Below are 286,055 nucleotides of genomic sequence, written 5' to 3' on the forward strand. Positions count from 1 at the left end.
ATGCAACCACTCTTGCTTTCAGATGCAAACTGTGTGCCTGCTGCTTTTTTGTGGGTCTCAGCTTTACAGTCCCCTCCAGTTCCAACTTGGATGATGGTCCTTTTGTTTAGCAAGTGTCAAGAGTTTGAAGGGCAGCTTTGGAAAAGAAGCATTGTAAAATAAAATTTATATTTTTGAAGGTTTGGCTTTGTCTATGTTGAAAGCAAGGCTATGTACAATGAACTGTGAAAACATGGCAAGAAATGACAGTGTCTCAGCTGATAATATCTACAGGAAATAAAACCCTGCAGAAATCTGAACTTGCTGTCAAAAACAGTCCAAACATTGTACACATGGCTTGTAAAGTTAAGAACCTGGAACCAGAGTGTGCTGAAGTGCTAAACTGGCTTTTGACAGCCCTAGCATCTTGCAGGGCAGAGGACGATTTTTTTCATTTCACTGCATTCTCTTAGTTTCATTCAGTGACTATTTAATTCAAACCTGGAAAACCAGCTGGGAGCTGAAAAAGCACAGAGGCTGATATTCCTCTCAGAGCTTTCAAAAAGTATGGGAGGGGAGGAGGAGGAGATCTACCACCACTTCTGAAAGCTTAGTGAGATCGTGACCAGAAAGAACCACTGCTGTTCAATTGACTGGTAGATATTGTTCCCTTCTTTAAAAAGTCAGCTGGTTTCAATGTAAGGCTCTTTCCCCCCCATTTAAAAAATGTTCTCAGCACATTTTAGGTAGTTTTTCCTTTCTTTATGTGAATGCTATATGTCTAGTTGATATCCATATGCAGTTTAGTCCAAATCATAAGAAAGGATCTAGCACTTGGTATTTAACCAGTGAGGTGTGGGCATATATGATGGAAATAATGGGGACAGAGAAAAAGAATAAACACTGTTTATTGTTTCATTGTTTAAGTCAGGAGGGTTTGTCTTGGTTTAGATAGACAGGTATCTGCCAGGGAGGGTTGGAGTCTCCCTTAAAATGTAAGCCCCTCCCCCCCTTTTCCAAATTATCATAAATTTGCAATTAAAAGGCTGTCAGGCAATAATTTTGGGAATAGGTATAGCAGTTCTTTACTAGGGATATAAAAATACAGATGTTGTAGTACAGAAGAATAAGCAGACAAATAAACAAACAAGAAATCCTAGAAAACCCTGACAAAGTCAGAAATACAACCTGACACCCTGTTGGTCAGGGTGTTGGAAGCAGTCCAAAGTAAACCCTCCTGGAGTGGCAGATGTGGTTCTGTTGGAGTAGAGATGGTCCCGTTGAAGAAAAAGGGTCCAGTAATGGTGAGATGGGTCCGGACTTCCTCCAGGGATCTGGTGGAAAAAGCTGGATACCTAGTGGGACTGTGGCTACTTTTATGTAGGTTAAGATGGTTTGGCTCCTCCTCCCTGTGTGGAGCAGCTTACAATAGTGCAGTGTAATGTGTAATGTCATTGATGAGCTCTTAATGGTCCATTAGCAGAAGACGTTCCCATGGAAGTAGTGAAACAACAGAGAGAAGTAGCACTCCACCATCTGATAAGGGACACTGACCCATTTGGGCAAAGATAAGCAATTCTGCTCCACCCAGATGGAATAGAATAATATGCTCTTTACAAAACCCATGACAGGGTTGAACTTGTGACCCACAGGTCTTGTGCAGCCTGCCAAGGCAGCTCCACTGGCTAACAGCCCATTCCTCTTTTCCCAGCTTCCTACTGATTTCTCAGGAGCAACATGGAAGGCAGATGAAACACTCTGCTGGCAGTAACCTTGTCCAAGAACCTCGATTTCCCAAGGGTGCTGCCACTGGGTGGGTGCACAGAATAGGGACTGAAAGAACTCACAGAGATTCTCTACTGCTCATGCATCGCAAGTGTCACCACCTATTAATTGTCCAGTCTTCCTCTGACACTAGAAGGTCTGAGGCCTGTTCTATATCAATTGCTTAAAAAAAATGTGAGTAGGTTACAATGTATGGTAGCAAAAGGAATCAACTTTTATTTTTTTGCAAAAAAGGCTTATGCAAAACAAGATAAAAGTCAGCTATTTAAACTATGCATTTCAGCTTGCTGATTTAAAATAATGATATTTAAATCTTTCAGTTTTAACCAATGCTCTAGCAAGTAACTGTGTCAGTAGTCAGAAATTATCTGTACCTTCATGTTTAGGTGAGAAAACCAGTCCATTCCCAAGCAGAGCACAAATTAATTTGAGATTGTTGATGTCTTCCAGAGAATTGTGCATCTGAGTGCATAGAGTTTCATTAGGAGGTCATGTTACTTTTAGCACATTTGAATGAAAATTTTTACAGAAGTGCCAGCCATGAAGGGAAATGAGACATGCTGATTAAAAGGAATCAAAAAAAAAAAAAAAAAAAAAAAAAAAAAAGGATATTGCTTTTTCAGAAGTGCAAATTGCAAGCCAGGCCAGGGTGAAAATCTCCTTGTCTGCACTGTTGATTTCATAACCTCCAGCTATCAAACCTCTTAGAGGAAAACTGGCAGATTACTGAAGCTCTGCAAATACTTTGGACTTCTCAACTTTAATTCACTTCAGGATGCCTCTTCTCCCTATTAAAAAGGTTTTCTCTATTTCAGGACCCTAGCAATAATACAACTTGTATTGACAGCACATCTTATTTAAAAGACATACAATGTTTCCATGGGAAAACACAATCTTCTGTATAAGGCTAACAAAAAAAAAAATTCAAAACCTTTCTTTCTGGAGAAAAAATTTTAAAAAATCAGACATGGATATATCAGAACAAAAATACAATATGAATTGTATATAGTTTCTCACTATGATTGCATAAAAGCTCCTGTTACTATATATGAAGGAAGCCTTATCTGTAAGTTAGATAAGGCTTTAAATTAGATAGTCTGTCTTGAGAATCATGGGTTTATATCCTCACATTCCTTAAGGCATAAAAAAATAGGCTTTCATTCTGAGGGAAGTGGAAGTCTCTTTGTCAGTTTGGTGGAGGGAACAGCCAGTTGCTGGTGAAGTGGAACCTGCAACGGCAGAAATATTTCTCCTACCCAGTATCAAGCCAGTGCCAATTGAGGGAAATTGCTAGACTTAGGCATTCAGTAAATGTTCATGAGTTGGGGCTGGCTTTTACAAAACTCTTGATTGTCTTCAGCAAACTGTATAGATTTTCATCACACTGTGGAGAAGGCTGTTTTGTTGTTGGCCCTGTCATTAAAATCATTTTCATGTTATATACAAGACTTAAAACTCACACTAACTTTGATTTCTAGAAGTCCTAAATCTTCTTTTCCTCTTTCAAAAGAGGTGCATATGCATTCTTACATTCCTCACATGTTGTGAGAAGATTAGAAAGGGAGATTTCAGACCACTGGTTTCCTAGAATTTTTAAGCTTGCAGTTCTCATTTTCCTGATCCAGACCTTCCATGCTGGACACAGACAGCACAATCAGCCCTCTTTTAATTAGGAAACTTAGCTTGTTCTGGGGTTGTCTGAAGCCATGTGTCTTCTAGTCCTTTCATGCCCACCCATATCTCATCTGAATTCTCTTCCATTTTGCTGAAGTATAGCTAGCACGAAGATTTTTTTTGCCCCAGAGTACTCTTTCTGTGTCAGAAATTTCTTTTTGGATTCTGCTGGGCATGTACTAAATTTCACAACTTAACATTTGGAATGGGCTCTGAACCACAGCCAGGAGGAAGACAGGGATACTGACAGCTACAGCAGTGGCTGCTGTAGGCTAATGGGAAATGTGCTGAGTTCTCCTGCAACTGTTGGGTGGCTTCTGCTACTGTAACCTTACTGGTGACGCACCAAAAGGTTATATATACTCCCTAACTAATTGCATTGCTCCATTTTTTCTTTCCAAAATATTTGGCAAATTTCACCGGCATAGCCGAGGTTTTGTATTCCAGTGAAAATAGGTGCTGGTCGCCTCCCTCTCCCTTGAAAAAAGTTGCAGTTTTCCTTGGTGAGGCAGGTTTAAGAAGGTTGCAAAGACACAAATAATAGTCAAGAAATGATAAGGACACGATTAGAAATTTTAGCTGAGGGTATAGGAAGATGTGACTCTCAGAAGTGATATGACAGAAACAGTGCTGCTGTGAACAAATCCACGAGCATAAGACATATGAGAAAAAGACTTTAGATCATGGATAATGTCAACATATAGGCAGAAGAAAAGTAAAAAGGACTCATATAATATTTTATATATATTTAGGCACGGACTTTCCAGTTATTTCTGGAAATATTTCAGATGGATGTGAATGTTGATAGTTTTTGACTCATGCTTTTGTTCTGCCATGTTTTTTGGTTGTTTCTATTGATAATCAGTCACTAATACTACAAGAATTACACCGTTTAGGTCCCACCACTCTGACCTCATATTATTTATGTCATCCAGCAGCAGGACTGCCCATGGATACTCAGCCCATCCATGTAACAGATGGAGGTAAAAAAGGAGATTTTCAGCTCTCACATGCCTTGTGTGGTCATGGTCTGTCTTCTTCCAGTATTTGCAGGGGAAGGAAGAGAGGGAGGATATAGGAGAGCACCATCATCAATCTCATCATCCATCTGTGTTTGCTGGGTTTTTTCTATTAGAGGGTGAAGATTATGGTGGCTCTTCACCCAGAGCTAAAAGGCAGAGCACTCACAGAAGGCTGGAAGCTGTTTATGGAACCATGCACCACACACACAAATAGTTGCTCAAAATTGAAATTTTCTTTCCATCCACATCTGCTTTCTGTGGCAAGAATATGCAGTTTTTATAGATAACTATGCTATGATCTTGTTAGGAAAAGGGACATTTTGTGAGTAGGATGTGTCATAAACAGTCATTACATCCAGCACACACTACAAAAATACCAATATTGACAAGGATGTGAACATACAAAAATTAAAGTTAGATGATGATCTTAGAAGGCAATAACTAATAACTCTTCCAAAAGCTGTATGATGGAATAATTCTCTCAAATGTGTTACCCAGTCATCTGGACATGCTGCTAAGTATAAAATACAGCACAATTACTGATTTTTAGCTCTCAAATCAAGATAATTCCCTTTATGATTTCCCCCCAGCTATATAGCAATGTAATTATTTTGCTTATATTAACATGTCTTGCTGAATATTGCATTTTCACAATGCATTATTTAAAGTCAAATGCTGAGATTTAATATTCCATTTAAACAGTTCAGGAGGTAAAAAAATTACTTCTAAATAAGTTTGTAAGTTTGTTTGTTTTCCTTTGCTTCTGAGGCATAAACATTTTTTTTTAATCAAAAAGCATAGGCTGAAAGTTGAATTTATCTGGGAGAAGATGATACTTTAAATAAAAAAGGGAATATAATTCTGAATTCAGCACACTCTTGAAAACTCAAAGTAAGGAAAACACATTTCCTGAATTTTCTTCAATTTTTTATGTATTTCATTCAGAAACATTGCTTCTTTTTAAAAATGTGATGGAAAAAGTTATAGTGAGGAAGACAACACTCTAAGAAGAAGGGAAAACTTTCACAAATAGTTAGCTCTGCAGGTTGTGTGATTAATTTTTGCATTTCCAGAATATTTGCAGATAGGAACCTGCAATGGCTTCCCTGGATACTTTATTTTCTGTAGGGTTTTTTGTTTTGTTTTGTTTTGGGTTTTTGTTTTGTTTTGTTTTGTTTTTTTACTTTTTGAGCAAGTAACCATTCCTATTTGTCATGAAAGTCTTGTAGAATGAATTATCTTGAGATTCAAGGGATGGTATCTGACTCACTGCAAAGTGGAGCTCCAGTATCTTGCAGCAGCTCTTTGTCGCATATAATTAAGAGTTAATGAAAATGGGTTTGACACTATGATCTGTGCTAAAGCTGCATCCACACTGGTATACTAAATACAACAAGGACATCACCACAAGCCCTGGCCCATCATGCCCTTGATTTGTTTCTGTACTCCTTATGCATAGTTTTGACCAGTGATAACCAGCATTTTCCTAGTCAGTATCAGTCTAGGGTGGGAGAATAGCATAGGCCAGGGACCATTCTCTTGGATGTCAATGAGGTCCAAGCAGTGTCCTGGAAGAGAATTTGCCTACTGAGTGACACTGGCTGCAAGGCTGGGGAACAGGTCCCAGACCATTTCCTGCACTAGCACTCCTTACTCACCTACCATGACTTAGTGTCTAAAAACATGCCAGCCAGTTTCTGCTGGGATCCTTCTGTCACAAAAAGCTATGGGGGCCAACAAGTTTCGGAGAACATGTTTAAACTTACGTTGATGACAAAATTGTACTTCGACATGGCTTGGCTAGCTCAGGTGCCCAAGGCTAAAGTACAAGTACCAGGATTTGACAACACAATCACTTGTAAAATATAGTTACACTTTGGGAATATAGCTGATGAGTCACTGACACTTATTAAATGAAGTTCCATTTTTTTCCAAGTTCTTTCACTTACTTTTCCCTACCTGTTCTAACATGTAGTCTGGATCAGAAAGCAATCAATGCTCAGAGCTGATAACATAAAAGTGGGACAGGATGAAACTTACTCCAAGGCATCATTACTGCTCAGCTCTCTCTTAAAGGCTTTTGTGTACCCTTTCATTCAAGACTTTTTGGTCAGTATTTCTAAACAGCTGTTTTAAATGCTCTCCTTTCAGTGTGCCCACTATATGACAAGGCCCAGATCAGCTGCTACCAGAGCATCCCTGTCCTACAGCGATGGTTCTCTCTTTCCCCATGGGAAACATTTCAGTGTTTTAAACCACAAAACCCATGTATGCAACTGACAGGAACTCAGCTTCCCTTTGAAAAACCCTCCTCGAGGAGGTGAGGAGAAGGAGCCCACCAGCCCTTTCCTCAGCACAGCATGGGACAAGAACTGCCAGGCAGGGATAAATCTTTCTGCAGCCACCCATCCTCCCCTTCTCGCTGCTGCCGCCGCGGCTTCGCGCCAAACGCCCGTACGTAGGAAAACATTTGTTTTGGGCCATAAAACCCGGTGGCTAACAGCTGCACATGTTGTCTCCAGTGTCATAAACCTGTCATCAGCCTGGTATTGTTTACATATGGCTACAAGGCCCTCGTAACGGAGCGTCCCTGCGCGGTGCAGCAATGGCCAACGCTTTCCTGACAGCTGTGTCAACTGGAAGCGGCACAGCCAGCTTATTTGCTTCAGCAGAAGCCTCGGTAGCCCCCACCCTAAAGACACAAATCAGATTCTTTCATTTTTTTAATGAGCACAATGTTAATAATAGATCAACTGCAGTGCAGATGCTGGAGTGGAAATAGCTTGCATTTCACTAACAAGGCACATAATTCTCCCAGAAATAATGGATTTCAACTAAAATAGTTGCAGCCAGCCAGGCAGCACTTAAAATGCATGACCAAGTGTCCAAAATGAAATCAAAATCTGGGAAACATGCAAAGGTGATAATTTTCTACATCAGTGGGATTTATCAAGTTCCTACTGATTAATATGAAAAGTTGTTTTGCTGTTCAACTGATAGAGCTTTGTTTCACTTGCACAGACTTGAAAGAAATTGATTTGGATATTACAGGAAATTCTCGATTGGCAGAATGCTTTTAAATCAGTAAATCAATTCTCTCTGCATTATAAATGGCAGTTATTAAATAGGGATTTTTTTAATCTCCATCTTAGTGACAATGTTCCTATATATTGAAAGAACAGTTATAATATTTTTCTTTATATACACATACCAAGATTTTTTTGAAAGATCTGAGTTTAATTCACTGTTTTTTCCACCATCTTTCATTACTTAAAAAAATATTTATTAACCTTCCCTGTCAAAAAGGGTCATTTACCCAAGATTCTTTACATACTATGATTTGAAATTGCTTGGCAAGAGGGAAAGATAAAAGAGAAATACATAAATCAGCATTTGCTTTAGAGCACATGCCTTCCCAGAGAACTTTGTCCCTGGATCATTAAAACCGAGGTTAACTTGCTTACCTTCACAGTGGGTGTTATTCCATAGTTATTCCTTAGCTGTTAAAGCTATTCCTTAGTTGTAGATTGGAGGAACAAATTCTAAAACTCAGCTGGTGTAAATTGCTCTAAATCTAGATTTGAAAAGGATCTCCAATTCTTTCATGATGGAATAGATGGAGTCCTGTCACAGAGCAGACCAACGCCAGATTGGGAGTAACTATTCTCACAAGTTTCTGGACCAAGTTAGTTCCTCTTTACTTTCCACAGGATTTTATTTTGCACAGTTTCAGGACCTGTAGGCTTGTTGACAATCTCTAATGAAATGCTACAGCACTCTCAAGTCACTGTCAACAAGAACTGGTCCCAGCACCCAGCATAAGCAGAACAGTCCTGTGGATGCTCACTTGGGCTTTGAACTGGCTTTTTTCTACTAATACTTTGCTGATAGGATTATTTTGGATTGGTTTCTGGAACAGATCTGGCCTGCAGGCACAGGTTCACTGCAGTGCATAATGTGGATTCTCCCTGAGGTGTGTGGAAGATATAAGGCCTGATTCTTCAGTGTCCTAAGCAAGGGAAATCCAAACTATTCCATACTTCCAATGTTTGCAGTACCTTACAGAGTTGGTGTCTTATATTTCAATTCCCTGAGCACTACTAATCTTACCTATAAGCATCACTAATGCTACAATTATTACAGGTGGAATACTTAACCATGGTTTTCTGGTCTCTGCCAATTTGGACTGTGGAAGCCATGAACTTTCAAAACCCTTAGAATCTCATCAGAAAAATGCAGTGAAATGCTGTAACCACTCTAAAGAATTTCACTACTAGAAATGACTGGGACTGTGGTCTGCACCCAGAGTCTTGGTGTGACATTACCCCTTTTAGGAAGGGTGAGCAGTTGCCCTGCTCCCTGAACATATCTTGGGAAAGCTCAAATACCCGCTGAGCCACCTCTGTGCTCAAATGGACACTCCACCAGTGAACATCCACACGCTGTGCCTGTGGTTTGTTCTCCTGCTGGCCACAGCTCATGGTCACTCCTGACAGTTCACTCCTCTTTTCCAAAACAGCCACTTTTGGCCCTGCTATGATTAGCTATCCTTGGGTCCATGGGTGGTCACCCAGCTGCTAACTGCTCGTCAGTCTTTGCTCTACCCAAAGGGCATTGATCCTAGTTTATCTAAAATATTTTCTTTTAAAGTTTTGTCTTTGATTGAAAGCACCAGCCTGAACTAGCTCTAAATCTTATGTATTATAGATTATGCTAAATTAGATAGAATTTGAAAAATTACCTCCAAATGTCTCATAGTTATTTATCATCGTCTAGGTTCCATCAGCCCCCACAGGATGATCAAAGAACATTTTTTGCCTTAGTTTTGCTATACACTGGTAAAGGTTATGACATTCTCATTCAATACTTCTTATTTCCATAACACTAATGACCAAAATGGGCAGCAAAAATGTAACACTTCTAGAATAGATTAATTTCAACCCCCTATTTGAATTCATTGCTTTTATTATCAACATCACACATTATCTGTTATGGTCTGGCATTTTAAAAGGGAGGATCACTTTATGCAGTAAGGGTAATAACTAATATAATAGTAAAATAGCATTATGTTCCAGCAGATAAATATATATTGGGGTTTCATAGAATTAGACTTCCTGACCAGCCAATGAAAAGGAAATTAATCTAATTTATTGTTATATCATTTTTATCTAGGAATGTGTACATTAGTCTTTATGTGATTAATATACCTTAGTGCTAGAGCACCCTTTTCTTGCCCTTAGTAATTAGCTGTTGCTTGATGTGAGGCCATAACACTGTCTGCTTAAAAGCAATTATAATCTATCATGTGTTGGCCTGTTCAAACTTTCAAGTTTGGAGCTCTTTCTCAAGAAGACTTCAGATTTTTTATTTGCTCATGCCACTGTTGTTCCACATGGGAAGCCTAAAAATCGTCATGAACACCTTCAGTTGAAAGAAGAGTATGAAAGCTGCAGTAACAACAACAGCTGAGAAAAAGATTTCAATTTGATTGAAGTTTTGGGTACTCTCTAAATAACACCAATATTTCTGCTCTGGAAAGAACATATAGATTGCAATATCTTTCACCTGTTTCAGATGTTAAGTTTAACAAGGAGGGAACTGTGTTTTAGGATGCCTTCTAAACTTGATTTTTTTATTAGTCCTCTTTTCCTCTATTTCCCCTCTCCTCCAATTCTTTTTTTCCTTCAGAATATGAGGGTGTTCTCCAACAACATGATGCATTGCATGTTTAGAAGTTAGTTGTATATAACTCCAAACTCACAAAATATCAACTAGTGCTCCAAATTTTGAAATATTTTAGAATTATTAAGATTTAGATAAGAAGAAATCAATCAAATTTTTCAAATATTATTACATACATTTTCCAGGCATCTGGGTTTGAAGCAAAAGTATACACTAAAATAATTATGTGAATTGTCCTAATCAAGTTCAGTCTTCATGGACCTTGCAGAGGGAAGTTGGGCAATGGAAAAAAAAGATGAAACTGAAGTTGTCCTAATAGGGATGTGAGCAGACATAAAGCCAGAGTAGCTGAGGCTTATTTCTGAACAGTAGATATTTTTATTTTTCTTTTTGAGTAGATGCAGCCATGTGTCTGACATCTGCATCTTCTATGGCCTCTGCTCTTGTTTTATCTTTAGGTATAAATTGCATTGTTGATTTTGTTTAACTGACTGATGGATCTGTTTTCATGGACACCACCAAACTGACTGAAATCTCCAGTTCCCAGGCAATGTGACTGGGCCATACAAAGGTGCTATTGGTTACTTTAATAACAGAATATTTCCCCAAACCAATAGTGTTAGAGATGACCAAAAATTTAGAGATAGTCAAATCCATGACAGGTACAATCTAGTCAATCATGTCAATATGAGGATTTCTTGCTTGCTGAAATATGCCACAAATACTAGTGTAACTGACTGAATAATTTATGGGGACAGGGCTGGTATTTAGGAAAATCAAGGGATTTATGTGCATGATGCCTCTATCAGCCTTCCTGGCAGCACATACATGCTAAAATCATGGCACAGTAGTGTAAGAAGTCTTGAAATGGCTCTCCATCTTAAAAGTTCTGTTGCAGAGCTGTCTATTGCCTATACCAATAGATAGGTGGAATTGTTATGCTTGGTTATGCCTGCAAGCCGTGTGTTGTTTTTCTTGGCATGCTGAAAATCTGCCCTCTGGAATGTCACTGCCTGCCTGCACACAATTCTCTGCTCTTGTGGCTCCCCTGGTGACCTGCTGGTTTAAAACACAGCAGGGGGAACATGGAGAAAGCACAGAAGGTTTAGATAAAATAAAATTCAAATCTTAAGACACTGAAATCACACAACCCTTTGCAACAGTCCAGCATTGCCTGATACCTGAAAACTGCTCTCATGGAGCTGGGCATCCCACAAAGCTGAGGACTGGAAATTCACAGATGCCTTATTATAAAACAAAATTCTGGCTTGAACAGTAAGGGAACATTTAGTCTCCCTTAAAAGTCTATATAAGTGCAGATCTCATGGGAATGTTTACAGTAAACCTCAGTTTAAGTTTCTCACTCAGCCGGTCTTTCAGTTCATCATATACAAATACTCATATGAAAAGCTCTTTAAAATCAAAATGAAAAATAATACATTGTCATGAGTACAAATAAACTAACAAGGAATGCATTCAGACTGGAAATGAGAAGGTTTGTAAAGAGCAAAGCACTGAAATTCAGACAGCTTTCAGGAAGGGCAGTGCAGATCGAAAACTTGAACAAGTTTTATGACAAGTCTCATAGGATATATTTAGGGCAGATCCTGTCTGATGTTAACAAGGACATCCTTAAAGTTTACAAACTACGGTTTTAGTATGTACTCCCACCTAGTTCTGGAGCAGAGACAAGATTAATTTCTGCAGCCTGGTGGGCTCTCTCATTTAATATTGGCCAGAGGCATAGATAAAAATTAAGAATTAGTATTTTCAGAAGATTAGGTAAGAAGAGTGAAAGCTGAAAATGACATGTTATGGTCCTTTCCTCCTCGTGTAAGGCTAAACAACACTGCTTGTGATCATTTGTTTAGGTTGTGTCATTATGAGATCCAAGTTAAATGCAGAACTTTTGACAAAGCTGAGTGGCTCATACACTTCCCAGGATTCTGGTCTTTCTAATCTTGCTGTAACCATCTGGGCACTATGAATAAACAAATACACAAGTTAAGTCAGATGGGTCTTCTGCCGTTTCTAGCAACTAAACCCCTCTGAATTGAAACACGATGAAGTATACCATTTCTTTTCCATTCAGTTTGAATGCATGGGCCACACTCTGAATTCTTATAATTCTTATAATAGTGAAGTCCTCTTTGAAGTTGTTCAGTTGTCCAGAACTTTACACTGTCAGCACTTTCTTGGATTTTGAGTCACCCTTTCCTCAGGCTTTGGATTGAATGAGAGCTTGGCTGATAAAAAAATCTGAATATGGTCTTTGTTGATTAAATGAGGTCAGTATTGCTGCAAGTCATGAAGTGACCAGTTCTCATTGGGCTGACTTCTTTAAAATCTACACAGCCATTTCCTCACAACATACTTATATACATACATACATACATGCATACATACATACATACATACATACATATATATTTATATAAAAGCGCTTGTCACACTCTTGCTCTACAGCAAGGAGTAGATCCAAAGGAAAACTTTTTGATGTTTAGAGCACTGCTGGTTTTCATATTAGTATCTTCCTTTCATGGAACTAGTTCTTCTCTCTCTTGAAAACAGTACCTTATATTCTGGTAAAGACCAGGGACATGTTATATAAGGGAGACCAGGTTGTATAAATTTTGGGATGATACAATCATTCTGCTTTTACTTAAACTCATCACTACCTTAGACGTCTTTCTGTCCTGCTTTTCTTTCAATTTGGTTGATGGCATAGAAGATTTACTCAAGACTACATATTGATGTAATTCCTGTGAGTAACTTACAGTAAAGATACTACATGGGGTTGTGTGTGTATTGTAAAAAAGAAAAAAAAAAAAGGCAAAGGTTTCTAGTGTATCATTAATTCGGTTTACTGTAACCATAAAAGATATTGAGCAGGAGTAATATTAGGTCTATGTTTTTCAACCCATCTTTTTTGCTACTGCAATAATGCTTCAGCAAAACTGTTTTGTTCTCCTTTATGTTGCATACTTCCTGCACACTCATTCTTCTGCTAATAAAAGGGGGAAGTTATGATGCTGAAAGCAAAACTTTCACCTTCTGGTCTTTCATACTGAAAAGGCTGTATGATTTAGTTGCTGTCTTCATTAATGTCTCTGAAAAAAGATTCAAAATGTGCAAGTTTCCAGCAAAGGGCAAAAGAAGAACTATCCATAAATCATTAAAGTCTCGAGGACCTTTAAATTATTTATTTTTAATTATTATAGTTAATAATAATTTAATGTATCCTAGAATAAGTGAATTGATTATTATTGATTTTTGTGATGACTTCAGAACAGAGAACTCTCACCCCGGCTTAATAAATTGACTGATAAACTGACTACATTGTTAAACATTAGCCTGGAAGTAAAAGATAAGAAAGCACATGCTTTGTACTCTGATCAAGCAAGTTGTCAGTCAAAGCTGCAGAAATATAGCTAAGGAGTTTAAGAACTGAAGGAACATAAGTTCGAGGCCCAGGAGGGGAAACATAAGGCCAGACAATATGCCAATTAATGGAACTAAAGCAAAAAGATTTAAAAGGGGTTTCCCTCAGGACACAGCATGAAAGAAAAGACAACAATTGATTCAATAATGACAAAAGCACAAATGAGCTAACTATGAAAAGGATCAGAATATTTACAGATGATGGTGTCTGAAGAATTAAGGAACACTAGCTTGCAATTACTGTGAATTTATTATGCCCCAGTAGCATGTTCTAATTTGTTCTCGTCTAGCCTCTGAACAAATATGTTCATCCTTAAATTCCAGAGCAAAAGAAATAATCCCTTTCTGGTTGCAGTCAGGCTATGAAACTGATTAAGATCAGCAAAAATTCAAATACTATTACAAACAAAAGAAATTTCACTGAAGTTTCCTGTCCATCATCTGTATCAGCATTTGCAGGCTTCACAGCAATTTAAGGTTTATTTTAGCAATGCTGTATTCATGAGGTCCAAGAGCAATACAGGTCCTCACACTCACCTTCCCACACAATGCAAGGCAGAGAAGGATAAGATGAAGAGAAGGGGACAGAAAGTTCCCTTTCACATGAGAAGGTGTGCATGCAGACAGCAGCTGTTCCTTGTGCTGGGCTTAAAGCTGATGAAACCAGGTCCTCTCCCAGGAATGAGTTCTCACCACCCAAAGAGAGATGTCTTTCAGAGTTTTACAAACTCTTCAAGGGGCATCCTTGGTTTTAATACTCGTATGACGCTCACAAATAATATTTTACCCTAGAAACTTTGAAGATATTTCAAACCAGAAAATAGAAGAGAATAATGCTTGATATTCAAAGGCTTACAAATCATTAACTTTACAGAATTGTGTGTTCAGAAGTCTGCATGAGCCAGTACCCTTCCTGAGGTGAAAACAATTGCTGAAGTATTCTGAATATCCCATAAATACAAGGACCCAGAGAACAGCCACATCCCTCAATGAACCACAGAGCTCTGAGCTGGAAAAGGAATGGCCTTCAGTGGCCCTTCCAGGGCAGAAGACCATATTGTCAGTGAGTCTTACTCCCCTCTCTCCTTTTGAAGTAGGAAAATTTCATCCTTTTTTTGCATCTGGCTTCCCACCCTATCCCATGTCATTCTGGTTCAAATCAAATCAGAAGTGTCAATTACTCATCAGCACACCCCTAATTGCTCATCTACTTGTCCTTACCACTGTTGCTCACCTCATACAGGATGTGGAGCATCAGTGATCTGGATTGCCAGCTCCAGTGGTGCCTCAGCATTCCATTTTGGAAGTCAGGACTGGGGAATTCTGTAGGACAGAGGTGGCTTTCTGCTTTCTTCTGCCTCACCTCAGCTACCCACAAGGACCAGGGAACCAGCATCAGGCCTTTATGTTCTGTGTTTAGTTTTCTGTGTTTAGTGAGATTCTGTTGTCATTCTGTTTCTATGTTTGCAAGACAGGACTTCCCCCTTTTCTTGCTGGAATGCAGTTTTTGTATCAAACATTTGAAGAAAAGGCAATAAAAAGTAATTCTGAGGTAATTCCTCTCCTCTAGAGTTAGGAAATCCAAATATGCTGGCATAGCAAATTCAGAAAAGTTTATAAATGTGAGGAGATGAAAGTCAAATGTTGTTGGGGTCAATTTGCTACCATGACATTTCCAGGACCAGGGGAGAATTTCTACAGCAGCAATTAAGCTGTGCCTATCAGAACAGAGACAAGCAAAAAGGAGATCACACACGTCTTAGGAAACTGCACAGTCACAGGCAGGTATCCTGACTTCACACAATATATTTCTCTGTTCTAACAATTAAACTTCCACCAAAAAAGAATTACAGACATTACTCTGTTTTCTGAGCTAATAATTTGGCAAATTGATTACAATAAATCAAATCCCTACTGAATGGCATGCAGAGTGGTGTGGTTGTATGGTAGAGGAGGGGAACAGGAAATATTGGCTCTCTTGAGGCTAAAAAGAGTGAACTGATATTTTTAAATTTGCTTAAACAAAAATTGCTCCCTAGATGGAACACTGTGTGCTGTGTTTTGCCTGGAGCAAATGTTTATGGCTGAGTTATAAAAAAAGAAGTTTGTGGCATCTTATAGTGCTATACACACACAGACACAAGTCAATTCCTGTTCAATTGCTTTACATCAGGTCAAATCTCTGCTGTCTCAGCTGTTAATGGGTATCTTGGGAAGCATCAGGTTTGAAAAGGTCCTTCATCTAACACTTGTCTATCTTTTGTCAGCTTGTTAGCATGATGTGTGGTATGCTTTTTTATGCTTTCTATGGCACCCACCAGTGCCTCAGGTAACAGCACAGGGAACCAATATTAGAGTAGTCATGTCCAGAGGAGATATTTTGATGGCAACTCTAAAAGCGGAGAAAATGCTTTGTTTTATCAGAAGATTCAAACAACTGCTGCCTTATCTTAGCTGTGTGTCTTTGTAGGCAATGCTAACAACTCATATTTCACCAGTGTCATTCTGCACAAACATGAACAACATAATGACCATCAAGAATTCACCTGATTTATTTTTCCATCTTTCATTACCGTTGGAGAAAGTGAAGACCTAGTGCTTTTGCAACATTTTTTTGTAATGTATATTGTATAGCAAATGGTCATTACATGGAACAGTGCTAGTTTGTGGTTCTGCAAATTGCAAATGTTGCAGAAGAGTGGTTCATTAATTGTCTTGGTCAGTGTTGCAAAGCTAATTTTCTTTTTATATCAAGGGAAGTGCTCACTGCTTTGACACAGCATAAGTTGTTTTGCCTGCACTGTATAATAATGAGTTTAGTCACTAAGGTATAATCTTAATAAACAAAACAAGCAGAATAATAATTCAGGCTTTGCACTGACTGGTCTCCACATAGACTTTCAACTGCCCCTGGGACTGTTACTTATATAGAAATCAATCTATCTATCTATCTATCTATCTATCTATCTATCTATCGTGAAGGTATCTAATGTGGAGATCAAGTCTTGATTTAAAATAGTCTCCTGAAAGCTATGAAGTCCTAAGGGCCGCCCCCGTCCAATAGCCCGCTTCCATCCTGCCCAGAATCACACATGGCTGCTGTATGCCATAAAATGAGTGAGAGCCTTACAGTAGGAAAAGGCTTCTCAAAGACTTTTGAGGTTATGATATAAGCTGAATTTTAAGTGCCTCTGTCTGACAGATCCATTACCACTGAGTACTCTGGAGGCCAACCAAAATTCTCAATTTGGAGCACTAAGAGGTATTTATTTCCCTATACCTTTCTCTTAGACTCACGCATACACATTCTGTTTACAAGAACAATCTGCAAGACATGCACATGTCTTTGGGAGCTGGGATCTCACTGTCTTTCCCAAATATCTTGTCTCTTCCTATGAAGCCTTTATTTTTTTTCCCCTCTTTCCTTTTAACAAAATAATAACAACCTTAATTATTGTTGATAAGAAGGGCAATACATGTAGCACCAGACAAGACAACCTAGGAAAATCCCTGGTGAAAATGCACGTGGTCAGAGAGAGATGAGAAAGCATAAAAGCACATATCCTTCATTCCATATTCATTAGACCAAATGTCTAGGACAAAATTTCACTCCACAAAAATTTAGCAAATATGATTTTTTTTTCTGAAAGCAAGAAATTTCAAAGTATGTTACAAAGAAAAGGATCTTTTTTGAGGTGAGATTTAAAATAAAAATTTCTCCCATCTACTTCTGTGAGGGCACTCATGAAACCTCCCACCTTCTTGAACAGGCTAAGTAGTTGTGGATGCCCTGTCCCTGGAAGTGTTTAAGGACAGGTTGGAGGAGGCTTTGAGCGACCTGGTGTAGTAGTTGTCACTGTCCGTGGCAGAGGATTGGAACTAGATTACCTTCAGAATCCTTCCAAATAAAACCATTCTCCTGGTTTTTCACTACTATTTCCTCACTACTACTTTATAGAGCTCTCCTCGGCTCAAGTGGTGGCTGTGCTCCTCCCCCGTTCAACAAAGGCAGAGATCAATGTTCTCCAAAAAAGCACTGGCTGCAGCCAGAGAAACCTAGCAAACCTTCCACAAGTGCTAGCCAGGAAAACATGTCTCCTGGCAGCATTTCTCTTCAACAGCAACAAGAAACCTGAAGTAGGTGAGTAATTCTTTTCCCCATACTCAGCAGGCATCAGTCAAAGGGCTTACTCTTTTTGCTGAGGTCATGAAGGGATGGTCTTGTCATACTAAAATTTGTTGTTGTTTTTCTAGGTCACTTAATGGAGTGACTTCCCTAACTGAAGGTTTGAGCCTTCAGATCAGTACCTGTTAACAAACCTGATTCAGTATTACTTTTTGATTTATCTTAGAATATGTTTTCATTTATGTTAGAACAAGTCACAATTAAGGCTAAAACCCTCAGTATGGTAGAAAGCAAACCAAGTCCAACATATGAAGCATTCTGCAAGCATTGTCCCAACTGCAAAATAGTTCTGGTTCATAAAGGGCTCTCTGGAATAACAGCTGAATTACAAATCTTTGTCAGTAGGATAGTGATCAGCACCTGCTCATAGGCAGTAGCAGTTGCCAGTGGAGGCTTTCTGTTCTACAAATAATAATGCATACTCATAAATGCACATTCTCCTCTCCTGTTGTCAAAGGCATTGTGAAATAGCAAAGCAGTGAATTTTCATCAGTCACTTTCACTTTGATATCTGTTGCCAAATGCCTGCCAATCAGTTCTGGGGCAAGGGCAAGAAAAGAAAACCATCCGACAGATGGGGGAGCAGATGGGGGAGAGTGGGAGAAGAGCCACCCACCCCATCAAACTACAGGCAGTAGCCACAGCCACAGCAGGATTACTGCTTTCTGGAGTCAGGGTGTTTTGTTGTTCATTTGAGGTTTGGTTTTTAGCAGATATGTGCCCCTTCACCTCCACCACAGTATCATCCACTTTTTTTCAAGCTGGATTTCCCAGCATGTTCTTCAGCACGTGATAAACAAAGTCATTGCTTTCACATTTTATTACAGGTAACCAGAAAGAAGGAGGGTTTTATTGGAGTCAGGACTTCGAGAAAGACTTCTTTGCCCTCATTCCCATGGACTCACTTACCTAGCCACAACAAAACTGTCTCTCCTCTGTCAGATTTACCCTCTCAAAAAGCTTTCTCTAATTAGCAATTTCTTAAAGTGGACACTAACACTGAGGGATAGCTGAGAAACCGAAGGACAAAATTGTGAACAAACTTAACTCATTAAGCCCTTAAAAATCTATCTGTCAAGTTTGGTTTTGTGTGCAAATAGCCCACAAGAAGACTGTAGCTTCCTTCCTTGCTTTCTTCCCAGAAACTGTTCATGAAGCTTGTTTATGCCTTACGATCAGAAGTAGCAGTCTCACCCCCTAGGTTTTTTCTTCTTTGAATAGTTGAGCTTGCCATATAATTCTGTCTTACAGTGTAAATAGCATTTCTTGTGATTTTTTTTCTATTCACTTTCAAGGTGTATTTCTGTGTAACAGCTTTAAAGTGTTTTCTCAGCACTCATGGTTAATAGAATTTTTTCACAGCAATCTGTCAAAATCAAATCAAACATGGAAAAGAGTGTCAACACAGCAATGTTTTATAAATGTACATCTATATGCAGCAAGGTTTGGGAAGGGAATTACTTTGCGGATGGTTGGAGGTGTGGAGTGAGAATTGTCCATCTGCATTTCCAATGTCTCTTCAGCTCTAGCATATTTTGTAGACAGACTTATCAAACATAGAATACATTCCAGAAGGAACCTCAGGAGCTCTTCATCTCCAACTCTTCACTTCAAAGACAAAACTACTGCAGAGTTATTCATCCGTCCTGTTCTTCAGATAGTCCTAGAGATTCTGCAACCAGCAGTCTACTTCAATCTTCATATTCATTTAGACCTTTACTTCCCTAATTAAAATGTATTTCCTAATGTCTAAACTAAATCTCCTCAATTAAATGACCGCAATTAAATTACTGCAAATTAAAATTATTACCTCTTATCCAACCTGCAGGGAACTGAGACAATGATTATTACCATTTTGTTTGGTTACACATCCTTCTTTTTTTCTTCTGTAGATTAACCAAATCCAAATCTTTTAAAAATGCATCATATTTGCTAGTTTTCTGTTCTCTTATCAAGCATCTTTACTATCTTTCATAATTGTGTTATTCAGATTGGATATAGTGTTCTTGTTGAAGCCTTGACAAAAGACCTGCTATAGTTTGTTTAGAAGTAATCACATCTCAAATCTTAAACATTCTCATCTAATGGGATTTATTTCCATAATTAGTAGACAGCTATTGAAACATTGTAAAACCACTTGAAACCCTGAAGAAAGCAAATATTCTGAACAAGTTCAATATCATATCTTCGGTGTGAAGTAGTCATAATACATTAAAAACCGTCAGGATCAGATACACCATCATACTTTTATTATTAACACATGGTGGTTGAGAAAGAGTATTTCACTACATTTTCTCAAAGAGCTCCTTCAAATTGCTCATCAAGAGAACACGGAATCACAGAATCAATTAAGTTGGAAAAGACCTCTGAGATCATCGAGTCCAACCTGACAGTTTTAGTCTGTCCGACATCTTGTGTACGTGAATTTAGTTCTAAGTAAAGAAGAGATCCCAGGTTACTTCACTCCCCATCTTTTACTTTAAGTCAGTAAACACGTATTTGCAAATTTCTGTTTTTGGATTGTATCTGGCTATATGTCAGTGCTACTCCAGAAATAGGTGACTTGAGCAGTTCTTAAAAGGCTGTGCTTAAAAACCCAACATTTCTTGAAGTTAGGTCAATTCTGAAAGTAATATATATAGAAAAAGATCTCCCAAAACTGCAACACAGAAATAAATTGCAGCAAAGGCAAAATGTCATATATTCATATTAAAAGATATCAATATTTTGCTTTCAAAACAACTATTCTGTTACAGAATAATGACTATATGAAATATTTCACATGAAAAAATAAAATTCTGTAACATCTCTTTAATGGTGAACTGTCATTATTTTTCTACAATGCAGCTGCAAAATAAGGCTTATTTCTGAGATCCTTAATGGCATGAGAAAGTCCTCCCCACAGCTCTACTGAACTCTTATGGAAAGAATGCAGCTCTAAACAACCTACATGCACAATGGAATTTCTAGCCAGTAATGTAATGTTGTATTTTTTTGTGTATCAGCTGCATCCTTATAAAGGTGATGTATGTATGTAGGGATGGCAGGAGTAAATACAATTTTCTGGTATATGTCCATTGCTTCTATTCATCTTGTATAGAATCAGCATTTCTAGAGAACTGGCTGACGGTTTGAAACATCTGTATCTTGCTAGGACCGTTTTAGAGCACCAGTCGCAGAAGCACAGACAGAAATAAGTCATTAGGCCAAAGCAGACAGGCAGAACCATCTTAATCTGATGGTCAAAGACACCAATGCAAATACCTTCTTGAACTACACTGTTCACTGCTCCAGTCTGCAATCTGTCATTTCAGTTTATGTTTAAGCCTATCTACATAACTGTTTGTTTTGGCTAAGATGTCGTTTTGGGAGCAACTGAGATGTTGGCAGCAGTTCTGTTCTTCCGGACTCTGCCCTCCGGTGGTATCCTTCATCAGAAAGGTGACACATACAACTTGGGAGGTACACAGTGCAGCAAATTTTGTCAAGGGTTATCTGTCAAAGCCCATTAGAAACATGCTTTAATATCTCACCAAGCAACATTTTAAATTATCACTGAGCATGAATTTCTGTAATATCTCTCCCTCTGTAGACTTCTGTTGTTTCTTACTTTTGCTTGTCATAAAAAGAGCTCAGGAACAACCCAAGCTTTCATACAGTATTTATATTTTTTCTGCCCTCACCCCAAGGCTGGAACATAAGATGAAAGACCAGCAGAAAAAAACAACTGTTCTTGAATGTCTGAAGATCTAAGTTAATAATACGGCTTTCAACTTGTTTTCTTTTCCAGATTGGTTCATCTCTGTCTCGTTATACTGTATTACAAAAAAAAAAAAAAAAGAAAAAATGTTATCCAAAAAAGTGTGTGCATGCACATTTATAAGTAATTTTATAAAATTTTACATAATTGCAGTGCTAATGTTTCCTGAAAAATCAGTAGTCTGAAATGGCTATCTTCGTTCTTGCTCTCTGTTTTTCCTTTCCAATTGTTACATGGTTTTTGAAATAACAATAACTTGATTTTCTGTATTATTACTGCTCCATTAATACTAATGTTGATGCCGTTCTACATTTATCACCTTCTTATCACATTTCTCATTTAATAGTTCACATCATAAGACTTTATACAAAGGCACAAAGACAAATAACTATTGCTAATTTAGTGCTCTCCTGAATGAGTTTTATGACGGCATTTTTGCATGACCTTTACTGTTAAACAAAAGTCACTGTAGGACGATCTTATTTACAACAGCCATAAATTCAGATATCAAAACTATTAAATTTTTTTGCATAAATACTGACATAATTACAAATAAATCTATTTGGAGATAAAAAAAAATATTGGGTTTTTTACAATTCGGTATTATTCTAGAATACACAGTATTAGAGTACACAGTTCTGCATGGTTGGAGCTGTAGCTCCAGGCTGGTTATGAGTACCTTGGAGGTTCTGTGCTTCTCCTGACCAACATCTTTATCAAAGACCTGGAGGAGGAAACCAAGTGCACCCTCAACAAGTTGGCAGGTGACGCTGAACTCGGGGTGTGGGGCAGTCAAGGAGCAGAATTGCCTTTCAGAGAGACCTAGGGAGGCCGGAGGAAAAGACCAACAGGGATCTCAGGAAATTCAACCAGGGCAAGTGCAGGATCCTGCGCCTTGGACAGACTGTTCCCCTGCAACAATAGGGACTGGGGACCAGGCATCTGGGGAGCAGGTCTGATGGACAGGGTTATGGGGTTGTTGGCAGGTACCAAACAGGGCTGAACAGGAGGTTTAAGGTAGGACAGGTTTAAGGTTGTCCTAACACAATTTTTCCTTGGTTTTGTGGATTTCACATGCTGTGAGAGAACAAAAAGACCAGCCCAAGGGAGTTAATGTAAAGTTGTCAGACTAACAGCTGAAACTGTCACTTTCAAACATGACTCATGGCCCAACATTTTTAATTCCAAGACGATTAGGAGATAAAGCTGACTCATCCATCAAAAGTGTGGCTTTTCAGGAAGAGCTATGTGTTATCTTGACATGAATTTGAGAGTGCATTTTCAAATTCAGTGTATTTATGAATAACATGGAAAATACAGTGAGTAGTGAAGTATAAAATTTGCTGATTCTAAGAGGTTGATCAGTGAAATAGGGAGACAAGGTATTGAGGGGAGTGTCCACATTAGCATTTTAGGTTTTATTGGGAATGTGCTTTTGAAGCAAACATTTTTATTCTCAATAACTGCACTTTATTTCCCATTGCCAAAAATCTTAGAGTGCACAATCTACATTGCAGTCAGGGGAAACTAAGCTGGATGGTATACTCTGAATACAAAATACTTTTCAATCCATGAGCTCAGGCTAGACCCAAATAACCTCCCCCAACAATACATAAAATGTATATACTGTGAATATTGGATTCCCAGCATTAACTGGCTCACCCTAAAATTGGGTCACTTTAAAATCTCATTTCACTGAGCTGTACCACTTGCTGATGTACAGGACAACAAAATGGAGATGAAATTCAGTTTAGGTAACCTTATAGCAATGCACTGGGAGAAGAGGGAGCCACTCCAGTAGAACGTGTAAAGAAAGATTTTGGGAAAAGGTTAGATCCATGAAAAAAAGAGTAAATGGTTCTTGTACCTAAAAATGGGTAATCAACAGCAAAGAATGATTGATCAGCCTAGGAAAACAGATAAAATAAACACACAGCATCCTGAAACAGATGGGCTCTTCACTGGCTTTTCCTGTATTTTTGTACTGTCAGCCAACAAGTGGCAGTTGTCGGAGTCAGGTTTGAAATAAAAGTGGCTCTTTACCCATCTGCAGTGCACTGGTGGATGTCATGTGGGTACAAATTGCTTTTTCTTCCCTTAGTATCTGCTTGTGTTCAATGCCGGGACCAGTCTGGTTTGACCCACAAGCTGAAACAGAGAAGGTAAGAAAGACAAGTGAATCCAGAGGGAAACATGGACCTCAGAAAGTTGTATTTTAAGTACCAATTGCAAAATCTTTTTTCCACAATCAAAACCTCTTCCTGTCCTCTTAAAAAGGTCAGAAAAAAGTAAAACTGCAGGAAGAATGTCAATGGCATATTCCATATTTGTCATCTTCAACATACCATGTGTTATTTAATGCTTTTGTAACTGTGTATTCTTGGTTGATTGCCTTGAGTCAAGAAAGGAAAAGGTAAATTTAAGCCAATGAACCTTCTATAGCAATGTTTTCTAGTCTGTATTGTAAGTCCAGGAAAGCCTTCTGTTAGTAGAGGCTTAAATCACTTTACAAGAATGTCCTCACCTTCACTGGAATGCTTTAGGGGTACCTTGGTTTGAGAATTACTCTCTCCAAGGTTGAAAGGGGGACCTGTTTCTTTTCATTTCAAGCCCTTGTGTCCAATTGTTGAGTAATAACCAGCTTCAAGAATAGCTGTCAGTCCATCAGACTGAACTTGGAGCTGGAGGTGATCAGGAAACAAGAGAAATTTGTGTAACTTAAAGAGAGACACGATAATGTTTAAAGACACTTGCCCCTGAGCAAAGCAGAGTCCCTTCCTGGGCACTTTTTCAGACATGCTGGTGGGATTTGACTGCTAGCTGGGGGTGTCAGACAAGCAAAGTAAAGATAAAAGAATTAGTATAATTGGAAGATGCCTTTTGCAACAAGCCAAGATTTGAGCTCTTTAGTCTCCTTTCAGTTTGTGCTGGCTGAGAATGCTCATTCTCTGCTTGTTTCTGTACTATATTGTTCTTTCTAACTCCTTTCTGTAATTTTGAATATATGCTTCCTGGTCTTGGAATTAATATACTATTTGAGGCATGGCAGGTATTAATAGAGGAATACCTTGAACTAGTGCTGTAGCATACATTATTCTCTTGGTTCAAACCATTCTGACAGGAGGCAAACAAACTTAATAGTTACCCCAGGGAGGAATTTGGCTCACTTAGTCTAGCAAGACCTTGTGGTCCATCAGACAGAGCCTTATAAACCCAAAAGATAAAAATCCACCTTTATTTTGTCTTCCCTTTTTAAGCTTCATAATATAGGTAGCTGTCATTTCCCAGCTGCCTATTCTGTTGATTTGTACTACTTGTATTGATGACTTATGCGCTGTGTTCCTTTTGTGTGAGGATTTGACCTGAAATGCTTATTGTCTACTCAGTATTTTAAGAACTTCAGTACCATAGATTAAGTACTTGCAAGGGAGTGCAGAGAGTCTGGCATTTAATTTTTTCTTAGCTGAGTTCCATGACTTGTGTTGCATTTTCTCAGAACAGCTTTGATACCTATGACATGGCCAATGTCAGAAGGGTTCAAAAGGGTCATGAGTGGAGAAGGTGAGACTCTGGTAGCTTCTGAACCAGAGTCATGACAGAGTGAACCCCACTGCAGTGATCAAAGTGTATGGACAACGTGAAGGATGTGATTCTAGACTGACAAGTTTATAACTGGAAACAGATGCTTGTATGTACCTGTTGAAATGGAAGATAAAATCAACAGTCTGAGATTGTTCTCATTCCTTATCAGGTTCTAAGCAATATTTTTTAAAACCCACTACTGCCTTTTTTCTGAAGTGATTATGAGTTCTGTGCTCATATTGTTGGTCATAGACATACTGCTTATTAATATTTTTCACAAAAGTTTGTGGCATACCAAATCCAAAAATAATTTACCATCTCATAAAATGACCTGTTTGCAGACATCAAAATGCAAATTTAGCAGCTCGAGTGTAAGGAGTATGTGCATGGAGGTGTGTGATGTTCAGAGATGGCAGGTGCTTTTTGACTTTTTTCAACAGCAAGTGACTATCCAACCACCATGGCAGAGAATTCACTGAAGCTTTTTTGTTCAGTCCTGCAATGATAAATTTCAGTGATATCTTGCACTCGTATGAAAGCTAAAGGCTGAACTATGCAAAGGTAATTTGTAACAGGAGGTGACCTGGCGTCTTTCTGATGGCCTCTTTTCCTCCTCACATCTGCTTTGTAAATCCTAATGGTCAAAAAATCAGTTTACTGCTAGATATGATTTGAAACTATACCATGTCTCCACATGAAGGACATTGGAGTCACTTGCTTTCTCATTGCTCAGAGAAATCTGCAGAGAAATAGGGACAAAACTGAAGTTACAAGGGGGGCCTGAACTCACTGCCACGGCAGAGCAAGCCCCTGTGGGTCCTGTGAGATGGGTCAGCCCTAGCCAGGGTCTGTCTGTAGTCATCTGGGGATGCCTCCCTGCTGCCTTGCACAGGCTGACAGCTGAATCCAATCACCTGGCATGCTCTCAGGGCCTTGATAATAGTAGTGTTCTCATAATTGTATAGTTTGTCTGGGGAGTTATTTTGCTCCTAATGACCCAAACCTGGATATTGCAGTAGCACAAAGGGATCAGCCACACAAAAACTCTCCCCGTGCAGTGGTGCATTAAAAAAAACAAAAAAAAACCAAAAAAAAAACAAACAAACAAAAAAAAACACCCCACACCTGTCTGAGCTAATGGCCTAACAAGAAATCTCACATTGCTCATTTTTCTGCTGGAAGCTGGTACAGAAGAAAATCAACTTACTATGTAAAAACAGTCTTTTTGTTAAGGTCAGTAATGATTCCAAACTGGTATCTGCTATGTAGTTTTCCAAATTTATGGCAAGAATGTGTGGTTCCATTATGAAAAATGAATATTGATGTCTGTAGTATATAGAGACAAATTGAGCTCTAATGATTTCCTAATAAAGTAATTTGTTCATAGATCACAAGGGGATACGAGCAAGAAATTCTTAATGGTAAGGCCAAAGTAATTATTTTTCAGCATCTAATTACACCTATACAACTGATCTAGGCTACATTTGCTGAACTAAATGATGATATAGAGTGTCCCACTGAGGTTCACATCCATCATTAAAAGCCAGTTCCTGGCCTTTGACAAGAGGGCAGAGCAGCTCCTGAGAGGTAATTTAATATAATTAGGAGGATATTATGTTTACTATCTGCACACTGTGCTTGCTTTATATTAGACCTGACAACTAGAGAAGAAGAAGGACATTTTTTCCAAAATTAGCCTTGTCATCTCAGATCAAACTTTGTAGTTTTTTTTTCTTTTCCCATCTCTAAATTGTAGCTAATGAGAAGGAAGAAGCTTGTCACAGGAGTCACAGTAACAGTATATGCTTGATGGTGCTGGAGGTACAGAGAGATTTGTGCAGGATTTATAGAGACACACAGAGAAGGGCCAGCCCTGCTTTGCTGGATGCTGGATACAGGATATTATCATATGTAAACAAGTGCATTGGTATTTTTAGTCCATAATGCAAGTTTCACTGGAAACTTACAGCATTTACAATTTTTGCAGTGTTTTCAGTGAACAGCATATTGACCAAAACACTTTTTTTCTGTAAGTTTGTTTATGCAAACAAATCCAAACTGTGCTTCATGGTATCAACAGCTTTTTAAGACTTTCTGTTGATTGTTGTCAGCATGCTCCCAGTGAGGGCTTTTGGGGTTTTTTCTGCCTTGAATAAGTTCCTACACCTTCCAGAGAGATGGGGAAGTTGTGTATATGAGAGAGTAAGTGCAGTTTGAGCAATACTGAATTTATCCACTTTTTGCTCCCTGTACCACAAGACTGACAAATTCAGACTCTTCTTTTCACCGATGCCTTGAGGGTTAGGGCAGTGAAGAAGCCAGCAGATCTGAAGCAGAGTGGGACAGAACAGAGCTTTGGGGTGGAACTTTTCAAGGCAATATGAACATCAAAAAGAAAGTAAATTCAGGATAGTTTAATGACATCTAGGAAAAAGGTTTCCAGTAAAAAATTATGTCGTTTTTCACAACATCTTGAGCACAGGAAAGTTTCTGAAAGCCAAGGCATCAAGACTCCCACAGGACAAGTAAGAACACTAAGAAAGAGATTTAAAAACATGAGGTTTGGTGGAAAATCATTTAAACTAAAGAACTACTTATTTCAGCAAATCATTCACTTGTATTTCTTCCCTCCACTCTTTAGGGAAATATTTCACACAAGGCTCCCTGGTCCATTTCTCTGAGTCAATCTCCTCTGCCAGGAAACAGACCTGGACTCCTGCCATGAAAGGGAGTGCACAGGCTGGTACTTTAGAGATGAAGTCCTGGTCATGAAGGACTTCAATTTTTTCCTCCACTGCTTCTCTTCTCCTGCTGAACCCCATTGCACTTGCTGGCCAGGAGAAGGAAGGGCTGTTTTTCTTTCAACCAAGTCCTTCAGTGAGCAGATAGTCCAGCTTGTTTTGGCATCTGTGATTTTCTCCTTCCACAGACTTTGATGCAAGTTGATCCCCCATCACACCTGGATGCAGGCACAGAGCTCAAAGTCTCCCAGTACCTCACACCCATCTTTCTGTCTTCCCCTCTTCTCACACCCACTAATTCATCCCTTCATACCATGTGGCACAATACATTCCCATATATCTCCCCAGATAGCTCCCATGCTGCTGTTTCTGCATGATGAAATTCAGCTCTAGCCTCAAGTCAGCCCTGTTTTCTGCAATTATCTCTGTGAAGATTATCTGAAAAGGTGTGTTCAGCACCCATTATAAATTTAATTTATAATTTACCTAGGTTTTCAAACCACTTCTTTCTGCTATTCACTTCAGCATAATAACTATGCTCTATCTACAGCAAAGGACAACATGAGCTAGATATTAAAAGGAAAGGTTTATTTTACTCTCTGTATAACTGGTGCTGCAGTGCTGTGTAGGGCAATGTCACTCTGCGACACATTTTATCCCTGTAATGCTATTAAGAACAGTATCAAAACACCTTATTTGCTTTGCCAGTAGCAGTCACATAAATTAAAGATGCCCAGAAGCAGCTTACATTATTTCTAGCAGCTTTGAAAAATGATCTAATTTTGATTGCAAGTCATGTAACAATCTCCTCTGTGATATAACTCTTTGATTTTTTTTTCCTTCATTTTCCAGCCCCAAATTTTGCCAACTACAAAAACTAAAAACTGGTTTCTATTGCCATTTAGATTCTCTCCAGAAAGTCAGAGTGTGGAAAACTAAAAGAATTTCTACTTTGTTTTCCTGTATTTTCAATGAAATTCTGGATCTGTTAATTTAAAGGGAATTACGGAATTTACTTCCCCTAATGTTAATCTCTCTCCATCCAGGGGAATCTTTTTCTGTTTTCAATGACAAAAGTCCCACTTCTTGTTTGAAAACTGTTACTAGGTGTATTAGTCAAGCAATGAGTTTGCTGGGAGTTTTTAAACAAGGTTACCACCTTAGCAAGTGAGCTAAATGAGAGAAGTCTTTTAGCCCTCATGTTAAACTGTATGGTCAGGTCTCCTTTTCAATTATTCTTCCATAAGCATCAGAAGGAAACTTGCCTGCATCTCCAAATCCTCTGGTTTACCAGGTGTAAATCTATGACATCTTATTGATAGGAAATTCATATAAATATATGAGGCAGCTCAAAATTAGAATAAACAAACAAAGCAAGAATCTACTAAGAGTAATATATTTCAGCCTTCATTGAAATGTTGTGTCAGAGCCTGGAATATATCTCTTTGTGAGAAGATCTGCAAGATTTAGTGGTACATCTGTTATCAGATGTCTTAAAATTCTGATTTATTTGCTACATAAATTAAAAATTTCCCATTTAAACTTTGAAAATGCTTTCACATCCTATTTTTTATCTCAGTACACTATAAACTCCCAATGCAAATTTTGTTCAGTCTTTCATCCAGGACACATCTAAGCAATTGCTCCTGCCTTGCCCTGCTCTCAGAACGGATGGTATTCGGGACGGCTTTTTTCCCTTCATCAGATGGATTTAGTGCTAGACTGGGAGATGACTGTTCTATGTGATGGCAACTTGCAAAGGGTTGAAATTAGTCTGTGTTCCATGCCAGTCATTAGAACTGGGTAGCCTGTGCTGTGGGTAACATAAATACAAGGCTGCCACCATAGCATGAGACTGTAGCCAGTCAATTGGTTCAACAGACAAAAACTCTGGGCCAAATCTCCTTTTACTCCCCATCTATTCACAACCTCATTCTTCCCCTCATTTCACAGGGGCAGTGCTGGGCCAGTGGCCACTGCTTTCTCACCACAGCTGCAGATTAGCAGGGCTGACACTCATTGTGTGCAAAAATCCACTGTTCTCTTTCTCTTGAGCCCTTTTCCCTGGCATTGGCACACCTGAAGAGGAAGCATTCATTGGTGGCTCCCAGATGTATCTTTAAAGCACACAAACCAAAAGGCTCAGGCACAGTGCTCAGAGAACAAACAATGCAAATCGATGTGTCATGATTTATAGCAGCAAGGGAATTTGGCTCAGGAAGGCAAAGAGTCTGATGGCATTGTAGAGGTGAAAATGCAGACAGTGAAGCCCACCATGTTTATTATATACAATCGTGAGATGCAAGCACTGTTCTCCTCAGAGGGAAGCGTCCTGCTCAGGCAGATGCAAGTGCTGTCTGGAATTCATCAGTATCTTAGTGCTTACAGCCCCCTGCTATGGTGCAGTAAATCAAAGGGATGCACACTAATGTAGAAGAACATTGCATATGTCAATTCATTAGTCAATGGAGTGGGAAAGATTGGCGGATCAGTCATGAAGATATATGAAGTCTGCCGCTTAATGATGTTAGCTTGTAGGCAGTTTGTGATGGAACCTTTGTGGCCTGATGACTGTGTTTAATATGTGCAATCCATACCCCAATAAATCTGTGGCTGGAAAGAGAGCACAGACAGTTTGTTAGGTTTATGGAACAAAACACACCAAGTTTTGTGGGCAGCATTAACATTTAACAGTGTTAAGCCAGCATACAGAAAAGTTCATTATTGGATCCAAATTAAAAAATAATAATTACATAATGAAAGCAGTTGGTGTGGGCTGTAATACTTTTCAGGGCAGTCTGATAGAGACCCATCAGACCCTGTTGCTGTTGCAGTCACGTCCGTGTCCGTAGGAACTGGATGTTCTGTGGAGTGTGTGCAGCATTAATCAGTCTAGAATTTGTCACTGCTCAAGGTGCAGCAGCTCCAAGTGCAGGCAGGAACTGCCTTGCATCAAAAATGTCATACTGACACATTGCTGAACAGAAGAACAAACCAGCAAGCAAACAGAGAAGAAAGTACTGCATAACACAGATTTTAAGAGCTGTTCATTCTTGAAATCTATACTAGTAAGATAATCCTCATCAAAAGGAATAATCTCATAGGAAATCTATTTATTTATAAGCAATTTTTTTTTCAAATCTTTAAATATCCAGAGCCTCAGCTGAAGTGAATGGACTCTTCCAAAGTAAATTAAGCAGCATAAATGTATACTAACCAAAGACCAGGCTCTACTTAGTGCTCCAGTTTCTTTCTGCTATGGTTTGCCATTGTATTAATATGTGAAGTTGTCATCTACCTCTGCTTTGTTCTGCTCCCACATGAAAAATGGGGAGTTTCTCCCAGTTCTTTGAAGGCATTAGTTTTCAGGCATTCTGATTAAGCAACAGGAGCAGGTAGCAGCAGTGATCCCACCCACACAAGCTCTCTTCAGTGGCTGGAGAGCAAAAGTAATTGCACCACAGCCAGGACAGGAGTAGCATGTAGAGGAGTAAGGCTGGATGCTGGGATGAATTCCCAGTGTTCCTTTAATCACATTATCATAAACAGTGAACCCTGGTTATGCTTTGCAAACAAACAGCAGTGAGGTAACCAGAATAGCTGTGCCTCAGAATGAATAGTTTACTGAGATCAATAGATGAGACCATGCACTTTAGAGAAGAGGTTGTAAATTGCTTGGAGTCCTGGCATCAAGTTCATATTCAGAAAAAAGTTTCACTCCTAATAGATGTGAGCTTTTTTTAAATAGAGCTTAAAGTAATCAGGCTGACAGAAAGACTAATTCAGTGCACTACCAAGCACTGGCTTAATCCTGCCCTAGCACACACGTTGATCCTGAAAGATTTTTCTGATTGAACTGCAGAAAATGTTGAAATATTTCTGTGAATATGAGGTAAGCAGTCACTGAACATTGTAGCATATGAAAACTCCAGATAAAGGCATGGGGACTTAGCTGACAGCACTGAAACAAGTTTATCTTCTTCTTAGCAGTGATTTTAAACACTGCCATTTGAGTGTCATGGAACACGGAGCCATATTTTAAAACCTGGATAAGAAATTCAGTAGGAAGACATGCTTACAGAAAAGGATTTTTTAAATTCATCATGTGTCCTGTATGACTTTCAAAGATTGTATTTTTTCATATGTGTGTTTATATAGCCATGACAAAGAAAAATGAAACCCAAAACTTCTCAAGTGTTTAAAAGTATGCATGAAAGTATAAATCCCATCTGGAAAAAATATGTGCTATTTTTCAATTTTTTGCCTGCTAGTTGCTAGTTTATAATGTTTATCCTACATTTCCTATTCTAAACTGCAGGACAGATAATGTGCATCCAGGATTTGCCACATTTTACCTTACACGTATCTACCTTTATTCAGGTGACATTATTCCTTTAAACCACACATGGATCAGTGTGAGGAATTAAACTTGCAGCTAATTTTATGTCTGCTTCATGTCAAAGCAGTCTTGTTGGTCATCCAATCAGAGGGAAGTTCTGACAGAGAAAAGGGTGGCCATGACTGATTTTTGTGTGTATCCTTCAGGGTAAGATGGTGAGAAGACAATGGCCACTAGCTGGAGGACTTAATTCAGCTAGCATTGACTTGGAGCTGAAGAGGTAGGTTTTCACCCTGGTGAAAAACAGAGGTGTATCACTCTTTTAACCACCATTTTGTAACAAGAGACAAAGCTTAAACAAAATAAATCCTTTTTCTTTCTCTGCAACAGAGAACACATTTGGTTTCTGTGAAGAAAACTTAAATGTACACTCACTTAAATGTAGTTCTGATTTTCTTGATCTTTATGTTACCAGCATTGTTTGAAGTAGAAAAGATTTTTAGGTACTTCTCTGCCAAATCCATGCTGGTTTTACCATAAATACACAGCTATTTTGAGTCAGAATGAAAGATGATCCAGCCCAGCATCTTGCTTTGACAGATGACAATACTGGATACCCAGGAAAAGTTTCACAGCACACAGTGACACTTATTATGACAATATCCAGTGGTCTGCACCAGTCACTACATCCAGTGACTTCACCTAATGTCTTCTGCTTTTTTTTTAACATGGGTTGGAGGGACTGCCTATTCTTTGGGGTTTGAGGAGACTTTACTGATAAGCCTGGCAGTTCTGTGTTCCAGACCACACCATGGCAAGTTCCACAGTTTGACTCATTTTGTTTCTTTTGAACATGATGTGGGTTTGTTTCATGCGATGCCTCCACTAGGCTCCACACTCACCCCTTCCTGGGAACCCCAAAGAGTCTTATTTTTGGGAGGGATGGTGAATAAACTCACAAAAAATCACAAAAAAAAGATGCAGAAAGTTTGAGCACTGAATCAATGGGGCTCATAGAGTAGGGGATTTCCACAAAATAAGGTTTGAGGTTGAAGACCAAGGAGCCTGTACAGAATAAAGAACAGTCAAAACACAAATTCAGAGTCTGCACCAAACACTCAAGTGTAAAGAATGCTGGGGAGAGAAGAGTTTGACAAATGGTGACAGCACTTTGGAAGATAGTCAAAGGAAATGCAAGTTCAGGATTAATATATACCTATATAAGACATACTCCCAGGTCAGGTTTTGGACAAAACTCTTTTTGCTGCAGGTGCACAGCTAGTGATCAGAAAGTTAATGCAGCAAAGCACCTCTTATTAGCTCTGGCTCTCTTATTCTAACTGGCTGTCATTCAGATAACAGGAAGCTCAACACTCTGTGGAGAATTGTCCTCTCCACCTGGCAGTGATTAATTTCACACATTCAGCCATCAGGGACTCTGTAGGAGATTTTGGTTGTATTCCTTCCTTGTCTCAAAGCAGAATTTACTGTCTGTATTTTGTATTCAGTTCAAAATGAATTTTCGTAATTTAGAGGGTAAGAAGTCTCATAATTCTTTGACTGCCTTGGAATTACAAAAATTTGCACTTGTTGCGTTTGAACCAAACTATTTATGGACTTAATTTTTCAAACATGTTATTAAGCATATTAACACAAATAATTTTCAAGTGTGGTAAGGAGTTGGATTTTTTCTCTAGATGAAAAATAATGAATAGATTTTTTTCTTCCTCTCTCCTCAGTGCTGGAAATGTGGATTCCATCTTATTTTGACTGGTCAAGCAAACCCAGGCCTAAGGCTGAAATTGATGATGTTCCTCTTTTTGCTTACAGTTCAAAATGCCCAGAACACTTCCTCTAAAATATCTCAGGTAGGCAAGGCACTGAGGGGAAAAGCTGCTGACCTTGATGCAACTCCTAACTTATGGAAACACCTGTTCTGAGAAACCATAAGGCCTCCAAACCACTTTGTGTTGCAGGCAAGCAAATCTTTTAGCTACTTCAGCCCCTCCAAAGTTGCTGTTGTTGGGCAGAAGCTTTAGATTAATTCATTTTCTGAGAGATTGTGCCTCTAACAAGGTTAATAAAAGGTTAAGTTGATGGGGAATAACAGAAAGAGGTAACAAGGCAGAAATGGCTGAGATCCAGATGCAAAGGACAATGCTAGTGGTGAGAAAGCAGCTGAAGGGGCAGGGCAGGACATAAGCTAAAAGAGAGTTTGAACAGGGGGAGGGGAGAATAGGAATTTGGGTGGGGAAATTGATGAGAAAACTGGCTTCAGTGTTTATGTCCAGCTTGGGGGATCTCCACATTAAGTTTCATCTTGAAACATAAATAGGAATAGATTGTTGGACCAAATTCGGTGTTAACTTCATAGTAAAGTGATCTGCAGCTTGTTCACATTTGTTATGGACAGACAGAATAAAACTCATGCTGGTAATAAACAAAATCTTTTAATAAAAGATGAAAGTTTAATCAAAACTCACAAAACATTCAGAAAAAACATCCATGATTATTCTCTAGGAACATTTGAGTTAATTCTAGCACTTATAGAAAGCACATGGACCTGTTAACATGGAAATCAAACATGTTGTTTAGAGGGAAGACAAGAAAGTAAAGCAATACAACACTGTTCAATTTCTATTTATATAGTATTATGGACACATCAGAAAAAGGGTATTGAGGAAAACTGGTCAAAGTCAATGGCAAAATCGTACCAATGGAATGAAGAGGAAGCTTCTCTATGTAATTCTTCAGAATCTTTGTGAAAATGGCATGATTTCTTTACTGGAAGAATTTGGTAAAATTTGAACAGTGTGAAAAAATCCAAAACTAATTACATTTTTCCTCATTCTAATGAAATGCCCATGCAAGAAACTTGATTTGACCCATGAGACTGCTGAATAAATAACTGTCTGTCTGGAGAGCTTTGATTAGCTAATGGTTTGTCAGTGGGACCTCCACTGGTTCCAGTGGTCACTTCCACTGATCACAGAGTTTGGAATTCCTTATGAACCAGTAAAAACATCACGCACATCTCGAAGGAGAGCCCAGATTTGTGATAACACATTAACCAATACTTTCAAAACTATTCAGGTGAAAACGAAATTAAGTGAGTAAATTGTGTCAAGGGCTTTGTGGATTTCTGCAATCCAAGAGAAAAATCATGTGGGATGTTATTAAAAACTCCATTCTGAAATATGTTTTGGGGTTTGGTGGGTTTTTTGGGGGTTGTTTTGTTTTGTTTTGTTTTGTTTTGTTATGTTTTGTTTTTTTTCTTCTGTCCACAGGAACAGGGCTCTTGGAATGTTTATCTTTCTACTACTGGAATGTCTGGGGATGCCAGTACTTATACTACAATACAAATGGTATGGATAGAGTGAATGGGGGAAGTTTTGTTATTTGAAACAGCCCAACTTATGGTAGAAAATTCTATCTGTGTCCAATCAATTGTGTTTTCCACTAGCAAAGAATGGGAGAAGGTTCTGAGGGCCATTTAAGTCCTCAAAAAAATAGCTTAGGGTTCTCAGCTGATTTATTCTAAGGAAAGACAAATGCAGGAAGTGTTCCACTTGAAGGACAGAAGGCTCTTTGCTCTACAGCAAAAAGAAAAACAAGGTCAAATGGATGAAAGCTGGAAGAAAACCTCTCTCCAAGTTGCAGTGAACCAATTTACCAGAGTTTGTGGATTCTGTATCAATAAAAAGGATAAAAAATTAAACTTGGAGCTTTTTCTAAAGGATCTGCTCTGAAATAGAAGCATATGTCATCTTTCTTTGATGTAACAGAGGTCACCTTAGGTATGTATGGTGGTCCCTTTATTCTTGCAATTGGTGAAAGCAATTTCTCAGTAATGGGGGTGCTGTGACTGAAGAAGCAGGAGAGGAAGGCTTGACCTCATTTTCAGGGAATTAATTTTACTCAGCCAAAGGGGATGGTTGGAAGAATGGAAAACAGTTGGTTTTGCGGGCTAGGGAAGAAGAAAAATGATTTGATGAAGGCAGAAAGATTAGGAGGTAAGAAGACAGAGAAATAACACTAACTTTTGGGGCTCGCATGTTTGGTACAAGTGTGTTTAAGTGAATACAAAGAGGAAATCTTGATAGTTCCAATGCTGGCTATTGAACCCTCAAAACCGAGTAGTAGATGTGACATTCTGACAGCTCTGGACAGAATGTCAAACAGCAGTCTGTGGGTTGAAATCTAAGGGAAAGGTTTGACAGTTTCCATGCTGGAAGGCCAGGGTTGTATTTGAATGGGTGTGAGTAGAGCTGACTGACCACCTGAAAGTAACAGTAGAACTCACTGTCCTATGAGTTCAAGCAGAGCCAGCAGAGCTGAACACTTGTGTGGAGCCCTGGGAGCACTCTAGAGCAGGGAAGCCCCAGAGAAGAGAAATTTTGGACAAAATGTTACTCTCCGCAAGACTGGTGGTTCTAAGATGCCGGAGATGAAGAAATGATGGATTTACAGCAAGTAATGCGAAACCTTGTCTGAGGCTGAGTGGAAATTTCTAGATCACAGAGAACAAGTGAAAGTGAGGAAATATGACAAAGAGCAGGGATGGAAATTTCTAGATCACAGAGAACAAGTGAAAGTGAGGAAGTATGACAAAAAGCAGGGAATCTCAGCTCTCTGAGGGAACATGAGTTGTAGACCCATTTCTCATAGGTGGAGATTAATAACAACTTTGGGTTAGAGTTTGAAAGTATTACAACAAGTGAGTAAGAAACAACCAAGTTAAGAGTTAGAGAGAAATGTGTGTCTCAGGCAGGCAAGCTGCTAGCACATTTTACAAATTACATCTGCTCTGAGCAGGAATGTTCCAGGGAGGGTTACATTTCAGCTCAATCAATTTTTTTATACATAATTTATTTCTATAAAGGGGACACACTGATCTGATTAAATTAGGCTAATTAGAGGTCTGTGTCAAATACAGGAGTGAAGTATATGGAGGTGGGTAGAAGGCGTAGGAGTGGAAAGACAGGGGGAAAAGTCCTTGTAGGGAGAATTAGTTTTCACTCAGAAGAAAGTGACAGGAATTCTGGCAATATAAAATCTGGAAATCTGGATCCTACAAGAAACCTTGCATGACTGAGTGCTATGGTGCTCCATATTGAAGCCTGAGGAGACTGAACAATGGAAAAGTAAAGTTTTTTTTGCTGAGCTGCACTAACTGCAGGTATATATGGGAAAGAATGGATTTTTCAGACAGGTGGATTTGAATAAAGGAAGTGTAAGAATGAAGACCAAGAGACTGAAAGCCATATGGAGATGTTGAAGCAGAAATTATTGGTTTATCTGTCGAGTCTAAAGGATCAGACCAGTGCTAGGAACAAGAAGACTGACAGAGGGATAGCTGTGAGTAAGGTAACAAGGCAGAGTTTCTTATTCTCAGTGGCCCCATGCAGGAGCACTGCCTTCATTTCAAAAGGAGCAGGAGACTGTGGAACAAGCCGAGTGTCTCAAGAACATGACAGAAGTGATTTAAGTCAAGTTTCTACCACGACTGAAAATAACAATTGAACTAAATCCAAGATACTGACCTCTGGAAAGGTATTTACTGCATCCTGATGAAGACTGATAATGTAGCCATAAATATAGCAAGTAGCTGGAAATTCACAGTTGTGAAATACCAAGAGCCCTTGAGGCTTTTCTTCCCTTCACAGTGGGTAATGTATTTCAGTGAAATGTGAGAACAAAAAGATGATATCCCAGAAAGATTTATCTTCTTGCTCTGCATTGCATATTGAGCCCAGATTCACTTCAGCCAACATTTTTGTGATCTAGTGTTGCTTTACCAAGGAGCTTCAAATAGAAAGGAGCTGTACCAAGGAGACTCAAACAGAAAATTATGCAATCAATATATCTGACTTTAAAAAACAATAAAATAGTTAACTTGCTTGTAACAAATGTTAATTTGTGGCTGTGCTGGAGCATGAAGGGACAGAAAAATCTTTATCATTTGCATGACATGATTTCTAAACTAAAGCAGTGGAGGCTGATAGCCAGCATGAACACTTTACTGTTGTGAGAAAGCAACATTTTGTCACATTTAATAAATAGGGAACCTCAGTTACCGAGAAGTCCTGAGAGACACTGAAAATGGAAGAGGGATTTGAAGCACAAGACATTTCATGCAAGAAAAATACTGTTTGTGCTGCAGATATTGAAACTGGGATACAGGATAACTGGGGAAAGGTGCGAGTCCCTGCCTTTTGTTTTTTTAAAGAATAAACAGTTAAAGAAATGTGCCCTAGATTCTATTGCACCCAAACCTGTTTTTTCACTTGCTTCTTAAGAGCATTTAAGCACTTGGAATTTCCTTGAGAAAACCGTCATCTGAAGCAGATTGTTAGCATTACAAAAAAAGATTTAAATCTTAGCAAAATTATTTTTGAATTATATTCTTGTGATGAAAGGTGTTAATGACCATAGTCAAGTGGGACTTTGATCTGCAGATTATCAACAGATTTGAAGCAGATGGGTGTGTTAATCACACAGGCTGGTGAACCTCACAGATGGGTCTGCTAATAACCCAGGCTTGTAAGGGAGGATGAAAAAAGTTTTGCAGTATGATAACTGAAAATAAAAGGCTGTGTCTAATAGCTTACGTGGCTAAATGATCAAAGATATGATAAATGTCAAGGCTACAAGAATCACTGTGCAGAAGGTGATTGGAAGGACAAAAGAAGCTGCAACATATTCCAGAGAACCAGCATAGCCCTAAGGTGTGGTAGGAAACAGGCACTGTAGGAGTGGGGGCACACAGGGAGTAGAAGGTGGCATCCCACCTTTTGCATCCCCATCAGAGCTGCAGCACCCTGCAGGTGGTGCTGGGTGACTGATTGTCACAAACGCACTACAGATTGCTCTCTGAATTCCTCAGAGCATTCTGAATTGCTGGTATTGCTATCGAATACAGGGTTGGAGCTGTCCAGTGCAAAAGAACGAACATTTATTCACCTCTTAGGTCTGTAGCTTAGTTACTTTGTGAATAACACGATTGGGGTAGGCTTCTCTCCTGAAGAAATCAATGAAAAAAATTGATTAATGAAATGTATTAAAAGAGTAACATTGTCCTCAGTCCACAGAGAGACAGAGATAAAATGATGGCTTTGTTCAAATTAATTGCATAGTTCCTAGTGATTTCGGTGTCATCAGGGTTTCATGGATAATGTTGAAATACATCAAACAAAAGAATGGTTGGTTGTTTTTCATAATCTGTCATGTTAAGTTTCTGAGCAAGTAGATAAAGTTTACATGCAAAATTAATTGTGAAATATACACCACTGGTCAACCAGAATTTTAACAGAGATTTAAAAGTTGAAAAATTTGGGAAAAAACCTAAGTATGTGTTTACAGGAGTTAATAAAATTACAACACTAATAGCTTTCTTATAATTTTTCTATTAGTGAAACTGAACGTTTGAAAGTTGTTGAAACAAATTTAGGGCAATGTGGAGAGATGGATTAGGAAGGATAGTCACGCTTCTTTGAAACTTCTTTATCATTAGGACTTTAGTGAAATTTTTCTTGTGTAAGATAGGAGGACATTGATGTTTCTATGTGTGGCACCGTGCCATGGGGGCCAGATACACTCTTCAGGATGAGTAAAGAAGAGGTTTTCTGAAGTATGTGCACTTGAACTTTATCATCCTTGGAAGCTGAAATAGATTTTCAAATGTATGACTTTTTACCTATATCAGCATTTGTCAGTTGGAAAAAGTCATCAATGAGAATCTCCACATTAGGAAGTGGGAACAAAAAGATTGGGAAATTTTTGATTATTTGTGTATTCCTTTGGATCAGAAAAACAGGTTAGTTCTGGGAAAAAACCAAAGCTTAGTTTGCTTTCTAAATGCAATATATTTAAATAAAAAATGATTGAATTTGTAAAAGAAAATTCTATACTAATCCACTATATAAATTTGTAATGTATTTTAACTATGCATTTTTACTTGGCTGATTTCCACATAAATCACACTTTTTATGTAGAATCTTTACACAATGAAGTGGTAAAGGAAGAGTGGACAATTCAGAAATAAAGGTTTATTACAGATTCCATCCCTCAGTGGCTTTATCTTGAACAGCATCATTTGTTTTCTACTCATTTTCATTTCATGCCTAGCCAAAATAAGGCAGCTTGGGCTCTGCCTTTATGCTTCTACTTCAACACAGAGAGACCTCTACCTGAGTAACTGTTGTTTATGTTGGTGCCAGAGGCGTTGGGTCTTTAAAGCACAATACAAACCCAATTCCCTACTCAGCATTTGAAGTGTGGGAAAAGAAGTCTAGATGAAGAAAACATGGTGTTTGGGTCTATTTTCATTTTTGGAAGGGAACAATTCCTGAGTTTTTAATGGTTGCAATTTTGTTCCATGTGGCTGATACTTAATGAGGCTCTGTATTTGTTTCTTAAGGTAAGGGAATGGATGTAATATAAAATTATTTCTTTCCTGCCCTGCATCAAATGCCCCAAATTATCCTGAATGATCAGGACAAACTCAATGACTGACCTGTGTCAGAATGGAGAGAAGCTTCAGGGCTTCCTTTCTGGGCAGATGTAACTTGCAGAGATGGACACAGGATGTGTCTCAAAACTGGGTGTGATCAGCTCTGTATAGGCACAAAGAGCAGCACAGTTCTAACCCTAGAATTTATAAATGTTTTCAGACTGTCTGAAGTCATTAAAATTTTCATTCTTAGCACAGTATATGATACGTAGCTCACAATTGGTCAGATGCCTGAGCTCAGATGTTCCCATAACCATTTTTATGCTTTGAAAAACTGGGGACAATTCCCCACCTCTCTGGTCACAAAAGAAAAAGGGGGAAAAAATGGAAAAACAAACCCACAAAAAACCCCGAACAAAAACAGGCAGGGAAAGTCTATTGCCAGTTCTCAGATACACTCTCATACATGCCAGACCACTTTCAGCTCTCCTTGACTTTTGCACTGAGGGACAGCTGCTGTCCTGCCTGTTGCCAGCCTGCACTTCACTCTGCACATTTTCCAGCGTCTGGCAGTATGTCCTGAGAAGAGGATGCCTCAGTTCTTTCCAAAGGTTATCATACAAGCTGAAAGGTACCTTTTAATTTGCCACTGGGCACTGTTTTTGTTTACCCTGGCCATGCCAGGGTTCCAGGCTGCTGTTAACAGTCGTGGACTTGCTGAAGAGAGAGGAAAAGCCTGCACAGAATTTGAACTTGCATCATGACACAGGAGTGTGTGGCATAAGCCTTGCTACAATGAAGTTGTTAAAATGTGCCCAAAGGATAGAAAAATAACCAAGATGATTTTTCAGATCTTATTTCATGATCAAGGTAATTTTAAAAAACAAAACAAAACAAAACAAAAACCTCTGGAAATATTTGAATTTGATTACACTGGAGCAAAAATTCTATTTTTGTTTATGGCTCTTCGAAAGAAAATCAGCTTTTTTGCTCTTCACAGCATGGGTAAACAGATATGACCTGACTGCTGTGTTGGACAACCATTCTCCTTCAGATTTTATATATATATATATATATACATACAAATATATATATATATCCTGTGGATTATTTTTTTCCTTAATGGTAGGATAACTCCTTTTCTTTATGGTAACTTGTACTTTTTTTCCTGTACTTACACGTTTGCCTGAGATCAATGAGAATACACAAATGCAGCAAAAGCCTGACGCTGTGAAAACACTTGTACTTGCTGCTTCCCAAGCAAACACATAGTTTGGGCAGTGAGGGCATTGAAAACACGTCCATACCTGATCTGAGGAGGATTTGAGGGGTCTCTGCCACTGAGGTGCAGGCACCAGAAAAGCTTCTGCATTTGGGTGAGGGGCTGAGCAAGCACTGTGCAGTCAATTCCAACAAACTGTTAAGAGTATGCCAGTGACATCTAGTGTTTAATATAAAACTCCTATAAAACCCAGCATGTTTGCTTTGTAAAACCTTTTGCTGCAGCTGGAGTGGAGGCTTCTGTCAGGGTGCCTGAAGCAAGGGGCAAGGCAGAAAGGCCATGGCACCCTTGGCAGGGGGACAAGGAGACTTGGGCTGTCATCCTGCAGCCAGGTAATCTCACAGCAAGGAGTGTGTTCGAGAGTTAATCACCCGCACAGAAAATAAGTAACATTGCAGTGGTGTTCACAGGGTGATGGAAACACTGTGGTCTGCCCTTTGCGTCCTCCACACTTTTCTGTGTAATGTACACCTTCTTTTCTAATAATCTGGTGGAATATTCCCACTTGGCATTGTTTTATGTGTTGGAACGAATTGTGGCCACTGATAAGCTGTCCATGTACACAAGCATACAAAAATTGCAGTGGGTGCAGCATGGGAGGTAGTATAGCATAGTATAGTTTAATTTTAACAAAAAAAAGACAGTACCTCAGAACTCAAAGCAGGATTGCAATTAATGTTGAAATAAAATTCCAGCACTGTAGAGAGCTCAAAACTGGTGACACAGCACCTAGATTCAAGGCAAAAGAGAAGAATATTCCAAGGACAATTGATATCAAGTTCATCACATATAAGTTGATGAATTTAATGTTCCTACAATTAATACTGATGGTCAAGCAGCTCTTGCAGCTTTTTAAGAGTTTAGTTTGTTAAAATTCCTCGTTCTAAAAATAAGGATAAAATGGACTGTGAGATCATAAACTGTATAAAAATAGATGTATGCTTAATGTTGTGAAACAGTTAAAGAAGTTAGCATATGAATGACCAGTCATCACTGCAAGTGTCTCAAGACATCATTAATGTAAAAATACTATAACGTTGCCAGTAGAAATAGAATATCAGCTTGAACTAAATACAGATTTATGACATTTTTATTCCTTTTGATATTTACCGAATCATAGAATAGTTTGTGTTGAAAGGGACCTTTAAAGGTCATCTAGTCCAGCATCCCTTACAAGGAGCAGGGACATCTTCTATCTCAACAAGCCCTAATAAAAAGTCTATGCCCATTTTTCTTATATGCTTCTTTTAAATATTTAAAGGCCACAATAACATCTCCCTGCAGCTTTCTCTCCTCCAGACTTAAACACTCCAAATCTCTCAGCCTTTCCTTACAGGAGAGGTACTCTATCCCTCTGGTCATCTTTGTGACCCTCATCTGGATCCACTCCAGGATCCATGTCTTTCCTGTACTGTGGACCCTGGACTGAACACAGCACTCCAGGTGGGATCTCACCAGAGCAGAGTAGAAGGGCAGAATCACCTCCCTCAATCTGCTGGCCACACTGCTTTAGATGCAGCCCTGGACATGGCTGGCTTTCTCGACTGCAAGTGCACATTACTGGCTCATATCCAAAAAAAATTACTGTAAAAGTTACTGTAAAAGTAAAGAAATGGACAAGCTCACAGGCCGATTCACTATGAAGAATCCAGACCAAATTTTAAGATCATTTTGGCTCCTGCAGATCTGCACACATCCATACATCCATACATGATTAGATTACTTCAGGGCTTCAGAGATGCAGTGTCTGAATCAGAGGCAAGCGGTAGGTCTGGTGTCTTACATTAGATGAAGTTAATATGTTTAGTGCTTTGAAAGCCATATAAAGTCACTAGAGACATCTTGAATTACCTTTTGAAATAAATTCAGCATCTGCGTTGTTTGATAAAAAAACGACACAGATGTCTGAAGCTTCTGAAGGCAGGGAGTATCAGTAGAGGTCATTTGGAGAAGATAGTGGGACACAACAGGAAAGGACGAAAGCAATCCTAAGAATTATGCTGGGACCAGAGGAGAACTTTGTTGCAGGGTCATAATTTTCATTGTTCTGTTCCTGAAGTAAATTAATGCTGCTGTATAAGTGTGATATTTTAGTTTAGTCTGCTGCTGAAAGAGTTAAACAAGAATTCACCTATATGGAGACAGCAGTAAGCCAATATTGTCTATTCTGAATGGGTGAAGGCACTTGGTGGGACCGAGTCTTACACATTGAACTTCAGCCATAGCAGAAGCAAAAACAAAATACATCTATAAGTATAGATCATAAACTCAAGTGATAATTTAAAAACCCCTTATTTTTAATGAGTCTTTATTCTGTAGATAAGGTTAGGTACTCCCAGGTGAGTAGAATAAGTGAGTCTCACTCAGACTGCTTTGTGTTTGATAGCTTTAGTGGATTCTTATTCAGTACTCCCTTCTTTGGGTTCACCCAGAGCAGGAGGATAAAAAGTGCTGACAGCTCTGTAGTCATTATATCGCTGTAGGGTTCATTCATTTTGATTACTGCTGTTACTCTGATGATTTTCTTGGTATCAGAAACAAAACTGCAGTTCTCTACAGTTCAGCTCATTTTAAGACACCATCAAATTGGTATGACTCTCACAAGCTTTTGTTGAAGTCATGGTGACAGCTATTGAGCTTTAACTAGCACTGTTGTTATGCTTGCTATAAATAATTACTTTCATCAGCCCTTTCCTTGACCGTAGATCACTGGAGAATGATGAAGCACATTCCAGGTCTCCACACATATCAGCGCTGACTTATTGCTTCACCTTCTTCATCTGAATATAAGAATAGTAGAGGGAGAGTTATCAATCCTAGCTTTGATTTCCTTTTATTTTCTGTCTAGTTTTAGAGTTTGACTTTAGTGACTTTTAGGATGGCTTTTGTGTTGTCTTCACGTGAGCAACATTTTAGCAAGGGTCTGTTGGGTGGATTCCCTTATGCAGCATAGCTTTTTGCACTGCTGCTAAGGCAGCTACAAGAACCTCTAACAGAGACACAAAGTGCTAGCAGAGTCCCCCAGGAGAGGAAAATCTGCCCAGCTTGACTCTACCACTACATATGTGCCTGCCTCCACATGAGTAGGGCACAAAATATACTTCAATGGCAAGAGAGAACACGCTGGAGAAGCGGCAGAGGAGGCTGCTACTCTTAAGGAATTCCACTGGGGGTGATGAAGTAGAACAATTTTCCAATAAAGGAAATACTATAGTTTTTAAGGGCTAGATGGGTGAGAGGGCCTACACTACATCAGACCTCATGTTGGAGGTCTTCTCATCCTTGCAGTTATGTCGTGGATCCACATTCTAAGTTGAGGTTGCAAATCCAGGTAACATACTGTCCCCATTTCCTACATAGTAGGATTGATGGTCATCTGACCAACCTCAGGAAAAAAATTAATCCAGTAAGTATAATTTCTTCACACTACAGGAGGATTAAATACATATTTATGCCAGTGCAAAGAAAACGTGGGACAAAGCTGGAGATGGGATGGGAACAGAGAGAAAGACAAGGAAAGCAGAGTATCTCCAGTGCTGCTGTGAAACTGCACCGTTGAAGAAGAAACTTTATCCTGATTATTTGAGACAGAGTGCAGAGCTAGTATAGGACAAGGTCCCCTTATGGGTACCAATGTACCATAATGGCACTACTGTGGTTTTTTTCCATATAAAAACGTTGGCATACAGAACTAGGTGAAGTTGTCTGCTCTTGTGGGAGGACTGGAAAACAACCAAAGCAAAGTATAATGAACTAATTCTATTAAATTCACTTAGCTTCTGTCTTTACTTTTTTCATAAAAGATGAATGCAAATAGGATTATTGAGAATTAAAAATATTTGGTGGATTTATTTTCTGTGAAGCAGGTAAGAAATTAATTTCTTACATATGCTTTTCTTGACAGTATCACTTTAATTTTCTCTTAATAGGTTGGTGGAATGGCTGTTTCCATGACAGCACAGCAAATATACAGTAGGGGCACTAATAAACAGTGATGAATAACAGATCATTAGACTTCAGGGAGAATTATTCACTATTCTGTTGCTGCTTTTTACATTTGTCAGATAGAGACAACACATTTCACCACCATCCATGACACCAAGATAAAAGTTGTGCAACTTCCAAAGGCCCTGTGAGCTAAAAGACAACATTTAGTGCCTTTGAAGGTAGGTCAAATGCTGGCTTTAAACTATGTTAAAGTGCATCTTCTAAGAGTTAACTTGCTAACTACAATGTTGTACAATACTGAATGCCTGATCTAGCCTTGTCAAACTAGTCACAATCCCCTACCAAGCAACAGTGCTTTAAAGATGGAAGTAGCTTCTCCTGACCCACTGTCTCAGTCATGCTCTCCAACAAAAGCAAACTCTTATAGAAAGCAGATTTACCCTCTGGTTCACTGCTCTGGGGTTCACTGTGCAATCTGTGTGAAAAGGTGTTGGGATAAGTCATCCTACTGAAAGCCATCAAAGGGGCAGCTCTCAGGGGGAGATGAAAGCAGAGGTGAGGGCTGTCGCATGCAAGGTAACCCCACTGACACAGACGGTGTTTAACCAAGTTTCACTTTGGTTCAGCCTTGAAACATACACACAGATGTCAGAAGTAAACCTATAATTGCCTTTGCACAGAGAAATAGCAGCTGAAGCATTGCCGCTAGAAGGAGGTTTGATAATTCTAGATGCATCCTATCACAAAATTAAAATAAACTTAAGTTTTGCAGGGATGTAGATAAGCACTGGGGGGAAAAAAAACCTCTTTAAATCAATGACAATTTTGTCAAGAACTTAAGGGGAATCAGAGCTTTATCCTTGTTCTCTTGCTTCTTATGATAATTCCCTGTTCTGATGAAACCAGAAAAGGCAGTATTGAATAAAACATTAAAATAATAACAATTATCTGCTTGTTTAGAAAAATCTGCAATGCAAGATGAAACAGGAAGGTCATCTGCATGCTCACAAATTTTGTGAAAAGTTTTTCTGAAGTCCCTCATATTCTAACTATAAATGATACATTTAAATTTGCTAAGGAGTCAGTTCTCACTGCCAGGACAAATTAGTACCCAACCTGAGGCAGCTGAAGCTTTGCTCTTCTCATAACAAAATAACTGGTCTAAAAATAGGTCCTCTGGTTTACCTAGATTGCTGTCTATCAGATTTTTAGGGTATAATTTACCAAACATTTATTTTGGTAACAGTCCAGCCTTCACAGCTTTGCTCCTGTGACCAATTCCCATTCCTCCTCCTCCTCCCTATTCCCCAAAGCATAGGTTCTGCTAATTTGTAAGACTACACAGTTAACCAAATCAGAGATTTATACAGAGTGATTTTTGGCCTCCCTTCTGTTTAAATACACATAAGTTCTCTCATCTCATTAATTGCTAGAATGTGGAAATTTCAGATATTTTAGAAAATGTCCAGCCATTTTAAAAAATTTTTGTATGCTTCAAAGATAACCAAAGTTGGGCTAAAGGTTACAGCAAAGCCCTCAAACACTATTCCCTTTTCAAGGTTAGACTACTGCCCAACCCATCAGCTTTAGAGTTCATTGTTTATTTTCCCCCCTCCTCAGAAGGAAATATTTTAGTAGCAGTAATGCTCCATAGGAACTTCTGCTTTGCTTCATACGGCTTTAGGGCAATGTGTGACTCCCAAATAACAAAGACTGCTTCTGTATTGTTTTAAGACACTCATCAGTTGTTATAAATCACAAGGTTTTTCCTCTGCACTAGAAACATAAGTGATAACTTTCATGCTTTGGCACTAGAACTTCTGCAGTGGAGCACTGTGCAGGCACCCAGGATAATGCTGTGTAATAGAAATGTATAGCATTTCTCAACCATTCCCATTATAAAAGACAGAGTGAAGCACCAGCATGGTGAGCCATCTGTGCTAATGCCAATGATATTATTAAATCATTCATTAAATTTCACAATTTCATATTAGATAATTCAAATTCTTTTTTTGGCATAGTGCATAGAATCTTTCCCTAGAAATATGAAATCAGTAGGCAAATGTGTTTGTCCTGTTTTCTAATAAATTTGTGTCTGCATTGAACATCCTTACAAATGCTGTGGCTCATGTAATTATGCCTTCAGATCTTGATAGTAGAGTCTTACTTTATGCCAGATAAATTGATCAGTTCTTAGCACAAGTAAATTTGTGTAAATTATGCATCCATTTCTGCCAATTTCTTTTGCCTACAAAACACAGTGCCATCTAATGGTCTACCCTAACCCCATTCCTGCCTCTTTTTCCCAGCAAGGAAAACTGTTTTCCTGTCACATTTGATGTCACTTAACAGTAGGAATATTTCTCTAGGATTGTATTATAGCAGAAAACTAACATGTGGTTTCACTGACCACCATCCTGGTATGCACCTATCAAACTGGTTGACCTATTTCTTCTAAGTGAGAGCTAAAGATATAGGGAAGTGGACATCCCTCTGGGCACACACACAGCCTGCCCTAGAGACCTCACAGCTCAGGTAAGGTGGCAGCTCAAGAGACAGGGCTGTTAAACCAGAAAGGAAAATCGCAAACTCACATAGTGATTTCACTGAAAATTTTCATTGACTACCTGTTTACACATCTGAGAATTGCCATGGAGACACTGGTGACATCTATGTAGCTGTGTTATGATTTTCATTTAAAGAAGAACAAAAAAATCCTTTTCCATGCAATTTAGTGATGACTTCTAAACATGGTACAGCAAATCATCACAGGATAATCACGATTTTCTCGTTTATTTTTGGAGATTGAATAACCTTGCAGATGAGACATAAAAGCATGCATGTATCTGTAACTTAAATATTCAACATGAGGCCATCATGAGCAAGCTAATGAAAAAAAGTACCTCACTTCACTGTCACAAGCAATTTGCCAGAAGAAATCCTAACTGTAGGTGCTTTAAATAACTGCACATTTAATGAAACAACTGTATGTGACCTGCAAGTGCACAAGCCCTTCTTCTGTTTTGCTGTTGTGCAGACCCCTTCAGCCTTTTGACACAGCCATGAAGTGGGAGAGAAAGGAGAATCATCACTGGGTAGATTTTATACTTGCTTTCCAAAACATGCATACGTTTAAGGACAATGGCCTGTAAGATGCTTTAAGTCTTTGGTGGGTTTCACAAATATTTGCCCATGCTCCAGGATCAGGGAAACAATTGCCTTCCCAGCAGAGTAGCTTTAAGTCACTTTTTGTGTATCTCTAATGGCACAAAGGAGTTTCAGTGGGGTCCAAGGTCTCTCTATGGCCCCAGCCTAAGTTTGTGAAGTATATATAGTACTAGAAGAACAGTTCACAAGCACTTTATTTTTGTACTTGAAAGGGCTGCAGAACACAGTGAAATCCTAAGTCAAGAATGTTTTCTTCCTCAGTAGGCTGCACTTCAAAACCTGATTGTACAGTGTCTTATTCCTCTGCAGAGGCACCCTGGTCTTGCAGGAGATAGTTTGTGAATGAAGCCTTTCAGAGTTGGCTGAGAACACAGTGCAGCACAAAAGGCATGATGGGTCATGGTTTAAAGGTGCTGCAGTAATTACAGAAACTCAAGGTAAGCATAAAAATAAAGCAGAGGAAAAAAACATATTCTTTAAGCTGAGGCTCTGGTAGCTTTCTGATGGATAATAGGTGACAGTCATGTTGGAGCAAATATTCAGACAGTCTTATATGCAGCCAGAGGACATTTTCTTTTTTCCAACCAGTCCTTCTTTACAATTTTTCCTCTTATTTTATAAATTATCGCCCTACTTTTCAGAACCTCAGCTGTCTCACAGAGAGTCCAGTTTCAGGCTGAGTGCTTTTTTCTGGGGAAAAGGGGAGGAAAGAAAGAAGGGATGCCAGAAAGGCAGAACAAGACCATCACTGAGATCTGACACAGCGGATTTGTGTGTGATTGTTCTCCAGGCAATGAACCAAACAATGCCGGCTCATGGGGTTTGTCTCTCACTCCTCAGTGAGAGCAGCAGCACAACTCTGGATGACTCCACTTGCTAAGATGAATTCAGCTCTTACATGACAGCATTTTCTTGTCTCAGAAATCCTCATGGATCTTCTGGGGTTCTCTTTTCTTTTAAACACCTCCATTCTGAGAGGATCCTGCTGTGCTTGCTTGGAGATACAGAAAAGATAGAGATCCATCTGTGAGCACACAATACAGTCAAGAAGACAATTCTATATGAAAAGCATTGTTCTTTTGACCCATTTTCATCCCTATTTTACCAAGCACAGGAAATTCTTCATTTTTACTTTGTCCACTATCATAAACAATGTTTCATGGTGTTAATTAAAACTGCAAGTGGCTAAACCTCAGCCTGGCTATCTCAGATGCGTGTATTAGTTCTGTAGATTTGCAAAACAATGTCTGCCTGTGAATAGATTTTTTTAAAAAAATAATTTAATCAAACAAAAGAGAAGCTCTAATCTGAATTTGTGGCTAAATGATTAATATCACTCCATGTTAAAGAATTTTTTTTCCAGCCTATTTTGTTTAATGATTTTTAAGTATGAATATTACATGTCATTCTGCAGTTAATTATTTATGCTGATGAAACATGGTACTCTCTTCACCCTTTTTGGATTCTAAATGGAGAGGAGAATATTTTCTAGACAGTTCCTTCTAAATAGTGACGGCTCACAGAGGCTTCTTTCACCAAAGACTGAATCATCCTCAAGCCAGTTTAAGAAGGCTTGGAGTTCACTGGGAAAACCTCTGATGAGAAAAGATCATCCACCACTGGCCACCAGCAGTGCGTGTCAGGCTGCCAGCTCTGGGTGGGCTTCAAAGAGCCTGGCCTCAGAAATCCTTTCCTTCCTGGTGGGAAAACCTTTCACTTGAAAGATTATTTAATCATCAAGGTCTATATTTCAGAATTTTTGGGGCTTTAGGAAGAGTTTGCATCTGCCCAGATGGATTTTGAACTGAGCTTGGAATCTGACTAAGCAGAACTTTGACATTTTGAGCTTTCATTTTAAATCGACACAAAAGCAGTCATCAAATATTGAAATTTTCCAGGAGTTGGAATTATCTTTTTCCACCCAGCTCCAATGATTACTGTTTATGGATCTCTTTGCAGCCAGATATTTCTCATTCTGTGAGCTTTTCTAGGCAAGAGCTTTGGCTGAAAAAAATCTGCAGATATTATCTCTGTTATTGTGTCATTTCAGTCACAGAAAGGTATGGCTCTCCTGCACCATAAATCCCAATTAATTACCTACTCCCTGGAGTCAAGTCTTGGGAATTAGACTCCATAATAAAATGATGGCACTTGAAGAGGCTGAAACATAAAAAATTGAATGAGATATAGGTCCCAGAAAAAAATAAGTTTGTTTTAACCAATAGGACTTGTGGCAACCAATCCCACTTATAAATTCAGTGTACCTCAGTATTCGAGGAAGCAGAACAAAGTTTTTCAAGCTGCTAACTACACATGTACTGCTATTAAGTGAAGGAGGCTTCTTCTCAGGGGACAAAAAGCACTAATACAAGGAATTAGAGAACATATATTTTACTGAACTAAGCACTAGGATATAAAAACAACACTTGGTGGGACTTCTCTAATTTAGTAAGGTGAGTACATCAGCTGTGATTAGTCCTTTCTGGAGAAGAATTTGGAGATTCTCTTGAGCAGCCACAGAAACCAGGTGATGCACTATGCTGCTGCTGCTGCTGCTTATGCTGTTAGGCAAAGACAGAAGCAGACCTGGAAGCAGGCTTGGAAGCAGACCTGGATTAGCACCTGGATCTCAAATACTCCCCGGTCCCTAGATGCAGAGACACTGGAAATGGTTCAGTCATGGCAAGGCTCTATCCTAATGGTGCCCCAAGGCTCCTTCACTGCTGTCCTGGCAGAGACTACACTGCCATGTCTGGGTCTCTGTCTCCTTGCTTTACTCATTCCACCAATCTCTCATCGAGAGAATAATGAGATTGGGCTGACATTTTTTTCTGGGAAGTACACAGTCTCAGCAGTTCTGCCCATTGCTGCAAGGTGGGGAATAGTCTTGGCTGCCAGGGGAGGGTGAAGGTATTCCCAGCTCTATTTATGTGGCAGCTGGATTTTCAGGTGCACGTTCCCCAAATCACTAATTCAGCAATAATGGTGTAAGCACAGCCTGCTGGTAAAAGCATTTCAGATATCCAAATGAGCTGGGCAGAGAACAGCAAGAGAGAAAGAGACAGGGATATTTCTCAGGGCCTTTTTCTCTACCTGTAGATCCTTGCATGTATTCAGTCTTGGACTCCCTGGAAGTCAGCCCAAATTGTGCCTGTAAAACAAACTCCAAAACCTGTCCCACATGTATGAGATCATACTCATGCCGATGATTCTGAGAATTTTTTTATTAAGTACAAAAATTTTTATTCTTAAATAATTTAAAAGAATGCAGCAATAAAAACTCATGTTGATGTATACTTCTCAGATGAAACTTTCAAAAGCAAAAAAAAAAATATCTGAAAGAGTATTTTCAGATACTTTATAACTCCCCATATTTTAACAGGACTGCTTAGGCTGTGTGAAAGTCAGTGCTAACACAAGCTGTACCACTGCCAGTGCACCAAGCTAGGCCATCCTCAGCTAACTCCAGCAGCTGCTGGTGCCTTGTAAACATATTGTTGGCTGTTTTCTACATTTCCCCGAAGTCCCTTTTGCCTTGAAACCCTCCTCTTCTCAGGATTGTCTATGTTTAAACAAAAATATGTTTTCTGACACCTAACAATGACATCTTAAATAAAATAAGTTCTTGTAATTCTGAGAGCAGCTGCCACCCTTATTTCCATAGCTTTCATCATTCACCTTTAATCCTCTTTCTTTCTTGCTTGTCATTATTTGTCTTTGCCTTTATTCTTTCTGATCACTATTGTTATCCAATTTCCTTTCTTCTTTCATCTTTCCCTAACTCCCACTGCATTTGTGTCCCGTCATTTATGATTCTGTTTTTACTCCCCACATAGCTTTCTGTCAAATATAGAACTTTGTAACTGACTTTACCTTCATCTTCCTACCTTTTTTCCCTTTTATTTTTGTCATGCCTTGAGGATCAGACAAAGACCAGCCATGCAGGCAGTTGCAGACTTTTCTCACACAAAATCCACAGGGCACAACTGCTCAGTCTCTTTCCCTGATGAATGGAAGAACAGCCTTTGGCTTTGTTTGTTATTCATATTACGCTGAAGACCCTGGGGGATAAAAAATTTCTCTTACACTGGAAAGGGAAGTGGCCACAGAACCAAGCCTGCCAGAGTTCAAGAACCATTTGTGAAATGCACTCAGGCATATGGTGTGATCCTTGGGGTGTCCTGCACAGGGCCAGAAGTTGGACTTTAGTGATCATTGTGGATCCCTTCCAAGTGAGATTATTCTATGATTTTATGATTATCTGCAGTGTGCAGTGCCTGGAATGTGGGGGCTCTGATTGTAAGTGGGGTAGATGCCATTGTAATAATAATATCAGGAATTGGGGTCTAGCCTCACTGTCAGGCTTTGGCTCACTTGAGTGATGCAGGAAGAGCTTGGAGGAGACACCTCTGCTACATGGGCTTATCAAGCATGCATTTATTCTTTTACTTAGGCTATTAAAAGTGAGGGGGGAAGTGAGGTAAGGAAATATCCATGACTCTTAAAAATCTTTTCTATGCATTTTAATAGCAGCAAAGTAATGATCAGAAGCGAAAGTTTCCACCACCAGTTCACTAAAAACAGAACCAAGGAAACCCAAAATATCTTCAGAGGTTACTCCATCCCAAAAATCATTTAGTCTACCATGAAGACCGTCACACAACCTCATGATATGTACGAAAGAAGAGGTCAGAGATGAATAAGATTTTTTTTTTCAGTTTCTCCCACAAAATTTCCATATCTCGGATGTATCTGTCTGACTTAGTTGAATTTGGTATTTTAGACCACTTGGCAGTATATGACATGCAACCATTTCTGAGGGGAGGGATTGCTCCTATGCCAGCAATTACAAAAAACAGAATAAATGTTCTTCTGAATATATGAGGGAATTCCCCTTTCTCCTTTTTCTCTTCCCCAAGGGGAAAGGTCTTCAAAGTTCAGAGATACACTCTCAAACAGATCAGAAATTAATATTTAATACACCTTATTTGGGATTCAAGAAAATGGAAAATGGGTCATCAGCTTTAACTGCAATTCTAAAATTTTTCTGTGATACCAAGTTGCTTAGCTGAAGTTCTGGAATACAGCTCTATTTCTCTTAGTTGTCAAACACGGCCATACTGAATGATGTCTTATGCATTTCCAAGAAAAAGAGATCATATCCTTCTCTTGAGAGAAACTTGTCCTGACAGAGGTGTCAGGGACAATCTACTTCACTCAATTCAGGATTCAGCTCTTTGTCCCTGAAGCCGTTTGCTCAGTGGAGACAGACAACTCCAAGATGTTTCTTGAGAAAACTGAGCTCACAGACTTTGAGATTGGCAACAGACCTGTCCTAAAATACTCACATTTGCAATGAAATCCCACTCGCCTTTACAAGAATCATTATTTGGGCTTAAAAAGCTAATGTCAAGGCTTAGATCCAGAAGGTATTGCCCAAAAAAAGGGTCCATGCTGGATTGAATTCATGGACTAAAGTCACTATCCAAACACATGGGACCACAGGCCCCCCTAAACTTGCAATCCTCAGTCAATCTTCTCTGCCACTTTTCTTCTTGTTCTTGCTTCAACTCTCTTTCCTCTGTGCCACTGTCTCAAAGGAGGAGTGCTTGATTTCAGACAGGCTGGGTTTCAGGGGTTCAGGTGGCAGAATTGTTCAGTGTATTGCACAGACTAAAGAAACTCCCTCTTTGTGCTAGCAAGCACCTACTCTGTAGCCCTCATTGATGGATTTTCAGGAGCTGTAGGAGAACAGAACAACAGTATGGATTTGCACATACAGTTTTATGGGTGTAGAAATCCACCACCAATTACAGGCACTTATGTACCTCTGGTCTGAGCAGGCAAGCCCTTAAAACTTATGGTTTGATTCTGACCCAATAGTTGTCTTAAAACTATTTAAGAGTTTTAGGGTGTTGACTCCAACACATGAAATAATCAACTGAGTTAGCCAGGCAGTCTCCCTCTGCAGCCAATGAAAATGAGAAGATACCCCCCTGAGAAACTACCCCAGACCTAAAAGCACTCTTTGAAATAGCCCTGTTGATGAGAGCTATCCTTAGAACGCACTCATGGAGAACAGCTCTGTTGAAGTAGCACAGGGATTAACCACCGCAGTGGGGAGAAGCAGCCAGTGCAACACACCCAAGGGCTAAGCACAACCATGCCATGGCCCCCAGTGTCTGTGGGTCAGATCTGGTGAGCTCTTGTCTTGGAAGAGGGCAGGTTGCAGGCATGGTGAGGATGGGGAGGATGTGAAGTGAAACAGATGCTTGCCTCTCTTTTGACCTGGAGAACACACTTCACTTTAGAGTGCTCATTAGGAGGAACTACAATTTCCTCTGTCAGCTTGGTAAATCTGCTTTCACTCACACTGCATGCTTGATAAAGTTATTTAGCCTGCAATGAATACCAATTTAAACTGCTCATGCAAAATTTTGTACTGTAGAGTCATCCTACTGCATGGAGTGTAAGCATGGAAAACATCTCTTTGCATTTGTGTTTGTGCAGCACCAAGCACCAGACTGTTCTCAGCCTGGAAGTAGGGTTCTTGGCCCTGCAATAATGAAAACAAAATTGACATTATTTGTTTAGTGGTAGTGCCTCTAGGCCTCAATCAAAACTGACACAAGACAACAGATGGATGCAAGTGGGGCGGGGGGGGGGGTGTGGAAACACAAGACAAAACATTTATTCATTCAGTAAGCATCAGCCACAGTGCACCAGCTGCTTAGGTATTAAATATTTTGTAGGCGTCATTGTATAGATATAAAAATCATAATAATTGTCATTATAACCTAGCCTATATGAGAGACAGAAAGGTTTTTTCAGACTATTGTATCATGGGAATGGAAAATGTGGCCATTAAAAGCAAACACTTCTGTAAGTATAAGCATTCAGTCATTCTTCAGCTGTAAACATTACATTATCCTAGACTGCGTTGAAGCTGATAGTCGTGTTCTCATTTAAGCGCTGATAAATATCATATTAGAATTTTCTGACAAGTTTTTCTGCTGTACACAACTGGTTATACTGTCAATGTTGGCTAATTTTACATCTGTTCAGATATTTAAACTGTTTTGGAAAGAAAACTCACCCGTTCGAAAAACACCCTAAAGCATATTAAAGTGCCACTGGTATATGAAACATATAAGAAGGAAAAGTGGGTAACAAATTTCATTGCAGACATTAGAACAATATTTTAAAGACGAACTTATGAAAATGTAGAGCTTGTGATTTTATATTTTACGATTTCAATAAGTATTATGTTGACTGTTTTGGAAGCCTGACTCAAACAGAAAAATATTAGGCCCCAAAATTATTGCTCATCAACCCCTTGAATGGCTTGGTTGCTTTGCTGAGTCCATGGAACCACAGGGAAATTTCCAATGAATTTTCCTTTTTAAGTTGGAAAAAATAAAAAGTGCAATTTTTCACGGCAATGTTCCAAGATTGCTTAAATTCTGCACAGAGTTATTTTCTCAGACATTTAATTTTATTTCTGCTGCAACCACAGGAGAAGAGCTAGGCATGCTTAATATCCATGTTTCTTTTCATGTCAGAGGTCTATGCTCATGCTGTGGGTGGCCCATCAGGTGTATTATTTCCATTTCCAAAAGTTAAGCTGAAAGATGCTTCCCTAATATGGAAAGACAAGGATATTTAGTTTAGGCCCAATTCATTTATGTCTAAAACAAATATATTTTTCTAGGTGATTTTGCTGCCCACTTATTTTGTTTGAAGCTTAAGAGCTCCATTTACTTGCTCTCAAATTTTATAACTAACTGTTTTCATCTAAGGTAGTTTTTTGTTGTCTTCTTCTTCATTTTTAAGGGACAGAAAATATTAACGGAAATTCTTCACCCTAACCTTTCATGGACAATCTAAAGCAATTTTACAGGAAGCGCATGAAGCAAGTGAAAACATATGGAGCAGCGAGTTTATGTATATACTACATTGTATGCTTTGCCAACATAGATAACATTTATTCATAGTTTCACCTATTTATTTTTTTTCTTTCTTTTATTTTTTCTTAAGAAAGGGAAGAATGACAGCAATACTGAATTCACTGAATTTGTTCCATGTGTGTCATGAAACATATTTCCAACTAATATAACTAACCACCAGCTCCAGAGAAAATATGTCAGATAAGGTAGCAGACTTCTAATCTTTGCAAACACTGGGGAAACATGACATGAGATTTGGAACTGCTTATGGTTGCTTTATCTCATCAATAAACAATAATAATCTTTCAGGTACTCATTATGTATTTTGAAAGCTGAAAAATTCTGTAAAGTACAATTCCCAGGTGTATGAATCATGTGAGATTCAGACACACTTTTTCTATATAAAAATCAAACTGTAAAATTTGTTATGCATGCCTTAATATTTCCCTTAGTTCTTTTTTTCCTCTGCAAGTCACTCTCTTGTTAGGACAAATGAAGTAGTAAGAACCTTGGCTTGTTCCCAAGTGACAGAATGTTTGCATAGTGAAAAAACTATAATTATAAAGCATTTACATATACTTATAAAGCAATTATAAAGCATTTACATGTACTTGAAAGTGAACATACATTGCAATAATTTGATTTTTTTTTTCCAAATAGTTATTTTTAAAAGTTCTTTTCATTCAGTGGATTTAATATGTACTTTGGAAAGGCTAAAAGTTGGAATATCTCTAACCACCCCTCTTATAGCTTGTCCCATCTCTTATTCTGGCTGAAATCTAGACTAAATTACCCTACACAGAGGCAATGCCCATCTTTGAATAAATCCCCATCTTAGTGCTGAATTTAGCTTTTAGAAAGACATTTATATAGACAATTGCATTCTCTAGTAGTGCAAAATAAAAGTTGCATAGACTCTCCTCTAATTAAATTCTGGGATTTTGGTGATGGAATTATTTACTTGAATTTCTGTCACATGTTTACACTGTCAGTACCTGTCCTATGGAATTGCAGCCTCGTTACACACCAAGCAGTCCCAAATCTTCCCCTCGTGGACAAAGAAAAATTTTTGAATTTTGGCCATTTTCTGGATTCTTGACAACCTAAGGGGGGGGGGGGGGGGGGGGGGGAAGGTTTGGGGTTTTTTGTTCCTTTGTTTGTGTTTGTTTTTTTGGTGTTGTTTTGTTGTTTTTTTGGGTTTGTTTTTTTTTTTGGGGGGGGGGGGGTTTGGTTTTGTTTTTTTTTTTGGTCTCCAGAGGCCCATGAGATGGTGAAAGTAAGCTCTCAAGACTCTTCCTGCCCACGGTAAACACTTCCTAGCCTGAGGAAGCCAAAGTGTCCTTCAGCAACGATGTGCAGTTTAGGCTACCACAAGGGGTCAGTAGAAATCAGTGAGAAATATTCCCCCCTTCTCCACCCCAGCAACTACGAAACGCTCACAGCCACCATGTCATTCCCTGTTAATTTCAGAAATCCAGTGAGAGAAAACCAGCTGTAATTGTTTTTTTCCTTTATAACCAGACAGCTTTTCCCACTAAAATATATGAGAGGTTTTCTAACATTATATAGAAGTTTGCTTTTGATCAAAGCTAGCTGGGGTACAAAAGCTGGGATTCAATAATTTTTCCAGGATAATTTTTCTCTGTATTTGTTCATAACATTTGTTAAAATGAGTGCTTCAAACATGGCACAGACTCATGATCAGGGAGCAAAATTTTTGTTTCTTCGAAACTAGGTCTTGAAGAATAATTCTTTCTAAGTTAATAAGATTGAATTTAAAATAAATTTAAAATTTAATTAAATCATATGTCCTTGCAACTAAGCAAATAGTTGAGAGCAGTTGCATATATTTTCTCTCCAAATGCTTATATAACTCTTTTCTATTTTACTCATGACTGCTCCATGAAAACTAATCATCACACTTGCACTGTGCTCTCTGTATCACATTCCTTTCATTCCAAAGGATGCTGGAGAAAAGTGGGCAAAAAAAAAAAATCACCAATTTGAAGTTTGATTCTCTGTCACTTCTGTGACAAAGCTGTATGCCTAGGGAGCATTCCAGTCATAAATGACAGCAAATTAAAGACCTGCGGACACCACAGTGGAAACCTGCATCTCATAAACTTTACCAAATACCATCTGACCATTTTCCTTCAGGCAAGTAGCAGGTCAAGCTGATGCCAGTTAATCTTATACTGCAGTGGTACACTAGGTAATGTTCATGGAGCCTGTGAAATTCCTCTCACCTTTTCATGCTGTAGCCATTCATCCTGAACAGTCCAGACATAATGCAGGGAAATAGATTTGGAAATATTCAGATTTTAATTTATTGCAGACATTCAGGAAAAAGGCTCAAAATACTGTTAAAAAAGAAGTCCAGTGGTTGAAGCTGTCAGGGAATTACGGGTTTGTAGAGTCATTTGCTGGAAGTATTATTGTACTTTGGTTCATTTACATGGTACAGACAGAATAAGTGGTAGAAAATTAAACTAGATGGGGAATTTTGCCTCCAACAAATCAGAGTTTAGCCAGTCTTATTGATGCTCCAGAAAAAAAATTTCCACTGGTATATCACTGTGCTTTGTTCAGAGTTGCTGTATAATGAATGTATGTTCAGTGTGCTGTGCAGAAAGAGTATGCAGAGTGAAAAAGGCTGATTTCTAATGCATATTGCAAAACCAAAGCAACATTACTCTTTTAACCCAGGCAGTGACATTCCCTAAGCCTCCTGTGGCTAATATGTGCAGCAAACAGAGGCTCCGAAACACCATTTTTCTTTTGCAACACTTGCAATTCATTATGACTTTAAAATGCATGCTCATCAAAAACAGTTTAAAAAGCCTAATTGCAGTTGAAGACATAAGAAGCAGTAGATTTGGAGTTGCATTCTGTTTTGTGCATTGAATGTTGGAGGAAATATTGCTGAAAATGTAGCAGAAACTGGTCCCAATCTATATTGGAGAGCAAAAAGTGCAAGTTCCTGCCACATGCACTGTGAAACGCTTATCAGCCGATGGCAGATGGAAATGGGATTGTGGCATTAGGATGCTTGTTGCACATGCTGTGTTCAGCTGAAACCTGCAAGAAATCTCCCTGTTCCCAAGGGAATCTGGAGAGTCACCTCTATGGATGGTAGTAAAGGAAAAGTGAAAGTGAAATCAGGAGGCTCAGAGTTATTGGTGGTGAAGAAGTGCTGTTTCTGCTCCTTGTCATCAAGAGAGGTGTACAGACAAAGGAAGTTATGTCTTGGATTCAGAAGATAATAAAATGGTTTTTAATTTTTTATTTTTAAGAGAAAATACTATTTCTTCATTTTTTTTCTTTTTTAGTGTGATATCTTGGAAAACTCAAACCCAGATCTTTTGGGGCACCAGAACTCATTTCCTCCACTGTACAGACAGAATGTCATTCTTACTAGTTTGTGAAGATCTGATCAACGTCACAGGGTTGAAAAAGCTTTTTGAGGAAGGGTTGTGTCTGGAGACCCAAAGTGAGACTGGACCCTTGATGTGCAACATGCTATAAATAAATATTGAAAGCGATAGCTCATCCACTCTGGACTGAACAACCATGGTGAATATAAACCACAACTATCACCATGCAGACTTGGAGAACTGAGACACAGCTTATGATTAAATGGCTTGCCTCAAGCCTCATCTGAGCTCAAAACTGAACTTCAACATCCTCATCCTGAATCTCCATTTTGCCTCTTAAACATCCTGTGTTTATCTACTTACTCCTGCAGTCATGATGCCAACTGACAGATGTGGCCTGACGGATGCACCTGAGTGAGGATGGACATTGTGCCAGTGTCCTCAGGAGGGAAGGTAGAGGGGAAATTCTGGATTGGAGCTCCAGTATGTCAGGTGCTCAGAAAAGAGCTCAGGTTGGAAGCTTCAGAGGAGCTGGGAGGTGAGGAAAAAAAGAAAAAGCTTATACTCGGTAGGGGGGAAAAAGGAAACTCACTTGATAAATACAAACTCAAGACATATTTAGAAGCTGGGTATGCAAGCTGAACTTTCCCTGGGGCTAATTGCTGTAATGGCATGTTAAATAAATCCTTTCTAAACTTGGCTGTACCACACAAACGCTGTTTAAATAACAAAGTGCTCATGGACAAATTATCAGAAGTATTAGGCAGAAACAGGCTTTTATTTAACTGGAATTGAAATACAGGGTGGGGTTTTTCCATCAGTTATTGTGACCATCACAAATCAATTTTTCTTTTTATGTTAATCTTGGGGCTTCCCCTCCTTTTGCTGTCCTGGTTAACCACAAATTCAATACATGCTTTTCTTCTTTGCTGTTTTATACTGTTCCATGGCCAACACAGGAATGTTCTTTCTCCTTAATTGAGCAGTTGGTAACTCCTGGGACTTTCCTTTTACATTGTGCAAGCTCAAAACAAGGCAAAGCTGCTGGGAAATGGAAGATATTTTTGAAATGGTAGTCTCCATGGCCAAGCTTCTTGAAGAAGGGTACTTCAGCTGATGAGTTAGAACAGCCTGTGCCCCAGTTAAATCTGAATGGTGGTGGTCCATTCTGAAGAAAATATTAAAAAAAAACCAACCCAGAGGAGTAGTGGATATGTCTGCAATCTGAAAGTCTTAAATCTGGAAAGTTTCTCTCACTCAGGGTTTATGGAAATAACTAGATTTTTATATACAAATTTATATGTATAAATTTAAAAATAGTTATAAGCATTCATTCGTCATTTTAGACATAATATATATGCAATACATAAATTTATTTTTTAATCTATTACATATGCATGCATGTTTATATATTCTATAGAAATACTGAAATAACTAGATTATCAGTCACAGATTTCCTGTCATGCTTATTGTAGTGGAGAAATTACTTTAAAAAAGAGTGTAGGGGCTCAAATGGCTGGTTGCACCTAAGCACTAACAGACTGCTAATGGAATTCTATAATCTTTTTAAAGGTTTCCCTAGTCAGTGAAATTATAGGAATGACCACCTTAATTGGAGAACCCTAAGTGTCAGTTGCAAAACCACCTAGTAAAAGGAGATGCTTTGTACTGATTCACCCCTATTCCTTACCTGTTTGGTGGTCACTTGTGCTGCTATAAAGCAGTAGAATCATCATTTAAAACATGCACGAGGGATCCTTGCACATGGTAAGAAGAAGAATCTCTTCTGATATTCACCCTCATGATCAGACATGATGTAATCACAGAATATCTCAAGTTGGAAGGGACCCATAAGGGTCATTAAGTCCAAATCTCTACTCCTCATGGGACTACCTCACACTAAACCATGAGACTGAGTGTCCTCCAGACAGGCTTGGTGCCACCTCACACAGAAGAAACCTTGCAGATTCACATCTTTTAGTGTTCAGAGATGACTTTTATTTAAGTAAATATAAGGTAAAATTAGGAATGTATACATCCACAATGTGAAAGTTATATGTTTGGTGGCTTTTTTATCTCAGAACATACACAACACTTTATTTGATTCTTTTGATAAAATGTTTCCTTCAAGTGTTTTCAGAAGACAGGAGAAATAAAAGTATATGATTCTTCTAAGGCTTAGAAAAATGTGTTTACATATCAAAGAATCTCTTTCACAGAAATCAATATCTTTTCATTTCATCTGGGGAAAAATAATATTAGACGCTTGTTGGTTCTTGGCATTCTTAACACTTGTTTGCAAAGGAAAACAAAAAATTTTACAGCAGCTTCCAAGAAAGCATATTATTAGATCTTAACACTTAACTGCATTTCCTCACAAACATTGATTTGCTGTTGTTATTGCTGTGACTGCATCCAGGTGGTCATATAGTTTGAAGGAAATATGCAATTAAATTGATATCAGTAAATTGTACTTGGTATATGTGCACCTGGCTAGGTCTCAGACTGAAAAGCAAATCATTTGATTTTTCTTCAGAAATGGGAAACTCAATTCCCTCTTATGAACTTCTTGACTGTTAACAACAATCAGGAGTGATAGAGAGGGAGGCTGCTTCTAACTAAGAGGTTTCTGGGAAGTATATTGGGACCAGAAGCATGGTAGACATCCTCATTTAGATTCCCTTGCACATTCCAGGAAAGTGCAATTATCCTGGGGTGGTTTGGGCTGGACTGGGGCAAGAAAGGAATGTGAGGCAGACGAGCTGGGCAAGGTGCTGTACAGCTCTGAACGTGCCCCTCAAAGTGCTTCCCACTTCCCACTTCCCACTTCCACCAGGAGTCTGAGCACTCCGAACCAGAGAGCCAGGTCCCTTGACAAAATGAGCTATAGGGACAGCTTTCTATTCCTTCTCCACAGAGGCAGCGGCAGTCAGTGGATAATTGGTTGTACATGTACCTTCACTAGGAATTCTTTCCACGCAGAAACTGTATATAAAGTATTGATGAAAGTTTTTCTTCACAAACTGTTTTTTCTGTCTGAAAAATTACTTCCTCTAAACATGCCCAGCCAACTCCATTGTGTGTTTGTTAAAGATGTGAATGCATATGCATTTTTGTTTTATTATTATTAGACTTTTCTGTCTCTTGACCTTTATTCTGTGTCTGTTCTAATATCAGACTTGCAAAGACCATGTGATAAGAATATTTAAGCACCCTACATAGAATGCATAAAAAGAGCCTGAATTTCAGAAATTTGGGGCTGTGCTTTCCCAACATCAGCCTCATTTAGAACTCTTGCAGTCCATTTCAGCTTTCGGGCAACAAGTCACTCTATCCATTTTTACACAGGTTGCAGAAAGGACATGAATTTTAATTTTCTCTAAATATCCCTGTGAATTTTAATTGCAGAGTCATAGGATACGATATTCTTTCTTCTGAAAGGTTTGTTCTTACACATCAACATTGATCATACTCATCAGAAGTCCTGTCCAAGAAACAGTCATCTAAACTAGACCTTAGTTCTGTGGTCCCTGGATGAAAACCTGCTCAGGTACACAGTTATGGCACCTTGTCTTTCATCTGCTGCTGCAGGGAATCTCTGGCCACACCAAAGGGCAGTGGGAGAGGATCAGCTTTGGCAGAACAAAGCTCACTGAAAATTCATGTATTTTGTTCTTCCTGTGGGACCATGACCCTGCTGAAGGAACACGTTCAGCGCTGCCACAGCTGTACCCTGCGCAGTCCGAGAGCATGGACAGGTTACACTGCACAGCTGCCTTGGTACCACCCTCACTCGTCCATCCTGGCTGCAGTTGCAGTTTGCCACCTGGACCATGCACACAAATGAGGCTCCATGGGCAGGGATGAGGTATCACAGGGCAGAAAGGTCAGTCGCTCCTGCCCTGGGCACGCAGAGACCACGCACGCAGCGAGCTGGAGCGCGTCACGCTTCCTGGCAGGGCTTCAACTCACAGAGTTAACTTTGCTCAAGAGAAAACTATGCCAGATTCTGGCCTTTGAAGATTTCGGTAAGCTACTTTTTCAGGGAAAAAGGGGTTGCCAACTGGGATTTCTCGTGAGTTGACTGCTTTTCAAAGATCTTTGTGAAGGGGCTTGGTTAAGGGCATTGCTGGGGGAAACCAATTATAATTTTTAAATATGTTTGACTTAAATAAACATTTAATTAAAATAAGACCAGCTTTTTCAGCCATTGCCTGTCTTCTCCGGTTTGTAGATTTGGGGAGTTCTGGGGAATTCCTGATACCACACATTTTTTGAGAGCATCAGCAAACTTCTCAAACTAACCTTCAATACTTCCTTACTCTTCCCTCCCTCCTAACCCTTTTCCTTAGACACTTTAACCTACTTTTTAGTGTCTCATTTTTCTGTTTTCCCCTATTTCTTGCAATATTGAGTTTTCTTCTAATCTTTTCCTCCTTGCCCATTTCTCCCTGGTCCCTTTTCCATGCATTTTCTCCTCCAGTTCAACTGAACCTCACCACAAACCAAGTTATCTCCATAATAGCCCTTCCTAATGATGGAGGGAAATACCCTGGAATATCAGCTTTCAGCAGCTGGGAACCAGGAGGGTATATGTGACATGACTTTTCATCTCCCACCTCAATCTGTATAATACTTCTTCAAAAGTCTGCCTATCTTTGGTGGCACAAAGAGATGTACCTGGGCGAGCAAGAGGAAGAATGAAAAAACAAGATGATTTCATGACTTGAGCAGCTCCAAACCACTTATTTATGGCATTATCAGCATTGTTACCACAACAGAGAATGCTGCATTAGATGCTGAGTGTGAGTCTTTGCACTTATTAAAACCTATAAATAATCTTTGATAAAAGCAAAAGGAAAATATTTGCCACAGGAGGATTTTCTTCCCAAATCATCCAACTGATATTAGTTTGACCCAGGCTGAAAGTTCCCTCACCTGCCAAAATAATTTAATTCCAAATTGTCCTGCTCTTTTATTTTCCTTTTTTTTTTTTTAACCACTCTTCTTCAGTGACTTCCAGTGCTTAAGTGTACTTGCTTGATAGGACACAATTAAAGAGCATCATACTGCATTGAGATAAACTCTAAGCAGTATTTTCATCCCTATTTCGCTGAGAGACAAACATGGTATTGTGCAGCAGCTTTACACTGGCTGCTACTGGACTGTCTTGGTTTTGTCTGGAATAGTGTTAACTTTCCTCCTAGTGATGTGTTTTGGATTCAGTATGAGAATAATGTTGATAAAACACTGATGTTTTAGTTGTTGCTAAGCAGTGCTTACCCTAAGTCAAGGGCTGTTCAGTTTCCCAGTCTCTGCCAGTAAGAAGGTGTGCAAGAAGATGGGAGGAGCATGGGCAGAACAGGTGACCTGAACTGGCCAAGGGGATATTTCACTCTACAGGACATTTTGCTCAGTACCTTAACTGGGGTAGGGGGTGGCAGTGGGGCTGATTGCTACTGGGGGACAGGCTGGGCATCGGTCCATGGGTGGTGAGCAACTGTATTGTGTGTCACTTGTTTCTCTGTCTTAACTACAATTGCTGGTTTTGTGATATTTTACTTTATTTCAATTATTAAACTGTTCTTTAATCTAAGCATGTGGGTTTTACCTTTTTCTGAATCTCCTCCTTACCTCACCAGGGTAGCGGGGGAGTGAGCAGCTGCGTGATGTTTCATTGCCAATGGAATTAAACCACAACAAAGACAGGCATTAACACAATAAACCATTCTAATTTTTTACATGGCTTCAACAACACACAAAAATACAGCTTAGCAAACACAGGAAGCAAATACGTATGATTACCAACTGCAAACAAATAATCAAAGCATAGCTTTAGCCTTTCCCACAGTTTAGAGTTATGCCATTATTTGCAAAATAAAAATTAATATCTAAAATAGCCCAATGAAAGGCTCCAATTCTATTGAAAAGAATGGGACTGAATTCTTGTACACAACTCCCATGTACATTTCTGCTCAGATTCTTCTTTCTTTGGCTCCATGCTAAGAATAAAACATGATTTTTTTTCCCTAACGTATGCAAAATGTACAAAAAAATTCTGTATACTTTGCCTGTCGACCTTAACTTCTAGGCTTTCCTAACTTTCAAATGTTTGGTCTTGTAAATGCAGTTTACATCAATCTCAGCATTCTTATCCTTGTACTGTAATTAAGGTTTTGCAGGCATTTTGCTTTACATCTGTGAGTATGCTGTGAACTATCAATTTTTCACTTGTCAATTCATTCTTAAAAGCAGAAGTTCTTTTTAAATTTTCATAACATAGAAAAGTTACTCCAGGGAGATTCAGCAGACTGAGAATTCAGTGGCAGTCTAAATTAATCAGGATCAGGTGAGAAAGTGTTTTCAGAGTCACACCATGAATGCCAGCCTGCTTACATATTCTGTTTCAGCTGTGAGCAGACTGTTCAGACTAGAGGCATTTCAAAAGAGAAGAAAACATTCAGATCCTACTAAAGAGAAACAATTTCTAGGCATCAAGAAAAAATGTAAAATCATATTCGAAGTGACAGGTTCCTCTGCCAGTTAAAATTCTTGAATAGAACTGGAAAGATAATCTTGGGTGGAGATCACATATAATGCTGTTTGTGTCATAGATTTGATAATGGTGCTCTGAATTTTGGAAAGCTAATAGTTGCTAGGTTGGAGGTTTGGCTGCAGGCATCGTTCTCTTCATTTTCACACAAACAGAAAAATTCTGTAAAAAACCCAATTTGATGATCATTTTTAGGAGCTCTATGTTTAGCTATAATTAAAAAAACCCCCAAAATATTACACTTCCCATTAATCTTCTCCACACCACGAGACAAAACACTACCAGTTTCTACATAACTCCTGTCCCTTTGATAAGGATTAAATTGTGCCATCTGTTAAAATGCAAAATGTAGCATAATTTAAAAACTCATATAGAAAAATAAATGAAGCGTAACTCCTGTTTTTCAGTTTCAAAGGTAAATTGATCCATAATCAATGTCGGAATTTTAGTCACATTCAGTTTTTCAATCACTTCCATTTTCTCTGCTTTCTAGACACCATTAAAATAGAGATTCAGTGTTCTATAAATGGAATAAAATTATTCATTATACCTATTAATATACATATGCATTACCTTGAATTGCACACAGCGGTTGTTACATAGTTCAGACAAATCACTAAATATTTAGTATATCATATTACTTTTTCACCTATGGAAAATAATCCAATGCATGACATTTACCAAACTACAGAAATTTGATACACTAAGCATGTCTGAAAGAGTCTGCCCTGTCTGATCAAATCATAAAACTAATGATGCAACCATGTAAAATGTCTCCTTCTATTTAAAATTTTCATCATATCTTAATAGGCATTTTATATGTCATGTCCATCATTTAGAGGAGATAATTTCCATACAAGCTATTAAAAAAAAAAAAACAACAAAAACCCAACCATTTCCCTTGTATTTAATTATACAAGTGTTCACCTTCTATCTACTTCTTGTTACTAAGAATTCAGGCATGTAAGTAAAGAATAGCATCCTTACACTATTTTCAAGACCCTAAACATCTTCCCCAATGTAAGGAATTAATAGCCAGTGGGATTTGCTATATCTTGAAATATGAATAAAGACATAGAGCTTTATCTGAGAAATTAGACCTTGTATGCCATATGATTTTCAGATTTTTATATCTTTCCATTTTGTAACAAAAGTTCAGAGAATATTATACCCATCTCTGAGAAGGTGTTTTGTTTAGCTCTTAAGTGTCTGCATTCATATTTCACTTACAACACTTTCCAAAAATACTGCCTTCAGCAACCTGAGAGCCAAAGCAGAAGGGTGGCTCCAAGAATGGGAATTACGGGAGTTTTTTTTTCCTACCCCATAACTGCATTTCAGTCTACATAAGTCAGGGGATACACCTCCACCCCACCACACCATCAAGATTTCTGATGTGTCTTGCAAAGTTGTAAATGACACTACTGTTTGTGAAACCAGGCTTTTAGACGGTGAACTCTGTGTTGTGAACTACGGAACTGTCTTTATCTATTCAAAGGTCCACTGGGTTGTCAAACCGCTAAATTTGTGCTAAATTCTGACTGCTGGCAGAAAGGCATCTCAGTCAATGCTCATGTGACTCTAAGATTTTGTCCTTAAAAGAAAAGGTGATGTTGGCTAAGTTTTGTCTTAGGTATATGCAGTAGTGGCAGATGTTCTTGGTAATTGTTAAATGAGCTTCAGATGGTATCTTAGAAGCTTGACCTTAAACATTTTTTCTCCTTCAACCGTAATTTTTAAATGAAGAGATGTGTAGAGCTTGTTACGTTTTTCTCCAGGATTTATACAGAAGATAAAATGATGAGGCTCATCAAGAAGATAGATGATGATATTATCTTGTCTTGAATTCATCGCAAGTGAAGTTTGACAGAATCATCTGTTCACCATTATCTATAAAAAGATTTTAAGGGAAAAGAAATAGCCTGGTAATTTTGTTCCTTTTAGACCTCTTAGAAACTAAAGAAAACCAATTTTCTGTTTGAATCTTTTATTCATTGTTTGATAAAATTTCATTTATTTATGCAGATTGTTTTCTGCTAGGCTGCTCAGGGTAAACCCCAACATGATGTGTTTATCTTAACAGAGAACAAACGACTCTGCTCTGAGATTTAAAGAGCTCATGTAAAACTCCCTTTCTACTTCAAAAGACGATGTATATATTTTTAGATCATTTACTACTCTTATCACAGTAATCACCAGATAGGTTGTCAGAGATTGTAAGAAAGTTCATCTCCACAGGAAGCTTTATAATTTAGAAAATAACATCTTAAATCATCAAACTCTCCTGCCTGCTGGATTTATTTTCTACATGCAAGGTTAAAGGAGGACAGCTCATTGTTCACTTCCTCATTAGAAAAGAAAACAACATGTCATTGCAGTAAAGATTCTGTACTTCTAGAATGGGTACATATAGTACCCATGGGTACATGTAGAAGAGGGTGATTTTTGAATGCACATAGACGTGTGCTGCAAAATCATCATCTGATTTAATTTTCTCTATTAATTTCTTTTTGCACTGATGCACTCACAATTCTACCATTTACACGGAAAGTTGTACTCCAGAGTCCCATTTCTTCCAGCAGAGAGCAGGTAAGGGTCCATCCCAGACGGCCAGCAGGATCAGGGCAGGAGATGAATCCTTTTGGGGCACAGGCACAAGATCAGAGCTGTGGGGGCACAACTTGGCTGTGCTCTGCATACCCCGCTTCCCTCCCATGGAAATGATGGTGGTGTAAGCAGACAGGGCCATATCCATGTCGTTTCTCAAAGTGGGTTTGAAAGCACAGTGGAGGTGCATGCATGGACAGGACTCTACGTTAATAGTGCATCTGGTAGTTTAGATATAGTCATAAAAATAAAAACATCAGATATGGTCTGGCCTTGCCGACCAGCATGGCTAACTTGGTCTCCTTGTAGGACAAGCAAGGTGACCCATTGAGTGGATGAGAGGTACACTGCAGATGCTGTCTACCTAAAACCGGTGAAGCCTTGACACTAGTTCCCACAGTATTCTTCTGGAGAAACTGGTTGTTCATGGCTTGGATGAGGAATGCTTCAGTGAGGAAAAAAGGCACCTGGATAGCCAGGCCAGAGTGGTGGTGAACAGAGTTAAATCCAGTTGGTGGCCAGTACCAAATGGTGATCTCCAGGGCTCAGTATTGGAGCCACTGCTGTTTAATTACCATCAGTGAATTCACAGAAAACACCAAGTTGGGTGGGAGTGCTGATGTACTGGAGGGCAGGAAGGCTCTACAGAGGGATCCGGATAGGCTGAATCAATGGGCTGAGGCCAATTGTAAGAGGTTGAAAAGGTAAAATATTGGGTCCTGCACCTGGGTCTAAACAATGCCATATCAGCTCCAGGCTGGAAAATTGTCTGAAGTGAAAAGATCTGGGGGTGCTGATCAACATCCAGCTGAACACGAGTCAGAATTGCTTTGGGCCAGGGCAGTGATTGTCCTCTTGTATTCAGCACTGGTGAGACCACATGTTGAATTCTGTACAATTCTCTCTACAAGAAAGACACTGAGGGGCTGGAGCATATCCAGAGAAGGGCAATGGAACTGGTGAAAGGTCTAAAGAAGGTTGTAGTTAAGTGGGGGTAGGCTCTTCTCCCAGGTAAGAAGAAATGGGTCAAGAGGAAATGGCCTCCTGTCACATAAGAAAGGTTTAGATTGGATATTAGGATTTTTTTTTTAATGGAAGATATACCAAGCACTGGAACAGGCTGTTAAGGGCCTGAGATCTCTGAAGGTATTTAGAAGTCTTATAAATTTGGTGCATAAGGATATGGTTTGATGGTGGATCTGGCAGTGCTGGGTTAACTGTTAGACCTGATGATTTTAAAGGTCTTTTCCAAGTTTAGTGATTCTATTATTCTATATCCTACTGCTTTGACCATTTTTGGCACCAGAACTTCACGACCCAAATTAACAAACTTTACAAGAAAGAAAGTGAAGGCTAAATAAAGCTGATGAGTAGAATCTGAACCTTTAATTGTAAGACACTTTTAGGCTCTTTTGAATGAATAAAATCTCTGGAAATATTGACTTGGAAAAATTTAAAGGCTGTCATTGGTCATATGTTTGATCTATAGATAATTCAAGAAAATAAGATCTAATAACATATCTTATTAAACCTGATGAATGCAATCAGTAACTTTCAGCCTGACTGAATATTGAATATTCCTTTATATAGCAATAACTCAAAAGAGTAGGGAGTCATTGCCCAAGGTAAGTGGAAAAAAAAAAAAAAACATGAGGCAAAAAAGGATTCCCTAAAGTTAATTACAAAACAGTCGGGCTGTGGTATTTATTTATGCAAATGCCCTTTCCTGTATGTGCATCAGACAGGCAGGGTGCATTTCACTGAGGGAGTGACCCTGGGAGCAGGCAGAGAGGTTTGGGACAAACCCAGGTGGCTGAAACAGGCACCTTGGTACCTCATGGCTTCAGGGAGTAAAGGTGGGCCCATAACACCCAAACAGCCCCTGGATGTAACCTGCAGGTAGAAGATTTTTCTGGTCTTTGATGAAATATCTGAAAAGTACAGCTAATTTAATCACTGTCCACTATAGACATACTCATGACTGGGTTTAGACAGACAAAATTAACTCTTCTTTCCTTTCCTGCCTTTTCTCCCTAGAGCTGTCATGAAGTGCAGGCAAAGGCTAGCTGACTGCTACAGTACAAGTGAATGTGACACAAGTTTGGCCTGTGCAGAAGGGAGAAAAAGTGGTTTGTTTCTTTTTCAAGTTGCTGGAGAATGGAAGTTTGTGTATCAATAGTCATGATGAATTCATCTTGTGTAATTTGAAACCAGCCTGGTCCAAAATTGTCCAGAAGACTGTTAAAATCGATATAACTATGGAGTGAATAATTAAAATTCAATCAACAGGGAAAGGTGCTGATCTTAAGACAGAGAAATCAATATATAGTATGGCAGAAATCATAAATCGTAATGGCTACATTCAGAAGGCAACCTGCTCTGTACTTCTAAGATTACCAAATAATTAAATCTTTTGCTCCCTCTGTAAGTATCTACCCAGTACACACAAAGCTCTCTCTAGCTGTACTTAACATTTTTTCCCTTAATCCTGGAAATTTGACTCATGATAAAAAATTTTACTGTTCTAGTCAATTTTGGGAAAATGTGAATATAACACAAAAAAGCAAATAGACACACAGAGCTTTTTTCATGTAAATGAAAAATTCACTCATGCAGATCACTTTAATAATGATATTAACCATTAAGGTAAATACAAGGATTTAGTCCGAAGGTGTCACATAGTTCTGTTGGTATTTCAAGGATTTAGAGCCCTGCCTAGAGGTTCTAAAATGTCTTTAATGGGCCTAGAGCTGTGTAGACAGTAACTAAAATGGTTACCACCTCACGGTAGGAACTTGGGTGTAGAAAGTCATCAGAATTTAAGTACAAAGCGTGCAATACCTGAAGCTGTTGAAATACCCTTCTTCGATTTCTTCTACTTCTCAGGAAGGATGTATTGAGAAGCAGATGTTTGCATCAAAGCTTCACAATAAAGCTTTGACACACACGTCTATGGTTTATTTTTGGATTTTGATACAAATCCCACTTACAACAAAAGCACAGGAAAACCATGTGAAATTAGAGGCAAATATACTGCACTATCTCTCTTAAGCCATGTCACAAGCCATGTCACTAAAGATGGGCAATAATAAATTTTGGAGGCTTTCTAAGCAAGGCCCACCATCTTTAGTTGCTAAAATTAAGCCCTGGAGTGCAGCAGAAAAGCCAGAAAACAAGTCACTGGAATAAAATAAGCAGAAAAGAGATGAAAAAAGAGATTGGCATGTAGCATGTTGACCTAAAAACTTGCTAAGTAATAGATTTTATTTCTGTGATCTGTAGGTGATCCTTGGTTCATCTGCACATGGTTTTGCATATAAAACAAAAATCCATTTCTCAATCCTGCGAGCTAAGCTTAGCAGCCCCTCCATCTGCTGAGCTACTGTAGCAGGCAGAGGCTGTACTCTGTCCCTGTGTGTTGTTTGTAGCCACGGTACAGCGTAAGGTTGTAATTGCCATCAGTGACCTCCTTTTCAGCTCTCTGCATGGGAATTTGTATCAGAGACCTCCACACAGAGGCAGCATTTTGTAGGTGGGCCCTGCTATAACTCCTTTTTCTCCCTGGGGTCAGGGAAAAAAAGATCAGTGGGTTGCAAGTGGATGCTGGATTTCTGTCCTGGGCTGGTCAAGCAATGCTTTCCTTTAGTCCAGAGTACAAAACCTTGCTTCTTTGCAACTCATCAGACTCCAATTCAGGTCAACTGTGTGACTAGAGGCTGCTCTGAGCAATCATGGGAAGTTATTGCTGAGCCCAGGATGCCCCTGTTTGGCATTAACAGTAACCATTTTAGTAATCTAATATAAATCTCAGTTTTGTGTGTGTCTTCAGCTCTGTCCTGCAGAGAAGCATTTAAACTCTTTATGAGTCTCTGCCATTTAACATTATACTATACAGGCTCAGCTTGCAAAAGGGAAAGTGCATTGGCAACAAGTTTCTTTTTTATCACTGCTAAATATCACACTGACAAGACAGATAATCTTCCCTGATTACCTCCTTCATGTTTTATTAGAACATGCTCCTGCATTCATTCAGATATTTAATTTCACTATTGATGGCTGCTTCCTAAAACATAAACAATTTTGTCTTTGTTTGAAAAAAGGTTTATATGATATCCAATAATTGCCTAAAGTGACAGCAACTACTAGCTCAATGCATTCTCCAAGGTTACTGGACTCAACAGCATTTTCAACTACTAATTGTTTTTCTTCATGCTTCTCCGTTTTTCCTTTAGTCTTGTAATTAATTTCATCATTCCTTCCTCAGGTTTTCATGGTCACACACTAATTTTCCTCCTCAAGCTCCTGAAACCTTTTTGTATACCTTAACCTTTGGATAGAGACACCATCCTCCTGAGCATGCACCCCATTTCTTAAGTGGAGCTCTGCTAAATGAGGTAATTCTAGGGCTGTCCTGTCAGACTCAGAAGGGATCCTGCAGATTTACACAGGTATGATTAACTGTGAGGTTAGTTATTCACATATAAAATACTTTTTTTCCTTGCAGTTCCATTAAGCACTTAGCATTTGATTGCTACATGCAGTGAGTGGTAAGCTCTAAACTTTTTATACTGGCTTCCTGGCTGGCCACTCTTTCATCAGAGAGAGCCTGAGGATCTCTTCCTTCGCTGCTTGAGAAAGGGTTTGACAACAGCTAAAGGGAAATTCTGAATAATCATAGCACCAGCTGGGCTTACACTCCCTCTGAGAAACAGATAAAGATCTAGATGCTCCCAAAGAGGAAGTAGCAAGGAATTGCAGTGGCTGCCACTGTCTATGGAAACAGCAACTTGGTCTCCATGAATGCGGAGTAGAGTGCTGGATTGGGTGATGGCAATGAGATGCAGCCACCAGTGGCTTCAGGACTCTCATCCCAAAGGTTTTGGCAGCATCAACCTAACAGTTACTCATGCTCATGCAGGAGAGCACAGACATGTCAGAACAAAATGCCTTACCAGCACCCATTTAGAAGCTGTTAGCTGGCAACAGGATCTCATTCTCCCAGCACCATAAACTGCTGCTTCTGCCATGACGTGTGTTCCACACAGGTTTTGCAAGAGCTGTGTATAACCATTTCAAAATATTTACACTGATTTACAAGATCACTGTAGGCAGTGAAAATCAGAAATGTGAAATTCGTTGACCTGCCCTGATCAGTGCTTTATATAACCTCAAATGCAAAAGTGTGTGTTTCTGGAATACAGGATATTTCATTATCAAGTTCAGAAGGAAAACGTTCGTTATGAAGCATCAGTCTTTGTGGTCCTGATGACTAGAAGAAAGCCTTTTTGTCTGAATATTGTACCTACCCATACACTGAAAGCTACCATAAATGAAACAGATGGAGAATACATTTTATCTGATCACTTCAGGATACTAAATTGCGTGGACTTGACATAGAAGCTTTTGCTGTCAAATTATCCCATCTTTTGGTGGTGGTAATGGTGATGATAGAGGTAACGGTGGTGGTTCTGGCTTTCTAACACTAAGCTAGGAGAAGAAAAGACCTTAGTGAAGCAAAGTGCAAACACAACAATACAGAAATGAAAAAGGATGTTCAGGGGCAAGTGTAATACCTGAAAGGTGTTGTAATTCAGTTATTGAAAATGTCCAGGTTTCACTCTCTCATCATCTTCTTAAAGGATTGAATTCAATCCTCTGTGATGGCTTAGAAGTCTCTTTTTCTATGCAATGTAATCTTTACAGGCAGCTGCTACAGAATGCACCATAATGAAGGCAGGTGTTGAATACAAGATACATTTATGTTATAAGATGAATTTCCTACGTTTTATTTGAAGTTGATCTATCAATTGCAAACCATGATCTGATGTAGATAAATGAGAGGCCCCATTTTGCTGGTAGGGTGGCAGAATGGAAATTGTAACTCCAGACTACTACCCCAGAATAGTATTGCAGCACTATGCATACAGTTACTGGGACAAGGAGGCCCAAGCAAACTCTGTTAACTCATTTATTCTGACTGCCAATAGAGGATAAATTACCCCTATATTAAAAATATACTCTAAAAGCATGTATGAAGATACTTAGAAAAAAAAGGTTATCTTAAGAGAAAACTGCCCCCTATCTCATTTGCGAAATATCATTTATTTCCTTTACTAAAACCTCTCTTCTCTCCCCCAGTGCCAATGTAAATTGGCAGTTGGTGATAGTAAGACTGGTGTTTCAGTGAGAGCCTGAAATTTTCCATCTTCTTAGTTCTTTTTGATGGTTTGGGGGCCGTCCACTGTAAAATCTGGTTGTTTCACAGCTGGCTACCAGCAGCTGGGTAGTTAGTCTACTTGGAAGAAGGGATGTGGCAGTAATTTTGTGTAGGTTCTGGCCTGGAAGAAGAGGAATCATAGTTGAAAAATCTGGCTGCAGACACAACAGAAGTTTCATGTTGTGGAGCTTTCTAGGTTAATAAATCCAAACTGTAGTGAGAGAATGTATTTGCTTCTGTGTCATGTATGGACCTCTGACAGCAGGGTGTCTGTGGGATTTGCTAATAATGGTTTCTCTGTAAGCTACCTAACATATGGAGGTTTTTAAAATGTAGATGATCCTGAAAATCCTGACTACTTTAACTTATTCGCTATTGAAAACATAACTTGGCAGTCAGTGTTATTACACTGACACAAGCAGCAACTGTGTACCTCACACCAATTTGAGATTAAGGAAAACAAACAAAAATTCCTGCTATTTTAATTTATTGCTGGAAGTTTCAATTGGTTTTATAAACTAAGCTCTTTTTAGATGATTTGCAAATCTGAAACAAAGGAACACACAGATACAAAAAGACTTGGATACAAATGCATCATGTATCCATATAGACTCAAACATGTGTTGACTTTAATATATAATCAAAAAAATAGTTTGATGACAACTCACAAATGTTTGGTCAAAGATGTTCCTATGTGTGTACAGGGCCCACATTTCTTGCATTTTCTGCTCTTGTCTAACATTCAAATAAAAAGACTTCCAGCTCTACTGACCAAAAACTTCACAGTTTATAAACAATAAAATAAATAGTGGTATCTGTGCTTTAGTTCTACAAGTACTGTCCAATATCTGCCATGGTGATGGTAAAATTTTCCTAAGCAATATATTTTGTACCTAAGCATTTAGCTTTAAAGGAGTACTTACGAAGCAGAGCATTTATTTGTAAAGCAAACGAGAATAACAGGCTGCTTTGTTTACTCTTTAGCTGTTTTCCTATAGTAATTAAGATAATCCCAAAAATTACAAAACAGAAACATTAACGCTTTTCCATTTCCAAAATTAGATTAAATTCCCAAGCACATTTAAAAAAAAAAAAAAAACTTACAACAAGTATAAACAACCACTCCATTTGTGCAGCCCAGATCAGGGACATACAGGGAAAGGCACTTGAGAATATGTGCCTCATGGTCACAAGTCCTGCCAGCAAACCTGCTCCACTGTGGGTTTCTCTCCATGTTTCCACAGGTCCTCCAGGAGCCTGCTCCAGCACAGGTTTCCCATGGGGTCACAGCCTCCTTCAGGCATCCACCTGCTCTGGTGTGGGGTCCTGCACAGGCTGCAGATTGATTTCTGTTGCACCACAGATCTCCATGGGCTGCAGGGGAATCTAAGCTCTGGTGCCTCGAGGACCTCCTTTCCCTCCTTCTCCACTGACCCTGGTGTCTGAAGAGTTGTTCCTCTCACATATTCTCCCTTCACTGTTTTCCAGCTACAGCCTGCTCCTGTGAAGTAACTTTTTCCCCTCCTTCTTAACTCTGTTACCTCAGAAGTGTCACCACTGTCACTGATGGTCTCAGCCTTGGGCAGTGGTGGGTCTGTCTTGGAGACAGCTGGCTTCCCCCCTGTCAGACAGGGGGGAAGCTTCTAGCAGCTTCTCACAGAAGCCATCCCTGTAGCTTGCCTCCCCCTGCCCCCAAATATTGCCATGCAAACCCAATACAAGGTGATAGATCACATCCTCATGTCCAGATGTGGAATAACAGTCTCTAGCAATGAAAACACTGCATGAGTGTATTTGTGGAAGTTCATGATATGTCCCAAGTTACCTATTAAGCATTCTTAAATTTCATTCCAAAGATGGAAGGGTGGAAAATTATGATACCATCTGGAAAAGATGAGTTTAGTAGTTGCAAGGCTAAAGAAAGTCCTGGAGAATGGGTTATTCAAAGCATCCTTGAGCACCCTTGTTCACCAGGTTACAATGAGACAGACACAGAAAGAAGGTGGCTTGCACTGTATTAATGAGTGAGATAAATTCATTACAGAATTGAAACATAGGGTGAAGATGATTGTTTCCTATTAAGGGAACAAGATGGTGTGAGCTGTGGTTTCCTTGATAGGAATTTACCATGTAACACAAACTATTCTCACAAACTAACCCGTGTCCTTTGGGAAAAGAACAAGAAGAAAATCATATGAAATAAACAGGGGAAAACTATATTGATTATGAGGAAAAGTTTCCTAAAAATAAAGAAAAACCTTCCTGTGAAACCTAATTACTAAGAGAAAGTAAGCCAAATCCTGGAGAGCATGGTTTATATACAGTTCAGCTGAGCCGAGCCAAGGGAAATTAGCAGGAATCCTGTGAGATGTGTTAGGATTTTATGATCCTGAGGCTCCATCATGGCGTTCACTTACTTTTTTTTTTTTTTTTTTTTTTTTACAACATTTTGCAGCAGTGGGGCCTGAAGGCAGGAAAAATGGCTCTGGGTATGTGACAGGAGGGAAATGCCTTTGGCCAGAGAATTTTCTGCCATTACCCACGTTTCCAGAATTGCTCCAAACCTAGTTCCCAGCCTGAGCTGACACAGCTCTTCCAGATCTTATTCCCTTTGAACAGACCAACATTAGAGGCATATTAGTTTTCCCAGGTTACTCTTCCATTTTGTGTGTGAAGTTATACACTTTAGTGTTTGGAAAGCTTGATCATGCTATTATGAAGTTTCAGAGTTTTATTACTCATGCATGCTGCTGACTCCCAAATCCATCTCAAATCCCAGTCTTAAAGAAGAGTTTCAAATTCATGGGGATAGTCTGAGAATGAGGAGCACAATTTCAAACAACAACATGGCTAGGAAAAGGGTTAAGAAAATGAGATGTGCAGCTTTGTCTACCCTGCTAGATCTTATGTTAAACAATGCCACATGATGGTTAACTCCATCAAACACTGCCAGCAGATTTAGCTACATTACCACAGTTAGACTAAAATTTTATAGCTAAAAGATGACCCACCAGAGCAATCATCACTGTCTCAGTGAAATATCTTCATCTAAAAACCCAGCTGTGAGAATATTTTTTGTCATGAAACAGGCAATAACAGGTTAAGAGCCTTGGTTGTGCCCCCTGAAAGACTGTCTTTTGTTTTATATGTACATCCTAGCTAAAAGGAGGCGTGTGATAAGCAGTGAAATTTCTTGCAAATCTTAGGCTGGCAAGCATGTGTCCTACATTCAGTATAGAACATTTGACCTAATTTTCCCTAGATTGACACTGTAATAATATCTTGTGGAGGTGCAAAAGCATGGGACAGTCCCGACACTTGGCCATATGTGAACCATTACAAAACAACCAAACACTTGGGACTAATGTTCACATGAGATTTTGGATCATTTTTAAATCTCTAGCTCTTTTTCTGCCTCTTACATACCATGGTTGTCAGTCTACCTAGTATTTATTCTGCTTTCCACCTTCATTTGTTCCAGAATTTCTCAGGTACCTTTTTTTCTGGCATGTATGAATACCATAATGTCATAATTTGCTCAGTGTTTGAATCCAAGCTGTCGGAATGGGTTCCAGATTGGTCCATTGGTCCTAACAAGCAATGCAAACATTCAACCCATAGTCTAATGCTGACACTGGTGAAGAAAAAGCCGTCCTGTTTTATTTCATTCAATCCTCCTTTAGGACTTCAGGACAGTTGCCAGACTGCCATGTCACCATATTTCTGCTTTTCATGCCAGGTATTTTAGGGTGCAAGAGGAACCAGAACATTGGAATTGCATATTTGCTGGTATGATGTCTTATTTCAACAGATTGTGAATTACTTTGGAGGTACCTCCAGTTTTATGAACCAGTTTGTTTCTCTGTCGATTTATATAGACAGCTTGTCAACAGATGTTGAGTTAGTGCAGAACTCTGTACTATCAAGAGTGTTGTTGGGAGTAAGGGAATTTTGTTTGTCTCACATTCAGTGGATGCGCGGAGACTAAAGGGCAATATGTACAATTTACTTCTCTGACATTTATTAGTCATGTGAAAGATAGTAAAACTGGTCTAAAAGAAGTTTTTGTAAGGGTTTTTTTTCAGTCTTTGTAATATCTAAGAGCAATCAGTTGTTGCTGATAAGTCTAGACACCACAGTAATGTGAAGATCAGCAGTATTCCTTAGTGAAAATTGGAAGACAAGAACATACCCTTTAAAATCTCTATGGATGCTTTTAATGCATTTAAATCACAAAGTTAAGGATTTTTTTTTCGACTCACTTTGTGTAGTCAATAACTGAAAGACCAAAGAAACTGTCTCTGACCTTAGTAGTCTGATATAATAGGCTATTCTACTCCAGGAGGTACCACAATCAAGCATTATTTGGTGAACAAAGAGGAATGTTTCTTCTTCTCTAGAACAAGACAAACTAGAAATTACAATGTTACATAGCTTTTACAAACATATTTCAAAAGGCCTAGAAGAACAGAACTCTTTTTTCCAGAGGAACTTCCTCCTTTACAAACCACATTTCAACAGGAACCCTTCTGACACCAATTAAGGACCTCATTCATCCATTTCTGGTCTGTGATCCTGTGGAGGGCATTCAAAGCTCATTTTTGCAATGAGATGAGACCATTTTTGGGAAAGTGTGACCTCCTGATTTTTAGATTGGCTTTCCAGGAATACAGCATAACACAACTCACACAGGATGGGATCACAGGAAACCTGTAGTCCCACCTCCAGCATATGACTGGGTCAGCCTTGGGGTCAGGCCAGGTTGCTCAGGGGTCAATCCAGTCTCGTCTTGAAAAGGCTCTATGCAAGGAGCCTGTAAAACTGGATATACCTCCTTTAAGATATAAATGCGTCATATACCAGCATGAATACTCACATAAACCCTGCTCACCCAGAGCTAGGGCAGAGGGAGTAAGAGAAGGGGAGCTAATCTCAAGCTTTCCATTTACACCTGTTAATAGAATTCCTCACCAGTCACTCAAATAAAGAATTAATTCACTTTTTTTTTTCAGAAATAAATTTTTCAGGACATCCTAAGGCATTTTGCAGCCTTGCAGCACTTGACAGAGTAGCATCTGCTATTTGAAGAAGATTTTAGAATTGGAGTAACATAATGCACAGACCTTCAGAAAAAAAAAATGCTGCTACTGTTTACTTTTTGGCTGTCTTCTGAGAACAGGAGCCCATTAGGATAAAATAGCTTCACAGTCAACTCATTGAAGTGTTTAAGTCAAGTTTTTGGAGACTGCTTAAAAACAAAACTTTGTAATAGCTGAAGAACCACAGACACACTGAATTGCCTAATATTTTTGAATGAGCACACAGCTAGCTTAGAAAGGCTTTGATAATTACCCCAGCATACCAGTTACTGAGCAAATGAATTTTGTACCAAGTTGCTGGCAGTTTTTTTAAAGAACAAAGCAAATGCCCCATAGCAATGCTTGGTAGAGGCAAATTTTAGCCTCCTGACTGAGGAAAGGGGAATATTTTAGGTAGTGTATTTCTAACTAATTAGACGAAAATGAAAAAAGCTCAAGGAAATAAAATGAAACAGCTTGCTGAATGGTTTGCACCCTGGAGCAGAAGACACCTTCATAATGATAAAATGTTTTTAATCACCAAAGGCTTGTTTAATGGGCTCTATATTTATATATAACACAGTGAAACTATGCCAGTGTGGCCTGTCCTAAAAGTCAGTGCAGCAAATGATAACAGCACTTGGAATGAATTTGGCTAATCTAAAAATGTCTCTGAAGGTCTAATCCTTCCCCGTTAGAAAAAGATCAGTCCAAACAGGCATTGTTTTGTCACTGCTGCTACTTGAACCAGGGTTTTTATATTAAATTTTTCTTTAAACATAAGAATCTCAAATTTTCACTCCTTGAAATGTGTGTATCTGTGAAGGTGACTGTGCTAGCTTTGCAGAAAAATTTGAAAAATGACAAATGGAAACCAAGGCTGGGTGGAAAGCCCAGCAAGTGAGGAGGCTTTCTTAACAGCTTACAGCAGTGATATATATGGTTTCTGCTCCACGGTTTGAGCACCCACAAATTTAGGGCCTGTTCACAGTACACAGTCCATGGAGAAGCAGCTCTGAGTGTGGGTTACTGTGACCTACTACCTGCCCTCCACAACAAACTTTCCTCCATGGCTCTTCCTGAAAATCTGCACAGGAAATGTGTGTAAAAAGCCTAAATTGGTCTTATTGCAGAGTAAAGGTGGTTTTATTTCAGCAAATTGACCTCTAAATTTTGGCAGCTTGCAGTTTAGATTCACAACCTGTTACCTTTCTTCTCTAAGTGCACTGCCTGCTCCTGTTTCTGTGAGAAGGCATCACCACCTGGCTGTCGTCTCACTGCTCTCAGAGGATGATGCTGCTTCTTTAACTCTTGAGCTACTTGTCTACCAGAATTCATGGGAAACATGCAGAAACCTGCCAAGAATAGAGTTTCTGATGTAGGCGCTGGCTCCACACCAGCCCTGCTGACACAGACAGACTGCCGCCACCCTTCTGTAATTTGTTTCTTTTTTGCTACATGTCAGGCTTCAGAAGGTGCTGATTACAATTACGAAGTTGATGAGTTTCCTAATCCAGTGTCTAATTTCACCTGCATGTTGAATTTTTAATCTTTAATCTGGTAAAGATTCTTATATCAATAGCTGGACTATATCCTCTACACTAGGAGAATCTGTGTGGAAGAAGTATTATCAAAACTAGGCGCACTAGTCCGGAGTTCTTTGTGATTGAGTTTTTTGGTTATTTTGGGGGGGGGGGGGGGGGGGGTTTAGGTTGGTTGGTTTTCTTACTAAGTTGTAAAACAAGATTTGGCTTTATCCCAAAGCAATTAATTTATTCTGTTAACTGAAGAAAAATAAAAATAAAGACATCTGATCTATTCAGTGTTATATATAAGTTTAATTAGCTGATGGATACAGCCTGAGTAGATCAATCTGAAGAAATATGTTTGCTGCATGTACTTACTGAGTGAAATTAAATCTACAACACCCAGAAGGCTAATCTGTATATCCTTACAAGAAGTTTCAGTGACTTTCACTACAATCTTCTGAGTGTATTACATCAGGAAACTAAAATTCAGTTGGCATGTTGTTTCTCTCTAAATTCTCACTGGCCATCAGGGACTAATAGACCTGTAATTTAAATATGAGTTCCCCTTTTTTTTGTTTTTTGTTTGTTTGCTTGCTTGTTTGTTTAGGCATATGGTTAACATAGGATCACATCCCTGCCAGGTTGTTTAAAAGAGGAAATATGCTCAACTCCCCTGAAATAGCAAAAAACTGCCATATTCTACTTCACATTCTTCTTCCTCCCCTTTTATTTCTACTAGCGGCCAGACAATCTACAGGTGTGAGGGATAGTCTTTACTCACTAGAACTTTAAAATGGATCCATGGTTGGCTTTAATGGAAAAATCTTTTCTCCCTAGGCTTTCTCTGAGCTGCTAGCTCCTACAATGAACTGTGACTAGGGAGACCCTTAAGTGAGATAAACCAGAGAAAATTTATAGCACCACGGTGAGGTTATATGTATTCACACAACCCAAACTAAGCGGGAACAGGACAGTGTAGCACCTGGATTGAAAATCCAAGGGAACATTCCTGCACACAGGTCTTGGCTGCCTGTGGCTGTTACAGATCCTGGAGCACTTTCCAACAAACATCTAAGCTTTGGACAGGGTAATTACACTCTTCCTAGTTAAGCCCCCTTGGAAATCTGAGCGGCACCCAGCTCTCTACCCTCTGCTCTGAAACACTTGATTACAACTGGCGGGCATTGTTCAGCTTCCTGCGGAAGGCGGTGCTGCGCGGGTTGGGGAAGAAGAGATCCCTGTTTGCTGTCTCAACAGTGTGCGAGATGACTAGAGACCTGTTGAAGTAAAAGATGTTGCAAAACCACGAATGGTTACATTACTGTTACTCCAGGAGAGGCCTCAATGTCAAAAGTGAGCAATGGGGCGCTGAATCGGGGCGCATTTTAGAAGTATCTGTCTGCTGGGGTATTTCTAGGAAATAGCACTGCAGCGAAATGCCTAAAGGAGAGAGACAGAAGTCGTTTGAGAGCAGCTTTGGAAAGTCAGAACTTCTCTGTGCTTACCCCACCCTAGCAAGGGCCAGACCTATTTCTTCAAGAACTTCCCTGAAGAAATGTAAGCAAAGCGATAGTTCCCTTAAAGTGAGATAATGCCATTTATCTATATGGTCGGTCTATTGTCACAATAAGCAGATAAGATTTGCAAGGCACCCGTGAAGCTCCAATAAGCACTAATTAAACATTTTTCTCTGTCATCCCGTTTCCCATAGACGACAATAAAGTTTCTACGCTGCCTGTTTTAGTAGCTAATTAAAGCTATGAGTTGCCTCTACCTGGCAGCTTAGACATATTTATTCGCTAGCACAGGGAGAGCTAACCCTGGATATGTTACAGCAAACAAAACCTTTTAGCAAAGCCCTTCATCTCCGGGCGGCGGGGGGGAGGGGGGGAAGAGGGAGCGCGATGCCACGGGCAGTGCGGGCGCACACGGGGGTGGCCGGGGGGATTCACCTGCCCCGGGGGACTCACCTGCCCGCGGGGACCCGCCCGCCGGGGCCGGGGGTGTCCCGAGCCGCCGGGGCCCCTCCCCAGCCCGCCCGGCCTCAAAGTTTGGCGAGGAAAGTTCGTGTGTGTAGGCGCCGCTGCGGAAGCGCCTCCCGGGAGCGGCGGGCAGGTGAGGGGCTGCCGCCGGGCACCCACCTGGGACGAGCGGGAGGGTGGGCGAGCTTGTGGCGGGATCTCCTCCGCGGCCCCGGCTCAGCCGCTCCCCGCCGGCACCGCCCAGCCCCGCGGCGCCGCCACTTCCAGCGCCGGGGCCGGAGGCGGCGGCGCCGCGGCCGTCCCGGTGCGCTCAGCGCCGACCGGCCCTGGAGGACGAGGGTCAGCCCCGGCCCCCGGCGTGTCCCTGGCCAGAGGTCCAGCACCGGGAGCGGCCCCGCGGGGGAGCGGCGCGTCCCCAGAAGTTGAGGAGATCGCAGAGCCCCCGCTGCGGCACCGCGCACCGAGCAACTTTTCTGCGGGCTCCCTACACCCACACACACCCCTCTCCTTCGTCACACACAGGGAATCGGGAATTCGTGGCACGTCTCCAAAATAATAAAAAAAAAGGGCTGGTATTTTGCCCAGTGCGTTTTGTAGCAGTAGAGTGAATGACTGGGGCAGGCTGCGAGTCTTGTTGGCGTGCTGATAGCACCTCGGTTCACTGCAGTCCGTAAACAAGACCGTGTCATTTCAGCAGTTCAAAAAAGGGAAGATCTGGCTTTGACACAGTCCTTTTGCCAATGTTCCTTATCCTGAGAGTGGGAAGAAATCCCACCTATAATCCTGTTTGAAGACTGAGGGCCATCAAGTTGCTGTCTTGTGAGCCGGGTTTTTGTTTAACTTCCGAAAATCCAGGCGACTTCCATGGGACTGCTCGCTGACTCCCAGGACTGCTTCAGACAGGTAAGAGCTAAGCGTGCCAAACGACTTTTTCTGCTGAGGTCCCTCAGTCCTAACTGCGAAATGTTGCTAAGAATAATAATGGTTTTTTTCCCTTTTGAAGCAAGATGTCCAGCAGCTGTAGGATGAAACCCTTGAAACTGAATATCCTGGTGAACTGGTGAAGTTCCAGACCTGATGCTTTCAGTGTCTTCTCTATTCTCTGTAAGTAACCAAAACTTTCCATGATGCTAATGTGTCAACCTGCATACACATGAGTAGGACAACTTGGCATTTGTCTGTTCTTAACACAAGCATAACTTCTCTTTGTCTAAAACTGCAGCTTTAAATTAACCTGCAAGTGTCTCAGGCAAGTTGCTATGTGCATTAAACCAACATGGTCTGAAGTTTAATAGGATTTATGGTTGAGGAGCAGGACCAGGTAAGTGGTGTGCGTATTCTCAGAAGCAATGAGTCTCGCTTACGCCCATTGTTTCATTAAATGGATTTTTTTCCTTTGGAAATATATCAAAAGGATAATGAGGAACTTGTGATGTTAATATATTAAAATGGCAAAATCAAATGCAAACCATATTTTCTTTGCCATGTTATTAAATTTGTATAGTATGTTGTATGCTAGAAAGCACATTTAAAACAAAATATAATTGCTATAACAGCATTATGGTCGGCTGTGTAACAAGGCAGAGTGAATTTGAAAAATGTTAAATCTGTACAAGTTGACTGGGTGGGAAGTTACTCTGGTGAGGTTGATGTTTGGAATTTCCTGATTGCTGTTAAAATTTCAAATTTTTAAGCTCTATTTTTTAAAGGGGTTTTATTGTTTCATAATTGGCAGTGGGTGAGTGCAAAATGCTCACTTTGATAAAAACAGGTTTCTCCTTTGAAGAGAAATCCCTATATACTTCATAAAAAATATTTCATTATTTGTGTCTTATGGAACTCTAACAGAATTCTGTTAACTTGATTTGCAGTGTTGGTAGGTAGTAATCTTCTGTTATTGCCAATAATAAAAGTTGTGCGGGCCAGATGGTGTCTTTAATTATGCTTTTACACAGCCTTCTTATAAGCAGCTCTTCAAGTGAAGAAGTTGCTGAGGTGTCAGCAGGACTGATGTAACAGTGGGTCTGTATGCTGTCTGTATACCCCGAGTGAATTCCTATGGACAGGAAGAACTCCATTATGGGAAGTTTAGTTTGGTTTGGGTTTTGTTGATTGTTTTTTGGGTTTTTTTTCCCTGGGGGGTGTTTGGTGAGGGCTAGGTTGGTTGGTTTAGTTTTTTTAATTTTTACAAACTTTCTCTCACCACCACTGTTTGACTATCTTGATCTGCTTACTCACTTAACTCAAATTTCTGTAAGGCCTTTCACTTCACCCAGCCATAAAACTCAGCCTAACTTGCTGGAGATAGAAAATGGCAAATACCGTATGTTTATTTCTAGCAACCTTTGTAATAAACCAGAATGAAAAGTAGTACTGGTACTGCCTGATATGAGGAACTGTGCAAGCATTGTTAAGAGCTGGAGATCTGCCTTGCACTAGTCGTTGTGAAGCCAGAAAGTTGAGATGTGGACAGTGGAAAGGTGATCCTGGAGGATCATCTGCGTGTGAAGTAGGACATGGTCTAACAGATGAGAAGTGAGGGAGGAGGGGGAGCATTGAAGTGAGAAGATATCCTTGCCTCCTTCTACTGACTGAGCTGAAAGTAGTCTGGGCCAGTGTCCAGGAGAACATTCCTCACTGCAAAATTTTCTTGCCATGATAACTCCAGTGGAGGTATCAGAAAATGTAGTGCTTCTTCAGGTAAGGAAGAAGGGAAGAAAATGAAAAAAGAAACTAAAAAAAACCCCCAAAACTCTGTAGTTGCAGTAGCTTTCTGTGTTCTTTTTCTCATTTTGTTTTCATTAATTCATTTATGTCTAAGGAGATACTGAGTGGGTGGGAATTTGTAGTATCCCACAGTAATATGAATGCTTTGACCATTATAAAGATTGTCTGGGTTTTTCCACCTGTATTCTGCTGGTTAACCCTGCATCTTGATATTCTTTATTTCCAGGTGAAGGAAAAAAAGCTGGAATTAAATGGAAAGGTTTCTAAATAGTGGGAGGCAACCTAATGTTTTGCTTCGGTATGTCCTTGATTTTGGAACTAGGTGATGGCAAGGGTTACAGTGGCAAGGGAATCTAAAGTTAGCCAGACATACTGACCAGATGCCATTGGTTTTGTGTGGTCTAGAATAGAAAGGAGCCAGGAATGGTACCTGAGTGCTGAGGTGCCTCTCCTCAGCTGCAGGTATATTTGATTGCAAGGAAGAAAAAGTTGGATGATATACTGAAAGGAGGAATCATGCCAAGAGCAAGAGATACACTCTTCCCCATTTTTTGGGTGGCTGTGTTATTTCAATTGCTTGTGTTGGTCCTGTGCAGAAATTTGAACACAAAGCGCAATGGGGAAAATGCAAGGCTTTTATATCAGTAGAATGAGGATTCTTGAAACTCTTAATATTTGAAAAATGTTAAACAATTCAGACTCAGAAATTAATGACTATAGACCTGTAAAATTTCTAAATTTTTGCTGTGTTTGTCATCTAAGGCACATAGTGCTATTGTCTGCCAGATTTGCTGCTTCTCCATGATGGATAAGTATATGTAGTAGTCTCTCTCCAGTACTCAAAAAACCTTGAAATTTTGGGGTGCATGGCTTGAGTTGAAACAGGTGGAACATTGGGGTCCATACACCCCAAAGAGATGGGGGGGACATTGGGCAAAAGCAAGGATTTAGTTCAGCATAGGTGGAAGGGACAGAGCAGTTTCTCGGGCTACATTAGTTCTGTCATAGCAAGAATTATCCAGCAGGATAGTCAAGGTGTCACCCAGAAGAGCCATGTCGCCCAGGACTGGAAGCAAAAAAAGATTCACAGCTTAAGCAGGGATGCTAAACCTCTGTCTGGATATGGCTGATCTCTTTTGAAAATACTTGTGTTGAAAGTAATTGCTTCTTGGTTTCTCACAGCCGCAAGAAAGCATTTATATTTATTAAAGAATATTTGCAGATATTTCCTCTTGCCCTGGATGCCTGAGACTGTAATCCATGACTGTTGCTTTTTAATACAAAAGAGGCAAATTTGTCAGTGTTGTGCAGCCATTTTTCAAATTCTACTAGAAGACTCACAGACGCGGACTTTTTTAAATGTCACTATAATTTTTTCATATGTGGGTTACAAATCACGGTGTTAAATAAATTAAACTACTCATTCAAGCTGAAAAGTCTTTAAAATCTTATAAGGTAGCAGAATAGTTGGGTTTGATGTATTTAGATTCTAACCTGAGCTAAAATCAGTAGTCTTAATTTAAAGTAATGTTACTCTTGTTTAAAACTAATCTTAAAACTTAGCCAACATGTAAATGAAGAACACAGTTTCATATAAATTAAATTTAAATAAATTAAACTAATTGCAAGCAGCATGTAAACTCTTGATACAAAGATAATTATAGCAACTGTGATGGTGGAGTGAATCTGCCTTAGGGTGTGTTTGGTAGTTCAAAACAAAAAGAAAAGAAAAACACTTTGAACTGCTGTTTCCTTTTGCAGACTTCTTTCCACTCGAAACAAAAACTAACCTAGCAGAAAAACATCTGTTTTCTTATTAACAGATTAAATTGCTTAAAACTGCTCCTTGTTTTACTGTGCGTTTTCATCATCACTTTTGAGGGCTTGTAGGTGGTGCTGCATGCAACCATGATGGTGTTTGGGCAAGGTCAGCTCTATATCCTGTGCTGTCATGGGTCATGGATGTATGTGATAACAGCTACCGCTAAAAGAAAAAAAACGCTCACTGTTCCTTGGATAAATTCTTTGTGGGCTCTAATTTGCTTAAACTTGGTCAGAAAGTCTTCATGGTGGTGGCAAGAGCTGGGCAGACAGGGAGGATGAGAGCAAGTAGCTAGAGCGAGCAGCAGTGCCAGCCTATAAGTGTCAGAATTGTTCATAGTGATGTGGTGTGAGATACTTTGCTTTCAGTATCATCCATGTGGCCTTAGAAGGCTTGCCTTGCCCACTCAAGGACACTGTTTTTCAGAAAGAAGGGCTGAATATATGGGAGGTTTGTGTAGTCAGAAATGAAAGAAAGTAACAACATCACAAAAGTGGGCTTATTTGGAAGCATGCACCGTCATTGTGTATGTCTGGATTCCTCACCTTTTTATTATGAGAAAAACTTGAGAATCCCAAACAGCAAGAAACTGATTTCTGTTTTCTAGTACCTCTAAGTAATTTATTTCAAAGATATATTCAGGCCCTCATATCTTATTTATTTGCTGCTTTTTTTTTGTTTTTTTCCTCCTAATCCAGATGCTGTCAATGTCCTGTTGCATGAACAACACAGCTTTTGTTTGCGGGAAAACAGAAGAGGTTTGTATTCGTCGATTGTATGACTGGTGGTTCTTGAAGCATTGCTTATGCTGGGAAACTTCTGTCTCATCAGCAGAGTAACTTCTGAAGACATGCAAACAGTGCCTTTACTGCAGCACTGAAGTTAGGTGCAAAGCCCTAAGTAGCCCTGTAGCATAGATAAAAAGCACTGCAAATCTGAGAGTGCTGAGAGCATTGTAGGAAAAAAAGGTGCAAGTGATAACAGCTATGAAGAGCTGGGTGAAAGGAGGCTCCACTACCCACACCTATACAAAAAGCATTGCACAGCATTCCCCAAGCGCTTTCTTTGTTTTTGCCCAATTTTCACTGCTTCCTTCCAATCCTGTGCATTAAGCAGAAAGAGCAAGATTAAGAATAAAGCCTCTATCACCTTCCTTTCATGTGCCTGGTTCATACGAGTTGCTTCATGACCCTTACAAAAAAGACTTCAGACAGAACATTTACATTCTGTTAATGTCTATCTATCTGTCTTCTACAGAACAATTACACATAAAATGATTAATATTTAAACTGTGGCTTACATTTTCTGCAAGCAAGTTTGTGCTTAAGAGAAGTGTATAGTTTAATGGCACAGAATTGGAAAAACATCTGAAAAGTCGTGAATGGTTTTGTTGTTCTTGAAACCTTTTGCATCTTTCTAACACAGTTACTTTGTTCATTCAACAGCTGGTTTTAATGGGAGTTCCTGCTAAGCTTTATGTGTACTGTATTTTTAGAAACTCAGCAATTATAGATGTAACTGTGCAGAGTTATTAAAAAATACAAACTTGTGGAACACAGAGTACTTGTAGGACTCAGAATAACTGTTAAGTGCCTGCATTTTCTTTTATGTGTATTTAACAGATTTATCTTTCAAATATCTTCCAGTAGGCTGTATTCCTTTAAAAGCTTGAGTTTTTCCTAGCATTCTTTGTGGTGGTTCATCAGACACTTGTGTCATATGCACTGACAATGGTCTCCATGATGTTGAATTTTAAGGAATTTTCTTTTGCTGTGCAGGCCAGTTTCAGCAACTGCTCTTCAGCTTCTAAAATGCATTTTCAAAGTGAGCACATTCTCATTCAGGTTAAGGAGTTGTCCTCTAGTGATCCACAGTGTCTTCATGTTCTGATGTTTTAAAATGAATTTTATGGCCCTTTTGTGGCAGATGCAGGGTATCAGGTAAATTACTTCCTTTGGGCCCACTGCTGTTCAATACAGTAATCTTCTTGATAAGTTTTTACAGTTGAGCTCGTTTCCATTAAACTTAGTGGCCAGAATTGAGCTCCTGACAAGTCCCTCTCCATATTAGAAAACACGGCTGAATAAAAAGATGAGCCATTAATTCATTTTCTGTTCTGTTACTGATATCATCTTATGCTGACATTTCCTAATCCTACAAAACTCAGCTTGGATTCATATTTGAGGGTGAACATCATTGTATGACTCCTCATGCACAGGATGAACCAATGCCAAGACTCTGCCAACAGAGTGGTCATGTTGTGGGGTGACCCATCCTTAAGGACACATGGTTATACAGTCCAGAAGTAGACATGCTGAGATGCCCATCTCAGGGGGCTGGCAGTCTCTTGGAGTGTGATCCAGCCACCTGGGAGGCTCCAGCTGCTTGCTGTAGCCTCCCAGCTGTGATGGTTGGTGGGCAGAGTGGGGCATTGGTGTGATGCCCAGTGATCACTGACCACATGTGGGTCAATACCTCCCTCTGTTACGACAGCAGGTGATGTTTTCTCTTCTGGAGGTGGAGTGGTCTTTTCATCCACTTTGAGAAACACATCTGCTTGGAACACATCTGGGGGTAGAAAGAACATAGAGACTGTGAGCAGAAATATAAGCATTGAAAGCAATAGCTTGTGAGAGTTCCAGCTTGTATATAGTATGCTGTTAACACAGTCTCTGGTGAAGAATAAAAATGTAGCATGAGAACAACCTCCCTCTCTTGTTATTCCAGGTTGGTGTCTGTGGGGAAGATACCAAAGAAGATGCAGGTATGCTGAAGAAAAGTGAGGAATGAGTCCTTCTGAAAGCTGAAGAGAAGCCCCCTTGTAGGGTCATGAACCTAAGACAAATCTTCGTGTCTGTACTGCTATTTGGAGTAGCTGGTCTACTCCTTTTCATGTATCTGCAAGCTTGGATTGAAGAACAACATTCAGGTACACTAGGTTTTCTCTCTCTCTCTTTTTCTTTTTCCTTTTTTTTTTTTTTTTTTTTTTTTTTTTTTTTTTTTTTTATGTCGTTGCATCTATTAAAGATGACCATAAAGCTACTGAGGACAGCTGGGGGTGGGGTCCTTCCCCCTCCCCCCCCACCCTTTGGAAGTAAAATGGCATTGAAAATAAGCTCTTTTTAATTGCTACACTTCATTAAGAAATTTCTTCAGTCACATGAAAAGATGCCCCCAGCTACCTAATCGTATTGTATCAGCTTCATTTGCAAAGGCAAGTGTTGCAAAAGCATTCTGCACGTCCAATTTAGACATGATTGTCTATGATGATTTGTTGTGGGTTTTGCACCTTACATTTTGTGTCATAAAGCAATTTTTGGAGTATAACTGCTGTGTTTTATAGACAAAGGTCATCTTCTAAGCAGCAGTGCTCATGGAATCATTCTTTTCTCTTTCTTTTTTATTGCTGTTTGTTTGAGACTGGGCTTCCAAGACTTTTTGCATATAGCATCATAGTCAAATTGCAACTTTGGGTAAATCTGTGTAAACATTGTCTCAGGATTACATTTCTGAATTGTATTTCTGTTGTTTCCAATTCATGATGTTTTGGGTTGCACCCCAGCTTGATCTAGATTTACATATAGAGGAAATTAAACCAGGTTATTTATGTCAACCCCTACTGGAAGCTCAGTTCATGAGACAAGTCTAGAGTGAGTCTGAAGTAACTTTCCACAAAATGTATAAGGGGTTCATGTCAGTAAGGTCCTCCACAGTTTTTGCTCTGCAGGTCCACTTCTGTGAGGGCATATCCCAGATCTTACTTGTATACCTGTATTGAGGCGTTAGGGTTTTGTTTTCAAGGTTTGGGTTTGGTTGGGAGTTTTGGGGGATTTTTGTGTTGTTTGGTTTATATGCTTGGGTTTTGGTTTTTGTTTTTTTGGGGTTTTTTTTGGTTTTTTTGATTTTTTTGGTTGTTGTTGGTTTTTTGTCAGTAGTTTGTTTGTTTGTTTCCAGCTTGTTAAGTCTTGACTTTTAGATCCTCTTGTATCTCTCTCACTCAGCTTCTATTCCCTCTGTAAAACACTTATTTTTTAGTATGTTGATACCAACTTGAAGAAATATATCTTTAAAACCACATTAGTCTCTGGCTTTATTGATCTGTGCTGTTATTCCATATGAGCTGCTAGGCTCCAGTGTGTTTTAGAGAGCAGTGTTGAGGGGGAAATACAGTGCATCATTTCTGCAATTGTTCAACAATAACCTTGAGGTTTTTTTGAACAAAGTGCAATGATCACAGCATTAATTTTGGCTTGTAAATTTTTCTGGGCTGTCCTGAAGTATTCACAAGCTTGTATTAACAAAACTGTTGTAAGAGGTAATACAGGCTCCCTTTGGAAAGGTTCCCTTGTAATCAGTTGATGACAAAAGGGTGCTGGCAGAAACTGAGCATGCAGCAGAGGGGGGTCTTCCTTGAAAATCTCTACTGTTGTCAGGAATGTTAAGGGCAGATACACTTACTTTCAAGGTAGTTCAGGAATGTAGATGATGACTGTAGATTATTGCTTTATTTACTTGCTGACATTCTTCACGTTCCTTGCATCTTTTCTTGTGCTGTAATTAACCTTTCTTTCCTTGGAATGCTCCTTGTTGCTGTTTCTCACTGCAGTTTTTTTTACTCCTTTCTTTTTTATGTATCTCTCTACCATTAAAAAGAAACAGTAAAAATAAAATAAAGCTTGAATTAGGATAGACTCTGTTCTTTTGGCCAACCAGATGCTTTCTTTGGGGTTTTCTTTGATATATTGCCATAATCTTCTTCAGTAGAGAGGCTTCTCCTCACACACATAAGTCATTTCCATGTGGAAACATTTCTCTAATAAAATGGAAGCTGTCAGAGAATAACAGAATGGTTAGTAAGCTTAAAGTGTGACTGCAGTTTTGAGTGCCCTTTTATCTCACTGGACTGCTGTTGTGACAGCACGTCATCAAGATCCAAAAAAAAGAATTTTGGCATTCTCTACTGTAGCAGTAGAGAATGTATATGGTCATGCACATTGGCAAGAGCATGGCAAAAACTCATTCTTTGGTGTCTGCTCTTGCTTCTTCTTCCAGTTTAACATTTAGAGAGCTATTCTTTTTTATTTCAAACACCTGTATCTCCCCTAAACCTTCTGCAGCACAATTCTCTAATGCTTCCTTCCTGTATGCTGCTTTAGAGTTGATACGAAATAGAACCTATTTGCATATTCACAATATATATTAGTTTAGTTAGGGGGTTTTTGCAATTTTTTTTCTCTCTTCTGCTCTGTTTTTCATATTGCCATGTGTTGTGTACTGTAGCTTTTTGGGGATGAGCTGTATCTGGAGAATCCTAAACTGACAAGTATCTTTGCAAGGATTTTATGTGTTCCTTTAATTCTCTCACTAGCTACACAGCTGTAAGACAGCAAGTTTTGATCTGCAAGTGGCTGAGCATTTGAGGTGAAGTTGTGTTAGGAAATGGAAAGTGCACCTCATGCTTCTCAACTGCCGTGCTACGAGCCTGTAGAGACAAGTGTTTGTTGTGGGCAGAACTATTTTTATCTTCCATGGTGCCCTGCTCACGACCTACAGCGTTCATGTTTGCATTTGGTTGCTGAAGGGATGGAAAGTCGGATATGTTTGACTTCAGGAAAGTATCTGGTTTGCACCTGTGAAATGCTTCTCCTTACCACCCCATTCTTTTGAATATCTGGAGCCTTCACAAATCACAATCTCTGGAAGAGATAGTGAATTTTACTCTGTTGTGGTTTGTAATGTTCATGCTTATTTCTCAGGCTCTCCTAACTGTGGTGTGAAATATTCCCAATCAGATGTAGATATTTGGGGGGGAACTGGATAATTATATGGTAGTTACCAATTCCCTTATTTATGTTTGTCCTACTGTTTTAAAGTTGGACTGTTTTCTTTCACACTTGCCATTCTTATTGCCACTTTTTCTAGTTATTCATCATTTTTCACACTAGATCCAACGCCAGTTCTTATTCATACTTTGCTTTCTCTCTCTTTGGATCTCTTATTTCTGCTTCCTGTTCGCATCACTGAGATCTCAACTGATTTGGTTCCCCTGTTTGTCTTATTTTGCTCTAGACTGATCTTATCCAAGCATGTTTTTCTCTGATTTTTTTTACAAACTTCTCTCAGTACTCAAATGTATCCAGCCCAGGAACACCTCTAATTTTTCATCCTGTCCATCTACTCCAGATGCACCTGCAGGCTCAGCAGCTGGATACACGTCTCAACACAGCCATGTCTTCTGCTCCCTCCTACCGTGCTTGGACTCTTCACAATATATCTAGTCATGTTTATCATCCCTTTACCTTAAAAAGGGGAAAATCTTTCATTTAAAGATGTCTAAGAAACAGCTGCTAGCTACATGGTGGTCCTCTCTGATGGCTTTTCAGAGACATTAGCAGACTGAGAAAACAGGGGAGTTTCTTGGTTTGGATCAGGCATGGAGTGTATAAAGACAGGATGATATATCTTTACGTCTGTTGGGTAGCTTCAGTTCACCTCAATGGAGTAATTGGGAACAGACTTGCCAGTAGTCCAGCGTGAGCATCAATACATACAGACTACATCTGGATGAAATTTAATTGACAACATTGATAATGTGGTATATATGGAGCACTTCATGTTCTCCATATATAAATATATTCATTGAATATAAATTCACATACATGAATGAAGCTTGATGTGAATTCAGCTGGATCCTGCAGCTTTACTTGACAGTTCTCCATAGGGTCTTGCATTATGTAGTGCAAACATCAAATACTATGACACTGATTAAGAAGTAATCACTATTTGCTATATGCTTAGAAATTTCCAGCACTTTTGATCTTATTCAGGTGAAGCAAACTGCAGGGCCTTCCAGGGCTGATGTTGAGTTCTGTACCATGAATCATCTGAATTAGGGGGTTGTGGGGTACAAAGGACACTTGCAATTTAATCCTGAAATATTAGAGAAATGAAGTGGAGTTTTAAGATAGGGATTCTAATTTTGTACTTTAAAACTCTTTCTTTTTAGGGGGACTGATGTGATTTAGTGTGACTGATTACTACAAAACAATCTGAGAACATCTTTGCGATTAGAACTGTATGCTGGGTTTGTTGTTTGGGGTTTTGCCATGTGGTGTTTTTTTCCTTTCTCTCAGAGTTTGTGTAATTATTTTTTTGTGAAGTGTGCCTAGTACATCCATGATTATGAAGGACTACTTTAAAATAATATAGTCTTACCACTAATTAAAGGGCTGCACTGCACTGTCCTCCCATAGATTTCTGGTTCCCAAGGGTGAAAAAGTCTGCAGCTCCTCTTTACCAGCAGAGGAAAAGTATCTCACTTTAAGGATAGCGAGTTTTTCCATGTGCTTTCTCTTCACTTGGCAGAGCATCAGTTCTGGAGCATCAGTGGTTGTCCAGGCATCCTTCTGTAGTCCATGTGCTTTCCTGCAATTCTCTGCAGGAAAGCAGAGAACTCCTCTACTTCCTGAGGAGTTTCAGGACACATTCCTCAGGCCACAGGTCTTTCTTTTGTAGAGAAATAAAATAAAAATTCAGATAAAAATTGCATTTTAAAGAAAGTTTGAAACTCTATGAGCTTTCATTCAATTCTTTGCACGAGCTTTCACAATTTAGTCTGCTACTGCTGTAGCCATCCAGGTTGTATTCATTATACATATTTCTTGGCATAAACAGGTGGGCTTTTTTCCTCATCTTGCCAGATTTGGTAATCCAAGGGAGTCTTTTGGGTCCGTTAGTAATCTGGTGAGATATTTTGAGTCCATGGAGTACCTTTCTTCCTTGTCTTGGCACTCTAAGTAGCAACTGAATATGTGTGTACACACAATAAAATTTACTCTGTTGTTTTCTGTGGGTTGATCTTTTATTTAAACTTTGTCTAAGTGAAGAAGCATTGATGTGGCTTAAAGAACCATTCATATGTGATGAATTACAAAGACAGCTGTTTCATGGAAGTCATAGTTTTTCTAGACAATCATCAGAAAATACATTAAAGTAATATATTTGTAGAAAAGAGGTTTGTCGATAAAGGTGAAGAGAACACTGCTCAATAATGGATATTAATTATGAATAATTTTTTTTTTTTTAGTAAAGTTGAAGTATTTCTGCTGTCAAATTCCTGGGTAGTTTCTGGGAGTCCTCCTAAGTCTGCTGGAGAATATCACTGGTATGGCAAAACAAATCTTCAGGTTGACAATGCCCAGTCACTAATGAGGCTGTTCTAATGAGTCTAGGTGTGCTTAGGTTTTACCCTTTTGGTTGGAATATGCTGTGTTTCATGTGTGAGAAATGTTTCTGTTTCTTTGTTTGTTTTTTGAATCTACCCCATTGTTGGACTGAATCACAAAAGAAAGAAGATTCATAGGATCAGTAAATGCTTCTTGGTGAACAATTACACAGGTATTGAAATCCCAGAAATGTTACAAAATTTTATTAGGTCACTTTCTCCATATAGCATAGAATGGGTTTCCTTCCCCTCCACCCAGCTTTCAGTAGATGGAAGCTGTAGGGAGAGAACAATTGCCTTTGCAGGATAAAAGCTATTAAGAAATAGGTAGAAAATTATGTTTTCTTAAACCACAATGGTCTAAAAACACAAGTAAAAGTTGAATATAAGAGAAGATGGTTTTCTGAGATACTGATTGTAGAGTCTCACCCTGTCTTTTGCAGTTGCAAACCCCAGAAGATTTGAGAAAAAAATGTTAAAATTTCATATTTTATAACACTTTAAGGCTGTATTCATCTATTACTGAGGATATTCTTCCCAGGTCTGGCTGTTTAGCAGCCATTTCATACATTTTTTTCATTCATTCATTCATTTTCATCTTGCTTTTCATTCCTTTTACTTTTATCATTCCTATAGCTAAATCACATTTAATTTTATAAATCCTTCTGGTTTAGAAGAAATTCTGGCTTCCACATTCTGGTGGTATAAAACAAACTAAATAGGATGAGGTTTTGGGGGTCCTCTTAGCTATATATTCAATTTCATGTTTGAGTGGAAGCTGATGGCATTTCATGTATTATTGTGTATAAGCTTTTAACAACCCACCCAACTTTGTTCATACCTAGGCCACCAAGATCTACTTCTAGAAGGGAGTATCTTCATTACACTGAAGACACCTGAATATACTCTTTTTTGCCTGTTTTCAAACAGAACTTTCAGGAGAGGATTCTGTAACTTTCTTGTATCTATGGGCATGTAACTGAATTCACTTCAAAATTTGACTTGTAGTTACCCCTGGAGTGCTTTTTGGCTTGATATTGAAACACTTATGTATTGGGGTATCCTCCTTCCTGGAAAGGCTGAGTAACAGTAATACTGTTTTCAAAATGCTCTTTTGAATTGGATACAAATTATGTAATAGATGCTTTTCATGCTGTTTTACAGTTAGTCAGACCCTCAGAGCAGAATATCTGGCTGGTGTTCGGAAATGTGATTTTACAGAGTCCTCAGCAGTCATTCTTTCTGTCAAGTAGCTATGCCTTTTCTTTTTTCAACATAATATATGAGTTTTATTTTGTTTTCCAACTTCTGTTAAATTTTCGGACAGATGCTGTCATTGAATGCAGTGGTTCATTTTCAGTTATTGTCCACCATTGTTGTTGCCTTTGATAACATTCGGTTCATGGCACTTCTTCAGTCCCAAAAAGTCCTTTCCTTGAAAGCTTGTCATTCAGACCGTACAGCCCTGCAGTCTTGTCTCTTCTGGGCATGGACTGTATGATGCAGTACCATTTAAGACAAACATATAGTCTTACAAAGCACGAAGGGTGGAGAGGTATTTTTCACTTGGAAAATCATCATTTAGATGTAACAGTAGAAAAAAAATTGAGATCACAGAATCATTTAGGTTGGAAAAGACCTACAAGACCATCAAGTTTGACCTTTGACTAATAACAGAATTGTCAGCTAAACCGTGGCATTAAGTGCCATGTCCAGACTTTCTTGAACACCTCCAAGATTATGACATCACCACCTCCCTGGGCAGTCAGTTCCAATTCTAAAATACCCTTTCCATGAAGAGATTCTTCCTGATATCCTATCTGAATGCCCCTGATACAGCTTGTGGCCATGTCCTCTAATTCTGTCGCTGGTTGCCTGGGAGAAGAGCTCAATCCCCATCTCCTACAGCCTCCTTTCAGGGAGTTGTAGAGAGTGATAAGGTCTGCCTTGAACCTCCTTTTCTCCAGGATAAACAAACCCTCAGTTGCTCCTCATATGAATTACTATCTAGGAATGATGATGAAAAGATGAATGTTTTTCTTTTCCTGGCTTGTTGTATTTTCCTTACATGCACTGCACACTTCAGAAGAGCAAGTGCTTGCTGCTGGAGTATTTTTAAGGCTGCTTACCACTGTGTCTGATGTTGAACTGCTTTGATATGTTGCGTGATTGCAAACAGTCCTGTTAAAACATGTGATGTGGTCTCTGCAAAATTCCAAGAAAAAACTTTGGCTTCTTACTGGAATTAAATTAGAAATTCTGATGTTTGTTTCCAGGGTGTATATATACATATAGGTATGCATGTATGTATATATTTATTTAAAGGATCGCCTTTATTTCCTTCTTTTTGTGGGAGTAGAGGCTGTTGGTAGGAGAAATATTTTAGATGGAAACCTATCTTCTAACCACAGTCAGCTACTGGGATACATGGAGATGACTTTAAATGGAAGAATTTTTTTGGTATTCACACTCTAGAGCCTTTGTTTCTGGCTTGTCTTTTCCATTTTACTCATTTGGTCTTACTGTAAACAGGGTATTTCTATTAATTTGGGATATTTCTGGATCATCTTGCAATGTGTGAAAAAAGCATTTAAAGATCAGGAGGGTGGGAGGTTTTGAGTAATGAGAGCCCTTTTAGTGCACAAGGACTTAATGTCTGACAGGTGATGTGTATGATTTAGCTAGAAAAAAACATGATTTGTGTCAAGGAGCAAAAGGTTCAAGGAAGAAGAGAAGTGCCTTTAACTTCTTTTTTTTTTTTTTAATGTGAAAAAGCCCTGGTTTTATTTTTCATTCTGTTTTATTTTTAAAGGTAATCATTATTTCACAGCAACATGAATATTGGTTGGGTTTTCAGGTTTATATCCCTACTTCTTCAGACAAGTCTCACTTTTTCTTTTTTTTTTAATTTATATTAATAGCATATTCAAAGAAAAAGAATGTTTCTACATTCTACAGTATTCCTGTGCAAGACATTTCCTATCTGTCAGTTTGAAACTGGGAAGATGCATGACACATCAGCATACAGTGTTTTTCTTTGCAGCTCCTTCAACCCTGAGCCTTGTGGCTATATATGTGGGAGTGAATGTTACTGTCTCCAGCCACAAAGAAGAGAGAGGTAGCTGAGTTTTATCAAATGCTATGTTTAAACAACAACAAAATCTAAAATAAACAAAAGCAAGCCTCTTCCAAAACTCCCAAGTTTGCTCATTTCTGTTGAAAGTCATGGTCAATAATCAAATCGGCCTAAAAATTCTGCTTTTTGTAAAGTAGTAAATATTCATTATTCAAGAAAACTGAAAAATATGATGTATTTTAAGCTTTGCCCTAAATATAGATGAAACCCTTCCCCGGCGTGTATGAGCCTCACTTGATGTAAAGTGATGGGGAATAGAAAATCACACACATCCATTGGCTTTGGTTTTCTTTTGGCTTGATCTTGATTTAGTGAAGATGTGCAGCAGCAGCAGCATCCTGTACTGCCTGGAAAGCCATACTTGGCAGCGAGTGCAACTTAGAAAATATTATTGCCTACAGTGGTTCTTTAGGAACTCTCACTCCCCCCCAGTCCCACTCATATCACCAAAAATGGTTGTTTCCTTATCACTTGAGAGCCTCCCCATGGTAACAACATCCCAGACTATCATTGACCTCTATTAAACCTGTGTGAAGCCTGTGTGCTAGAAGTACAGTTTGTCCTTCACATTTTTGTTGTTTCCAATGATTTTGTTCATATTGACCACTCAACTTTCTATCACACAGTCCTGCCAGGAACTCACAGCACATAGCTCTAGCAAAATCAGGCTGAGTAGGCACAGATTTTTTTCTCTTGGCACCATCTACAAATGAAGATGACATGAGTTATCAAAACATTTGGGGAATGAGCAGCATATTTCTTTCTTTTTTTTTCTGGAGGACGGTAATAATAATTTTCATGTTTACAGTTCCATAATATTCTAATTAAAAACAAACAAACAAGACTTGGTCACTGTTATACTTTTCTGATGAGCAATGATTCCTTTTTGTTTGGTGGAGTCTATTGGTTGTTTGGTTGGTTGACTGCGGTTTGTTTTGTTGTTGTTCAGGGATGCTGGAGCACAGAAAGTCCTGGAATGGCAGGGGTGGAATACAGTGTTGAGTCAATGGTTGCAAGGAGTTCAGCTGCCATGGACAAAAACTGCTATAAGCCAAGCAGACAATAACGGGGGAAGGAGGGGAGGAGCTCTTAGGGAAGTCATTGGCTTTTGAAAATTGACTTTCTTAATAACAGTGATAGCGAGGCAAAACTTGTCTCTTAGCAAAAAATTCATTGCCCTAGAACATAGCAGATGATGGCCTCATAGCCTCAAGTTTTGACATGCGCATCAGGGGATGTCTTCCGCCTGTCACTGACATGGGGTAACATCCAGGAAAGTAACTCAGGGTCAGAAGCCTAAGGTTGAGAATAATCAGAACCAATATTAAATTTCACTGTGGGTGAGTGCCAGGTGAAAGACAAGGTGTTAACTGGCTTTGTATTTAATGTGATTGGAATGGAGCAGGTCATTTCAGTACTAATTACAATCCAACAATAGAAGAACTTGCCCAACTTTGTGTAAGGGCATAGATGGAGGAAGAAGCTGTTAAAGGTCTGCAGTACTTTCTGTGACATATGTGTTGTAATCTAGGCCTAATACAAGCATGCACTTAGGATCAGCTCAAGTTAACTTAGTGTTGTCTAGAGTCATGTTGTTGGGCCCTGGGTGTGGGCATATTGCCTCTCAGTAAATTGTATGCAAGAGGAATGAGGGTTTGGAGGTGTTTGGTTTTGATTATGGTCAGCTAGGGAGATGTGGTGCATGAGTTCTGCTAGCTGCAGCTGGAAACATTCTGTTGCGTTAAACAGGAAAATACCAGTGCCTGATGCTTTGCCATTCATCCAAAAAATAACTCTGTTAAGAAAAGAAAGTATGTCTAACAGGAAATAAGAAGTATAGCAAACTTGTTTGCAAAGACAGTTTTGATTATACTTTATATTCTTGCTTAAAATTTTTAAAAGAGCTATTTCCTGGGAGGAGTGGAAAACAGTTGTTCCGGAATTGTTTCCATACCCCCATAATGTTTCTGTTGTTCAGAGATGTATGTCATGAGAGGTTACTTTGACTTTGGCATTACAACAGTGGCAGAGAAGGAGAAGCTTTAGTTAGCAAAAGCTTAATAGAACTAGGTAAATAGAATTTCACTTTCTGGTCCACTCGTCTGTGCAAAATCATTTTTTTATTCCTAGAAGAACACTTAGTGGCCAAATAATGAAGTGGAATCTGTTGCAATACTGTTAGTGCATTAAAACCAAAATATACTACAGTATATTTCACTGTACACTTCTTGAATTAATTCTGGCAATACAAATTAGGAAAATACATAGATACATTTTTTTTTGTTTGTTTTTCTTTGTTTCTGGCTCTTTCTTGCTCTCATTAAAGAGTCATTAATGCACAGTATGCCTTGTCCACTACTGAGAACTAAAGGGCTACCATCTGTTGACACAGGTCACAGTATTTGAATTGTGTGTAAAATGCAGCCTGTTACTTTAAACATTATGCATATAATTCATTAAATGTCATTGCTTTAATATGATTCTGTACTCGCAGTCAAGAATTATGGAGTGCTTTCCAGAATGCACTTCTGTTCTTGATGTGGGGCCAGAGAATCTAAACTTCTCATGAACTTCAGCTTGATTTATAAACTGTTTAGAAATGCTCAAGCCAAGTAGCTCTACAGGATAGTTGTTAATAGAGGTGACAGATATTTGTTAATCTTAGAAACTGAAATTTCTGTCAGAGTATGATTCTCAAATTCTCCAACCTTTTCTGCCTACCAGCAGTCCTCAAAGAAGTCATCAAATATGTAAAATTCTGACACTGGTGAAGAACCAAATCTGTCATGAATGGATCCCTCCCATCACAGAACAGGAGCAGCTCAAGCAGGCTGGTAGAGGGATGTGTTTTTATTAATTTTACTCTTTTGCTGTGGGAGCTTCTGAATTATTACTACAATAATAGAGACCATTTGATATGAATAGACTCCTAATCACTAAAGAAATTACTTACAGGATCAGAATCCTTAGAGTGAGAGTTGGCTGATTTGCCCCATTTAAATTATATCCAATGAAGCAACAAACTGTAAAAAAAATACAGATTTTTTTTTCCAATAATTATTTGATGAGTTTTCTTCTTCCTCTGTGCAATTTTATTCTAAGGATTTGCTGTTGCAGTGTAATGGTAGGCAGTAGACAACAAAAAACATGTTAAAAAAGCCCCTGGCTTTGCTTCTGGATTTCAAATTACTTTCATGGCATGGGGACCTGCACAAAGTATATGTGAAATATAACAAATAATATGGACTTTGGGGATTTTTTTTAATTTCCTTTATCCTCTTACAGATGACAAAATTAATTTCACCCTATTTCTCTTCTGTTACAATCTTTCCACTTCAGTGTGCCTATTTTGAAGAGGAACAGGTGGATGAGACTGGGCTTACATAGGCTGAGGTAGTTGCAGTGAGGTATAAATACTTCATGATTTATTTAACCTGTGAGCAGAAATTTCTTCCTGGTAGAATTAATCTGCAAATAGCTGAGGTATGCTTCCACTTAAGTTATGATTGATCATGCAATATAACAAAACTCTATTGGCATCAGGTTTAGGACTGATGTACATATAAATATAATGCAGATAAAGCTGCCAGATGCTGTGACTGACAGGTGGCTTCAAGGTATTCTTGGCAAGAAGACTCAGCCTTGACTCTCCAGCTAATAAAGTGTGCATATTGGACAGCTTCTATTAATAATCTGTAAATAAAACATAGTTGAATGACAGTTGGGAAGCACTTTAAGCAAAGTGTAGTCTGTGGTGACCACTGCACACACAAATTAGTAACTGACTTTCTGGAAAGTTAGAAGTCAATCTTGATATTTTAAATGAGCTAATCCATGTGGACTAGTATCCACTTAAGGCAATCATATTAATTACTTGGGGGAGGTCAGATGTTTATTTTTGAAACTGCTGTCCTTTCAGCTTTCATTTGGGGCTGGGGACCAGGTATTTCACCTGGGTCAGAGGGCTGCCAGAATGTCTACCTCTAGAGCTGATAGCACCAGATCTTTTTGGTTTCGTCTCTCCGTAAGGGCCAAAGAACACAGAAAGGATCAAAACTATTTTTTCGTTCTGTTAAATATGTTTCTTGAAGCTGACACGTTCACTAACAAAGGTGCTTTGTTACTGTTTATCCCCTGAGGTAAGCCATAGAAAAACAAGAGCAAATGAAAAAAAGGGCAGAGGAAAGCAAATGGTTTCTGGATCCTTGATGATAGGAAAGGAGGATAGGCCATAGATGTCTAATTCTGACTTCTGTTATGACTTCTGTTACAAGAAATGTGCTAAGTTTACTTTATATTATTATGTATTTGTCGTACATATTTATGTTTTTCATGATGATGTTTTACTCTTCTCAGACTGCTGCTTGGCAGTTTCTATCACTATATTATTTTTGTCCTTTAACTATGTTGTTTCTCACATATCAATCATTAGTTAAACTCTCTATCATAAAATTATTCTCTGGTGACACCATCTAAAGAAAGCTGTCATCACACAATCAGCCATTCATTATGAGTATTCTGGCCACAATTGTGGTTTTGCCTTGAAAAATCTTCTGACATTTCAGGTTTTTCCAGAACTCTGTTTCCCACAGATAATTCTTTTCTTGCCCTCCAAATATCTGGAAGCAGTTAATGTGGTTGCAGTGTATTGAAGTTTTAAATGGGTGGATTTGTAGGAATAGTAGGAATTGCACTTTTATGGTACAATTTAAAACTATCTTCCTCATGTTAAGATAACCCTTTGCCAAAAAGATCTGAGCTGCAGAGAATCAATAGAATTAATGAAGATTTTGCGTGTGTGTGAGGAACACTGAAGTTTGACCTATTGAAAGTACCCAAGTGTCTGTTCCTGCTTTTTCTAAATATTATTTTTCTTTGGCTTTTGGTGCATTCCTCTGATGTGATATAGCACTTGCACAACAATGTTTGTGGCATAGAGGTTTCAGGTAGTTCTATTACTACAGACAGTCACATTTTTTTCAATAAATATCCTTAAAACTGAGCAAATAATTATGTTTGCATTTGATGCAATGCCAAATAATGTATTATCAAAAATGCTCACTTGAAGCTGTTCCTATCTAGGAGCGTTTTCCAGTTACTAATAAAATATTTGTTGAGGGGGAGCAAGGCCTAATCTTATGTCTAAACATCCAAAGTAACAGTAAACATTTGTATGTGGAGGCCTTGTAATGTTGTAATGCTGTGAGCTCGGGAATGAGGAATGGTGGAGAGGAGGGCAGGCAGAGCCTGAAGAGGTGCTACAATAATTTGGATGGCGTGACATTCAACAACTTGAGACCAAGAAAAAAGCCCAAATCACACTGCTCTGGGTTTTCTTTTCTGAATAGGACGACAGTGTAATCAAGTGGACTGTAAATACTTTTTTGAATCAGGAATGATTATAGGATCTAATGACTTAGTCTTAGACTGCCATGAATACCAGTAAACAGAGGCATTCAGACTGGTAGAGACCTGAAAGCTGTAAGTTTCCAAGAGAAATGCTACTTGAGCCAAGCAAGTATGGTAGCAGGATGATCACTCTCTGTCACATAGGACATGTCAGCTCACTGCTACCTTCAGGTAGCTCAGGAAGAGGCTTAGGAATCCCATTTTCTGTGGCAGAGAAAAAGAGACAATAAATCAGGTCAGGTTCAAAGGCCTCTCCAGCTTCGTATATTGTTTCTGCAAACAATGCTTAGAGTAGACTAAAAACTAGAGAAGTTTATAATAGTAGTTCAGAGAATTTTCTTTGTCTTTTGTGTTTTATAATTTAGAAGCCTTCTAGACTGGAGGTGTGTTCAGTAGCCCTGAATTATTCCTTCTTCCATCAGTTTGTACAGTTTTCTCTTAACTGATGCCTTTCCTCTGAGGTTCCTCTGATGGGAAATCCAGCTGGAATACTGGATACTACTGGTAGCATTTTCCCATGATGCTGTTTAGTTCTATGGAAATATTCTCCACAGTGTGTTACCACTGGATCACTAAAAAATAATTTTCCACTTCCTGTCCCTGTAAGATGGCTGAGTAGAGCATCCTGGCTGGTTCTTTACATTTTTGGCACTTTTCTGTGCTTCTTTTTCTCAGAAACTAATCAGGAATGATTGATAGTATCACTTTACCTTTGTACCTATCAAAGTGTTCATAGTAAATTAAAGAATGTTGTTTTCCGATTTTTTTTTTTTTTTTTTTTTTTTTTTTTTTTGTAAGAGGGAAGGAGATATCTATTTGACTTATGTACTCATGACTGTTCTGGGATTGACTTCGCACATGTGTAAATAAACTGTCTTTCAAGAAGAGAAGTTTTGATAAGAGCAGATCAGAGATCTGATAAATGTTTAAGGGCAGAGGGGTTTAGGTATTAAGGACTTTCTTCATAAGACAAAGTTTAGCATTTTTTTTAAATGAGTAACTAGCGAACTCACTTCTCTGCACGTCAGGTTAGCAATATGACTGAAATTGTTAGTTTTTTATTAGATGTATTTTTTCTCCATACATTTAACAAAACATGCATCTCTTAGTGCCTAAGACTGAGAGGAAGAGAAATAAGTGAGGATTTCTGCATTTTTTGTATAAAGCATCAAGTGTTCCAAATGCCACATTTACTTAATGTTACTTCTGCAGTGATTAGAAATGGAGCTGACAGTCTGAGTTGGGCAAAACGTTTGCTGGGTAAGGATAGCAAATAGAACTGTGTGATAGCTTGGGGTTTTATCACTATATAGAATGAAATGTTAGCGTATCAATCAGCTGCAACACCTTTGGGAGCAGAATAACGATGAAGCAGTGTATGTGAAGCCACTGCCATGGCCCTTTGGATTGCTTAGAGGAACTAACCTGCTGCCATTCTGTCTCAGAAGAGCTGTCTGTCATTAGCAGGTGTAGGTGTGCCAGTTCACTTCTGCAGCTTGGAGAAGCTGAGTAGCTGACAGCAGCTGAGGGTATTCTACCCATGAAACCGCTGCCTAAACTTCAGCAGAGAAAAATTCAATTTTCTTGTCTTAGTCGACAATTAATGGGGGAAAGTGGCTGTGCTGTCAAGTGCTCATTGTTGAATGATTTTTCTCAGCTGAGATGGATGCATGAATGGAAAAATAACTTTACTAATTTCAAGCAATTTAGCTCTAATGACTTTTTAAAAGCCCCACAAGCTAGGTGGTCCAAAGAAAGGCTCTAGGAGAAGTTATGTAAACACTAAATAGATGCAATTACCTACATTGGCTTTCATTTAAAAAAATCACTTATTTTCCTGGCAAGAGTTTATTGTTGATAAAAGAGAAAAATGGAATATTAAAGACATTTTAAATAATTTTTTAAGGCTATGATTTATTTTTTTTTATCCCAGAAGAAAAATTATTAAATGGCTTAAAGCTGAGTTAACTTGAAAATCTTCAGAATGATTTTCAGTGGAAATTATAATTTTATCAAAGTAGAAACTAAATACAAATTTAAAAAATAAGGCTATTTCTTGTTTATTTCAAAGAAAAAATATTAAAAATAAAAATTATTTTATTTTATATTTGACCTTGCTTTTTAAATAAATTTTTGATTCAAAGAAGTATATGTGTATATGTATAAGTATATATATATATATATATATATATATATATATATATATATATATAAGATATATAGCTTAAGTACAGTGTCCTGTTTAGATTGGATAGAAAAATAGACTGTCAGACTTTTCTTCAGAAGAGTAATAGAGGCTTTTACTGACTGTAACAGAGGCTCCTTTAATTCATGCTGATATATTGGAGATGCATTATAGATTACTGAGAAGGCACATCATAATGTATCACTTAATTTATTTGACAAATGTACTTTCTTTAATTAGCTATAGTACTTCATAGACAATTAGCAAATATTTTGCAGTCTGTCCTTTAAAGAATGATTTCTCATAAAGAGACCTTGCAACATCAATCGATTAAGTCTTGATTTGAGATGAAATGTCCTCAGAATTTTGTGAGCAAAGTCTTCCTGTGCAGTTTCTTGAAGCATGAGTTGGAGAGCTTGATGTAGAAATCAGTTTTTTCCATCATTTATTAAACCTTTATTAAACCTGGGGTTTATTTTTGTTCTACTATGTTATATTTTCTGACAGAAACTGTACTGTCTTCTGTGGAACTGTTAGATAGAGATCACATTCCATTTTAATTCAATTCCTGATAGTTAGAAAAAGATGGCATTCTGTCACAGATTAAATTATCTCCAAAGCAGATCTAATCAAACATTTTAAAGCTTTCCAAAAGCAATATAAGCCATCTCACTCTGTTATTCCTTTCTTTTATACGTTTGTTGTTTGGAGGAACCTCGTGTTTGTAAAAAAATATCTCCTCCTTCAAGAGTAAACTTTCTAAGAGGAAGAACTCTCAAGAAATCCATTTTTGGTCACCATCCAGTTAGGAGATGCACTAACATATATTTCAAGCGCTGAATCTCTGCCAGAGTTCAGATGTTTTGTTTGTTTAAAAACACGAGTGTAGCTGCTGCCTAAACATGTGGCAACTGTTTTGAGGGTGAGCTCTAGCCTGATGGTTTCCATCAAGCAGCCTGTCCTAATGGGCACTATTCTGAAACAGAAAAGGCTCACTGTTGAATATAAAACACCATTTGAGATGATACAGAGCATCCTGCCTTCTCTATGTGCAATGCAGATGGATAGGAGGAGAAAGTGACATACATATGCACTTGCTTCTCAGGGGCACGGTGACAAGCAGTAGATGGGACTGCAGGTTTATGCACGCTTCACACTTTTTTGCCTGACAGTAGAAATGCCAGTATGAATTTGACTCCTCTCTTGCTTAACTTGCAAAATGTCAGTCAGTAGCTTCAGTGGTTTATGGAAATGAGGGTAATGTCAACTTACTTCAGTGTTATGCTTTTCATGCTTTAAGCAAATAAGACCACTTCCACAGCTCACTTTTAGTCTGAAAAGTTTGAGGTATTTTGGATTTGAGCAGTAACTCATTGTAACATTTCTCACATGATACTGGACTGACATGGCTGTTGCCACCAAGATACTTTTGATGAATGCTTTTAGCCTTGGATTGTAGAATTCCAAAGTTAGTGACTTTGGATGACCAAATGAATAGTTCTGTAGTAGATGGCACTCCTCTCACTGCTCAGGTACGTGCTGTTACTCCTAAAGGTTCTACAGGGTTTTTTTTATTTTTTTTAATGGAGCTTTGCTGTATTGCTTTAGCCTCAAACATTAGTAGATTACGGTTGTGGAATCCTTTAACTCTGAATTTAATTGCAGAAGATCAAGATCTTCCATGCCCTGTTAAACTATAATGGTGATACATAAATAAGGGAGAAGATTTGTGTTAGTCTAAGGGAATTTATGTAAGGCTTTTCTAATTATGTATGGAGATTCATCAAAGGAGATGTAAAAAATATTTCAGTTCACCATTTGCATCTTAAGCCTAGGCATGCAAATCATGAAATACAGGAGGAAAAAGAAGACAAGATGTGTAGGAGGGAGTTTAAAGAGAAATGTTGGGGTTGGTAGGCTGGTCTTCCTGACCAGTGTGGTTAGTGCAGAGTGGTTATCTTCCTTTTTGTTCTGCAAGATAACTTCAGTTCTCAGTCTTCACTGGGGTGTGGTGTAGTGTCAGTGGGGTTGGACTCACACACTGCTTTAGACTAAGGCTGGGGCAGACAGCTCATAATATTTGTTGTTTGGAGAATGGGCAGACTGGGAGGAACAGGGACACTTGTCTGAATGAAGCTAAAAATGAGTGGTGAGCAGGCAGCTAAAGGTGCAGGTGTGTAACTGGTTTCAACAGAGCTTTTTTTTTTTTTTAATGTTTACCATTACAAATCCTGTTTAAATATCATTTTCTGACCATCTTCTATGGAGTCACAGTCTTTCCACAGGCTTAAGAGAAAACCTAGAAAGAGGCTGATTTCCACTGCCTAAAATTAGTCTTGAGAATACCTCTTAGAGGTACAACAGTTTGTGTTCTCTCTCTATAAACTTTTTAAAGAGGGTGTGTGAAGGAAATCTAGCCAAGAATAGAAAGAGGTTTCATATTGCTAGGCTATTTAAAACTGCAAAGGTTTGCCAGGTTCTTCTGTGGTTCTTGAGCTTAGTTAACCCTCGGTATGTTGTGTAGTTCTGTCCTGGTATAACCCCAGACAGAAACTAAACACCGCACAGCCCACTCCACCCCACAGCACGATGGGGGAGAGAATCAGAGAAGCAGAAGTGGGAAAACTCAAGGGTTGAGATAAGGACGGTTTAATGGGCCGGAAAAGGAGGAAAAAATTAACACTAATGAAAGAAATAGAATATGCAGAACAAGGGATGCGCAGTGTGATTGCTCACCCCCTGCTGACCGATGCACAGAGTTCCCATGCAGTGGCCCCCAGACAGCTTTCCCCTTGGTTTATGTATGACACCATGTGGTATGGAATATCCCTTTGGCCCAGTGTCCTGGCTGTGTCTTCTACCAACTTCTGCCCCTGCAGCCTTCTTGCTGTCAGGGCATGAGAAGCTGAAAAGTCCTTGCCTTAGTATAAACACTCCTTAGCAACAACTGAAAACACCAGTGTTTTTACATCATTCTCAAACTGAATCCAAAACACAGCACTGTACCAGTCTCTAGGAAGCAAGTTAACTCAATCCCAGCAGAAACCAAGACAAATTCTAGTTAACATTTCAAGATCCTTTTGAAAGACCAGTTCAGGTGCTGATCAACAAAGTGCAGATACTGTTCTGTGAATATAGGAGAAAAATAATGGAAAAAAAGACCTGCAAGTAGAAGTGTTATATGGTATGCGGCACCCTCTTTCAGCCATTATATATTGAGGAAATTTCTGTTTCACTGAGGTGGATGGCTTTTCCTTTGCATGTAATATGCTTACCTGGTAAACAGGAAATTCAGAGATTCATGGCATCTAACTCTTTTGCCTCCCTTTCCTGTTGGGACGAGGAGTGATTTCTTATTCAAGGTCCTAGATATGGTGGAAGATAACATGTTCTGTCTGAGTTTGCCAATGATTTTTTAAGAAAATAATACAGAAAACTTACGCCCTAGTTCCCTGTCTTCAAAGCAGAGGTGATGCTAGGTCCTACTTTGAAGGCTTCTTCTGGTATTAGAATCCTGTGCTAACAGAGACACAGCATTTCAGGTTCAATGGAAGCTTGTATTGTCTTTGGTGTGCTTTGAGACCCTTCCCTACAAAGGCAAGAGAACATTCCTTACAGAAGGATGAACCTCTCTTTATTCCATTTCTTCTTAGTAACTCTGAAAATCCGTGTCATTATGAATTTAATCCTTGGATAGAATTTTGCCACTCCTCAAGATTTATGCTCTTGTTTCATTGCTTACAAAATTCTTTTACGTTTGTATTATCAAAATATATTATATAGTCAGATAAAATGATTTATTGTAAAAGACAGTGGTCACTGCATTCAGGTTCAGAAGCTCTGGTTGCAAAGCAGACAGGTGGTATATAAAATCTAAACTATAAGAATACTTCCTGTTTTATCCTAGTTTAAGATCTATCACTTGTCAGTCTGTCAGTATAAGTATTAGTTTACTGCATTTAGAAGCCAAATCTCTTCACTGTCTCAAATTTTCTGGGTCTGTACGTTCTTTTATATTTGTCTTAATAAAGCAAAATTTAAAAATAAAAAACAACACCCTCAAAAAATAATGGTTTAAAATATTAAGTAATGTTGAATAGATAATTAAAATAATAAACATCAAACAAAAGACTTACAGCTAATAAATTCACAATTTATAAATTTTCAATAAATACAATGTCAATATCTGGAAGGCAGTTGTATATAACTTGAGTATTCACATATTTAAGAGCCGAAAGAAGTTGAATTTATATTTCAGTAGCCATTTAAGCTAGAAATGTATACAAAATACAATCCTGTATTTTGGCATCCATTCCTGCCAAAGATGTGGTGGGAGATGTTTCAATGCTGTTTATATTTAAGGTATTAATGCTGATCCCAGTGGTCTAACCAAGAGTTGATTCCTAACCTTGATATATTCTTCTTTCATATCATAGATCTGTATTTTATGTTTACTTCTCAGGTTTAATGTTAATATTTAAACACTTTGCATCTGGTATATTTAGAGTCCTTATAGAGTCTGAATATTTCTGCATATAAATTTTTTGCCATGTTCTATTTCCCTTTTTGTTGCCTCTCATAATCAAAATCAAAGTAGATGTGTTTTTAATGGAAGTTTTTTGAGCCTCATATAAAGATTTATAGATTTGTTCATGTTTTCTATGTACTTGAGCTGTAAACTGCTAAATTGTATAAAAGATTGTTCTAAAGAGTGGAGTAAAGACAGTGGAAAAGGCAGTGTGAGTGATGGTTATTTCTGTTAACGCATCAATTTGACATGACTACAGATACTTCTTATTATCAAGGAAATACCATCCCAAGACAAAATTGTTAATTTTTCTGTGCAATATCCAAACTACCACCCATAATTCTTTGAGTATTCTTTTTATCTGAGCTTGACAGATTCACTGTTTCTTTTTGTTCTCACATTTCTCTTGTAATCCCTCAGGCAGAATGTTCTTTTCTTATAATTTTAATTCCAACAGCTATATATAATAAAGAGAAGGAAAATATTGAGAACCAATGGGCACAAATAAATGAAGGAGAGCAAGTTTGCTTACACGCATTAACTTTCTTTGCTTTTCTTATCTGCACCCAAGAGCCTCAAACTACCTCCTTTTTGGAGGTAATGTTGTAATGATTTATTGCTAGGATGTTCTTTTGTACCAAAAAGACTTAAAAAGCAAATGTTTACAAATAAGCTAAAGTAAAAGAAGGAGTCCAGTTAAAGCAATATTCAGAGTGGGGGAAAAACACTATGCTCTTATTAGTGGTCAAAGATAGAAAGCCTAGTTCTCTGTATGTATCTTTGTGTGCTGTGCAGAGTAATGTCACCATAAAGCCCTGGTTTGTTGCACAGGACAACTAATTCTGTCTTTAAATTAAAGATAATACACACACACAAACATAAATATATATACACACTATACACTGTTGTTTTTTAACGCTCTTTCTTGTGCCTTCAACCTGGATATGCAGTAGGATCTTGAGGTGCTGTGAGCAGAGGATCTTTTTGGTAGTAGGTGATAGATGGAAAACTTAATTCCAGCTTTTTGGCTTTTCTTTCCAGATCAGCTCGGATTTAGCACAAGCTGTTCATGGTTTATTTTCTCTGCTCTGGTGCATCCATGACGTAAAACCACTCAGTGATTTGTTTTATTTTTACTATTTTTGTGTACAAGCGGTTATAGTTCATTATCTTGCCATTCTTACTGAAAGAGACTGTTTATTCCTTCTAAAGCATTAGATAGCTTCAGCCATGTTTTTAACATTTTGTGAAAAAAAATAGAATTTGCGAAGTATTGCAAGTGATGTAAGAGTTAGAGGCTGGCAGACAGAAGTATGCTTTGTTCCTTTTGGCTAGTAATTGCAGGGTTTGTTCTCCCACACCCTTGTTTTATGTATGGAGCCTGCAGAAATGAATGTAAGATATTAAAAGATTTAACTTCTGGTAGTTTAATGGTTGGCTGGCTGACATGAAAAAACAGAGTACACTTTTCTCATAGGTGCTATGGAAATAATGAAGTGTAAAGTATTTTTGTGACTCCTTATAAAACCAAAGAGCAGAAAATGGAGATGGAGTTATCTGCAGATGCTTTGTTATATTGTACTGACTTCTCCATGTGTTACAGAGCTTCTCTGCTCTCTTCATTGAAGCATAAATGTGAGGGTATGTTGAAACAAAGCAATTATTCTTTATTCTTACTCTTTTTGTGTCTCCAAACATAAATAATTTCTCTATTCAATACTACAGCATCTTAAAAATATGTATTTTAGGTAAAACTTCTTAGTAGTGAGTCAGACTTTCCAAGATACTTGAGATCTAAATCATCCTAAAAATCACACCCATGTTTAAAAGAAACCCGAGAAGCAAAAGACAATGTAGTTCGTACTTGCCTATACAAGGACATAAAGTTTTTAGGTTACTAAATTCCTAACTGGATGTTGAAACCTCAGAATACAAGTCTTCTCCTTTTTTTCCTTCAGAGGATGGCAGCACAGCCCTTTCCCTCTTTGGGGAACAGCTAAGCCATAGTATTAAAGGTGGATTTCTTAATGTTCTGTTAGTTGTTTTTCTTGTTTTATTGTTCTTCCCCTACATACTTGTAAGAATGTCTTCAACAGTCTATAGGGGAGTAACTGTGTTGGAAAGTTTGCTTCTAATTTATATATACCATTTTTGAGTTGTATTTTTGCAGTATTTTATTTTTCAGGGCTGATTTTCCAAATTTCTGTGGGGTTTTTTTGCTACAGCAGCAGTGGAAACTCTCAGCTTGGAAAATTCTGTAGAACATTACAGAAGTTTGTTGATAACACCTATTCACAACTGGCATATTTGATTTTCAGCAGAGTTTCAAACATTACATGGCAGCAGGTATCATCAACATAGATGCTGGTTCTTGAAATTTGCTTTAAAAAGTACTTTTAATCAGACTGAGTCCTATTTTTTTTTCTCTTATTTGGTACACAGATTGGTGGATGCTATTATGGAAAAATTCCTAGAAAAGTCGAAAATCTTTTCTCTTTATGCATTTCTGTTACTATAAATGAATTATAGAAATGCTACAGAGGAATACTAAAAAAATGGCTCTGAATCTGAAAATGTATGGAGAGAAGGAAATAATTGGGAGAAAAATAGCGGAAGCTATGACTAATTAAGTTAGTCATCAGTGCTACTTTAATAAACATTTTGAAGATGTAGAGTCCATGCTATGACCTTCATGTTTTACGGTTAAAAATAATTGAAACTAAAATGTGTTTCATAGCATGTCTTAAAACTTGTATACTTGTAGAGTACTGCAGAGATAAAAATCTTTTTTTCATTTATTTTTCCCCGTGGAAAAGTTCTGTTACAGCCCTCTGCCTGTTAATAACAAATATTTATGGGTTGGAATATAATCACTAGCCCAGACTGCAATTATTCTGGTATGAACTGCTGTACATGACCATCAGAGCTCAGATGCCGTATCTCAAGGCCAGATCTCTTGAGCCAGTGGAACGGAGGTTTTTGGGATGGGAAATATAGAGGGATGCTGTCAGGTGGAACCAGAGTGGAATTCAAACGGAAGGAGTTTTCCAGATGGGGAGACATATTTCATGAGGGATGAAGATAACAAAGGTTAAGAAGGACAAACTGTATTTTAGATAACTCATATTCAATTAAAGGTAAAAGAAAAGGAACACTTCTCTAACTTGGAGCATGCCAAGATATCTGGGTGTTGCTGTAAGCGAGCATGGACTGTAGCTCTGGAAAGTACACTAGTGGTATTAGCTAAAATCTTACTTCTGTTACAGGAAACTGGGACTTCTTGAGATGCTGAGCTGCATGCATGGAGCTAGCAAGACAGGAGGTGTTGAGGCTTCCCTGTATCCAAAAAAAGAGTGAAGGGAATAGATCTGAAGTGAACTATAGGAGAAATGAGAATGTGTTAGACAAAACCTACCCACAAGGAAAGGGCTCATGTGGGAAGACTGAATGCATTGTTACAGGAAGCAGAATTATGTTCAATTGGTTAAATGAGGAATATAAAGACCAACAAAGGTGGAAAGATGTCTTCATGATGCATGTGAAACAAAAGCTGTTCTTAGCCCTTAGGAAAGAGCAAGTTGTCATTTTTAGCTGAACAGCAAAACGTTGAATGTCAGTTGTAAGGTAAGAAGGGTGTCATAAACATAAGGCATCATTACGTGTGTGGAGAACCTCAATGCAGTAGGTGTTAGCACAGAATTGAGTCCTTGCAGGTAGGACACTAAATTGTAGAAGTGGTCACTAAAACTGCATGCTCAGCATAGTCTTGCAAGCAGCTGAGTGTGGGAGTAAAAAGGTCTGGTTGTTAAAAATACAAGCAGTAGGAAGATTACTCATTAATCCATTAATAATTCATCTTATTAGGTGAAATAGCAGGTGTGGTGTGTTTAGGTTCTTAAAGAACTACCTGCTCATTAGGAAATTAATTTCAGTTAGTTTTAAATCACTCTCACATACACTTGATTCAGGCATACTTTTTTGAGAAACCCCTGGCCATAAGTTGAGCAGTTTTGGAGGGATATAGCAGTTACCACAATGTCCATGGGCTGCAGGAGTCTCCATGTGACACTGCCAACAGCAGTGCTTCACTGGCATGGGCCCCATGGAAGGCATTGAAGGATGAGAAACTTCTCATCTTCTGGCTGGGGAGGAAACTATCCTCTGCTTTCTCTCTATTGTATTTGGGGATGCTGAGGCTGCAGAAAATGTATCCTTGCCTGAATCTGCCCGGCAGGCTTTAGTTAGGGTGCCTTACATCAAGATGCTACTCCACTGACTGTGCTACTTCTTGACAAACCATAGTTTCACAGCACCTGCTCTCAAGTGCTCGTGTCCTCTCAATCTCTGCCACCCTGATGTCTTACTGACAAAACAGCTCCCACAGTTGTAAGAAGGCATGGTAGCAAAACCGTCTATATTTAGGGGACAAGAAAAAAATCTTCACACAAAATCTTAGTGTTCCATTCTCCAAACTAGTAAATCCTTTCCAATAAAAGTTGTGTTTAGCTTTTCCCACATAGAAAGCAGGGTGTAACTGAAGCGGGGGGGAGCAGCTTCTAATTTAACATTGTAAAGCTTCAAAAATGTTTACGCTGGATCCAGACTGGTTGCTGTCTATACCAGCAAGAATTATTCTTTGTCTTTTTAAAGATCAGCTGACCTGTCCAGTACATCTCGTGGGAAAAACAGAGGTGGCAATTAAGAAAAGGAAAGCCAAGGCAAAAAATGATATCAAGTAGTTTTCTCAAAGTGTGAGTGGAAACTCAGGGAAAGAGTGTGAAATTAAATGGTCGGTCTGTTATCTATGCTGTAAGGGTCTCCCTCTGCAGCACAGAAGCGTGGAATTTGTTCCTGTTACAAGAGTTGAGTGATCAGGACATGTGGACAGGTACGTTTCACACTATAAGTGTGGCAGTAGGAGTTATCAGAGCACCAGGCACAGCACAATTTTAAAATCATTTATTTCTTTTTTTTTTCCTTATGGTGAGATGTAATTGCCATAATGCATTTGTTCCCAGCTTCAAAACTAAAATGAGGTTATCCATTCACAACTATCCCCTTTTTAGCTCTTAACAAGTGGGATATTCCGTTACACTTTTTCTTTATAAAACTGCGATAAGCTAAAAATGAGACTTTTTTGTAATTGTAGCTCATTGCAAGAAAGGATGTTTTGGTTTGGGCTTTTTTTGATTCCCCTACTCAGCTGAAATCTGAAGTAAAAGGGAAAAATAACTTGGAGTTATTTGAAATAATGTGAAGTTAGTACTGCTACAAAGCATTACTAAAGCAGAACTGCCAAACCAGAATCCATAGTCTTGTTAACTTACAGCAATACCACATTTGTCCTGGGTGTTTTTCTCTCTCTCTGAAGAAGTGCTTGGTCTTCTAAATTATGCTGAACCTTGTCTTCCTTGAATTATTTTTTTTTAAATGCTGCAGTGTCAGAACAATTTATTTGTCAGATTTTAAGCAAACTAGATCTTCACTGAAGAAACAGCTGTCCAGTACAACACTTACCATTAAAAAGTGACAGAGGTACCGGTTCTGGATCTTGTGATGATATCAGCAGCACTAGCCTTGTCCTCAGCATTGCCTGTTTGACTTCATTTCAGTGTTCTCACAGGAAAACACGACTGCTGTTAGGAATCTTAGACCAGAATTGGTGCTGGAAATGTACCTGCTAGCTTTTAGGTTTGTTTTGGACAACATTTTATTCTTCCATGAAGAGTAAATAGAATTGAATATTGATTGAAACAAATGCTTCTTAAGCTAAACAGTACTTACTTCAAACCCCAATGCCATAGATCCAACTTTTAAAAAAATCTCTACTTATGGACTTAAAAATGCTTAGTACTTCTGGAAATGCTGAATGCAAACTTTACTATGCCTATAATGGTAATGCAGTAATGAAAGTTAATTGGAAATAATGTCTCTAATAAAGGAAACTCTGAAAAAATAATTTACTCTTCTATGCTATAGCCATGTTTGTACTCTTTTTTTGCTGACATATCAATGCACTGCAGTAATACCTTCCACAGAAGTAGTTTGCATCTATTTCTCACATGAAGAATCAGGGACAGCATTGTTTGCAGTTGTTCCTTGGTAAGCACCAAGGTAGCAGGAGTTAGAAAAGGAGTCCAGCGTCACTGCTGGTCTCTGAAAGTAATTTTTTTATTTTCTTAACTCGGTAAAGGGTGAAGACTATTTTTATTATTGGAGCCATGTGTGTTTCTGCTGATAACCAGAATCCAAGCCAGGAATCTGTATTGAAAACTCTGTAACACTGCTTACTGTCATTTTGTCAAAGTGCTGTGCTAGCTTGCAGGTCAAAACTTCAGAAAAAGGTTTACTTTCCCCAGAAACAGAGAGGATTTGCCAGTCTATACTGGTATTCAGAATTTTTGCATTTCAACAGAATGGATGGATTAGAAGTTATGAGGGACCACCATGCTGGGTGGGTGCTGCTGCTTATTTGTTTTTAAAAGCTGCAACTCAGATTTCCAAATGAGTGTGTTCACAAGATATTGATATTAAGTAAATGCTTTCTGTCTTCAGTAGTGAAAAGGGATCCTACAGAGAATTAAAATGACTATCAGTATTCCAAAATACTTGGAAAATCATTCAAGTATGTCCAGGTTTTTTTAGACAAGCTGGAGCAGAGTGGAAGGGAAACAATTTGGACTGTCTTGCTTTAGTTGCCTAATGTGATTAAAGCTGTAACATAGGCAAGGCCTTTTGCAGATTTTTGAATGAGATAGCTGGTTGTATAGAGACCTTGAGAGGGTCAGAGAACTTCATCCTGCTGTCTTGGACTAAAATTATACATGGCCCTGTCTTTCCTAGGATTTTGCTTCATGTTTTCCAATTCCAGTGAGTGACTGCTGCTCACTAGGTTAAAAGAGCCATTTAGTCACATCCCACTCTTGTGGTGCTCCATCTCTTGTTACACAGAACTTTGTAACATGTAATTTAAGCCCGTGTCAAGTCCTTGGGAACTCTTCCTAGATGTGACAGATATGAACCTTTATGCAGAGGTGTAAATATTCACATAAGCTTGAACCAAAAGCCTTATAAATAATATCCTAATTTTCATGGGCATATATGGTATTTTTATTTAAATTGTGTGTAATTAATGCATTTCTGTTTATTTCACTGAATATTAGATAATGCTGTCATTGCAGAATTATTTCTAATAAAGACATTGTAGTGTCTTTAAAGCTCTTCCAACAGCTATGAGGCTGAACACTAAACCTCAGTTTTAATTCTTATTGTGAATCAGTTATCTAAAAGTTTCATGTTAAAATGAAGCTCTACTATGCAAACTGAAGACTATACTGGGGTTTATTTTAAATTCTTTTTCTTGTTAATGCTATTCTGTTATGAGAGCTTTGATTTTATTTAATTTTTTTAAGCAGCTTCTGCAAGGTAGTTTTCTTGTCTCAGATCTGTGTGTTCCTCATGGCACTTTATAACAAAGAGAAACATTAAGCTTAAATGAACATCTCCAGGTAGCCTAGCAACAGGATATGATTAATAATACCTTTCACCTAACTGTATGCAGATAAATGTCTGAAAGTGAAAGCAAATTCAGAATTGGCTGGCCAGAGCCTGGCAGTGCAATGAGAGAGAAAAGGTAATATGATAATATCTTGTGATCTCTGTTGAAAAAAAGGAGAGAAAGTAAAAGATATATTTAGTGGGTCGTATCTGCCTTATGTAGTAAAATACAGAGCATAATGGATTTTTTTTAATAACAATTGAATGGTGTACAAAGAAAAAGTATAAATGCCTGTGGTTCTCATTATTGGTTATCATCACTAATTCACCAGTCATGCTTTTTCTTATGTGAGAGATCAGAAACAATCAGTAGTAATTACTGGACCATCACAGCTAAAATGAAATGTAGTATAATTTAATATAGAGTTGATGGCTTTATAGTACCATACCGAGGTTTTTAGGCCTGAAATGGACTCCTGTATTGTGTGCTGTACTTAAAAAATACACAAAACATTGGATATGGCATTAATACAATTACAGTTTTCTTGCAGAGAAAAGAAGGAGAAGCCGCAATGGATGTTTTGTCTTAAATGGCACTGCATTTTTTAGCTTTTATTTAAAACTTCATGTGTGTATATATACAAAAAAAAAGAGGACTCTGAATTTCATCTATGCATATTTGAATGTTATATATTTATAAAATGTTGGAGAATTTACTTTTCAAGCACTCAAAAGGTGTTAGAATATGAGTTGGCCACACAAGCTTAATTCTTTCACATTTTGCATTCATTTCATATAAAGAAGAGGCACTGTGAGAGTAGGGTGAATATGAGATTCATTGTATGCTCATTTTGTAATAGTGGGAAATTGCTGTTTGTATAGGAATAAAATGGAGTAATGTAGTTGTGTGTTGAATGTAGAAGAACTAGTTATCTTGAGACAATCCCATGGACTGGCATAATATCATAAACATTTGCCTTTAGAGAAGAAATAGCCTATTACAATGCAGAAGCACAGATTTCTGTCCTGTGCTTTAAAACCTGCCGAACCTGCTTTTTTTCAGTTTTCAAATTGCTTAATTATACCGGTCATGCCCCGTCTCCTGTGTGAAATCCATAGATGTTTATTCCCGTTCATCGGAAGGTATGTATTCATATTTGCTGCTCAGTGACAATGTGAGCCTTTCAGTGTGTTGCAGAAGTTGTAGGGGAGAGGCTGTGAAAGGATAGCTGCTGATTGTGCTCCTTGTAGCTCTCCTGATGCATTTTCATGGGCTAACATCCATCAGCAATCATTTTGGTTTTCACCTATTTTTTCCTTTATGCAGTGGAATTCTTTAGTGCCTGGTAGTATTCCAGGCTTTGTTGCCAAAACAGAGAGGACAGATATTTGCATTTAATAGGCAATTCCCTGTTTTGTTCACAGTTGGTAGCCTACCTTAAAGTGTGGTGGGTGTTTTGATTTAGCAGGGATGTCTATTAAAGTCCAGACTCCTTTCAAAAGAAAATTGCTGCTTTTTTCTCTAATCACTGCCACCTGAACTTACTACACAAAGATCTTGGTGTAGGTGTGTTATGGCATTTTATGGTGTAGCAGGGGATCTCTGACTAATCCATCTGAGGCTTGTCCCTCATTAGCTGAAATTCCCTCTTGCAACATATCAGACCCATATAAGGCCTAAGTATTCAGCTTTGACTAGAGCTGAGAGTGTTCTTTATTGGAAAACTGCTTCTGTAAGATTCCCCCTGCCTCCTTTCACCTCAGTCATCACCTGAGTTACTACCACCTGCTACATCTCCTCTTAACCCCTTGTGAATATATCACTCAGTGTGATGACACAGATATAAAGACATGCCTTTAGTTTGTTTGTTTGTTTGTTTGTTTGTTTAAATAATCACCAAACCCATCCTTTTTCAGAGATTTCTCTAACATGTCTCTCGAGTATTAGTAGAAAGAATTCCTGGTTGGGAAACAAATGCCATCCTTACTCTTGAGATCCAAGACTCCTCTCCTTGAAATCACCATAAGTTGTGCTACTGATTTTACCTGAGATGGTGCCCTTTATCTCTGGTTTTGCTGAATGAAATCTCTCAACTCTCTGCCTTCAGCCCATTCTAACTAACTGGTTATGCAAACAGCTTATGGTGCTTTTACTTCTTTAAAAACACATTCAGCAAAGATGGTTCACAGAACTAGTTTGACTTGTATCTTGGGTAATTATTTATTTTCTAAGAATTACAGCTTCTAATCAATATAAGATATTCATGTAGCTGTTTCTCAGCTTTACTGACCTTCTAGCCTGAGTCAACTGTGTTTGCTTAGGTCTTTTGCCCTTAAATACATTTTTTAGGGTTTTGGTTGAAAACCACCAAGAAAGAAAAGAATGAAAATAAAATGCCCCTTTCTTCCTGCACAGCAGTTTTAGTGTAGCATTTATTTAGCTGGTGAATCACATTTTCAGCTCAAATAAGAGAGACTTTCATAGGGCGTTCTGTAAACTCAAATGAGTTCAGAAGTGATTGTTTTCAGACAAACTTCATTTTCCAACCAGTCAATTTTAAGATGGAGTATAAGTAACAAAACAGCTGTGCACAGCAATTTTGCAAATGCATAAGATTTTGTTGTATAATGCAACTCTGAAACATAGCACGTCTAAACAAGCAAAACAGTTCTGCAATTAAAAATTACTGCTGCTAAAAAAAAGATACATAGCTGTACATTGACTAAAGCCAGATTTGAAAATTTTTAGGTGCTGTTCTTCTCCAGAAGCTGTTGTATTTGTAAAGGTGGATGGACTAATGATAAATGGAAGAGAGTGTAATTAAAATCTATGCCCTCTGAATAATTAGTAATGAAATAGTGCTTACATGTTTATTACACGTTGCCTAGCTTAAATTTTCAGAACTCATGTGTGACCTGGAATGTCTGTCTTTTTTGTAACTCAAGTGAGAAAGTGCTGTAAATCTTACTTGAATTTTGAGGCACAGTGATGTGTGTGAAGCTGCATTCCTCATGCCTTTTTTGTGTGAATCATAGTTCTGAGTCTTTTTCTCTTACAGCACTGGAAAGAGTAAGGAGACATATTTGGCTGAGAAGTATAGAGGAAATTATGAGTGGGATTTCTTGCATTATCAGTGCGTGCATGTGTGTTTGGCCCTCTCTGCCCTCTACCTCAGCTGCCAAAACACATTACAGTGTGTATCTCTGACTAGCACTGAAGTGCTCTGTACTTCCAGGAGTGAAAGAGTTATTCCTGTGTTTCAATTAGCAACTGCTGTGTAGCAAAATGCCCTCAAGATCCCCAGGCTGTTGAAGGAATTGCACCAGCCAGGTGATCCACTTCCTAAATTGCTTGTTACCTGTTAGAATGACCCCACAAGCCATGTGTCTTAAATAGCAGAAAACAGAGCTGCTCCTCTCTTTAAAATCTGTTCAAGGGTCTCTTGATCTATTTGGTGGTGTAACACTCATGATGCAATCATTAATCTTAATATTTTCATTCTTGTGGAGGTCAATGACATTCACAGAAGTCTGAGCAAATCCATTTTGTTCACTGAGCCCTGTTCCACACAGCCATAGATTTCCTGGATGGCCTCACAGACTTTTCAGTTTCAGGGACGTCTGAAAAGTTGAATGTTTTTTTTTCTTTTCTCTTGGAATGAGCAGAAGTGGCTTATTTAATAAAACATAAGGAAAGGGGAAAAAAAGGAGAGTAAACACGGAGATTCAAATTGCTTCTGCATCCAATTCAGGCTGAGCATTGCTGTTCCTCTTTTGTCACTGCTTGTTCGTCAGCATTTGCTTTAATATTCCCCGATTTCAACTGCTCCTGCACTGTATTCCCTTTTATTTGAGTGCATTTTCTTCTGGAGCAGTCTCTATCGTGATTATTTTTAACATCATGATTTTTTTTAATGTCTTATTATTAAGAATCACATCCCTTTTGACTTGTCCTCTTCACTTTTCTTTCCCGTTTTACCTCCCCTACTCTGTTCATGCTTTTCTTTTGCTGAACACTTTCAGATATTTTCTGTTGTTGCTGAAAATTCAGCTTTTGGTCAGGGACTCTTTAACTAACCTATGACAGTATCATCTTTCCACTACTGAGAGGAGAAGCTGTTTTTTCATGTGAAACTGAATTAGCAGATGGTGTTATCCTTTCAGCTGCTAACTATTTATTTATTTTATTTTATTTATTTTTTTCTTGACCTCTTGTGAAGCATTATGATAGCGTTATAGTACACTAATGGTGGGTTGGTTTTGTCTTGGACTATTGGAGTGGGTTTGGGAGTTTTAGCAAGGTTGGTTTTGTGTGTGTTTTTTCTGAGGTGGCTTGGGTTTTGCTGGCTTGAGGAAAATATACCCGAGGAAAAATGTTGTAGGGACAGTCAGTAATTCTCAGTGTGTAATGGGACTTGAAAAATGACATATAAAAAAAAGCTGTTCCTAGCTATCCCCCCCAAAGGTTCTGTGGACAAAATTGACATGCCTATTTAAAACAGAGGCTGCCAGTTCCTTCTCTTTTGGTTTTTTGGTGACTAAAGAACCTCTACTTGATCTGCAATGTACTGAGAAACGTCTCAAACCATTTTTGCAATTTTCTAGTGCAGAGGGCAATTCTGTGCATCTCAACTTAGTAGCAAAGAGAGAGTGTAACTTCTTACAAAAGATCCTCCCAGGGAATGGCAAAAACAAGGCTCAGGAACTAAGCAGCAAATAATAAAGAGAATGAGGATTATGAATGAATGATCAAGAGGCATAACAGAAAAATGCACAAGCACTGGCTTGTGCAAAGCCAGATTTAGAACTCAGAGCCCCTCAGTGGAACCAATATCCATACCGTATATTCTTGCTTCCTCCATCTGCAGGATGTAGGCCCTCAGAGCTAATAAATGAGGCTTGTGATTTACTGTGACTGATTTTTTTTTCGTTCTGTGAAGCTTGTGCTTAACTTGTGACACTTGAATAGACCCTGAAGTCAAGAGGGACTTTTTATGTGGTTAAAGCTTAGGGAGTGCTGAAGTGCTCTGACTGGCTGATTTGTAGTGCTGGCTGAAGAACTGAATTTTAGCACACACAGTTTATTGTGGTCAGAAGAGGCAGATTTAGGATCAAAATTTGCTATACCTTGTGTTCTATTTCTGTTTCTAATTCATTTGTGTTTCTATTTCTTTCCACAAACTTTATACTTACTGTGCACATGTTTCTTTTTCCATGTCAGGGTCCATTTTTGAGAGTGTTTTGTGACTGTAACTGGAAGAGCCAGTGAAATTAGAACCATAAAAAGTAGGTAAATGATAAATGCATTGCGAGGTCGAGTAAAGAAGATTATTTTCCTCAGCTTTAATAATGGAACCATAAGCAATAAGACAAATAGGCTTAGAAAGGATAAATCTAGCCAGATTGCTTTTTTTACCTTTCTGATAAGATTACAAAATAAGCAGATGAAAGGCAAGCGGTATAAAACCTGCATTTTAGTAAACCTTTTGATACCATCTTGCCAAAGCACACACAAATAACTAATACATGTTGGCTTGGGTAGAAACATGGTCATACAGACTGTAGATGAATTGAAGGACTATAAATAATGAGTAGCGATGACTGGTGATTAATTGAGACAGGGTGAATTGTACTAATGAGGCTCTGCAGGGGTCAGGATTTAAGCTCAAGCTTTTATTCTTTAACATCTTTATTACAGCATCTTTTCAGCCTGCTGTTGGATTCCCCTCTTGCCAAAAATGACAGTGAGGCAGATAAGTAAAAAATTGATACCTACTAGAATTAACCTCAGACAGAAGACAAAAAAATATTTATTAGAAATGCTTAGATCTCAGAAGTAGGGAGGCAAAAGAACACTTTCTTTCAAAATTATTATTATTTCAAGAGAAAAGATTTAATTTGCACTAGTGCTGATAACCACAGAAAGCCAAAGTGAAACTGGGGGACTGAGGAGCGGCAGCAGTTGAGCTGGATTCCAGGAATCCTTAAATTAAAGGAAGTTTAGTTTTCTGTCAAAGATGTGTTGCAAGCTATGGAACAATTTCCTAAAGAAAGCTTCTCAAAGCTCTGCTGCTTGAAGCATCACATTGTGTACTGGGGGGCAAAAGCAACAAAATGTGCCATTTAAAGAAAGATGATGTGAGTAACTTCTGTCTCTATAGTCTTTTTCTGAAGATAGCTGCCCAACAGTCTCCTGCATATAGCAAATGCTACCCCACCCCAAATGGTCCTGTCCTTCCTATGGACTCTGAGGCCACTGGGTGTGACACCCTATAGCAGAGCCTGGTATTTGATGGTTATTCCCTGGTGTTTACACTCTCTTTCTTGAAGACATGGGATGCCACAGAAAATGTCAGCATGTACTCATGCTTTCTGCAGCACGGCAGAAGTGCTCAGCTTTGATGACCAGGAAGCAGTGTAGGCTGAGTAACCAGTTTTGGAGTGTTGTTGCTCAAAGATGTTGACAACAATAATACAGCAGAATGTCTAAGAAGTGAGCCTGTACTAAATGCCATCAAAGCAGCCAGGAATGGTTTAGGCCTGCTCCAAATTCTTTTGTCAAGTTATTTTCAGTGAAATGCACATTTCTTGTAAAAGTCAGCATCACTGGAAAAATTTTGGGGTTTTTTTTTTTGACAGATTGCCACCAAGTGTTGAAATAATGATTTCAGCTTTCCTGAAACTTGTTTATGTCTCAAAAAAAATTGCAATACATAACTTCAGATGAACACATTTACACGGTGTGTTACAAGTGATCTAGATAAAAGTCTGTGTGAATTGGTCAATGGTCCAATAATCAATACAGCCTTTTTCACCTAAATCTATGCCCCCCCAGGTTGCAATGAAAGGTCATCACTTGCACGTAAATAACTCTGTAAAACTGCAACTGATGTATCAAGAAATAATTAAAATTAAAGTTTACAATAAAAATTTTCATAAAGTTGTTATATGGGATATTATGGAAATACACTTTTTAAAATTTCTTCTCATTTCCTGTGCCCAGAAACCAGCTTGTGTTAAGTTGCCTCTATGGATGAAATAGTGTTTTTGAAATAGTTCTGAAATGACTGCTTTACTTATGTGGGCATATAGACTATCTTCTCTATGCACTGGGAATTAAATAAGGATATCAAAGGATATAACAATAGCAATATTTTATCCTGAATTTATAAGAAGAAAAAAAGACAAACCAGTTGCTGCAGAAATCAGAACTCATAAATGGAGGCTTTCAATTCCCTAAGCTTCTTGTGGAAATGCTATGTTTATTATTACAAAATTCATCAAACTAATTCAGTTATCCATTTCTCGTGACAGTTGTGATATGTATGTCAGCCTGAATAACAAATGTGAATTCTGTATGCAGTCAGTAAGCAATTAATAGCACTTCTGTACTAAAAGTTTGGGAAACATGGTTGATAACTTTTCTCTAATGATGAAATGTTGCAGGTTCTTTCTGCCACTTCTCGTAATTAAGCCTGCATGAGATGTAATTAAGCCCTATTATATGTGTCTCATGCTGCTGCTGCTACTTGTCTTCTTAAATCTAAATCCAAGCTAAAAGAAAAACAAAACTGCTTTCCTCCACATTTTTAGGTTCATTTGGAGCAGGCTTACCATAAATGATAATGAAATTAATCAGATGTGAAAATATATCTTTAGTCTTGTGTGTAGCTTGAATCTAGAAAAAGGGAAAAATACAATTAGTAAATGATATGAATTGCATACAGATTGTGCATCACTGTAATGCCACAAGGAAACTGAATTATTAGTTTGAAAGACTGGCAGACAGTGGCAACTGGGTTTTATTTGAAGTGTATCTGGTAGTACCATACACTTCTGCGATTTCAGTTGTGAAATAAATTATTTGTTTTGTGAAAATTTACATTGACATCATCAGAAAGCAGTTGTTCCTTGACTTTGTAATGCAAACAACTTGATGTCTAATCCAATAAATTAGCATGAACATTTTGCTTTATTTTTAATGAATATTAAACCAGTTATCATCCACTGTCACATCAATTGCAGACAGTAATTGATGCAGTCCTGTTGTACACCTTACCCTTGCATCCTTTGGAATTAAGGAGAAAATTGCTACTATTGCTACAAATTTGGTTCTGATTATGCTGTTCAGCAAAGGTAGTCCTGTATTTATAGTTTCTGAAGAAACTGAAGTGTACAATAATGCGCAGATTAGTTCTTTACCTCTTTCAGGCTAGAGAGGCTTGTGAATGAGATGCCATTTGAGAGCAGCTGGAGTTGTGGAGTTGTACAACAGCCACTGATCAGTGTGCCTGTTTGCTTGAGCAGGCTTTGGAAAAAATCTTCCCAGTTTGGTGTAATGTAAAAGGAACTGGCTCTGTTCATTTTCATCTTGTCTCCAACAGCAAGAAAATCATATTTTTTAAACTAAATCTATGGGAGCAAACAGATATTTTTTTATGTTAGTGCAGAGGCAAGTCTAGCTTTGGGCCACAGCCCTAAGGAGTGTCACAGTTCCAGTATACACCTTTCACCTGATCAAGAAGGCGCTTTATTTCCTGGAAATCTTTGAAGCATCCTTCTTTGCAGAACATGCTGCAGAGCCATGGCCAGATGGGGCATGTCTCATTCAGCACCACAGTCTTTGCATTCCCAGCTAAATCTGAATGTCTCATGACCTGGACCGTGTGGTGGTCATCTACCCATTTGCCTGTACTACATCATCTACTCTTATATTGAACCAGGTTTGGAAGTGACAGGTTTATGAGGTGAGAAGTAGGCTTTCCTAAAAAGAAATTATTTCTTTCCTAAAAGAAATTATTCAGAAAAGAGGAAACATGTTATCTATAAGCAAGCTACATGATTGCTTAGTTGAGAGTAGGTCACCTGTCTTCTGCAGCAGGAGAATTAATAAATGCATAATAAATAATACATGTCTTTCTTGTAGACCACTGTGGATGTGATATAGAGCCTGCCTTTTCAGGTATCACTATCCCCAGACCACCCTGATCACTTGTTCCCCTGTAACTCATCTCCTGATCACTTAGGTTGTAATATAATCACTAACAAGCCCATGTGGATATGTATAACACTTCTTCTAAAATTAATATAGTAATATTCAAATGTTCAGTGATTCCATAGCATCTGTCACATAGTGCCCCTAGCCACACTGCCTGGTAAGTGCTTAAAAATAGTATTGGAAAATGTGTTTCATCAGGAAGCCACTAGATGTACAGATTTGCCAGAATTCGTTCCAAGCGATGAGATGAGGCTTCAGGATAAACAATGCAGTAAAATGGGAATAATCAGGTGAGATTAGACCATTGACACATAGAAGCATGCCACTCAAAAATTAAGTATTCTACAGAAAGATTATTTGAGGATAATACTAAGTACTGTTTTATTCATTCATACATAGTGAATATCTACCTTAGCAATGGGAATTGAGTTAAAATTACACAGATTAATATTTGAGATTATAATTGAACGTCCGTTGCAGTCAGTTTTGTTGTCTTTTTGGTGCATTTTCTTTTTGAATACTCATTAGTTCCAGAAATTAGAGAACCGAAAGAAACAGGTAAGATGCTGTATTTTTCTTCCAGTCCCCTCAGTACTTTATACTCTCTCATGTTGGTGCTTTTCTCTTGAATCCTGCCAGCAGCACACATCCTCAGCTCAACAACTGCATCTCTGCCTGCACCTCTCCCATTCTCTCCTTGTGTGGTTCTTGCCCACTTTCTCACGCCTCTGCCGCACAAATTACCAGTTTTGTCAGAAATCTGAGCCAAGGTAGCACAGCTGTGCTGTATCAGCCCTTGGCTTGGGATCACAGGCAGCTGGACCCCAAGGAGGAAGGGTACAGTACTTACTGCAGAAAAACATCTTTTCAGGCCTTGATTGTCCTGTTGCTAAAATGCAAGTAAGCACAGAGCCCTGGAGCAAGTCAGGGATCTCTGTGACAAAATATTCTCCTTCAGAAGGAAGTGCTGATCCAGTGCCACTGCAGAACAGTGTGTGGGAAAGAATATTTCAAATGAATTTTCTATTTAAATTCATTTCTTTGGAGAACTCTGCTGACATTATTGTTTTGACATCTTCTGAATAAAAGAATCCTTTCTTAGTTATTCTGAATTTGTCGGAGTCTGAAGCCTAAGCAAAAGGACAACATGTTTTGAAATCATTTGGAAGATTCAGCTAGTCAAAAGAGTCAAAAGTACTCTTTCTTTGGTTGTAAATTCATTTTAATCTTATACTCTTTTTCCTGTTTGGAGTAGAAAAGTTTTTGAAAAACCCCAAATATTTTCCCAGGGCAGGAGAAGTGTTTCATAGTTCTCAAAGTAACTGATAATTAGCAATTCTTGATAATAATGCATTTTTTTCAAAAATAAACGAGGACATTGAGTCTGTATTCTTTTCTAGCAGATGACAAGGGGATTAGAGATAAAAATTTCTGCTACTTTAAAGAGAAAGGAGGAGGATAAGGCACATATCTGCAAGCCAAGATGCTTAGAAAAAGTTGGATCTTTCTGAGGATGATGATGGGAAGGCGAAAGGCCAGCCATGGTTGTGTTCATTTTCATATGATAGCTTCATCCCAGAGCATTTCTGTCCATCATCCTGTTTTTCTTTATGGTCTTGAGTATTTTTTCTCTTTTTGCAAATTAAATTATCCTTTCAGACTTAATTACATGAGGAAGAAGACAACTAATACAGGGAAAACTGGGTTACCCTGCACCTGTTTGTGATACAAAGATTAAAAACTGGGAAGAAGGAATGGCCAAAAGAAAGATTAGCAGATTTTTATCTAATCATGCCTAGTGTTTCCACCCAAGAGTAGTAGGGGCTTGTCTATTCTGGGCTGCCCTAGCAAGGCCCATGGCCAGAGGGGTCCCAAGTGATATTTGCAAAAGTGGGTTTTCTATCATGGGGATGTTGATATGCAGATAAAATAACTTAGCACAGTGTCTAAAGCTGTTGGAACCCTGGAGGCTGAAAATTTCAGGCTTTCTGTTCTGAGGGGCATTAACCCTCAAGCAGGCACTGCATTTGACTTGAGGCTATGGAACATGCTTCCAAAGTTGAGTGATGACACTGGAGTTGTGCATGTGTAGTTTGAATAGTATTGTGTGATCTCACAGGGTGAAGAACTTGATTTCGGGATTTTAGTACATAGTAATATATGGGTCACGATGGAGGACTTTGGGTGTTGTTTTAGTCCTTCTGCTTCCTTCTTCTTTGTGGGTTTGGGTGGTTTTCTGTAATTGGTTGATAGAGTCCGCACTGTGGACTTCAAGTAGTTAGTTATTGGGTTTAAAGTAAAAATAATTTAGGTGGCATTTCATAACTGGAGGGATTGTCCTTGAAAAGACCTTTTAGAGATAGAGAAGTACTCCATTTTACCTGCATTCTCTAACTTGCTAGTTAGAGCTCACAGCTTGTGAGACTGTAATATAGATAATAAATAATAAACATCTGAGTCCAAACAAGAAACTATGACTCCCATGTGTTAATCCCAACCTTAGCAGAGAAAAAGGAGCCAGTACCATCACATAAAGCTGCCATCTTTCAGGGGAAAAGAAAACCTTTTGTGGTCACATGAACTTTATGTGATCTATTTCAGATTATGAACAAAGTCTATATAGAATGTATATGAGATCTTAGGCAGGGTTGTAGTGTGTATCATGCCTGCCTAGAGAAATTTGTGTGTTTACACATGCTTGTTTCTTGAAAATACATCCTGTTACCACTACCTTTTCCAAATAAACTAAAACAGCTTTTTTTCCAGATGTCTTCAAAATAAATAAAGTATATTTTTAGTCACCAAAAGCTGCAAAGGGATACACCTTCAGTGGAAAAATACATCCATTTTATGACTTTTAGAAGAGTTACCAATCCAGCTGCATTCTAGGGAAGTTTAGAGGCTGGTTGTTAAAGCCTTCCTCCTATTTTTGCAGCCTATGTACATTGAAAGCTTCCTATCAAAGAATCTGCCTTCTAAGATGGAGATGAGTTTATGCTAATGCAATTTACTTGTTGCACTTAAGATAAACCCAAGGGAATTTTTATTGTGATTTGATAAGAGTATTTCCTTAGAAAGGTGTGCTTTAAAGGTCAAGTGCAAGAGCGTGTTTTGGAAGAAACCAGGAACCATTTGCATTAGCATCAATATAACTTCTTACCATACCCTTTTTGAACTTGGTTACCAGAAAAGCACTTATTCCTGCTATTGTCTCATGTTTTTTCTACTTCTGGTCTAAAAATTATGTCCCAAGGAGTGATATCCTCAGGATAGTGTCAGAGAACACGGGTTAGGCTGCTCAGACTGATGCAGTGGGCTGTGCATGCCAAGTGCCCAAGAAGGGCACTTCATGCTCTGGTTTCCTTCTCTTCTCTGTCACACAATTCCTCAGGCTGGACTCCAGCTCATGTTTCTCTGCTGGCTTTCTGCCAGGTAAAGGGATTAGATGTAATTGTTTTAGGTTGCTGATGAAGGGAAGGGTACAAAAGGAGGGCAAAATCAACATTTGAGTGGTGGGGTAGAAGGTCCGTGGCTCTTCCTTGTGGCTGGTGCCAGCAGAGTTCAGGGGAACATAGGCTGACCTGATGGGGTGGGCAGACCCTCAGAATCCACTATCCACACACCCCTTCATCTGTGTCTGGGTTTGAAAGGTTCTGAGTAGGTCACGTAGCCTCGCCCATGTCAGTAGCAGTGCATCCAGGACAGATGTCCCTCTGCATCCTGTATCTTGCCCCTTAGAAGAAAACAAGCTGTCCAAACGAGGTCTGGATTTGACCCCATATCCACTTACAAACTCCAAATTAGGAAGTCTGCTGAGCCCATTGTCCTGAAATGTTATGAAATCATTAGGAAGTTGTTGAGACCATCCTGGATTTTTTTATTTAACATTTCTATTCCTTCTTATCAGAAGGAGAAAAAGTTTTATATTGTTTTTATTTTTATAGCTGTACTCTGGAATTGTAACATACAGATCTCTATCTGCCTCCAATGTCTGAAGCCACAGTTTATAAATGTGCTTTAGGGTAACAGAGGTGGATTTCTTTTGTTGAAAATGGGCCTCTGGAACACCTTTTTTTCTATTACATGTTCCTTTGATGATGACTTGTCCCCCTGGCATCACATTGGAGAAGCAGTGCATCCCAAAATTCTTACACGGGGTGGAGGATTTCTCTTTCAGACTAGTAAAAATGACAGCATTTTTTCCCCCTCATCAAGTTGACCTCTTTCTTTAGCATCCAAATATGACTCCTCTTGCTTTTTTTGAGTTAAATTATGCACAATTACAACAAAACACTATTCTGAATTTTGTCATGCATAGTAATTTCATGATTAGTACTTAGGTTGCCTTCACACTTGGGCATTTGCAAGTTGATTAAATGCCTTGGTTACCTACTTAGGTAGCAGTTGTTAAAAACTTGCAGTGTTTTGAAGGGAGACGGATTCTTGCTTGTTTCTAAAAAATTCACAGTGCTGTAGGAAAAGTACAAATGTGGGGTCTTTGGCTGTAGTGAAGAACCTGGTGCAGGCAGCAGGGTTTTTTCTCACCTTTGCTTCTTTTTTACAGCATTTCCCTGGTTGGGACCAGTGGTCCTCTGCTCCATGATGGCTGGACTGTAGTTGTGTTGGGCAGAGGTACCTGTGGTAGGACAGGATTGAAAAGGAAGAGTGGGAATGATGCAGCAAAGAGGTGCTGTCAGTGCTCCCTCTTTTTCCCTCTGTGGTGGGAGCTGTGTTGGGATGTCCGGCTGTGCCTTTACTACCACAATGGGCAAGTCTGTGTCAGTGCTGCAGGCACAAGCATTTAAAAGGTCAGCCTGCCAGCAGTTATAAATTATACTCCTCTATGAAAGTGCTGGCTCAGTTATCTGTCCCTGAGAAATCCAGGTGTAAAAGGCTGCCTAAAGTAATTCCACCTTCTACTTTCCTTATTAAGCGTTGCAATTGAGGCTTGAGAATGCTTCATCCCTCCTACCTGCCACCCCAGCAGTGCCATCTGTTTATTTTCTTAGGAAGATAGGAAGTGTCTCTCCTTCCCATAGGAACATGTAGTCATTACTGTTTTAAAGGAAAAAAATGCAGAAAATTCCTTATATGTATGTATGTGTGTATATATATAAATACATGAAGTGGAAATAACAGTTGCAGATGTGAGAGGGCTTTATTTTAGCTTGCTGCCTTGGGTTGTTTGGTGAGTGGCATATTGGGCCGATCTAGGATCCTTTATGTGTGCTTTCACCTTCTTTTCAAAACCAAATAGCATTGTGAGAGACTGTGTGGGGTTCGGGTTGGTTTTTTTCTTTTTTTCTTAATTTCTCAGTCTTTCAGTAGAATTAATATCCCTCCCACTGTCTATACAGCCCGGCATCAATATTCCATACCTTACTGCATTTATGTGTAGTTGACTGTCACTGGAGACAGAAGTTCTCAAAGTGTTACTACTCCCCTTGCTGGTGCGTTGTAGCCATGGCACCCAGATACTTGGCTTTCCAGCGGCAAGCTGCTTCTTCCTATTTGAATTCATGAGGATGATTTTATGAAGAGACAGAGACAAATTTAAGAGTATAGACTTTTTTCTCCTTTCTTATACCTTGTGACTATTAAATGAATAGGATGACTTTCACCTGTCTTTTTGATTTACGCAGACGTGGACCTTGGACGTGTGTAGACTCGTCAGCATAGTTTTATTTGTGGTGGGAGCTGTTTAAACAATGGCATGATAACTATTTGAGCTGGGTTGTTTTTCAGAACAGTTTGAATGAATGAAAATGAAAAATTGAATTAAATTGAATGAAAAATTTTAAAAATGGCCTTTAGACATCGGGGTAAAGATTTACCAAAATTGCTGTATTAAGAAATAATAATAATAATTAATTTTCAAAAACTTAAAAGCTGGACCTGTTTAGCATGCTAGAAGTGTGTTTTCTTCTGGCCCCATGTAACTGATGAGGCCAAATGTTACTGCAACCCCACTTTCAGGTAAAATCAATTCTTCATCATGCAAACAGAAGAAGCTGTATGGCTCCTTTGTTTCACTGTAAAACTCATTAGGATATTAATTTGCACAGAAGAGATTACAAATAAGATAGACAAGTTTTTTTGGGAAAATTTGGATCTTCAGAAGGAACTTGCTGGGGTTTTGCTTCCTTTTTCTTATACCTTGACAAAAAGTTACAGAAGCAACACAGATCTATTTTTCAGGAATTCACCAGCTGCAACCCAGAATAATGATCTCCTCCTGCATCTGGTGTTGGACTGAAATATCTTTCATATGATTTTACATAAGCAGGTTTCTTGTCTGCCCAATTCTAATGGGCCATGTGGAGCCAGACCGAAGTTCTGCTGACTACAGTTATCTGGTCTGCAGCAGGTAACTAAAAGCAGATTGCAAGTGAAGAATGCAAGAAAAAAGCAGCGATTCATGGTCCCTTTCCCCAGGGCTCTGCCAGTTCCACTTAGGTAATGCTCTAACGATGTTACAGAATAAATTTTGGGGAAAAAATTATCCTTCTTTTTTGGAGGGCGCAAAGTAGCGAAAAGGTGGTGATGTTTGTTGGAATGGCCCTAAAATGTAACAAGGCCTTAAGGAAAGGTGCAGGCAGCTGATTTTATTTTTAAATTGAGAGGGTGGGTCTTTGGCTGAGGATTGCAGCGTGGAGACCTAGTGAACCACTAAAACAGAAGAAGAACAGGAAAATACACGTTGTGCTCATCTCTGTGAACAAGATCAAGCCAAATGCTGAGTAATGGTGGATTGGGGTCAGAGCTTGTGATATACACACCTCTGGTTTATGAACATTGAGTCTGAAATGCAGAATCTAATTCTTAGCCATTTATTTTTATTATACCAAGCCAATCCATTTCATTCAGGGTGCTTTGCCTCCTTTTGTAGAGGCAGCCCAGGTGAGGTGTCCTAACCCTGTAGGTGCTTGGCAGGGAGCTTTTAGGGTTAAAACAGGTGAAAAGTAGGGGGATACTGTCACCCTTATCCTATCATCTGTCACCTCAGTACTATATCCTGCCGAATATACTGCTCTTACTCTGCTTTTTGCAGCCCATCTGTTCCTTATGCTTTTTTAAGAGCATTCATATTTAAGGAATGGTATTTTCATTTTATAACTAAAATATAGGTTGGCACTTTTCATTGTTTTCCTATCTGGCTTTATATGGCATACTGGAAAAAATATTTAAGAGATCTGTGTTTGCAAAAATTTCTGTTTGAGTGGGCTGCATTACTTCTTTATAATTTTTTTTTTAAAAAGCAACCACAAAAGCCCCCAAATGTTTTAAAAATAACCACCCTAAGGCTTAATGTGGTTAGTTGAAGGCACTGTAGGATTGTAATCCAGAAACACAGAACTCATTTTCTGGTTTTAGTCTTAAATTAGAGGATTTCTTTTTTCGTTAACTAGAATTGAAATATTTCAATTATGAATAATGCCAGGAAGAACCAGCACACTTGAGTGGGTTCAATGAATTGCATGTGTTTTTGCTGCTTTGTGAATGTGTGTGTGGTGGTGGAGTTTCTGAGACCTCACTTAATATATACAGAAAGGCATGTTTTATTTATGATGTATTAATTTTAACTATCCTAGCTTTTTTGTTTTATGAGCAGGGTTTCTGCAGAGCCCTCAGATCATTTTAATATGTTCAGAAGAAATTTCCACAGACACTGAACTGCAGAGCTTTATGTCTCATGAAAGTGTAAGACTAACATGTTTCTTGTCTCCATTTATTAGCCTTAAGAAGGCACTGGATGTTTCTGTCATGACTGAGAAAATACTTAAGGGTAGTTTATTCCTTCCACTCAGTAGATAGGTCATTTGCATTTACAATCCTTGATATTTTATGTCAATTCTACCCAATATTAGGCAGTGTTGGGTATGGACAAAGAGGCAGAAATGCAACTACTGTGATAAAACTTGAGAACAGGTACTAACAATAAAACTGTACCCTTTTTTCTGACAGTAATCTGAAAGGTCAAATTGCAATTCAGAGCATCTTTGTATTGGTGTTCGTTGATTTTAAGGAAGCGAAATTTCCTGAGGAGATTTGAATTTACTTCAGTGGATTTTATGCTGTGCGCATTAGAAAACTTTGTCTCTTTTGCCACATCCTTTTTTTGGTTTATGGGTTGTTTTTTATCTTCTCCAAGAAGCTGCTTACTGAAAGGCTATATTCTAAGCCTTCAATTTAGTGTTCCAGGGGAATGTAGGAGTACTGACTAAATCCCCAGTTTTACAGTAACTTGGGAGCACACTGGCAAACTGCTTTTCTAGCTAACATCATTGATTATCTTAGTGCAAAGACAGAGAGTACAGCAAAGAAAATTAATGTGGTAAGGTTATTACTTCATTAGAAAAACCAGAAAATATAATTCATGCTCATTAAGTGTGAAGACAAAAAAAGCATGTTTTCATTGAAGTGTTTGCATTTTTAAAAAACTGCATAGCAGAGAACAGTATTACTTAAATTATTCATTGTTAGCCTTTTTTTAAAAATGACCGAGAGCTGTTTTACAGACTGAAGTGTAATTGTCAGTGTGAGATTCTCCACATTAGAAAGCGAAGACAATATTTGAAAAAAATAGGAAAACTGCAATTTACAGAAGAGCGATGAATAATTTTGAAGTGGTATCCAAAAATCTGATAATGGAAATGCTGTGGGGGTGTGTGGGTGTGCGTGTGTATATATATATATATATGCCACATTATTTATAATATATAATGTATCGATTTATTATAACAGTATAGAAAATAAATATTGTGTATCATATATATACATGCTGTTTTCTTCTCTGTTAAGAATAGATGGCAGATCTTCGGCTTGCACCTAAAGGAGTAGCAGAACAAAGTAGAGACATTGGTATCCTTTCTATGATTTCTCTAATTTCACAAATTTAAAATGATTGGGGGACAAAAAAATACAGCATGTTTTCTTTTGGAGTTTTTTTGTTTTGTTTTATTTTCTAAGAGCTCATTTATAAGCCAGGCTTCCCTAAGTCTATGTTTTCCACTTACATGTTTGGAGAAGATAATGGAGAAATTGAAGCTCCATGCCTGCCTTTTAGATGTGTTTGCTGCAGCATGTGGGTGGGCTGGCTGTTCTGGGGAAGGAATGACTGATTTGAGGTGGATTTCAATGTGGGGTGAGGGATTTGTAACAAGGGGCAGGGGTTGTCAGGCTGGCCCAGAGTTAATTCTCTCTTCTACTTTGCAGCATCACCACTCAGTGGCAGACAGCTCTTAGAAGCAACAGCAGTTCAAGGAACGTTGAGTAATTTAAACAACCCATCACAGAGCTAATTATGTGTCTCCCTTGAGTTGTGGGAATATTTACATTGACTTTCATGCAGGAAAATACTCATCATGTTTCAGTAAATAAGGTGTATTTTGGATTAACATGGTGATTGTTTTTTATTATTATTATTGTTATTGTTATTATTACAGATAGATTTTACTTTCCTGTTTTGCTTTATTTTCTTTAAATAAAACAAAACAAAACTAATACAACAACCCACCACAATATTTCAGATACTAAGAACCAAAACTGTGTAACACATGGAAGTGCCTGTGAAAGTTATTTGGGGTAGGACTTTGTCACTAGAGGGCACTTAGTCACATAAAATTAGCCATCTTTGGCTTGGTTTGGTTTTGGGTTTGGGTTTTGGGGGGATTTTTGGGGTTTTTTTTTTGTTTTTTGTTTTTTGTTTTTTTTTTAATAGCTTCTTTCTCTAAAAGATCTTCTAAAATATTTGTTGATTTTACTGGATTTTATTATTGATTTAGTAGTATGCAAGTATAGCCATAAATATCTGTAAACCTAGGAGTATCAGGGCAGTGATCTGAGGTAAAACTTTTCTTCTGGGATAGGGGATAAAGGGGGAAACTAAGGAGAGGCTACGGTGTACAGGATTTAGTGCAAAAAACACTCAGGCTAAAATGATACCAAAAGGTCGCTCAATTAGTATTAATTTAATTAATAAAACCTGAAGTGGAACAAATTATCATACTTAGCAGCAGGGGTGTATAATCACAAACACAGACACAGTTCTCGAGAATCAAAATCTCTGCTGGAAATTGACAAATGAAAAAACTCCTGTTATTGAAAACAAACAAAGCCAGAGCTCTCATTTACGCACACTACTCATGAGGTACCTAAGGTACCGAGTGGAGTGCACTTTTATAAGTCTGTTTAACACACTTGACACTTCACTGTAGATCATCTAGCTTATCATGCTCCAGTGGTTTGCCTTGCTGGACTCCGAACCCCAGTGATTTCTGATAGGGTGCTTAAGGTTCACTGGCAGCCTGGCCACACAAGGGCATACTGGCAGCTCATGGCACACCTTTAAAGCTGCCTTTGTGCTGGGAGGTTGTGCACTTTACCTCCTGGCTTCACGGCTGAGATAATGTGCCATGGGACTTCTTTTCTCTGGTGGACAAGCAATTCCAGTGGGCTGGAGAGCTGATGCCGCAAAGGGTATCCCAAGAGGGTGGGGTTTGCTTTATTTTTTTCCTGGCTGTTACTGCCAATCACAGAGAGAAAGAAGGTACTCAGAGGCTGCATCTGCCAGGCCAGCTTCATGCTGAGATATGCAGAATTCCCAGTATTAATTTACACATGCTTTCCGCAAGCATGGCATGCAGTCATGGTATGTCTGTCAGTTCTGTCCTCGACTTCTGACCAAAGCCTCCCATAGAAGGCCGTGGTCCAGTGTTACTTGGGGTATTTTAGCTGTCTGGGAAATCTGACAAGTTAATTATCAAAGTAATCAGCTGTTGTGTGTGGGTGGAACCAGGGGTGAATATTCCAGGTTTGAACCTGAATGAGTCTGCAAATGGGAAGGGATGGTAACTGGCAGACTATTGGTGATAGAGATCATGAAGAAGCAGAAGCAGTGACAAGGGCCAAATATACTGGAAGCACATGGTTTGTTTTATTTCTAAACCAAACTGCATCAGTTTAAGCCTTTGCTGGAAATTTAAGCATGGACATTTAAAGAGCTTTGAAAACACATGTTCAGGTAGCTACATATGTAAATGAGCCTTTATATTTTCCTGTATCTCCTGCCTTACATGGAGGGAATGCTACTGTGCTGCATTCTGGAAGACATGCAGGTGGGATAATAGAATTGCAACAGCTTGCCAGGATTTCCTGTGTCTTTTCTGTTCAGAACTGTAGCTCATGATTAATGGACATGTATACCCAGGGCTGCAGCACTGCCTTTGCGTTCATGGACTTGAGGCCAGGTCTGACTCTCTGAATGCCATTTGCATGGCTTCTGTCCCTCCACAAATCGACATGGAAATATTTTCTATTTTCTAGGTCAGAGAAAAACAGTTTAAAAGTCCAGAGGTTAGTGTACCCTCTGACAAAACCCAAGGGAATAGATTTCCTGTTGATTTTCTATATCTAAGGAATTTCAAGCAATCCTTTTGCGCAGAACTGAGAATTTCAAGTGCAAGTCAGAGTCAATAAATGTGGATTATCACTTAAGCTGAATACAAGGTCAAACTCATTGAGACAGACTTTTTCTGGGTCCCCATTCATGGTGCTGGCTGGCTGCTATGGCTTATAGGAATTTTGTCCTTGATGGTGCAATCTTATCAGGATAGGCATCAAGGTCTGTCTGTCTGTAGTATGTGCCAGGTACTCAGATGGCCTGTAGAAGTGTTTCACTACATGGATCGTATTGCAGGGCAAGGATTTATGAGCTGGAATTCTTTTTTCTCTGTCTGTCATGATGAACTTCACTGCAGTACACCTCCCACCACATTTCCTGGAAAGATATGGTGAACCTCTGAATTCATAATCCCACTGAATGCTAAGAGAAATTTAAAATTATGCTCTATGAAAACAGGATAAAATTATGCAAGAAATACGTATCTGCACATTTTGTAATGGCAATCCCTACCTAGACTGCAATGTAGAGGAGAATAACACTTCCTACTCTTTTAATCTAAAGAAATAGATTAGAAATCAGATCCAACCAGAGTGGTAAGACCAAGTATTTAAAAAAATGGAAAGTGTAGTTTCCTCTTGTTTTGCTGCCTAAGCTTTTTTAAGTGGAGCAGGTAGAGGGCAGTAGGTGCTAACATTCAGGATCTCTTCTCCATGGTCCCGGTGCTGGGCAAACCAGGAGGCTGCTTCTCAGCCCGAAGTGTAGGTAACCTGATTTTACATGAAAATAGACTGGGAGCACTCACACAATCTGTTAGTGTAACTCAGCAGCTGGAGGGGTAACAGCTTAGAATACTAAAAGTGAGCCCTCTTGGTAGGACTTAAAAATCAGCAATGAAGAGTGCAGGCATTGACTGGGGTTCTCTATGCAGGTGAACTTTGAAGCAGACAGTTGATTTTGTCTAACACAGCTGAGACAATTAATATCTTGCACAGATTTTGTCTTTTGCTTTTAAAATAAATGAAGTGATAAGCATTATTTGCCATGAAAATGAATCTCTTAGAAAAAGAGATTAATTTCCTCCTCCAGAAGAAGAAAAAACATAGGAGGATGATGGTATGAACAAAGCTTAATTAAAATATAATTGTATTTAATCAATGCAGTATAATTAGAAATAGTGCTTAAGAGTTCATTTTAATGTCTGTTGGGCTATTTGTATTCTTTAAATTAATATCTGCCTTATGAAAAAAGATCCAACAGAGCTCACTTCTCAAAAAGCCTCATTTGTTTTTCTCTAGTGATTTTTGTGTAGTTCCAAGGAAGCAGAACCACTAAACCAGAAAATTGATAGGTGGTAAAAAATTCCTGTAATGCCTTCTAAACCCTTTGTTTTTCTAGCCTGTATCATAACAGAATGGTCTGTTAGCATCTACCTTAGGATACTGCAGGCCAATCTCTGGCTCACAGTTAACTTTCCAGGAAACATTGGAAATCACTGAGATCATTGTGTTTGTTTCTTTTACACTGTACACAGAGTCTAGTGCTTTAATATTCAGTAGGTCTGTTCTTCCTGTTTCTTGGAAATTTATCTAAGTACTGGTCAGTCTCCTGTGGTTGGAGAATCAACAGGAATGGTCAACAGCATGTGCAGGTGGTACATGTTATTGAGGGTGCCCAGACTGAAGTATTTTAAACAGGTGCCTTTCTTTTTTAGCTGGCTTGTGTTGTTACACATGCACACAGCAGCAACACTGCCTGAGACCAGAGCTTGCTAATATCCTAGCACCAAAGTGAAACCTTCTCACGTTACTTTCTCAAACTCCAGCAATTTGTGTTTCAGAAACTTCCTGTGCCAGAGGTGGTTTTTGTTTGCTTATCAGCCCCAAAAGGATTTCCCGTTTCTCAGCTTGTTCAGTTGTCCCCTGAATCCATGTAAAGTTTTAGCAGCTGTAACATCCCCTGGCAACGAGTTCCTGAGTTTCCTTTCTCAGTTGCATGGAGAGCTGCTTCCTCATGTTTGTTTTCCACCTGCCATCTGCCTGCTTCATTTGATGCCCCCAGCCTTGTGTTACAATGGGCAGCAAGCAGTCAGTTCTGATTCACCCCTTCCATGTCACTCATGATTTTACAGATCTTATCAAATCTCCTCTGGATCATTACTTTGCCAGGTTTTGTAGTTGTTGCTCCTTGTAAGCCAGTTTATACTTTCAGTCCACCCTCTTTCCTTCTTATTCAGCTCTGTACATGAGTGGAAGGATCAGAATTGCAGATAATATTTAAGATTCAAGTGTGTGAATATGCAGAAACACATCAGTTGCCTTTTGGGTTTTCTCTGGTCTTCAGTTTGCCTTCTCTACTGGTGAGCAGGAAGATGACATTTACACAAAAGTTTTACCACCCAAAGATCTCGCTCCTGGGTAGCAGTGTTCTCGTAACTCAGTTCAGAGTCCACTACTTTTGAGTCTAAATAAAGCTTTCCCCTAAAAGATTTCTAGCATCATTTTGTATGAATTGCACTTCATAAGTCATTTCATTATGAACCTACTCTCATAGAAAGTTCTTTAGCCTCCATCATTTCTACCCCAAATGGCTTAATGTTGTCAGCAAACATTGTCTCCTCCCTGTTTGCTCCCTTTCTCAGATGATTTCAGAACAGGCTGAAGAGCATCAATATCCTCAACATGAGGCAGCAGGACTCCATTGGTGATTTTTTTCCACAGTGAAGTTGACTATCCTCTCTCATATTCCTATGTCCTGTTTCTTGTCTTTTCAACAGTTGCTTTTCCAAATCTATACAAAGGTGTTCACTCTAGTTCTGTGCCTGCTAGGTTTCCTTAAGAAGTCTTGTGAGAGAGATATTATCAAATACTTTTTGGAAAGCCAAATAGATGATGTATCTGAGTAGTAAAAAAAAAAGGAAAAAAAAATAGAGTCCCATACAATGCAAGACCTAAAAGAAAATAGCTGGTTGTCAAGAGAGTTGTTAATATTCCACACCTGAACTATTTAGTCATTTGTGACAAACCTGAGTTTTCTGCTGCTGAGGGATCAGAAGCAGCTGGGCAGATAAGGGCTCTGAGGACATGGAATTATAGGAGGTGTATGTTGATCTGCATGTGAGCTTCCCTAGACGGGGACTTCTCGTTGCCCCCACTGTTGTTTCCAGCTAGGTGCCCAGCTGATGTGGCTGCTCTGAGCTCACATGGTTGAAAATCAGCCAATGAGGCAAGATGAGAATTTTTAGCTGAGTCAGGGCTGTGATGCGTCTTGACCCTGCACTGCAGTTGCACTAGTGGCCAGCACATGGGAGGAGGAGCACATCCCTCCAGCTGCAGCAAGCCCTGGGCATTGGAAAGCTTAAACCAACCATAAAAGAAAACTCTAAGAAACATTGTTTGTGTGTAGCTCATATAAAGGAGTATTTTTAGCTCAGATTATTTGGGCCTTGGGTGTGTGTAGGTGGCTTCATGATGGCATAAGTTTTCCAGCAAATAAATAGTAGTCCATGCTGTAGAATTAGTCTAGTCTTTTCTCAGAAATGAGAATTAAAAACAAAGAGATTTCTTTATAACTTTTTTTTTCTGTCTGTCTTGCTTTCTCCTGTGATCGATGAGCCTAGCTTCCATCACTACAGTAAATTTGTTACTATGTTTAACCTAAGCTTGGTTCTATACAGTTGGAACCAGCGGTGTTTCTGGTTTTTAATGTGATTCTGGGAGCTAGTTATGTGTAATCCATGGTACAAAAAGTGTTAAAAGTAGGAATGTTACTGGTATGCTTGTATGAAGAAAAGAAATATGAAGTTCTGAGTGTTTGCATCTCTGTTCTTCCTGGATCCCTGACTGTATATCTAATTAACCAGACATTTAAAAATATTAAGCACTTCTTTCACCCCCTGCCACCAACATCAATATGTAAAATTAGTTTCTCTGAAGATTTGCATCTCACATGCTTGCAACATTTGGACCTAGCCTTTAAATTATAAACAATCCACAGTATACAAATTACTTTAATTATAGCAATAGGTCAGTGTATTAGTGATGCCAAAAAGTTATGTGGGGGGTGGATGCTCAGTTATCACATTTTCTTTTTTAGATCTCTAGGAAGGCAAGAAATTCAGTCCTCTCAAAGTGCTTTTTTACCCTTCACTAAGTATTTAGGCAATACCATTTTGTGTTGCTGTAGTCCAAAATAATTTCTAATCTGAAGAGAAATTTTCCGTATTTCATTTGTGTTTCTTTTCACGTTCTTTGATCAGATTTCATATGAAGTATTATGTCCATCAGAACTAAATACTAATAATAAGCTAAACAGAAATATGCCTTTATCCCTTAGTCTGTGGACATATGTGAAGACCTCGTCCCTGCAGTTAGCAAGAAGCCATTGCCGAGTTGGTAATCACATAAAATATTGACTGTGTTCTCCTGTCAGAAGAAAAGAGAAATGTCTCATCCTGAGTGCTCACTTCATTAGAAATCAGCAATTTACATGTGAATAAAGTCACCATATTATGGGACTGTTTCGCTTAGTACTTGCTGAAGCTTACTTGGTCGGTAATTCTCATGCTGATTCATGTCAGGCTCGCAGAATTAATTTTAATGCCTGGAAAATAATGCTGTTCACTAGGGAAGAATAAACAAGGTGGGTTTTTTCAGTCATAGAAAACCATGTTGAATCACTTGGTGCAAAGGACTCTCTCAGAATTTTTTCGCCTTTGTAGCTGACACATTAATCTTGCCCTCAGTTTGGGGTATCATCAGAGCTACCAGTATTAGTACACACCCATGGTTTGCAAACCGGGACTGGGTAGGCTTGTTTCTTAAATCAGTCTGCCACTCCTGAACACAACTGCAGTTTCAGCTGTGAATTCTTCCTCTCCTTGCTGTGCCTGGCATGGCACATCCTATGGAAAGATTGTTGTCTGAAAGCTGCTGTGTAAGTAGTAGTTCTTTGCTGTGTGGTCACATTCTTCTCATAGGTCTCCAAAGAACTGCACCTGCACGTTTATAGATGCAAATTCTACCTCAGTACCAGCTTTTGGTATGTACAGATGGTCCTTTTCAAGCAGCGGCAGTATATTTTGTGGGCAGAAATTGCTGGCATGTACAAAACCTGCAGGTGTGGTTTTAAAGCCTATTTTACCCTCTGTGCATGAAAAGGATGTGCTGTACCTGAGAGCATCTACTTAGATTCTTGCTTAAATGATCAAACCAATCCAGTGCAGCATTTATTCTTTTGGTTGGGGTACTTTGCGTTTTCTGGGTACTGAAAACCTTACAATAAACCATCTTACTGCTGTTAATTTGAGTCTCTGTTTAATTCAAAAGAATCATTTAACTATGTTTTCAGTGACATATGATGAGTTCAGTTCTCACAAAGATTTCTCCAGCTGAACTTGCTTTATCACCCCTGCTGCTTTCCACTTTTGGGTACTGCCATTATCCTCACTGGTGCAGCAAGGATGGCACACAGAGGGAGGCACAACTGGCATTCCTAAAGGGAACAAAAGGTTCCTCCAAAGCAGAGTATGGTGCTGTTTGTGAGGCTTGGAGCATCAGGGTGTTTCACCTGCGGGCAAGGAGGCACCTGCAATTATCCACAGTAAGTGCAATATATACCCAGTTGCTGCACAGCTGCCCAAAGCTAGTGGTAGGGCAGATTGCAAGCCTGAGCTACAGGTTTGGCTGTAAAAGACACCAAGCATAAAAGAATTTTTTTTTTTTTGCATAATTTTAAATGTACTCTCCTGTAGTGGTGGTGACTTCTTTACAGATTGACCTTCTGAATTGATTTTAGGTTTCTGGGGAAGTGTTGTCATGTGATCTTGGTTAAATAACTGCTGACAATTCTCTCTAGTATGAATTTTCTTTTACTTCTACACATAAATTATTGTATAATTTTTATTTTCCCTAATCAACTACCTTGGATGATAGCTTTTGAATTTTCTGATGTTCAGAGACCATGACTAACGACCTTGCATGTTTTTTATATATCATTGCACTTTTCTTGTTGAGGATTATTTGTGCATAATTATCATCTCTTCTTCTAAGGAGCTCCTTAAAATATCATACTTTTACTGAAAAAAAACAAGCAAAAAAGTAAAAAAAACCAACCAAACAAACAAAAAACCCAACAAAATCAAACAGTGCTAAGGTTGCGTATGCATAAGGTTAGATAAATATGTTATTTAGGGCTACAAATTATCTTTGCCTAAGAACCATATTTCTTTATAACAATAAAAACTGAGGGTCCATAATCTTTTCTTGTAGTGGCCAATCTGTGGGAAAAAGAGGTTCCACCATGCTCTAGACAACAATTGACTCAAGTTACATTACTAAATAAGTAGCCTTGTTTGATAATAGAATCTCCTTTGGTTATATTTAAGTAATGCAGTCATAAGTGACAAGCATAAAAACTGTTTCCTCTCATAATTGGCATTCACATATTGGAAATTGATTACTTAAAGTAAGTGCTATTACTAAATTATAAATCCATTTGAGAACTGGATCTGTAGCAGTGGATGAGCTTCCTGCCCTCCTTCTTTCCCAGGTTCTTTTGAGTAGCACAAACCTGAATCCTTGTGCATCTTGGATTCATATTATGTTCTCAGTCATGGATGACCTTTTACAAATGACTCCAATAGCTGCAGCTGAAGTCAACCACAAGATTTGGTTGTAAAAGGTCATATTCCAGTTATACAAAATGTAGATAAATTTGCACTCCCTGCAGCAACTGATTGCTGTAGGTTTTTGGTTTCTATCTGACCAATTTTAATTCAAAGCCATGCATAAGAAAAGGTTATGTTCTAGCTTTGTTTCTCTTTGCCTTTCTTCACCTAATTTTCTTTCACTATAAAATTATTTAGTTTACAGAATTTCTTTTTTACTTTTCCAGTTGTTAAAGTTCTTTGTCATAGGGTTCCTATTTCAGCTTTTCTTCATTCCCCTCTCTTCTCTACTAGTAGATTAATTACAGATTACTCCTCATAAATATGAGTAGCATCTTTCTGTTACTGTCAGGTTCTCACTGGGGAATATTCTACTTCTAACTGGAATTATTTCAGAGTTGTTTGAAGCCATTCTGCTAAGAGCATGCCTTAGAGTGTCACATTTAGACCTTAAAGATAGAAACAGGGAAGATTTAAACAAGAACAGTTTATGTAGGCATAACTCAGAATGAGTAGTAAATTAAAAGAATATTTGCTCTCATCACCACTGGCCTTATGCTGTACAGATAATTAATCTTCTTTTTATTTCTGAAATATAGAAACTGTAGACTAAAGCTTCCCATGGCGACTTTGCTGTGGGACTCTACTTTGTAATTAGTGCCAAGAAGCTGGATTTTTCCATCCCTGTTTGGGCTTGCTGTGGACTTTACTTGCTCACACTACTGCTTCTGATTCATACTAGAGAAACTTTGTAGCTCAGCTGTTTGTGGTACAAATGTCCTAGGAGGTGAGTCAAAATAAGCTTCTCTGGGCTTCTGTGCTGCTTCCCATTGGTACTGGTACTTTTATATGCCATTTCCAGGGTGTTATAATTAAGATTGTGTTGGAATAGTGTGCTCCAGCGGTGGAGATCAACTTATCTTTGCTACCAGTGAAAAACCAAGAGCTGAATGTGGTGATGACCAGGAGGATGATGATGATGATGACTCCATGAGGCTTTGCCTTGAGGTGGTTAATTGGACTGCAAATTTCAACTGCACTCATATTCCTCATCTGGACAGGGGCAACCATATGTTCTTAATATGAACAGAACCCAAGGAGGAACCAAAACCAAAGCCTGACTACTGTAATATTTCAGTTTACTGTGAGCCCAATGCAAAGGTTCAGCTGCCTAAGACCATAGCAGGGTATATATAGGAGAGAGCTGTATGCCCACAGTTTTATTTCGGTGTGGGGTCTGAGCATGTGTATTCAAGCTCAAGTTGCTCTCCATGGTCTTTTCTATCATGATAGCTCTTACTGTGATGTTCTTAGAATAAAAAACCCAGACAGTTTTCCTTCGTTGGAAAAAAATCAGTCAACCATCCAAGGCCATGTTAGTTGGAACTCTGAGCAACCTGGTCAAGTGAAAGGTGTCCTTGCCCATGGCAGCAGGGTTAGAACTAGAAGATCTTTAAGGTCACTTCTAAATCAAGCCATTGTATGGTTTTCTGATCCCTCACAGAATAATGTACTAAGAACCCTGATATAGGAAACCGCAACAGATGGGTAGAAACAATTTCCTTTGTATCAAAGCCTGGAAACCTGTTTTTTTGGAATACAACTGCATAAGGAATTGAGCTTGACATGGGAGCATAGTCAAAAAGGTATTTTAACAGATTGTGTGAGCTACCCTCCAGATGATCATAATATAAAGCACCATATATAACTAGCAACATGAAAGGGGAGACTTTGTGATTTGTATGAATTCAGATGAAAAAACAATGGCTGTTGCAGTGTGGGAACTGAGAATTTTTACCAATGGATTTGGATCACATTGTGATAGGATTTGAAAAAATGCACCTACCAGGACATAATTAACAGATCTTTGCTTGCCTATTACAGATGAATAGGAATGTGTGATTTGCTCCATTCAGTTCCTTAAGAGTGCAGGAGTGTGAAAAAAGTAGTAAAGCAGTTGGATAAAAGGAAAAAAAACTTTCCAAAGCAGTTGCATAGTGAGCTGTAAAACAAAATTGAAACAAACTACTCTTGTTAGACACAGGATGAATGCCAAATAGGCATTGAAAATATGCACCATGTTCAGCTGGAAACCATCCAAATCATGCTATCAATATTATGTTGATGTTACAACCAAATACTGGCATGTTTCCATTATCTCAAATCTTCCATCCTTAAAGGAAAAATATGACAAATTTTTGCTTTCCCTTTTCCCAGTTATAGAAAGCACAGCCTTCTAGAAGAAAACTGGCAAACAAGGCTGCCTACTAATTCCATTAGTAGACATCCTGGCAGTTCTGCTCCTTTGAGAATTTTTGTCACTGCTGATGAGGCAGAGAGCAGGTAAAACTTCAAATTTTTAATTAATTTATGTTGTAACATCTTCTTGCCCTAAGTACAGTTACACAATGTTAGTCAATGCAGGATTTGGTCCAGGAATGGATTTGAGTTATACCCCCACCTCCTTTTTACACTCAACAGAATTAATGAATGAGAGCCTTCAGTCTTATTAAGACTAATGTTCCTTTGTCAGTCCAATTTTTTTTTTCCTTTGGGGTTCCTTCTTGTTATGACTTCGTTAGGTGGAAACTGAATGGTCTATGTTAATCAGCACAAGACATTTGGCTACTCAAGCTTTCCTAAATGTTTAGTTTCCCAGGGTCCTTTGAACCTCCCAGGGAACAGTTCTGCATCCTTATTAGAGACTGACAATCAAAGGTCTGTTTTCATATCAAAAGTAATCACGAAAAATTAGCTAGGGAGACCTTGGAATGCTGTGAGAGTTTTGGTGTTTTGAGATGGCCAACTTTCCTTCATTTGCTTCAATCAGCATCAACTTGGGTTTCTTTTTATGTTTTTTTCTGCCAGGGCAACTTATGAGTTGGCATTGTGACAACTGAGAAGGATTATGCAATACCATGAAGATGTGATTAGTATATTTAAGCCGCTGTAATCATATTTAGTTGCATAATTATCATAGAGGTGCAACAGTAAGCTAAACTGGGTTTTGAAGGCAATGGTATAAATGAGCACTTTCAATTTATTGAATTCCTTGTTAGAAGGAGGAGGAAATGACGTGCAGACCTGGAAAAGCTGTGTTGCTTACAGACTTCAGAGAATCTGCTGATAATACATAGGAAATGTATGGTTCTGCCCTAAATATTTTAATCTTTGTGTGCCAAGTTACAGGCTTTCACTAAAGATAATCTGTTTGTGTCACACCTTGTCTGTTATAAGCCTGAAAAACAAATCTGAGTGTTTCTTCCCCAGGCTCTGGTGCCATAGGAATTTGCTGCAGAAGTTTATCAAAAATGAGAGCTTTGATTTACTTACACTTCTCAGAATCTGTGCTGGTAGATCAGGACTCCAGTAATCAAAGTGGGGTGGGTCACAACTTAATAGGTTGCGTATGTATTAAAGTCTAGAAACATAAAGGAACAGATGAACTTGGTGGAGTTTATTTCACAAACTGGAAAAACAAAACTAAATTGGTACTAGAGCATCAAATTCCCTCTTCACAAATGATTTTTAGAACTACCATTCCCACTTGAAGTTAAGTGACTATGGCTGTTCTGGACTATGCATGTGGCCATTTCAGAGCAAGGCTGATGGTCCCTTTTGCCCCCTGAGAGCTCCACATTATTCTCAGTCTTTCTGGAAACCTTCAGATACCTGGGAACAGAGAAACAGGCTCAGAATTTCTGTTCATCCCCTGCCTGTCAGCCATGCCACAAATATTAGTAGAATTATCTGAAGACTTAAGGAAGCAAACTTTTTATTCCAAAGCTTTCATTTTAACATTGATGATGGTTGCTTGAAGTATATATAAATTTGGATTTGATTTTTGGAAGAAAAAAACATCCTTTGTTGCTAGATCTTAGAGCAGCCATGTCACATAAATTGGCAGATCTGTATACTTAAGGGATTTTTCTCTCTAATTAAATACAGTAGTAATGTCTTGCCTTTTGAAATAAAACTTTTGTTTTTTCATCTGTGTACTTATGGAGCAAACATGCTGTCAAAATCCTTAATGTATCCAGCTATTTGAACATTAAAAAAAAAAAAAAAAGCATCAAGCTGTTATTTGTTCTGTTGGAGTGTACTCATATTTCCAATCTGAATCTTTTGTACCTGGTGATCTTAATTAAATTTGAGCTGGAAGTAGTTTAACATTAAAGGGAATTACGGTAGATTAATCTGTAAACCTGCACAAATATCACATTCCTTTGTATGGAGGTAAGCAGGGCACAGAGTGCATAATTACGTGTTGTTCTCTGTGTAGGCTGTATGCACAAGGCTGAGGAGTTGGTGTTGCCACTCCTCGTGACAGCAGCAATTATGGCACACTCTCATGTCTTACAGCTGTCAGTTACATTAGAAAACTTACATTATTCCTCTCACTAAGGTAATCTTTTAATCATGGACAAGCAACCAAAAAAAAGACAAATTGAAAAAACCAACTTGCCCTGGAAACAGGAATAAGTATACTAATTAGTGTATGAACATACAAAGAAATCTTTTAAACGATGTTTGTTGTAATTTTTTTTTCTAAAGTGATATAGCTTGAGGTCAACCCAAGAAGGCCATTTATCTCAACCAGTCAACCAGCCATTACACTTTTTGCAACTAGAGAGACAAAAGAAAATCACTGAAAATTTATTGGGAGGGGTATGTTTCTCCAGTCCTGATGCAAAAGCATCAGTGGAATCCAGTTGCAGCAGTTTGGCCTCAGCACAGTAGGAATGCACAGCATCAGCAAACAAGAATCATAGTTCATACTGGTAAATACAACTTTTGAATCACAAACTATCAGTTATTTGTCTGTGATTGAGGCCTTTGGATTTGCTTGTGATTTTAAGGTTGCTCAGATGGCACTACTGAGCCCATTTAGGAACAGTTTGCAAGATGACAAGTAGAAAAATGAAGTTTCAGAAGAAATATAGGAGAAGAGCAAGCTGCTCAGAAGCAGCCTGGGTTGTGGAAGGTGTGCTCTGGGACTGCACTGGCTACCTACTGGGCAGCTTCCATGTAAGTTTTCAGATGGCAGTGAATTTCCCAGGTAGTTTGATATTGTTGCATAAGCTGCTGCCTCATTGCAGTGGCTTGAGAAAAACTGTCAAAAAACTTAAATTTAGCATGTGTATGTCTGCCAGAAATGAAACTTCTTGCTAGTGTCAGGTATTGTCTGCATTTCATGAGACTGACGCGGTGTTGCCCACAGGACTGGCTGACATTTTCTGACAGTTCTGGCTTTGTCAGTGTCCCATGTCCTTTGAGTTAGGAGCACTCTCTCCAGTGGTGGTTTTTGAATTCTATTGGTGAATGTTGACGGGCACCACAAATGATCACAAGGCACCAACACAGGGACATCCTCCTCAAAACTGAGAGTGCCAGAAGTAAAACACAGATTAGTGACTAGTCATTATAAGGTAACTCTAAAAATAGAGGTAAACAAAAAAAAACCCCAAAGCAGGACAAACAAAATTCTGCCCACTTTCAGTGGCCTTGTCCTGCCCTACAGTTAGCCTCTTCAACTGGAAACTGAGCTCCCTTTCAGCACTGGGTTTCATGATTTTTCACTGCTTTTTGTGATGTTTATTCTAAAACAATAGTACAGTGCACACCAAGACTTTGCAGGTTTCCCCATGTAGTGGTGCAAATACATTTCCACCCTAATTTGCAGCGTGTCTGTTATTACAGACCTTGGTCCCTTCTGAGCACAAGTGCTGACTCTGCCAAATGCACATAGCTGTGCTGTGATGAGGACAAGGATCATCTAGCAAATAAATGGAGAACTCAGTGTTCAATTTAGTGGTGACCTTGAATTCGATCTCTCTTCTATCCTTAATAGCCCAGTCAATCTCTGTCCTGTTTAACCCATGTCATCATTGCTGTTGTATCATGCAGCCACTTCTGCAACTGCCTTTTCCTTGATACTGTACACTTCAATCACCAAAAGAAAGAAGAGAGAATAAGGAAAGGATTACCATAAATTCTTCTTCACCTTTTTCTTAGTAGTGTCAGGAATGACTGCACAGGTCTTTCCCAGTCTTTCTGTTCTTTTTTTCTTATATTTGTCTGAGGTAGAAACCACAAGGTTGATTGATAATGCAATTTGCATCTTGAGGCATCACTGGAAATACAATGGCATGAAAGGCCACTCTGACAGAGCACACTTTTCCCTCAGGGCTGACTTTTGAAACTCATTGATGTCACTTCCTTCCTCAGTCAGCAAGTGAATTTTCACTAATTCTCAAGACCAGCTGTCCATGCTGTCAACAGAAAGTTATTAAAATTCCTTTAAAGTGAATCAAAATAGCCTAAAAACAAACGTACTGGGAAACAGGAAAGCATCAGTATTCAAAGTCCACAAACCTTTGAGCAAAATAGTGTTGATCTAACCAGAGATTTCAAACACTCTGCTTTCCTAGCAACTTGTATATCATTAGAGAATGCTAAAAACACATACTCCTTTAATCTTCTATTACAAACAATCTATTTGGCCATAATATTTGTTACGAGAATAAATCTTATTTCTCCCAAAGATGAACTCAGTGAGCAAGGGAATACATTTTAAGAAGTTTCCCCTAAATGATAGTTCTGTGGAGTTTTTTAAAAGCTTTTTTTAAAATATATTTAGCAAATAAAAACACAACACAAGCATGCAGGAAGTAATTATCATAAGACACAATCTTATAATATAGCCTAAAGTAATTATCTTCATTTGAATAATCTATAATGCTTTCATTGAAAAGAGGAGTAGTCTCAGGGATGGGAAGGGAGGATCATTTTCCTTTAAGTACAGTCTTTATACTGTACTTTAACACTTTCAATATTTTCACCTCATTTTAAAAATTCTGTTTGTACCACACTTATCAATACGGAAAAGTTTTGTTGAAATGGAGTATCCTTTCCAGGGCTGGAGGTGGCAGCCACCTGAGCTAGGCAGGCTCTCCTGACAGTTAACAGTGATACTGACAGGTTGTAAGTCCTGTCCTATCATTATTTTTAAAAACTCTCAGGGTGCACGTAGCCTAGCTGGATAGGCAAGTGTGAAATTCCTGACTTTCCCCAATACGTGTGGACGGTCTCCAGTAGCAAACTGATACCAGTTGCCCTTTTGACAGCTAGTGCATGCAAGCAGTAAATGAACCAAATTACTGCCCCTTTTGGTCGAAAAGCAAAGAACAGGTTTGAGATGTCCTTGCTGCTAGAGTCCCAGACAGTGCAGAAAAGCAGTGTTCAGTCTAGGTTTTGATTTTTTCTCCAGAAGCACACTGGAGGATGCTGCAGAAGAAGGCCAGAATAAGGAAACAAGACTATAATTCAACTTACCACTTTGTGGATAGTATCAGGATAGAATTTCTCCCTGGGCCAGCTGGTGCTGCTCCTCAGTCTTGACACAGGCATTTAATTTTATTTTAAGATAATGGCAGAAGTTGCTTTTCTCCTCCAGTGGTCAAATCCTGAGATGGATGCTACCAGTCTCTTGGTCCCGTAGTACATCTTGCAGCATTAAAAGACTTCATACTACATATTAGAAATTTTTTTTCTCCCCTTTGAATGTTTACATTTCTTGTGAGGTTCCAGGTTAGCAAGATTGGCTACTTATCTCAATCTTCTTTTTATCACATCTTTTTTATTAGAGAGGCTTGTGTTTCTTTTATTTTAGGTGTATTTCCATTTCAAACTATCAAGTAATTTCTACATGTTAAATTCTGTTTCTTAATCATAGGTTTTGATCTTTTTTTTAGCTAATTTACTGTTTGTTGCTCTGCATGTCCCCTATCATATTGATTAGAATATATGCAAACTAATTATTTTCTTTCCCTTTCAGAGTCTGGAAAAAAACTGCAACAAGAGACAATTAATCAGGTATTTGGAAACTTTCATACTTTTTGTTAACCTAATTTTTCATGCAGAAGAGTTGTGGCAAGTAGAAAGGAGAACTTCACGCGGCACACTAATATTAACAATACAGGTGTGCTAAGGAGCATGTGTCAGACAACTGGCTGGCTCTGCAGATGTGTTGAATTCACAAGAATAGCCATCATTTTGATCTAAGATTTGCCATTTAAGCAATTTCGTTCATCTACTTCCCAAAACGTGTCAGTGCTGAGGACAAAGCCCAGAGGTAATTTGTTCATTGATACCAAATTTTGTAGCACAACATTATGCTCTTTTTTTTTTCCTTCTGTTTGCTATTATTCCTTTTAAAAGGCAGAAAGCTATTGATACAAATACCTGAACAGCACATGTAAGCAGTGTATTTCAGTGTTTCTTAGGTTATTTCTGCAATTAATTTTCATTGAGGCTGCACTAAACTGTGGTCTTGCTTGTAGAGGTGTTTTTATTATTGCATCAAGAGTAATTACTTCGGAAAAAATCTTTATATATTGTAATTTGTCATTTCAGCATCAGGAAAAGCATATAGGAACTAGACTGAAAAAAATTCTAAGCAGAAAGAGGGGAGGTAACCCAGAGTTTGCTTTCCTCAATTACATGCCCTTGTAGATTAAAAGGACCTGACTCCACAGAAGCAGTGTACTTGCTTGTCATTCTTTGGTTTCTTGTCCTCTTGCTGAATACTGTTATCCAGATGGCATATAAATGGACATCTGGATTGTTTGTGAGATTTATTTTGAAATGCCACCTAAAAAGCAGTCATTAAAATATTTGCAGTCCAGCAATTACACTCCCTTAAGCCATCTTCTTTCTAAGCTATATGTCAAGATGTTGGCCTAATTACATCACAGTTATCTGTGAACTGATCACCGAGATGAAGGATGAACCTGACAGGGGACTGACCACCTAAAGCAGCCTGGTTTGGGTCTAACAGCAAGTCCCCTGCCATGGCTGAGCATGGCACAGATGTCAGAGAGTCCCTTTCAGTGGCCTGAGCTGGCACCACTCTTCACCAAGTAAACCCTTGCATATCTGGACACTTATGGGAAGCCTGGTCCTGTGGCACAATGTACTATTCAGAGTTTTTGCAACATTCTCATTATTGAGAAACTGATGGATAGATATTTAGTCCAGAACATGGCATTGCATAAACAAAGGAAATCTTCCGCATTTTACAATAACTGTAGAAATATTTTGGAATTGAGTGGGAGTTCTATGCTTTGACTGAGAGTTTATATCCTAGAACAAGTCTAATTAACTTTTATAACGAAACCTGCATTTTAAAATTAGCCTGAAATGTCTTGCAAAGATACTTTTGGGAGTCTTTTTTGGCCAGAAGGGGGGGCACTTGTATTTTTAAACCACAACTTGAGGCAACATTGGCAGTGTGTGAGTGGTTGACTGGAGACCTAATTCTGCACATTTTCTGTGTGACAAAATCTGCTTTTGTGCACGGCATTGCCCTTTTCTGAGGAAATATGTATTGTGATTTAAAAAAAAAATTGCCACATTTTCAAAGGGTGAATCGTGCTGTACTTTGTGTGTCCAATCTTGGTCTTTTCCTTCATGCCACTGTCTTGCCTTCATTGAATGGTTCACCTGCTCTGTCTGTCTGCAGTTAACCTAAGAGTATTTAATTTTCTAAGAATATTGCATTGTCTTGATATGCTGAATATATCTAAATAAAGCTGTAAAAAGTTGATTTGTAGACAATCCCATTTAAATGGGTACTACTTAAGCTGGTGATGTCCCATTCCCATATGAATTTCCTTTGGATTTCCAAGAACTGGAGGAGTGTTTCAGAACAGAAATCAATTTCATTTTCAAGTCTGTCATTTAGGGCACAGTTACAGAAGCACTTCGAGTTTGATTTGTACTTTTATTATTTCAACAAAAAAAAAAATTAAACTGATGGTATATGTTCGTGGAAGGATTATTTTTATTTTCAATACTGAACTTAAAATTTAATATGCAGGATAAGATCCTTTAGTCTCCTTTAAGTTCAGTTCAGCAACAGTGATTTAAACTGGCTGCCAGAAATTTAAGTGAGGGAGAAGCTCTCTGACGAAGATGGATGATGTTACGATTTGACAGGAACAGGAGTGCAAAGGGGCAAATAGCAGGAAATATCTTGTTGAGAAGTGAGTGAAACACAGAGGGGATGGAGAAATGATAAGGCTGCTGAACCAGTGATCTCCTGCTGGGTAAACCCCCGGCTGTATGTGTGCATCTGGGACCTCTCTAATCTTGAAGACCGCTGTGGTTTTCTGTGTGGGTCTTAGCTCTTCTAAAGGCTAAGCAGAGTTTAGTGAAACATGACATGGACAAAACACTAAGGAAGTATCTGCTTCCAGAAACCTTTCACCACAGTTATCATCTTCATTAGCTTTTGTTCCCTTTGATCCTAAGGCATCTGCTGGTTTTCCTCAAACGCCATTTTTGTCATTTACAAAAATAAATGTGTATGTTCATTTAACAGCAGTGGTCATCTACCACCAGCAGTCAATCAGATATAGCACACACTCTGCTTTTCAATACCTGTTTTTAACTACCTTTGCTACTTCGAGGGTAAATCCTGGCACCAATGTACAGCCTGTTTTCTGTAGCGTGTTAAGGACTGCTGAGGAAAATGCAAGGAAACAAGAAAAAACTTTGTGTTTCTACGTAACAGTCTTGGCAAAACAACACATTACAGACCACCAATCAAAATGTGTCTGGGAAAATCCTTTATGTTTCATCCTTACCACTCATATTTGCTTGTGTTGTGGTCTTAATGTACACTCCTACAAACAGTTTTGTCCAATGCCTCTGAATCTCTGCAGGACTGACAAGAATATGTGTAATTGCATTTGGAAGTTGAAGTTGCTTGCAGAGTCAAACTTTTGGGTTAAAATCCCAGCTGTGTTTGAGCTCAGACTTGAGCCTGTCCCTTCTGCAGTGAAGCTGCAGCTCAAGTTGGGAGACTAGTGAGAGTGCTCCACAATATCTGTCGCCTGTTTTGTCACTGAGGAGCTTTTTGTCAAGGCTCTTGAAGTGGCACATCCATCCCTCAAGTTTTTTAAGTGCTCTGTCAGGGAGCATTTCCCTTTGTCCACATGGGGTTGAGAAGCAGGAGCACAGAAAGGATAATGATGAGGCAATGTACTTGCTAGAGCTGGGGTTGAACCGTGGATAACTACAGCTCAGACATACTGTCAGTATGTGTACACCTTGTCGTAAAGAAAAGAAGTCAAAGACAACTCAAACCTCTGTTAGATAACAATATAAGTTTGTTGCACAGACCATAATGAGGAATAGCTTATGACCTGAAGGTTGTTTCAGGCACATAGTGTAATAAATCTATATTAATATGAGTGAAAACTTCACAGTTCAGACCAATCTCCTTGGCTGCCCTTGTGCACTGCTGTAGTTTACTCCAGTTCTCTCCTCTATCTCCTTCATCATCTCAAATGACCTAGCTAAAAAAAAACTTCAGTCCACTTATGCCAGCTTCCATGTCCTGCCGCTCTGAGGTTATCTGATAAGTATGGCCCTTGCTTCTGTTTTCCCAGTTTATGGTGATATTCCTCAGCATTACTTACTTTATTGCCCCAAAATTAAGAGTTTGAAAATCTATGAGAGAGCTAATGCATTTAGCCCACTAAAGAAACTGAACTATTGTTTCACCCTCATGTGCTCTATAGAATCAATGGTTGAGGTTGGAAGGCATCTCTGGAGATCCTCTTGTATAACCCCCTTACTCATAGAGCAGGTTGCCCAGGATCACATCTGGCTGGATTTTGAGTACCTTCAAGAATAGGAGTTCCTCTGTTCCTGGATATTCCTGAATGCCCATGCTTGGTATTCATGCAGTAGAAATGTATTTTGTTATATTTATATGGAATTCCTTGTGTTTCACTTAGTGCCCACTTCCTCCTGTCCTGACACTGGACACCTCTGAGAGGAGTCTCACCACCATCATTTTTACTCCCCCAGTTTCTTCTCTCATAGGTTATATACATTGATAAGATCTCTCCAAGCCGCCTCTTCTCCAAGCTAAACAGCACCAGCTCTCTTGGCCGCTGCTTGTATGTCACATGCTCCTAACCTTTAAATACCTTGTTGCCCCTTCACTGAACTCACTCCAGCATGTCTACCTCCATGTGCATCTATACACTGGATGCATTCCAGTATGCCCATGTCTCCTGTCCTGGGAAGTCCAGAGCTGGACACAGCACTCCCAGTGTGTCTGTGTCTCACCAGGGCTGAGCAAATGTGAAGGATCACTGCTCCTGATCTGCTGGAATTGCTCTGCCTCACGCAGCCCAGGAGGCTCTTGGCTTTTTTTGCTCTGTGAGCACATTGCTGGCTTACAGTCAACTTGTTCTCCAGTACCCTCACATCCATTCCTACAGCTGCTTTCTCACTCTGCACCCCCAGCCTATACTGGTTCCTGGGGTTGTTCTTCCCCAGCTACAGGACTTTGCATTCCATTTTGTCAAATCTCATGAAGTTCCTGTTTAGCCATTTCTCAAGTCTATTGAGGTCCTTGTGAAGGCAGCACAACCCTCTGATATATCAGCCACTCCTCCCAATTTTGTATTGCCTGCAGACTTGGTGAGGGTACATTCTGTCTCATCATCCAGGTCAGTAATAAAGATATGGGGCACTTCTGGACTCAGTATCGACCTTGGGGCGGTAGTGAATGGCCTCCAGCTGCATTTTGTGCACAGCTGTTTTAAGGTTTCAGTCTAACTCACTGAGCACTTAACTAACCTGTACTTCATGAAGGTGTTATGGGAGTGCCAAAAGCCTTAGTAAACTTGAGATAAACACAATCCAGTACTCTCCCCTCACCACTGATCCAGTCATCTCCTTGTACAGGGCTATTAGACTGGTCAGGTTCAATTTCCCCTTCATAAATCCATGCAACATGAGATCTAGCTGGAGGACAGTCACCAGTGGAGTACCCCAGGGGTCACAGCTGAATAAACACCATTTAACTTCTTCATTACATACTGGGATGATGGGATGGAGTGTACCCTCTGGAAGTTGTGACAGGATGTAAAACTGGACTGAGGAATTGCTGATACAACAGAGGGTTGTGTGCCATTCAGAGGGACTTCAGCAGGGTGGAGAAATGGACCAACAGTAACCTCATGAAGTTCATCAAGGTGAAATGCACCTGGGGGGGAATAGTCCCTTACTCTGTCATGCTCCCAGGTAATGAGGCGAAGCTGATCAGCCTCTAATTTCCTTGCTATCCAACCTTAAAGATAAGAGTGAAGTTTGCTTTCTTCTAGTCCTCAGGAAACCTTCCCCAATCACCCTGATCTTTCAAAGATAATCAAGAATAGGCTCACATTGACATCCCTCCAGCTCCTTCAACACTCATGGGTGCATTCCAAAAGTTCTTTGTTTCTGTTCCATAAGGACTTGTTTCTGTCTAGTTTGTTTAAATATTCCCTAAGCTGATCCTTCTCCACCAAGGGAAATCTTCCTTGCTCCAGACTTGAAGTGTGGCCTCACCAGTGCTGAATACAGAGGGTCAAACCCTTTCCTAGTCCTGTTGGCCATACAGTTTTTGATACAAACCAAGATTCCATTTACCTTCTTGGCCACCTGGGCACACACACACTGGCTCAGATCCAGCTGCTGTTAACCAGCACCCCCAGGTCCTTTTCCACTGCACAGCTTTCCAGTCACTCCTCTTTTCCCTGATCCACTAGGTGGGTCACCTGGTCATGTCCTGCAGGCTCTCACTTGTTCACTTGTTTAAGGTAGACAGTTCTAAGCCCTCTCTGGTAGAATATAAGATCCTTCCTTCTCCCCTTACACATTTTGTTTATCAGTTAGCAGAAGTTGCATTTTTTAAAATTAATTTTTAATTTTTTATCTGATATATTATTGGATAAAAATCAGTTGGGAAAAAAATGTTCAGCTTTTCCCTACACATAACATTTTCTTTCTTCCAAGCTGATAAGCGCTGCTTCTGATAACATTCTCTTCCCCCTTTGAGTTCAGGTAATGTAACAGTCCTTCACTAATTAGTGCATAACATATATTTCTAAGATGGTGAGCCTCAGAAAAAAATGCAGGAGGACCTATTATTTAAATAAGTACAGCAGATACATACTTTTATGTGAGAACCTTTTCAGTCCCTTGGGGAGGAAACCGTTTCTCAGGCTGTGTAGACAGGAACATAAGTGCAGTGTCTGAAGATAAAAATATCTTAAATTTTATGAAGAATTATTCTTTTTGTGAAAAAAAATCCCCAAGTAGTAGAATATGCAACAGATTGAATGCTCAGCAGAAGTATTGAAAGACATGGTGTGAGGTCTGAGCAATGAAGGGCAGCACAGACTGGGAAGTTGTGTTGCAACACCAGTTACCAGATTTCTGTGTCTTTTCTTGCTCTGTAAAATGGCAAGGTTTTTCTACCAGTGTTAATCAGAAATTAGGAATCACAATATTCACACGGGCTAGGCAATTATTATCTTTCCTTGGTTTACAGACATGGCAAAATGAAGTGTGAAGGTCAAGGGACTTGCATAAAACCAAAGACTGGCTCTGGTGGGTGCAGCTACCCTTAAACACTGCTCTTATGATTCCTGAGCTTCAAGGAGGGATGGTGCTTGAACTAGTAGTGTTTGGGTGGCACACTGATCAGCTGTGGCACTGCTTGCATATTAATGCATATTGAGTGGATAGCCTCAAAAATCTGCTACAGGATAAGCTAGTGTATTTTCTTTTACCTGTGGCAGACATGACTTAGCCCCATTCAGTGAAATGGGGTCAGTCAGTGTGAGGATGGAGTGTACAGTGAATAATGCCTTTTGTCAATTCACAGTCTATTTTTTCCCACTGTAATTTATGAATGCAATCAATTCTCAAGTATTATTATCTGTGTCTCAAAATGAACACACAAATCTGTTTAAAAGTGTACAAATGTAGGCAAACACGTATTTAAGATATTTGCCAACCTCGAGTGCATTTACATTTCTACTTCTTTTTTATTTACCAATAAAGTAATCTAATTTGAATTAAATGCTAATTGTGATTGAAGGGAAAATGCTTTGAGACCTCTAGAGATCTTTGTGTCTCTACCAAACCAGTTTGGGAGAAATTGAATTCTTCATGCCTGAATATACATTAATATTCTTCATCTGAACTTAGTTTCATTTGAAACTTTTCTTATTATTTCTAAAAGAGAAAGATGTCTTGTTTATGCTGGAAGATAAGTGTGTTTACCTGCAAACAAGATAGAGATGGATTCTGTTTACCAGAAAAAAATCCCTGTGAATCTTGCCACAACCACTAAGGTTAGGGATTCTGCTTTGTGTGCAGAAGCACAGCATTAGATTTCAGGCCTCTATTCTCAAAGCACTTGCTGGAAAACAGAAGGCAGGGTTTCAGTCCAAGCGTGCAGGGTTAACCTCCAGGATTAACACCCAGCAGTTTGGTCAGCTTCCCATGTCTGTTCATGCAGACGGAGTTTGGGACAGGGTCTCTCCTGTGCAGACTGCGTGTTGATCAGCAAGGGCTGAGACATGGTCCCTCTTTGGACAAAAAATGTTGGTGTCTCTTTTCTTTAGAGAGGAAAATAGATGTTGCCTGAAATATGAAATGTGCTCAAAAATTCCTGCCTGTCTTGAGTTGTAAACATGCAAGAGACATTATTTGTTTTCAAATACGTGTTTCAAATACATTTGAAAATAGCAATTTTGGGAATTGTATTTGTCAACAGCAGGAACATTTTAGGTAATTTGGTTTAATTCTGTGCTTTAAATTATGAAAAATTAGGCACATTAGCATTACTTCATGAGTTAAAATAAGAGATCAATGTGTAATATACAGAGATTGCCTGAAAGTGTCCTCTTCAGATTTAAGCTCTCTCTACACATAACGTAAACCTACTTGTTATGAAGCCCTAGGCTTCATAAAATGAGTATCACATGCTTAGTTTAGTCCATTTTGAATTTAAGGTTGTTTAAATTGCTTTGCTGTGAGATTGTTCTGTATAGAAATGAGTGAGTGTTGGTGAAGATTTCTGGCCACTGACTGCAGTGTTTGACTTAGGTTTTACTAACACAGAGGAGAACTGAGCTCAGAATTAAACAATTTGAATACACCGGTTTACCTGTAGCCAAAACAAATGTTGCGAGGTAGGAAGGAGGTTGGGCTAAACATGGCCAATGTTAAGAGGTCCAAGACCTGAAAATGGCCTTTTAATAACAGTGCATCTTAGCTGCACATCTAGAGACATGCACTCCATGCAGATTGGCTGCAGACTGCCCAAACACTAGTTGTCTGGGCTGCAGTGGCTCTGTGCTTATATAGTGCAAAGAACCAGCACCGTAAAACTGTTATCAGGAGGCAAGACAAGCAGCATCATCATTGCACTATCCTGAAACAAATTTATTATTGCTGTCAATTGACCTTCACTATTATTTATTTATTAGTAATAAGGGAGTACAGGGGGGTTTTTTTAGCTATACTTGGTTGCAGTTGTATTGGTGAACCTTTAATCTGTCAGGCAAAACTTAGTTTCTGATAATAATAGCATCTTTATTGCTACTTTTTCTATTAATACTGCCTTGATCTTTCTTATTCCTCCCATTCAAAGCATGCTTTGGAGAATCCAAATGCTTTGATTGTGAAGGTGGAAACAGGAGGGAGTTAATTCCAGATTTGATCAAGAATTGGCAAGTAAATTAGAGCTTTATTTCCTTCATCCAAGTTGCTGAACATGTGATTCAGCTTGTGGAAGTGGCTCGTGCAGATTGTCTTGCCTCATTAGCATGACTTTGGGCGTTCTGTAGATGAAGACAGGGCAGGGAGAGGAGGGGAGCCTGGGGCAAATCCAGGAGTCGGGTATCTGTGAGGTCTCAGCCAAAGACAAATGGATTTCTCCTGTCCCCTTATTAAGTGGGTACACTATGCTACTACATTTGTGATAATGTTACTGTTTGTCTTACCCCACTGGGCCTCTCCTCTTTCCCAACTGCCTGTGGGCCTGAGTTGTTCTCCTCCAAAACCATCTCTGGATTGGGTCTCTCCATTCAAATTTTTCCACACCAGTCACTGACACCTGGCCACAGCATACAAAAAGAAAAAGCCTCTCTTTCCCTCTGCCCTTTCCTTCTGCATTGTCTTGGTCTGTATTCTTGCCATAACTCACCACGCAATAAGATGCTGGACTTTCTGCTAACAGATTCTAGGGGCAAGAGTCACTGATTCACAAAGCTCTGTTTTGAAAAGCAGTATTTAAAATTACTGGTATCTATTAATTAAAATTTACCTGCAGTATTTTTTTTCTTACTATGATCAGTTATTCTGTGTCTGGCTCAGAGTTCACAAGGATCTCCATTGAACCTAATTGTAATTCAGCTACAAACTGTGAGGTTTGCCTCTTAGTCTCTGAAGGAAGTTCTGAGTATCTTGTATACTCTTTTTTCTTCTTTTTTTTTCTCTTCCCTCAACCTGTTTAGTAACCTTAAAGATGCCTGGTACAAGTACATGTGTTTTAGGGATACATATCTCATAGGAAAATGTGGTGTCTGTGACAGTAAGGTTTTGCCTCTGGCTTTTGAGAAATGTAACATCAGTAATATGCCCTGAATAAATTAGATAAGCCAAAAATTCATGGCTCCACTGGGAGGTGAGGGTTTAGTGGTGCCTATTATCTTTGGAGTAGCTGATACAAGCACAAGTGATGAATCAAGAGGTTTATCTCCACTGCACAGAAGGTGAAGCACCTCATCAGCAAATATTTTCTGCCAGCCTGTATACTCTCTCTATTGGGAGATCCTGTGGGAGTGTGTTTAGCTTGCCAACCACTGAACTGCTATGATCTGAGAGAGTTCTGAGCATATTTACATGTTAGCTCAGGTATCACAATAGTAATAGAGGAGCCTGGCTATCCTGAATTACATTTTCAAAATAGTCTTCTAGCACAAAAGAAGTTAGGATAATCTCTCCTTTGGCAGGCTTAAGAAAACTTGCACATACAAGTACAGCTCGTCTTGTTTGTACAGCTGAAGTGAGGTGGTAACAAATCCAGGCTTCACTGGCTTGATGAAAACAGGAATCTTGCAAACTTTTCCTCATGTTTAAACTGCATACCAAATCTGAACTATCTGCCATAATCACAGTCTTCTGGTTAAGAGATTCTTCTAAGTGTGCCCAGCAATCATCACAGAATCACAGAACAGTTTGAGCTGGAAGAGATCTTTCAAAGATCACTTAGTCCAATCCCCCTGTTGAACTAAATCAGTTTGCTCAGAGCCCCATCCAACCATTATGTACAAAACTTGAGGCTTTAGGCTGAAACTATTGGTTCCAAAGTTTTCAAAGACTCACAGATACCTACCATCCAAGTAAGAGGATGTTTGTTTTATAGTCCTCCAGTATTCAAGCTGCCTTCAGCTAAAAACCTAAATTAGGAAACTCATCTCTGTGTGCTCCTTGATCATTATACAGTCAGAGTGTGAATTTGAAAATGAACCTCATCTCAAATTACTCGTCAGTTTTCTACAGGTAAACAGGTAAGTTGGCAGCAGAGAAAAGCACAAGGAAACAGAATATTTCTTTCCTTTACTATTCCTTTAGTATTCTTCATGCTATGTTTTCTGCTGGGCTTCTTTAATTTTATTATTCCTGATAGTAAAACTGAATATCCAGCACTAAGGCATTTAGGAAACACAGCACTGTCTGCACTGCAGGCCATTAAATCTTTGTAAATCAGCCCTGGAAAATCAGCCTTTCCAATACATCATTATTTTTTTGCATGGTGAGCTGCTCTAATTGCAAACTGCCTAAATGAGATCCCACCTGTGCATTGTAAAATCACCACAAAGCATAATTGGATGAGTCTTAACCATTCTTGGCAGTAGTCAATCTCTTCTACCCCAGTGGCTCGTGAAGGTATTAAAGGAAAAGATAGCTTCAATGTGTGCAAAAGAAGGTATTGGCTACTTATTTTTACAGTGAGGAGAAATCTTTTTGTGAACGAGGAGGAGCAGGGAATCTCCAGCAATAAAGATGAAAAAAAAAATTATAATAAAATAAAATAAAAAATCCATGAACCCATTAATGACTCTAAAATGCCTTTTGTTTCAAGAGCTTCACTGAGTTGCCTTCCAGTAGCCAAACATCACACAAATACTCTATTAAATTCCATTTTTTCCTTGAATTTAAACTCATTTTTAAATCTGTCTTCTTCAGCCTAGCTAAAATGAGACAGAGGGAATTTGAATACTCTTCTGCTCTCCTAAATTGTGCTCATGGCCACTTCTTAACTTCCTTTCAAATGTGTTCATGAAAACAGAGGACAGGGATCTCTGCACAATTACTAGCAAAGGTGCAACACTTTACTGGGTTTTAATTCTCAGACTGAGTGTATGCAACCTGCTGCACAGGTTGTCAGCGCATCTCAAGACAGCCTTGCATCTTTCCAAAGTAACCATGGAGTTCATCTCCCACGTCAGGCAGCTGGTTCCCAAACTTCGCAGCTCTTTGGAAAGCCATGAATGGACATTCCTGTCCTTGGACACTTGGCCCAGTGAGTTTGGTAAGGGCTGTCTGCATGGGAAGATCTGGGTCCAGAGTCAGTGTCTGATACTGCCTGCATGCTGCCTGTGTTGGTGTATGTTCAGGTGTTTTCAGAACAGCAGTCCTCAGCAGCTTGTGGGATGGACAGTTAGGAAGGTAGATATATGGACATGGATGTTTTTAAAAAGTGTTTATTGGTTTTGCAAGTTTTTGTTTACCTGTTATTGATTTGGAAAAAAAGAAAAAAAGATATCACATGGAGATGTTCAGATTTTTAAAGTGTCATAAAATGTACAACAAAAAATCACTGACACCAAGAGCAAGCCAAAGAAGGCACTTCTCTTATGTAAGACTGGTGTCATAAAATATTTAAATCCTTTCAGAGTGTGTGGCTTTCAGCTCTTTCATGCAGATAAGTGTCAGACTGTCAGGCAGCTTTGCTTAAGGAACATGGCACTATCTATTAAACAATTTCTCTTAGCTTCCTAAGAAAACTGTCTAGTTAAACATTTCTCATCAAAAATAAAGCTTGATTCATCTTTTCGTTCATCTCACCTTTATTAGGTACTAACACAGTTACTCAGGCAAGTGTATTAGAAAGGTTTGATCTCTTTTTTTCTTTTTTTTTTTAACTTCTTTGAGTTAGAAAACTTCTGTGGCAATGTACCAGCCATTTATGCCATTGGAAAATATCACTATCCATTCCTATTCCTAGAGCAAGTTACTGCCAGCATTTACTGCAACATTACCCCTCATGTAGACCATAAAAACATGTATTAGCCAACATAAGTGGGATAAGTGTCTCAGAGAGAAGGGAAAGAGGAAAGCAACTAATAATATTTTACATATTCAGATAATGTCTTGGTCCTCTGATCTTCCTGTATCATTGTTTTGGCCCTAGAGTTTTGGGGTTTTTTGGGGGTTTTTTATTTGGCTTAGGGAGGGAGAGGTAGGCTTGTAGGGGTTTTGGTTTGGTTTGGGTTTAGTTTCCTTTTGGGGATTATGTTTTTATTTTGCTTTCTGTTTGGGCTTTTTTTGCTAAGAGATACTTTTTCCTTTTGCCTCATCTCACTAGGAAGGAGCCCTTTCCAACTGACTCCAACTATGCATATGTTGTTCCTTTACGGTGGTGCTGAGATTTTTCTGAGTAGTTCTGTCTATCCTTCTCTGAAGTTTTTAATCCCACAAAAATCTTTTAGTAGAGATTCTTACAGCTGCATTCACAGTTCCTGCAAATAAAATACAATCTTCCTCTGGTACCACCTTGGGTTGCTCCCAAGTCTTGTCCTGGATCCCAAACAGACTCTTTGAAATGGAACAAAATCAAGACCACACACACCTTTCAGACTGTCCTTTTCCCTCCTGTTCTAGTGGAACTAGGGCATCTTCCCCTAGTTCAGGATGACAGGATGGCTTGAGAAGGCTGAACTTTCCTCTGAAGTATAGGGCTCATTTTAGTGGCTTTAGTTTGAAATTCAGATGATTTAAGTTTCTTTGCACAGAAATTAACTGCTAAATTCAGGTGACATACCTTAGGAAGTCATGAGGTACTGCCCTCTCCTGAGTTTTCTCTGCATTGGGGAACACCAGTACAGCCACGTATCACTGGAGACTGTCTTCTAAATTTTCAAAATCACCAGAGTTGCACTGATGAACTTATAACCTTTAGTTACTTTAGTACTGTTACAATTTTATTCCTACTTCTGTTGAGCCTTATGGCTTGGTTTCTGAGTATCCAATATTTTTCATCTCACCTTTTTAAGTTTCAGGTTTCCCTTTTAAGGTAAAAACATTTAAATTATTATAAGCCTGTGGTTCTGCAGTAGCAGTTGTAAGAATGGCACTTTGCCATTCACTGTGATGCTGAAACTCCCATTAGGCTCATAGTCATACCCTGGTTTACTACTACCACTGCTTTCTGTTATTACACATTGACTTAGCTCCTGAATTATTTCCATCTTAGGGCAGAAGGGATAAATCTCTGGACACATGTGTTTCATTTGTTTTAAAGAATAAAATAGTAGACGGAGTAATTTTTTAAAAAATATATTAAAAAAGCTGACCACATCAAATCCAATGAATTCAAGTATACTTTTGCATCTCTGAAAACACCAACATTCTTTCTCTCTCCCAGACATACAAGTCCTGCATGACTCTCTTCTTTTATTTGTTTTCACCAACACAAGAATCAGTTCAGTGGCATAAAGACTTGCTTGTCAGTGGCTTGCAGCAGTACAGAAAAGCGTGATCCCCTGGGTTTTTGTCATGGGAAATTATTACAGTGCAACATATGCTAACTTTTCTTGGAACTGCTTGTTTTTTCATAGGCTTTTTTTTTAAACTGGAATTCAAACTGTGTTCCGTTCATTACTATTTCTTACATTATTCCTCTGATTTTTAACACCTTTATTTGAATTAGCTTATGAACTTTATCATCCCCCCCAAATCCATACTTATGATCTGCCAGTCCAGTAATCAGCTTACCAGTAAATGTTTGATCAGTTTATGCCAAAAATGCCTTTTTATGTAGATTTCAAAAAAAAAGTTATTTATGCAAACAGTCAGGTAGACTTTTCTTGTCTGTCCATCTAACCATTTTTCTGTTACTTGCAACAAGAAGTTTAAAAACCTGTTGATCAGCATCCTCCCTCTCCAGACATGTAAGGAAAATAAGCAGTTATGGAGGTATCCCAATGCAGCCAGCTTTCCTACTAACAGGAGAAAAAAAAAAAATCTACAAGGTTTACCAGACAAATGAGAATCCACTCAGGAATGAGCAGGAATATTGCAAGAAACTCTTCAGTCAACTCTTCAGATACAAAACCCTGAAGAATTTGATCTCAAAACACAGATGCAAGCTTTGCTGTTCCTGTAGTTTGTGGATTGCACAATGGCTGGGGACATACAAAGAGATGTTTAGGAGGAAAGTCTCATTTTTTCACATTCTTTGCAGGGTCACTAGTTGATGTTTAGTTAGTTGGTGTCATTAATGTTGATGTTTAAGTAAGTCAGAGGAAATAGGCTCCAAAGGCATCTATTTTTCCTTATCAGCTGTGAAAGCAGCTCAGGTGCAGGCACCTGTGGCACGGACACCTGTGTGTACATTCAGTCTAGTGCATCCACTGCCATCATCTCTCTGTGTGCAGGTGAGAGTAAGATCATTTTGTGGGGATGATTTTGTCTGTCACTACACCCTGCTCAAACCAACTGATGTCAACTGTTTAGGACCCCTGAGTTTGTCCCCTACCACCACTGGGGAACAAGGGCTGCTTCAAGTCTCAGTGGTGGGAGTAGATCCAACACCTGTTTCTGTGATGACGCCAGTGCTCTCCAGAGAGTGACCGTGCAACTCCACCAGTGTCAGTTGTCACAGGGGAAATTGTGTTCAGTAGAGAAAAATGCCTGGCCACCCCTACCAGGACTATCAGCCCCCCTTATGTGACCCATTTTTTGATTTCTTAAGTGGTGTGACTTGCGCTATTTATCTTTGTAGGAAGACCTACTGTGTGTCAGCAGGTAATCTTCGGAAGCACGTACTTCAGTAATTAGCCCAGTTTGTTCCTAAATTAGGTGTATTGATCAAGCACCTCAAAAGAGACTTTGTAGTACCATATGTGGCTTGGTTACGAGCACACCCCACCATCCTTGCTGCTGCAGCAAAATGAGTGTGCTGGGCTGGACTGTCACTGTGCTCTAAGCTCTGATCCTTTCCATGTTTGCAGGATTTCACACTCCAGCCTCTGGGGATGCCAAGGAAAGCAGCGTGGAGGAGAAGTGCTCCTGTGAACCTCAGTAACCACAAGATGGCTATCTCAAGCAGCAGGCACTGGCAGGGCAGGGCTGACCCTTTCAGTGTGGTCGCTGCCTCCTCGGGGAGCCAACTGCCTGAGCAGCAGAAGGCGAGTGAGTCCCCTCACAGCTGGTTCAGAGGGGTGTATTTGCCTCCTGCCCTGCACCCATTAAACAAGACATTTGTCAAGGGTGGTGAGTGGCAGGACATAGACAGCACCCAGGAAAAGCGCAGGGCCTTCCTGCAGGACTTCTGTAGGAAGTACAACAGCAGAAAGAAGCTGCAAACCCACCTGGTGCACCTGGTGTCGAGGATTTACGTGGAGGACAGGCACAAGGTTCTGTACTGCGAAGTGCCGAAAGCAGGCTGCTCCAACTGGAAAAGGGTCCTCATGGTGCTCAGTGGACTCACTGCTTCAGCTAACAACATCTCCCATGATGATGTGCACTATGGAAAGCACCTAAGGAAATTGGACAGTTATGACCTAAAAGGGATCTACACACGCTTGAACATGTACACCAAGTTTATATTTGTACGTGATCCTATGGAGAGGCTGGTATCTGCCTTCAGGGATAAGTTTGAACATCCAAACAGCTATTACCATCCCGTATTTGGGAAGGCAATAATCAAAAAGTATAGACATAATGCAGATGAAGAAGCTTTGAAAACAGGATCGGGAGTTAAGTTCAAAGAGTTTATCCAATATTTGTTAGATTCTCACCGACCAGTAGGAATGGACATTCACTGGGAGCAAGTCAGTAAGCTCTGCTATCCCTGCCTCATCAACTATGATTTTGTAGGAAAGTTTGAAACCCTGGAAGAAGATGCCAATTACTTTCTGCAGCTGGTAGGTGCTCCAGCCAGTCTGAAGTTCCCTAAATTCAAAGACAGACATTCCTCTGACGAGAGAACAAGTACAGAAGTAGTGAGGCAATATTTAAAGGAATTGTCTAAGGAGGAGAGACAGCTGACCTATGACTTCTATTACTTGGATTACTTAATGTTCAATTATACATCACCACTTGTATAGCACTAGAATACCTTTAGGCTTCTATTAGATATTTATCATTTTGGGAATCAAAACAACTACTTCGATATTAGCCCTGAAAGGAAACAATATTACTGCTAAGTAGAGTTGTCTTGAATTAGTGGGGATTTTATAAACTAGAGTGATATCAATTGATATTAAATTATGGAGAATGCAAAGAAAAAAAAGACCTGTAAACAGCATAAATTGCACTAAAATACCTGAAAAGGCTGCTTTTACCATTATGGATTATCCTATGGAAGCAGTAGCTCAGACAGCTGTTGTATTTGCTTACCTAATGTTCTTTTAATGGTTTAAGAAAAAAAAATCAGAGTGGCATGATTCTTTTTTTTGCTGTGTTTGCTTTAGAAATGGGTTTTGAAAATACTTTTGAATGTATTTTTACTTTCTGTCACTTATTAATAAAGAATTATTGGTTAATTTTCTAAAATGTTTACAGTGTTTTCAGTCACAAGGCTTGGATTTTTGATTACTATTAGACTGTAGCAAATTTAAGACCTGATTTTTTGATTGAAGGACGCTCTCGAATACAAATGCATAAAACTAAAAATAACACAGCAGCTCAGTTGATGAGCAGAGAAAATGTGGATTAGCTTGTGAAGGACCAGTCCACTACGTCATTTTGATTGATGCACTGGAGTTGACAAGTATGACCCTCCTTTCAGACAGCTGTTGCATTCAACAAAATTAAGATTTTAATGCACAGTGGATGCATCATTACACGTGAATCATGCATACTGTGGTCCCAATATTCATGGTAGTCTTCATTTTTGGTGAAAAAAGCAAAGTTTAAGCATGGCAGCTCTGGGATATTCTAAGGTCTGCACTGAGAAGCACCTTTAATGCAACTGCTGTGACCATCCTCGGCCTGCTGGGGTCTGATTATCAGCCCAGCTCAGAGCAATCTGTTACAGAGAAGGTGTGTGTGTCCATTGCCTCCCAAACCTATAAGCTGGTTCTGCCCCCAGAGCTTCCTGAAGTCACCTGTATTTTGCTGTCTTGCCTGCCTTGCCAGTAGTCACCGAGCCCCAGGAGTGGGGTGCGTGGTGCAGTTTTATGTGGTGGAATGTGTATTGGTGATTTGTCCTGGAGGAAGATGTGTCCAGAATTCCACAGTCCTGGTTTGAAAAGGAATAGATGCCTTCTACCCTTCCCTCTCCTCCCACAAGTACTGCCTGACCAACACATGCAGTTGTTCCTGCAACCTGTCTTGCCCAATGGGTGGGCTAGGGTGTCTCAGGGGGAGGAGAAATCTCTGCAAAATCATAGGATCATGGAACCATTGAAAATGGCCTCTAAGATCATCGAGACCATTGATTAACCTAACACTAGTCCAGAGACTTGACCATAGTCAAGTCCATCACTAGACTAGACCCCTAAAATGGATAGGGAAAAGTCTCTATGCCCTTCCAAAAAAAAGATGACATCTATGCCTTTCTTTCTGAAATGGTTTGGGGCATCTTGCTCCAGTGTCTTGATATAGCAAGTTGTAGGGTGAGGAAACGGCCTGATGGGAAAGCGATGCAAATAAAATGTCCTTTTCCTCTGTTTCCAACCATTGGTCACAATTAATGCTATTATTGTTGTCTTTTCCTTCATCTCAAGCAAAGTATGACATAGAGATTCAGTCCTTCCACAGGAGCAATTGTGGGTCCCAATTGAAAGGCCAGACCATTTCCTGGATACTCTCACTGCTTGATTCTCCCTCACTTTTCTCCTCAGAAGAGGGAAAAAAGCCACCTCCAGTCTCCATGGTGCCAGAGTATAATCAAAGAGGCTCTGCACCTCTCTCCTTGTGGCAGGACAAGCCACTTCAAGGGGAAAAGGTAAAAGCACACTGGGCAGCCCAAGTCAGGGGTTCTGCTGTGTGGTTGGCAGCACACATAGCTTAAACCATCCTGTTCCCTGGGGCCATGGAGCAAAGAGGAGAAACAAAATGCCATCCATCAGCATGAGATGTGGGGAGATGCATTTGCTCAGCACCAGTGAGAATTGCAAGGATGCCTTGGACAGGTAAACACACATCTGTTTGTGTGAGCTGTTGCTGTGCATGGGTGGACTCACAGGTGTTAACACCCAGAAGTGTTTGGGAGGGGATTTCTGACAGTTGAACCTCCCCCATGCATGCTTCTCCGCAGGTGGACAAAAATCCACCGCTTTTAACTCAGGATGGTGTTCAACTCCCACCTACCCTGCTAGGAATCCCTCCTGGTTTTCCTGTGGGCTCCACCCCACAGTGCCAGAGCTGCACATTAGTCTTTACCCAGCAGGATCTATTTTTTATTTAACTTGACCATGCATTTTTATGGCTGTTACTCTCAAGTGTGACTTTACATCAGGACATTAAAGAATTCTGAAATTCAGAACATTAAAGCTCCTGAAAGTTTTGATTTTGTACTGTGCAACCTTCTAACTCATGTGAAAACTGCCTTGGATTTGACTTCTAGACTCTTTGCTCTTGTAAGTATGGGATTCAACCTCAAATCCTTAGTGAGTCTCTCTTGCCTTACAGGAAGACCATTGAATATAGTAAATTTAAATAAAAAATAAATGTCCACCAACCTTGTGGATGCATGTTAATTAACTCATAATTTACAGACAAAAAATAGCACACTAGTGGTATTAGTATTTTCAAAAAAGCACGAGGAAAAAAAGTGCAACATGCTAATAAAGAATGGAGGCCAATTTATAGAAAAGTTTGATATGAATACTTTAATTCAGAGAAAGAAATTAATATTAGTAAATGACAAAGTCTCTGAAGAACTTAAGCTTCAGACTGAGTTCATTTTAGTGGCAAACTTTCTGCCTATCTGATCAGAGAATGACAGAGATTTGGGGGGCAGCTTTAATTGCATAGAAAAAGCTGCACAGTCTCATAAGATTTCATCTACTAGCAGGTCTTAGATAAAGCTATTGTTTAAGTCAAGGAGGGGATTGAAATAAATTATTAGCAAATGTTTGGTTTCTGCAAATGATAGGGAAAATGACATTGATTTGCATACATACATGGACATGAACATCAGTCCCCAGACTCGTCTTGAAAATCTGGTATGGCTTGCATTTGTGATTTAACAGGGGAGGACACTAGTTAAGGCCTTTAAAGCATCTATGTGCACAGAGGCGTAATTGTTTTAGCTGCACTGTTGTTCTATGGCTCTAGTGAAAGTAATTTAACTTCTTTGTACGCTCAACTTCAAATTTCATAGCCCCTAACTGCACTTAAAAATTCATTTTTTGAAAATCTAACCCAGACTTTTGTAAAGAAGAACCTCTCCATAGTCATGTTCAGCGACCTAAGGGATTCAGATGATCTCAGTAGCAGAATCTAGATTGTACTTTGCCTCATTAACCACATTTTGAAAATCATCAGCCTGCTTTGCCAGGAATTAAGTTACATGATTTAAAATTAACATAAGAGTTTAGCATAATTGAAGTGGGACTGTGATATCTGACTTATGGGATTATAAGAGATAAAGGCATAATTTGCAGCATAAAAGATAACCTCTATTTTTAAAAGTAAAATTTAAAAGGTCAAAGTGGGAGGCTGCATTATAACTTTCTTTATATTTTGTAAGAATCCTGGGCAAAAACAAAAACTGAAGGTCATCCACCGTAACTAGCACAAAATCTCATCTCCACAACTGTGCACAGATGTTTGTTTTATTCAGAAAATTATATATAATGCATGCAGGAGAGGAATGAAAATACACTCCACGACATTCAGTGCGATTACATCTACACTAGAGATCAGCTGTGGCATGCAGAGCCTCTTTCAAGGGGCTTCATTACAGTAAATGCTTTTTAGTTATGAACATTTCTTCATTTGAAGATCTCTAAGCACTTCTCTAATGCAGGTCAGTTGTCAGAGCAAGTCTAATGTGCTGTAAAGGCATTACAGGGAGTCTGTGGGAGGGTTGGCATGGCAGGAGAGTGCTTCCTTGGCCCATGTGTCTCTTCCAAACATTAGACAGTCATGCATCCCTCCTGAAATTAAAAATTATTTTTGGAACCTAATGCTCTACATCTGCCTTTCTTCTAAAAATGAATCAGTATTAATAAAACCAAAATTATTTAATAACAAAATTTTTAAATAATAAATAAAAAAATAAATTAATTAAACTTCATAGGTGTGCATTCCCAAATTCTGATATATATATCAACACAAGGCAGCTTCTTTTTTCCAGGTAATATTTGGCTTGCAAAGCTCAGACATAGCCATTGTGCCCATCTCTTCTAAAACAACTGCTAAACTGTTGCTCGCTGAAAGTCAGAGGTGTGCAGCCACAGTGCAATCATGCACAGCACATACTCCTGGAAATTTCCTCTGGTGGAACTCCCCCAAAAGGCCAAATTTATTGGAGCTACTCCTGCCTCAGGCAGCACTATCTTGGTGATGTGTCATTGGAGATCACTGCTTTAATTTTAAATGTAGTTTAAATTCAACTGAAAATTGCAATGTGTCACTTTGAGTAAGTCTGAGAGGCAAATGTTTTTCTAGAGTTTGTATTGTATATGGGGGTTACGTATAAACATCTTTGTTGTATGGGCCTTAAGGCTAACAATACATCAGAAAAGTCTTTTTAACTAACTTTTTAAATATGGATGCACCTGTCCTGTTAATGTACAGTTAATGTACAGTTCAGAGGGCAGGGCAGGCACACACACTACTGGGAGATGGAACTATCTGATTTAGCAAAGGACATCTGTTTATACCCCTAGATACCTGGGATTGCTTTTCTTTCAGAAATGTGCATAAGTGGGTGGATTCAGGAAACAGTCGTATTATTTAGCTTGATGAGAATGTCTTAGATTGTTTGGTTATCATAAACATACCTGTTTTATGGGAGAACAATTGTGCTTTTGGCAATGTAGGTAATTGAAGTGAGTTCCACATGTCTCTTCAGTGTTAGATGTAGCTCTGCTTGTGGCTGGAGTGACAGACTTGGACTTGATAGATCTGGATCTTCATCCAGGTTCTATAACTTCACTCACTTGTTGGACAAACGTGAAATGCTCTCTGCATTGGTGTCCCCACTGTTAAAGTGGTCCTGTAAATGGAATGAAATTATACCATGTGTCTTCTCCTAAAATCATTAAACTGTGTGGCTAAAGAGCAATGGTTAGAAATTAGGTATTAGTATGGAATTTAACTCATATGATGTTCATTGCCTTTCCATATGCTTTACTTCCAACAGCTTGGAGGAAGCTGGGGACTTCCCAGCCTTTCTCCAGCCGAGAAACACATCATTCAGCTCTGTTCTGGGCAATTGGCAGCCTTAAGAATGCAAGCTCTGTTTCAAAACACTGTGCATCTGTCAAGCCTATCCAGGCACTGCCTCAGCATAAAACCAGTGCCAGGATGTCCAACCAGGGGAAAGTGTCCCTCCGGTTCCTTTGGAAGAGCAGACAGGGTGAGAATCTTGCTGTCTCAATTTATTCTGAGCCCAGATGAAAGAGAAGCTGTTTTATTTTGGTGCAGTAGCTGTAAATAAAGTGATGCTCAACTAGAGGGTTCTGCAGAAGCAAGTGGATCCCATCCTGGTATGCAAACTCCTGCCTTGTCCTAAACACCGGAGCTGCATGACCCCATACCCAGGGCCATGTTCCCCCAGCCCTTTCTGAGGTCCTGCCACCCCTTGTGACAGGCTCGTTTACCTGGCATGCTAGAACATATCAGAATTTATCTCCTACTAACATAGCCATGGTTTCTGTGACCTTGTGGAGGCTACAAATAGCATGAGGATGTGGCATTGAGGCAGATTATGTTGCTTTCTTCCTTTTGTCTTCAAAAAATGATGTGATTAACAACCATTAGAAGCTGGAAAGAGTCCTTACAAAAGGAAAGGGAAAATCTCAAGGCTGTGACCATAACTTTTTTTTTTTTAGCATGTGTAATTGTCACTTCCTTTCCTCTGCCTCCTCACACAGAATTTCCCTCCGTCTCTAATTATGTCAGCAAATGGGTGAGACCGATTGCCAGGTTGCTCTCAGCTGATAAGTGTAAGCCACCTCCAATCCAGCACATGTATGTTATCATGGCACTGAGGCTGCACTAATAAGCCTGAGAGTATGGTACTGTCAGCCACCATCTGTGCACACATATATGTCTTGACCTAGTCATGTAGAAATTACTTCTATCTCAGGGTTTGCCGGGTTTTTCCCTCTCAAATTCCTTGCAGAAACCACATTTTCCACAAAAGCTCACAGTACTGCTTGTTTCCCAAGATTTGTAAATTTTGAGTGGCCTGTGTAATTTGCATTCAAGAAACAGCATTTTGAGATATAAGGCGTAGAAGCAAAGCAGGTTTATCAGGGCATTTCAGCACACAGAGAGGTAAATCAATACTCAGTGGATTGTAAATACATGTCAGTAGGATATTAAATGCTAAAGATTTAATTTTCTCAGGGTAGTTACTTGGATGTAGAAACTGGCTGTCTGCAGAGTAGGACGCATGCACATTTTATAAATGCACGTGCACACACTCAGTATTTTTATATCTGTCTTAATAACACCCAGACAAAGGTTTTGCAACAATGGTCGTGGGAGTTACATAGTTAAAGTCCTGCATTTGACTTTAAAGACCTTAAATCTGCCTGAAAATATATGCACATAAACATTCTGTTAGCATGTGGTAGAACCACAACGTTATTCCAAGCAAACCTAAAATACTTGCAGGGATTTGCAAGTTTGCCCTCTTGCACAGCCTTTCTTTTTGTTTCTTTAGCTTCCTTGGGGCAGGATGCTGCCAGGTCTACGGGTCTGCAGTTTGCCAGATGTACCTGCTTCTGGTCATGGGTACAGCTACAGATTTTGGGATAAGATTTTCTGGTGGGACACTTGATAGGGGGTGGAAGTAGGCAGAGGTTTACAGCATCTGTCTGCTTTCAAGGAAGTTAGGTTGTTACGCCCTACAGTGCATGCCAAGCCATAGACACAAGCTGTCACCTTTCCTATGACTTCTGCTATTCTCTTAAAAAGGAAAAAAACAAACAAACAAACAAAAAAAAAAAACCCACCACCAGAAAAGGGACAGAGGAAAAACCTCTAATGAGAAGGGGAAATGTTAATTGTGGCTGGAGGTGACAATGAACAATAACAAGTTGCAAGTTGCTACTTTGCTATTGTATCTCTGATCAAAGTACTCTCGGGCTGCAGCAGAGCAAAAGCTCAGCTCCAAGGGAGGATGATGTTTCTGGAAATCCTCATGATCCCTGCAGGTCCTCCTGAATAGCAGAGAAAACACAAACACTGAACCAAAGTTAGATAAAATTTTTTCTCTGTCTCAGACTTGCTGCCAAAAAGGCTCCTGTTTCTCCCTGTATCTTTTTGTCTGTCTCCAGCCTAGTGGCTTCAGTGGGTCCAAGACAATGCCCCCAAGTACAGAAACTCTCCAGATGGAAGCACACTTACCAAGCAGAGTCTGGTCCACAGTTTATTTTCTGCCTTTCTCGATTTAAAAGTGATGCTAAGACTGAAATTTTCAGCTTAAGCTGATGTATGTTAGGCTACTCAACCTGCAAGTTAGCAGGCAAAACTTTTTAGGTGGGCTGAGCCATTGCTGCTGCCAGGCACATCTCTGGGAGTTGCAAAGGCCACGTCTGAAAAGTGGGATGGCCCTAAGGGAAATTCCTAAGTGTTGCTGAAGGACCCAGTTCTTAGGAAGTCAAGCTTAACAGACTTTTAGTATAAAAATATACCCCTAAACATACTTATAATTAGAAACAGCAGAAGCTACTTTGCCAAACCCATACCTTTCTGAGCAATACATGGAGAAAAAGAGTGAATATTTTGGTACATTTTCAGAGATTCTTGCTAGAATTTTCAATTTTACTTACTGTGCTGCCCTTGGGCCCCAAGCACCAAGGCATTTCTTTAATTTACCAAAGGAAAACAAGCTCTACCCACTGACACATTTACAGCTAAAATCTGCTCTCTGTGCTGTCTTGGTTGCAGAGACAGGCACAGGCTGAATGAGAGAAGCTGGGAACTTGTTATGTAAAATCTACAGCAAGTGAGCTTTTCTAGTGCTATTATGCCTTGACCCCTTATTTTGGCACAGTAACAAAACCACTGAGACTGGACAGTTATAGGGTTTCACAGGCTTTTTTTTTTTTTTTTTTTTTTCCCTTTTTGGCCTCATCACAAAACCCAAGTGAATCAATGGTGTGCCCAAACTTCTGAAATAGTCTAGGACTTTCAGTATCTTCTACACACAAAGAAACAGTGGGGAAAGATTTGTCTTTTATTTATTCATTACTTAATCAGGGCAGACTACTGTCTAAAAATACCTTGCTCAGGATCATGATAGAAATCTCTCACACATTTTTCCAATTGCTTGGGCTACACTATGATCCCTACTGTTTTACATTCACATTGTTTTCTCTGTGTGGCTTAAAGCCTCCATTTTTCCCAATTAATTACATTGCCTGTAACTCAGGTGATCATTTTCCCCTCCAACACTCAACTTTTGTTCTGCTTTGCCATCATCACTTGAGTAAAAAATAAAAGTAACAAATAACTAAATAACAAACTAAATAACTAAATATACAGGAAGAAGGGAAGGGAAGGGAAGGGAAGGGAAGGGAAGGGAAGGGAAGGGAAGGGAAGGGAAGGGAAGGGAAGGGAAGGGAAGGGAAGGGAAGGGAAGGGAAGGGAAGGGAAGGGAAGGGAAGGGAAGGGAAGGGAAGGGAAGGGAAGGGAAGGGAAGGGAAGGGAAGGGAAGGGAAGGGAAGGGAAGGGAAGGGAAGGGAAGGGAAGGGAAGGGAAGGGAAGGGAAGGGATAGCTCTTTTGGCTACAGACTGCAGACTACAGGGACTTTATATGCATTTTATACCTCTTCATGATTTTGGATACTTGGAAGTATCTACAGTTTCTCAGGTATACAGAGAACAACTCTTTGAGGCAATGCACAGATTTCTGACATTGCACAGGAAAAATTACATTGTGACACTGTGTGGAAGTGCCTTCCTGTGCCTTTTGTACTAAATAGGTTTGGTTCAGAAGTCAAAATGAATTTTTGAAGAGACCATTCTGCAAATTCCACTCTGCAACACTGAGGCCCAGGCTGGGTGGTTTTCCATCCCTCCCACACCCCAAGAACCAGCCAAGCCACAGTGGGAGCACTGGGGATATCAGTGCCAATGAGGCATGTAGCTGAAAAGAATCCCTTTCACTGGTGTGTTGGTTCTGCCGCGCTGCGGATGAGACAAATGTGCTCATGTCAGTCAAGTGTGCAGGGTGGCACTGAAAATCAGGTAGGTATTGGACATGTTAAACTTATACAAAAGGGGCCACATTAAACCATAAACCCCTCAGAAATCTGTTTCTCTGCATGCACTCTTATAAAATTACGTCTATTTTTAACAGGGATCAGACTATTCTGACCTGGAGAGGTGTCCTAGAATCATAGAATGGTTTGGGTTGGAAGAGGGCCTTGAAGATCTTCTAGTTCCAACCCCCTGCTTTGGAGTCCCCACTAGCCTTGTCTCCTTCATAGACACTAATTCAGTGCAATACCTGTCTGCACAAAAATAGTTTTCCCCATAAAACTAATGAAATCCACTTTAAACAACAACTTAGAGCAAGTCTATCTATCTAAAACATGAATGCAAAAAAAGAGATGACTGATGAGTTTAAAGAGGTAAGCCACGAAGAATGATCTCAAACTAGTTACTCTATATTAAGTCTGCAAATAAGTTAAAAAAAAAAAAAAAAAAAAAAAAAAAAAAAAAAAAAAAAAAAAAAGCCCACAACTTTTCTCTCCAAAGTCCTCTGCAATAAATGTAATTTTTGTGCTATTTTCACTTAAGGGATTGAGTAGCTCCAACTGCCATTTCCGAGTTTGAAACTTTTCTCCTAGTCCAGTAAAAATGCAGCACCTGTATCACTAGCTTGATGTGTTGGGGTTTTCCCAAGTTGTAAACACAAAAATCTGTCAGAAGTAAAGTTACTGTTCTAGAAAGGATTTTGAGAAAAACATGGTGTCATGTTTTCTTTGGAAGCTGATGGACAAAATGACTTGTAAATATACATAGTCAGACCTTCCTTTTTTGGTTATTTCAATGAAAGATGCACCACTGCATAGGAAAAGGATCAACATCTTCACATCTGTGCCCCGAGGTTTTAGCTTTTAGAAGGTATTAGTGTTGAGAGGGAAGATAACCCCTATAAAATAGATAGTATTATGACAACAGTTACTGTAGCAATCTACAAAGATAACCTGAATCATCTGAAGCAAAATTGTCTTTCTTGGAATGTGCCACATGAGCCATTCATGGCATACATTTCCATTAGATATATAAATCTTATACATATGAAGCTATGTATGTATTATACATATTTTCATTATATTGTATTAAAAAAAAAAAGGAAAAAAAACTTGGACAAAGAACAAACTCTTAGCATTTGGCCACATGTCAAATATACACCACTGAGGCTCATCCTTGCCAAAGAAAAAAAAGAAAGAAAATGAACAGCACAGGACAGATTTAGTTTTTAAAATCCCACAATGGTTGACAGAGGTAGCTGAACAGAGCAGTGTGTTTCAGTGTTTCTAGAGCTTTTGGTGCTATACTGAGTTCTATTTGCTTAGAGCATTTACCACTGTTCATTAGCCAGGGAACAGTAAATGGGTTCAGACCTGGCTGAGAGATCTCTGAAAGTACTTAATATACAACTCATGGCATCTATTGGGGGATCTGAAGGGATCACTGTGAGGCCTCGTGTGCTTTAGGGTTTTCCTCAGCAGGTAAGTCTGGAAGTAAATACAGAATCACTGCCAGTATCGTTTGAATATGACTTAAATCAGTAGATTAAGAAAAGGATGGCCAAACACAGCAGACTGGATTGTACTCTAGTGTGATGCCTGTCAGACAGAATGTCTGCAAAATTGCATGCCTCAGAGTGAAACAAGAGTTATCTACAGAATGAGGGCTATATCCCCAGAAGGTCTCAGGAGTTATTGCAGAGGAGCAAGAAAGAAGGCTTCTTCAATGCAATACTGTGGCAAGAATGACTAATTCAATTCCCAGGTGTGCTAAAAGAAATGCCTTTACTTCAGAATATGCCTTCTGGGAGACCAATATTAAATATGCATTTTAAAAAGCATGTTGAAAAAGTGGAGAAGGCACAAACAAGACCTGAAATAAAGTTACTGATTTTCCTTTAGAGGGAGAGACTGAGTGCTCAGTCTGCTAAGCTTATCAAAAGGATGATGAAGAGATGAATTGCTCACATTATATAAGTATCCTCATGGGGAGACAGTAGAAGTATAAGAGGCTTTTTAATCTGGCAGATAACAGCATAATAAGAAGCAGCATATGGCAGATGAATTCATACAAACTCAGTTTAGAGACAAAGCCTATTTTTGGTGATGCAAATTATTAGTCTTGGGAATAAGCTACCAAAGGAATAGGTGGATTTTCTTTCCCACGAGTTTTCAAATCTAAGCAAGAATGCTTTTTCAAAATATATTTAACCAAATATAAGTTACTGAACTCATGATATATGTCTTGAGGTAAAGTGTAATGGTCTACAATATACAAAGTTAAACAGAAAATATTGTGTTACTATCTAGTCTTGAACTCGACAATTCTTTGATTGAGCTTCATTTCTGTAGGAACCTGAAGGGGTGGTGAGGGAAGAAGCTGAGCATTTCGAGTTGAAGGACTGTAGAAACAGCAGAAGAACTGTAAGTGAGAGCAACACTGGTCAGGAAAGCATGGCTGGATATTACAGAGTGTATAACAGTGGTGTTTACCAAGTACTACATTTTCTGTGGCTGATAAAATCTGTGACTGAATTTCAGTGTCTCACCTAGCAAAGTCAGATAAATCTCTTTGGTCCCTCTGGCTAAGGCTACACAACGCCAGCACACAGACCACCAGTATGATAGGCTGTTCTTCCCTCCCAGCACATTCAGTGCTGACTGCATCTTCCTCTGTGCTGCTGCTGCATGTCACTGCCCCCCTCCACAAGAGACTTTACTTCTCTATTTCCAGTTGACCTGGGGCTGTTCCCCTTACTTTCTTGTGCCCCTGTGAATGCCTAGGGCAGCTTCCCTGCCCCTTCTGTCCAGTTCATCAAATCCTGCCAGGCTGTGCCACTGATGCAGCTTTTTAAAACCGACATTGCAGCGGTTTGTGGCAGGAGGAGAGAAAAAGATTTTTGTTTTGTTTCGTTTTTTCTCCAAGGAAAGGGTCTGTCCATGCCATGTTCAAATTAAATTATTTCTGAAGATGAAAACCCTCCAGGTGGTTCCTATACTACCTAGTTCTTAATTTTGCTTTTCCAACAGTAACGGAAGCCTATTGAGGTGGGGGAGAGGGCAAAAAAAAAAAAAAGCACTCAGTCCAAATTGTCTTGTGAGGGAGGTAATAAAGCAGGGCTAAGGAAGCTCAGCAGTCATTTAAGTCCACAGCTTCTTGTAAATCCTTTCTGAAAAGCCTGAATGAATCCTCCAAATGAATGGCCATTTTGTCCCTTTTAGTTCTCCTTCTCTAGCACAGAACTCAATGTGCAGCTTGTGGACAGACAGATTCCACAATAAATAGAGAAGGAGAGTAAAACTAAACCTACTGGAGCTTGGCCAGCAGCAATGTCAAATCTCTTGACTGATTTCCCAGGGAATTCTTGCTCTAAATGTCAGGAGAACATAGCCCTGCAGCCAAACCTGGACCCAACTGATACCAAGGCGTGACAAAATGAATGACCTAAGTAACAAGATTACACCGCAGGAAAATTAAAACTTCAGAAATGTGCAAAGATCACATTTCAGTAAGCGGCGTTTTATGTACGATCCTTTTAGTAGACAAAGCTTAACCAAAACTTACAAAACACAAATTGGTGAGGGGAGGGGGATTTATTACTACCAACAGAATGAAACTTTTCATCACTCAGGAAAAAAAAAAAAAAGCCTGAGAGTTTCTGCAAATGGTTTCTGAAAAGGCTCACAGCCTGCTCTTAAATGCTCTTGTCGACAGGAGCCAAGGAAAGTCATAGGAATTTCGTCTCCTAGGAGTCTGCACCACTTTGAAAACAGCAACTAAGTCCTCCATCACCAGAGCACTTCTACAAATCCTCTTGGAGTCTGCCCTGCTAGTGACAGCAAGTGTCCCTTTTGCTGTGGTTACCTGCTGCCACTCACGCCCATGGGACTGGCAGGAGCCTAAACAGCTTTGAGATTTCTGATCCTCCATCAGCTGTAGTTGAAACTGGCTGGTGAGTTCCAAGATCTGTTGAAAACAACAGGAACACTCAGAACAAAGAGAGGGGAAGAGAAAGAGAGAAAGCACATGCATGTAAGCCTCTTTGCTTTTGGAAACTAAAAGCCTGAAGTGATGCTGAGAGGAGTCAAGCAAGCTGAAGAGCTTAACAACAGCACCATAAGGAAGGATAGAGTCCAGATCCACTGGGTACAAGTGGAATAGGACTAAGACGCTGAGAAAACACACAGCGCTTCTAAACTGTGGGGTTTTTTTCAGGTTTTGGGCTTTCTTTTAATCTGTTTCAGTCTTGGCTGACAAACTCCACAGTCTGACAGAGCTGCCCAGAACAGGTACCTCTGAGATTTGCCATAGCAGCGAAGGAACTCTTCCCACACTGCTGTTCAGTGAGATGCTGTTCAGTGAGAATCTAGTGCTGGGAGTTTTTCTGCCCCTCTCCCTCATATTGTTTTAGCTGGAATTAGCTGTTTGCACATTCCTCTCCGACTCTGGCATTGTGCCCTCTCCTCCATAACTGACCAAACTGAAATCCCAGATCCAGCACGCTTCAGCTGTCTGGGAAGTTCTTGTTCAGAATGGGGATGTCTTACGTGTTGCAGCATCTTCTCACCATGGCTTAAGTTCCTACAGAGATCTTTAATTCATGATGCCCTAGAAATTACTCTAGAAACTCAGACTTAATGTTCAGTGAAGGAGAAGCAGAAGCACAGCAAGATTCCTCTGCACATTTCCGCCCCCCCACCCTGACATGGATTAAGTTTTAACACCATCTTTAAATTTTTCATAATACTCTTTTGTAAGTTATTTCTTTAACTATGTTGAGCTCAGTAGCAGGAGTATTTCACTGTTGGATAGAAGTCCAAAATTAGTTAACCCAGGTTTTATAAAGATGACAATATATAAGGAAAAAGAAGACTACTATGAACAAACTCGCAGCATTGACAAATTTACCCCTGGATAAACCGGGGCAGCCTTCCTCTGATTTTCAGCGCCATCTCAAGGGATGTCTTCCTTGCCTTCTGTGCTTTCAACAGAACATAGTCTGTTTGATCAGAGCTGGCACAGTGCACTTCGCTCCAGGTTTGTGCCCGAAGCATTGCCTTTCTCTGTTTTATGTGGCCACAACCTTTGTCTAATCCTCCAGAAGATCTTTCACAATAAGAATGGTAGCAGTGACAGAAGCTATTAATGTTCTGGCTTCTCTGTGTGGCAGTGATCTGCTCTGCAGATCAAAAAGAGCAGATATACACTATCTGTCAGAAAAGGAATAGCAATTACTGGTTTTGCTAAGTGAATTTTGTTTGTGAACAAACAAACACGCCAAAGGAGCAGAGTCCACAAGGTGCCAAAGAACAAGTGAGTTTTTTTCTGAAATCACTGTAGCAGGTTGTGAAGGGCTTAGATTGAAAATTCAAATACAGCAAATGAAAGAGCAGAGATGTGTAATGATGACTGTACCCAACCACCCCCCTGCCCATCCCTTGACTGAGCTCAAGACATACGCAAATAAAGTGAAGCTTGAAAACAAAAAAAGCAAGCACTAAGTCTGCAGTTTCTCTTTTGCCATCAAATTGTGAGTGTCTCTTGGCAGCCTTTATCACATGGCTTTAGAGGAGGAGCAGGCAAATTGAGACAAACACCTACATTTGTACATTATGACAGCCTGTATTTGCCACCACCTCTGATTGGTAAGCATTTAATATATGGACATGAGTTTTTTATTGCTGTGTCTACAAATTTGTCTAGGGCATCCTTAATTGATAGTGTTATACATTATACTTGCTTTTCACTGTTGTAAATTATTATCTATAATCTCCTAGCAGAAGCTCAGGGAGGATTTTCTGTCTGTGGCTTCCTGGAGTGGTTCTTCAGATCTGGCACTGTTTACTCGTGATTAGAAGGATTATCTGGTGCAATGTGTCTTGTACAGGCTGGCTGATCATACTGAACTTTGATTTTTCACTGTTCCTGCATGGCTTTATCTGTAGTTTAACCTCATTTCACAGTTGAACATGTTCCTTACAATGTTTTCTATACAACTTATGCACATATTCTACAGCATGCAAAGTTCTAAGCCAGATTTTCTATATACTTTGTTTCATTCTCAACCATGTCTTCTTCAAGCGACAGTTTCTGTGCATTCTCTAATGAATAGTTGTGCCTGGGGCCTTAGGCAACTTTGTGCGTTTTCCTATTACATGAAGGGCTGTTTTTCATTGAATTGTTTTCACGCTGTAGAGACACTGAGTAATGACTATGTGAATTTCCTCAACAGACAGCATCACAGTCTAATTTAAACACTATTTTCCAGTGGCCTCCATTTGGCATATCATACTAGTCAAAACTTTATTCAATTTAGCAACTTCAACAAACAAAACACAATGTAAGAATTACATAAAGCATCCAAAGGAGGCCTACAAGGAGGGTGAAGGTCCTAGAGTGGAAGCCATATGTAGAGTGGCTAAGGAGACTGAGGGGAGATCTCTTCACAAACTAGAGCTTCTTCATGAGAGGCAGTGGAGAGGCAGGTACTGTTTGCTTCCCTATGGTGACCAACGCTAGGACCCGAGGGAACAGCATGAAGGGGTGTCAGGGGATGTTTAGGCTGCACGCTACAAAAAGGTTCTTCACCAAGAAGGTGGTTTGGCAGTGGAAACAGGCTCACCAGGGAAGTGGTCGCAGCACCAGAGCTCAAGAGATGTTTGGTCAATGCTCTCAAGCACATGGTGTGATTCTCGGGGCTGTCTTTTGCAGAGCCAAGAGTTGGACTCGATCCTAGTGGGTCCCTTCCAAGTCAGGATATTCTATGATTCTATGATTTTGTAACCAGTAGAGTTCTAGTGAGGTACTAATAGGCTTTTTGGATGGATAAAACTCCCGGGCTACTGAGCTACTAGGGCTTTTTTCCCCTTCAATACAGTGAGTGGCAGAGAAGAAACTGAGAAGCCTTTGAGTCCTCCCCATTGCCGGGCGGCCCCGCGCTGCAGGAGCACAGCGCTCTCGCTTCGGCCCTGCCCGCTTCCCTTTGCCCGGCAGCCGCGACCCCCCTGCCTGGCTCTGCAGAGGCACATGACCGCAGCCGACCCACAGCCGGTGCCGCGGCCGCCGTTCCTCGAGAGCCGCCCGCCCGCCCGCCGCAGCAGGTAGGGGAGCCGTCCCGCCCCCGCCCCGGCCCCGGCCCCGGCCCCGGCCCCAGTTCCAGCCCCGGGCCCGGCCCGGCCCCGCCGCTCAGCCGCGCCCGCCGGGGAGGCATGAGCGACGGAGCGGCCGCTCGGCGCCGCGGGTGAGTGCGCGGCCCTGCGCGGGGCGCGGAGCGGGGGAGGGAGGGAGGGGGGGAGGGAAGGCAGGAGACAGGCAGGCGGGCGGGGACAGCCCCCCCAAACCAAAGATGAGTTTATGGGACAGCTTCTGTGCGGGGGTGCGCGGCCGCGGGAGGAGACTGCCCGGCCCCGGCAGGAGCGCGCAGGCAGGTGTGCGGCTCCGCGTTATTGCCGCTTTCCTGCGTTGTGCACCGGGGGATGGCAGCCAGGCAGCAGCTCCCGCTGCCCGAGGGCACTATCGGAGCCTATCGGTCGCTCTGGAGTTTTAACATCAGAGGCGCGAAGGGTGCAGAGAGAAGCAAACTCACTCTCTCTTTCCGCATGTTAAAACTCTGTTGTCTACTTGCGGTCCTGCAGTGTAGAGTCGTGTGTGGAGAAAGCCCAGGTACCGCACAGCGAAAAAATTGCGGTACTGCGCTCCCGAGGCTCCCCACCTCCTGTAGATACCCGTGCCAGTCGCTCATTCAACGGCTTTTTGGAAAGTGGGGCAAAATGGTTACAAGCAAGCCCTGCGACAGTGCCCTGGTTTTGCAACAGTGCCCTGTCGCCTTCCTCCCTCAAAGCCGGCCGGCAGGTGCCCGATGTCCATTTGAGCTCCAGCCGGCGGTGCGAGCTCAGGACGGGCGGCGTGGGAGTTTGCTGCCGAGATGCCGCTGTCAGTAGCCACTGACAGCAGTGGCGTGTGGAGTGACTGGCCGCAAGCCTGCGTCCAGGATGCGTGCTCTGCTCCTGGAAATGATACGAGTTAGCAAACGAAGAATTTTTAAAGTACTGCTTGACTTTTGTACCGAAACCTTTGTTGTGATTTATATTGTCATGCTTTGAAGCCATCACCATGCCTGAAGCCCTGCTGGCAACGTGATCTGCAAAACCCACCTTGCATCCTATCAGACACAATTTACTGTGTAATCTTGTAGCACAGACCAGAGAATTTCCAGTGTGGCCACATATGAAATTAATGTGTGACCACCATATGAAAGTGTTTTTCTGTTGTGTTTTGAATTTTTCTAAGGAAAATGTGACAACTACTCAAAAAAAAAAAAAAAAAAAAAAAGTTATGCAGTTTTTGATGGCAAATCTTAGCTGCTGAGAGGTCCCATTGCGGTTTCAGAGCTGTCACAGCCATCACTCTGTCTCATCTCCAGCCTTTAAATTTAACTGCATACTGAACAAAGAGTGGATGTTTGAGTGGTTTTGATTTCTAAGTTGCTGATTGCTTTTGGATTTAAGTGGCAACCTGGGCTCAGGGCTCAAACACAGTATTAAGCTTTTATTAATGTTTATAGGGGGTTTTGCAGTAGGGAGGAAAGGTGTGCAGTTTAAAAGAAAAATTTGGCCTTGACAGCTGAGCATTTTCTTTGGTGTTGAAATCACAGAAAAACAGACTGCTTTTTAAAAAACAGGCATGGATTAAAAATAAATGTTTAGGTCATTAACTGTCAGTATAGCTGACAGAGTTCTGTGTAGCATGAGGTTCTAGGAAAACAAAAACTTAGGCTGATGAACCAGCTTTTGTGTTTGACGCTTTTGGCTTGCATGCAGCATTTTTGCATTTTCACGGTTGCAGATAATATTGACTGAATTGACTGCACGTGCTTCCAACTGGAGAAACAATATGAGATCTGCCTTTCATAAGTGGCAGCCTCCTTCTAGTCAGGCCCATCAGCAGTAGGAGGTGTTATCTTCCACATGCACATGCATACGCACACTCACTCTTAAAGCAATTTTTCAAGATGTTCCACAACTAGTGAGAAGCCAACTGCATGATCTTAATGCCAAATACAAACACCTTTTTCTGTCCACTTTCCAGGATGAAGGTGTGTAATTAATTTGCTGATCTCACTGTTCTCTGAGTACAGAAAGAGATGGTCAAGCACATTTGAACAAAGACATCAGGAGTCACCATGCTCCAAAAATCTACATTCCCCCCATAGTGCCCTTGGTGGCTGAAAATTTTTCAAAGCTCTTTGACTATAATACCAGTTATATATATTATATATATTGCACAAGGGAAATCCACGTTTCACATCACAGCTGAGGTGAGGGATAAAAGAGTAGATGAGTGCTGCTTCCCTTGTCTGTGCACCCAGGTTTCTCTTTCATGGGCTTCACTATATGTGCCATCCCTATGTTCACCTGGAACGTGCCCAGGGAGCTGGAAAAATGAGGTTTTCTCAGTATGGATATAGCACCTATATGTTACACACGTCACTGAGATAAATTATTAGTGAGGAAGCAGTGAGGAAATCAGAGGTAAGCCTTTAGGTTTCAGTGTGAATCTGGGCATAAGGTTCAAAGGTAAGAACAGCCAAATACCCGTGAGCTTCAGCTTTGAGGGAGGCAATGATTTTGGGTTCATTTTGTACAAAACGTCTAGTCTAGATAGTTGGTCATTAACTGACTGTTAATATGAGATCTTACAAAAACATCCTTCCATCTTTTGTCCTTTATCTTGAGTTCAACCTAAAATCAGAAGATTTGAGATATTACTTGGTTCTCTTTTGAGGTTCTGGCTTCACTTCTCTAGAAGATCAGAAGCACTTTACAAGAGCCATTTTTAGAAGAGAATGTAATTGTTCTCATCTGAGAGTCTAGAGAACTGAGAGAGACCTCAAAAGGCCTATCCAAAATACAGAGTAAATTAGCATAGGAAATGAGTCAGGGAAACAACTTATTTGCTCCAGTCACAGCATTGAATTGCTTTTCCCTAACTCAATGGAACTGTTAAGAAATTCATGGGCCATTCCTCTTGCAATGGCTTGAAAGGGCAGTCATGCCTTTTATGCTTCTTTCTGACGTAATTGGTATTAAATATGCATTGTAGCTCAGTTACATTAGATAACTGAGCATAAATTCATCCATCTTCCACTTGAAATTCTGTTCCCAAATGTAGCAGCAGAATACTCTTTCTTTTGTTTTCTACTTTTTGGATGGGCTGGATGTTTCTTGCTTTTGTTTTTAGAGAAGAATCCTTTTAGCATTCCTTAGAAACTAATTAAAATGCTTCCCTTTTGGCTTATTCTTCTAATTTATTAATACCACAAATAACTTTTCTTTGGTGACCCACTTTCAAAGGTATCTGAACATCTAGCAAAATTGTAACTCATCAGGAAGGCAGTGTAGACTAATAAATAGCATCTCCAGAGAGGAAGAAAAGCCAAGACACTTCTTTCTTTGCCATGCAGAGGTTTACACACCACACATAGAGAAAATGTTGCTCTATTCCCCAGCTCGATCGGTGCTATTAGCCCAAAAGAAAGCACTTTATTGATTACACAATTGATTTAAAGGTCAGAATATAGGATTGCATCTATTCTCCTGCCTGAATTCAATTTTCACCCAACATCCACAGTGAAGAAACTGCTCTTTGCATAAATATAAATTGAAATACTGGTCTGTGTGAGCGCTCAAGCAAATAAACTTTCTCTTCTAGCTCTCAGGGCAACTCCCCAACACTATGCTGTCATCAAAACCACTAGGCTTCGACTAAGATGCTGCTTTTTATTGAATTATCTTACCTGCTTTGTGAAAAGTACAGATTTGCAGAGAAAAAGGTGATACTCTTTTTCTTGATTTAATGACCATGATGATCAGCAGGCCACTGGAAGTGGTAGTTATACAGCCTCTAAATCAGAGGCCAGTTAGCACAGAAGAGTACACTTAATTTCATGATCATTTCAAAATACATTGCTCCCAAAAGACATTGCTTTTTGGGAGCTGAAACTATAGTTATCACAGGGAGTGATTAATTACCCTATGTCCTGCAGACACTCCAACACTGGGCATGTTTAAGGGCAGTCTGCTCTAGGAGCGTAGTCTGTGGTTGTCTCAACCCTAGGATACTCAGTCTTGCCACCTTCTCTCCAAAGTCTGCTGAAGAGCAATCCCCAACAGGAGAGCTTAAAGTTCGTTTGGTGACTTCTGATGAAGATTTGCTTTCCTTTGCAGTAAGTGTGGACGTCTGTGTAAGTGTGAGAGAATTATGGTGGCATTTAAAGGAGTCTGGACTCAGCCCTTCTGGAAAGCCGTTTCGGCAGAATTTTTGGCCATGCTCATTTTTGTCCTCCTCAGCCTTGGCTCCACAATCAACTGGGGTGGAGCAGAGAAGCCCCTGCCTGTAGACATGGTCCTTATCTCCCTCTGCTTTGGACTCAGCATTGCCACCATGGTGCAGTGCTTTGGACACATCAGTGGAGGCCACATCAACCCTGCTGTTACCGTGGCGATGGTCTGCACGAGGAAGATCAGCCTGGCCAAGTCTGTCTTCTACATTCTGGCCCAGTGCCTGGGAGCCATCGTGGGCGCGGGCATCCTTTACCTGGTCACACCGCCCAGCGTGGTGGGAGGCCTGGGAGTCACTGCGGTAATCACCTGTCCTCTGCCTCTTCAACTAGGCTAGCTCAGACCCTGGGAAAATAGAATCAGTGTCACACAGAATGGGGAGAGCTCAGGTGCAGATTTTAACAGCTTGCTGGTTTGTTTACAACTCCCAGACAGGGTTTAAAGCTCTCCTTAGGATGAGCTTATGCAGTGTAATAGATGTAGCCGTTCTTTATATAGGACCTCCCTTTCTTAGACCTTCCCCTAATCTGATGACAGCAGGTGACGTTAATTTACATACAAAATTTAAATAATGTATGCATGAAATGCCATTTTTATATGGTCTGGGGAGGGGAAATTAATTCCATGCTATTATGATGGGGATTGAAAAAACATTGATTTAAAATGACATACTTTTGAAATAGATTGTGGCTTAGATTTCAGCTTTGTTCTAAACTAATAAGGAATGCCATCAGTTAGCCCTGTTGCAGGACTTATTAAAAATGCACTTGAGCCGCACACTGCTTAATTTTTAATTGAAATTTAAATTAATTAAGTCAGGGCTAATTAATGAATTTATAATTGAATAGTAAATTACAGTGCTCCCAAGGAAAAAAAAATGGTGAAAGGGAAGTGCAGCATTTGCAAATCCCTGTGTAAAAATAAACTATACTTCTGCAGTCTAACTTTGAAGTTCCAGTTGGGTGTTACTGTTAAGCCTTCTGTTCTCAGTCCAACGGTGATTTTCCATGGTTCTCAAAATAAAAAAGCATTTTAAAGTAGAAAAAAAAAAAACAAAGGGAGAAGAGTGAAGAGAGGAGGAACCCCATTTAGCAATACCATTAATTGAAATACAATTTATGCATCTGATGACTTTCTGATTTACGAAACCACCTTTTCTTCATTTCTGGTGTTTCTTTGCCTTCTTACAGGTACACAGAGATCTTTCTGCTGGGCATGGACTCCTGGTGGAATTGATAATTACATTCCAGCTGGTTTTTACTATTTTTGCTAGCTGTGATTCAAAACGAAGTGATGTCACTGGTTCAGTAGCTTTAGCAATTGGATTTTCTGTTGCAATTGGACACTTATTTGCTGTAAGTTAATGTTTTCTCTTTAAAAAATAGATCCCTTTACCCTTTATGACTACTTCAGAAGTAAAGGAAAACTTCTGTGACCTTTAGAGCAATTACAGCGATATAGCTGCTGTATTCTTTATGGATTCATGCCAAAGCCCTTTGGAGTCTCAGGAGTGTCCCCTTGGGTAGGGTGGTGCACTAGAACTTTTTGGGCTGTTCATGTGATGACTTTTTTTAACTTTGTGTTGAGACTCAGAAGAGTGATGGTATCTGCTGTAAAGTGGAGGAGCTGTACAAAACCAGGGTGTCCCATAGAAATCAAATCATTACCTTCCAGACTTTAATAACAGGTAACATTTTCTCTCTGCTTTAGATCAATTACACCGGTGCCAGTATGAACCCAGCTCGATCATTCGGACCTGCTGTCATTATGGGCAGATGGGAAAACCAATGGGTAATTCTCCTTTCATACTTCCTTCATCATAGCAAAGAACAGTGATGAGGATTTTTCATACATCATTTGCTTTCAGTTATCTCTCCTAGTACATTCCACAGAGACCATCCCTGAGGAAGACAGGCACTGACCTGCCCCATGTTAGGCATCATCATGCTCCTCACCTAAGACTGCAGTGCAGCATGCAGCATGTTGGAATAGCACCTTACTATTCAGGGGCCTTTTTGTGGAGGTAGTAGCTGGGGTAGAAAGGAAATCACACGAAAAGTTCAAAACGAAACCAAAACCAAACAAAAACCAAAAACAAAATAACAAAAACCGACCAACAAACAAAAACAAACAAACAAACAAAAACCCGTGACCCAGGGAGACTGAAAGAATTGAACTGCTGGAAAGAAAGTCTTCCAAGGCAGATTGCAAACCCTGCAGGTCATGCTGGTGAGGAGCAATGGAAGTCGCCTTCACGTTTCACCTGGCTCTGCAGCAAACTGGGGCAGATGTATAAAATGAGAGCAGGGGCCCTCTATGATCTGGTTCGTGAGGGAGAACCTACCTTGGCAAATGCCCACAGAGAGAGATGAAGAGGTTGCAGTCTGGTATTTGCAGACCAGGCCAGATGTTACCTGCTTCAGTTTGAAAGTGTCAGCTTAGCCAGGAGCAGTTGTGCCAGAAACAATGTTGTAAGCAGGCTGTGAATGATGCAGTAAATTTCTATAGCATCCAACAATCCAACTTTTAAAAAACATTTCATATTTTATAAGGGAGAGATGGATCACAGCTCAGCCTCACCTAATTATAGAGAGGGAAATCATTTCTAGGGATGCTTTCAGTGCTAACTGGAAGAGCTGCATATTACAGTGCATATAAGGATTTTCTTGATTTTTAAAGTATGAAGCCCACATTGCTCCCACTGCAGCTAATAATAGAAATAGCATTGTCTTCAGGCCCTAAGGCTTCAATTCTGCAAACACGATACCATGTGTAACTTTGTTCCCAAGAGTTATCCTATTGAGGCAGATTTACCCAGTTATCAGTGAATGGCTTGTTCATGTGAAAAACTGCTGTAGTTTTTCACAAGATTAATTATCCATACTCTGAGGAAGCCTGTAATTCATAACTAAAGCTATAAACAATAAACAAATGTACCATGGAGAAACTTGTAGGAGAAGCTTAGTTACTGTCCTGGCCACTTGGAAAAACGTTTTTTTCTCCTCCTCCAGAGCAGTGACATTGGCATACCATTGACAGGAGCCTGTGGGCTTTGGCACCTACTAATGTTACTGTCATGATAAAATAAATAAGTACCTACAAAGTTGTGTTATGTCCATTGTATTTGCTTATTCAAATTAGATTATCAGACTGCCTGTTGTGGTTGACTGCCTGTTGTATTCTGTAGGATTAAATGCCATATTTGAAATATTTTGGAAACGTAAGTTTGAAATACTGAAGCAGAACTGTTTGTGTGTACACCAGGATTTTCTTTCCTTGAAAGTTCATTGTCATCTTGGTTCTAAATACAGAAAGAAAACCATTTTTCTGCATCGGTGTTTCCTTTGTGTATCTTCTTGCAAAGGGTCCATATTTGTGATCTACAGCTGGCAATGAGTGATGAAAAGTTCAGAAGAGGCCTCCTGTAAAGAGATAGATCAGGAAAACTTAACAAAATTATTTCACCTTGAAGTGAAGTGGGCCTGCTTGTCAATCTTCTTATGGCTGTTAATTTAAAAGCTTAATGCCTGGGGGTTTTCCCACCTCTTTTTCTGCAGGTGTACTGGGTGGGACCAATAATCGGAGCAGTCCTTGCCGGTGCTCTGTACGAGTACGTCTATTGCCCGGACGTTGAGCTCAAGCGCCGCTTCAAGGACGTCTTTGGTAAGGCTTCCCAGCCTTCCAAGGGCAAGTACGTCGAGGTGGATGACAGCCGGAGCCATGTGGAGACTGATGACCTGATCCTGAAGCCTGGCATCGTTCATGTCATTGATATCGACAGGGGTGAGGACAAGAAGGGAAGAGATCCGTCCAGCGAGGTGTTGTCCTCCGTATGACTAGCAAGAAGCACTGAAAGCAGAGAGCAGCCTGCTAGCACATCCACAGATATCCTTCCACCCATTAAAGAAACAGATCTCCTCTAGACTGAGCACCTTCCACTTCTTGAAAGGTATGGGCAGCTGCATAGAGTGGTGTCACCAAACCATATGCCTGCTCAGTTGGAAGATTAGGACTTTGCAATAATTAGGATTCCCCGTCTTTTATTCCAAATTTAGACTTGTTCCTAGTATTTTCCTTTCCTTCTTTCTGGAGCAACCCCAAAGTCAAAAAAAGAGATGAAAGCATTCTCCTTTAATAAATCAGTCAATAATGAGATAAAGATAGAGATGTGTAACATTCAGATTGACAGTTAAGACATATCAGGAAATGCCTATAGACATGAAGACCTACTTATCAGATTGTTCTTCTGACACTTAATTGGCTGTTGTCAGCTCCGATTATAACATCTTACCCATTAAGCATTTTCTGTGAGGTTCAGAGACAGCACCAGCACTATTTAAGAGTTTTATCCACCGTCAAGCAAAGGAGTATTGTTTCCACTCATGTACATCACTATTGCCTTGCAACTACCTCTGAAAAAATGATACTTTGACAGGCTTTTAAAAAAAAATTCTATCAACCCATCAAATTTCACTTGTGATTTGCCGTACAAATATATTACCTTCATCCCCAAGAGTAAATATGCTGAAATGGAATGTTGAAGTGTACAGTAATAAGGCTGCAAAGCAGTTGATTGTACTTCATGCTCCCTCTTGTCATTGTCTATCTGGTGAAACATTCTCCTGTGGTTTGACTGTTGACCATTTGGAGTTAGCAGACTCTCAAGGTCATGCAAAGAATACAAAGGCTTTCCTGTTACTTAATAACTTAAATAAGAGATATCAGAAGAAAAGAAGGCATATCTGTTTTCAGTGCACTTGTTTGAATACACATTTCTGTGCTAATTTATGTAAACTAAAGGTTTAAATTACTTACCTATTTTCTTACGAGATGGGTGGAGATAGTGGTTTTTTAATTTATTAGTAATGTAGAGGGATTTTAACTTTTAACTGTATTGAGACACTGATTGGGAAATATTTTTTTATAACAGATGATAAAAATATGACTGCTTCTGGCTTTTTGTTGTAACTGATGCCTAACTATTTGAACAGGTTCCCTGCTTGTTCCAGTGTTCATATAGTCATAAACTACACCTCTGGCAAAGATTTCTTTATCTGTTGTTAGAAAAAGGTTTAAGTGCTTGCAGGGTGTTTTAGGGGGAAAAGGACATGAAATATGTTTGGTAAACAGTCTTTCCCCTATAGAGGTTTTTACCAGACATAATCACCCCAGCAGAACATTTATGTAAAGCTGTTACTGACTTACTGCTTTTGTTTCTGATCAGTGGCTTTGAGTTTTACAATATGCAGCTGCAGAGCAGTCAGGAGCATAGTATTATTACTGTAATTATATAGTTTTTATTTTTAAATTGAAAAGCTACCCCTGCTTATTTAGCAATAAGAGAGGGAAAAAAAAGTATTAGTCCTGACTGTGGGCTGTATTAGTCTCATCTGTTCTTTGATATACTCTACATGCAATCTTTATTACAGGGAATTAGATGTTTCTAATGAGATAATAAACCACTACAGCCCTCAAATCTGTGCACTATGATCCAAGGGCAATTCTAGTATCCCAGCTTGCAGCCTTGTATAGTCCCAGCATGTCCTTTTTCAAGTTTCACATTTTTCTTGCCTTTAACCCTGTTAGTATGGAGCAAGTTCCCTGCACTGAGCATGAGATTCATGACTCCTTCGTGCATTTGCAGTTGAGCATGGCTGAGGACCTGCAATGGACAATGTCAAATTGCAGATAAGAGCTCCTTCCCACAGCAAGGACTAAGTCTCCCAGGGGAAGGGCAGCACAGGTGTGGTGTTAGACCTCTGCTCCAGTGGATAAATACCATGATAAAAAGATTCAAGGAGAAAAATCAAAACTTGTTGGGGGATTTGTCTAGGCATTTAGTTGGGCTGTATTTTTTAAAGGGACATTTTGGTTAAACCTTTTGTATGGCTTTAAAAGGTAAAGAGTAATACACATAGAATTGGTGGATTTTTAAGCAAAGGTTTGCATTTTTTTGGTATTTAAAGACACTCCTTAATTTGTGAATTTTGCATGGTACTGTGTTATTTAATTAAGAAGCTGTGATTTCTTTTATGCTTAAGGGTCCTTTACACAAATGGCTTGATGTGTGTTTTCCTCACCCAGCCTGATTCTGCTGCTGAGGTGAGCATAATGTGAGCATAGCACCAGCCACCTCTGCTAGGAGGATCTTTTTCCTGAAACACTCTGTATTAATGAACTGTGGCAAACACTCAGAACCGGCCCCAGAACCAGCCGAATTCCTTATTGACAATAAGATCCTGAGACTTCTGAAAATACCAGGGAAAAGAAGGGATGCTGAAATAGAGGCCACCAAACAGTAAAAGTTGATGGCATGCCATTAGACATTAGCAGGTAAGCAATGTGTGGTAGGTCTGCTCCTGATCCCACAGGTTAAAACTCGTGGAGGAGTTTGTCATTGACTACAGTGGAAATGATCATGAGCTTTTTTGGGGCCTGATGGCTTCTCTCACACACTTCACTGTGGTTTTTTTTTTAAATCTGAGGCTTTCAGCAATGTATCTAATTTTGGAAGAAGGTGCATTCAACTTAAGGCTTATGACCCACCCTAAAGTAAAACCTTACGAGTGGCTGTAATCACAGGTGGTTCTGTCCCACTGCAAGACATCACCATTCATATAAGGGAGCATCACTCTTCAGCATCTGTTAGGACTTAGTTTAGCATAGGGATATGTGCTCCTCTAAGCTGTCTTGCAATGGTATCATCACTGTACAATAGTCATACTTGCTTAAGTATCAGACTAGCATGACCTTTGTATGGATTCAAGATACTTTTGCTTTAGTACTTTTTTAAAACAGGTACTTTGATGCTGTTTGAGTGGGATTTGTGTTGTAAAGCTCTTCAGCTCTATATTGCACCTCATAACATACTTGATGTCCTCTTAAAACATTTCTTGGTTTTGGTGGGAAATACTTTTTGTTTATGATATTGGATGGATATCACAGGAAGACTGGCAAGTCTGACATCATTTTGGGGCCCCAGAAAGTTGGATGAGTCTCACTCCTCCATGATGGCACGATTGTTTTCAATCCTTTATTTGCACTTTAACAAGCACCTTCACAATATTTAGTCACTGGGTTTCAGAAAAGAAAGCATAGAAGCTAAGAGTGATTCCACACAAATACCTTTTAGGCTGTGTGTACTCTGAGTAGTTCATCACCCAAATTCTAACTATTCTCAGGAAAAGAAAGAAGAAACCCTGCATCGTTCAAGTTGTCATGATAACCCTTCTGTTGAAGTGTTCCACCTTTCAGTGGAAGTAGGAGTGAGATTCAACTCATGCCATGTTTAGCCTTGTCATGTATATTTGCAAATCAGCTTTTCAAAATGTGCTTTATTTCTGATTATTAGTAATTACCACAGTATGTGCTTAGAAAGCTGGATGGCGTTCTACCTTTCTAGTGCTTGATGGCAGAGCAACTGCTGCTGTGCTCTGAAACATCTAATCTGCCAGCTGTGTAACACATTCAGGATATTATACACCATCCAATATTTTTAATCTTGTTAAAATATGTGAGAATTTACATTGTGAGTCTTTCTTCTCAAGGTGAGAGGTGAAAACACCATGCACAAATTTTTGTATCTCAGTTCAGCCTGTGTGTATCTGAGTTTCTCAAGGACTTTCTAAATAGACAATATGTAAATATAGACTGAAGTCTTTGCTACCCACTTATGATCTAAGTCATACTGTTGCAGTCTGAAATTTAGGACAAATGAGGTAAAGAAAACTGTGTATATGGATTTTTCCACAAGACTGCTTATTGTTTAAGTGCTTAGTCACCATGATATCAGAACTAATGTAACAGGATTTAAAATTTCCATATGTAATATTTGGAATAATCTACTGAAAAATTCACTAGAAAATAATACATGGTTATCTGGTCCCCACATGTATTCTACTGTATCTCGCACTAGTGTTGAAAATAAATGTGTTAAAAAAAAAAAAAAAAAAGGCATCTTGTGGTCATTGGAAATATTTCATGATCCTAAAGCTCAGGACTGAAATATAGGGAAAAACCCCTAATCCAACCCGTAGAACATGTCTAAGAGGAGTCTGGAAGTGTGTGCAACAGAGCATGAATGATTTACTGTGGAAAAACATTCATCAGAGAAGAGAACTGCTTGTGGAAAAGATCTAATATATTTAAGAAAATGAGCTAAACCAATTAAAGCAAAAATTATGCTGGTATGCTGTCATGGTTTAAACCCAGCTGGCTACTAAGCACCACACAGCCACTCACTCACCTCCCCCACTCCTAGCCCAGTGGAATGGGGAGGAGGATCAAAACTAAAACTTGTATGTTGAGATAAGAGCAGTTTAATAAAAAAAACCCAAAACATCAGTGTGTTATCAACATTACTCTCTTACTAAATCCAAAAACACAGCACTGTACCAGCTATTGGGAAGAAATTAACTCCATCCCACCTGAAACCATGTCAGATATGTGCATCACTGTTTTTGCCAAATGGATTAAAAATCCATAGCACTAGTGGAGAGCCAAGGTTTTTTAAAATTATAGAAATCATACTGGCGCTTCAGACCCTTTTCACTAAAACACAGCTTGTGAGACCAAGCTCCCATGATGATCTTCATCAATGGAAAACAGATCCTGTGACATTTACATTTCTAGTTGTCTAGGTCTTTGCTTGGAATGCAAAATTTAGCTCCTATGACATTAATGGAGGTAAATTAGGATCCTGAAAATGACAAATATGAAAACACATCACCTGGGATAGCTTCTAATCAGCAGGAACGGCTCATGCCTGATATTCACCCCTTTCAGTGCTTCAACTCTTGCCTTCAGCTTCTTCAAGCTCCTGAGGCATCTCACAGGAGTCTTAGGGAAGTGCGTATGTTGCATACAACTTAATACACACATAATTTGTACCTTAACTGAAACAAGTTCTCAAGGAAATTTAGGAAGAACGAGTAAAATTATTTTGGTGTCACAATCACGTGAGGAAAGAGCCACTCTGACATTTTGAAACAAGCAAAAAACAGGAACATAGGTGTCTGGGGAGTTACAAAGGCAAACACATAGGGATGGAGCTGTCTGCAGTGTTAAGATGAAGGGTCCTGGAAGAACACAAAAGCAGCCATGTGGGCAAGGGAGATCTTTGTAGTATACCTCTTACCCAGGGGTTACTGGCACTAAAGTATCACAGGATTCAAACATGGTCCCTGTTGTATGAGGATGTGGATGAGGCTTTTGGATCGCATCTGAGCATTTTTTGGATCCCATGGAGAGGCTGAGCCATGCTGGGTGAGTAATGTCCTTACTCTAGGCTTCAGTGGCAATGCTGGCTTCAGCAGCGACAGCTACAAACAGCAACTGTGACCCAGTCATCTGCTTAAAAAGAGAGCTTAGAGAGTAGATATTTCCAATACCAGCTTCCTTTTAAACCCTCATTTGGCTTTAGACTCCTTTATCAGTTGTAGATTGTAGTATATTGCAAACATTATACACTGCTTTATTTGTATCAGACTGATAACTGTTATCTTGGCTATTTTCTTTTGACCTTTCTTGCCTTGTTAGAAAAACAATCCTTACAAGAACTGTGGCATAATCTGACTAAAAATGCTATCATAATGTTCTTTGGAAAGGCAAAAGGAGCTTGTATTATTTGTCTCTCACCTTGCCATGTGGGATGGGGAGAGGCAGAGGTTTTCTGTGGGAGTGCCTGGCAGAGTTCCCAACTGCTGTTCTCCACTCATGCACAGCAATGAGCTTCCTGTGATGTTTTATCCCTATTTCCCTTCTGATATGAATCTTCATAAAAACCTCTGGGATTCACAGTATGCCTAGAGGTTCTTGTTAACAGACCTGTGTCTCTTGAAATGTGCACTTATGTGCATATATGTGCACACACCTGTGTGTGAAAGGTGCAGGGAGGCACAACGTGGCACAGCCACAGTATTTGCTTCTTCCCTGCAGTGGACAAGAACGGTGGGTAAAACTGTGGGAGTTCAGCTGCCATTTGAGATTGTGGCATGCCCCACTGGGATCCTAATGACTTGGTCATTTATTTCCACTTATTTCTGAGCCATATGTCATCCAGCTTGAAATGGGGCCATCTCCTACTGCCGTGGAGCCAATTGGGTTCCGCTGCTCTTACTCCCAAAAGTTCATTTGCCACAAGGTTTTCTTTCCCTGCATTTCAAGCAGTTAAAAATCGATTACCTTAGACATTTTGCAACTTTCTAGCATACAAAATATTTTACCATTGTTCCACTCTACTGTAGTGTTAATTCCATTTATTCTGTGGGAATTATTTCATTATTTTAGAACAGCAAATCTCAGGGCATTGGAGTGTCATTCATTTTTTCTCAAAAATTTCCTTTGATAGTTCCTAGTGATATCTCTGCTATTCTGTTCCAGTACTTAATTATTTCCATTTGCATGGTATCTCAGTGCCTTGCTGCCTTGCGTTCCCATATTCAGACAGGAACGCATGCATATTTTGTTTTGTTTTGCCTTTCCAGCTGAATGAACTCATCAGAGCTGGAATGAGATGGTTTAGTCTCTAGATCCCCCTTCTGTGAGCTTCTTCAATCTGCTACTGTCACTTTGGACTTGGGGCCACCTTTTCTAGCCAGCAGCAGAGTTACCCTGGGGGGGGGGGCATTTCATCTGCTTTGACTTGCCAGTGCTGTACAGTACACAGGGTAAATCCTGCCTTTGCTTCCAGAAGAGATGAAGTAGGTTTACACCAGCCAAACCCAGTCTTAGACAATTGCAGTAGAGCAAACAGTGTCCCAGCAAAGAAGTAATCAGTTTTGAAAAGATGGGATTTGGGCTTGTGGCCAGTCCCTGGGCTCTGATTTGCAAGAAAAACATCAGTAGGAAAACTGGAACAATGGCTGATTGTCCCTGTAAGTTCTGAACATATGTGCATGAATATCCAGTAAGAAAAAGCCTAATGCTTCGTGATTAAAGATGACAGAGCAGGGACAAAATGAACTCTGGAGATCAAGAAGATGTACATAGATGTTGGACTCTGCTGTTGTTTGCCCACAGGTATTGCTCCAGAGAAACAGCTGCACAGCATCTTCTCAGAGCTGAGTCAGACCAGCTGTACAGGGTAGGATGCACACAAACACAAATGTTTCAGACACAAGGCTTTTTTGTTTTTCTCCCTTCTTCCACAGCTGCCCAGCATACTTCAGATTTACTGGAGGCAAACATTGCTAGGGCATGAATGCAGAAGCTTTTCTAGCCTCAAGACTAAAATATGAGAATAAAGCTTTGTGTCGTCCAACCTTTTAGCTTTGAAAAAGCCCAACAAATGCCATGGAGGGAGGTTTAACAAAAGAGGTCAAAAAGTCCATCTGGATCCCTCTGCATCCTAGTCATTCCTAGAGCTACCCTTAGAGAAACGATCCATAGGTTAATTTATCATTGTGTAAATAAAATATCCCCCAACTTCTTTTACCACTAGCCTTTCTGAGTTAAAATAAATATGCTCTGGTAGAGCAAAGCTGAAGAGCATCTAAGGTTTATATATAGCAGCTATTTCTATTGTGTCTGAGTGGTGAGGAAAAGGTCAAGGCAAAATGATTTTACTATCCCCCCAGTAAGAAAAATTGTTCTGTGTGTTTGGGGGGGCTTTAGGGGGAGGCGACAGTTTGGTCTTTTTTTCTTCTTACAGTTACATTTTTTTAGGTTGTGCACATTTAGCTTTATATTTTCTATGGGTCGAATCCTTAAATGCACAGAATGAAGTAGAACAATTCATTTTCTCTCTCTTTTTTCCTTCTTTGTCAAGGAGGATGCTTTAACTTTTCTGTCTGTTTGACATGTTTTCTCTGCAGGATCTGATGCCACCCTCCATTGTTTGGTCTCCTTTTCTCTATATTTCATACACAGGCAACTGTCCCTTCAATGAATTTGGGACCCTATGGAACAATGACGCTCCAAGCATCTGAATTTGTGATTCAGATTTTTTATTTTCATTTCAGAGTGCATTTTTCTTAACAAAATACACAGTTTCTATGAGCTCTCTTTTGTGATGTACCAAAGTTTTTCTTCTGAATCCAGCCCTCTTTAATCCATTTTCTCAGCATTTTGCTAATTATTTAGAATTTACCATTAAACCAACATATTTGAGACAATTGCCTAAGTAAAACTTGTTTTTCTTACTCTCCATTTGTTTCTCATTTTTGGTGTCTGAGGGGCCAGCAGTTTTTCTGCCAACAACATATAAAAATTGTGTAAAGGAAGAAAATGCACATTCAGGCAGTAATATATGGCAGTGCTGGAGTCTTGGGCGACAGAAGGAACCTGAAAAGTTGTTGGTTTTTGTCATCCTTGAAAACACAAACTTTAGTCAATAGTGAAACATCTCAGGTTTCAGAGTTAACTGGGGAATGTATAATCCCAACAACATGCTGTGAAAACCTAGACACTAATTTCCAGTTTTGCAGTCAGAGGGTGGGAAATACCTAAGCTTTCCAGAGGCCAGAAGGAAATTCTATTGCTAAAGTAGGTTTAAAATACTGAGTTCTGTAGTTCTAGGAATGGTCAAAACTATTTTTTTCTATTACATATATGTATGTGTATATATAATTTAATGTTTGAATTTACATAAATATGTGTGCCTATAATCTAATACATATTTATATATATGTATATTACATTATGTGCATATGAATATAATGTACTATGTGTGTGTGTGTGTGTATATAAATAATTTATATACATATAAAACAAATGGCTAATAAGTCTTTAAGTGCTCCTTAAGTGTTACCCCACAGATTTAATAGTAAACTTTAGCAGGAAAGATAACACAGACACTCTGGCTCACATCTTTCTTTTCTGAACATTGGTGTTTTCTCTCTTACAAGTGTTAGCATTTCTCCAGCCAACATAAAATGTTTATGCTGCAGATAAATCTGGAAAGAGGAACCCTTGTCTGCGCTCATGGTTGTTACACGGACAGCGTTTTCCTTGTGGTTTGATTTAACATGCAGCTATGAATGCTCTCTGTCAGTAACAAATCATTACACCTGCACTGAGTAAATATAATACATCTTGCTTTTGCCAAAACATGATGGGTTTTTCTCTCCTGCTTTGTACTTTCTTGAATGCAATCCAGGTCAGGAAGTCCTGAAAATCAGCCAGTTTGTTTCCAGTCATGACTATAGGTCTTACTAGATCCTTTCATTCAGAATACCAACAGAACCAATACAGATATTCCTTTTCCTTTTCCTTTTCCTTTTCCTTTTCCTTTTCCTTTTCCTTTTCCTTTTCCTTTTCCTTTTCCTTTTCCTTTTCCTTTTCCTTTTCCTTTCCCTTTCCCTTTCCCTTTCCCTTTCCCTTTCCCTTTCCCTTCTTTTTTTCTTTTTCCTTTTTTTCTTTTTTTTTCTCTGTATATGGATCTTTAGTCTGCTTGAAGCACCTCTGGTGGTGATAAGACACTGACAAAAATAACCACAATATTTTACATTACTTTTATTTTTTTTTACAGACCAAATTTTTCTGGTGAGGTTGGTGCTTAAGAGGCAGCTGTATATAACCCAGGCATGTTGATTTCTGTAGGTCAGCTAGTTTTCTTCTACGGACCTACATAGAAACCTAAAGGAAGAGCAGTGCCAGGAGTAAAATCCTGATTATACATTTACATTGTGGCTGTGCCTCTCCCATCCCTCCTTAGTGGTGGTAGCAGGGCTGTAAAAACCTGCTCAGTCACGAGGGTGAGTTTTTAATTGATAAAACAGAACCCCCTTCCACTTGCTCACTAGTGCCAGCTCTCCTGCATGGCAAGGCTGCAGAGGTTTATCTGTATATACTGAGATGCCCTAGACCCACAAATCTGAATTTGGGGTTGAAAGAGAAAGTTAATGAAAACTTGGGGACACACAGCTACTGTTAAATAGGAGGGAGGTTAGTTTTGTCTTGGTTTGGTTTGTGCTCTTATTTGGTGAGAACAAGACAACCAGATTTGCAACAACATTAGGAAAGCTTTACAATAACTGCTGTGTGAAATCCAAAATACTGCCAGTTGTGCTGTGAGCTTGAGAATCTAAACATTCTTTTTGAAAAATCAGACGAGTTTGAGATTAAAAACATTTTGTCTGCCTTCTTTTTTTTTAAATCTCATGTGATCATCTGATACAGCTGTGAGAGCTGGAGACATCAAGATCTGACACTCCAGGGTTTAAGGAATACAGCCAGACTGATGAAATACTTTACAAGTAGCAATGATGTTATACACTTGCATTAGTCGTTTGTTTTTAGTGATGCTGTGCTTCTGTAGCACATGAAGCATACAAAGTACCTCCACTAGGAATGACTCAGGGATTAAATACTGTCAGGGGATTAGGTTGGTGATGCCTCTCACAGCAGTGCAGGGGAGCTCAAAAAATCTCTGGATGGGGCTAGATCTGTTGGAAACAGAAGTGGTGATCTGCATAGTAGGCGGTGGCTTGGAAGCTGTCTCAGACTATGGTTAACAAAAATTACCAGAGATGCTGCAGTAGTCGTGGTGGTGTGTTTCTGTGCAGTGTGACACTGCAAACGTAAATTCAAAGGTACTGTGGGAAAACTGTTTGTGCTAAGCATAAAATTTGTATAAAAATAGATGGTGAAATAAAGAGCATGAAAGTAGACACTTCAAAAGACATTTCACAGCAAGAAATATCTCACATTTATGGTTTCACATGAGAAATTGCACTGTATTTTAGGGATTTTTTTTTCAATTTATCATCCTGAGTAGTCTCTCAGAACATTACTTTATAACTTCTGTCAAATTCCAGTTGTAAACCAATCTCATAAAGCAAGCAGGAGTCTATGTTGCTAACTAGTGAGGCCAACTTGAAGATGAGCTCAAAGTCCCAGATGCAACGATAAATTGCTCTCATCTCTGTTAAGAAATGGGATCTCCTTTTTCTGCTGCTCCTACTCAATCAAACTAATATATGGAAACAATGCTGTTGTGCTGGGAAGTTAGATCAGGATTCTGTCCAGTGATAGCAAAAGTAAGTTTTTCAGATTACAAGATGACGTGCTTTAAGTCCTCATTATCGGAATTGAGATTACCCCACTGGATAGTGCTCCATAAAGCAGCCAATCTTCTTGGAAGAAGCAAACACCTCTAATCTTGATGTCAGGGCTCTGGAGCCAAAGTTCTCCAAGTCCTTTTCTCTGTCATTAACAAAGACAAAGGCTATGGGATCTTGAGAAGAAATTGTCGACACACTTGTTTTCAGTGACTGTTTTCTCACAAGCATAGGTGCAGTCTACCAGACACTTTGTTCTGGATTAGCTATCTCCCACAAAAAACTTAGGAACAAGCAAATGAGTGCTCCTCAGTGGAAAGCAACCTTGGTTAAGCAGTCTATGACAATTATTTATACCAAGCTGACACAGTTTGCAGTGATGCATTTGAAGACCATTCATGTGGTCAGTCCTAGGGGCTTTGCTCAGGATGTAGTAAAGGGACAGCATGCCAGTGACATCCCATAGACCCTAGACTAATTTTTGAGAGGATGTCTGACCATTTCAATGCTTAGCTGGATAGAAAACCAGCATGTGCCAACAGCATGCAATCTCTGCAAGCAGCAAGAGTTAACCAAGTGTTTTTAGGGGACTGTGGTATAGAAAGTGGTGCCGTAATACTTGAAAATAGGCAGTTTCATCTTCTTGACAGCAACCAGGCTGACAACAATAGACAGGAGTTGTGGCATTTCCAGCAAACAGAGATGTGGCCTAACAGCCTAATCAATGCATTTAGGAAGCTGTGAGTTTTGCTCTTTGACCTACATGTTCATCACTTTTTATTACTTGCAACTCCGTACCAGCAGATCAGATTATCGTCATTAGGCGTTACCATAGCATGATAACCCAGAGGTCAAGGCTTCTCTCTGCTAAAAAGTGTGGAAGTATAACAAAGTATGATCTCTGTCACAGAAGCCTCTAGTGGGCTATTGGCTAGAAAGGTGATAAAACAAACAGCCCTGGGGAGTGGAGGTAACTGAAACAGTGCAGAGGCAGGATAACAAGGATCCCATCAAACCAGGTGTTGTCTTTTATCTTTATGCCAAGCACCATTGGAATACAAAGGTAATTTGTCCTTAATCTCTGTCCTGTATATTTATCCAAGCCACTTAGTAAGGGAAAAAATGTTGAGTATGTCCAAAGTAGTACCCCTCTATCAGAGAGAATTTTTTTTTCCCACCATTTATATATTAATACTTTTCCACCCTACCTACAAAAGGACTTTACTGTTCTTGTTCTAAAAGGAGTAGATTTTTCATAGCCTCTGCTGATTTCAATTTTCCTAAACCCTCTTCTATTAAGCTACACTGATTCCCTCTGTCCAATAAGTTTGTGGACTTGAAATCTTGTGGAGTTCTTTTTAATATGATTTTAACCAAAGAACACCTGCTGTTCTTGACGTACCTGTTGACCCTTTCAGCCCATTGATCACTTTTCTTATTTTTGTCTGCCCTCCTGATACTGGTAGTGTCAGAATTGTTTTAGCTATGTAAGGACTGGGACTTGTTGCAAAAATTGCTGCTGGCAGGTTTTTAGGTTCTCATATAGTCAGTGATCTGCATCTCTTCAATCCAAGACGGGATGCCTTTGTATGTACCTCTTCTGCTCCCTTACTGTAGTACACTCTCCAAAGTAGTGTTGTGTGCTCCCTGGATGTAATACACTTAGCAAGAAATATTACAAATTCATCAAAACTGGCAAAGAACTTTAAGCGCCTTTCTGCAAGCTTTAAAAATTTCCTTAAAAGCAACCCAAGACAGGCTGCAAGAGTGAAAGGCAGGGTGAGGATGGAGAAGCCAGGAGACAAACAGACACTTGGGCAACTTAATAGAAAGCCTCCTGTACTTTCTTCAGTTCAAATACTGTACAGTCTCAGAGGGAAAGCAGCTGCCACTTCTCATTCCTATGAGAGGTTTGCCGGACTGTGTGGAAACTACAGCTGCAGTGTGCCCTCTTATGGCAACACCAGTTGCTTTCTCTGTTTCACACAAGGTGTTACAGGGGGGAGGCAGCAGTTGCTTTGGTATTTTTGTTCTTTTCTTTTTATTTTCCCTGAGAAGAGATACATGAGAAGAAATTGTTACCTCTGTATGCTATAGCATGGCTAGAAAAACAGGCTTGAAACTTCTTGTCCCTAGCACCAAGCAGTGCCTCATCTGCCAAAGATGAACTAGTGAGCAAAACTAAAAGAGAGGCTAAATATCATCATTTGCTCATGAGACATGGCTTTCAGACCAAGGTATAAATGAAGTGAAAACAGATTGGTGGTTAAAGGCGCTGCATTTAATAGATAGCATCTAATTAGTTGACAGAATGTTTCTGTGCTGGCTCCACTGCAGGTTCTGCATGTTCCTCTGCAGTGCTAATGCATTTCGAGTGAGTGTTGAGGAATACTTGGGGTCCAATCAGCTGGGCTCACAAACTGCAGACTGAGATGCAGATTGAAATGCAGAGCTCCAGGTAAGAGCCTGAGAAGAGAGGATATGAACTGCCAGCCTTTGGGATAACAGAGGGCATGATGGTGGCTGACACCAGCCAGGGGAATGGACAGAGGGAACACAGGAGAGCTGGGAATTGTGGCCTTTTGGGTAACAAGAGAGATGCAAACCAGTGAGCCAGCAAGGTGGATGGACACAGAGAGGGGGGCAGGAGCTGAAGGCTTGGGAGGAAGAGGAGATTTCTGGAGACTGTGTAGGGCATAAAAGCCCAGAGGTTCCTTGGTTGAAGATCCTCCTCAGAGGCACCAGCTCGGGCTGTTTCTGTGTTACTGCACTGTGAAAAAATAGCTTAATGGAACAAACATCTGAGAATTTGCCATGGGAAACCTGGGGTTGAGCCAGTGAGGAAACCTGATCTGACTGTGTGAGTGGGATGTGAGCAGGAGCCTCCTGCTGTGAAGGGGCTTCAGTCCCAGCAGTGAAAATTTCTGCCCTGGCAGTGAGGCTGTCAGATAGTCATGTGAATGAGAAGCTTCCTTAATATGAGGATGACTAATGTGTTGTAATTATTTTGCAAATATTCTATTATAGACCTCTTTTGAAGATTGTCTTCCCATGGCTTCTTCTGCCTCTGCTTCTGGTACCTTGCTCTCCTTTCTTGTTTCCCCTTTTTTACTTCTCAACACTGCCAGCACAAGCACCTTGGAGCTGCCCCCCTTCCAATATGGCATCCCACAGCTACATTCCCAGGAGGATTCTCCTCCTCTGCTCACTGAAGATGCTTCCAGCCTCCTGGCATTTTTCAACCCACAAAATCATAGCTGGAATACTCTGGGACTCATGCAGCTTATCCTTTCACATCTTTTTTATCAGAACAGCCGCATCAGTTTTGCTTACTTGATATTGCCCCTCTGCTCACTGAATGTTTAAAAGCACACAGAAATCCCTAAGAGCTCCAGCAAAGAGTTGCAATTAGCAATAATGACTTTTACTGCAGCAACTTAGCACTGTAAAAAAAAAAAAAGAGCAAGGGACAAACTCTATCTTTCCCCAAGATCCTGACCACATTTCCAGTTGCAAGGCTGACCCAACTTCATGTGTGTGAGGAAAAAAATTTATTTGTCTGCCAGGCTCCTGGCTTCTCCGTCAAAATAAAACCTGGTACCACACGACGGTACGTGCAATTCCTCGCCAACGACACTGCATGCTCCAAGCAAAGGCTATTCCTGGGATGACCTGTAGTCCTGGGGTGCAGGTCACAGTTGTGCCCACAAGCCATGCATGCACACCCTGGTATTTCTGACTGCAGTGTATTAGTGTTTCTACTTTCCCTCTGGCTCTTTGCCTTTTACATTTGCTTCAGAATGCCCATCCACCTTAACATTAAAAAAAAAAAAAAAAATAAAATATATAGTCTAAACACATTTTCTGTTGAACAGGCAGCTTCTGCTGCTGCTTATTCTGCTGCAGTTAATCTTCCTGAAACCCATCCTTCATTTTAATAATATAGTAATCAGGTAGTTCCAATAACTCTGAATATTTACACTGAGATCAATGATATTTTCTACAAAAAGGTGAAGTGGTCTTTAGAAAACAGAAATCAACCTGCAAGCTCACTCTGGATTTCAACTGAATCTAACCCCACTGGAATTGTGCTAAAAAGCCATGATAAATCCATCCAAAATGTGAATATTATTTTGGCCCTGCTTGCCTTAGAAATAAGAAGTGTAAGGTGATGCTGTCTAGACTTACACCACTTCTGCCCAGCCCTTGGGAACACAGTTCAATGACCCTTAAACGTTCCTTTTGTACTTTCTGTTTGATGATTTGACAGGAATTTTGTAATTAAGTCAGCTTCTGTCACCAAGTTACAGTTTTCCATGTCAGAAGAAATGCTTTTTCTGGTAGACAAGGAGTGAGGATGTCAGAATACGGCCCTTCTTATTAACCTACACAGAAGCAGTTGAGGGCCTCACTGTTTAACATAATTCCCTGACTGTGTTTTTTTTGTTATTCAAGTCTTGCATTTATTTTACTGTTTATAGCAAGGTTTGTGCTGTCAAGAAGACTGCTGGTAGGGAAGCTTTAGGAGGAACAGAAAGGCTTCTGTGCCTATGAGATGTTTGTTCACATCCCCCCAGCTTAACACACAGCCAAAAAACTCTACTTCATTCAATTAGGAGCACAGACCTGCAAAGGATATCGTAGGCTACTGTCTCTCATAACAATAGAATGCAAGGTTTTCTACCCAACACATCAACCTTTCCTAAAGTCTTAACTTTCCTAAAGTCATGATAACCAGTTTTTCTATAGCTGCTCTAATTGGAAGGTAGCACCAGAGCTTACAGGTCTCAAAACTAGAAATCTTCTCCTAAATTCCAGACTGAATTCATTAATGGCTATCTTACACTCATCTGTCCTTTACCAACAGACCTTGGCTTACAATACCTCTTCCTTCTTCTGTTTTGTTCTACCCTGCCCGTTCTTCTCAACGAAACTGTTTCTTCATCCTTGCATCCTTCTCTCGGTTTCCTTCCCCCTCAGCCTGCCCCTACAGCGGCTGCCTGTGGGGGCCATCTTCTATGCACAAAGCACAGCCCTTCACCCCTCTCCTTACCTGGCACTGGCCCTGTGTGACAGCCACGGGTGACCCCAGCGATGAAAGGAAGGGCCTGTGTCTCAGCAGGGAGCTCATCACCCCACTCTTGTCTCTGCTGCCAGTGGCTCTCAACATTTATCGGTTTCTATAACTGCATCTGCCTCTTAACTGCATTTGCCTGCCTTCATTCTTCCCTTCTTGTTTTAACTCACATCGAAAAGGAAGGTGTGAACACTCTTACTAGAGTCATTACCTTAAGGCTTCTGTTTTTCTTCCTCAGCTTTCCCTCCAGCAGTCCCCAAAATAAAAGAATAAATTCTGAAAGGATGAAAAAATATAGACCTGTTCAAGGAACAGGAAAAACTCCCACCCAAATGAATGCCAATAGCTGCCAATTCTAGTCTCTTGATTTTTGCTTTCAAGGCTGGGAAACTCTCCATATATCTGCAGGGTTATAAACGAGCTGATACTGGATAACACTCAAATGAATATGTTCTATGAGAGCTGAAGTATATTTTGCAGAGTAGGTGTAGACAAAATAAAGTCTATGAAAGGACTTTATCCAAAACTGAAAGAAGCTCCTACCGCTTCTTAACAAAAGCATAGAGAAAACCATCATGCTTTGCAATACTCACATTAAGCAGAAGAAAGCAGAGAAAATTAGGGCCAAATGGCATCTGGAAGTGTACCAAGGTGGGGAGTACCCAGTGAGAATACTTGGACATGGTGGTTGAGCTGAAGCACTGAGTTGTCTCCACTTCTTCACTCACCCTCACCGCTGTCAGGTTCCCAGGGAGATCTTTGTGTCAACACCCAGAGCATCTTTCCCTCTAGTAAATATGACAGTTATTCAGAGTCCTGTCCCAGAGAGATGATGCCTCCTGTAATCAAACTTCTGTGGTGGTATGATGCCTGACAAACTTCACCAAATTTTGCAGATTTATTTTTATTTTTCCTAGAAGCAGTCTATGTGCTTTCACAACTGTTGAAGCCTAGAGCGTGCCTCTCTGTGTGTGTCCCACTTGTGTATGCTCTTTTCAAGCAAGGATCTGCTTTCCCCCAAAGACATTTTGCTGTGAAAATCATATTATAATGAATCTGAGTTAATTCATGATGCTGACAATGATAATTTATCTGGGGTTACCTAAAAATTTCATTTCTTTTAGTAATGAAGTCTACGGATTTGAAGACTATGTCATCTGCAGTGACATGTCAATAAAAATGGAAATCCAAAGATTTTATTTCAGTAGACAGAAAGAAGGAAGGAAAGAAGCAAGCAAGCAAACAAGCACACAGTCTTTCAGGAATAATTTTAACTATATTTGAAAATTTCTAGATTTTTAAATTGACTTAATAAGATTTTTCATATAAGAGAAAAATTCCTTGCTCTGATGGACATATAAATCTGATTATGTCCACAATTAATAGCAATTGGTTTTCTTAAAGTAAGGAGGGGTTGGGTGGTGATAAAAGAGTAGTTTCCTATGTTTAAATTCTGGAACTATCACTCTAGGCAAGTTCTCTGATTTCCAGCACCAACCAGGAATTGTATCATAACCTACCAGCCACCAGAACAGCTGTTGTATTTAAAGCAGCCCCCTTTCCCTGGTTCAGCAGTTAAAAGCTAGAAGAGACCAAGATTTTAAGAAAGTGTGTGGCACAAATTTTCTGTGGGTAAAAAAGGGAGTATGGAGGCTTCACAGCATCCCATTAGCACTGCCCAATGTAACTTTCTCCCTTGACAAGGGAGACATGAGGCCAAGTGCCTCCACCTCTCCTCCATCTCTTTCCTGGCTGCCCCAGCAGAGGGACACAGCAGCAAATTTTAAAGGAGCCAAATCAGGTTATGAGACAGACTAACGGCAGCACTGCTGTGAATTTATTCCACTGCAAACAGCTGATCCTGATGCTTGAATAAAGTTATTTAAATCTTGCTCATATATTTTTACATAATGCTCCCAAGTGCAGTACAGCTGCACAGCCTGTTTTAGGTCTGTGGAGGGATGGATGAAGCATGTGGCGCACTGCTGATAATGACCCACAGCTACCTCTCTGCTGGTCATTTAGGGGTTTGGATCATGTCATGTGTTTGCCCTCCTTCAAATGCAGTCATGGGCAAGAAAAGTCATACCCCCCACTTTTCCAGGTGTGACCTGCTGCCTGCACATCTTTCCAAGCACATCTTTCTCAGTAACTCTGGACGGCAAATGTCCATAGTGGAGTGCTCCTGGGCACTGTGGGTTTGCCCTCCAGACACACACTCTGGAGCAGGCATGGCATCATGCAGCAGAGTTTCAATTATAGGCATTTTCTAGTGGTAGAAGGCAATGAGAAAAGGATGTTCTGGGTACAAGGGTACCCACCATTCCACATAGGACAGAATAGGGTGTGTGGGATATCAGTGTTTCTGTAATCATGCTTCCAACGGCTCTAAATCTCCATTTTAATTGCTCATGACACCTTAAGGTGGATGTTGAAAATAAATTACATTAATTAAATAGTGATAGATAAAAATGGCTACATTAGAGGAGACTAGAATCTAAGGTTTAGAAGGACTCAGTGTACAAGACTCTTCCCAACATTTTGAGATTGCAAGAAAACTTCACCTGTCCTCTGCCAGCCATGTAGTGATGTAAATTAGAGCCATGGGGATAGGTGGAGTTTTATGGGGTGTGAGCCCATGCAAGAGTGGTTCTGCACCCACGCTGCTGGCAGGGTGGCCTCTCACCTGGCCTGCTCCCTAAAGCCTGGTTAAGTGGTGGTGCTTCTTGTGTCTCTCTAGTCTTGTGTGAAAAACCCCAAGAGCTTATAGGGAGGTTTCAAGGGAAATGGGGTCCCTGGGCTCACGGAAATCTGCACAACTGGGGAGGATGGAAAGCCATTTCTCCCCTCTCCTGCCATGCTGCATTATTGTCTCTGCTATCCTTTTGCTTTCTCACAGGGAACAGAGACCACCAGGAAACACATTTAAAAATCATCTGTGGCACACAGAAGGAGAAGAGAGAAAGTTGTTGGTACATTTCAGCAAGCCTCGTTAAAAACATCTCTAGGCACTACAAAGTGCATGTTATCAATATGCATATGTGATGTCTCTGAGGCAGAGTTGCCTTTAAGGTACGTATTCAGCAGGACAACATTTTCCCATGTGAGGCAAGAAACAACAGTGAATCATATGTGTAGGAGGGAAAGACCCTCAGGCTATGTACAGTATTTATTCCCTTTTGTGTCTTGCTTCCCCCCCTCCCCTCTTTTATTAATGGCTTTTGCAATTAGTCGTAACAGGGTATTGCTAGCTGGCAGAAAGCAGTGACTTCTTTGTGGGAAACTGGATGCATAGGGGAAGGAAATGATGCTTGTGTGCTGGCTTTGCTCACTCCTCTGACCTCCGAGCAAGAGCCAGTCGACACGCTATTTGTGTTCAGCACTTGCCTCCCCAGCTGAATGTCACATTACTTGACCTCACATAAATACACACACAGATGTAGAAATGCAGAAGGTGAAGTCTGCAGTGCACACATTAAAAATTCCTATTGAAGATGTCAGCAGGGGGCCCAGAGAAGCTGGGTTAGATTTAGAGGGAATCCAAAGGAAAAGTATGGCAACTTGCTCTGCTTGCAACCACGGGTTGGCTGGGGTTTTATTTCTCACCCCACTAAAGAAGGGTTCCACTCCAGAACCTATAGTGCTGAAAAGCATTGCAAAAAACAGATGGCAGATGCACGAGCACAGGTGATGAATCCTGCAGTATTTTGGGATGTTAGCTGAGTTCCCAGTGAGCTGGTTGGACAGAACTGGAGCTCAGGATCCCCCTAAGTACCAGTGAGTAATTGCCAAAGGATGTAAACAGTGACACAAAGTCAGCAGACAACAGGTTACCTATGATGTCCTGGTTTCAACAATAAAATACATCCAAGCAAGATGGAGTACCAGGATGGTGTAGATGTGAGTACCCAGGAGGGTGTAGCTTTTTTACAGTTCCTTCTTCTCCTTGCCTTCTCTCCCTGCTTTCCCTTAGTTCAGCTACGTGTAGATTTAGAGACTCCTGCTAAAGCTGAGATGTCATAATGCAAGGTACTGTATAATTATGGGAGTAGAAGTGACCTAACAAATTTTAACTCTGAATAGAGTGAAAGAAATTAAAAAGAAAAATGAAAGCTGGCATCACTGAGCTGGCAGCACTATAATTTCTAAGCACCAGTAGCAAGATATCTCTGATTGGCAAGTTCTGCTGCTTTCTTCCCTTTTTAATCTTGTTGGAAAAGCAGAGTGGCACTGACTAGAGTGGAAAGAATAGAAAGGATAATGGGCAGGTGAAGCAAGAAGGGTGAGGCTCATAGGAGAGGATGTGAGAGGGGTTGCAAGAGAAAATCAAGGGCTCATGGAAGAGAAAAGAGCATCTGGTAAAGAACTGAAAGGTATTGAGGCACCAGTGAGTGGAAATGGCTGGCAGTTTCCTGTCAGAGAGGAAAAGATGTCATTTTTTTTCCTGTGGAAAATGCTGTTTTAATAACTGTTGATCAGATAGTAATTCTTTGGGAATTTTCAATTTTACCTGACTCTTATTTTAAATTTGTGTCGGAGAGGAATTGTCACGCAGCTGGAAACTGACATTTCTGTCAGGCTCTTATCATTCACGTTTTCTACCTAGAGGCAAAGAGCATGAGATCCTTCCAATCTGGGAGCTACAGCTGGGCTGACGGGAGCGCTGAGCCTGGTGCTTGCTTCCAGCCATCTGCCTGGAAGCCTCACACCATGGCAATTCTCTCCCCCTAGGCAAAAGTCAGGCTGACAAGAGCCTTTCAAGACACTAACCAGCAAATCAAATAAAGCCTTTGTTCTTTCAGACTGGAATGTTTCCCTTTTCCGCCCAAATGAGACATGGATGTACAAACAATTTTGTGAGAAAAGTCTGACTCTACAGATGACCTTAGAGAGGACAAAGGTCCTTTGGTACCTGCTTGCCTCTGCTTCCACTAGCTAAATTTCTTGACAGACCAGTTATTTTATCCCCGAATTTCACATCGTTTTAAGCAGGACCAGTTGCCCTGGGCAAAAAGGCTCCCCTGTTCAAAATTCTGTCCCTGGGAGTGCTCAGAAGCAAGGAATATGCTTGACTTCCTGTCTGCTCTGCCTCCTCAGTGTGCCTATCAGAAGCATTTGCTCTGCTCTTACTGTGATTGTTGTCTAGCTGACACAATTAAGCAATGAGTAAATCTAGTACAGCCTGGCACCAGTGCTGGTAAACACATCAGGCAGCACATTTCACTGGCTCTCTTAGGGACCATTATCCAGCCTACCTGACTCCTGCACGGTCTGTCAGATTCTGCAGAGGGCCCCACAGACCAAGATCTATGAGTGGCTGACCCTGCAGTTTGCTTCCCACTGGACTACACCGGGACCATTCTCTAACTAAAAATGATTCTGAGTAACTGGGAGAAAGCTTCTTCATGACACTTGTAAAAATAAAAAAAATAAAAAAAAAAACCCTTGATGGAGACTTTTTTTTTCTCCATTCTATTCAGAATACTACGAGATCTGGGCATTGAACTTCAAGAAGGAGATAGGCCAAGTAGAGACAGTCCAGAGGAGAGCAACGAGAATAATCAGAGGTCTAGAAAATGGGAAAGACTAACCTGAATAATTCTTCATCTCCGAAAGAGAGAGCTGGAAGAGAGTTCTGAGACATATGTTAAACAGAGTCTGCTGTGGTGGAAATATTAGGAAATAATGGATTTCACTTCAATCAGAAAATTCATAGGTAATACAAGAAAAAGTCTGAAAATTATAAGGATAAAGAATGCATTGACTGGAGATTTTTCTGAGTAGATATCCTGGGAGATCTTCAGGAATCTGTCAGAAATGGCAGTTGATCCTGACTTGGGTAGGGGGAAGGACCAGGTGACTTTTTGTGTCCTTTCCAGCATGATGTTTCTATGTGCTATGCTCTTTGATGGACAACCATGGTTTGACTCTGCATGCTTTCTCTAAACACTTGAGTTAACCGGGAATCAGATATGTAAAGGGAATCCAAACGTGTAGGGGGAAAAAAAAAAAAAAAAGAGAGAGAGAGAGACAGAGAGAGAGAGAGAAATTAGAGAAAGAAAGGTAGAGGAAGTCTGGACAGCTTCAAACAAACCAACAAACTGTCTGAACCCTTAGCGGGCAGACTCGAGGCAGCTACTCACTGGTTATGCTAAGGACCCAGGCGTTTGCCTGAGAGTCCGATGGAAATAGGGAAATTATTATGCAGTTGAGATTGACGTATCTGCTGTTTTGGCTTTGCCTGCACTACATTTACCTGTGTTAAATAAACAAAGAAAGTGCTCTAAGTATTGCTCTAAGAGTGAATAATAAGTGGAACATTTCTTCTTTTGTTAGTAGCTTGTGTCCTTGCTTATTAAGTCTCAGGCTGAGCAGCCAAAGGGAGTGTTTGAGACATAAATGCCGGAGGGGACTCCCACTGCTGAAAGCAAAGGGCAAGCAGCTTGAAATGTGCTACTTCTATTCCTGGAAGACCATGGTGATCAGAAATACAAGCTCTGTGTCCTTTACTCCCTGCCTTTTCTTCTCTTTTTCCTGCTTCTTCTCCATCCCTTTCAATAGCATTCTGGAAGTTCAAAACTCATTTGTAACGGCAAACCAGTGACTAACAGAGAGAAATTGTTCTTTTGTCTTTTGCTAACTAAATTAGGAGAGATCAGTTTTGGGCAAACTCCTCATTTTACTTAGTGGCAATATAAATACCAAGATATACCCTGCTTTTCTCTCTCCCTGAGTCTTTATATTCAGTTTTCAAATCACTGCACCAAGGCTTCTACTCCTTGGAAAAATTTACAGTATGAGAATATTAGAGAAATATCAAACCTGTCAAGATTCACTCGTCCTCTCAAAACCAAATCTGTCTCTCACTAAAAAAGGGAATACTTATCCAATACTCTGAAAAGTAACAACTTCTCACACCAGACCTTCATGTGTCTTTTAAGTCATTTCCTCATTAAAGCTTCCTCTGCCTTACCAAACACCTCAGACAAAACCCAGCTTTGTTAGTCCTAGCAAGAAACATGAGTTCCTTTTCTAAGGAAACAGGAAAAGCACAGGGAAAAAACTCTACCCCCGTTTCACTTGTCTGTAAAGGTTTTTAGCCTTAGCACAGCTTCTGATCACAACTGCTTGCTGTCACCCAGAGAGCAAGACACAGTCTTTAAACCTCTAGCTGAGACTTCCCCAGAAACTCACTGGATCCAGATATTATAAAATGCTCCCTTTGCAAAGCAACAACATGGAAGAGAGCTGATCTAATGAGCAGTGCCATGCTTTCCTTTATAACAACTCACCCCTGCAATTATTGCCAGATGTTTGCAAATGTTCTGTGAGTCTCTCCTCTAATGTTAAGTGATCCTCCCAATTTTTTTTTCGTTCCAACCAGCACTGAGGGTGCTGGTTAGCTACAGCTGGCAAAAAAAAAAAAAAAAAAAAAAAAAAAAAGGAACCATATAGCACTTTTCCTTTTGTTATTTCTGCTGTTAGTAATAGAAATGAAAGCACTTGAGTTATAGTGAAGTCCACAGTGCTACTGAGACACATAAGAATTTTCTTTTCAATTCCCTTATCAAAATGATATACCTCAGCCTCAGTATAGTGAGCTGCCCTTCTATTTAGTCGTGTAATTGAAAAAGTTGATATTTCATTGCTAGTGAATGCCGTAATTTTGAAAAGAAAGAGAACCTATCTATTTTAGATAATGCTTATTAATACACAGATTAAGTGTCTCAGATAAAAATTTGATGACATTGCTCCCTAATATACTCGTATTTGTAGGCAGCAGACTGAAATGTATAGGCCACTTCATCCTTCTTTGGAACAGCTGCTGGAGGATTTACCTGCAATTACCTACTGAAAATGAAAGAAAAGATTAGTAGAAATGAGATGTCACTTTGGACTTATGGCTCCTGTTGCTAGGGAAACCTTAGAGTTAGCATCCTGATTAGGGCAAAAATTGCTGTAACCCTGCTGAACCTTTGTCAGCATCGGTGGTTGGCAGAGCTGCAACATCTGTTTGTCTGGGCCAGGGACAATGATTTCCCACTGTCATCTCCTGGCTGACTGAACAGCCCTTTCTGATGGTGCCCCATCCAGACATCAGCTTACAAAGATACATAGCAGGGACTGCGTAACTGAATTACACAAATGCAACACCAGTGCAATTAGATGGGAAAAAGGGAAAGACTGATGGAGGAGGGAGATTAATTATGTTTAATCCCCACTACCCCTAGTACAAAACAATTCAGAGCTATCCAAGCACCCAGTGCCTGCCAACAACGTCTACAGGAACACATTTAGTGCAGGAAGCTCAATGATGGAGAGACATCAGTCAAGTGGGAGCTTGGCAAGAACACCTGCAAAATTACTTGAAACAGTGGAGTGAGGCCAAAAAAACTTAAAAGTATTCTTATATGTTTGTGCCCGGGCCTCCAGAGAGGGAAAACAGGTGGTTATGCAGAAAGCAATGGAGGTGGGAAGGGAAAAATAGTGTTATACCCTCCCTATGGAAGGAGGTGTTACCTCCTTACACTGTCCTGAGGAACAGACTCCTTTGTGTTTATGGAGTGTCAAGGAGAAATAATTTCAGGGAATCTTGACTCTACCACTTTCCCCCATATTGGGGAAAATATATTGGATATTGGATACTCTCTTTGAATATCTCAGTGCCTGCAGCTTCACTGATGTGCATCCAGTACAGCACTCCTGACACTGCTAGCATTGAGAAAGGCTCGCACTTGGGTAATGGCAAGGCAACAGGTTTCAGATAAGTTCAGAGGCTTCAGAAGATAAGTTAATGCTTTTTATTTGTGGAGTTTGAAAGCTGCCAGGGATTAGCCTGTCAGCACAACGGAATTAATTGCAGTCAGCACTTGGCTGGATTCAATGAAATAGATGCTGTTGTGTTTTTGTACACCTGTACTTCTACTGCAAGTCTGTTGGGGGTCTAATTTTAAAACACCCTAATTCTCAAAAACACATAAGAGAGGTACTGTAAGCTGGTAGGTAACTTTGTTTTCCAAACCCTTTGCTAATACAGTGTATTGCCTGTCATTTCAGCCAACACAAATACTGAACTTGAGCTACAGGCAAATTAGAGCATAAGTCTATAAAATTATTTCATATTTAAATTATTAGATTAGTTTGTCTCTGCCCTTTGGAAAAGAATCACCATCCCTAAGAAATGCAAATGCTGCATGATTAGTTCATGACCAGAAACACCAAGACCAAACCACTTTGTCAGTTCTTTCTTCTTTAATGTTACCTAAGCACTGACTTTTAAAAATAATCCAGGATTAGTATCTTAAATATGCACAGACATTCTTGCATCCTTCTATCCACAACTTCAGTACCAAAAGAAACATTACGAATGCCAGGACTCTAGGTGTGTTGAAAGGAAAATTACATTAAGAGCTCAGGAAATACTGCTTGTCTGTGTACTTACGACATTCATTTCTTACAGATGTGCTAAATTCAGCACTGAAATTTAGTGTGTTCTGATAGTTGAATGAGAAGTCTTTTTAGCTGCAGTGTCTTCACTACCACTTCCAGCAGTTCACCACATCTTTCTGTTGTAGATTACATCATGAGGTGTTGCAAAAAGGAAGGTAAGCCTGTTCCTTAGCCATCCCAAGTGACAGCAAAATGAGCCATTATGCTGAGATTCTCCCAAAATGTCCCAGGCTGTAAATAGTGGAGTGCGGTTCAGCACTTGCAGCTATGGGAGGGCTGTGTTTCTAAAATGAGAACTTAAATATTCAGCTTTTTATTTAGGTGGAAAACTCCTTTCTGATCTCAATAATTCTAAGCAAACTGCCATCCAATTGCTAAATCTGATAAAAACAATTTCTTTTATTGTTTTATAACTCTGTTTAATTAAGGAATATTTTCATCTCTTTTTTTTTTTCATTAGATACAGGGAAGAGACTTTTCTTTGGAAAATTGTTAGTGTGTGTGTGTATGTACATATAAAATGTATATGTATATATATGTATATTATATGTGTGTGTATGTGTATATATATATATATGTGTGTGTGTGTGTGTGTGTGTGTGTATCTATAAATACATGTTAATTTTTTTTCAGTCTCCAATAGTTATCTGGCCAGTTCATAGCAGTTTAACAGCAGAAACTTTGGTACCTCTGAGCACACAAAAGCCTTTTATAAAAGCACACAATCAAAATATTCTAGTCTGTCATATATTACAATATCTTTTACTCATAGCCATGTATCTCTTTTGTCTTAAGAACTGAAGATGCAGTAGTAACAAAATAAGTGAATCTTATTATGTATGGAAACACAGCTGACAGGTTGCCGTTCCAGATATCAAAAGAGGATTTCCTTTGTTCTTTTTCCCATGAGTTTTTGGAATCCATTATGAGTTCTGTGAGAAGACAGTCCATGGAATAAAAACTCTCCTTTAACCCAAATGAGAGAACACATAAAGTTGTTTTTACTACCTCCACATCATATAAGAGCACTTCAGTGCTATTTACATCCCTACTTTGGTGAGCTGACCTCAGCCAACAGCCAAACACCCACACAGCTCCTTGTTCAGACCCCTCTTTATCTGGATCTCTTCCCTAATACTATGCTCTGAGATATCTGCAGGCACTTTCGCTCCAAGTGGCCATCCTTCCCTGCTCCTGCCTATTCCTCCAGCAAGGATGGTTCAGCAAAAAGCCTCCCAGATCCAAGGTCTGCAAGCTCTGCTGCTGTACCCACTGCCTCGGATTGGTACCCAACCAGAACCTGCTCACCCTCCTCTCCCAGCACAGAGAGAAAACAGAAGGAAACCAATAAGACTTATGAGAGAAGACCCTCTCTTCTGCTGATGGTGCTGGACATGCTGTCCCAGGGGAGAGGAGGAAGGCAGGGCACCACCTTTGAAGAGATGTTAATTTGGAATGGCTGAGACAGAGACCCAGCTCCCAGCTCCAGTAATCATCACAGTAGGCAGAATGAGCAAAGCAGAGGTCAACAGATCTATACCAGTAGTCATAATTAAAAGGCAAAGAGAGGATTTGTTGGCCGCATTTCTCCTTTCTGGAGTATTCAAGTGCCCTTTTCTTGGCAAATATTCACCACAAAAAAAAGATAGGAAATAGTGCCAATGTTATGCCATATGTAGTGTGTGGATAGAGAGCACAAAAACTGCCAGTGGAAGACTGACATTAACATAAACCATTTTTAACTCCAGGCAGAGAGGAAGTTCATCATTATGTGCCTATCCATCCACAATGCCTCATGGCATTTATAGCTGCAATCTGAGCCGGGATAAAGCCTTAACTAGAAGGGTATCATGTTAGCCAAGGGTTTTGTGATACTTCCTATAATCTACAACAATAAGAACTTATGGAATTTTTCCTCCTGGGATGGCTGCTCTTATCAGCTGCTGATATTAGAGGAACCTCTACCAGAAGAACAACAAGAAAATTCTGAAGCAATGACAGAAAAAACATCTGGAAAACTAGGAAAAGGGAGAAATGAGACCACAGCAAGGCACAGAAGAGATTATGTCTAGTGAAGAAAATGCTTCAGTTTGTGCACCTTAGTTAGGAGTAATCAAAACAGGAGTGGGATTCCACTGGACTATTTTAGCAACAGTTTGTTTTCTTTTCCAGATTAAGTTTATGGATTACTAGAACTCTCCAAAAAATAATGATCAGAGACAGATGCTGTCTGAATTAAATGAACAACCACTGCACACAGAAGCAGCAACCTTGAGGAAAAACACATTTGAAAATATTCCTCACAAGCATTCATCAAACTAGAATTTTGCAGTTTTCATGTTCCTTCTGTCCAAAGGATAGCTTCTGGTAATGTCTGTCCTGGTGATGAAGGTAAAAGTGAAATTTATGCTTTACAACAGAAAGGAAAAAGACATCTTCAGACTGCTTTGAGATTTTGTTGTCTTGCACCGAAGGCAAAACAAAAACTAGAAATCCTGAATCCCTTTAAATCGATGGCAAAAATCCATTTCATTCAGTTATTTTAAGATTTTATACCAGAGGTGCATAAAAAAACTGAAGATACAAAATGTATGTACCTGCAACCATCCCACTGCCACAATCCTACCTTTAATATATGGGCTGTTATGTAGGTGGGTGACCCTGGTCAGATCCTAGTGTGACTGATCTAATTAGTTCAGGGCTAGTACACAAGTTCAGGTGTAAGCATAACCTAAGACACAAACAGCAACTATTAATATGCATTAATAAACTTTTCCAGGTATTGACATTTTGCTGTGCAAAGACTACTCCAAAAAGAAAGTAAAGAGCAAACTTTGGTTCCGCTTGTCCATGGGAAGACTCTTTCCTTAAAATCTTCTCTTTTCCTAATAAAGCCTGTCTTCTAAACAGTGGAATTTGAAGCTGAACATCTGTGAAATGAATATTTTCAGTACATGCTAATTCAGAATGTGCTGCAGGCAAAAAAGGTGCAGCAGCTGTGAGCACCACAGGTTCTGGTCGGGTGCCAGTACAAGGCAGTAAGTACGCAGCAGACCTTGATTGCTGTGTACACTCCCCAGATCTGAGAGGAAGGCCACTCAAAGCAAAAGTCACTGCAAGTTTTGTGGGATACATCAGGGACAAGACCAAATTAAAGAATCAAATCTAGAAAGTCTAAGGAAGTTCATGAGGGGAGGCATGATGGGGATCTGAACCTTCAACACCTACCTGTACCAGGTATGTGTATTCCCTCTCTGTCCTGACATTTTTTTAGGCCACATCCACTAATTAGTTTAGGGTGCTACTTTCTTACAACTAGTAGTTACAGGACTAACAGAGGGGAGAAGGGAGAACACTTTTTCTTCACCAAGTTAAAACCAGTCCTACGCAAACCTGAGTAAAACAGATGAATATGCATGTGCCAGTTTGAATATGTGGTTTGTCAGCTATTTGCCTACATGCATTTAACACCCACAGAAGGCCTAAGGCAGCAGCCATAGACTTTCTTCCACTTGCTTTTTTCAGAGATCTTACAGAAGCCCCAAAGGAGTTAAATTACTGGCATTATAATGCTATGAACGACTGATAGAAATGCATGACTTTCCAAAGCATTGGTTGGCTAAATGTAAGCAAAACTGCAGCTAGTGCCTAATGGCTGGGATCTAATTCTGCTGACCTCCCAACTACGGCCTCTAGATCTCAGGAAAGTTGGCTTGTGTTTGTTAAATTGTCATTTTCTTGTCTTCTGGACCTCAAAGAATGATATAAGCTGAGTCTTGGCATTAACTGTGGTATTTCAGTGCCTACATGCAGGTGCAGATAGCTGACAAATTAGGGAAGATAATTCTCATTCCTCCATCTTTTGCCTCAGCTGTTTAAGCTAGGTGAAAAATAAGTTTAATTTCGATTTGGCTAGTCAACAATAGTAGTGAACATGATTTGTAAGCTGAAACATAGCCCAATTCAGCTTCTTGACAGAAGGGAATGGGAACAGAAAAGCTAAAGGGGACAGTGTAGAGACAGTAGACAGAAGGGGACTCTGACCTTAGTGTAACCATTTAGTGAACGGTTTATATGTATGTATGGTTTATATATAATAAGAAAGCAATTTGGATAAAGTCTTGATTCCATTGAAATTAACGGTCAAAGCAACTTCCATATGAAATGAGGAGAAAGAAAACATGAAATCCCATTTTTATTTACTATTTCCATAGGGGCTACAGTAAATTTTTAAAATTCTACAGCCATAATGGAGACATGCCTGGGTCAAAGCAAAGCACATCTTCTTAAAAGTATCAAGGAATCTTTGTCCAAGGGATGCTTCTCACAGAAATCCTTGGGTCCCCTCCGCCAGCCTCCTTAGGATAGAACATCTATCTGCATGCCTTTGTGAGAAGGATGTGTTCATTTATGGCTCTGGGGCTCATTTGCAGGGCTGATAATTATTGAGACTCCCATGTTTCTCACTGGCTTATCTTGTCTCCCTTTAAAATGTCTGAGTGTAGATGGATGCTGACTGTATGGGGCTATCTTGATATGAGTGTTTCCTAATTGATGTCATGATAATTTTGAAGTCCAGCATCAGGGATGGTGCCCTTTTCTTTTGACAGCAAAAGGGTTTCCTTTTGCTAAGTAACAAACTAATGAGCATGCTGAGAAAAGAAAAGGGAAATAAGGAAGTCAAACTGCTTATTTGGTAGTTTCATGCTGAGGCCCACGGGAAAAGAAATGTAACACGTGAAAAACTTGTGAAGTAATAGAGGAGATGAATGGCTGTCAGACAGAAGAGTTTGGGGGAAGAATATAACTGAAGAAGGAGATGGAGGGAAAAGAGGATGATGCAGCACCACAGACCATGGGAAATTCTGAGTTCTGCTACGCTATGGAGAATCAGCAGACTCTAAAGCCCAGTGGGGGTAGGAGTTGATTGAAATGCAGGCAGGGGTTGATTTTCAATCTGCGGATTGAAAAAAAATATATATTGTCTTCATATCTGTATTCTAGAGGAGATTTCAAAAGCACTCCAGAAATTCTGATAATGAGGTGTTCCTAGTTGGTAAATAAGACAATTCCCCGGACATTGGGGAAAAATTCTATTTCATAATACTTTTGATGGCATGTTACAGATTGGAGCAAAGCCCCTGTTACCTGAATTCCTGGATGTTGCCCTTTCTATTGGAACAGTTGGTTTAGAAACTACAAATCACTTTCCAAAAACCCTTTCTCACTGCACGTTTTGAATGCTGTGCTGCTATATTAGACTCATTCAGACAGTTTGAATAAGGACTTTTCTTCCTCCCATTCTCTTAGTAAAATACCTCATAATCAATTGCAGTATTTAAAGTAAACCACTTGGTACTGTATACGTCAATGCATTTTTTGCCTGTTTTTCACTTTTGTAGTGAAATGAAATTGTGTTTGCATGCTGTTAAGGTTGGTTTGGTTTCTTTAATTTAAATTAAATTGTTTCAACTCCTGCCATTCCAATGTGCCAACTTTTAACCCAGGAGGATGGGGAAACATCTGCAGAAACTCAAATATTAGACAGACTGTTCCCCTCTGTACAAGGCAAATGAGCATTCTGTAAATACAAAGCCTGTGTGCTGATTTCCAGCTTCAGACTTTCCAGCTTCAGACTTTCCAGCTTCTTTGCACTGGAAATAACTTTTATAGAATTTCACTTATCTGTGCACAATCACAAGCTTTGCCCTGGGGCGTGCAGAAGGCCTACAGAAGGGATCAGTCTCTTCCAAGCTCTTTGTTGACATCCTGCAGTCAGCATCCTTTTCCTCTCCCCATGGGTCTCTCACAGAGCATCACAAGTGGAAATCATGCCCAGAAATCCTCTCTTCTGCACCTGCTTTCCATTCTGCTTTTTTCATCATGGCCAGTTGGAGACCAGGATATTCTTTGACTTATTCTTCCCTTCACTGAACTGCTCTAAATACTTGTTTTATACATTCAAATCCAGGTTCTTGACTGTTCTCAGGCACTTCTTGGATCATCTTTAAACTCTGTAAATATTAAATTATGTAGTCCCAATTACAGCTGCCACTCCTGTTATGTGTATAGGGAAGGCAGTTCCTACCACTAAGATGTGAAAACAGCTGCAAAGACTAAAATACAATTGCATTATTGTCACCTTCAGTTAATAAAACATTTGGAGTAGTTAAGTAGCAGTAATGTAGCAGATTAGGAGCAAATGTTGGCTCTATTACACTTGTATCTTGACTTAATTTTTGTTAAATTCTGTATTTTGGGAGCATAGAACTAAATGTCAGGGCTTCTGTTTGTAAAGTCTTGGGAAGTGGGTGTTATTATTGAGGTGTTAGGGCATGGGTTGGACTCGATGATCCTGAAGGTCTCTTCCAACCTAGTCATTCTGTGAATTCTGTGTGAATTATCTTTTTTATCTCTATTATTCTTACTTTCTATGTCTTCTACATCTTCTGCACCATCTGTATCTATACTACAGGTATTTTTTATAACCCACTAAGGCTATGAAGCTTAGCACATAGAGTTGTGGCACTATGCTGTAAACAAGCATTTCATTTACACAGAGGTTGCCTTTTTTATTTTTTTAATAAAGGTCCTTAGGGAGTAACTCTGGTGCTCATTTTGCAAGACAGGCTCCCCTGAGGTCTGTCAGGCAGTGTGCAGAACACAGGGAACTCTGCCCATGGCGAAACGCCACAGCTTCAGAAACAGCTGCCAAGCTCCACAGCACGTTTCCAGGCCCTCCTGCCCAGCAGCTCCCCAGTCTCTCCCATTTGGGATGAGAAGCACCAAATGGAGCATGCAGAATAGAGAAGCTGGATCTTTGCTGTGTGTCTGATCCCCAGATGGAACCTTCCAGCCTGTTTCCTGGAAACACTTTCAGGAAGCGAGTGGTTGAAAGATGTGAGGAAGCATCTGTACCAAGGCTTGGGGATAGAAGAATAAAATAGAACAGAGCAGAATAGAATCTTTCTGTTTGAAGGGACCTATAATGGTCATCTAGTTGAACTGACTGACCACTTCAGGTGTGTCAAAAAGTTAAATTATTGAGGGCATTATTCAAACACATTTCAAATGTTGAGAGTCCTAGGGCATTGATCACCTCCCTAGGAAGTCTGTTCCAGTGTTTGACCATGCCCTTGGTAAAGAAATGCTTCTTGATGTCCAGTCAGAACCTCCCCTAGCATAGCTGTGATGATTCCCATGTGTCCTGTCACTAGAGAGAGGAGAACAGCACCTGCCTCTCCACTTCCCCTCTTCAGGAAGCTGTAGGGAGCAATGAGGTTGCCCCCAGCCTTCTTAACTGCAAACTAAACAAACCCTAAGTCCTCAGCCCTTACTCCTAGGACATGCCTCCCAGCCTTTTCACCAGCTTTGTTGCTCTCCTCTGCAAGCAAATTGATGAGGCATGGAGACAAAGTTGTTTCAACAGCAGTACTATTTCTCCTTCTCTTGACACTGCTCTTTGATCAATGGTAGAAGAAAGCAGCTCTCCATGTGCTTATTTGATGTTGGCTTCTTCCTGAAGATTTCCTGTGTAGTTTGAAAAAGTCACATCTTTGCAACAAAGGCAGAGATGAAGATGTTGCAGCCTGCAGCAACCAGTGCCTCATTTCCTGAGTCAGTTTCTCTTTGGCTGCCACTAGATTTCTGCCTGAGGAGCCCTGAGGTCCAGCATTATTAGTGGTATCATTAGCAAAGGATGGCATTGACTTGGTGGAATACAAAGGGATATTTTTATATCCTGAGATATGATGCAACATGAACCATAGAATCATAGAATCATAGATGGAAGGGGCATTTAAAGGTCATCCAGTTCAGCTCCCCTGCAATAAGCAGAAATGTCTTGAACTAGATCAGGTTGCTCAGAGCCCTGAGCATTCAAGCCTGGCCTTGAACATTTCCAGGGACAGAACATCTACCACCTCCCTGGGAAAGAGTGTTTTACCATCCTCATTGTAAAAAAAATTCCTTCCCTATATCTAATCCGAATAAGGCAGTGACCAACACATTGAGCATCCTATATGTTAACTGCGAGCAAAACAAGTGCTGCTACCATTGTCAGTCTCCATTTTAATACTTGTGCTCTGGAATATGCACACAAATGTGTGACTCTGTCCTACTGCACTGCTCCATGCAGGAGAATGGAAGCTGGGATAAAGATATCAATTCTCTCACCAGAAATGTGTGCTTTCTCAGTAGCTCCATAGAATTTGGACATTGATTAGCTGGTGGTAAGATGTTAGAAAGCTTAGAGATCTGCTAATGGAATATCAATACTGCAAACCTTGCAGGTTGAAAACTCAGGATATCCACGCAAAGGATCCTGTGGGATTATTCTACTTTCTTCTGAAACCTCATCTGGTTTCAGAAGAAAGTAGAACAATCCCACAGGCTTCTTTGCATGGACCTGGTCACCTAAATTACTAGTATTTTAAGATTCCCACATTATCCTTTACTGAGAAGGAAAACCTTCAGTAAAATCCACTGGAGACATGAGTGTTTTCACTGTTTGGAGACTGTCCCCTATCACTTTTAGAATCAAGCAGTTTCATATTATCTCTGCCACGTCCACTCCTATGAAACTCCATCTTCTCTGCTATCTTTCTACTAACAAGATAGGCTGCCATAAGCCATGGGGCACATCTTCCTTTTCATTTTTACCACTGCTGGCTCCCAGGAACGGGTAGGACCTTCCACTTTGGCATCACATCATCCTTCTACCTTCTGTAATGCTAAGAGAGGTGATAGGATTTTGAGCATCACTCTCTCGATTGATGGTGACCAATGGCAGCATCCAGTGGCCCAAGCACTGTCTCGAAGAAGATTTTGGTCTGAAATCTTCAGACATGAGGAGTTTGTTTGCACTTTGCAATGAAGTATAATTTCCCTGAGGCCACAGCAGTTGTGAAAGCATTCTGTTCAGCAACCTCAGTGAAGAGAGAGACTTTACATCTGGGTGAGCAGTTTGAATGCATCGCCTCTTGCAGGAAGACTCTGATGGCCTCCATGAAATAAGCCCCTGAAAACTGAGAGATATGAACAGCAAAAGAAGAACGAAGCTGAGCAACAGAGCAGTGAAACAGTGTGTTGTAGCCATCAGTTGCAGGCTCTCCTGGGAACTGAGTTGGTCCATGGAGGTCATTGGTTATGTATGCATTTGATAAGCACCTCTGTTTGGTGTAACTACCAAGCAGCTGAGCTCACAGACCCAGCTAGGTGCCTGTACAGAAAAATAAATACCAAAACTAAATGCTGCTAGCAAATTTTGTCATGAATTTTGGGAAGGAATCTGAATATCAGACTCTAATACCTTGTAACAAAATGGACTTTCTGCTTTTGTCTTTCAAGGGTTGCTAAATTAAAGACTTGCATGTAATTGTGAGGCTTTCCCCATTTCTCTGGACCTAAGAAATTATGCAAAAAATGTTGCTAATTTTATGCCTAGAATTCTTCTGGGGAAAAACTGCAGATTTCTTCCTTGAATTCTTCCAGTAACACAGGCACTATGTATGTTATGAAGCTGTTCCTTGAGAACATTACTCTTCTGGAGAGACAGCAGTTCTTGCCTGCAGTTTACATTTGTCTCTGTTCAAAGAGCTTGGGAGGTTCTGGTGCCTGCCACCACTAGGCTGAAAGTGTAAGTCTTCTTGAAAATCATCCTGAATACTAAACACTGGCTGTTTATTATAAGCAAGGATCCGTGTAGTTTGGCAGATCATGAATCTCCTGATTAATTATCTCCTTTACTTCCTATTTACCTACAGATGACCTTCCCCTCCCCCCCCTTCTGTCTAATTTGTGGCTCTTTCCTGTTAAATCCACACACATATTTAAAGCATTTACGCTTGTTTTCTGTGCATAATTGTTTCCAGTCAGAAATGGAATATAAGCCCTGCATTGTACTTACTCAAGTTAGGTTTGCATGTATGAATGTCTGGCTTCCTTGGGCTTATTCTGCATTTCTTCCCCAGTACAGAGCAGTTTGGCCCTCTGACACAGAAGGGTAAAACATTTGCTTATACTGCCTTGCCTTACATAAGAATGTGGTCTTAGGTGTAGTTATTCCACAAGGGATTTCTCACCTGGTAGTGAGTTACTGTGATAACAGGGTCTGTAATTACCAATGTGATGCAGGACTTCATCTAAACATGCATATTCAAGCAGATTCAAGTCCTCTTTTAGACTGCTGGCAAGTTGCCTGGTGTTTGGGTTTTTTAATTTTAACAAAATATTTTCCATGCCAAAATAAACTGGGGGTGCCTGACCCTGAATGGCTTCTGCCTTCCTTCGAAACCCCTTTTCCCAGCTGCCAAGTTGCTCCAGGACACGGGCAAAGCTCTTCTCAACCATTGAATGGAGTGGTTCAAAATGACCAGAAACTGTGCAAAGAGATTAGACCAATTTAAACTAATTCTGTGTTTTAGTTGTATCCGCAGAACAAAGCCAGAGTTTCAACTGGTCGCAGAAATCAGCTGCATGTGGAGGTCATGACCTGTATGTAGCTTTTGCAGTATTTTCCAGAGCAAAGAGATGAGGGAGCACAGCAGATGGGTATTGCACAGAAGTCATCCTTCACAAAGTGCAGAAGTTCATGAGTGCTGGATTAACAGATACAAACCTGTATTGCACCAGGTTATGCATTAGATTTGTCTCTCAGTGCTCAGCTCCTTGTCTTGGCTGCAGCTTCTGTAAATTACCTGGGAGTTTTGAAGGCATTAGTGCCTTTCTCTGTTGTGTCTATAACAACATTAAGGCTGAAATGATTTTCTTATAGGTTTAAAAATAATGTTGTAAGGACCTGCTTCAAATCTGGCTGAAGTTAATGGGAACTGGCTCAAGCGAGTTTCAGTCAAGGTCTGGGGATTTCAAAACGTTGTTCAGAATTGCCTGCATTTATTACATTATGATACAGTTGTCTGAGCCATAGTAGGTGGGGGGCCCTAGCCAGGACAGTTTTCAGCTGCTAGCAGAGCTTCTCCCTGGGCAGGGAAGCACTGCTCACAGACCAGGCCAAGTTTTGACACCAGCAGACAGCTCAACTCCTCCAGCATGATGTGTGAGCTCCACAATCACAGCACATCACAGGACAGCAGCGAAGACCCCAGCCCCATCCCCACCGTGCGTCCTTGGCTGTCAGAGAGGGTCAGAGAGCGGTCAGGGGATATTAGCCTGTCCCAAGTTCTGGGCTATCCCTGGGGGCTCCTCACTCTGCTCCAGCTGTCAGCTGTATCCGTGGGTGTCCGCAGTCTCATCTCTGGAGCTGCAACAGGTGCCTCAAACATCATCCCCCCCGCCCTTGGTCTCCTCTACAGCAAACAACGTAGAGATGAACACTTTCTAGGAGCAGGACTGTTATGGTCTGGTGCCTTCCAAGAAGTTACCACTTTGCCACAGTATCCCAGCAGAGAATCAGCTCTCCCCTGGGCTGGTGGCCAGACACACATATAGCACTGATAGTGTTTCTGCCTCAGGAAATTCACTGTCAAGAATTTATAGCAGGGCTGCTTAATATATTTTTACTATTTTCTGCTGGGTAATTTTATCATTATGATTTTATGATTAGGAAGGGAGCATGGTGTTTTCTTCTTTGTCAGGCTAGCTTTACACATAATACCACCTTCAGATGGGGAAACCTCATCCTCTGCCTGGAATATAGGAAGGATAACCAAGAAAGTAAATAATTTGGGGGGATACAGAGAGATCTGGTAGCATTTACACTCTGAGTTGGGTATACAAGCCAAAAAACATAGAAGTTACCAGAGCCAAAGCTCCTAAGATTTTATGGTAGTTCTCTGACAAAACTCCAACCTTCCTGGAGCTTGTTCAATTTGCAAAAGGTGAAGGTCCATGTAGGAATTGTGCTGACTGGTTTTGCACAGCTTAGTGCTTGTGGGGGTCTCTGTTCATCTCCTCGTGCTGTCAGTCTGAGAAGAGCCTTAATGTGTCAGGTTCTGCCTGCAAATTTCTAATTTAGAGATTCCACATACAAGCTTCCTAGCATTGCACTCCTAATGTTTTTCAGCCAGCCTTTCTCCCAAGCCTGGAGGTTGCTGACAACACCTTTACTTGAAAACCTGATCCTAATACCTTCACCTCTCTCCCGTTCTTGTATTTCTGGATGTGCTAAAGTGATTTTTGTGCTGTTATTTTTGGAAATGTTGGATAAGGAAAAAATACCTTACACATTAAAGCTACAGTTGACCCTTTGAGACTGGCTGTTTGTCATATTCTCCTTCAAAGATGTACTTTCCTAACATAAACATGCTCAGGAGAAGGGAAGGAGCAACAAATCCAACCACAAAGCCTCATGGTCCTCTTGGGTAGGAGAGAATCGTTCCTGCCAGAATATGAAGCAATTCCTATATCCCTGCCAAAACAGTTGCTTGATGTGCTCTCCCTAATAGCTCATGATGAACCACAAACAAGCTTTTAAAGTAGAACTCACATGCTTATAGCATTCTTAGACTATACATCCAGAGAATTGAACAAAGAGCCAAAGAATAGCACAGCTAAAGGGGGACAGAGTGTGCTTTTTAGCACTTTACTAATTAAAACAATGGGTCTCTAAATTACAACGTTTCCACTTTTTTGGATATTTAGACACTCAGATTGCATAAAGACATTCCTCCAATCAGTGTGTTGGAAGAAAACTCCTGACCCCGAAAGAGATGCACATAGGTGCTTCCCTCCTTCCCTGCAATCAGGGAACATTCATGCAGGGAAAAGTCACAGGCAGGCTCTTTGTTTGAAATCACATTAGTCCTACCATGATGTGGACTGTGTATATTGTGATCTAGCATGTTTGATCTACAGCAGTACCTGATAGTATCAGTATCTAGCACTTGGCACCTACAGCAAACCTGCTGAAGTTGGGATGTATCTCCCTATTGACTTGATGGCCTTCACTTTCTGTCCTCCCTTTACTTAATATCTTCTCAAAAGTTTTAAAAATTAGACTGTTTCTTCTTGTAATAAACCAGACTTTGAAAGAGATTTAGCGGATACACAAAGCACTTATCTAATGCTTTCCACCCATATATCTCAATCACAAGAAAAGTTGGATATTGTGTGGGTTTTATATCCATTTGTGATCCCTGGGATAGGAGAAGCACACAATGTCCAGATGACTCACCCAAGGTGAGTCACGACAATGGTGCAAAACAGTGAGCAAGACAATGGTGTAGAAAGAAATTCAAGAATCCCTAATTTCCCAGGTTGTCTACCCAGGAGAATGTTTACTTTTATCTGAAAGGAGCAAAAAAAGCTTTTATTCATTCATGGTAAAGAAGGAAACAAGTACCCCTGAGGATGAAAATAAATTGTTAGTCCAAACTTCACAGAAAGTTTTTATGCTGTATGATTTGCAATATCCAGCAAAGTTCAAGAGCTGCAGCACTAAATAATAGATAGAAATTAAAAGTTATAAGCAAAGGGTGAAAAAATAGGGTTTTTTTTAATAAAATGTGGGGGAAAGGAGGAATTGGTATGGCAGAAAGCTGCAGGCAAAAGCATTTCAAGGGACTGGAAGCATGAAGCCTCTTGCACCAAGATGTGAGTTTATATTAATCTACAGCAACCACAGTTACTCAGGTTGAAAGGTATTCTGTGCAAACACATATGTACAGAGGGAGCAGCATGCGAAAATACAGCCTAGGAGGAGTTTGAGACATCTCCCTATTGCATTATCTCACACAAATAGTTCCTGTGCAGTTGTTGGTGCTATCTATCTGTGAGACTAAAAAGAGAAAAAAGTCTCTGGGGCCCAGACCAATTTTTAACTTGGTCAAATGCTGAACAGCTGGAACATATTTTTGAATGTCTTTTTTTTCTGACTACTATTTCCAAGGGCATTCTCAGCAAAAGTTTGTTTCTTTTCATATTTTAAAAAATTCAGGCCTCAGCAAAAGCAACAAAGTGACAAAAGAGAATAGAAACTGCTGGAAGGAAAAAAGCCTGTTGTAGTTGGTGCACAAGCTGACATGCAGAGTAGTCTACCTTCCTCCGCCAGGAGCCCTGTTTGTCGTCCTCTTGTTATTTTTTCGCACACTGCGTGCCAGTGACAGGCGAGGTCGGTGCTCTTGTTCTCTGTATGTTCCCACTGCATAAAATGCAGCGTAATTGCAGGTGCTAATTGCCCACACAGCCACTGGTGCTGTATGTACAGATGGGTGCAGCTGTTTACAGTACATCTCAGTGTTCATCACATGCAGGAGGGTGTGAGTAGGGAAGAGTTGCATCAGGCATAGGACTCCAGCAAGAAACCTGTATGGAAAGAAATTGCTGTGTGCAATCAAACCCAGAGAACATAAAGTTCTCACTGAAGCAATGGAAACCAGCCTCTAAGGTAGGGCTTTGAACTCAAGGGAGTTAGGTTCAATTTTTCAGTAGTGCAGCCTCAGATTTGTTTGATTCTGAGCTGGTTAGATAGATACATCAAAACACAGGTGCAGACAAATCGAAGTCCATGAAATCACCTCCCTTGTTCCTATACAAGGTATCTTCAACACCAACATTTCTCAGAAACCAATAGCTGCTACAGGCAACTACTGAAACTCCAGATGAACTCCTCTCTCCAGTCAGTTGCCTGGTGGGAAAGGCTTATAACCGGTGGAGATGTATTGTGAATATTCCCCAAGAGCCACATGTTTCTCTTTTACTAATACTAAACAGCACTTAATTCACGTTTCCAGCAGGAATTTCGCCGAGGCCTGAGCTCCTTGTTCGCGTATTAACAGAAGGTTTCTCACCCCCTTACCTGGATAGACAGCTGGGCCTGGTGCACAAATAGCCAAGGCATAGTTTTCTCTATTGAGACTTATTCATGCTCTGTGCTTGTGTTGCTTTCACAACAAAATTCAGAGTGGCTGTGCAGGATATGATTTGGACATGTGTCTCTGGAGGTGCATGGAAAAAAACCCCAACACTAATGGACTCATATCCTGGCATCACTGACTGCTGCCCCCCTTAAAAAAATAAACTAATAGCATTTTCAGTACATTTCCAACCACTTTTGACTTTGCTGATCCCAGAGGGAGAAGAACTATGGAAAACTACGGCATTTAGAGGAAGGCCTGTTTCTGAGCTGTACCAGTGCATTTAGAGGGAAGGTTACAAAGCCAGGGTCACATTTTAGCTAAAAGGGATGTCACCGTGCATTGCATGCCAGCAATTGTGATTAATCTAAATGGTGTGGGAATTCCATCCTTACCTAAGATCGTTGATGGACATTTTTGTGAAGACACGTGGTATATCGTTGCACTTACATTGTGCTGTAGATGTTTACTTATTCCAGACCTTCACTAAGGACCTCACAAAAAACATTACACATGCCAGAAAAGCACAGTGAGAGTAGCTCAACCATGTAAAGATGTTTTACACAGAAAAAGGTTGGCAGCTTAAAAGGTCAAGTTAAGTGAAACACAACCATTGTTTTCTTTCTATTCAGAAGTCCCAAAATTGGGTTTGGATGGCTTAGAAGGTTGGGCAAAAGTCCTTTATTGTCCTGTTACACTTTAACATTTAAACATGTTCATACTTATGAATCCTCAAATGGCTGACAAGCTGAGACAGGGTGGGGAACTATATTTGGGCTGGGCTTTTATTTAATGTGCCAACTATTGGATTAAGTTCTGTTTTGCTTGAGAAAAGGGAAAATACCTTATCATTTCTCCTGAGAGTGACTATCTAACTGGCATTAAAAATATATACTATATTTTACATATATATATATAAATTTTATAAATAAATATATATTTTTAAATACATATATAAATAATCCTACATTAACTTAAAACTTGCTGTTTCTGCACTATGATGCAGATCAGCAAAGAGGTCCAAAGCAGCTAGAATGTGAAATTCACAGTGCCTTGCAATTGCTCTCAATACATACAATGATTTGTCTTCCTTTTGAACTGTATTGGCTTCTGTACAGTTGACTCTCATATGGGTGGTATAAATCATCCAGAAAAGACTGAGCTAGGCTGTTAATTCATCAACAGAACAAAAAAAATATGGCATTTGCACAAGAAAAATATGTTGATAGCATATCTGCAAAAGTTTTTATATGCTCAAAAATAGAGTCACATATTCACTTATAGCTGAATACAACAGAGGTCTAAGAAATTTTTTTTCTCCCCAGTCTTACAGGTTATTTCTATCAGGTTCTTTTATACTGAACAAAAGTTTTAGGGTGTTTAGTGGATCCTTGCAAGCTATAAATTAAGACTTAGAATTATTTATACTTGCTCTAACAGCAAACATTCTACAATACACCAGCCACATCCAAACCAAAACCAAAATCTTAGCTACTACCCTGCTCTAAAAGCCATTCAGTTCTTCAGAGTGGGGATGAATGCTTGGGGATGGAGAGACACCAGGATCTAATCCCTTTGGGACTCTTGGTCCCTTTGCAGCATCGCGTGGTGGCACCGTGACCCCACAATACCACCATGATGCTGAGACTCCAGAGAGTCTTCCCCATGACAGTTCATGGTCTTCTTCAACCATCACATATCTCTATAGGTTAAGGAGTCCCAGGGACTTGGCCCGTGGGCCACAACACACAGGCTTACTAGCTATAGTTCAAGCACAGCTGGAAAGAAATAATAGAGATGGGAAGTGGCTGTTGGGCGAGTCCCTCAGCAAACATTTAAATAAACTGATGAAGAAAGTCCATTTTTAGTGGCATGCGTAAATAGCTTGTAGAAAAATAGGAAAAATAAGGGCAAGGATACAATGTGATGTTTCATGATAGTTGAATGTTACTAGGGCGATTCCACAAGATCTGTATTTGTGCCCTTCAAGATTACCATAAGTAATCTGTATGAAAAAGTTAAAAATGAGGGAAGGAAGTCTGCAGAAGATAACTAACTATTTGGGATAGTGAAATGTGCAATTGACTGCAAACAGCTACAGAAGGATCTCACAATACAGAATGATAAGGCAATAAAATCACAAATTAAATTCAATGGGAATCACAAATGAAATGTCAATAAATGCAAGTAATGTGCATGAAGGAGAAAAAACAACTATCTATACGACTATATACACAGTGATGAACTCTAAATTAGCTATTAGCTAGGGAAATTAGCTATTACCAGTCTAGCAAGAGATCTGGGAGTCATTATGGATAGTGCTCTGAAAAGTCAGATCCATGACAGTGAAGTGGCAAATAGTGCATTGGGAATTATTAGAGAAGGAAGTGAAAATAAAACAGAGCATCCTTGTAACATTATATACCTGCATGGTGAGCTTGCATCTTAAATACTACTGGTAATCTTACCTCCAAAGTTACCTCTTTGGAATAGGCTATGGTAACCTTAGGAAGTACTCTGAGAAGAATCACAGAGAAATGAAGGAGAGCAAATAGGTCAGAACATTTCTACAGTGAAAAAGAGATGATGGGACAGATATATGACACAGTAAACAGTAGGAAAAGGCCTTTCTAACAGGAGCAGAAGAGGGGAGTACTAAATACCTCCATGGGGCTGATAGAAACTCCAGGAATGTACCATATATCTTTTTTTCTCTCTCCACCTCTCTTGTCCACAGTAATTTTTATATAGTACCTGTTTAAGACATAGCATTTGCCTTGTAACGCTATGGAATTGAGAAGTGAGCAGAACCAAAGGATCCAGCTCAGACTGGGGTCCACAGAGTGACCTTAGCTGAGCACCTACCTCTCACCAGAGCCCAGGGTAAGAAAGGCAGCTGCTTTGTCAGGGTACCAAGAGCCAGGACGACAAAGTTGGTGTGGTGTTGAAGCTATTCTTCTCTCTGCAGTGCAAAAATCAGGTAGGAAGGGAAGACTCTCTTCCAAGGGGAGATCTGATGTCTTTGAAGAGGCTCTTTAGAAGTTCTGGGAGCCAGCTGGGCAACGAGGAGTTATTTCTAGAAGCTGGTACAAGCCTAGGATTCGCTTTGTTGGGAACTGGCATGCAAGGACTTGGTGTGGGGACAGAAAATTATGCTTCAAAGAAGGAGGGAGTGAGTGAGGAGATTGGTGGGCTTTTTTGGGAAAGGTCAAAGAATGAAGTTAGATGGGCACATGTGATGGGGAAAGTGTAGAAGAAAAAGTGAATAATAGTCAAATCTTAATTCGAAGGCAGTTTAATTATGATATGGAAATTCATGGATGGTATAGAGAAGGCAAACAGGAAATGATTATTCATTTTTTAAAAAAACACCCTGAGTAATGATCAGATGGCAGATTTAAAGCAAACTTACAGAAATGCTTTTTAATGCACAAGTGGAAATCACTACAAAATGTTGTGGAGCCCAGCAGGATTGGAAAAGTAAACAAACAATGTATGACCTGAAAAAGATTATGTTCCCAGATGATCCTTTCAATTAGTACCACCCATACCTTCCTCTGCTTTCAAAGCAGAAGTCACTAAGGACTACCTTGGAGCCTTGTCCATGGAGTAGGTCCAACACTGAGAATTAGCTTCCCCACATGGAAAGGCACTAAGTGGGAGTGGGTATAATTTGTGCCACCACAAAGCAGATAAAAAAGCAGCATCTCTACACTATAAATTAGCCCTCTCTGTTTTCTTCTACACAAAGCTGTAGGACACATAATGTATTACACATAATCTTAAATTATGTGTAATGGAAAAAGTACTGCTTTTCAAGGACCTTCTGAATCTCAACCTTTGAACTCGATTTCTTACAGTAAATTAGGTTCTAATTTTGCTACTGACACCAAGGACAGCAAACTAGGCTATAGCATGACTCTTAAAAATATACATGTATCTGTTTCTGTGAGGGACAATAGGAATCAGAATCACTTCCTTGGCAATATATCCCAGGTTCTGGGAAAAAAAATTGTCTTTGAATAAATAATAACATGATTGCTATTATTTCAGCTTTTCTAGCAGCTGAAATCATTGGTGTTACTCAATTAGCCCATTCAGATAAGGAGAGGTAGAAAATGTTCTTCTTTCTTTGTGGTGCAGAACTCATGTATTTACAAGGGAAGTCTTCTTGAAAGAGCATATGGTATCTATATATTTGCTACTGCAATTTCCAGGGGAGAAAAGCTTGACTGATTTCCACATAGTAACTATGACTTGTTTGCCACTGAAATTCTTTTTAAAATGGGAAAGTAGGCAATTACCATGTAAGAGACAAATGGAATACATAGTTAATGTCAAGATATATTCTTGCTGTATCATTACAACATTCATGTTAATCCACAGTTAATGTGCCAGTGTATTCTCTGTCTCTTGGACAGAATTTGCCTGAGTTGCACAAAGCCTTTTCTCTCTCTGTCTCTCCCTCCCTTTTCCCATACTGGTGTAAAGTAGGAAGCATGTTACAACAAAGGACCCTCAGACCAAGGTTCTGCTCTAAAGAGCAACTGCAGCAATACTGCAGGAGAGCAGACTGCTGGGGACTGGGCAGGAGGAGTTGGTGATGGGCTGTATTACTCCAAGCATGACCTGAGAAAGCCAAAGCATAGATCCTATACTCTTGGAGGGGCAGTTCAACAAACACCCAGTGAATGGAAAGCTGCTCTGCTTGTCCTCTGCCAGGCAGCAGTAGGAAAACTGCTAGAAATGCCAACACTGTTTAGGTTTTTTCCTTCCAGGCAGATTTTCCACAAAAAAAATAAGGTTTGCACCTGATTTAACATAGGTTGTTAGAAACGTGAGTGAGGCAAATGAATTCTCTTGTGTCAGATAATTCAGCAACCAGGGAGAAAAATCTACGGTTTTCAAATGCAATACCTTTTTGTGAATTGGTGGAAAAGTACATACTCATTGGCTCCACCAATAATCTGAATCTTGTTTAACCAAATGTTTTCCCACCTGCAAAAAAGCCACAGATAAATTTAGTGAATACATGCTGTTTATGAAGCTCTTTCTTCCAGTAAAAAACAGATGAATCATATAAAGGCACTGCAGTTTTGCTCCCAAAAGCAATGTGACCCATTAAGTATGTTAGAAAAGTTAGGAGAGGGTACCTGGCTCCTGAACATGCCCAGGAGACAGTAATTTAATTGTTCTCCATACTAGATTTCATGAATGCTTCCTTAATATCACTACTCCTCTGTTTTTCCCCCAAAAAGGTAACACCCTTCTACCTTCTGGGATGTTTTCAAGGATAAATATATTGAACATGTTTAGGTGCTATGGCACAGATAGGGGATTTATAAAAGTGTTTAACAAGAACAGTCTATTCTCCATTGCACCATACACAGCTCTTGACTCCCACAAGCACTTCCACCTTGGGGCAGAGATTCATATATGACATATGGGAGCAGAGCCATCAGACTGAACACCCTCTGGAACAAGATACATAACACAGTGAAGAGTATTCATCAATGCACCTTGGACTCTTCTGCCCACTTTAGACTTCATGTGTAATCTCAACAAAAGTTTAGTGCCGATGGATTTATCTGAAAAACAACTGTGCAATGCATTAGATACTGCACTGGCATAAACCGTTATATCTTTAGTGAAAGTATTCTGAATTATACATAACACTTCCAGATCTGGTCTAAAGTCTTACTGAATTAATGTATATTTCATATCTAAACAGTTAAGAGACAGGTACTGTCTCTGGCTGTACAAACTCACAGGAAAGTGAAATATTTCTCCTGGATGGCTTAAATAAATGTATTTCCTAGTTTTGATATATGTACATTAGGGTTATTAACGTATTTTAGCCAGATTGTTAATAGAAAGAAGGAAGGAAAACAAACAGGTATATGATTTGGTTTACTAAACACTTTTTTTCTGAAGTTGATATTCTGATTTAGATCAGTAACTTTTGCAATGCCATCAGCCCATAGCAGGAAGTAGGCTTAAATATAAACATACATGTCTATGTACTTTTTCTGATTAATTAATATTTTCTATTTCTTGGCTGAATAGTGACAAAATACCCAAAACAATTCATATCCATTTCTTTTAAATCAAACCATTTTTATTACTAAAATGCTTTTGGGTGTGGGTAATCAAGTGAAGAATCTTCCCCTGACAACCAACCCACCCTCAATATCTCTGATGCCCAAGTCCTCTGGGGCAGGGTTTGGGGCACTGGTTGGAAAGAAGCCACACTGTAAGCTGACTCCAGTGACTGAATTTCTCAGTTTCATTGAAAAATTCCTGCTGGAACAAGTAGTATTCCTGACTTTTGTTGCTATGGCATGACAGTTTTCCCCAGCTGTGTGAGGGGTGTATTACTGCACTGTGTGCCTCAGAGCTCAGAGGTGAATGCATGGATCAAACATGTGGCTGGTTCCACTTCCTCCTCACAACCTCTCACAAGGCAACAGAGACAAAAGGGCTAAGGATGGCACAATGGTCTGTATCACCTGCTCTGTGCCAGAATAACCCCTCCACACAACTGGACAAGAGGAAAGCAAGTGAAGAACTGTATCATGGACCACCTTGGAGAGACAATGCTTACTAAGCTATTTACATGCGATTTTTTTTTCTTCTCGGCCCAAAGAAAGGGAACAACCTTTTTTTCCTTGTAAAGAAAATGTTCCTCCAGAGCTTAAAAGGGGTCATCAAAAAGGTGTCAGGAATTCAGTATTCTGAAAGGAGTTTATTTCCTCTCAAGAGTGAAACAAGGGGGTCCCATAGAAGTATAGGCCCACAGAAGTGGGTCCCACCCGATTTTACTAGGGACGAACACATGAAAAGAATTTACAGTTGTAGATCTTTTTAATGCACTGTACCTTCCAAAAAGCAGCAACAGATGAATAGGTCTTGTTCCCTAGATGAAACTCTGAGTATTACAGTTGCTCTTTTGAGGAAACTGACGATCAAGAAATATTTTATATCAGAGGTCTGGGCTTCTAAAGTGGATGTGGTGATGATGGCTCCTTCGGAATTATGAGCTCGTCTCCACAGAATAGGTGTGAAGGGGTTCCTTTCTACAGCCAGCTTTGGCTTCCCATCTCTGTATGCAGTGCTTCATTAAGTACTTTTGGCACCCTAACATACCGTCAGAACACCTTTTATTGTGCCAGGAATACCCTCATGAGATGTCGCTAAAACCTTTGTGGAACCAATTTCTGAAAACAGTAATCCTAAGATTTTCTTGACCTTAATGGCTCAATGGAACCCAGAAATTCCCCATGAACATCTGAAGTCATGGACAGAGACATTACCTGAAACCCAGATGAATGTAAGCTTTATAAAGGACTGTGTCATATTATCTATTTTGTTGACTATTAAAAATCATTTGTAAATAGAAGGAACATAGATAAAACAGACTCAGCTCACTCAGTTTATTAAATACAAATGCTCACTGTTAATGAGCAAAGCAGTTATCATAATCTCATGTCTTTGCTTAAATACAAGTGTCCCACCAGCTGAGAAACAGCCATGTTCACTTGACAAAAGGATTATTTACGAGAATATATATCCCATTTATTCGCTGCAAAAATCTTGAACAGTTCTCTGATTTCCATCTCCTATTTCATAAGTAGAAAGAAAGAAAACAACAACAACAACAAATAGAAGATGAATCCTTTTGATTTTCTTTAAAGTAACAAGTAAATATATTAACTGGGAAAATACATACCAAAAATGGTTATTCATGCCATGGAACAAGAAAGCTTTTTGTCAGTGACACAGGAAATATGGAGAGGAGTTAACTAGGCTGCAGGTCATGGGGAGTTCAGCTGACATAAATAGCAGACTTGCAGAAGTTTGCCTTGGAGTTTAGAGCTGCAATAGTAAACTTCAATAACAGTAAAGTGTTTAATACAAATACTGCCTTAACTAGATCTACAGTTACAGGCCCGAGCTATTGATCTCATAGCATTATATTGATGCATTATAGCTGCAGGGGACAGGAACACCTTATTCCAGGGAATAGCCATGCTGCCATGTTGATTTAGCCTCTAACTGCTCTGCTTTCAATACGTGGAGTTCAAAATGCAGAGAGTGCATATTCTCCATCTTTTCCTTCTCTGAGCTATCATACCATAGCTGACTTTGCAGTGTCAGCAACCATACACACTTATACACCATTTGATGATATTTTTGGGCTGTGTAACTCATGTTCTGTTTTTCAAACATTTTTTGCCAACTTCACTTCTAGCAAAAACAGTGGCTTCATACACATTAATTAGGAGCTGGAAAAGAAATAACTTTTCTTGTATTAATAGGTACAGAAAAATAAAAGCACAAAGATAATTTCTGTGTCTCACAGCTTCACTATTTCCCTCAGCTTTGATGTAATGTGACACGAGGCCTGACTATTCCCAAGGAATATTTCCCCCGTTTCTTCCGAAACTGTTTTAAAGGACTTTAAATAAGTTCGCAGTCACCCATCCTGCTCCTCTGTACCTCAGCGTACTGCACACGTGGTGCTGATGCAAAGGAGCTGCAAATGGAGTGCTTGAGGCAAAGATGCTCAAATAACCGGGCTTTCAGCAGCACCTGGGGCTCCACGGAGCGTTATCCTCCCCAGGCACCCTGCCCTGTGGTTCGGCGCCTCTCCCACCATTGTGCGAGCCGCCCCTGGAATGCACAGGCGAATTCCATGGACGTGTCATCTCTTGAGTCCCCTTTCATCCGGCTGAGGGTGGAGACAGGTTTTAAATCAGCGTGAGCATCCACCTTACCGCACCGCAGATGCTGGTGGGGGAAAAATGAGAAGACAATGTCCCTCTTGTCCATGCTATAATTTCTGTTAAGACCGAACCTGTGTTGCTTCTTCATGTTCAGTCAAGTTCTTTGTCACAAACTCCTTGCACTCCATCACCTCTATTGGATGCCTCAGGAGATTAGGATGAACCTTTCTTGCCACAGTGACCTGGAATAGGTTTTTGGCAGCTGAACGCTGTAACAAAAAAAAACAAATAAAAAAGATAAAATACACAATTCTGAGTATGGTTGAGAGGGATTTTACTCTAATAGGAGAGACATGTCCTTCTCCCATTATCCCCAAGCCCTAAGAAACAGAGTGCATTCCTGAACATCATGCACAGACATCATTTTAACCTTGAAAGTGTTTGCTTTTCTATATTGTGTAGCTTAAAATAAAAGCAACCATGCTGAAATCTTTAGTATAAAGACGATAAAGTTGCCAACCTTGCCTCGTTATTTGTTTCTCATATTTACACAACACACATCTAATTTTGTTTATAGTTAAAACACCTTTTAAAACATCTTTACAATTATAGTTCCACCTTATAAGCAGTTCATTAAAACACCAGCTTTTAGCGCAATAAAATCTGTGACAAAGCAAACAAAAATTCCTACATGAACTGCAATATGTGCACTGCTAAACTCACATATAAAGAGCACACAGAACAGATTTAGGATTAGAGCCAAACCCAAAGGAATGTGCATAATTTTCAGTCGTCCTCAGTTGTATGACAGCGGCACAACACATCTGTGTGCTCAGAGCATAGGGCAGCATTTTGTGGAAGCCTCCTTTCTATTTGTTCAGCACCTCCTACAGGCCTCCCTTCTTGGACACACAGAAAGTCCCACTCCTAAGCTTACCAAAGCTCTGCAGAACAAATAAAGCCATTGCAATGATTTCAGCTACTACTTGCTACCCATCAGAGCTATTATTAGATTCCTTCATCTATCCTTCAGCCACTCAGGTACCACTGGTACTCTTTGCTTCTATCCAAACAATCTGTGAGAGGTTTTCATCCAGACAGCAACCCAATTCTCTCTGAAAGGCCAAAGTAACAGCTGCTCTGGGGGTGATTTATCAAGTCTCCAGGAAAGGATGGTCATGTGTGTCGGGCATTTGGAGTGAAGTTTGTGGCAGTTGCTCAAACATTGTGGCCTTGAAAGTCAGCGAGAGCATTCTGCCCCAAGACAGCAGTATCTTGGCTTGACTTTGAAGTCGGGGCTCCCTAGAAAAAAAAATGCTAAAGGAACATATGCTTGATTTCAGGCATTGCCAGAGGTGTCCTGAGCCATGAAATTTCAGCGGGGGGGAATTAAGCTAAGCCATGCCTGTCTGTATTTGTCACCATGAGGACCACAGCACCCAACAGTGTCTCTGCCATGCTGCCACCTGGAAAATGACATTGTTTCACAAGTAGAAGTACAGTGGGATGAAACTGGGGCAATGCTGGGAATAAATAGTTCTGTCCTGAGCTTTTGTTGTCTCCCTGCAGACCATCATGGAGCAGCAGGACAGTGCACAGTGGGGTGCCTGGCCAGATTTCCCTGTTGAAGTATGTTGAAGTACAGCAGTGTGGTGTGGCCACAGTTTAGTCTGCAGTGGCTAAGGCTTGTGTGCACACTGCTGATGCAGCAGGGGTTGCAAATCAGCCAATGCAGGATCTGCAGAAACCACAATAAATTCCAGGTGTGAACATGCAACTGCTGCATTGGTCCAGCACTTTGCCTGCCCAGGCCCTCGGGTAGGTGTAAAGGATGGGTCTGATTCCTTCCTCCCCACAACTTCTTCCAAGACAAGCTCTGGCCTGGCACAGAGAAGCACGAACCTTTTGTTCAGAGACAGACTCTGAGGTAAGAACTTGCAGGAAATTAGGAACCCCTGAATCCAAATTCCCAGGGCGTAGACTGAACCAAAAAATAATGGAATTAACTAGAACCTACTCTAGTATAGAGTGGGTAGAGTCCCAAAAGTTAGAGCTCAAATTTGGAGCAGCTCAGATGTTATTGCTAAGGTACTCCTGCAGGTTGAGGTGACATGGATCCAGCTTGCCTGAATTTCTGAGTGATGTGTCTGAGACCTGACATTTTGCCTTAGCCTGCTTTCTGTCTTGTAAAGACTATTCTCAGTTCCCTCCTCTTTCTCTCACCCTCATCTTTTTTAATTTATCATGTTTTATACATTTTAAATCTTTATACATGAAAATTTAAAAAAAAATTCTAGGCTGATGGTGTCCCATTGAATCTGTCATCTCCTATTACCCTGTGTGACATGACAGACCCTGATATGGATATGATGTATTATGACATGACACAAGACACCAGTTACCCAACATTGTACCTCATTAGAGGAAACTATAAAGGCATAAACCAGGGGTGAGCCCCTCCTATTAATCTCTTGTTCCTTTTACCACCATCGTTTGGTGTTCTTGTTGTCGTTTCAGGTTTTTCCCCTTGGACAGTCTCATAATTGTTTTTGAGCGCAGATAAGGAACAAAAAGGGAAAAAACACCCTGAAAGGTTGAAACCCATCACACTCTTTTCTCTGTAAACATAGAAATAATATCTTTTGAAATGGTCCTAGTTAATCCCTTCTTAATATCTAGAAGGAAAATAAGAATTTGTATATCCCTGACAGTATATCCCGGATTTAATTGTTTCCTGACCACAGAATGGGTTGATCAGAATTAGTGTTAGCCAGACAGGGAAAAAATTGTCATGCAAGGTGCTGTGACCTTTAGCCACAGTTTGGCAAAAAAAATTGACCATTCCCAGATCACATGAATGTATTTTCTGTCAAATCTGCTGGAGAAAAAAAAAGGAAATACTGATGCAGGAAAGAAAGATTATTGTTACTGTTCCTTCTAGTTTCTCCCTGTGCTTGATAAACAACATCTCTGAATTTTGCTTTCTAATTTTGCCTAACAAATATCATCAGAACAAACCAGCATTGTTTTTGTTCAAAGCCGTGTGTGGAAAGAAACCGAGGACAGTTTCTCATCTGTTTCTGTGGAGCTCTTATGTTCCAAGGACAGGAAGAGGCTGTTACAAAGGTGGATATTTATTAGCCACAGTAGATTAGCCTCAGTCTGAATCTCAGTTATTGCAGCTGACACTGACTGTCTCCTTGTGTTCCGTGTGGGCACTCTCTGGTTTGTACTCACATCCTGGACCTGGCTAACAAATTCCTGCTCGGTGTGTGGTGACTACACCAAGGCTGTCTCTCTATTCCTTTATAAAATTTTATTTAGTAGCAGGGAGGATGAATGAGAAATGGATGTTTATAAAACTGTAGGAAGCAGTAAGAGGTAAATCAATCAATACCAACAGCAGATCAGACACCTGGAGACAAGCTGCTCTCTGCTGCAGTTAAATCAGTCTGGGGAGGGGATACAGCTGCAAACTTTTGTTTGTTATTTCCCACTGGATAGAAAAGTGTATGCAATAGCTCAGGTGACTGAAGATATTTCAGAAGAATGTCGTTTATGTTCCTTGACAAATCCGGTGTCATGAAGAGACCTTGTGTGCTAAGAAAAGGAAAACATTCAACTGACTTCACTGCACTGAATCAGTTATGACTGGCAGTCACCAGCCACCTGATGAAGGCAGATGTTTGCAAGCTCTAAACACACATTTGGCTCAGTTGTCATCTTTAATGTCCTTCTCATTGAACAAAGTAAAGATTAGGTGAAAGTGGTAAAAGTGACACTAAGCTGGCTCATTCAGGCTGGAATGATCCTTTGATAACTATGCAGGTGTGGAATGGTGCTGTCTTGGTGCCACACCTGAAGATGAATAAATGTTCTTGCTCTTTTACATTGGCATTCCATAACCTTTGGTTTAAAGAGAAGGATGGGGTATTTTTAGGATTGGATTTACATTTTGGACCTTATGGTCCTCTTAATGAGCTTGATATTTCTAGACAAATACACTCTACAAAACAGACAGCTCATTTTTTGTTAGTAGAAGAATGTCAGCAAAAGAAATCTGAGCCACTCACCTTGACTAACTGGTACGGCTAATTATGGGATGTCTTAATAGGAAGGAGATTAACAATATCCTTAAAATCCTCAATCAAAATTATTTCCAAACATTTTTTTGCATATTTATGATTTATGCTGGAGCAAAATATAAAGCCCTGTAGAAAAGCGACTAACCTTTTTCAATCTGCTGAGCTTTTTCTCTTTATTGGGTATGTTTGCCACTGAGCTTCTGACAACTTCGGCAGTTCATTATAAAGTAATGAACTTCCTTTAACTCTGTGGGGCTTTTTGATATTTAAGTGCCCTAAATAACCACTAGTGAGTGAGCTATACATAAGTGGGTTTTTTCACTGCAGAATGCATATTCCCCATCTGCAATGGTTTTATTTTGACACAGCAGGTGTTAAGAGCTGTCTAACACAGCAAACACTTCCATAGTGAGGTGCCAGTAAATTCTAGGTTATAGGAGACATCATTCTGAAAAAAAAAAAAGATGTGTGCAAGGGCAGCCACCAGCTGCCAGAGTCCATCTGTAGGATCCATTTCTCTGCATTTTGCTTTCACCTACCGTAGGCTGTTTTAGAGAGGTAAACCTGCTGCTAGGTTTCCTTCCACTGATTTGTACCCTAAATTATGAGCTACACTCCACACAATATTTCAGTTGTTGAGCCTAGCTCTAGTATGATAAATCCATTTGCTGGAAGACCATATAAGGGTTAGTTGTTGCAGTGACGCCTGAAGCACAATGCTCTTGATCAGGCAAGTATTATAACAAGAGAATAATCCATGGCATACTAAAGTCATAGGAAATATTTCCACTAATACAAATGGATTGAATTAGGACTGGCAAATCTTTTCAGCAGACATTATTATCCAAGCGTTCTTTACTAATGATAATGATACATACATCTTTAAAACCAAAAATCAAAAAATCTGCTTGTTACTTGGGAGAGGAGGCCACCACCCACCTGGCTACGCCCTCCTTTCAGGTTGTTGTTAAGAGTGATAAGGTCTCATGTGCAATCCTCTGGCAGAAGGCACCAGAAATGAGTCTGGGGGTGCTTTGGTGGTGGTTGGTGGTCAAGCTTGGGGTGGTCTTTGTTTGACCAGTGACATGTGTATGAGCAGTTCCTTCCTTTCCCATGGTGTGCTGCATGCAGTGGGAACTTTTGTCTGGATGCATGAGCCAGGATTTGCTAACCAGATCTTACCTCAGCCAGCCCTGGAGTTTTGAGACATTCCTGTTGCAAATTCCACCCTTCTGTACTTAACTCCAGCACCCACTGTGGTGACTTTTCTTATGGCAAGTTCCTTCTGTGGCCTTGGCAGTGTTTGAAACAGACAGCTGTGCTCTTTCAGTCCCCACAGCCGTGGAGAAGAAGGGATGTTTCAGCAGCATTTGATCATTTGGTGGGGCTGGACAACAAGAAGTGTAGCTGAGTTTCTGTCCAAAGGCAAATTTAAAGTTGTTACCTCCGTCCTGAACCCTCCCTGAAGCCTTTTCCTCACACCTGTCTGGATTGCAACCCCTTTGCCTCCATCTGCTTGATGATGGGAGAGAGGAAGGTGAGAGGCAGCTGCACACCTGCAAGGGGAGTGGGTATGTAAGATCTGCCTACTGCCAGCTAAAACCACTCATTTTACTTTAAAATCTCCTTAGAAGGAAAGATGATCTGTCTCCCTTTGTTCTCAGTAATGGCTGGGCTGCGACACAGGTGCAAGGCAGCTCTGGCACCAGCTAAGCTCCAGAGCCCTAAAAGCAGCTCCTGGGGGAGGGAGTCCAAGGAAGACAGCTGCAATCCTGGAAGCAGAAGGAGTGTGTCCCAGGTCCTGAGTTACCTTCAATTTTTAACTGGCCTTTTGGACTGCAGAGAACTGCTGCAAGGTCTTCACTGCTGTTTTAGTCCCTACCTGAGCTTCTGCAAAATGTGGACAAGCCTGCACAGGGTCAGATGGTTTACCAGGGAGACGAAAAATTCGTTGTTTATAAAGGTGGTCTCTCTGCCAGCTTCATTTATCTACAAGGTTATCAAGGATGCTGAAAACAGCCTGGAGGGAGAAGATGAAACTGAGTTTTAAAGGCATGTGACAATGTCTGTATAATCCCAACAGATTGGCCACTACTCCTACATACCACAGAGATTTCTGTTCCTGTGATTCCCTCTATGTCAGCCTGATACTGTGTGTGGGTAAGGAAAGACATCTCAACAATTAGGGAGTGGTACAAAAGACAAGCCCAACGTCTCAGATTGTATGTGAGGATGTACAGCACAAAGCTGCTTTAAAACAAGGGCCTGATATCATCTCCCAGGGCCACTTTCCTGGAGTTATCCCTCCTTGTGTGTTCAGGCATGTTGCTTGAAAACTGCAGTATTTGTGGGCCTGGATTCAGCTGCTCCATGACCTGAGGGTGGCAGGAAGGGAAGCTGCACAGCTGGATGGCTGTCACCATTTCTGTGCCTGCCAGGGGCTGACAGAGAGGAAGGCTGTCCCATTAACCCCATCCTCCGTAAACCTCTGCTGGCAGGTGGTGATCACACACCAAGACCTCACTAGCTCCATGCAAATTCAAGCTGCTCGAAGGCTGTCACCACCAGCACTACTAGAAAATGCTCACCTTGGTTTCTCCAGGAGGGGACACACAGATGGGGAACAGTCACAGTGCACCCACCAGTGAGCCCCAGCTGGATCTCCAGGACAGGCAATCAGCAGGGAAGCACTGCAGCTAACCAGAACTGGGCTGAAACCTGAAACACCCTCTTGTCTTCTGGTTCTGACTTCAGCTCTGGTCTGGAACAGAAAAGCCTTTGGTACAGGATGCTGCCTACCTAAAATTGACCAAAGACTAGATAAGAGTTATCTTGCCAGTCTTGCCTTGAGTGACACCCACAATGTGTTCTTGAAAGTCCTTTGACCATACAGTTTGTTTCCTCTTGTGAGCAAGACAGTAAAGACTCAGTTAAGTGGAATATTTTTCTGTTCACGGAAAAGAAATTGTCTTTTATTTCTAATTGTCTTTTTCTCTAGCTGGCTCTGGTTCTGTTGTAGCAAAGTCTCAAATACTGCTAAAGAAAGTACACCGATGTAAAAATTTATGTCATTCTTGTTTTTCACAGAAAATCTTGGGAAAGTATTTTGTAAAAGCTTGTGCTCGGTTTACTTAAACTTTGGACCAAGCAAAGCCAACAAAATATTTTTAATACCAGCAGAGAGACAGCTGGATACAATGCAGAAAAAGGAAAAAAAAAAGGAAGCACTAAACTTACTGCAGTGCTATAGTACATGTAATGTAATAGGTTCCCTGTGACATCAATAGGGTTTAGGCATGCTTAACTCTGTAGGCTTCTTCTGAAGTTTTTGAATATGTTAAGGCAGAATTTACTTTGGTTTCAATAGCTGAGCTTTATTAAGATGAAGTCTAATGTTTTTTAAAGCATAAGTAGAAACAATAGAGTTGTTAAAGTACTGGGGAAAGAGTCTGAATGTAATCATGTCCAGAAGCATTTGAACTGAAGGAAAAATTTAAAAAAACTGTGGAAAACAATAGCCCATTACAATGGCAAAACCCATCAGCTGAAGAAAGCAGGGCAGACATGGTCAAGGCATTGTGCTTAAAGGATATCCATAAGATACACACATACAGTAACAGAGAGTGACATTCTTCATGTTGTATCAGTTTAAAAATCCAGATAGATCTAGATATAGATGTCAGCTACTAGGACAACCAGGCTTCATCGCCCATGGACATCAGCACAGCCAGCACCTGTCTGCTCAGCAGGTTGTGTGCCTCGTGGTGAAGGGATAAACATGATCCGCTCCTCTGAGCCCCCGCCGCCCCTGTGCTAGGGCACCAGCAGCCCACGGCCCGCCGAGCGCCTCCCACCAGGCTGTGCCAGCACACGGAGGGCAGTCAGGGGAGGCAACTTATAATTATTTGATGCAGATTGCAGATGGTCACTTCATTAGCATCCATGCAGAGGCACCCCTCACATGATGGGGGGTTGCCTTTGTCCCTCCGCAGAGGGGGATGGCTGGCTTGTTCTGATCTTTTAATGCCTCTCCCAGGGCTTGATCCGGGGAGGTGCTGAGCAAGGTCTCTTACATTAAAGTAGAAATTATCAAATTAAAACCCCTTTGGGATGGAGGCTTGAAAAGGAAATTAGAGAATAGAATTTCTGCATCGTAAAATATTAGGAGCAGAGTGCATTAAATTGCTCCTAAATGGTGACAAAGGAGATCTGTTTCAATGTCTGTTTTATAATTGTTTTAACTAAAGGATGTATCTGTCTTGTGGGGCATTGACTGTTAATTCCAAAAGCACAAGTATTGGTGGTGTGTTACAATTAGGATACTACGCTAATTTTTAATGAAATAACAATCAAGTTGTGTGTGTTCTGCTTCTAATATTTATTTACGTGCTAAAAGCAGACCTTTTATTGAGAATGGTTTCATGCATTCTTTCACCAGTCAAGTCAACATTACTGTCTTTTTAAAACAGCTGTAAATCTCTTTGATTGGGACTTGAGGCTGGAATCATTCGTGCTGTGTTAAACTAAACTGTCTTATCTCCTTGAGTGCTATGCAGCCTCTAGCATGTCCAGAGCTGCATCTGTCCATGGCCTAAGGAGGCCAATATTTGAAAGCTATTAATAAAGACATTTGGGGAGGAGATGGAGACACGCCTTTAACCCTCAGTGCAATGTGTTAGAAGAGATGACAGAGTAGGAGAGGCATGCTTTTTCATTTTCAAGGATAAGGGAGTTTGTCTTTTTCTTCTTTTTTTTTTCTTTTTTCTTTTTTTCTTTTTTTTAATGGGGACTATCACTGCCCTGCAAATAACCCATTATTTTCAAAAGACTGCAGGTTGAGGAACATCTGCACTACTGGACCAAAATTTAGCCCAGATAAAGGTTTCAAAAAAATTGTAGGAGGAAAAACCAAAATTGCCATGAAGCTGACCACCAGCAGCACCACAGAAGGGAGACCCACACCTCTGAAGGTTCCTTCTGCCCTTACTGCCCCAAGCTGATGTACTGCAGACAGAGGGGAGACCCTTCCATGGGTCTGGAGCACCCTGGAAGATTCCATAGGGCTTAGTTAAGTAGGGAAAATATAAAGCACCTTCACATGGGACCAGGACTCCCTTTGCATGGGGTATTCCTGTCTTCAGACCCATGCTGAATCTGTTGTTTTGCTGCTGAGGTAGCAAAAAGAGAGTTTCAAACTGATCCCATCACATCTTATATTAAGACAGGAGGTCAAGTACCATTGCATTTACTGCATTTACTGCATCTCAATGTGTGTGCTGAGGAGCAAGTCCTTGGTGAAAAGCTTTTGTGGGAAGCAATATTAAAAACCTCTAGGCTACTGGGGGCAAGAGGCAGTAACTTCCTCAGCTATCCAAAAGTCAGGCATCTGAGCCTCTGTATGGCCAACACTGAGAACCAGGGCACGTCTAGAGCAGAGTTATCACATCCTTTGTGGGCACCTATCCAGAAGGCAGCTTAATTCCTCCCTGAGTGACAAGTGGGCAAGGCATTGGAGACACACGACATCACTCTGACTTCAGCCCCTACAGAAATGGGTTTTAGCCAGAGCAGCATCTGGGGCTTTGTCATGGCAAAGCTACAGGCACTGATTTACAACATACCTCATAAAACCAGGATGGACACAAGGAAGGGAAGCTGGGAGATTACTCTAGAAAAAATACTTGCTCCTGGTTTTCCTCATAGTCAGCTCTGCTGGAGATATTACCTTTCCAGTGCAGAAGGTGTTGGTGAGATGGACCAAATGGTTGTACACCCCTGTCTGTACTCTTCCTACCCCTACATGTCTTCTTTTAGGAGCTGCCTGTTTCTCACAGTTCACCAAGCGGACCTACGTGCTCCTCTTAGAGGTTATGTCCAGAGTTGTCTGCCATGCTGTCTCCCAGGCTGGGCTACCAATATTTAACATCAGGCAGCCAGAAAGGGCCATGCTTGTGATAGGAAAGGCAAACAAATTATCACATTGCATGACAGGGTATACCTTTGCAGCTGTCATTGCTTATTACAGTAGAAGAGGGAAACGTCCCTCTCTCTTTGAAAACAAGATTTAACCTCAGCTTTCCTTCCTGTTGTGGTGTCCTCTGCAGCAGTGAAAACCCAACCACCTCAACTCCCTCTGCTGCCAGCACAGTCTTTTTATCACAACATCTGCAGAAGTAAAGAGAAAATCCAAGTACTATCTCTTACCAAAGTCCTCAGGGAGGACAGCACTGGTGAGATAGAAAAGCCCAGCCTTGCCCCTGAGAAGAGCAAGACTTATCTCAAAAGAGAAGTTCAAGCATGGACAGTAAGTTCTTTCAGAGACAAATATGACAGTTTTGTCACTGACAAAACTTTGCTTTTCACCTGGTATTTGATGTCCATTTAAATTAGGAATTTCACTGAGTTCTTGGATCACTTACCTATGTGCCAAGGACGTAAAACACATGATAAACTGAAGTCGCACAATCTCCACAGTATTTACTTCAAGGTGTCAAATTGTCACTGTGCAAAAATCTCAGAGTGATGAGACCTGCTTCTTCAATGCTAAGTCTGGAAAGTCCCAGTGAAATCATCATTCCCTGGATAGCAAATAAATGGGTGCACTCAGCAGGACTCCAAATTCTGTCCTCACTCAAAAAGCTCAGAAGGGTTATGCTGTAGTTCATTTCTCTGGTCTCCAAAATGCCTTTAGCTTTTTCTTCCATAACAGTCTCCTTTGTGCTTTTTTTTCCAGCCACAGAAATTACTGAAAGAGGAAAACATTATGAATCAATGCTGCAGTTATAATAGGTCTAATAACACATTAAAAACAAGTGTGTGACAATTAAAATTGTTTTAATTTATTTTATTCAGGTTTTCGATGGTTTTATTCCAACCCAAATATTTCTATTTAAACTGAAAAACTATGAAGATAGGAAATTGCTGTGGGAGGCTATGGAGTGTAGTCCCACAAAAACACATGCTTTTTTCTGACTACCACTTTCTCTTACTTCTAAAATTCTCATCACTGCAGTAGCTGAGGACCCTGAAGTCCAGATCACATTTAGTTTCATTTCAGAAGTCCTACAGAGATTAAACACCTTGCAGACTAGAAGATATTGCCTGATCTGCCCTATACATAATCATAGGAAAACTTGAGCTCAGCTTCCCATTAATTGTGCATTGATTCACTTTAAACAGGCTCTAGACACAGGCTGAGATGTATTAATACTATTTTATTGTATTTTAACTCACTTCTGTTCTTATTAACTTGTTAATTTGTTTTAATGAATTATTTAGTTTTTCTCATAAGATTTATTAATGTGACAGACCATACTTTGACCTGTAGTTTTGTATTATATCTCTGGCTGAGAAGAAATACAAGGAAAAAAAGCAGGAAGAATTTTTGTAGAGCATCTTTGTTCCAGTTGTACTATGTTTCGTAATTTATTATTATAATTTTGTTGCATTACTCTGCACAAGTAAATTAACCAATGGGTGCCTAAGGACATGTAGCACATGTTCAGGGTTTGTGGTGTAGGAGTGGATAAACAAAGATGGTTATATCGGCTAAAAGAACATCACATCCCACACGGGGGTGTTAATTTCTTTTCTTTGCACAGTTCCAGTAAGAAATGCTAACCCTTTAGGTGAAGAATGACATTTGTCCCCATGAGGTTTAGGTTAGCAGGACATAGGCTGTCCAGGTGCAACCATTTTCTTCCCAATCAGCTTGCAGTTGGGTGCAAAGTCATGCTGTTTTGCAGTTCTCCTGCTTTCGTGTGACCTTCAAGATCATCTGCAGTGTTATTTCTTCAGCATCAAAAATCACAACAGACTTGGGCAGAATTGGCACCTGTGCTAGAAACCACACTATCTCAAAGGAGCATAAGGAAATTGGTGGAGCAGAGATTATCTCTCTTCAATTGAAAATGATCCTTTCCTCAAACAGAAAGATTTCAGTGCCCCACATTTAGTAGGACAGAAGTGAAATGTGCAAGCATTAAAAGTTTCAACAGCATTACCTTTGGAATGAAAAATCTGCCATTGCCATTACATTCATATTAGAATATTTTAATTACTGCTATTCTTGTGACACTTGGGCTTTGATCATGTTATATCCAATATCCTTTAACTATCCTATATCCTTTTTCCCATTATGGAATCAAAATGTCTGTGCAAATCTACCAGGGGCAAAACAGAACCTGAACCCTAGATACACTGCCTTTCCAAGTAAGCACAAACCAGCACATTCCCTTATGCTCACAAGCTGTGATGACTCATCTAGGATCAAAGATTCATCAAACTTAAGAAAAAAAATTATATTTGTACAAGTAATTTATTCCCTGGTTTATGTTGATTTAAAGATACTGAGAAACAAAACCCCATCAATTCCCTGACCCTTTTACTTCACATTTACTCACCCTCTGTATTGAGAACCGCACTTTACTTCCTGTGTAAATTTCTGTGGTACCAACTTCCAGCCATCAGTTCTAATTCAGAGTCCTTCAGTAGCCAGTAATTTTTTTCCATCTCGCACTTATACACCACAACACAATTATCACTGTGACTCTCTTCACTGCTCTTTTCTGTTCTTCCCACCTTCCCTTAACCATGTGAGCACAAGGTCTGCAGGTAACAACACACTGGTATTGCTCTCGCAAGGTTTTCACAAAAGACTGTTCCTTCTCTTTGTAGACCTGCTGAGAACCACAGGATGTTCATTTTCAGCTCCTTTTCTGAGCACTCTGTCCCTCCTATGCCATACCACACAGATCACTTCCCTCAGCTAGGATTTTTACCATGGAAATGCTTTTTTTTTTTTTTTTTAATGGTCCTATTCTTCCGAGGTATTTAATCACTATGTAATTGTTCCCACTTCTGTTTATCACTTACGGTTGTCTGCAAATTTTGCCAACAGTCATGTTACAATTCCAGAACCTTGAAGAAAATGTTAAAAGAATATCATTTTCAATGTCCTCTAGTTTTCTTTCCCCTGCTGTCCAAAACCCACTGAAATTTCTGTGTTTATACCCTTCTCTTTTGTAATGTCTGCAGTACAGTTTTTTGGGTTTTGGTTTTTTTTTTTTTGAAGTGGCATGACCTGCAATTTTTTTTTCAAGTCGTGCTTCTCCTTCATCTTCTCCCGGATCATAGCCTTCAGGCTGCCTGTGATCTAGGAATGTTTTCTGTCCTTTGGCAAAAAAAGCACATCTACAGAAGGACCAGAAGTTGTTCCTTCTGCTAACAGGCCAATTCCTTTCACCTAGGTGGAAAAAATCAGCCCTAAATTCCCTCTCACAATTTCTGCTCACTCACACAGTGTCAGTGATGAGGTCTCCTTACACAGCTGTACCACCAAGAATGGATTGATCTGCTGGAGGTGTCAGATCTTGGGTTGATCAAGGGTTCAAGCCCTGGGTTCAAGCCTTGTGCTCTTAAGATGAAGCCACATAGCTGGAGGCAAGCAAGACAGGAAGCAAGGTAACCCTTGTGCGTGCAGCTTTTGGTTGAAGCAAGCCCATATCTGCCCACTGGAGGCTGAGCAGACATATCCCCAGGGCCCAGTCAGCAGGGCTGCCTCTGTGTCTCTGTGGCCTCCCCATCCCCTCCAGCATACACTGGGGCACTCCAGGAGAAATCCAGAATTTATGCACTTAAGCAAATGAGGATAAAATATGAAGCAGGGATGTGCCTGGCAGACCTTTACCTGCAGCAAAGGTCTATGTGGAAGCATTTTTCTGTAGGGAGTGAAAAAGGCAGGGACAGACAGCAAAGAGGAATGTCCTGACTCCAGCTCCCCTGTGGGAGCTGCAGCATTCCAGCCAACAAAGGCAATTCCTGAGATGAGTCAGAGGTAGAGTTGCATCCCAGGAACTCTATCTCCACGGATTTTCTTACTGTGCCTATACCTCACAGCTCCAAGCAGCAGCCAGCTGCTTGGCTGAAGTAGCTGGAAAGCTGTTTCTTTCTTCCTCTACCCCTTCCCCTCTACCCTTATTAAACTCAAGGAGGAATTCTTAGTGATGATTTTTAAGCAGACTGAGAGAAAAAAGTGCAGTTGGATGGCATTTGCTTACCCTTGGCCAAATTTGAGATGCAAGCTTATGTGTTCAAAGAAACAGAGATAGCAATCTTGACTTTTTTGTTTGTTGTTTGGATTGCAAAGTATCAGGAAGCAAAGGTGCTCTGGAACTAATTTCTATTGTATTCTCCAGACAGCTTGCTCAGTAGCATAAATCCTATTAATAAATTACCTCAGATGCTGCCTTTTGAGCAGTGGTGCACTTTTGAGGAGCATGAGCAATGTTTGTCCATGTCTCTATAATTTCCCTACTGAATAAAAAACGCTCTTTCCTCCCCTTCCCCCAAGTATGACTGCCTCATCAGCACTTCCCTGGCTGTGTGTGGAACGTGGGCATGCTACACAATAAACCCTCTGTTTTCCACAGCTGTACTTGCACCAGCAAGACTCTTTGTACCTTTCTGAGGCTGAAAGCTCTCACCCTTCTCCCCATTCTCCTTGTGGGGATGAAAAGATCCTAGAGAAAAACTCAGCTTGTTCAGCTACAGTGAGACTTACTTCATTAGCCCTTTCATCGATGAGAAGAAAGTCACTGGACTATATGCCATAGCTGCCATCCTGGAATGTCGCTGAGCCCAGCTTCCAAAAGAGGTAGCAAGGTTTGGAAATACCATGTGATATTACTCTGAGCACTCAAAAGGGGACTTGCTGAGAAAAGCCCTTTGCAGCCTCATTAACTGCAGCCAATGCAGTGGAAACTCTTGTGTATGCCTCTCTTCGAAAGACACTGATCAAGAGGGAAAAAAAAAAAAAATCTGAGCTTACTTTTTCTCTCCCTCCCTCTTTCTGTCCTTTTCAAGTTCATGGATCTCAGACTTCCTAAGGGTGAAGGATCCACTCAGAATGAAGATACTATAGAAGAGGAGAGCTGAACACCAACTTCTTCAAGAGATTTTAATACAATCAGATGAAAAATCCAACGCTAAAATCATCTTCCATTTTGTTTTGTTTACCTACCTGAAGAAGGCTCTTGCCAAAATCTCTTTTGTATAATTTCCCAAAATATGACAAAACCAGGACTCATCTCTGGGAAGAATGGCCAGAAGGGAATGGAAAAGTTACTGCTAAGCTTACTAGACACAGAAGAAAGGTGTTGTGCCTTCAATTTTTAAGTCCTACTGTGAAAGACACTTGCACTTTGCCAACTTCCAAGTCTCCAGCTCATTCTCCTTGAGGAGCCATGGGGCTGAGCCAGCCCTGTTGGGCTGTGAGCTGCACACGAGTTTAACACCTACGTTAGTGCTCTCCATCTGTCACTATGTGTAATTGTACTTCCCTACCGCTGTTTGCAGAGTGGGGGACGACCATGCAGAGCTACAGCTCTCTTCTAATTAAAGTACTTGGATTTAATCAAGGTTACAGTAGCTTGAGGATGATGGGCTGCCCATGGAACAGACAGCATCCTGAACCATCTTAACTAGCTGAGTTCATAGATAAAGAGGAGGGAAAGGACGCAGTGCTTTTGTTGCTTTCGCTTTGCACTTCTGCATTCCAGCTGCCAGGGCTGATGGCCAGTACTTGCTTTTGCAGGCAGCCAGAACTGCAGGCTGTGTGTGTGCTTTCTTCATTATCAGAGCTGTGGAGCTCTGCTGCTGGACAGACCAAACTGGATGACATCACAGGAGGGCATTCCTTGGATCACCCCTACACCTGACCCTGCCACTGTGGGACACTGGAAGGCAGAAGTGGGGAGAGACTGGAGGAGGAAGATGTGAGCCAGGAGTCCTGCAACCCTGTTGTGCCAGAGTATGTGTGCCAAGCCCCCTAATGCCTCTAATGGCAGATTTTCCCCACCTGTAAATGTTGTTTGCCATTGTCTAGCTGACTTTCAAGTGGCACTTGAAGTTTTCATACTAGGTCATGGATTCTACAAACAGCTGTGCCTGTCAAAGACTATCATTCCTAATTGGGGGTTACCATGCCCCTACCAGAAAGCGTTGTCACCTCAGCTCTGCCAAGAAAAGGGTATGCAAGCCCTTCCTTATCTGTTTCAAGCCAGACAGAAAAATTGCCTTCTTCATCTATGTAACCTCACCCAGCTGCCTTGCTCAGGAACTCTCGCTGAATCATATCTTCCGGCAGGAGTAATAACTTCCAGCTACCAGGAGAGGAACACCTTCCTCAAGGGCTGTTGAGTGCACGAAGAACACGTACTTAGAGCTTCACTCTGCAGCACCAGCAGCAGGTACAGGACCTGTTCTTGCACATGTATTCTGTCCTTCCTGGGGACATCTCAGAAACTCTGTAGCTACAACAAGAATGGAGATGTCTAGATTTGGTATTCACTTCTGTTGGTTAGTTTTATGGCTCTGGAAAAGGGATACCAAGCCCTTAATGCAGACAGTCATAAAAGCCATGCAACCATTTGCTCTCATAATCATATTGTTTGGGATTCAGATTTTGTCATTTTTGCCAGCTAAGACTGATCACCTCAATCCATCACCAAGATGAAAGAGTCATCAGGGGGCCAGACATGGTTCCATACTGGAAGTCACTTGCCTGAAAGCCATGTTTGTGTTACCACAGCATCATGCCTGAACTTGAAGTACTGACACATCAGGTACCACTCTTCCCTGTCCATGCTGAACCAATTTCTTAACACGGGCTTATGGGCTGCTTCAAAGTTCACATCTTAAAGGCACAAATATTACCTAGAATTTCTTTGGGCATGGTCAAGCCATTTGCTATTGGCTAACTTTTGAGTGTCTGGTCACTACAAAAGATTCTGTCTAAAGACACTACACAGTGTTGGACAGAAGATAGAACATCACAAAACAGAGGCCAAAGCACAGATGCAACATGACATGAAGCTGTGGGAAAATGTGTGTATTTTCAGCTTATCTTCAGTTTTGCCTGTTTCAGGAGCTAGGGTATTTAATGTCTTGTAAGACATAATTAACATATGTTTAGGGTTGACTGCCTAGAATCCTGTTTCAAGTGGGTCATGGGACTTCTTTTCTAACAGTTGTCAGAAAAGGAGCTGGTCCTTTCAACAGCTGGGACTGACCTTTTGTGAAGGACTCAGCAAGTGGGGAGGGACAACCCAAAAACCTCTATCCTTTGGGCTCCTTCAGCCAGGAATAAGAGAGGAGGTTGAATTCCCTTGGACAGAGGAGAGCAGAGAGCTGGAAACTTCATGGCTCATGTCTCATGGCACTGTCACTTGGTCTCATCTGTCCTGGGCAGGGCAGGGTTTAGGTTTGTGTGCCAGCGGAAGCAAAAACCTGCTTTGGGTCTGGCTGTGTGTAATTGCATAGCATTGAAACCATCCCTGCAGACACTCCCTGCAAAAGAAAAGCTCTCTGCTCTCTGAATGATCCTTGCATAATTGTAAGCTAAATAGACCTTTTTTTTTTTTTTTTTATGTGTAAGTCCAAGCTGTTTGTGCCTGTCCTCACTTATCCAGAGCTTGCTAGGACACCAAGCCTGAGGCATTTAAAGCACTGCTGCAAAGTATTGTTCCTCATTAAATTCTGTCCTTCCACACCCTCATCCCCTCACCTCAGAGTATTAGGTGACACTGCTACCTTGCAGCAGAAAGCCATCAGCTCCAAGAAGTGATGATAGCCTATTTCAGGACTGCAGCACTGCTGTGAACAAGGTGCTCAAGTATGATACATTATCCCTCCAAGGCTGAAAGCATCACCTCTGCAGTGCTCCTAAACTCTGAGCTAGGTGAGGTTAACACCACAGCCCAGGTTTCCCATGTGATAGAACATTATGCTCCTAACTAAAAAATCAAGACTGTTTATACACACAAGACACTGGAGTTTAATACCTTTTGCACTGCCCAATTTATATATCCCATGTGGGCAGAAGAGCTTATTGTTCAGAATACATTCCAATAACTTCTACAAATATGGCAGAATTTGTTTAATTAGCAACAGCTAGTGGAAGCCTGACTATGAAATACGAATTTTGTAAACTAATAGCTATGTGACTAAAGACTATCATATAAACCAGTAAAGGATACTTCCTCAGACATTAGATTTATTTCCTTGACAGATGTTTATACTACAGTGTGGTAATATGGTAGATTACTATAATATATACATTGTAGTACAGTTTTATACTACTATGTATTTACAACAGTTAATCTGGTAAAGTCTGGCATAAACTTTAAATAGTTTAATATATTTGTAATGACAAAGCAAATTGTGAAAAAAAAAAAAAAAAGCCAAGCAGGTTCAGCTAAATGGAGTTACGCTACTGCAGTTTCCAACAGAGCCAGATTACAAAATAAAGGGATGCCTGTCACCTGGGCAATAAAGGACAGATTTCTTTTAAACCAGGTTTTTCTGCCATGTCACATTACTGACCTGTACCATAGTTCATGCCATTCAGATGTTTAAATAGAGGGCTAAGTAGGTACTTCTCTGGCAGCAACCACTTCTCTGTGAACCTCTGTTTATAAACTTGTAGGCACCTGAAATATGATTCTTCTAAGGCTTCACTTGAACTCAAAATTCCCACACACTCAGCCAAGATGAATCTTCCTCCAAGCAGAATACACTAGTCCTATCATAGAGCAACACTGCACAAAACTGCTGGGAACAAACTGAAGAGTGTTTTATCCAATTGCAACTGCCTGAGGTCAATGAAGAAGGTATTAGTTTTATTTTTAGCTTGCCTTTACAGCCTGATTGCATTTTCCATAAGATAATCCAGTAGAGGTTCTCCTCTCTGTTGCTTTGGGTTTCTTTTTAATCATCAAGTTTGCCACATTACTAATTAACAAGCTCATAATAAATCACTGATTGTTTAATATGAATCAGAAGAAGAAAACACTGGCATCCCATGACTAAATTTTTTCATCGTTTGTTAATAGAAACTCCAGGATATTTGTCACTGAAGCATCCCAGCACCTCTCAAAAAAAGAAGGATTTGGTCTCGTAACAGCACTGGGAAAGTGCAAGAGTGATGCAAAAAGAGGCTGACAAGTAGGAAGCAGAGCAAAGATCAATTATAAAACTTGCTTTCAGTTCTAAAAGAAATGGGTAACACCAATGTCAAGGCAGGGTAAGCTGTTTATCCATTTGTCCTATCTGACAAAAACTGTACAGTCCTGGGGTCAGTTTTTAGTTTAGATTGGAAGACTATAGAAAGAAAAACAGGCTACAGATGAAAGTCAACAGCCAAACCTGCTTGCAGTTTGACTTTTGATATCAAAGAGACATTTGCTTTTGTGTAAAGCTGGAGTCTTTGCTTGGAAAAATCTGTGCCATGAAATTTTAGTAATGGTCAGAGGGAAATTTCAGTAATCACAAATTCGATTTTGAGAAATCATGAGATAAGTGTAAAAATTACAGAAATGTGCTCAAAGAAATGCGTTTTTTTGTTTTCATATTTGCCCTTTTTTTCTCTTTAACAGCATTGAGCTAGTTGCTTTGCATGACCAGCTGTCAAAGCACTGTGCGAATTGCAAGGAGAAAACTCCCACCAGAAAATTCTGTATCTTTTTGTAAAACTATTTCAGCCATGCATTTACTTATCTTTTCAATGTTTAAAATACTTAGTCTTGCTCTTAAAACGGTAGTCTTGTCTTTGTTAATTTCCTCTCAGATAGGACTTTGTGGCTGGGAACTTTTAATTCAACTCTTCAGCCACTTTTTACTGTTACAATAAATCTTTTGATCAGAAGCTAGAATACTGCAGCTGGATGAGAGTGTATGCAAATTCAGTCAAAGCCTTTGCCCAGTTGATTCAATCTTCCCTTTAATCCCCATGATGATCTGCAGTAATGGATAAAAATTATGAGCAGGAGAAAGAAGGGAAAAAAACAAACCAACCCTCAGGAAGCAATTTTGATTGCTGTGAGGAAGCACTGGAGGCTCTTAGCCCCAGGGAACTCTCCCCAGCTCACTGGAGGCTTACAGATACCATGGTGATGAGGGGACTTTATGAATAACTAGGTAGATAAATGGTAAGTGCTTTTGATCTCTGCTAGCCTGCATTTCATTCTGTCAGCTGGAGAAGAGGCTATTCAAATCTGTCGGCTGTAGGAGGTCAGCCAGGAAAGAGAAAATGTCTTCATTACAGCCTTCTGTTCAGCCAGGCCTCCCAGCTGACCTCGGCGCCCAGCCTTGCCAGTCAGATGAGGCAAATTTTCCGACCGAGGGAAGATGTCGCTGCGCCAGATTTTTGTCCCTGGTGTAAGAGCTCGGAGGCAGCAGCATAAGGCCAAGGAAGAGCTAGCTTGCATTTTGACATCTCCCCCAAAACTGCCATGGGATTCATGGGAACCTTTCCCTGGTGGGGTGCGTGTGGGGAACTGGAACTCGTTTTCCTCAGCACTTTTTCAGTGCCACTGGGGTAGGAGGCTCCGAAGGTAGGTGTAAACAGAATCACTATAGAAGACAGAGTAACTCTGTTATTAGAAATGCCTAAATATTGATTACATTTTCTGCCTTGAATCTTCTCCTTCAGTGAGTCTCCTCTCACAGGTCTGATATAAATTTCAGGAAAAGGACCTGGAGTTCTCTTTAGCTTCCATTCCACGCTGAAAGTGAATTTCTCATGTTTAAAGATCCCACCGATTTTTGTGGCAATACCCAGGCAGGAAGCCCGGACAGGTTATAACGATGCAGAGACCTGTCTAATGGAGGAGGAAGATCTCAGCTATTCAGGATGGAGAAGGAGGTCACATTTTTGCGAAAGGATGAACAAAAGTTGAAATAGGAATTCCAATCCCATTATTTGGTAATGGGATTTGTAAACCTCATGTTCACAGGCTGAAATAAACAATATATGCTTCTGAAATGCCTCTTGGAAGAAGAACTCCTTGCAGCATAGCTAAATTACACAGTGAGTTATCATTTACAAAGAACAAAAATAGGAAAAGGAGCCAGTGAAATTAATTTATGTCTAAAGGATTTCTCACTTTTTGGATTGAAGGGCAGGGAAACAGAGTCTCCTCTAAAACCACACTGGTAATGGAGATGATTTTACTGTGTTAGATCATTTCCAGAAAACATTATAAAAATGTTCCTTTTACTCAAGCCAGCCAGGTTTTAATAGTATCAAAGCAAAATATAGTCATCTATTAGCATGAAATAACATTAGCATAAATAGAAAAGAGTAAGGACACTTAAAAAAAATTCCACATAAATGGCCTGCTCATTTCACTAGACACCACTGTAGCTGAGAAACTGTGAAATTTCCATAATAATCGAGTGCAGAGAAAAACAAACAACAATTTTATTGATAGGGAAATTACATCCTGTTGCTGAATATAAAACTACAGCTCTGTTCAATGGCCCTTTAACAGCATTGAAAGTCTATATTAATTTGTAAGTGTAAATGAAATGTAAACAAAATATTCAGTTCAGTATGGCCACGGAAACCTCCTGATAGTATTTCAGGGCAGGAACCCAGGAGACATATATTTGGATTCCATATCCTAGACCCCGAGCTAGTGGCATCTGATACCTTTGTGGAAAAGATTTATGCAGCTGCCGTACGGTGATATACTTGTGACAAAAAGCACCATACCAACTGGCCTGTGAGACATTACTGGCTTTGGGGGAGAAGAGCTCCTTTGGGTTTTTCGCTTGCGCTGTTTTAAAAAGAGGATCCTTTGCAGCAATAATCCCAGATACTGCAGTTAGAAGTTACTGCTGCAGTGCTCAGGACTGTTGCAGCAGAGCCTTCCTGTGCAACAGGACTTTATTCCCAAGGGAAGCAAAGTGCTTCTGTTATGTGAAGAGCAATAAAGAAAGCAGCTATGGAAAGGGAGTCCAGCTGGGAGGGGCCACACCAGTTGTCACTACAGAGACTCAGAGCTGGCAGCCAGGGGATGGGGCTCTGGCTGCCCCAGCAGCCCCTGACTTCTTCGGGGCTGGGACATGTGTGGTGAAGGCAGCAGAGTTGCTTAGTTTTCTTAATGAGCACCTTCCCAGCTGAACATCAGCAGCTGTCACCATGAAGCTTGGAAAACCCACAGGGAGTCTGGGGATTGTGGCACTTGCTGGAGCCCCAGAGCTGCTGTGGTCCCAGACCCTGGGTTGCTGTGGTTCCAGCCAGGAACGTGCTGTGGAGCCAGGCTGTGGCAGATGTAACCCCACCACCCATCACAACAGTGCTGGCAGCAGCAGGTCCCTTCCTTCTGCCTGTACACCTGCCTAGCTATTGAACACCTCTCTCCCCATCACCTCCTGCACCCATAAACACTGCTGCAAAGTGGGTCTGAAGAGTTACCCAGTCAGCACAAGGGTGCTTTACATCCTCTGCATGCTCTGCACGGCAGAGTGATTTCCCCCGGGGCAACACAATGAAAGGAAAGGCCCTAAAATGATGCCTTTAGCTGCACTCCTGCCAGGCAGCCCCCACCGAGCCCACCCTGGATGCCTTGTCCTCAAAATGGTGTCAGGGGAGAAAGGTTTGGGGGGATGGGAGCGATTGTGTGGCTGCACAAAGCCAGTTGAACAGTTAATGCTTTAACCTTGCGTATAATTTATACAATAAACAAAGTCACATGTTTCTCTAATAATTTAGATGTAAGCAAATGTTGATTTATTCAGGAAGGCTACTGCCAGCAGCAAAGCCCGCAGCACTGAAATTTGAATTAAACTAGGACAGAAGCAGGCTAGTCTATAATAACATTTGTATAATTTTATTTTTGCCCTTGGCTCAGTTCATTTCCTTCTACAGTAGATGCATGAAATTGGTTCTTCAGCCACCTTTAGCTGATGTTCATTGATATCGGGGGTAGGCAGAGAAGCAAGAGAATGTAACCTTTTTAGACTTTGTGTTTGCAATCATAAGGCCATGAATTCTTAGGTCATTTATGACAATAATTTTCTTCTGTGCCTTTCCTTTCCACAGTACTCTCTGAACAGCTCCATGTCACCTGAAATGATGGGGCTTTTTCCCCCCCCATTTTTTTTCCTGCATGGAGACTTCTAGAACAGAGCTTGCTAAACAGATGCAAATGTTGTGTTGTTTTTATTCTTTTATTCAGGCCTGAGGGCATGAAATTGGAGTTCTCCTACTCTGCTTTCAACATGAAGGAAGGGGACTGTATGATACTTCAAAAACAATGGTGAAAAAAATACACACTAGTACAGATATCTGCAATGGATCCCTTGGCTCCTTTTCCAGCTCTGTGTTTGAGGAGGAGAAAATAAGCTGGATAAGGGGGAAAATGCAGACCAGCACAGAGCAGTGGTTCTGCTAGGGATTCCTGGTGGCAGTGAAAGTCCTGCTCCCAAACCTCAGAAGCACAAGAACACAAAGATAAAGTGTTTCACTTTGTCCAGAGAACTCACAGTAGGTTTCCAAGTGAAGTCAGAAGATCCCTCCCCGCCAGCGAGTGCTTGTGCTTGCTTTCTAGCCATCACTGGGCACTAAGTGGGGACAGTCCCACTGCAGAGGGAAGCCCAGTGTTATCTGCCTAGAGGCCCACAAGTCCTTTGCAGTGCTGGGCTGACGTGCCCTGGAGACACTGCTTGCAAGGCTTCTAAAGTCATTGTTTCCAGCTGTGCTGAGCCAGGAGGGACACTCAGGCTGAATGGACTTTACGGTTAAAGGAGTGAAAGCAGAGAGGAGGCTGGAGAAAGGGGAGAGTGAGGGGAGGGAGACAGGAGCTAAGAACAGCACTGGCAGAAGAGTGATAACTTCTCTGTCTGGCAAAGCCACAAAATCATCTTTTAACTGCAAGCCAGGATGAACAAGAATTTTGCACGGGGTTGACTTATTTTTTTTTCCAGACGTACACCTGGCCAGGTGCAAAAGCTCAGGTACCCATCACAAACAGAGGTAGTAGTGCTTTTATGCATGACACCCATATGGTGATTTCACAGCTGTGGTTTTTGATAAGGAGTGACTTCATTTTTGCTGTTCTCTCAGTTGCAAATAAAAGCTTCTTAACTGGAGTCAAAATTAAACCAAGTCCTGTGAGTCCAGGGCAGTTTCTGGGACTCTTGACCTGTCCACATCCCCAGCACACCCAGACCCTGAAACCTGCCAGTGACACTTTCAAGACCAGCCCAATAAAAGTTTGAGCAGGAACAGCCACCTGATGTGTTTTAGTAGAGGGCTGTGGCTGACTGCCAGGATGGGAAATGCCAGCCTCAAGGTCCTCCATCGTAAAAGTAATATACTCCCTCTCCTCACCACACAGTGACCACAAAAAAAGTACCACACCATGCCCCTCTGAACGACCTATTGCCTCAGGAATGCAAACACTGAAACAGGACAGTTTTCCAATCCTAAAACTTAAGAGCATGTGACCTATGGATGCCTTGAATCTTATGGCCCACACGACACATCTTGCACTGTCTCACATAAAAAGTAAGGGCCATGCCACATTCCCCTTCAAGCAGCTTTCCCGAGCTGTGGGCCACAGTGAAGGCAAGCAAAGCCACCTCTGTGTGACTGCTGTGTCCATTCAGCTCTGTCCATAACAAGTACTCCTCAGAGACCTTTGTTCCAGCCCCCCACTCCTCTTCCTCTCCCCACCTGCTGGTTACTGTAAGCAAGGAAAGGGCAAGCTGGGGGTATTTCCTTTGCCAAAGCATGTGGGAAGCAGCAGCAGACTGCATCACCAACAGCCACAGCCTCCCAGGCTGCTCTTTGGATACCACAGCCATGTGCCCCTGACCTGGGGCAAAGTCATGGCTGAGCCCTTACTTCCCTTATTATTAATTAAAACATTGGAGGAGATCCTCAGCTGGAGTAAATATTCATTGCTCCTGGCTCTCGCCCACTGGTTTCAGAAAGCACACAGAAGTGGTCACATTTATGCTGTTAACACTGATCTTGGCTCAAGCTTCTGCAGTCAAATAAATAAATATCACTGCATCCCATTTAGCTCTGTTAATGCCACATTAAGAATGGCATGTGTTTTGACACAACCACCCCTTCCCATATTTTTTTTTTAAATACCATAAATGAAGCATTAAAACTCCCAATCCATCACAGTGACATCAGATCAGTGGACTGTGACTTTTATGACATCAGAACAATTGATTATATGACTCTTTTATGTGTAGCTTGCTATGAGATGATTGCTCTTCTCTCCATATATTACATCCTAACATCTTGGAAAAATCTCAAGAGATAAAAAGGAATCACTGTGAAGCAGTGAAGTACAGTAGTTATAGAATTGCCATAAAACTGTCATAAAAATTGCAGAAACAAAAATGCCTTTAAAGATGGGAATGTTCCATTATGGGTCCCTAGCTAATGGTCTGGAGTTGCCCTATGCATACCTTACCATATTTACTGCTTCTGGATATTTCTGTACCTTTCTCCCAGAAGATTATATGGTTATCAAGACACGCTGGTTTCCCTTCACACTTTAAGTCTCTTTACCCCATTATATCACCTTTAACAAGTCAAGTGATGTTTGTACCAGACAAAATTCAGTGTTTCTTTACAAATACCCCCCAAAAAAGAATGAAAAATAAACACAAAAAAAAAATCTGACAAGGAAAGAGAGGTATAACCTGTTTGCTGTTACAAGATTGCTGAATGAAAACAGATATTCTGTTGTGCTTATAGAGAAAGGTACTGTTAAAATTAGAATCAAGGTACAGAATAAGCAGCTCTTTCCTGCTGAGAGGTGACATGGAAAGCTCTACCCAGAAGAAAGACCTCCAAATGGATTTTTTGCTGTAAACCCACATGTGCCTCAGCCCAGTTAACATGCAAGTTGCAGTGCCATGTAGCTGTATGTTTTCTTGTGCTCTCCAGATTATTCACACAAAGCTGCTGCCAGGAGCAATGAGCAAGCCGGTGCTTCTCTTTTTCAGATACAGATGTGGCTTTTGTTGCTCTGCAGGACAATAAGGCCCAATGGGCAAAAGCTAAATGATTTTTTTTAAATTTTATCTTTTCTTTTAATTTCAAGGCAATTCAATGGAAACAGAAAGGTGCTACAGTCAAAAGGACAGCCTAAGTCACAGCAGAAGTTAATGCCTTGGGGTCCTGAACAATGAGCTCTGGCAAACCTCATCCCCTGCTGCAGATGTGTCCTATCCCTCCTCTGAGCAGGGTCACAGAAAGCATCATGTGCCAGTGCCCTCCCTGATCACCTCCCTGAGCTTTCCTGGGGCACCAGGATGGACGTGCACCATTGCTCCAGCACCCACAGGAGCCACAGATGCATGGACAGGCATCTGTCCCACTACCTCTACTCCCGCAAGGGGTGACCCCTGGCAGAGGAGATGGGCCAGCGATCATACCAAGGCCTGCTGTCCCTTGAGCAACTGCAGCTGTTGCTGCTCCACATGTGAGTGGGCACCCATAGCTCCTTCCCAGGGTGTCCCCCTCACTAGAACAATACAGCAGCTTCAAGAAGCACCTCAACATTTTTAAATACTTTGGGATCCTTACACAGAAGGCACTAGAGAAAAGATATATTCATATTAAAGTCTTGATAGGTAGCCAGGTGTGTCAGCACCCTCTAGTCACCCTCAGAAATGATGCAGTGGAAGAAAAGCACGACCTCTCCGGCTATTTTTTTCCAACCCTCCAGCACACACACACACACACACACACAGACACACACAGACAAACACACACCTGGGAGCTCCAAACCACAGCCGGACAGGACATTTGCTATGGGGACTAAACACAGACTGCTGGCCGTCCAGTCAAAATTGCTAAGCAAGGAAAGCTGCAGAGAGTTCAGCAGCCTAAAAACCAGCCTCCAAGTCTGGTGGCACCTCTGGGAAAACCCTGGTACTCTAGTGGGAGGGGAGCTTCACCAGACACTCCCAGCCTGTCTTGGTACTCACATGAAGCAGGAACCTGGATAAATTTACTCCTAGATAAATTATGCCTTTTTTACTTCTTCTTTCTCTGTGCCTCTCAAACCACCATATTCTGGGAGGCTGAGAGAAAATCTAAGCTATCCAAGATGATGAATTACTACTTATCCCTCTTCCAAGGATCTGCACTCTCTTTTATTGGGGTGAGAAGGGAAGAGATGTGTGGCTGGGACATTTACAAGTGCCCTTTTCAGACTCCAGGGTGATTTCAAGGGCAGCTTATGGCACAGGATATTGACAACAACAGAGCCCATCTTGAACACACACCCTTAACTCATTCTTAATTTATATGCAGACCAAGCAGCAACATTATTGTTCAGCTGGGGGCATATTTAATTGCTGAATGTTCTGCAGATGTCTTGCAGGCTGTATAGATAAAGGCATTTTAAGTTGCTGACTTATAACAGCACATCTTTCTTCTTTTAACATAAAAATTCCTACCTTCTTTGATGGATGTGGAATTTTTAAGACTGAAATCCTGCGCTAGTCCTTGAGAATATTTTAGCGAATGTTAAACTCCCTGACACCACAAAGGAACAGCTAAACCCTGACGCCTTCTCACTGGGGGAAAAAAAATTAGCTTCATTACTGTAAAAGCAGTGTTTTCCCATGGCATGAAATTGAGGAAGGCCCATTATTGTTACTCAAAACCCAGCAGTGTGACTCGCCAGGCTCTAGCCAGACACTGAAGCCATGGCAGTTTATTTAAGTGCAAGCAGCCTGCTCAGTTGCTGAACAAGACATAGAAGGAGTCCAGAGCCTTGCCCTCAGGTGACTGTAACCCAAGGGCAGCTCTGCAAAGCATTACTGGTGCCAAGGGTCCAGCTCAGCTTCCCTTCACTGCAGCACTGTGTGGTGCCAAGAAATTCAGCCTCAGCCCGATGAACTTAAAGCTCTTGTTTACTGTGAGTTCCTATCTTATACTTAAGGACTAAATACTGCGTACCCTGTCTGGGTTTTGGGGTGTTTTTAAATCTTTCCCAAGCTTCAAGACTAATCAGACTTACAAATGGTTGTCCCATATAAATTTTTTAATGACACCTACAATGTCCTTTCTGGCTTGTGCCACACTAGGACACCTCTGTCCTAGTGACAGAGGTGTCTGACAATTTGTCAAGGAGATAGCCATAAATTAGGCAGAAAACCGGACTCTGGGGGGGGGGGGGGGGAAAAAAAAAAAAAAAAACACCCAAAAAAACCCCCCACCAAAACATAAAAGCTGGGAGGAGGCAACTTGATGTGGCATGGCTCCTGGCAATGAGGAAGCATGAGTGCATACTGAAGCTTAGAAATAGAAAGTGATGTCCTCATAAAAATATGGCTTTAGGCTGGTGTGCCACTAGAAATTCTTCTGTCAGTTTAGAATATTTAGCTCTAAGGGATCCCTACTTTCAAATGGATCTTTTGATGCAAAATAGGCTGCACAGACGGAGATAGTGTTGAAGAAGGGAGAGTTGCATTTGCTCCCAGTTATGCTTGGTAAACTGGAGGGTTTTAGATAGGCTTTTTGATCCCAAAGTATTGAGAGGGCAGGTGGGTTACCTTAGCAGTGCGTTAGGTCTCCAGGTTCTTCTAACTGAAAACTGTTACTGATACCAGGGCAGCTAAATAATACTGAAAGCTTCAACACTGCTGGTTATCAGGGGAACCTCTTTAGCCTAATTTGAAAGCTCAAAGCTTCAGGCAACTGATTTTTTTTCGTCACAGGCTCTTTTGTGTGATGTTCCAATGCAGTATATCCAATCAATGATGCCATATCACGCATGGTACCATCATGTGGATGTTTATTCCCCCTGTGTTTTGTATTTGACTTGTTAAACTGCAAGAAGAGTTCAGGGAACAAACGGGGGAAAAAAAATAAAAAGCAAACTCCTCAGCTCCCCTACTGCAGAAATTTAAAACTAGTGAATACACAAGCCTCAGTGCTGCAAGAGAAATGAAAAGAAGCGGAAAGTGAAAATATATACATATGTATACACATGAACAAAACATGAGCCATAGTCATGGCAATCTGGGCTCCAATGTGCCAGACAAAAGGGGTTATTCCTTCAAGCAATCTTTGTGTCGTAAAATTTAGGACACGGCAAGGCTGGTTTATGATCACACTGTAGATCCCACTATAAAACTGCACAGTTTCTGTACAGTAAATTCCACTGGATAATTAGAGCAGGCTGCTTTGGAAGATTTTAATATTGTATCTTCTAAAAAAGGAATGTTAAGGATAGTCTGGCTGGAGAGAAGGGGACAAGACCAATTATCAAGATGCTCATTCTTCCTTTCTTCTGTACTTCTTTACACACACACACACTTCATTATTTAAGTTCATTTGGGGAAATGACAAGAATTGTGAGGATTCTTTCCACACAGAGTTTTTTAACGTAAATAATAATGGGCCAGATCTTCACATTAAATAAATCAGACTATTTCATTTGCAGTGTGCCTGTGTAAATACTGTTAAATTGATTTTACTTATTAGGATACCAAAAATAAAAGTAAAAGCAGGCTCCATGATGAATTATTCATTTACAGAGGGTGCTGATGCCGTCTGAGGTTTTGGCCCAGAAGAACAGGAGCAGCTTAAGGAAACTCTAGAGTTTCATAACTCTTCTGATTTAATTTCTTGTGAGCTACTTCACTCTGGAACAAAGATCTCAGCTCAACTAAAAGCAGTGCTTATATTAACTGCATTTCTTACTGTGTTTACAAGATTTTACTTTCAGTCTGGTTTCTCTTGCCCCTCTGTTACGAAGCAAGCCACAAATCTCCATTTCTGGGGCTGTAGTCCTTGGTCAGTGAGAAAACTCTGAGACAGTTATTTTCTCATTATCTTTTCACACAATCACTCTCAATTAAGAACTAATATTTGTATCTTAATATCAGCAACAATGTGACAAACAGGCAATCAAAAGTGTCAGGCATCTGAAAGAGATACACTGAGCTGTTTTCTTAGACCAGGAGAAGAATCCCTTCTTTTATCGGCTTGATGGTGCTTAGTGATAGAGCTGATGGTGCTGATAACCTTGTGCTGTCATTGACACGAACAAGGCATGAGGCTATTCCATCCTGCAGGGCTGCATCCTGCATTTGTCATTACCCTGAAACACTTACCAGGTAGCTGGATGTTTGGGGGGTTTTTTTCATCCTAAAATATAAAATCATCTAACCACTATTTACACATTTCCATGAAAGCAAGATGTCTGTGGACACACACTGGCCTTGAGTTCAACCAGTGCTGCTGTCCCTTTACTGCACTAGCTCCCTGCCATGTGAATCTTCATGGTAAGTCCAAGATTATTTTGTTGATTCCTGGAAGATGACATTAATGCAGTTGTGACAGTGAGGGATGAAGCAACAGTTACACATTCACACTGGGTGTATTAATCTCTTTCACAAGGGAGGTGTTATCCAAATTTAAAGGTATTGTCAACTCAGTAAACAAATCACTGCTGGAGTCAGCTGGGTGTAATCAGATGAGACTTCTTTTCCCCTTAAAAGCTTTGGTGTCAGAATAACAAATCAAATGGCAAATTGAACAAACTCATGTAAGAAGAGCAAAATTTTCCTTCTTACACCTACCAGTCTTACTCTGTATCCACACAGTTCAGATCTCTTGGTCTGCCTTTCAGATATTTTCAGTTCATGACATTTGTAAGCAGGAGTTAAGAAGGCAAACCTAAGGAGGCAATGACTGCCACTCAGGATACTCAGTAAAACAGTGAGAAAACAGCACTCTCCACCTAGGAAGTACAGCAGAAAAACAAAGAAATGCATGATTAGGAAGCAAGGTGAGCCAGCTAAGCTCTCAACCCAGTGAGGCAGAAACAATGGAAAGGCCAGCCCACGTCTGCAGGGGAACTGCAGTCCCCAGGAGTCATGGAAATTGTGCCAGCACCTGCCAAAATGCGCCTGGGATGGCACGACATCACCTACCTTTCAGAGTCCTCTCAAATCTGAAATGAAGTTCAGCAAACCAAAACTAAATACAACGGTAGGGTTTGGACGTTTAGCTGGTGAATGCACAGGTTATAACCTGGCATTGAGAAACTGAAAAAAACCCCAAAACAAACTCCCAAAAAACCAAACCAATAGCAACAACAACAACAAAAAAAAAAAACCCCAAACATGTAGGGACTGTGTTTATTTAAACATCATAGCTAAGAGATGTATGAATCCAGGTGTGTTACAAACATTATGCTCAGATGATGTAGCAAATGACATTAGAATGAATGCTTTCCATATAGGCAAAAGCAACCTGGTACAGAATTACCTGCAGAATTCAGCATGGCAAGGACAGCAACTATTTTACCTACTGCCAGCTTATTTTGTATGACTGGCTGGGAGCAGCATTTTTCTGAAATATCATGACCCAGACATTCTGGAAGCACCAGCATCCCCACAAGCAGGGTTTTTCCCTTTTGCTGCTGTTTATTTTCACTTTGTGCTGGAGGAACAAAACATGCATTTCTGTCAAGTCATACGGTAGTAAGAATGCTCAAATGAATGTCTGTCTTGACAATGTCAAAAATACCTCCTTTTTCCAAACAGCAAATTTTAATTGCCACCTTAGTCAGTGCAATCATCAGTGCAATGTGGAGGGTTTAGGCCCCAGTTCATCAAAACATTTAAACATGTGCTAAGTATCATTGCACTTGTGCAAGGAGTGCAAGAGAATAAGAAGGGCTGAAGGGCAAAATAAAACTCATAAAACCAGTGAATGAACTTGATGCTATTATAGAATCATGGAATCAAATCATTTTGGTTGGAAAAGACCTTTAAGATCATTGAGTCCAACAAATTCTCCAAGTCAACCACTAAACCCTGAGTGCGACATCTACACATCTCTTAAATACCTCCAGGGATGGTGACTCAACTGCTTCCCTGGACAACCTGTTTCAGTGTTTGGCAATGCTTTTGGTGAAGAATTTTTTCCTAATATCCAGTCTAATCTTCCCCTGGTGCAACTTGAGATAACGTCTCCCTTTTTGAATCTCCTTTTCTCCATACACCCCAGTTCCCTCAGCTGTTCCTCATTAGAGTGATGCTCTAAACTCTTCACCAGCTCCATTGCCCTTCTCTGGACACACTCCAGCACCTCAAGGTCTTGTGGTGAGGGGCCCAACACTGAGCACAATATTCAGGTATTGTGAGGAGCCTCTCTAAGGAGGATCCAATTGGCATTTCCAAGCTATAAAGAAACAGTAAAAAGGCAATCAAATTTCAGTGCCCTGCAGAATACAGTAAGTCAGATTTAGAAAACACCCTTTAAAAAAAAGAGATCATCTCCAAAATAGTGATCAAGAAACATCCACCTCCCATCACTAGCAATCCCACTGTGTGCAGGGGTGGCTGCCATCTGCAGTCACCCAGGAACACCCAGTGGCTGAGCCGGGTAATGAGCACCAGGACCTCGAGAGAGCCGCCAGGCAGACTGTGATCCAACTCAGCAATCTAAGACTATGGTGTTTTCACATCTTCCTGCAATTGTCTCCACAGTCTGCCCAGCAGACTTTCTGATTGTCCCATCTTTCCTTAAAAATATTTTTTCGAAACTCAGTTGGAGAAACCCATTTTGAATACAGCCTTGATTGTATAAGTTCATAATTTTAAAATTAGGAAATGGAGGGGGTTTGTGCATAGCTTTGACTCTGCTGCTCGCAGATAGATATGTATGTGTTTATACACATGTACAGATATACACAGAAGGGTATTCAGTATTACTACACCTCTAAAGGAGTTCTCATAAGCCAAGTAAGTTTTGAAACCTGGAAAAAAAAAAAAAAAAGAAAAAGGTAACACAACATATTTGTTCCCAGTACTAAAGGTAATATGAAATTGCAGTATGTTTGTTTCCAAAAGCTTACACTTTGGACCTGTGATATGATCCCCCACAGTAAAATTCATTTGAGATCAAGACATAAATGAGAAGTATAAACCTGGGGTATTTAAATCTATAGGTACTTTGCTATTGAGTTCAGTTTGACAAGGAGTACCGTTGCCATGAAAATGATTTTTTCTTAGTATATACAAGCTCCTGAAATACCAAGTAACTGTCAAAAAAAAAAAAAAATCCAGAAGGGTAGTGTGTGGTACACATCTATTTGTACATTCCTCGTTCCCTGAAGTGCTATGATTGAAAGCCAAGCATTCATTACAAGGAAGTTCACTACTTAAATCTTTCACTTAGTAAAGTTTTGCAACTAAGAAGACAGAAAACACATGCACAAAGAGAAATCCGGCAGCTGTATAGCTAAGACTGTAAAGGAAAGTTGTTATATTAACTTTACTTGAGAAATAGATTGTGCCTTTGTGATCTTACAACATCACTTCTCACTGAAATCCAGTGAGCATGTAAATTCCTTTCACAAACAGAAGTCATCCACACCAATACAGTAGAGTTAAGATGATTTATTTGGATTTTCTTCAAGCTTTTGACAAGATCCTTTACTAAAAAAATCCTGTAAAAGCTATACAGTAGAAAAGTAGTGTTGTTCTCTGTTGTAAAAAGCAGACTGGGAGACAGGAACTCCTGAGTGCTCATTGTATTTCCTTTGATCTATATGCCCTATTCATAATACGCCTGACACTTATTTCTTCTGTGGCTTTGGGCAAGTCGTATAATCTCTCTGCCTCGTTTTCCTGTCTCAAGGAGTATTGCATGGATTAGTTAGTCAATGTTTGCAAAGCAGCTGAAAGAGTATTCACCGGATTCTCCCAGGGAAGCAGGGACACTTAGCTTCTTGGGAAGTCATGACCAATAAATTCTAAGGCATGCTACAGAAAATAAAAAGAATAAAAATAAAAATAAAAATAAAAATAAATAAATAAATAAATAAATAAATAAACAGAAGAAAAATGAACCCAGTTTTGACACAGACTCCACCGAGTTTAGCTCAGCTTGCTCCTGAAAATGGCTACACACTCCAACTCCCTTTCCTCAACTATTAAGGGATCCCAGGACCTGCCCAGGTCCTGCAGGTTTAGGGCGTGGCTGCTGTTGAGAAAGGACAAGAAGCGCTCCCAAAAGGGACGTCAAAACCTCTCTCAATGAGTGTTTGCACTAGCGAGCTGGCAGAGGAAAATAAACAATGAGTGAGTGACACTTGCTGATACTTGTTGTCCTATGCCATTGAAGAGAACTGTGAGAAGCCCGAGAGGAATTGAAAAGTATTGGTGTATCCTGAATTTGAGGATGACTGATGATCAAATGAAATTTATCTTGGATGACTATAAGGGAATAAACATTGGCAGGCTTTTCTCTGTGACCTCAGAGCTTTTACTTCGATTTAAGTTTGGCTTGAATTTGCTGCACAGTCACAACCAGTACATTTTCACGTCTTATCTGTAGGATAGCATAGAGAAATAACTGAGGACCACTCCTAGGCATCGGTGTGGGTGGTTTAGCTGACCACTGAGTTCAAAAGGCAAATTGAAAACAAAAGCTAAGAGAGAAGCCAAAAGAGAAAATATCACAGCCAAGACATTGATAAGTGGCAGCAAATCACCAGGCAAAGGAGTATTTTCTCAGCATTTGTGATCCTTCCTGATCATTTTGGGAACTGCTTTTCTCTGTTGGCTGTTACAAGAGCGAAGGTGGCTGCTGCTGCATTAACAGCATTTTTTTTCCCTGCAGAAGAGAAGTTCAGAACGCAGAGGAATAAGCCACCTTTGGCAGGGTGGGTGCATCTGCAGTAGTCATTTTTCACTTTGGAGCGGCTATCAGTGCACACAGGTAGTGTAATTGCAGGGAAAGGAGGAGGCAATCAGCTGCCTTGGCGCAAGCCCTTCTCCCTTCCTTGCACCAGCAACTCTGCCAACAACATCAAGCCACCGAGTCTTTGCCAGCACTGTTTGCTTTCATATCTGTCAGGGGAGTGTTCCTAGCATAGATGTCACCTTGACAGCACAGCTTTCCTGCTGATGTGCTCTTACTTTTGAGATGCCTCTTTTGTGCCACCTTCCTTGAATTGTCTCTGAATTTGTATTTGGCAATCATCATGTCCTTTCTCTTCTAGGACCTCCCTTTTCCTGTGTACTCTCCATGGTTCTGTTGCTCACCAGAAGGCTGAAGACTGGAAGAAATACCACAAAAAAACCCAGAGCAGTCTAGCAGGAGGGACTTCTCTCAACATCTGTCTTCTGCTGGTCGGGATGGAGAAAGGTTGCCTGGAGGTGTGTATGGCAGTATTGCCTTTGCATGAACTAGCACAGCAATTTTCAGTGACTGTGGCATGAGAGGGAGAGTTTTGCCAGATGGACGTTTTTCCCCTGGCAGATATTTTCAGCCTCTGCCTTAGGAGATGTGACTGTGTTTATTTTCACAGGCAGTCAACTAAAATCCTCTTTAACTTGTAGGTCTCTTCATGTCCCTCTAGCAGCTGTGATAGGACCAGCAGGGCAAGGATTAAAATATCTACAAGCTTCTGGTAAGCCACTGGTTTTGACCAAGAAATTAACAAATATGGATTGTAATGAGGCCACAAGGCTCATATCCCTGACTGCTATCATTACACTAAAAACTACTGTTGTCTATCACTATCTACTATATACATTTTTCTTATATAAAAATAGGTACTGAGACATTAAGAAAACATGAAAATTACCCTTATAACTGCAACTGGGATATATACACTATGTGTGGAACCAAGAAGGAAGCTCTCAGTACCTTAACATTTAAGCAGCTTCCCTCCTTTGCATAAACTCATTCATCAAGTGTGGCCAGAGTAGCTCAGGTCCTGTAATTCCCTGCAAACCCAGAATATAATAGTGATGTAAAATCAGTATGTGAAAAAATGTTGCGTTTCAGGAAGTGGCTGGGAGAAAAACATTATTGATTTAAAAGTGGATTTCTCCAAATTATTCAAAACAGAAAAGTATCACTGCTTTCCACAGATTCCTGTCTCTACAAAGAAAGAACAGGAGATGCTAGCAACATCAGCTTATCAAAGCTCATGTATAATGTTGAAAGCATAACGTAATTTCTGTCACACATAAATATAATACAAAAAATAACATGCTTTTGCTTTGGAAAGCATTTGTTTCAGACATTTGCTGCTTCTTTAGAAGAAGGGTAGTGAGTATCTCCTTCAGATATCCTTTTGACAAGATATACTTACTCTACAATGAGTCTAGAAAACTAGTCTGGTTCCAAAACCTTCAGGTCACTCCTTACAAGCAGTATTTGTAAGTCTAAAGACTTGGAATACACTGTTTCTGAAGGGTGGATGAAGCAACAGTCCTATTCATATCCTGTGATCTGCCCCTTTCTTTATCCAGATCAGCGCCTTGAAAATCCCAGATGATAACACCTACTCCCAGACTTTGGGCTATTCAAAACATAGACACAAATCCAGATTTCACAGTCTGAGTTTCTCTTGCAGCTGTATTGTGTATCCCTCTGAAATATTTCCTCAGTTCACTAGGATGTTTTCTTGGATAGAAGTTCATACTTCAAGTAACGATCTCAATGTATTTCCATATTATGCTGAATCACACATTTTCTGGAGTAGAGTGTTTAGAAATATATCTCTGTTGAAAGAAAATGATGTAACATCAATGTCAAATTCCTTTCTGAAATCTCAAGGTACTGTTGAGTAACACTTCTGAGAATGGTGGTTTTAATGTTAAAAATCCACAAGGGAAGGTTGTTGGTATGTTTTATTATTTATCAACACCAAATACCTCTGCTCATTGTGTCTGTGTATATAGGTGTGCTCAGGGAATCATTTTTACAGGTAGGAATGCGGAGACATTCTGACACCCAAAGGATGCACAAAGAGATACACTAACATAAATTTCTATGGTGCCCTGAAGGTACTTCCTTTGTATTATAGGGCTTCTCATGAGCAGCTCTGGCTCAGGCAATAGGACCATGAAGTAAAACAGAGTGTTTCTGGACTAGATGAACTGAGAATGAGGTAGATTATACTACCTGTAGAAACCATGCTTTTTGTTATAGGCTATTGAAATAAGAAACGGCAAAACAAGTTAATCAGATGCTTATTTTTCTCCTTACCGATTACCCTTCTCCCCCAAAATACACACACATACCCACAAAAGCACATTTTACCCACTTTCCTCAGTGTAGTCTTTAATTAGAATGAGTTGAGCAGTTAAATTGGAACGATCTTAGAGCAATTTGTACAATCTCATGAGATACATTATCAGTTATGCCCTGAATTCTACACAGTATCTCTGAACAGTGAGACCAACTGAAGCTCCTTCCAAATTCAACCCTGCTGGTATTTCACATGATCCAGCCCAGAAAAGCTTACAGTGACCATAAGAGTGCATTTATCCTTTTGCAAAGGATATTGACTAATGTGAAAAAAATCTGGCTTGCAGTGAGGGGTAGAGGTTTCCAATCCAGTCAAAGACAGCAGAAGCAGAAGTGAACTCTGACCTGCCTCTGCCCTGACAAGTTGTGTAGAATGGGTCCTTTCTTGTCGCCGTTAGGGACACGAAAGAACCACACTCACTCAGGTTCAGAGGTGAGCAGAAAAAGAGGAAGTTCATTATCATTTGTGATTTAAACAGGATTTGGAGTTTGGTCAAGGATTGGTAGATGAGAGGAACACCTTTCTGATCCTAGTGGTCAGTTCACCAGTCCATCACAGACTGGTATGAAAACAATCTACTTGTTTATGTTACATTCGTGGGAGACTCCATTAGAAATATGTAAACAGTCATCAGAAGGCTAAAGAATCAGGGGGACACTTTCTCACCTATTTTGCAGTAGAGACTGGTTTTCTGTACAGAAATGTCTTAAGGCAGGAAACAAAGCGAGTGTGGTACTATTCTCTTGTGTCCCCCAGAAAGCCCCTGCAATCACCAGGCAAGCAGAGGAGCTGTTTCTCAGGGGAAATAATAACTGGGGAGGGAAGAGAAATACAGAGAACATGAGAGAAATGCAGAGAATTTCCCAAAGTTAATTATAAATGCGTATGCACATAGGAGGCAATGACACCAGGGTTCACATTTTCAGTCCTACACCCTCAAAGGCAATACTCTAACCTTTTTAACTTATCCACAAGTGTCATGATTTGCTAGCAGTTTTAGCACCTCTAGCCTGCATTGCTGGCAGAGACATTTAGAAGTGCTGAAGGCTTCCAAACGACACTCACAGAACAGCCCCCAAAACCTGAAGAGAGGCTTTAAGTGAAAATTCTCTGTGATCCTTTGATTATTCATGCAGGCTGTAAGATTACCCATAGCTTCATAAGGGAGCAAAACGCTCTCAGGAGAGTTTTGTGCACTCCTTCTGTAAAAATGTATGTTTCTGGAGAAGGGAGTTCATTCTAGGAGTTTTCATACCAACGATAAAATTACAAAAAATGAGCTTCGTGTCCCATTCTAGTGGGACACCTTAAAACAATGACTCAACAAGTCCAGTGTTACTCTCTGAAAGAGACAATTGAAGGAGCTTGCTGTACAAGAGATTTTGGTGCTGGGATGCAGAGAGAGACATCACCCCCTCTTACAGTGACTGGCAGGCAGAACTGCCATATCTGGTCATGACATGAGGCTGGAGCTAAGGGATCCACAAGGAAATCCACCACTCCTTCTGTTTCTGTGTGGATTTGCACTGTCTGACACAGGGACAACCACATAACCAGGAGGTGTATTGGGATGTAGAAGTAGTTTTGTTCAACTTCTCCTTTTTTAACTAGCAGCAAAAGGACATACATGCAAGCAGGACACAAGGACTATGTAGAAATATGGTAGAAGCACTTGTTGCTGCTCAAGTTCAGTTCCCTTCCTGTAGAAGATCTAACACCCTGTTATTCTCACAAATGCCGAAGGGATGATGTTGCTTAGGCTACTCCACTGTTTGGTAGGGTCCACACTGTTCAATCCATTTCACGGCTAAATAACAAAATCTATTTCTTCAAATACTGCATCAAAATGTTGCTGGTAATAAAGAAAAATATATATTAACACTCATTGAGGAGTGGAAATTCTGGCAAAATTGTGTTTGTTAATCTCCCTCATTCAAATGCAGTGTAAAATCCTTTCTATTTTTCTCAAAGGAAAAAAGAGCCACTGACAAAACATCTAGTGCAGGCAACTGTTACTAGCTTTATATTTCCACACTAAGCTGTTCTTCTCAGTATTCTTGAAACAAGACTGCAGCACACATGAAGCCCATGAACTGTAGGAAGGAACTTTTAAAAGAAGGTCAAGCTGACAAGAGGGCCTTCCTGAGAAGAGCCAATGTACTTGTTTCCAGACAGGATTACAGCTAAATCAGAAATAATGCCCTTTAGCAAGTGGACACATATGATCTGCAGCCATTTGAAAACCTGCCCATTCAAAAGCTGCAATTTTCCAAACTGTTAATATTGACAATGATATGGAAAATCTACTGTAGTTTTCCAGAAGCTAATTATGAACAGGTGATGATTTGAGGAAAAATTCAGAAGTCAAATATTAAGCTCAGTTTGAGCTCATTAAGGTTGCTGTTCAGCATCAGTAAAATATTCATAATGCACAAACATGTTGTAGTTTATATAAACCTGTTTAAAAAAAGATAACTCCAAGTAAAATGGAACAGAATTTGGTTTAATGTGTTCTCCTTTGTATGCAAATTACCTCCCAGCAGTTAATAAAGGTAAACACTGCTATCTTATTTAGATATACGTGGCAGCCTGTACAGGTTATATTTATATCTAGTGAACATTACCAATGTCAAAATACATCCCTAGATCAGAGTTTGGAGTCATCAGCAGTAAACTCATGCCTGAGTTTAGATAGTGAAAGCTGAGGATACTGGAAACTGTGAGAAGAAAGACTAACCAGAGCCAGGGTCTCTCTCCTCTCCACGGGACTTACTATGGAAATGTTTAATTTGCATGTGAAAAGAGATGCAGATAGTAATCCATTGGAGCAGTTAATTTCGACTTCTTTGAGTAAATCTCCACTTTATTCATGTATCTCCACTCGGATCCCCGAGTAGAGGGAAGAACCAGGCTACACGCCCATCTTGATATGATAGTGGACAAACTGAGGCAGCAATATCTACCCAAAACGGCTTGCAGCTCCCCACGTGGACATTTACCCTATCCCACTTCAGACCACGATTTTCTGTCTTGGAGAAGAAAGTTTTACCAAATAAGCCTCCTTAAAGTAAAAAATAATATGATTTTTTACTTCATGAGAAAATATACCTTTTCTTATCTAGTGCCGACATCATTTGATAAACTCTTTGCTGCAGGTAAAATAACTGTGCAAGGGTATTTTTCATATTTTTAAAGGATGCAATATTGCTATTTTTCCTCACCTTACACCATAATAGCCATTTTCTAGCTTGAAATTAAAGTTTGTTCCTTTACTGATTATTTTTCTCTGCATTATGCAGGTTGCTAATGAGTGCCAGGCTGCTGGCATGGCTTTATTTATTTATTAGAAAGAGAAGAGCAGCGAAGCATTTAAAAGTCAGACACACAGGCCATAACAATTTTTTTGTGTTGACACATTGCAATACAGAAATAAAGTTAGGTCATGACACAGGTGTACTGGACTTTATGTAAGGTTTTATTTCGTCTGGATGGAAAACTGAAATTTTTCTTTACTGTGAACTGACAAACCATGAGAACCTTTAAATTGTTGAACCAGCTTTAAGTACTTTAAAACGACTGTGCTCAAGCTACATAGCATTAGTAAGGGTTGCAATGATCCTGTTTCATACAAGCCCGGTTGAGGAAGCCGCATATGGCTGAGGGGAGTTTTTCCTCTTGTGTGCTAGTAGTTTTTGGAAGAATATTTAAAATAGAATTTGAAGATGAAGCCACGTTTTTTGGGGCATGTAAGTGTGTGATTACTCCAATTTTTTCCTCTTAATTTCTATCAGCCATTCCTGGTTAATTAACCTATTTGTTCTCCCTGGAACAGAATGACAAAGCATTTGAAAATGGTGTGAGATTCCTACACAAGAAGTCCTACGATGCTATTAGGCTTATTACTTAAAGAGGAAAACCAAAAAGAATGCATTGGGTTGAATGTGTTTTTAAGCAAGAGAATTAGTCACTCCTTAGGCTGCACCAGCGGCAGTAGGAGAAAAGGCGATTGTTATATTTTGCGTTACTTTCTCTAAAACACTAAAAAACATTTCATAAAAAGCTAATTGCAGATATTCTCTGGACAAGTCTGGTTCTATTCAGGGGCTTTACTGGGCAGTTTTGGCCTCGTAGCCTGGTCTTTCTCCTAAGAAATGTCAGTAAAGTCCCTGAATTAATGGACTGTGAAGTGCTTAGAAACATACCGTTTCACA

General features: G+C 40.0%; 2 protein-coding genes and 1 long non-coding RNA gene across 6 annotated transcripts; 2 read left to right on the forward strand and 1 right to left on the reverse strand.

Moving 5' to 3' along the window:
- The first annotated feature begins 84,614 nt into the window (after positions 1 to 84,614).
- CHST9 (carbohydrate sulfotransferase 9) lies at positions 84,615 to 171,584 on the forward strand. 3 transcript variants are annotated; one of them, XM_066182156.1, is made up of 7 exons: positions 84,615 to 85,230; positions 85,331 to 85,431; positions 85,550 to 85,648; positions 89,575 to 89,634; positions 91,604 to 91,805; positions 154,759 to 154,796; positions 170,081 to 171,584. In XM_066182156.1, exons 5-7 carry the CDS (start codon positions 91,706 to 91,708, stop codon positions 171,176 to 171,178), a joined length of 1,236 nt encoding a protein of 411 aa, XP_066038253.1. In that variant the 5' UTR covers positions 84,615 to 85,230; positions 85,331 to 85,431; positions 85,550 to 85,648; positions 89,575 to 89,634; positions 91,604 to 91,705; the 3' UTR covers positions 171,179 to 171,584. The 3 variants fall into 3 exon arrangements, with proteins under 3 accessions (XP_066038253.1, XP_066038261.1, XP_066038269.1); XM_066182164.1 differs by lacking the exon at positions 85,550 to 85,648 and having other exon boundaries at positions 85,335 to 85,431; XM_066182172.1 differs by lacking the exons at positions 84,615 to 85,230; positions 85,331 to 85,431; positions 85,550 to 85,648 and adding an exon at positions 87,006 to 87,027.
- Positions 170,461 to 178,691, reverse strand: LOC136288701 (uncharacterized). The gene is made up of 3 exons (XR_010720554.1): positions 178,608 to 178,691; positions 176,030 to 176,244; positions 170,461 to 170,608 (listed from the first exon to the last, which is right to left on the reverse strand). It is a non-coding gene; the product is annotated as an uncharacterized lncRNA (long non-coding RNA).
- An 8,799-nt stretch (positions 178,692 to 187,490) lies between these two features.
- AQP4 (aquaporin 4) lies at positions 187,491 to 199,755 on the forward strand. 2 transcript variants are annotated; one of them, XM_066182186.1, is made up of 5 exons: positions 187,491 to 187,564; positions 191,690 to 192,104; positions 192,994 to 193,158; positions 193,514 to 193,594; positions 195,361 to 199,755. In XM_066182186.1, exons 1-5 carry the CDS (start codon positions 187,491 to 187,493, stop codon positions 195,637 to 195,639), a joined length of 1,014 nt encoding a protein of 337 aa, XP_066038283.1. In that variant the 3' UTR covers positions 195,640 to 199,755. The 2 variants fall into 2 exon arrangements, with proteins under 2 accessions (XP_066038283.1, XP_066038290.1); XM_066182193.1 differs by lacking the exon at positions 187,491 to 187,564 and adding an exon at positions 187,649 to 187,704.
- Positions 199,756 to 286,055: the final 86,300 nt, after the last annotated feature.

Source organism: Chamaea fasciata, unplaced genomic scaffold (genome assembly GCF_029207755.1).
Source record: "Chamaea fasciata isolate MVZ Bird 193981 ecotype frontalis unplaced genomic scaffold, bChaFas1.0.hap1 SCAF_1, whole genome shotgun sequence".
Lineage (NCBI taxonomy): Eukaryota > Metazoa > Chordata > Aves > Passeriformes > Sylviidae > Chamaea > Chamaea fasciata.

Bases quoted from the DNA above. Each gene is read 5' to 3' on its own strand.
- CHST9 (XM_066182156.1), top strand. From the start codon at position 91,706: ATGAACCTAAGACAAATCTTCGTGTCTGTACTGCTATTTGGAGTAGCT. The intron at 91,806-154,758 runs GTACACTAGGTT...TTTCCCTTTCAG, and splicing joins GATTGAAGAACAACATTCAG to AGTCTGGAAAAAAACTGCAA. The intron at 154,797-170,080 runs GTATTTGGAAAC...CCATGTTTGCAG, and splicing joins AACAAGAGACAATTAATCAG to GATTTCACACTCCAGCCTCT.
- AQP4 (XM_066182186.1), top strand. From the start codon at position 187,491: ATGACCGCAGCCGACCCACAGCCGGTGCCGCGGCCGCCGTTCCTCGAG. The intron at 192,105-192,993 runs GTAATCACCTGT...GCCTTCTTACAG, and splicing joins GAGGCCTGGGAGTCACTGCG to GTACACAGAGATCTTTCTGC. The intron at 193,159-193,513 runs GTAAGTTAATGT...TCTCTGCTTTAG, and splicing joins CAATTGGACACTTATTTGCT to ATCAATTACACCGGTGCCAG.